This window comes from Cricetulus griseus, chromosome 4 (genome assembly GCF_003668045.3).
Source record: "Cricetulus griseus strain 17A/GY chromosome 4, alternate assembly CriGri-PICRH-1.0, whole genome shotgun sequence".
Taxonomy (NCBI): Eukaryota; Metazoa; Chordata; class Mammalia; order Rodentia; family Cricetidae; genus Cricetulus; species Cricetulus griseus.
The window spans coordinates 153920525-154208882 of record NC_048597.1 but is presented as its reverse complement, the minus strand read 5'-3'; the positions used below and the strand labels follow the sequence as shown (position 1 = coordinate 154208882).

The 288358-nt window shown below is 42.6% G+C and overlaps 2 protein-coding genes across 6 annotated transcripts; both read left to right on the top strand.

The window, feature by feature from the left end:
- The first annotated feature begins 46439 nt into the window (after positions 1 to 46439).
- Positions 46440 to 189254, top strand: LOC100753259 (tubulin-specific chaperone cofactor E-like protein). 4 transcript variants are annotated; one of them, XM_027411879.2, is made up of 30 exons: positions 46440 to 46655; positions 67854 to 68003; positions 70684 to 70823; positions 76079 to 76260; positions 78066 to 78322; positions 82382 to 82508; positions 84087 to 84203; positions 120325 to 120389; positions 123498 to 123631; positions 126245 to 126532; positions 130055 to 130192; positions 130570 to 130735; positions 134083 to 134495; positions 140906 to 141476; positions 143349 to 143941; positions 145601 to 146174; positions 151487 to 152088; positions 159661 to 160222; positions 166865 to 167064; positions 170978 to 171361; positions 173425 to 173711; positions 175260 to 175540; positions 178284 to 178394; positions 179557 to 179759; positions 180673 to 180836; positions 181255 to 181503; positions 186328 to 186490; positions 187508 to 187595; positions 187871 to 187987; positions 188586 to 188704. In XM_027411879.2, exons 2-30 carry the CDS (start codon positions 67871 to 67873, stop codon positions 188684 to 188686), a joined length of 7410 nt encoding a protein of 2469 aa, XP_027267680.2. In that variant the 5' UTR covers positions 46440 to 46655; positions 67854 to 67870; the 3' UTR covers positions 188687 to 188704. The 4 variants fall into 4 exon arrangements, with proteins under 4 accessions (XP_027267680.2, XP_035299486.1, XP_035299487.1 ...); XM_027411878.2 differs by lacking the exons at positions 46440 to 46655; positions 67854 to 68003; positions 70684 to 70823; ... (2 more) ...; positions 82382 to 82508; positions 84087 to 84203 and having other exon boundaries at positions 120212 to 120389; positions 175245 to 175540; positions 188586 to 189254; XM_035443595.1 differs by lacking the exons at positions 120325 to 120389; positions 123498 to 123631; positions 126245 to 126532; ... (18 more) ...; positions 187871 to 187987; positions 188586 to 188704 and adding an exon at positions 101535 to 105418 and having other exon boundaries at positions 46470 to 46655; positions 67843 to 68003.
- Positions 189255 to 256969: 67715 nt separating this feature from the next.
- Sc5d (sterol-C5-desaturase) lies at positions 256970 to 270247 on the top strand. Of its 2 annotated transcripts, none has more exons than XM_027411877.2 (6): positions 256970 to 257114; positions 259909 to 259991; positions 261964 to 262181; positions 263269 to 263401; positions 265835 to 265935; positions 266221 to 270247. In XM_027411877.2, the coding sequence occupies exons 3-6, from the start codon at positions 261972 to 261974 to the stop codon at positions 266674 to 266676; spliced, it is 900 nt and encodes a 299-aa protein (XP_027267678.1). In that variant the 5' UTR covers positions 256970 to 257114; positions 259909 to 259991; positions 261964 to 261971; the 3' UTR covers positions 266677 to 270247. The 2 variants fall into 2 exon arrangements, with proteins under 2 accessions (XP_027267678.1, XP_027267677.1); XM_027411876.2 differs by having other exon boundaries at positions 257052 to 257219.
- Positions 270248 to 288358: the final 18111 nt, after the last annotated feature.

Sequence of the window (288358 nt, the reverse complement as noted above, 5' to 3'; positions counted from 1 at the left end):
GGCAGTTCTTACCTGATGGTGGGGCCATCTCTGCATTGCCAAAGCTCACTCATATTTAAGTCCTGGCTTAAATGCTGTTTCCCCAATGAGAGCATCCAGGGTAGAGAGAGCCATCTCTTTCTTCCTGACCACTCTGGACCTCCCTTTATGATCCCTCTGGCTTCCTGCTTGGCCCTATGCATGCCATGTGCCCTTTCCCTTCCTCCCACCTTCCCTAGCAAGGCTTTTCAGACTGCAGAGAAACATGCCTTTCATTCCTTCGCAGGGGGTTACGATTGCCAGCACATTCTTGCTTCCTATGAATGAATGCATGAATGAATGAAGTAAATCTGACAGAGAGCAAATACACATAAAAATGCAACAAATGTGAAAGTGAGTGACAGGGACATGCTAATGCACCCTTGGTTCATAGCGACCAAGCCAAGAACAGCTTAATAATTTATAGCAAGCAAAAATGTGACTTCATTCTTTTTCCTGGGCATGAGGCCCGTGGGGAGAGCAAGATAATACCTGTAGGCGGCTAGGGGTCTACTCAGAGGGTAGGAGGGGATGTTTACTTCCTACTGTCTGCCTGTCTTCCACACAGGCTGTGGGAATCCAGTCTCCTGACTCTTAAGCCTGTTCTGAGAAAATCAGCCAGCTTTCTCCCTTCTCTCCTCATTATCCTAAAAAAGGAAGAAAAAAAATTATGAAATTATCAAAACTTGGGTTGTGGACTATCCATTAAAATTAGTCTATCAAGGTGATACTTGCTAAGAAACAGTGTTGTTTACCAAAACAATTGAAATCAACTTGGGGTCCTGTGTATTCACAAGGAAAACACCTACTTCCCCCTGGTGGTTTGCTTTAACACATAAACACAGCATCATGTTTGAAGGACAGTACATTATAGTCCTAGCATTGCATGTGTTTGTAAGGGGAGGTCTGGCCCATTTTGATAAGTTCAGAAAATGCTGTCCCTTTCTTAAGTGATGGTGTTTAGATGGAAAAAAAAAAGAGAGGCCCGTGAAGAACTGGTGTTTCCCGGGTACAGTCTACAAGGCAAACACATTTGTTCATGCAATTCTCCAAGTAGCGACACCGCTCCAGCTCACTGTGAGCTACAACTTATTATTTCCAGCCTGGCAAGCAAAAGCTTCTGAAAGTGAAATATTATTCCCAGAGTTTTGTAGCCAGGAAAAGGACAGCCTCCAACTCCAAGGTCAAGCATAAAGTTCTTGCTCTTCCCAGAACCACAGAACCGGGACTAGTCCCTTAGTACCATGTCATTTGAGCTCACCTGGGTAGATGCTCCAAAAAGGACAAAGACTTGTCAAGGGGCCACATTAGCTCTTTTTTTTTTTCCAGCTAGGACTTCTGCTTTTTGTTGGCAATATAGATAAATCTTTCTGCCTGTCAATTCTGTTTGTCCCAGATATTTTTGCGTTTGTTTTTTATGTAATTTGCCTTTCTAATGCTTACAAATATGTATCACTTAAGAAATGGAATTGTATTAGAAGAGCCTTTTTACTAAGGTCTCTCACGATGTTTTTTATTATTAATAACTATGAAGGTTTGTGGTTTGAGTGTAGCTGTAGCAACTCAGCCAAGACAGTTATTTAGTTGAAGTGAGTATCCAGTGGCTTTGAAAGTCAGGGCCAGTGATCAGAGAAGAAAATCCAACAATTGTGTTGGATTTAAAAGATCTAAGTTTGCCATCTGCCTTAAGTATCTGGAAGGTTCTCCAGCAGTTAGTTGCTTCATTTTTGGCCATTAGGACCACACCCAACCCATTGTGACTAAAAATGTAACTCTATAGATTTGAAATAGTAATCTTTACTGAATACTAAGGTTACTACTGGTAGGGAAGGGGGGGCACTTGTGGTACAGCCAAAAGGTATGAAGATGGATGAGGTAAGTAAGAAAAGGTGGGAGGCTTTGTCTGGTATAGGTGCTAGAGATTACCATCCATTTTGCTCAGAGACAGACAACAGAAGGGAACAAAGCAATGTGTTCACTTGACACTAGAATATGTGAGTTAATACAACCAGATACAGATTAAATATATCATAGGTAATTCTTTTTTCTTTTGTAATAATAAAATGCATTTTATGCAATATATTTTGATCATATTCTTTCTTCCCTTACTCCTCTCAGATCCTCTCCAACTCTCTATCCATCGAACTTCATGTTCTTTCCCTTTTTCTTAAAATAAAAGGAAAAAATAAAAATGAGATCAAAACAGATAAATAATCTAAAAAGACCCCTAATAAGACAAAAAATAATCAAAATGAAACAAAAAGCACACACAACAAAACAAGGAGTCCATTTTGGGTTGGCCAACTATTCCTGGGCATGAGGCCTGTCTAGAATGTGGTTTAATATACCCCGTGACACTTCATTGGAAAAAACTGATTTTCCCTTTTACAGCAGGTATCAATTGCAAACAGTTTCTTGGCTAGGGGTGGGACTTTGCATCTACTTCCCCTTCTCAATGCTAATGTTTTGTCTGGTTTGAACTTGTACTGGTGCTGTGCTTGCTGCCACAGTCTCCATGAGTGCACATATGTATCAGTCCTGTTGTGTCTGGACGATTCTGTTTCCTTGGGGTCACCCATTTCCTCTGGTTCTTACAATCTTTCTTCCTTCTCTTCCACATAGATCCCTGGGCCTTGAGAGAAGGGCTTCCTGGAAAACATCCCATTTAGGGCTAGTGTTCCACAGTTTCTCTAATTGTGAGTCTTTGTGTTAATTACTGTCTGCTGCAAGAAGAAACTTCTCTGATGAGGATGGAGTGATGCTCTGATCTATGGGTATAAAACTGTGTCATTAGGAGTCATTTTATTGAGATGTTCATTTAGCAGAATAATAGTACCAGGTTATGTCCTAGGATCTATAACTGATTTAGTCTCAGGTTCTTGGCCACTTTAGCAGTGTCATGTGGGTTCCATCTCATGGAGTGGTCCATAAATCCAATTAAAAGTGGTTGTTTATTTATGTGCCCCTATTGTGCCAGTATGTCTTGCAGGCATGTCTCTGTTGTGGTTTGCAGGATTGGTAGCTGGGGTAAACTGATAATTACTTTTCTCTCTAGTAGTATACACAGTACCTTCCAACACCATGAATGCTAGTCAGTAGGGGTGAAGCTTCTGGTTGCTCCCCCATGCTCAATTTCTCCATATTCAGTAACATAAGTTGTGTATTCAGCAATAGGGCCTTACCATCAGATTATGGAAGTAAATAATAGACTTGGCAGTAGCCTATAATGTTTTGGAGGTTCTAAGGACCCATTTGACCAACAGCTTAACAAGATGTAGCCCATTTCATAGGTAATTCTTATATTTGGTTTGAAACCAGTTTTATTGGAAGTCAGTTGCTAGCATGGTGTTGACATTTTTATAAAGAGAATTATAATAGCAATAGCAGCTGTATGGCTGGGGAGCTATCTTGGTCAGCAAAGTGCTGACTCTCTCAAACACAAGGACCTGAGTTCGATCCTAAATATAGGAAAATACTGTGTGGTACTTAGTGCATGTGTGTAATCCTGGTGATGGGGAGATGGAGGCAGGCACATCTCTGGGGCTCACTGGAGAGCCAGACTTGCCTACTTGCTAGGTTCCAGGCCAGTGAGGGACTCTGTTTCAAAACCAAACCAAACCAAAACAACAACAACAAAAAAAAAAAACACAGTGAGCTAAAGAGTAGCCAAAGAGTCACACCCAGGGTTGTTCTCTGGCTTCTACCCAGCACCCAAAAGGAACAAGCAGGAGGTCAGAGAGGTCTGGGCTACATAGAAAAACTGGTCTCACAAAAACAAAATGAAGTCATCACTATTTTTTATAAAAGTCCTTTCAGTCCAAATTTGATCTCCTATTATCAGATAAGGGAATCCATCTATGTACAAACTACAGTGCAAGGGAGAAGTAACAAGACACAAAACAATCTCTTACTGAGTAAATATGAAACACACAGTTCCAAAATCAGAGATGTAACAAAAGTCAGGGCTGCAAAAGGCATAATAGCAGGAGGTATGTTATCTACTAATAAGTGTAACAGTTAACCAGAACGTGATCTGTAGCTAAGCATGATCCTTAGATGTCCTCTGTACACATGCTTCTAGATGCCCTATATGCCGTCAACATTGGGGAAACTCATTTACTGCACCACTCATTTGACTCTGAATCTTAATTTGGTTTTGTGAAACTTCCACTATTGTACCAGTTAAGCCATATGTTAAGTTCTTTAAAAAAAAATCAGTTAAGTAGCCAGGCATTGGTGGTGCACGCCTTTAATCCCAGCACCCAGGAGACAGAGGCAGGCGGATCTCTGTGAGTTCGAGGCCAGTTTGGTCTACAGAGGGAGTGCCAGGATAGGCTCCAAAGCTACACAGAGAAACCCTGTCTCGAAAAACCAAAAAAATAAAAAAGAAAAAAATAAATAAAAAGAAAAAAAGAAAAGAAAAAGAAAAAAAAGAATCAGTTAAGTAATACACATTTACCAGAGTGGGGGAAAAAAGGGAAAATCCCAAAAGCAGATAAAACAAACAAACAAACAAACCTCCCAGTGTCAGTATCCAAAGATGCTCATTATTCTGGTTTTGTCCTCTGGTCATTTTTTTTCTGTTTTAAGGTCAGCATGTTCTTTCTGTAAGTATATGTATACAGAGAAGGCTTATCCAATGTGGTTGTCAGTGAACAGAAGGGCTACACATCTCTGGAACCCCAGGACCGTAAGAAATAAGACTCATGTGTATATGAAATAAGGAATGGATTTCAATCACCAATCAGTACCTTTGTACACACACACACACACACACACACACACACACACACACACACACACACTATAAAGAAAGCTTCTTGCTCCAGAGGCATTTACAATCTGTTTGGAAAGTGAAGCCCAAGATGATGCTTAGGAAATCCTAGGGCAATCCTTGCTTAGAAGGTCATATGATGGGGAAGGTGGCTTGGAAAACTCAAACAAGGGTGAAGAATGTGAGATTCTTTTTCTCTACCCATCCAGTAAGTCCACAGCAAAATAGATCCATCTATACAACCCAGCTCCCATTCTTATGCCTGGTGCCAGGCGGTCTCTCATGAACCGTCTCAGAGGACCCGCTATAGTCTATACAAGCCAAAGAATCTAGGGCACCTGCTTCTTCACGAGGGTAACTGCCCAGCTAGTATTTCCTCCCAGCTCTGGGATAAGAGGGAATTTGAAGCTATGTATCCATGATGTGGCTATCTCTCTCCAGTGGTAAAATTACATAAAGGGGGCTTTAAAAACTTCAGAGTTCTCTTAAATGCAGGTTGCTCCGGTTGAAGGGCTGAAATAGTACTCTCTACTGCCTAGTTATCTGATAATTGAGGTCTCAGAGCCCCCATTATGCAACTTGTGCTGAAGCTGGGTCACTTGCCTTGGCTCTGATGGGCAGCACGTGAGGGGCTCGTGGGGGAGCTGGGTGCTTCTCAAGTGGCCCACACTCAATTCAGAGTTCATAGCTGATCAATAGGGCTCAGTAATCAGGGGGCTGGAAGCAGGGCTGGATTTGAAAGGATTTTCAAGTAATCAGATTGGAGAATTACCTTAGGTGTAAAGCAACATATAATATCTAGCTGCATTTGGCACCCGCTAGCAGAGGTAGTAGGAGCTTGTCTGACGGGATGTCCGCCCCCTTTAACAGCTCTTTTAATTCCAGACGAAATGAAAATTCCTTTCTTAGGAGTCATTAAGGCTCCAATTTTACTTCTCATTATTAAACCATGAAGTTGGCCAAAACATTTAAATTAAGCCAAATGAAGAGATTTACGAGCAAATTGGAGTCTAGGTGAAAAATTCAGCCTAATCTCCAAAGATTAAGAAGCACACAATAACTAAATTATTGAAGAAATTTTTTTAAAAAGCAAGTCTCTGCACTAACAGGGAGAGATGTTCTTTCTTATTTTTCCCAAAGAACCAGCTCCTCAAAATTGAGTTTTTAGTTGATAATTTCATGCTTGGTAATACTCACACGGTTTGAGAAATGCTGGGAAAAGATTTAAATGGTATTTTAGTCTTCATGTGGAACTAGAGAACTATGTCAGATTGACAGCCCTAAGCGTCCAGCAGCCACCCATGGCCAAAGAACACTGTGAAGAGTGCAAACAGGAATTATCTCAGATCTGGCTGCCCTACAGACAGAAGGCCAAGGTGGGAGATTAAACTTGTTTGATCGCCACTTTCTGCCTGAGCTGGTCCTGCCTGGGGGAAGAAAGTTTCCCTAAGTGTCCATGTGGAAGGGAAGGGCTGAGACCCCACTCACACGCTTTATCAGAGGCTGGCTTTCTTCCCGGAAGAGAAACTGCCCATGAGGCAAATTTGAAATGGTAACTGAGAGATGTGTTAGTGACCAGCTGCTGGAGCCACTGAGGGTCAAGAATGTTCATAATCCCCTTGCTAGGTCCTGTGGGTCAAAAGGTCGAAAGGAGAGGCAGTAACCCTAAGGGTAGATGAGCAAGTCAATTGAATTAAATACCAAAATTTACCATTGTCCCCAGATATTACATCCCCCCCCCCAGTGTACATGCAGTGATGCTTAAAATTCACCAGCAGCAGTCATTTCTTTTGGTAAAGGAATAAAATGCTGAGTTAATCATTATAAATCAGTGGTTACCCAATAGTAGAGATGAAGTCAGAAACTTGATAAGGGAGAGGTCAATTTTGATGAAGATTCACACAGGGTCTGTTGCCCAGAGACCTGCCCAAGGGGCTCCTGGCCCCAGCTGGGAGTTCTAGAGGTACTAGGGGCTGTGGGAAAGCTGGCCACAGAGCACAGGGGATGGGAAACGAGGGAGCTGGTGTTTCTTTTCTGTCTTTGTGTTCTAGGAATATAATAAGTGCTTTTGTGTAATTTTTCCTACATAATTCAATTAACTGTAAGGCAGCCTCATTACCCCTATTATGTAGTTGAAGAAGTGGAGGCTTAAGGAATTTGTCCAAGGTCACAAACTTCTCCAAAGTTGAGCTCAACTTTGCCAAACTTTAAAGATCCTTCTCTTTCTGTGTCATCATGCCACTGCACTGGAAATAATACAATAAAGGGATTATTCACAGTTGTGTGAGCCAGTGCTTACCCTACTACATCAGCCTATGAAAGGAAGTCTATGTAAACCCCAATACAATACCTTAATAAAAGCTTGCACAATTAGATTGGCAATTAGCATTCTAGAATGTTCCCAAAGGTTTGGTCCTCTGGCTAGCACTACCACAGCTGGTGTAAACCAGAAGGATAACGGGAATGTATCCCTTTATCATCTCTGCTTTATTCTATATCAGTGAATGACTTTATAACACACTACTCCCTGGGGTGTGCTGCCTCACCATGGACCCAAGAGCACCAGGGCCAATCCATTACAGACTGTAAAACTGTACGCCCAAATAAAACATTCCTCTTCTTTGTATATATGTGTTGTATGCATGCACAGTTGTTCATATTTGGGGGTCCTGGCATGTGTGTATGTGTGTGAGTGTGTGTACAGACCAGAGGTAGACATTAGGTATCTTCGTCTTTTACTCTGTGGTGGTTAATATCTTCACACAGGTAACAAAACTCTCTTTCTCTCTCTCTCTCTCTTCAAGGCAGGGTTTCTCTGTGTAACAGCTCTGACTGTCCTGGAACTCATTCTGTAGACCAGGCTGGCCTCAAATTCACAGAGATCTGCCTGCCTCTGCCTCTGGATGGCTGGAATTAAAGGCATGTGTGTGAAATTTTCCAGAGTACACAAAGTGCAGTGAGAAGGCTCACCCTAAACCTTGGCAGCACCGTGAAAATAGGCCAGGGTCCTAGACTGAATCAAACGGAGAAAGAGAACCAGACCTAACAGCGCACTGCAATCTACTTCCTGAATGCTGATGCCCTGGCCGCCATGGCTTCTCTGCCATGTTAGACTGTCCCTCTTCCAACCCCAAGCCAAAAGAAACCCTTCCTCCTCTAAGTTGCTTCTTGTCAGGTATGTTGTAGTAGCATGAGAAAAGCAGCTCACACGTCTTCTAATTTATTCTTTTCGACGTGTCTCTCACTAAACATGGATCTTACTTCATATGGAAGTACCATGGATCCCTGGCCTCCTTCTCAGGGCTAGAATTGCACCACTACATGCAGATTTTTTATTGGTGCTAGGGATCTGAACTCAGTTCCTCATTCTTGCACAGCAAGCACTTTACCAACTGAGCCAACTGAGTTCCTCTTCTTAAACTGACCCATCTAAGATATTTGTTGCAGTCATAGGAAGCTGACTGACAAGGGGGAGAATCTCTACCTGAGAATGGGAGGCTGGATTTGACAACCAGATTTTGGTCCACTCAGGATTCATCTTCCTGGAATCTTGGCACAAATCACAGTTGCTGTCATCTTTGTTTCTGGGGTCACTTCTGTTCCTTCCTAATTTGGACTCAAGTGAACTTAAGACAAGTTTCTTCATGTCCCATAGCAGAGGTGAAGCAAGGCCAAAATAATGAGATTTACCTAACAAGTTCTTAGGTAATAAAGGGAAAATCAACACAGATTAAAATGTAACTAATTAATTGGGCTCTCAGGTGATGTGGTTGCTCTCAAGGGCAGGGTTCATCCTCAGAGGGCCCCTTTACTAGCACCCCTTCCTGTCTCCCATGTTCATCTATATAAAGTGACCACATCTTGAGCCCCACCCCAGGAACTAGAAACATCTTCAAGGGTATTCATTGTCTAATGCCAGTCTTCACATTTCTCAGCAGACGCCTTTCCCATTCAACTGAGGCTTTGTGTTGACATTTGCTCAGGAGTAGCCCCAAATCCATAAACCTCAATAAAGGGAGGTGAGGAGTGTAGAATAAGGGGAAGGAATTTTTTATGAGACTGGTCAAAATACTAACACCAATCAGTCTTTTTTAAGCACAGTGGTGGAAGCTCTGGTCATAATAACCAGTTTTCTTCACTGTGGTCAAAGGGCCTCACTGAGCACATTCTTCTCCATTGTTCGCATTGTTTACAACAGCAGCTGTGTTTTCAGAGAGTTGCCAACTGGCTTTATAAACACCAGAGACATTTGAAACAATGAAGAAATACTTCACACACAGCAGGAAAGGTAAATAAATAACTATATAGAACCATGTGCTGCTAAGGATGGGGGATTCGGGGTTCTCTAGTACAACCACTACTGCCAACAGTGTAAACTGGAGAATAATTGGATAATCTGTATCATAGGCCATGGTGAGTCATACTTGGATGAATTCTCAATGCCTTGCCTTATCGCATAGTCTGGAAAACTTGTAAATGTTCACAAGTAAGTATGAACAAGAATGTTCACTGCCGACTTCTGTAAGAGCAAAATAAGCAGTCCAAAAACACAACAAAAAAATACCCTGCAAACTATTAACAAACACACCAACAACACAGAACATTTGTTGTTTTGTAATGCTGGTGATTGAACCTAGCCCCTCATCCTCTAATCCCCATGCTAGGCAAGGGCTTTATCTATATTCTAAGTCCTAAAGATACAGAAAGAAAGAAATGGATGTTATTTTTTAGTCTCTCTCTCTCTCTCTCTCTCTCTCTCTCTCTCTCTCTCTCTCACACACACACACACACCAGTTGGGGTGGGGGTGGGGGAGTCATGTAGGTCAGGTTGTCTAGAATTTGCTGTGTAGCTGAAGGTGACCTTGAACTTCTGACCCTTCTGTGTCCATTTCCTGATTGCTGGGATTATAGCCATGGGCTACCATGCCCTGGTTAGGAATGAATTTCTAAAGTTACGGTTTAAACAGTGCCATGCAATAATTGACAGTGAAAAGAGTAGAGCAGCTTTCCATATCTCCATGTGGATAAGACTGAGTGAAAACCCTGGCTCTCTTGTGCTGTGAACTACGCTGTCACTCATGTTTTCTTAATTATACGGACAAGCCTCAGTTAGCTATTTGACGAGGCTGAATTATTGGTCTTATGCCAGCAAACAGACTCTTCCTGAGGGAGAGTCTCACAGTCTGGGCTCATCCATAATAGCTGGGATATGGGAAGTGTGTACCATGGCTGGTGAGGAGTTGGAGTGTACTGGTGAACTCCAGTAGATAGGAGCAGGAAAACAAAACCCCAAAGCCTGAAAGGGGCAGGATCCTGTTTAAAGGAATGCAGATAAGTGGTTTTTAATGAGAATGTGTTAGACAACAGAAATCTGGACCCGGCTCTTCAGGAACTCAGATTACACTGTTGCTACCAACAGCATAAAAGGATTGAGACGTGTTTGGCTTTTGTTCTCAACTAGAGTATTAAATCTACTCAAAGGATCAACAGCCTGATTTGTTTTTCCAAATGATTTTTAGTCCTGTGTGGCATTTGGAAGGAAGTAATACAAAATGGAAAGTGACTGTGAGAAGCCAGGGGGAAAACTCATCATAATTAAATTGTAGGGATACCAAGATGCATGGTACAAAGGAAAGTCAGGACAGCGTTGAATTAGGACTTGCCACTTACGACCAGGCAGCACCGTGGGATATTCGGGTAATGGTTCTAAGCTTTATTTCTCCTCATTGCTATTGTCAATCCTGGGTGATGAGGAAAAAAGGCACAACTCCACACTCTCACTAACCTGGGGAACTCCCTGAGATTTTTAGGGACCTCAACTCAGGCCAAACCAGGATTCTTGGCTTCATTTCTGAAAGGAATTGAAGATGTAGTCAGTATGGTAAAGCAGAGTTAGAAGTTTCATCAAATGTATTTTAATATAAGTGAAACACAAGGGTAAGAGAAAGAGAAGTACTTGTAAAGTAAGGCACACTCCAATGCGGGTGTGTGCTTCCAAGTAGGGGGAATTCAGACACACCCAAACGCCGGTATAGCTTCTCTGAGAGAGAGTAAGCAACTTTTTGTCTTAGTGTTGGGCATTCATATCCTTTTGGTGGTTCTCCAGTTTCATTCCTAAAGGTTGCTAAGGAACCGTTTATATTCCTTTTATCTCATTGGTAAGCAGGGTCCATAACATGACTCCAGAGATGCCTAGGTGGAGTTTTAGTCCAATAAGGTGAGACTAGGAGCCACTAAGGTTGCAAAAGGTGCAGTGTATGTCTTCCCTCTAAATTCAGTTTCTCATGAGGGTCTTAGAAAGTGGCAGGTTTGTGGCTGAGGACAGAGCATGGCCTTGAGTACTTGGCAGTGATGGAATTCTTGTTCCGATGCTGGCAAAGTCTTCAACCAGATTCCAGTGTAAGGGGCTTCCTTCTCACTTCTCACATGCCCAGGATCTCCCCTGCCATTCTTCCCCACCTCACTTTCAGTTCTATCTTCCTTCTAATAGCAATGGTGCCAGCTGAAGAGGAAGCAAGAGCTTTTCCAGCTGACCAAAAGCTTCCTGCAATGCATCTCGTGGCAAAATGTAACTCTGTCCACTTGGATCATGACCATCCAGACTATTTTATTGGTAGAACACATTCTGGCTTCAGCCGAATTGGTTATTTGTAGCTGGCTAATTAACAAAGAACTATATCAGATGCCTGCTTTTATTCTTGTGGAATAAGATGTTGCTAGCTGACACAGACACCAGTGAAACTCACTGGCTCTCCTGTAAATGAAAAAAAAAAAAAATTGAGCAGGAAGCTCACAGCATAAGATGCCACAAACACCATCAGACCTCTAGGGGCAAAAGTCTGATCTGATCTTTGCGGCAAAAACAGCTTAATGTCCCTTGAGCAATTGGTTTTATCCTGCAGATTCTATAAACTGACAAAGTTATTTTCCTTTCTGATATCTAGAGAGCTGAATTTGAGGTCCATGTGTAAAATATGTACAATATCCTTGGGGGCATGTTTCAACCACCACTTCAGAATCATCGATGTTCCAGCCCTTACTTTTCTCCTTTCTCCTTTCCCCCAACTTTAAGACATAAAAATACACATCTATAGATGCATAAGCCTACATCTATAACAGGGCACTCTACTCTGTGAAAATTATGCTTTAAAGGGTTGTCACTTTAGGTGTTCTGGGGCTAACTCAATAAAGAGTAGGTGGTATAAAGTTTATTCCTTTATGGAAACATTTTTAAATGCAGCCTTTTAAAAGGCAGTCAAGTTGTTAGCTCTCGTTGAGCATCAAATAAGCACCCCTCCACACACACACATTTATTGTAGTGCTGAACCTCAGGAACTGAGGTCTAAAAGTGCTGATTGAGGTATGCTGGTGGAACCTGGAAATAACTTACCAAAAGAAGAATGCAGGGAAGCAATTTTCTGCCCCATTTTCCTGGTGGGAGACTCTGGGATGAGGTAGCACTGTTTACGTGTAAGCAAAAATCTCTTCAGTGCATGGAAAGACAAAAGCAAGGCTAGTCTGAGCCACTCACCTTAGCACTCAGCAGATAATTTATGGAGCAGAAAACCAAGGACCAGCACTTTTCAATTATTGTCATCTTTATGCATGAAGGGTCACAATTACATGTTTTTTGGGTTGTGGGAGCTTCACTTTGGTTCTCTGGTATGTCTGCTTTCCCCTCTCCTTTTTAAAGAAAAAAATCAAACATATTGAGCCATACTGTATTTCAAAAGAACATCTTAGCACAGTCAAGTTACATACTTGGTCCCTGACTGGAAAGAGGGAACATAATACCCATCATAACCACAATGGAGGTAACAGTCTCAGTTTGGAATCAGGTGTGAAGTGGTCCCTCAGCATCCATTGGTGATTGGGTCCAGAGCCCCCCAAAGATACCACTGCTCAAGTCTCTTATATGAAATATTATTAAATGAAATAATATTCACAAGCAACCTATCATGAGCTCCAGAGCACTTTAAATACCTCTGGATTGCTTAGAACACAGTGTAAGTCCCTGCAAATAGTTGGTATAGTGACTAGAAGAATCACAAGAAAGGAGTATACTCCTGTTCAAGTATAGACATTATTGATTAGTGTGTGTGGAATTGGGGGCAGTTTGGGTACATGTGTGGGGATTCAGGGACTGAATTCAGGTTGCCAGGTTTGCACAGCAAACACTCATACCTCCTGAGACACCTCACTGACCTGACTCATAACTATTTTAAAAAAATAGATTTTTTTAATTCCAGCTAATGATAAATGTGGAACCAAAAGACTGATACAAGTAGCTGACTGGGGAAAAGGAACTGCTCTCCCCTTCCCCTCGGCTTCATGACTCTTGTGGCAATCCTGTAGACCTTGGTGAGAGCCTGTGGAGGTGGGTGTGCTTTTATCAGGAAAGATGACTCCTTTTTAGCCTAAAAGAAAGGCAAGTTAAGAATCATTCATTTTTACCTCCACTCTGCTTAAAATGCTGGGTTGCCCATTACTGTTCACTCACAGAACTCTGAAAAAAAGCAGAGATTTGGAGCTTGGGAAGGAGAGACCAACAGAAGTTTCCAGGGACGTGTGGGGATGAGCTGGCTGCTCTCAGACAGGTGCAGAAGTCTTCAGATCTCCTGAACATATCAGACATGTGGTTGTGTCTTCGCCTCAGTGGGCTTTGCTCTGGTCAGAGCCTTATGGTCAAGATAAGGGCTTGGGAACTCAGTGTGTGTGTGTGTGTGTGTGTGTGTGTGTGTGTGTGTGTGTGTGTGTGTGTTTCAGGCATATGCTTGCAGATGCCCCAGTATACATGCAGAGATCAGAGGATAACTTGTGGGAGACAGTTCTCTACTTCATCTTGTGGGTCCTTAGAATTAAACTCTGGTCATTAGGCTTAGCAGTAAGAGCCTTCACCTTTAACCTCTGAGCCACCTCACCAGCCCCCTACCACTTTTTGTTGTGTGCTTTTGACAAATTGCTGAATTTATGTCACCATGTCCCATATTTGTCAACTATGGCGTGTTAATGATAATAAGAGCACCCATTTCATAAAACAACTACATGGATGGAATGAGACAATCTCTCTAAACCACTTAGTCCATTATCTGAACACATTAAACTCCAAAATATAACAGCCATCATGATTTACTAGGTTAAAATCATTTTAAGGGTGGTTGATCTGCAAACTTTTATTTTTTTACCAGAAAGTTTCTTTTCTAATAGAAAGATATTCTTCAATCCTCCCTACATAATACAGTCCTTTTATAATTTTAGTAACAAGAATGAACACTTAGTGGATTAAGGGTGCTTTCTCTGAAGTCAGGAGGACCTGAGTTAAGAATCTAGCCTGTGGTAAGGCTGGCAACCCCACATGCTTCTATAACCCCAGCTCTGAGGCAGGTGGACACAGGATGCTCATCACAACTTGCTGCTTTCCAGAAGGTAGTAGCCTCAAGTTTAGGGAGAGACCTCAAGGGAACGGGTGGGAAGCAATAGAGGAGAGCATCCAATACTCTGCTGGCCTCCATTCACACAGAAAGCATGTAGACCCACATATTCCTGTGCAAATACTCTCACATAGACCAGATGCACACACAAATAAATGAATCTTTAAAAATGAATTGAGAATTGATGCTTTTAAAATTACCAGTGTTGATAGAATTTTTTAAAATTGCCATCAGTTGCCAGGCATGGTACTGTACACAGGTATCCCCAGCTGCAGCAGGAGTAGAACCAATTCAAGGATAGCCAAAGTATATAAATCTATGCCAGATGCCTAAAAAACAACAACAACAAAATGTAGCATATGTATTTTTTTTTTTTGGTTTTTTGAGACAGGGTTTCACTGTGTAGCTTTGGAGCCTATCCTGGCACTCGCTCTGGAGACCAGGCTGCCCTCAAACTCACAGAAATCCGCCTGCCTCTGCCTCCAAGTGCTGGGATTAAAGGTGTGTGCCACCAACGCCTGGCGCATATGTATTTTTTAGTATGGTTCATGTGTTGGAATGTGCCACCCTTGGGGACATGCAGACCCTTTGTAAGTAACTCTCCAGGATTACAGAGCATAGGTCCATGTCCAAGGAAACCCCTGCAACTGTCTATGTTTTATGGAATAGCGGTTGAATGCCATGCCCCTTGTATTAGTCATCTTTCTGTTACTGAAGCAAAACACACAAGGAAATCACTTATAAAGGGAAAGATTTGTTTTGGCCCAGTTGCGAATGTTTTAACCCATAAACATTCTGCCTCTTTGCTTTGGGGCCCATGGCGACATAATATACCTTAGCATGTTTGGAGAAAGAAACCAGGTCACTTGATAGCTCGGTGTGAAAAAGAGAAGAAACAAGCCTGGGGTTCTACAGTCACCACCAGCAGCATACTTCCAATCACCTAGAAACTTCCATTAAGCTCTACCCATGAAAGTCTCCATTCACTTTCCAGTAGGGTCATGTTTGAGGGTAAGGCTTTAACACATGGACCATTAGGGAAAGTTCTAGATCCAAACCATGGCACACACTGAAAGGTACCTATAGCAAAGTTTTGCAAGGCCAAACACATTTGCAGCATGTATGAAATAAAACTGAACTTATTTTCTTTTTGCAAAACTTTGTAGAACATTTATGGGTACCATGACTCTCCAAATGGGTATGACAATAGGGCTTTTCAAGAGATTTTTGACAAAAGTTGGGGTGTGTTGTCTGTCTGTCTGTCTGTCTGTCTGTCTGTCTGTCTGTCCTGAAAGAGCCTAGGAACCAGAGGACTGGAAATGTGTATGTTCCAGGCCTCCTTTTTAACTGTGCCAATGGCTTCTGAAGCCTCTCTACAGATTTATGCCTGTGGTTTCCCACCACACCATCTGCTCCAGCTGCCCTCCTTCTCCACATGCAATACTTCTCTTAAAAGGCTCCCCAGAGTGGTACCATACTCCTTGACTCTACAATCTCAGAAGAAAGTTGCACAAAGTTCTTGTCATAGTTTGGATGTGAAGTGCTGTCTACAGACCCATGTGTTAGGAGCTTGTTCCCCTAGCTTGCCGTGCTATTTGTTGGGGGTGGGTGGATTCTGGGAACTTAAGGAGGTAGGATGAAGCTGGAGGATGTAGGTTACTGGTTTGAGTTATCTTATCTCTACTCTTTGTGGTGGTTTAAAAGAGAATGGCTTCTATAGGCTCATGTATTTGAACACTTAGTCCCCAGTTGGTGGAGATGTTTGGAAAAGATGAGGAAGTGTTGCCTTGTTGGAGAAGGTGTGCTACTGGGGCCAGGCTTTGAGATTTCGAAAGACTCACCACAATTCTAAGCCCCATCCTTTCTTGCTTGTGGGTTAGCCACTGCTTCAACACCATGTCTACTTACCTGCTAATTCCCCACTGTGAATTCAAGTCATAGACTCTAACCCTCTGAAATTGTAAGCCTAAATAAACACTTTCTTTTACAAGTTGCCTTGGTCATGATGTCTGTGCAGGCTAGTGTTATGTCAACTTGGCACAAGCCATACTCATCTGAGAAGAGAGAGACTCAACTGAGAAAATAAGACCTAGCTATTGGTGATTGATGTGGGAGGGTCCAGCGCTCTATGAGCGGTGCCATCTCTGGGCTGGTGGTCCTGAGTTCTAGAAGAAAGCAGACTGAGGAAGCCATGAGGAACAAACCAGTAACAGCACTCCTCCATGGCCTCTGCATCAAGTCTTGCCTACAGGTTTCTGTCCTGACTTCCTTGAATGTTAAACAATGCCCCTTCCTTCTCAAGTTACTTTGGTCAAGGTGTTTTATCACAGCAATGATCACCCTAAGCAAGACCTTGTCTTATCACAGTGACTAAGACACTTTTCCTTCTCCTTTCTCCTTCATCAGGTCCTCTCCAACCACAGGCACTGATGCCATGATGTTCTGCCCAAGCACATGGGGCCAGGAAAGCATGGGCTACACTCTCTGACACCGTGATATGGGATAATCCTCTAAGTTGCTGCTCCAGATATTTTACAACAGTGATGAGAAAAACAACTATTTCCATGTCCAAAAGAGAACCTAGAGGGCCTGACCCCATTCTATGAAGCCATTCCTTCCCACTCAACCAAATACACAGACTTAACAGGATTTAGGTCCCTTGGTTCTTATCTGTCCCCAGGTAAAGACCCTATCTATTCCAAGAGCTAGGAAAAGTTTCTCCCCACTCATTTTTAACATTCTTTAATTCTAGTGTTTTATAATCCTACTGGCAACGGCACTAACTTTTCAGATCTTAAAACTCCCAGCAACCTGTCCCAGAGTTTCTCAAGTAGGCAAACATAGTAATGTGATTCCTATTTGTTTTTTAAACATTTGTTTAAAGAGGGCAAATCTGAGCTGAGTATCTGTAGAGACAGAAATTAGGCGTATTTTGGAGGTAGACAGCATTTGGTACAGTCAAGAAGGAATTCTGTGTTACTACCTTTAGAAATCAGGGTGGAAAGTGATAGCATTTACCAAAATGAAGAGGACAGATTGGGAGGAGTTTAAAGGAGGGACTGAAAGTGAAGTTTGGAGCATGGTAAATCTGAGATGTCTCTAGATTGTCTTAATGGTACTTTTGAAGAGTCAATTGTGTATGAAAGTCTAGGGCCCTAGACAATTGAGAACTCATGGCCATGAGGATGGCATCAATCCACAGCAATAGATGACATGAGTTGGGAAGAAATTAGAGAGGTAAATGAGAAAAAAGAGGCAATAAGAACTGAATTCTGGGGCTGGAGAGATGGATCAGCAGTTAAGAGTACTTGCTGCTCTTGCAGATGACTAGAATTTGGTTCTCAGCAATGTCAGTCAGCTCACAACTGCCTGTAGCTCTAGCTCCAAGAGACCCGGGGCCTTCTTTTGGATTCTTTGGAAACCTACACAAAGGTGCATGCACACACACACACACACACACACACACACACACACACACTCACACACACACACAGAGAGAGAGAGAGAAAGAGAGAGAGAGAGAGAGAGAGAGAGAGAGAGAGAGAGAATTGATTTTTTAAACCCCCAGATTACTAAGCAGCTATAATATCCGGAGGAGCCAGAGGGTCATCTGGAGTGAACTTGATCATACCAACTAAGAAGTGGCAGCCATCGTGAAAAGAAAACAGGAGGCAAGTGACACCCCAGAGACCAGAAAGAAGGCAGGGTTAGTAAGAAGGCTCAGCTAGTCAAATTTCTATGACCATAACGAATACCAGGGATAATGAACTTTAAAAGACTAAAGGTTGACTTTGGCTCATGGTCACTGAGCCTTGATGCTCAGGATTGTGGCAAGGCGGTGTATTGTGATGGGAATGTGTAGTGGAGTGAAACCACCTCCTGAAAAGTGGGTGGAGGGAGAAAAGGAGACCAAGGTTCCATTGACCCCTTGAATGGGCCACAATGACCCAAAGACCTCACCCTGTGTCTTACTTCTTAAAGTTCTACTTTCTCCCAATAGCACCAGTCTGGGGACTATGCCTTTACACCTGATGCGAGTTTAGGTCCAGACACAGCAAGGGTTAAGTGAAAGAAGAGCAAGAGCAAAGCTCCAGTGAGAAAGGAGAAGTCTATTGCTGATCTTCACAGGAAGGAAATTGGTGGAAAGAAAACTGAGGGTGCATCAAGGAAAGAGACAATGGTAGGGAAGGTGCAGGGGCAACGTGCGTGGTGGTTACGGTAAGGGCAGCTTGTTGGGAAAGGAGAGGAAAGTTAGAGTAGCAAAGGGAACAGAAGAGCAAGTTTCCTGTCTGACCAGCGTGACCTGGTGGAGAGGAAGACATTGGTGAAGTATGAAAAGCCAGGAAGGTTGAAGTGGAGAGTGAGATGAACAGAGCAGTCCAGAATGCAGATAGCAGAGCTGCCTTGTCGGAGCGAAAGGGCATAGTCCCCATTGTAGCAGGACAAACAGGGCCAAAGAGAAGACTTCATGGGTAGGAAGATAAGTCAACATTTGCTTTTTCCAGTCAAGTCTGAGATCAGCTCGGCAGGAAGGAAGATGAAGGATGTAGAAGCACCGTTGTATTTGGAGATGGAATTAGAGGGCAGCTCACTAGCTTTTCCTGTGACTCTCCCCATCAGTGACTGGCTCTGCTGGTGCTGGCACAGTCTGCTCCATCTTGAGGTTTGTCTTGCAAGATGGACAGTAGGGAAAAGCCATTGTGTTTGAGGGTAATTTTAAATGAATGAGGCATGGAGCACTTAGGGTGGTGGCTGGCACATGGGTGGTAATAACGAACTAATGGATGCTGTAATTGCTCCTTACATGACTTCCACAGTTCATCGATTGATCATCAACTATGGTAACAATGGTAAGCAGAAATCTTATCAGGGAAATGAGTATTTGAACGAAGAATTCTGTAAATTATTGAGTGTTGCCGTATCATAATCATATAACCAATTTTCCACATCATTTCCCTCATTGTGATATTTACTGTACATATAAATCAAAATACACATACGCATGCATACATGCACACACATATATATACACACACAGACACATACACATGGAGACACACACACAGATACACAAATACATGAACACACACGGGCACACATACACTTGCACATTGCTCACACACGTGTAAGCGAGGACATTGTTTCCTTCCGTGAGGATGCTGTCTTAAACTTTTTCTAGTGTGTGTCACGTATACAATAAATAGATCACCAGAAATTCATAATAGCACCCATTTTAGGATAAAACACCTCAAATTCTAGCAGTTGGAGCAAAAGCAGGAGAATCTCTGGGACTTTGAGGTCATCCTGTTCTATATCATGAGTTCTGGCCAGCTAGAGTACACAGTGAGACAGAGATGAAGAATGAGGAGGAGAAAAAAGAGAAGGAGGAAAAGGAGGAGGAGATGAAGGAGGAGGATGAGGATGAGAGCAGAAACAACAAAGCTATCATAAAGGAATGTTTGAGTGCTATTTTAATTTGCTTTCTGTTGCTGTGATAACACCTGACCCAAAAGCAACTTAGCTAGGCAAATGTTACTTGGCTTACACTTTCTGATCACAGTCCATCACTAAAGTGAGCCAGGGCAGGAACTCAAGCAGGAACAGAGGCAGGAACCATGGAAGAAAGTTGCTCACTTCCTGTGTTCATACTCAGCTTAAGTTCATATACAACCCAGGACCACTCGTCCAGGGTGGCGCTGCCAACAGTAGGCTGAGCCTTCACACACTACTCCTCAGTCAAGATAATGCCCCACCATCATGTCAACTGGCCAATCTGATGATGCTTCAGGTAAGATTCCCTCTTCTCAAATATCTTTAGTTTGTGTCTAGTTAGCAAAATTGAACTAGCACTGGTTCATAACAAAGGAACAACTTAAGTTTGTCTGGTAGGTGGAGATGTATTCACAGAGATATTGACATAAATTCAAGTAGAAGGTTTTCCTTAAGTCTTGATGCCCAATAGACTAGAAAGAACTTATAATAATAGCTAATATTTATGGAGTGCTTATGATGTGCCAGACACTAAGAATTTTAAATACTCTAGTCACTTAATTTATGACTAGGTCCCATTTTTTTTCTTGCAGTGCTGAAGACCATCCCAGGGTCTCATAAAAACTACACTCTGCTACCAAGCTGTATCTCCAGCCTATGAATAGGTCAAATTTGTATCTCTCTATTCTGTTAAGGATCGGAGAGGTTGATGGCTCTGATTATTGGGTGACCCATATGGTACTCAAATCCAGGTCTTCTCATGCTGATTTCCAGGAAGAATAAATAGCATCATTAGAGACTTGGAGAATGTGAGGGTACAGAGATATCCATGTAAGACTTTCAAACTGTGGTGTGTGGAGTGGGACACTCAGAGCAGAGAAGGAGCATGACAGAGTCAGGCATAGGAAGAACAATAGAAGATGATCCAGGAAATAGACTGTGCCAATTCCAACTTTCAACTACAAGTGGACTCAGTTATTGGTTGCTGTGCAACAAACCACTTGATACTTGGTTTGCCTGGAACTGTCATTTAATGATGCACAAATACAGAATTGGTCAGGAATTCAGAGAAGGATGCTGGGATGATCTGCCTCTGCTTCATACAATCTGTGGTCTCAACAGGGAACATCCAAAGGCTCAGGAACGACTTGGTTCTGAAGGTTGGAAAATACACGAAGGGTCTTCTGCTCATAGGTCTGGTTCTTAACATTTGTAATTGGCTGGGAACTTAGCATGGGATGTTGGTCATGGCTGCTGTAATATCACAGGCATTCTCTGTGTGGCTCCCTGGGCTTCTGTGCAGCACGGTGACTAAGTTCTAAGCACAGGTCCCCAGAGAAAAAGGCAACTAACTGTACATGACATTTTACTGCATTTATTGGGGTAGTCACAAGGCTATCCAGGTTCACATGGAGGGCAGACAGACTTTCTCTACCACTTACTGGAAGGAATACCAAGCAATTCTAAAAACCGCCACCGGGTCCGTGAGGGAATGAACTGGGTCATTAACTCAGGGTAGATCTTTAACATAATGAAAAGGTGGTCTGACAGCTTAGAGGTGACATCCATTCTTACTGCACACTCTGCATGTGAATACACAGACTAACATTCTCTGCTCTCATAAAGCCCCCTTTGGCCTTTCTTTATCTCATTTTTTTCTTCCTTTTGATAGTTTGACTTATTTACCTCATTTATAACCATGAAGAGAGCCAAGTTTAAGGGAGCCAGTTGGGAGTACGTCAAAGATGAAAAATACCCATAAAATTCCAACAAGTAAGTAATGAAATAATACATACCTGGAGAATGTTCTATCAGAGAGAGCTGTCTTCTAGCCCTCAGTAGTTGTCTGAATCCTTTACTCTAGCACTACACACAATCTCTTTAATTGTTCTCAGTGTTATTTTTAAATTGGTACCATCTTTTAAAGTGACATATTCACAGAGTCCAGTGGAAACTCCTGAGGTAGATGAACAGCTAAGCCTTCCCAGACAAATGGCTAGCTGTGTGCAATATTTAATTTTATCGGCATGGCAGGCTTACCTGTGATGCATTCCTTACTATGACAATGCTTACTATGACACAATTTTACTAAGTGAAATGTTTGCAGTGAATGGAAGGAAGCAGGCTGGCTAAACCGCTACATTCCTGAGTCATTCAGAACCCATCAGTGCACACTGGAATAGGTGTTTCTGTGCACCCTTCATGGGGCCTACAAACAGTTCCTGAAAGTGTAACTTCAATATGCAATCATTAATTTGATTATATTCCAATATTATCCTTGTATTCATGTTTCATGATTTTAAACCAAATACCATGTCCTAGCCTTCAGGTACACATGGACTCATGAAATGTTATCATCAATCTTCAGGTATTTTTGCTTTGTTTTAGTTAGCAATGCTAGGGATTGAACCCAGGACCTTGTGTATGATAGACAAGTTGTCTGTTACTGAGCTGTATTTCCATCCTAGAACTATATCTTTTTAAACGAGGTAGATGCTTAAATGATTAATTCTTTCTGAAGACAAGCAAATTGAGTTCTTTTTTTGTTTTGTTTTTGTTTTTTAAGACAAGGTTTCTCTGTGTAGCCATGGCTATCCTGGAACTCACTCTGCAGACCAGGCTGGCTATGAACTCACAGAGATCTGTCTGCCTCTGCCTCCCCAGTGCTGGGATTAAAGGTGTGTGCTACCACTACCTGACTCATAAAATATCTTTAAAAGCTACATGAGTACATGAAAAACTAACAACAATACACATTTAGCTACTTTAGTGGGCTCACTAAAATTCTTTTGAGTCACCCATATCTATATTCTCATTATATTTCCTAAGTGCAGTTAGAGATTAGGAAAAAATACCAGAAACAAAAGAGAGTTCAAATATTAAATAGATTTCTAATAAGTTGAGGGCAACTAAGATGTATATTAATTTTTTTACTCTGTAAGGCTGTCTGATCTATTGAGCTGTTAGGAGCCTTAGCCATATGTCCCCATTATAGTGAACTCTGGCATGTCTATATTACCACAAATGGACTATCCACTTGTAAACTATGATCAACAACAACAACAACAACTCATACTGAGAAATAAAGTCACTACCTTGATAAGCCTGATCATGGTTTGTAGACCCTTGAAACTGGCTAATGGGAGGGGTGCAGTAGAGTTTGGAACTGTAGAGAAGTCCAAGAGACTAAAAGTAAGCTTTTAGCAGGCCAGGATGTTGATAGGATTGTGGACAGTAAAGACCGGGCTTGTGAGATTTCTGAAGCAAACAGAGACTGCATTAGAAACTGAAATAGACACCATTCATGTCATACTCTAATAACAAACCATCTGCTGCATGCTGTCCAGATCCTCAAAATATGAGTGAGGCTAAATTTTTAAAAATGGACTAATTTGTTTACCAGAGAAAATTCAAAGACAACATAACCTTCAGGCTGTGGGTTTGCTGCTCACTGTGTTTATCCAGACATATAGTGATAGAAGAAATATATGAAAATATGGAGATTGGCAAGGGAAAATTCACATATGAAGTTCAACTTGAAGGCATAAATTCAGAAATAGGGAAAGAGCTTGTGCTTAGGTAAAAGAGGACAGATAAAGAGGTTATAATTATTAAAGAAACTAGCACCATTTAGGAGGAACTTCTACCTGGATTTTTTTTTTTTTTCTGAGACACTAGGGAAAGTAGCTTAAGGATGAGATCTTACTCACTGAAAGTTGGGTGTAACTAAGCAAACTCAATTGAAAAACTTTCATTTGAAAGGAGGATGCCTGAGAAGATCGAGCCTTCATGGTCCCCTGCTGGAAAATGGCCTCCTAGGGAAGTGTTTTACTGAGTTTGAACATGAAGGCATAGAGAGGCCACTAGAGCTGTGGCCCACAGTGGCCAGCCTACGGCTTGAGCTAGCAGTATAACTTGGAGTTGAGACACCTGGTGCTAGTTTTACTGGGGTACAAGTTGCAAAACTGTGGGGCTGCTTGTGTAGGTTTATGCCAAGGCTCAAGAGAGCTGCTGAGATCAAGGTCAGGTTTCCTGCACAGATATCCCAAGTAACCTGTGTGTAAAGATAAGAAGGTGAGGCCTAATTTAAATGGAGACCCCTGGATGACGAAACATGGGACATTTATCATAAAAACTATAACCAGTAGAGAAAGCCCAAGAGAGAGACAATATATACCCCATAGAGTTCATGGGTCAAGGAATTCCACTAAGTTTGTGAGAGCCTAAATGATGCCATTTCAAGCCCCAGAGGCTGCATATGGAAGTTTGCAAGGTTTGGCATTCCCCTCCCCCCAGGTTTTTGCCTTTTGCTTCACCTGACCTTTTCCCTATGCCCCCGTCTCTCCCTTTTGGAATGAGAATGTGTTACTCTGTGCTATTGTATCAGAAGTTTGTCCTTTGGTTTTTGGGTTCCACAGGGAGCACAGCTAAGAAATTGCCTTGAGTCTTAGAGGAGACTTTGGGCTTTTGAACATGTTGATATTGTCAGGACTGTAGGGACTTTTGAGTTGAACTAGGTGTATTTTTTATTATGAGATGATCATGAACCTATTGGGCTGGGGGCGGCAGGCTATTGTTTGAGTGAGAGATGTCCCCTTAGGTTCATTTGTGTGGATGCCTCATCTCCTGAAGCTGTGAAACCATCAGGAGATGGAGCCTCATAGAATTGGGTGCTGGTGGAGGGTCTGAGGTTTAATAGTCCAGTCCTACTTCCTGTCTATTTCCTGCTTCCTGGTCTATTAATAGGTGATGAGCCTCAGGTATATGTCCTCATTGCCTTGAACTCCACCATCCCTTCCACACCCTCTAAAAAATGGTTCAAAATGTGTTTCACACTTAAGAGCAACCTCCTTGTAAGTAACAGATAACTAACAAATCAGTGAAAAGAACCAAGATCTGTGGGAAGACAGAACCTCAGACATGCACTGGTAGTGACTGTGAGGCTTAGAGATTGAGTGTCTTTTTGATAGAATCATAGGGCTAGGAAGACAAAGCTGTAGAAAAATTCATGTAAGGCCTGGTAATCTCGGGTGTGTGTGTGTGTGTGTGTGTGTGTGTGTGTGTGTGTGTGTGTGTGTGTGTGTGTGTGTATACTGCTCTGAATATATCTGGTTTTGGAAGCCAAGCAAGGACTAGCCTGGTTAGTATTTGGATGACAGACATATACTTGTGTACCTCATAATATCACTTTGGTTAATGACAGTTTGCTTATACAGTGGTGGTCCCATAACATGACAAGGAAGCTGAAGATTGTTATCAATTTGTGACAGTGTATCTTTGTTTATGGCCACGATGGTGTTTGTTAACAAACATACTGTGCTGCCAGTTGTAAAAAACAATGTTAAGTGGTGCTGGGGGTGTAGTTTAGCTGGTAAGGTGCTTGCTATGCAAGCCTGGGGACCTGAGTTCCCCGGCCACACAGAGGAACTGGGTGTGGTGGGATGTCCTTGTAGTTTCTGTGCTGGAAAGGGAGGTATAGATAAGTGGATTCTTGGGGCTCAGTGCCAGCCAATCTAGCCTAATGAACAAGTTCCAGGACAATGTGAGACTTTGTAACAAAAAACAAAAACAAACAAACAAACAAAACCTGAAGTAGATGACTCCTGAAGAATGATACCTGAGGTTGTCTTCTGGACTCTGCATGCATGCCCACACCCCTGCACACACATGCACACACATGAACATGGGTACATATGCAAACAAATACAAACAAATACATAGTCTGTCACTTTGAAGATGATCATAAATTATGTACCTGTTTATTTATTTATTCTACTTCTTAATCATTATTTAGAGCGTATTGCCTCCATGGATAAGAAGTTCACTGTGGAACAGACTTATGTGGTGCTGGCAGCTGCCTCCTGCATCTCATGTTTATAACATCTCTTTATTGCATCAAGAGGCCATGTCAAGTAGTTGGCTAATACCATCCAGATCTGTATATGAAGAAATTGTGATGCTTTCAGAAGGACAAAATCACCCCAAAGCACATTATCTAAACATTTCCTCATCCTTAAGTAATACATGGCTCACTATCAATCCTTTTGAAACTTTTCCAAAAATTTAACGGTAAGGGAGTATTTCCTACCTCAGTCTATGACATCAGCCTTAGACTGACACCAGAGCCATAAAGTCTACCAACCCCTGCATCTCTCCAGACAAACGAATACCCCTTATGAATCCTGATGCAAACTTCTCCACAAAATACCAGCAAACTCAGTTCACCAGAGTATCACCTTCTTACACACAGAGATCGAATGGAGTTTTTTTCAGGAGGTAGGGGTGTTTTCAGATATGAAGATCAATCAACACAATTACACTGCATTAACAGAATGGAAAAGGCATGATTGTCAATTGATATATATGGAGAACATGGCAAAATATGATATTCTTCTGTGAATATTCACAGAGTATTTTATTCACACAAAATAAAATATTCAACATTCAACAAACTAGGAATTGAAGGAAGCTACTTCATAGGTAGCATTACATCCAGTGGCTGTTTCTGGAAGAAGGAGAAGAAATTGTGCCCATTCTAATTGACCTAGTACTGGAAACACTGGACAGAGCAATTAGGTAGATGGGAGGAAGGAAAGAAACCTACATTATAAAGGAAGATGTTTGTTTCTGGATGACAAGAGCCTACATTTATAGATTCCTAGCTATTTTCCACCCAAACTATTAGGAGTAATAAATGAACTTAGTAAAATTACAGGATACAAACAGCAATGTGGACAAATAGGTTGTATTTCTATACTGTATGAATGAATAGCAGAAAACAAATCCAAGAAAGCAGTCTCCATTACAGTTGTATTGAGAAGGATAAAATACTTAGGAATAAACTTACCTAGGAGGCAAAGGATTTATATGCTGAAAATTACAACATAGAACTGAAAGAAATCACAAGCAAAACACCAATGTACACAAAATACAAATAAATTACTTTAAAAATTATAAAAACAGAACTGAAAGAAATGAAAGAAGACACAAATAAATGGAAAGCTATCCTATGTTATTGGATTGCAAAATTTAATATTGTTTAGATGCCAATGCTACTTGAAATGATAAAAAATTCATTAACATCCCAATGATAATTCTGTAGAACTAGATAAATCCATCCTAAAACTCACATGGAATCTAAAGGGACTCCTACAGCCAAAGCAATCTAGAAAGAGAACAGAATTGGTGCTACAATACTATCTGACTTAAGAGTTTAGTACAAAGCTATGACAATGAAAATAGTATGTTGCTGGCTTAAAGACATGGACTCCAGAGCTCCTACTGATTTTCAGCAAGGGTCTGAATCCATACATTGGGTAGAGGGTCATGTTTCCAGCCAATAGTGCCAGAAGAACTGGAGAGCTTAATGAAGTTGAACCATTCTCTACACCAAACACAAAACTTAATTAAAAATGATTCCGATCTGAACATGAGAGAAAAACACTTAGGAAAAAATCATTAGAAGTTTGACACAACCTGGACAGTGGTGGCACACATCCTTAATCCCATTTGGGAGGCAGAGGCAGACGGATCTCAGTGAGTTTGAGGCCAGCCTGGTCTACAAAGTTAGTTCTAGGACAGCCAGGGCTACACAGAGAAACTCTGTCTCGAAAAACAAAATAAAAAAGTAAAATAAAAAAAAGAATAACACATGGGGAAACTTCATAATGTTGGATTTGACAATAACCGTTTTGGAACTGATACCAGAAACCCAGGTAGAAATGGCAAAATAGATGAAAAACTTGGTGCACCAAAGTATACTATTAGAAGAATGAAAACACAACCATTGTAGCCACTGTAGGAGACCATATGGTTTGATTTATTTGATCTAGCAATTCTTCCTCTAGGTAGATATCAGTCATGACAAACAGCCATAAGGAAATATCAACGACTATGGCCTTAAAAAAAAAAAAAAGCCAAGAGTGACGATACATACCTGTACTCCAGCACTGCAGAAGCAGAGACAGGAGGATTCCTGTGAGTTTGAAGACTGCTTGGGCTAGTCAGTGAGTACCAGGCCAGGCAGTGATGCACAATAAGATCCTTTCTCAAACAAACAAACAGGATTTTATTTTCTCACTGATTTGAAGGTTGAAAGTCTGAGACCAGATTTCCATAGATGTGCTTCCTGCCTTCCTATTTCCTCTGAATGAACGGGGGAGGTTGGGAGAGCTCAAGAGAGAGTGAGAGTGCCCCTCCCACTGTTACCTTTAATAAGGGCATTAAAATCAATCAAGCCCCACACTTTTTTTTTTACTTCAGTTAACTGAATCACCTCCCCATCTCTTAATATACTCGCACTGGGGGTGACTTCACTGTATGAGTTCTAGAGAGATATAAGCAATCAGTCTACGACAAAAGAATTAAAAACATGAATTTTGGCACTTGAGGGCCACTATCCCCAGTGTCATTCACAACAGTAAAAAAAAAAAGTAGAAATAAGCCAGATAGAATAGACAAGGACTCTACAATGTGTCACATCCCCAGCACAAGAATTGAAATAGGTTTATGGAACAGACTGTTGACTATCCCACCACCACCACCACATAGACCCAAGTTCTGCAAGAATTCAAACAACCAAGGACTGAAAATATGTGGAAAACTAGAGCATCTGTATGGAACATCTATAAACTTTTTCATATTATTCCCTAAACAGTACAATACAATAACTACTTATATAACATTTACATTGCATTACGTATTATGAGTGATCTCTAGATGGTCTAAATATGAGATGTCCTAAAATATGAGATAAATCTATATATTTATATGTAGATTTTGTGTGTGTGGGTGTGTGGGTGTTATATGCAATGTGATCCCATTTTATACAAGTCACTTGCATATCTGAGTAGGGTTCTAAACCAATCCCTACAGATACCAAGGGGTCCCTGAATATCTCAGCTAAAATGTTTTTCTGATTAAAATTAATAAAACTTCAAGACATTATTTAAACCTTGAAAATATCTTAAGTGACATGAGCAAGACACAAAAGGGTGAACATAGTCTCATTTTTCTTATATAAAATATAGGAACCCAGGCAAATTCATAGGGTCAGCAGTACAATAGGATTACCAGAGGTGGAGGTAGAGTGGTAGGTAGCTATAGTTAATAGTTATCAACTTTGCATTTGGAATAATGAAAAGTTCTAGAAATGGAGAATGGATGTGGTTGCTTGTTACAGTAAGTGTGCATAATGCATGTAATTGAAAACTTTAAATGGTTGAATGCTAAATTTTATGTTTTATGTGCTTTACCACAATAAAAAGGAAAAAAAAACAATTAAGTTGTTAACTACAGAGGTCTATTTAGATGAATACTGACCATTAAAAGAATGTTAACACTTTCTTACAGCCTTTGAATATTCATGTTAGAACACAAGACAGCAATAGCAGGCAATTCAGGTAGAGATAAGTGGGATTAAAAATTTTTACATTGTCTGAGGAAATGGCAGTAATATTAAGCAATATTAGATTTTATTATGTCTAGAATACATATTATAGTCTCTGTTACACACCAAGAGTGAAACTCTATATAACTTTTAAGATAATAGTGGGGGGAGGAATGGAATGAAAACCTTACTCAGTTATTTAGAAGGAAGAAGAAATAAACAAACATAGGTAGAGTGATAAAATGATAGACAACGCAAAACGTATTATATTTACACTAAATATATGAGGATAAAATTTCTCAATTAAAAGATGAGTGTCATCAGATTAGCTCAAAAGAAGTAATTCTGTGCTTTTTATTAGAGATACAACTAAGACATAGGGATAGGAGTTTCACAGAGGGAAGGGATAAATATCTGACAAGACAGTCCTTAAGGCTATTAGAAAGCACTAATTGGAGATAAGTGGGATATTTTTCAATGAGAAGTTTAATCTACAAGAAAGAGAATTTACTTTTTTAATTTTTATTTTAGAGGCACTCATATTTGCATAATCATCCCCCCATTCCCTCACCTTCCCATCCCATGTTTCCCACCAATACCCCCTAACCCATCCCCCAACTCCTACCCAGGGATAGTGAGGCCCTCCACAGGGGGCCTTCAAAGTCCTTCATATCATTTGGGGGAGGGCCTAGGACCTCCTTGCTGTATTTGGGCTGCAATAGTATACCTCCATAGGGAATGGGCTCCCAAAGTCCATTTGTGCTCTAGGGATAAACACTGCCTCCACTGTTAGAGGTCCCATAGACTGTCTTGGCCTCCTAGCTGGCACCTACATTCAGAGGGCTCTGTTTGGTCTGATGCTGTTTCCCCAGCTTTATGACTAGGGACTCCATGCTCTCAGTAGGTCAGGTCAACTGTTTCTGCTGGTTTCTCCAGCACCATCCTGACTCCTTTGTTCATCCCTCCTCCCTCTCCACAACTGGATTCCAGGAGTATGGTTCAGTGCTTAGCTGTGGGTGCCTGTTTCTGCTTTGAACAGCTACTGGACGAAGGCTCTAGGAATGGTAACCAAGGTAGACATCAATCTCTTTATAGGGGAAGGGCATTAATGGCATCCTCTCCACCCTGCCTAGATTCTTAGTTGGGGGTCATCTCTGTGGATCCTTTGATATTTCCCCTGTGCCAGACCTCTCTCCAAACCTGTACTGTCTCCCTCTACCAAAGCATCTACTTTCTTGCCCTCCTCTATTCCTCCCCTGTCTTAGTCCTCTTGTCTCCTCCCCCTCCCCTTCTTCTCTTCCCATCTCCTTCCTCTCCCTGCTCCATGCTCCCACTTTCCTAAGGAGTTCTTGTCCTCCTCCCATTCTTCAAGGGACTATGCAATCTTCTCTTGGGGTCCTCCTTGTTTCCTATTACCTCTGGCTGTGTGGATTGTAGGTAGTCCTTTGTTCTATGTCTAAAAATCATGTATGAGTGACTACATACCATGTTTATCTTTTTGTGACTGGGTTACCTCACTCGGGATGGTTTTCTTCTCCGTTCCATCCATTTGCCTGCAAATTTCAAGATTCCACTTTTTTTTCCACTGAATAGTACTCCATTGTGTAAATATATCACATTTTCTCTATTCATTATTTAGTTGAGGGGTATCTAAGTTGCTTCCAGTTTCTGGCTAGTACAAATAATGCTGCTATGAACATAGTTGAACACATGTCCTTATTGTATGAATGTGCCAGCCACCTGAGTTCTGCCCACCACGTGGGTGGCCAAAATAACACACAGAGACTTACATTAGGTACAATGCTGCTGCCCAAATGACAAGGATTTCTTACTTGCTAGCTCAGTCTTAATTATCAACCATAACAATAATCTATATATTTTATAAAATTTATCAGAGGCCCGTGGCAGCTCCAGAGCAGAGAGCAGGAGGAAGAGAAAGACTTCCTGCTTGTCCCTACTTATATTCTGAGTCTGCCTGCTATGTCACTTCCTGCCTGGACCACAAGACTTTACTACATTTTCCAGAATCTTCCTTGACTCCTAGTCCAGCCTAACTTGCTGCCTCATTGGTCAAACAGTGCTTTATTCAACAACCAATAAGATAAACATACACAGGAGGATTTACCCCATCATCTCCTCTTTTATGGCTAAATAAAAGGAAGGGTTTTAATGTTAACATAGTAAAATATATAACAAAACAGTGAGCAAGTAAGAAGTATAGTTATGATATTTAGTTCATTAACATTTAGCAAGATTTAAAGAAAATATTCTATCATCTATCCTACTTTTGTGAGTCCACGGTCTTATATGTAGTGTATCTTTTATAATAACTATAAAGAAAGTTATTATAAATAAATAAAGAAAACTATAACCATAATTATCTGTCTTCAACTCCATCAAAGTCCACATAAGCATAATATATAAACTCTAGAACTGACAGAGACATCTCACTACCTGGACAGTCACCCAAATTTCCTCTGTAATGTTGGGGCATCTATCATCAGCCTATAGGCCACAGTGTGTCTGGAAGACTCTCATGAAGCAGGAACCCTTCAGGACTGTTCATCTTGTTTTGTAAGTTCAGCAGTCACTTTCTTGTGAGTCCTGCATGTCCAGTTTATACAGCAACAAACAGTCCAGGAAAGAGCAGTTTCTTGCCCAAATGGCTAATCTTGCCATGTTGAAAGCAAACTCCATAATGATTTTCTTTGCTGCCCATCTTCCTCTCAGACATAATTGGTGTGCCAGGAGCAGTTGTTTCTCACTGCCAAGAAAAATCCTAAACCATTTAAATGCCCCATATTCTCTAGGTATTTGAAAGGTTTGAAGAATATCTATATATCTCAAATACATCTCTGTATATCTAGAAAGCCTAATTATAAGTTCTATTATAGGTGACTATATAATCAGTATTTAATTATGCATTACATTTTTTATCCTCCTTCCTGTTATTTTAATTGGCTTAGGCATGTTTCCCCAACTCTTTTTTTATTTTTTAATTACTACTCATAGTTACATATCCATCCCCCCATCTCCTCACCCTCCCATCCACCCATGTTCCCCACCAACTTCCCAACCCATCCCCCAACTCCTCCCCAGGGATAGTGAGGCCTTCTATCAGGACCTTCAAAGTCTGTCATATCATTTGGGGGAGGGCTAGGCCCTCCTTGCTGTATCTGGGCTGCAATAGTATCCGTCCCTAGGGAATGGGCCTATGCATTACATTTTAAAAGATCTGTATAAACACAATACCTAAATAAGAGGAGAAATTTACATATAACAAAATTAACCTTAAATTTGTTAATTTATAAATGAAAATCCATACCAACGCAAAGTATTCATTTCTATATCCTATTTCCCTTTTTTCCTTTAAAAAGAGATTGACTGTGATCATTACCATTTATAACCAACCCCATTTAAATGAAAACAAACATTTAAAAACAATATTTGGGAATTTTGGGCATCATTCATTCCAAACTGCTTCCTGCTGGTTGAGGGCGATGTCCATATCATGGGGATCATTATAAAACACAGAAATCCTGGCTGTAGTCGTCTATGACTGTATCATCTCAGCTGTTTTGGATGTAGGATCAATTGGGCCACTGCTTCAGGGGGTCTTGCTTGATCAAACCATATCAGTCTGGAAGGAATCCATAGCTTTCCATTTTCTGTGGAAACACAAGCAAAAACTATTTCTTTTACCTCCTTTTTTTTCCTGAGACAGGGTTTTCCTTTTTTTCTTCCTGAGACAGGGTTTATTTGTGGAAATCTGCCTGCCTCTGCCTCCTTCAGCAAATGCTACTGGCATGTGCCACCACAATCGGCTTCTCTTTTACTTTTAAACACAGCATAAACCTTTAGAGGTTTTTCTTCATCTGAATCTGTTTTTACTGTAAACCTTTATCTTTTTCTGGCCATGCAGTCTTTTATCTGCTAAATAACACTGCTAAAATTAAAGCAGCAGCTATTTTAGCCACTGTCTTTCCAAGATGGCTGGTATCCATTTACTGCCAGCAGTGAGAGCTGTGCTCACTGCCTTGGTCCATGCTGCAATCAAGAAGCATGCTGGCATGGAGGTGTGGTCACTGCCACTGTCAGCTGCTCATACACACCACTGAATTTTTAGCAAGACCTCTAAAGAGACTTGTGGGTTTTGCCACTTATGCTGAGTCAGGAAGCCTCTCTTAAAGGAGCCGCTTAAGTCTCTGCTTGTCTCTAGCAAAACAGAGACCACCCAAGAAAATGTTGTTACCAAGAAGTCATGCTTGTCTCTGTTCCTTTGCTTCCAAAATCCCTTTTTAAGCTTTTATGAAAAGCTTTTTTGTGAAGTTTACATGGAAGTTTGTAACATTACTGCCAGCTGCCCGGGTTCTGCTGCCACTTCACTAGTCGTGGGAAGGCAGCTCAAGAGCGCAGAATCCTAACCCCTAGAACTCTCAAGGCCTGCAGACCATCTTGGAAGTGCCGAGTCCAACCTCCCAAAGAGTTCCGGATGCCGTGAGCATATGGAAGCTGCTCCAATGGTGCCCAGAGTCTCAACAGGGCAGGCTGTGGTGGCAGGTTCCCCGCTTCCTCTGGCAACTTCAGGGCGTGGGGTTATTCCATTCACTGACACCATTTTGTAATGATAACTCTTTCCCCCAGCCACCCGAGTTCCTCCTAACATGTGGGTGGCCAAAATAACACACAGAGACTTACATTAGGTACAATGCTGCTGCCCAAATGACAAGGATTTCTTACTTGCTAGCTCAGTCTTAATTATCAACCATAACCATAATCTATATATTTTATATGACTTACCTTATCAGATGCCAGTGGCAGGCATCTCTTGCCAGGATCACAAGGCAGCTCTAGAGCAGAGAGCAGGAGAACAACTTCCTGCTTTGTCCCTACTTGTATTCTGAGTCTGCCTCCTATGTCACTTCCTGCCTAGATCGCAAGACTTTACTACATTTCCCAGAATCCTCCTTGACTCCTAGTCCTGACTTACTTGCTGCCTCATTGGCTGAACAGTGCTTTATTCAAAAACCAATAAGATAAACATACACAGAAGGACTTGCTCCATCACATAAGTTTGGGTATGTTGTGTCTTCATTTTCATTAAATTCTAAGGAAGCCTTTAATTTCTTTTTTTACTTCTTCCTTGATCCAGGAATGTTGCAATTGGGCAGTATTCAATTTCCATGAATTTGTAGGGTTTCTGCAATTTGTGTTGTTGTTGAATTTTAACTTTAAACCATGGTGGTCTGATAAGATACAGGGGCTTATTCCAATTTTTTTGTATCTGTGTAGGTTTGTTGCGTTGCTGAGTATGTGGTCAATTTTAGAGAAGGTTCCATGAGGCTCTGAGAAGAAGGTCTATTCTTTTGTGTTTGGATGGAATGTTCTATAGATGTCTGTTAATCCCAATGGGGACATAACTTCTGTTAGTTCTTTTGTTTCTTTGTTATGTTTCTGTCTGGTGGTCCTGTCTAGTGGTGAGAGTAGGGTGTTGAAGTCTCCTACTATAAGGGTGTGATGTTTGAGCTTTAGTAATGTTTCTTTTATGAATGTGGGTGCCTTTATATTTGGGGCATTGATGTTCATCCTGATGGACTTTTCCTGTGATGAGTATGAAATGCCATTCTTCATTTCATTTGATTGATTTTAGTTTGAAGTCTAATTTGTTAGATATTAGGATTGCTATACCAGCTTGTTTCTTGGGTCCATTTGATTGGAAGTCTTTTCCCAACCCTTGACTCTGAGGGAACATTTGTCTTCAACATTGAGGTGTGTTTCTTGTATGCAGCAGGAGGATGGATTCTGTCTTCGTATCCATTCTGTTAGCCTGTGTCTTTTTATAGGCAAGTTAAGACCATTGATATTAATGACCATTGATTGTTGATTCTTGTTTGTTTTGGATTGTTGTTGGTGATGTTATTATGTGTGGGTTCCCCCCTTTATTCTTTTGGTGTTTGGTAAAGTGGGATTATCTATTGCCTATTGGTTTTTGAGTGTAGTTTTCTTTGTTGGGTTGGAATTTTCCTTCCAGTAATTTCTGTAGGGCTGGATTTGTGGATATGTACTGCTTAAATCTGGTTTTGTCATGGAATATCTTGTTTTCTCCATCTATAGTGATTGAAAGCTTTGCTGGATACAGTAATCTGGGCTGGCATCCATGTTCCCTTAGTGTTTGTAGCACATCTATCTAGGACCTTCTGGCTTTCAATGTTTCCATTGAGAAGTCAGGAGTAATTCTGATAGGTCTGCCTTTATATGCTACTTGGCCTTTTTCCTTTGCTGCTCTTAATATTTTTTCTTTATTCTGTAAGTTTGGTGTTTTGATTATTATGTGGCGAGGGGACTTCTTTTTGTGGTCCAGTCTATTTGGTGTTCTGTAAGCTTCTTGTACTTTCATAGGCATATCCTTCTTTAGGTTGGGGAAGTTTTCTTCAATGATTTTTTTGAATATGTTTGCTGTACCTTTGAGCTGAATTTCTTCACCTTCTTCTATACCTGTTATTCTTAGGTTTGGTCTTTTTATGGTGTCCCATATTTCCTGGATATTGTGTGTTAGCAATTTGTTGAACTTGAGATTTTCTTTGGTCAATGACTGTATATCCTCTAATGAGTCTTCAACACCTGAGATTCTCTCTTCAATCTCTTGTATTCTATTGGTTATACTTACATCAGTGGTTCCTGATCTTTTACCCAGCTTTTCTATTTCCAGCATCCCCTCATTCTGTGTTTTCTTTATTGTTTCTAATTCTGCTTTCAAACCGTGAACTGTTTGAATTGTTTCCTTCACTTGTTTGGTTGTTTTTTTGTTTTTTGTTTTTTTTCTTGGTTTTCTTTAGATTCTTTAAGAGATTTGTTTATCTCTTGGATTTTTGGTTTGTTTTTTCCTTCATTTCATGTAATTTTTTGCTTGTTTTTTCTTCTATTTCTTTAAGGGATTTTCTTGTTTCCTCTTTAATGGTCTCTATCATCTTCATAAGATAATTTTTATGGTTCATCTCTTCTTCATCCTCTGAGTTGGGCATTTCAGTTCTTACTGGTGTGGAGTCCCTAGATTCTGGTGGTGTCATATTGGTCTTTCTGTTGTTGAGTGTGTTCTTATTCTGTCGTCTTCCCATCCTTTCTTTTAGTGGGTGCAGGTGGGGTCTCTCCTTCTCAGGTGGCAGGCGGAGGGCAGAGGACAGACCAGGGTGAGGTGTGGCCTGACTCATTGTGGGCCTTCCTGTCTGGGCAGAGGGGCAGACTCAGGAAGTAGTGAGGAGGGGGTAATGGGGGAAGTTGGGGGCAGAGCAGAGCCCAGACTCACCTCAGGGGGGCAGGCAGAGGGCAGAGAGGGGAGGGGGGACAAGTGAGAATTTACTTTTTTCATATGTTTTCTACTATGGAAGTTATAGCACCAAAGACATAAATCAAAATTTTTCAGAATTATAAGAAAAAACAGATTTTTCCATAGTCACATTGAGGATTTTCAACCTACCATTCTCAGAAACAAATGAAACAATTAGTCAACCTGTTTGTACTAGTTACTATGAAACCAATTTTTAATAAAAAAATCAGTTAGAATATATGGAATTTGACCACACAATTAAGGAACTTGATCTAATGGCTTATATAAAACACTGGATTCAACAATTACAGAAAACAAATCTTTGCTCATCATTCCCAAAGAATCAGTTCCATGTTCACCATAGAATAAAGCAAATTTCATAATGTCCAAAGAACTGCAATCCTGTGGAACATATTCTTTGGTCCCACTTTAAGTAAAATAGAAATTATGGGATGGAGTATGTAGCTCAGTGGTAGGGTGCTGACCTAGTATGATTGAGGCTCTGGGCTTGATCCCTAGGGGGGAAAAAACCAAAAAACAGAAACTATAGCTCAATTTTTAAAACCTTAAGATTTTAATCTCCTTAAGATTGACATATATTAGGGGCTGAAGAGATGGCTCTGTGGTTAAGATCTCTTGGCGCCCTTGCAGAGGACCAGGATTTAGTTTCCAGTACCCACACTGTGGTTCACAACTACCTAAAAGTCCAATTTCAGGACCTGACACCCTCTTCTGGCCTCTGTAGGCACAAGAAATGCATGTAGTACACAAAGACACATTCAGAAAAACACATAAATATGAAGCTTTAAAAATCTTTTTAAAAGATTTCCTTATATTTAAAAATAGAAAAAATAAACTTCTCAGACTTTCTCTAGTTTCTCTAGTTTGGTACTGAGGTCTTTATCTGGACTGTGGCTACAGATTTTAGCCATATCCTGAAGGTACTCCAGGGGATTTGGTCATGGTTATTTACAGCAGGGTTTTAATAAGAGACTTCAAAAAATTGTGTGTGTGTGTGTGTGTGTGTGTGTGTGTGTGTGTGTGTGTGTAAAAGAGATAGAGATAGATAGATAGATAGATAGAGAGAGACAGAGAGAGAGAGAGACAGAGAGACAGACAGTGACAGAGAGAGGCAGAGACAGAGAGAGACAGAGACAGAGACAGAGGGAGAGGGAGAGAGAGAGGGAGAGAGGCTAGTGTGTTGCAAGGTATAGGTGTGGATGTCAAAAGACATCTTCTTTTGGGTGTCTCTCCTACTTTATTTTGAGGCCGAGTTTTTGTCTCTGCTGCCACACCCTGTAGACAAGCTGATTCTCCTGTCTCCATTTTTCATTTCACTGTAGCAGTACTTGGATTACAAACCAGCACATTAAAAATCCAGCACATCTGGCTTTTTAAATGTGCTTTCTGAATGTCAAACTCAGGTTGTCAGGTTTGTACCACAGCACTTTTATCTGCTGAGCCATCTCCCTGGTCCATAGGATGCTTTGTCATGATGAATTGCCTAAGGCCTTATCTAATCTATGACCAGGTGTTCATCACATGGCAAACATATTTTGATTGGTAAATGCCCTAGTGCCTCTTGCCTGACCTGAACCTAGGTTCTTTCTATCAAAGATAGACATGCTCTAGGGGATCCCTGAGCAGGAGAGGTTAGGTTCAGATGTACAAGTCAGGTAAAACACCAAAGAGGAAATATAACAAAATGCAATAATGTAGAGTGCTGAAAGGGGTCACCCTGCTTTGCAGTGCCAATAGGAAGTAGGAGCTTAATACCAAACTTTCTGAAGTCCAGGATGTCACCCAAGCAGATTTCCTATAGGATGTTCTAATTGTTGCGTATAGAGCAAGCACTAGGAGTCTTGGGTGGGTAGGGGGGTGGGACACAATTATGACTGAAAAGGATGCCATTGTTGCTTGTCTGCTTGCTATGGGGAGTTGCAAGCCAAGTGCATTGTATTTGCATTGTCATCAGGAGGTGGCTATATAAGACAGATAACTGAACTGACCATCCCAGGGAACCAGAAGGAGATGAAACACTACAGCAAATGTGATTTGCTTATGGCTTGAGAAAGATATGGCATGATCAAGATTTGTTTTGGGCATGAGAAATTTAAGCTTGTACTTTGAATAAATTTTAAGCTAACATAAATTTGTCATATCTTACTATCCTTCTAAATTACCCTGGGGTCAAAGAATAAATTACAATTGAAATTACAAGATATGTTGAGACAAAGCCTACCCCCACAAAAAACATCAAAATGTGAGGGATACAGCAAAAGCAATGCTAATAAGAGAATTTATAGCATTTAATGTGTAAAAAAGAAGAAAGATACAAAGTCAGTCAACTAAACTTCATTGTAGGAAACTTGAAAAAGAACAGAGCTGTATGTACAAACACTTGAGACTTGAGACAGAAGGATTGAGAGTTTGAGACCAGTCTGAGATATGTGGTGGGAACCTATCTCCAATAACCGAAAATAGCAACAACAATACATTAAGTTAAAACAAAATTAAGCAAAAGAAACAAATGGTAGAGGATAAATCAGTGAAATCTAGAACAGAAGTTCAATAGAGGGGAAAAACAATGGCTCTTGGAAAAAAATCAATAATATGATAAGCCTCTAGCTAGGCTGAGAATAAAAGAGTGAAACATAAATAAATATAATATCAGCAATGAAAGAAGGAACATCACTATTGGTTCCACAGTTGAACAGAACAGAAAAAGGAAAATTAATTCAATGACCACAAATTTGATAATCTTGATGAAATGAACCAATTCTTTCAAAGGCACAACCTATTAAAACTTAAAGAATAATTAATTGATAATCTGAATAGCCTATGTTTATTAAAGTTGGGCTAATATTAAATCACCTTCTAAAAGGAGAATATATCTAGCCCAGATGGTAAATTAGCAAATTCTACCAAGTGCTTAAGAAGAAATTATATCAACTCTCCACAATTTCCTCAGATGATAGAAAAGAAGGAATGCATTATGTCATTCTATGACCTCAGCATCACCTTAATACCTAAAGGGCTAGGAAAGAGTAAGCCCAATGATCTCAGATGCAAATATCTCCAGCAGAATATTGGCAAATACAATCTAATAATAAGCCATAAGAATTATATACCACACCCAAGTAGGCTCTATCACAGATATGAAAGTTTGATTCAACACTGAAAAACCAATTAATGTTATCTTTCAGATAAACCCGCTAAAGAAATTAGAAAATACAAGAAACTGAATGATAATGGAAATACTAACATATCAAAACACAGGCATACTTTCAGCACTGTCTTCAGAGAGATGTCTTATTTTAAAAGCAGTTTTCAGAAAGGAAGATAGAAAAACAATACCAATTTTTGCCAAATAACAACAGAAAAAACCAAGCCAGTTTAGGTGGCATATGCCCGTAATCTTGGCATCCAGGAGGTTGAGCAGGCATGTGCTCAACTTCATCCTGTTACATAGTGAGTTGTGGTGATATATTATTTATTATTTAATAAAGATTACTGCAGGATCAGAATGCAAAGCTAGCCACACTAGTTAGCTATAGAAGCTGGGCGGTGGTGATGCACACCTTTAATCCCAGGACTCAGGAGACAGAGGCAGATGGATTTCTCTGAGTTCAAAGCTGCCCAGGGCCACACATTAGTGAATCAGTCTAAAAGAGAAACAGAGCTCACACCTTTAATCCCAGGACTAGAGTGGTATTATATAAGGAGAAGTCAAGGGTCTCATGTGGCAATTAGTCTCCAGCCACGTTGAAGAGAGTATTGCAGTCTGGGAAGGGAGCATTGCAGTCTAGGATTCTGAGGCTTGGTGGAGAGCAGTACAGTCTGGAGATGGAATCTGAGGTTCAGCTGATTGCCCCTTTGGTCTGAGCATTGGAAGAGGTAAGAACTCTCTAGTGGCTGGCTGCTTTGCTTTTTTGATCTTCATCTTGAATCCCAATATCAGTCTCTGGGCTTATATTATTAGTGTTAAAAGGTGTTGAAGCCAGGCTGCCTACAAGAAATTATGTTCCCCCAAACAAACAAAGAAACAAGTAAAACAGCAGAAGGAAAGTAGTGACAAAAATATAAGTGCATGAGAGTAACAGAAAAAAAGGGAATGGTATAAGTAACCATTACTAGAATAAAAATGAAGATTCATTGCAGAGCCTGGAGCTACGACAAATGGAATATCCAAAAGAACTTTATGCTAATAAAGTTGGAAATGTAGAACTGCAAATTCCCAGAAAGAAACCAACCCAAGAAGAAATGGAAAAATTAAACAGTCTTATCTACAATCATAAAATAATTGAGTGTTTAACTAAAACCTGAACCATTGGAAAAACTTTGTCAAGATGGTTTTACTAGAGAAATCTGGCAATCATTTTACTCAGGATTTTTATTGTTAGGTTTTTGTTGTTGTTGTTGTTGTTGTTGGTGGTGGTGGTGGTGGTGGTGGTGGGTATTGTTTTATTTTGATTTTTGTAGAGAAAAGAAAAACAACAATCTATGGAAAAGAAAACAAAAGAAAAGAAAAGAAAAGAAAAGGAGAAATACAAGAGCAGAAAGAGGACTAAGGACTCACTCTCTATTTTTAATAAACTGCAAGTTAAGGAAGATAAGAAATCAGATGGCTAGAGGGCTAAAATGAAAGTCTGACAGTCCCAAGTGTAGGAATGATGGGAGAAGGCTGAATATGTTGCTTTTAGTGATGGCCATTGGCCCACCCACTGTAGAAACTGGAAGTTTTGCTTATAGTTATATAGTGGTAATTTGAATGAGAATGACCTTCATAGGCTCATATATTTGAGTACTAGGTCCACAGTTGAAGGAACTGTTTGGGAAGGATTAGGAGGTGTGGCCTGGTTAGAGGAAGTGTGTCACTGGGGGCAGACTTTGAGGTTTCAAAAGCTGACACCATTCCCAGTTAACCTCTCTCTTTGTCTCATAGTTATTGTCTCAACACATAATCTCTCAGCTACTGCTCCAAAACTGTGCCTGCCTGCCCGCCTGCTGCCACACTCCCTCCCATGATGATCATGGACTTACTATAAGCCCCGAATTAAATACTTCATATAAAAATAACTAGCCTTGGTCATGGTGTTTTGTCATGGCAATAAAAAAGTAACTATGACACATACCATCTGTTATCATGGTTAGTAACCACTTTTTAAAATTTTGTGTAGGTTGGTGTGTATCTGTGTATACACAAAGTGTGTGTAAGTGTGTGGAGGTCAGAAGTTGATACTGGATGTCCTCCTCTACTGCTTTCCACATTACATTTTTTGAAAGAGTGTTTCTCACTCTTTCAAGATAGACTGGCCAGTCAGGGTGTCTGTGGGATTCACCTGTCTCTGGATACTTTCCACACTCCATCCCAACACTAGAGTAACAAGTATATACCTCTGTGACTGACTTTGACATGGGTGCTGGCGTTCTAGACTCAGGTCCTCAGGCTTGCACAGCAATCAGTGGACCCACTGAGCCATCTTTTTCTGAGCACTTAAGACGTGGCTGAACTGCTCAAAGCATAAAATGTGCATGGTACTTTGAAGACTTACTATGAAAAGATTTTAAATGAGTCATTTCCATATTAATAGTATGCTTAAATGGAATATTTTGGATATATAGAACTAATGAACTGAATGTTTAACATCAGCTTCACCTTTTAAAACTTTTCTAAAGTGGTCATTAGAAAAATTTAAATTATACATGTGACTTGACCTACATTTATGTTTATTAATGCTGATCAAAAGCTAGGATCTACTGGGTTTGCTTTTTGAGCTTACTGCCAACAGCAATAACTATAGATGTATGCATTGTGGGGAAAGCACAAGATTATTCCACGTAAAGGCTTCAGACATTTCAAATGTCCATCGTAGAAAACAGAAAAATCAGCTGTAGTGTGGTTATAACATGAAATCCTGCTTAGCAATAAAAGTGAATCGGCCACAGATCCAGTCAGCAACACAAACAACCCTACAGTGTTGTCAAAGAATTCCTCTCATTTGATACCTTTTATACAGACTTTTTAACAGGAGGAAGAAACTGCATTAGAAATCAGAATGATAGGTAAATCTGGGTAGAATGGTGTGTGTACGAATTGAGCAGAGGCTTTGGGGAATTCACAATGTCCTGGTGGTGGTGATGAGGACAGAAGAGTTACTTCCCTGAGACATACTCATGCAAAGTATGTTCACTTTTCTGTATGTCATTCTTTCCAATAAAAATTAAGAGGGGTTAGTGAGGCTTCCAGCGATTTATTGCAAATGACTTTAGTAAGTGGAGGCCTTCCTGGAAATGAAGCTTCTGCTGTCTGATCTATCTATGGAAACTGCAGAAAAGCACATTGAGCAGTTTTTTAAAGAGCATCCTCTGCCCCGTAAGGAAATGCTCACATTCCCTAATCAGTTCTCTGTCTGACACTCTAGTTTAAGGACTTTTTAACCTCTGTTTGCTCATGAAACTTGGCACGACAGGCCACATTCTGAAAATTACCGGTCATTTTTGTTTTCTTTTGTAGTGCTGGGAAAGTTTGAACCTAGAGCCCCAAGCCTGCTAAGCAAACACTACCTCTGAGCTATACCCTCAGTCCTCCCTCCTTTCCCCTTTTAGACAGTCTTAGTTAATTACTCAGGCTGACCTTGAACTTGGGATCCTCCTACTTCCATCTCTTGAGCAGCACTGTCCTAATAAAATATAGAACAAAAGAATTAAAAAACTTAAAGAGACATATGGTGTAATTAGTCAGAATTTGTGTGAATTTGATAGAAACACGTGTATGTTCAATATATATATACATATATATATATATATATATATATATATATATATATATATCTATGATGTCTATTTCACATCATTTTGGGAGCTTTATGCTGGTAGTTTATTCAACTCAAGTTATTCAGTAGTTAATGATCTAAGGACAAGAGTTCAAGAGACATACCTGGCTAATGGAAAAAACAGGGCAGATATTAAAACTATTTTCCCCAGCCACTAATTTTTTTTCAAGTCAAGTAACTGCCTTTTTGCCATCATGTTCCTGTCTCCACACTGATATATTGTGTTACCCTGTGTTATCTCATTGTGTATACAAGAAAAGCCTTCAGCTTCAAGTGTGACACTCTTACTCTCTTTAGATCTAGCATCCTTGCCAGATATGGTGTCATGCCATGCACCTGTAATCCCAATATGTTGGAATTGTGAAGTTGAGGCCAGCCTAGATTACAGAACAAGACAATACCTCAATAAAATAAAATATAAGGTGAACAGCAATAAAACTAAACAAACATACCTTGATTCCTTTATCAGGATGCATAAATTTTTGTGTATGCATATTATCTTCTTAACTACACTGTAGCATCTCTGCCAGATCGATATTTGTTTGCCTCAAGCCTCCTCACTATGCCTAAGACATATAGACAGATACACAATGACTGTAAAATAAGCATTTGCTGAATCTAAAGAAAGAACCTGTAAACATCTGGCTGAGACTTCACAATCAAATGCTATCCCATCATTACAAGGCTATAACAAGCTCAGACTCCTGTGTCAGACTGACCTCAAAATGAATTTGCCCTCTCCATTTACTGTCTCTGTGTTGCTGGGTGCGCTACCTAAGCCCAGTCTCTATTGATAGATCTGATAGTACCAGATGTACTGCATGAGATCACTGTGAGGATTAAAAGGAAAAATCGATGGAAAATACATCCAGTAGCAGCTGACATAGGGAGAACTCAGAAAGCTCTTAATACTGCTCTGAGGGCATGGCAAATCCTGAATCAGAGAACCAACTAGTCAACCACACCTAGGATATGAGGTGCTGGGGGTTGAATCTAGTGCTTGCCGCACCTGCTCACTGACCAAGCATTCTGCCAACTGAGATATACCTTTAACGCCTTGATTTTTTTTACGTTATTAATGACATACTTTTAACAAGTATAAATAAAATTCAGAATACGTAAGTGGTTTGTGCTATGACAAAGAAACAATGAATTTAGGAATAATTTTAAAATTGATGTTTATAAATTATAAAAAACATATTCATAAATATTTTAATTTTGATTTTATTTATTAAATGTATGAATTAGATTTACTTCATTTAATTAAAATAAAATTAAATAGCTACATATAGCTAGTAGGTAGCAGACTAAATGGAGCAGCTCTAGAGTAATAGGAGACAGGCAATAGATGAGGCTGGGAAAGTCAGTAGATTGTAAAGAACTCCAAGGAGCATGTTGCTGATTGTGGGCTTCATGTTGAGATGAAGATGAGCCACTTGGAGTCTCAGGATGGGTTTTAAGCTCCAGGGAGTGATACAGTCTGATTCAAGTTTTAGAAAGAGGCTTCTAGCTGCCTTGGGAGACAGAGAAGAGATTAATCTCTAAGTTTGTTCTCTAAGGAGATTCTCATATCCAATATCTATGTGTGTTTCTAGTCATAGCAACAGGATTTGTTAATAGTAACAAATTACAGTTCTTACTTTCCCCTAGTTGCTCACAGGATGCCTATCTTCCTAAGTATTTCTGAATGTCCACTAAAGAACAACTCATAAGCAAGTGTGTCATCTGGGTATTTAGCCAGAAGTATTGAAGCAGAGTATCAAAAGGGAAGACACTTGCACCTGTCCTTCATTCTGTTTTTAGTTCCTTCTCCTCTTCCCACAGTCCCCCAGTTCACTCTGCTCTTCCTATGGTCCTCCAGCTCACTCTGCTCTTCCTATGGTCCTCCAGCTCACTCTGCTCTTCCCATAGTCCTCCAGTTCACTCTGCTCTCCCCATAGTCCTTCCTCCAGTTCACTCTGCTCTTCCCCCTCCAGTTCACTCTATTCTTTGCATGCTCTTCCTTGCTGAAGCTGCTTTTAGCTGTGGTCCTACCTATGACCTGAGTCCCCCAAAGTCATTACATTCTAAGTAGTGCTTTCCTGGGCTGGAGGCAATCCATCATCTTTCTGAGTTCTCTAAGCCCACTCATTGCCTGACTCATTGTCCTTGGAGCACCTTCCTTAACCTCAGGTGTCTCTCTAGCCTAATTCCCACCGATGGGACAACACAAAACAAAGGAAAATGACCAATTTAAGTTCCCAGGGTGGGAAGCTACACTTGGACTCACCTAAAGATTTTTTCCTCTCTCTAGAAAAATATCAATATGTACATATGTTCATAGCATCCCCCACATCTCCCTGGACACATAGTACACAGAAGCACATGGACTTTGTGTATAGAGATTTCCACTCATGTATCTGCGCAAAGCTGAGTCCTCCTTAGTTCAGCCTGCACATCCCTATTCCACAGGCAGTGTCCAGCGAAGAAATGAACAGTGAAGCACAGGAGCAAACAGCCCAGCAGCCAGGTGTGAGGCTCCTGGAGCTGGGCGTTAAGCATATGTTCTTTGGAGAGAGCTTGACCTGGCTTCAAGTCTCAGCCTGGCCATTTTAATGTAAGTGGTCTTATGCAGATCACTTGACTTCCCAACTTCAATGCTCAGTTCCACAAAATATCTCCTTTAGGAAGTTTGGAGAAGATTTTTGTTTTGTTTTGTTTTTTTATCTCATGTGTTTAGTGGCTGTGGCTATTAAAACACTAAATAGGTGGGAGCTGTAACTGTTACAGTTGAAAGCTTCAGGTGCCATAGGACTGGAGGGGGCACAAAGGACAGACTGTCCCCAAACGTAGATTTATATGAAATATAGAGAGATTTTATGGGACTTTTTATAGATGAGGTCAGTGAAGTCGGGGGACATGTAGTATCACAAATAGTCGGGTCACACAGAGTCAGGCCAAGATTGCAGGTGTGTTTGGCCAGGTTCAGCCCAGGGATCCTTTCTCCAAAGGCATTCTCTTGCAAAGGATCGGTATTTGGACGTGCGGGTGCTCCCCTGATGCACCAGTAAGAAAAGAAAAAGACAGGGTGCCTATCTGAGTCTAGGTGGATACCACCATTCCCAGTTGCCATGACAACCGCAGCTTGGTCTAGGAGACTCAGAGCCGGCCCCTCCCAATCACGCAGCGGACGTGACACGTGCGGCGGGGTCACGTGTTGTTGTTGGGGGGCCCCCCGAAAGCTGCTTCCGGGTCAATGCAGGACACTGGGCTCTGGCGGCCGGAGAGGGGGTCGAGGTGAAGCGGAGCCGGGCCGGGGCCGGCCGGGAGCAGGCCGGAGGCCGAGTGGCGGCGACGGCGGTGACCCGGCGGGCGGAAGCGCAGCCTGAGAAGCCGCCGCCTCCCGGGCGGAGGGGTGAGTGTAGCTCGGCCGCTGCTCAGCTGGGGCCAGAGGCCCGAGGTGTGCTCTCCTAAGAGGGGCAGTGGGGGTAGGAGGCCAGACCTGGGACCTCCGGGAGGACTGAGCATTGGCAGAGGGAGGCTGGGCAGCGGGAGTGAGCTAGGATGCTTCCAGCCTTCCTGAGGCCTGGGGTACCTGGAAGATGCTCCCTTGGTGGGAAACTTAGCTTTGAAACCCTGAATCAGGAAAATATGTGTCCCCATCTGTAAGGTTTGGTGTCGTTGGGAAAGAGCAGCCGTTCCTATACTCCTGGGTCACTAGGCCTGTCCCTTCCCTACATGTAGTTTGATAGGAGTTTGGGGGACCATATATTTGCCCCAAGTCATAGTAAGATGGGGAGCTGTCAAGAGACACCCATCCTGGCTTCTTGGGAATGGAGTGAAAGGATTTGGGGTGGGCTGTGTGTTGAGAATGTAGAGTACAGGCTTCTGGGGCTGCTAAGAGGAAGACAGCCTGGGTTTTAAGGAAAGGAAGAGTTGCCCCTTAGGGACTCAGGCAGCGGTTGCAGAAGTTGTAGATGAGGAAAAGTTGATTGGAAGAGTTGAACTGTTGACAGACAGTGGAGGAAGGAGGAGCTTCACTCCAAGGTTGCTTAGCTACACTAGTTTGTAGGCACCGCCTTAGGGCTGGCAGGACCTCAAGGGCAGCTAAGGGCTTGGCTGGGACTTGTCCCTGTTCTCTCTGTTTTTGCCTGGGCTTTTGTGTGTGTACCAAGGAGCTCTTAAATGGGTTTCTATGGGTCCATCCTGAGCATAGAGCTTGAACAGATTGTTTGGGGAAGGTTGTAAAACCTTTGGGGTCAAACACAGGCTTAGCTGGGCTTGCCCCTGCTGTGTTCATTCTTGGTGCCTGCTTCTGTGTCTGTCTCTGTAGTTCTTGAATATGCTCATAGGCTCACCTTGAGCCGGGGCTGAGGATTAAGTCTTTTTAGTCAGCCAGGGTCCTTTGGCTGTAGACCAGGTTCTCTATGCAATGACTTTCTACCTTAAGAAAAACCAAAAACCTGACAGTAATAAGGACATTATGATCTAGTACCTATACCTCCATATGAATGAAAAGTTTCACAAAGTTGTGTTTTTGTGTGTATGTGCTTTGTTTTGATACAGAACCTATGGTATGGTTGGCATTGAACTTACTGTGTAGCCCAGGCTAGCCTGCTTCTCACTGTACTCCTGTCTCAGCCTCCCCAGTGCTGAGCTCAAAGGCATAAGACACCATGTCTGGCTTCACACAGCAGCGTTTGTCCTTATTAGGTGCCTTCTGCTTATTTCTTTCACTGGAAAGAAAAGAAAAATGCTGACTGAATCCCACAAAATCGATTCACAGGTCACAATTTGTGGTTAGAAAAAAAAAAAAAGCCAATTTTTTGCCTATTTCTTTGGTTAGTCAGTGTCCCTGTACTGTAAGCTTCTGGCAAACAGGTGTCACTCCAAGTTGGTGTGCTCTTTGGATGGGCCAGCTTCCAGCTTCTGTTGACTAGGTGTTATCACACGTTTGGTCCATTTCCTGAAGTACCATAATGCTAATCTTTGATGAAATTGGGTGCAAGCGTGTCCTTATTTTCTCTAGCCTTTGTTTTGCCTGAGAAATACATCAGGCCTACTTCCATTCAGCCATGTTATCTTTATGTCATACTTCACAAGCATTTTATTTTTGTGTTCCAGTATTAAAAAGAGCCACTGAGCTGTGGGGCTGGGGAGAGCCCCTGCTCTTCCAGAGGACAAGAGTTTAGTTACCAGGACTCATGTCAGGGGGCTCACAACTGCCTGTAACTCCAGTCCCAAGGGGATCCATAACCTTCCTCTGGCCTCTGGGAACCTGTACACATATGGCATATACTCACACATATATATAGCCACACACATACACATAAAAATAAAATCAATCCTAAGAAAGACATGAGAGAGAGAGAGAGATAGAGATATATATATAGAGAGAGTCTGATTTGCCTTTCTGCTGTTTGATGCCATCTCAAGTTCTTCAGTAGTTTTTAGATGATGGTCTTGCTTTCTGTCTGTAAAAGGCTATAAAGCTCACGTGTTGATATACATTTTAAATGATCAGAAATTGAGTATAACCTTCAGTCAGGGATTGCCTAAATTTCTCCTATGAAGATACTTTTCAAATGTTTACAAAATAGATGAAGGGCTGAAGAGGTAGCTCAGTAGGTAAACACTTGCCCTGCACGAGTGAGGACCTGTATTCCCTAGCATCCTCCTAAAGAAGCTGGGTGCAGTGACATACCTGTAATCCCAGCACTGGGGGATCAACAGCAAGATCCCAGGGGCTGAATTAGTGAGCTGTCCAGGCTTGGTGAGGGACTGTCTCAAAACATAAGGAAGATAGCTGACATCTATTGCTGGCCTTCAAACATGGGCACCCATCTGCAAACATGCGCACATCCACACAGAATAGATGAAATCCATAGAGAAAATGTTAAAACAGTACTAATTCTTTTTTGTTTGTTTGTTTTTCAAGACAGGGTTTCTCTGTGTAGCCTTGACTGTACTGGAACTCCCTCTGTAGAACAGGTTGGCTTCGAACTCAGAGATCTGCCTGCCTCTGCCTCCCAAGTGCCGGGATTAAAGGCGTGTGCCACCACCACTAAGCCAGTATTAATTCTTAATAAACATCAATAGGTGTTGGTGAACAAAGTGAGAGCCCTTCATGTGTTGCTGCTTCCTTTGAAAGTTGTCACACAGCCTGTTGCTGCAGGATGTAATGTAAGGAGTCTTTCTCTGTCCCGATAGCCAGCTCCCAAATGATGATAGGGAGACTTCTTATTAATTATGAAAGCTCTGCCTATAGCTTAGGCTTGTTCCTAGCTGTCTCTTATAACTTTAATGAACCTATTTGTATTAATCTACGTTTTACTGTGTAGCTTTTTACCTTTCTTTCATTCTGTATGTCCATCTCCATTTCTTTTTGGTATCTCCTCTGCTCCTCGATTATCTCCTTCTACTTCCTCTCTCTGCCCAGAAGTCCCGACTGGCTATTGGCCGTTTGGCTCTTTATTGAGCCAATCACAGCAATATGTCTTTAGGCAGTGTACAAATATTCCATAACAACATGACATGTCACAGGATGTTGCCTCAGTTCAGTAACTCATGACAGGATGTCTACTGACGGCTACCTTGACAGTGTTGCTTTGTGTTTGGATGAAGATGAAATTCAGAGGCACAGTCACCAGGAAAATGTTGCCCAGGTTAAACCTCACCCCTGGAGCACTTCTTCAGTAGATACTGTATGAACGCACAGGTCACTGTCAGACTGCTGCTTATAAAACAGGGCTCCTGTCTTCACTGTTGGCTTGTGACATGGCTGCTGTTGAGACGGGTTATGTGGGCATGTGTGAACCATCTCTGAACATTGCGTCTTCTGACCAGCCAGATACTGCTTGTTTTAAAGGACGTTTTGTAGTGGGTGTCAGGATCACTAAGGAAGATCAGGACTCGTTTCTTATCTGGGGGGACTCATTTGTATGTGTGAATAAATGACTTTGGAGAACTCACTGGGTGTGATCCTGTGTCCTTTTAAACGTTTATTTCTTCTCTTGACCCTTAGACCCACAGAAGGCTCTTCTCTTATGAGTTTTGCTTCCTAACTGCTGAGGGTTTGGAAATTGAATGCTTGATATTGTTGGGATTCTGTGTAAAATGAAATTATGTTGCTGTGAATAATGGTGTGTGTGTGTGTGTGTGTGTGTGTGTGTGTGTGTGTGTGTGTGTGTCTGTCTGTCTGTCTGTCTGTCTGTCTGTCTGTCTGTCTGTCTGTCATCTTTTTCTTGATATTTAAATGGTATAACATGTATGTGAGCTACTCAGGCCAGTCTACACATTTTATTCCTGAACTGTGTTTTGTGCAAGTGCTTCATGGATCCTGGGTCTGCCCAGCTACATAAGAGACCATCCACATACACCCCTCCCCACCCCCTACTACCAGTACTGGGGATTGAACCCAGGGCCTCACCCATGGTAGGCAAATGGTCTACCACTGAATTATATACTCCAGAAAGAGTTATGAAAAGTAACTTGGAGCTGATAGTGCTGTGATTTGGGTTTAATGGGTGAAAAATACTTCTGAGCTGTGCCCTACATGCAGTTTGTCATGGAGCTGCCATTCCTGATTTTTCTCTTGGGGCTTAGATCTGTGCTTGGCCAGCTGTCTTGATGTGTGATCCTTGGATTACACTTGATCTTGCCCAGCTTTGTGACAGAATTCTTACAGAAAATGTGGTTATCTTCAAAGACTGATTAACTAGCTGCTTTCCAGTGCAGATGCCCAGTTGTCAAGCCCCCAGTGTAATGGTTGACATCCAGGGCCTTCTCCAGCTTTCCTCAATTTTCCTTGTGACTGTCATTCCATTTCCCAAAGCAGGGGCTCTTCTTCATTGTGCCTCCCTTTGCCTGTAAGAGGGTGTCCCTTTCTTTGTCAAATCCTGTTTCTTCTCGCTTCCTTTCCTATAACCTCTTTCATGTGAAGTCTTTGTGCTTCTGTTCCTGTATCAGAAATACCCAGTGGTCAGGAGGCTCTAACGTCACCTTGAGTCTCGCCACCTTGAGTCTTGAAACCAGCAGCATTGTTCACAGAACAAGTGAATCCTAGTTGACAGAACGAAAAATTAAAAAGTAGATCCCTGATCCCTTCCTGGGCTTCCTGAACCAAAATCTCTGGATGGATACAGGAATATATGTCTTAGTGCTCTGCCCCCTGATTGTTCTGCCCAGTAAAATTGAAGAGTCACCAGCCCAGCTTGATGCTTTAAACTATAGCAGGTACACACAAATGATTTTTGAGCATATGATGTTTAACGAACTGAGCAATGTCCTATTTCAACAGGCTGGTTTAATTTTAGGGCTTTGAAGTCAGCCTCCTTTGGACTGGCTCTGTCAGTCACTAGTCAAATGACCCAAGCCTTGTTTTGCTTGGATTTTTTGATCTCGAATGGGGTTAATAGCGCCTTTTATGAGTGTCATGAGAGTTAAATGAGATGGTAATGGCAAGCAATACAGCATACGCACATAGTAAACTCAGGTTTTATCTGCTGTTGTGAAGACACTTGGCTTAACAACATTGTCCTGGTCATGAAACTGATTGATCAGGAGGCCAGATTCCAGCCCCATCTTCACTAATACAGGAATTGCTTGTATGGTTGCAGGAATTCGGCCCTATCATATTTTCCACATTAGGTCAACAGATCCAGGATCTATGCAGTAATTAAAGACGTAAGGATGTTCTTCTGTCTCTAAAAAGATTGCTATTAAAGTAGCATGTTTAATTCCCCTTTTAATTTCCCCATTGCCCAGTGAAGAGAAGGTAAACTCCATAAACAGAGCCCCTTGTGGTGGGATCACAGCTGAAGCCCACCCTCCGGGCCCCTTCCATTTCCAAAGCACACCACAGCAGCCGCACCAGTCCCTCGCATGACCTGCATCTGCCATCCACTTCTGCATAGACACCAGCGTCCCCTCTTTCCCATCTGGTCTGTTTCTAATGACTCCCTTTCAGGCCATATTATATGTGACCCACCTTCTTGGTGCAGTTAGTCACACCCTCCCTGTCCTCGGAGTGCTTTGCCCACACTTCTGTATGAACTTTGTGTAACCCTGGCTTGTTGGGAGTAGGGTTAGCCTTGGTTGTGTTGCCAGCTGTTGTGTGTACATAGTCCACTCAAGAGGGAGAGGATGCTGGTGATGTGTGTTAGGCCCCTCATTGCCATGACTTCCCTTCTCTCAGTGTTCACAATAACAACTATTTACTAGTGCCTTACTATATGCTAACCACTTAGCTAGATGCTTTCATTGAAAGAATTTTATTTCGGAATGGTCACAACAGCTCTAAAACAGCAATGGATAGCTTCACTTTACTGTCAAGGACACAGGTATAGGAAGGTAACTTGAATAAATTGCCTAATAGTCAGAATAATCTCAGAATTAAATGAAGCCTCCTTTTTTTCTAAAAAAATAAAAATTTATTTTTATTTCTAATTATGTATATACATGTGTGTCTGTGTATAGGTATGTACACAGGAGTGGAGGTACCTGTGAAGTCCAGAAGAGGGAATTGGATCCCTTGGAACAAGTTGTATGTGGTTATGGGCCTCCTGGCACAGGTCCTCTATAGGAGTAGTCATGCTCTTAACTACTGAGCCATCTCTGCAGCTCTTGGAAGCATCTTCTTAAGGTTAAAGTAGAAGATTAAACACACACACACACACACACACACACACACACACACACACACACACACACACACACGCCAGGAGATTTTTAAGTAGTTATGTTTTCAAAACTCAGGATGGTGTGGTATGAAGATTTGATCAGTGGTTCACTAACCATCCTTAGGAAATGTACTGTTGCTGATGGTGTTGGGATTGTTCTTAGAATAATGCTTTTCCAGTGATTTTGCAAATTCATCTTCCAAGTCTTTTGTGATCCTCTTTAATGTACTTGATTTTCATTTCACTGTGGGTAGATACTGCATCTTGTCTATTCAAAATAACATTCCGTTTTCCATTCACCCATCCAGTACTTGCTGTGTGCCAGGCCCCACTGTGGTAACATGCAATGGGGCTGACACAGCCTCACTCTGGTGGAGGCTAACAGATCCACCACAAGAAGTGCCCTATAGCGTAGAAGAGGATGCGGAGTCAGTGAGTGAGGACATCGACTCTGGGTTTGTATTTGGTAGTGTGGTCAGAGCCAGCCTCTTTGAAAAGGTGACATTTTCTTTAAATTTGAGACACTTGAATGCTGAGATGAAGCTCTCAGCAAAGAGCCAGCGAAGGGGAAATCAGCTTGGTAAGTTTCAGAAGTAAGAGGGAAAGAGTGGAAGGAAGTGGGTTAGAGAGATAAGCAGAGAGCAGAGTTCAGGAAACCTAAGTAAATAAAGCCTGGAAACTACACGGTGGAGATTGGTTTTATTCTAAGTGAGAAGGAGGCCATCAGCATTTTGAAGAACACCACTTGCCTTACACATTGAATAGCTCACAAGAAGATAGCAGACACCGGTGAGGAAACTGTTGCTCAGAGTGGTGACTAAAATGATGAAAACAGGGAGGACAAAGTAGATTTGGATGCGATGCTGATGGATGTGATGATGAAGTGACAGGAAGAGCAACCAAATAGGAAGGAAGAGTTCTGATTTTGCCCCAAGTGAAATCATCTAATCATAAGCCTCCATCCTCCAAGGGTACCTCCCAGGGGTATTGCTGTTACTGCTGTGCTCAACTCTCAAACTCTCAACTCCACTCTTCTCTGGTTAGTTATCCTATGGATTGTTTTTTATTCTCTCTCTCTCTCTCTCTCTCTCTCTCTCTCTCTCTCTCTCTCTCTCTCTCTCTCTCTCATCTCTGTGTGTGTGTGTGTGTGTGTACAGGAAAATGTGTATGGAAGCCAGAGGGGTCTGGTATCTTCCTTGATTGCCTTGATTGTTGTTGTTGTTCTTTTTCTTTTGAGAGTGGGTCTCTAAGTGAATGTGGAGCTGCCTCAGCTAGACTGGCTGGCTGCCAGACTCCTGAGAGTCTCCTATCTCTGCCTCCTCACTGCTGAGGGAGGGGTGTGTGTGTGTGTGTGTGTGTGTTGAAGATGGCACCCAGGTCCTCATGCTTTCCATAGCAAGCACTTTGTTAACTGAGTTCTTTTTATTCCACTTAGGTATATGATCTGAAATGATTATTTTTCCATATTTTGAAATTTGTATAAACTGTGATACATATATACATGTGTGTGTGTATCTCACAGTTTTCCTTTAAGTTTTTGGGACTGAATTCCAAACCCTCAACATTGTTTTAAAAAGTATTCATGTTGATGAGGAAGCTTAATGAGCTGTTGTTAATTTCCATTGCTGTATAATGTTTTATTTTATGTCTATGTTTTAATAGATCCATTTGCTCCAGGACTTTTGCAGTTTCAAAGTGCTGTTTATGGACATTCTTACCTTTGTGTCCTGGTGCAAATGTACCAGTTCTTCCAGAGCAGTGACAGTTCTTCATATTTTTGTTGCATAACTGTAATTTTGCTACTGTTTTGAATCTTAATGTGTTTTCTGATGGTCTTAGGTGACCCCTCTGAAAGGATCATTTGACTCCTACAGGGGTTATAATCTATGGGTTGAGAACTATTGCTGTAGATCTTTCTTAGAGAGCTAGAGTTGATGGATCAAATGTTATTTCCAGGCAGGACCTGGTGGTGCATGCCTGTAATCCCAGCACTCTAGAGGTAGAGGCAGGATGATCACAAATTCCAGGCTAGCCTGGGCAAACATAGTGGGACACTGTCTCAAAATGAAAAGTGATATGTTTATCTTCAGTTTTGCTGTCCAGAGGTATATTGTGTTATAACATGTACGTACCAGGTGTACTCACACTAGTCACACTAGAACTCTCTACAGTAAAGGAGTGCTTTTCCTTCAGTACTTCTGCCATCAGAGTTTTAAACTTGTGTGTGTGTATGTGTGTGTGTGTCTGTGTGTGTGTGTAAAATTGCAAAGATTTTCATTTTTGTCTGGATTGTTAAGGGTGATCATCTTTTACATAGATTCATTAGCCCATTGAGAGTTATCTCCCATTACCTACTTGTTCATGTATTTTATTAGTTTTTCCATTGGATTTTAATTTTTCTTGTTAAGAACAACTGTTTATATTTTATGTATAGTGCAAAATCTTTTGCCAGTTTCAGATGTGTCTTTTACATTTTTAATGTCTTTTGATGATCAAAAGCTTTTAGTTTCACTGTTCAGCTTCTTTCTGTGCTGTAGATGCTTTGTTGTGCTGTCTAAGTCAAGGGCATACAGCAGTCTTTAGGGGGAGCTCCTATTTGCCTCCCTGGGGAAGCTTGCTCTTGCCTCTTTTCAGCAGTTGAGGTTTTCCCTGCACTGCTCCGAGGCTAGTGTTCAGTTTCTTTTCTCCACTCTTTATTTTTTTCCAGATGTATATTCACTGTTCCAGGATTAATTATTGACTGGTTTAAGTTATTCCTGCTGATTCTCTTCCCTTTCATGCCTTATTTATGTGGGCTAGTTTTCTCTTCTCTTGGTCTAGTCTTCTTTCCCTAGAGTTGTTCTTAAATGAAGCATAGTTGGCTTTCTGCAAAACTACCCTGGGTTCATGAATGTGGAACAGTTGATCCCACAGGAAATACAGGTTAGTTCCTGTGAGTTTGTGACCCTGAGGGCATGGCCTGTCAAAAAAGCAATGACAATACACTACCTTCTTCTGTATGAATCTGTATGAACCCTTGTTTGTTCATTGGTTTCCAGTGAATTCACCACACTGTGATTTGTCTTGAGTGTAACTGTCTAACAGGTGTGCTTGCTCCATGAGCCTCCTGTGTCTTCAGAGCACATACCATTTCAGCACTAGTCTTGGGAGACATCTTAAATAGTGACATCAGTAGAAGCACAAAACCCATGAACAACCTAGATCCCCAAATGGGAGCTTGTTTACAGAATGAGAGCTGGGACCAGAAGGCAGAGTCCCACCCAGTTCTGTGTCAGCTGCAGGTACTCATTGGGTGACACACATTTTCAACCCTCTGCATGTATCCACGAGTAGCTACAGGAATTCTGAGTGTTGATTTGCAGACACATTTTGGCAAACAGATGGGTTTGAGACATGGAAGCCATGCAGAATGGAGCTGTGAAATACTGGAGATGATTTTTTAGGAGATCATTATCTTTAGCACTGTCCTTGTCATACATATATCTCAGTAATGTTCTATCTTCAGAGAATAATTTAATACAATGACTTTAAAATACTAAGTTTTCTGATTGACATATGCCATTATTGCAATAAAAAGACTTTCTTTTTCTGGAGGATACTTTTATTGAATTTATAATCATGGCATTGTACTTAGTACATGGGTTTGAAGCAAATTAGGAAAGATATTCAATTCTTACTATGCTATGTTGAAGACAAATCTAAATTATTAAACCCTACTGTAGTGACTCATTAAGATCATGTTTTTCATGGGCATCATTAATAATTTAAGGCCTGCTGGGCAATGGTGGTGCATGCCTTTAATCCTAGCACTCAGGAGGCAGAGACAGGTGGATCTCTGTGAGTTTAAAGCTGGCCTAGTCTACAGAGGGAGCTCCAGGACAGCCTTCAAAGCTACAGAGATACTGTCTAAAAAACCAAAATAAAAATAATAATAATTTAATTCATTTAGCAATGTGTGTTCTCATGAAACTTGGTAAATGATTACAAGAAATGTATAGATGATGATTTAATTCTTCATAAATCAGATCTCCAGTGCATTTATTACAACTTTCCTATTTTATACTTTAGGCAGGTGGAAAGGTGGCAGAAAGTTGTCCAGTTAACAAGGAAGGCATTATAAACATTGGGCATTTTTACTGTGCTGTCTCATTAATTGGCATCAGTCAGCATTGTCATGGGCCCTAAGAAGCTAGATCAAATCTATTTAACAATAATTACAAGTAAACGGCCCAACCCCATGCTCTTACTCCCATGGTCACTCAAAGGTGATAATAGTGGTTGGGTAGTGGACATGGCAGGACACCAGCATCAGTAGGTGCCTCTTGTGCTAAATGCTTTCCCTGGTGTGGCTCCATTTGTTCTTCAGCAATTCTCTGAGGAAGAAGTTTGGGGCACTCTATTACTCCTTCCCATACATAAGCACATGAAGGCTTGGAGATCGTCAGCAACTTGTCTACAGTCACACGGGGTGGTAGACCCTGTCTTTAGTTCCCAGCAGCCTGTCTCTGGAGTTGGCACTCACTGCCCATAGTCAGCAGGACTGAAACACTGTGTGGGAAGGAGCTTTCCACTTTGTTTTCACATGTAAACTTTGTTATACTAAGTGGCTGTTCTAACATCTGGAAACCGCTGGTTACAAGAGTGCTTTGTTATCTCCAGAAGGCTCTTGAGTGATAGTTAGCTGTCTGTTCCTGGTGAGACTTGGCCTTCCCTTGCTGCTTCTGTAGTGCAGAGATAATGAAGTAATCTGTAGACAGCTAGGTAATGACCTTAAACTCGTGTGTTACAGCTGCAAGTAAATGTGCATAAGCAATCCATTCAGAGGGGGATGACTGCACTGCTGTTCTGGGGACAGGGGTTGGGAACAGTTTCCACCTTTGGTGAGTGGCTAGGCAGGGCTACTGTTTGATGCTCGGGTTCAGTGACTTTGATGTAGTTACAGTAATTTTCAAATACCTTAGCAAGGTTTAGTTCTAGGATTTGTATGTGGTGCTGTATACTGTTGACATGAAATATTCCTTTTTTAATGAAGTCAGCATGGCTCAGCAGATTAGGTATAGGAAGGATGACTTAGCATGCTGGTCGGGGCCCCAGAAACCTGAGCAAATCCCCTCAGTTTCCCAGGCTGCAAACACAGATAAGTGTGAGGGTGTCTCTTAGAGAGTGCCTGTGGAAAATTTCTCTGCTTTAAAGTGATTGTTAATCCCTGCATGGAGACTTTTAGTTTGGGGACTTCACTCCTGCTCTGAGTAAGTGAGATATCCCCAGATGGGATCTGGGTCAATGGAAAGGTCAGGGTGGGTGTTAATTTGTTTGTGAAGGAGTTGGGTGTGAGGGCTTCATAGGGAGTGTCTTTGGAAGATGTTGAAATACATAGTAAATGCTAACCTTCATCTTGTCGTTGCCAGGTGTCTGGGAAGTGTTTTGTTTTCTGTTTCACAGTACCTAATAGGGACATAGGCAGATGGTTTGCAGCATTTTTAGTCATTTAGAAACTGTGAATATTAGGAATTATTTAGAAATAAATACATTGAAATAGTTTTGAATGAAGAGGTACGTTGTTAGGTTTTTCTCCCTCTGGGGCAGTACACTTGGGTCAGGCATTTCAGGTCCTGTGCTTGAGTACATTAGACAGCAAGCAGGCACATCAGCCATGTTTGCTAATGTGTACATGTAGCTTGACAAGAAAACCTTATCAACACTAAGTGTGTCTTACTGTCATATGGCCTGCAGTAGAAAACACAGAGTTCCACTGGCAACATACAGTCACAGTTTCAGCATCTCTGATAACCACTAATTTAAGGACAGAAATTTTAAGTCAAGTTGTCTAAAGTTCATGTCGCTTGTAAGGAGACCTGTCTTGCTGCTAGACCTGCAGTCTAGGGATGATTATTTGAGGAATTCACATGTCATCTGCCAGTGTTTTCACTGAATGTATATGTATGTGTGTATATATACACACACATATATATTCAAGAAAGTATGATGTGATACACATTACATGTATGGATGTTGTATGGAAAGCAGTTGACAGAGAAGCTTTAGGAATAGGGTGACTGATTGATGAGTGTGAGATCATGGTGACATGGCATGTGTGATGATAGATTATCAACCAGACTTGTCTTGCATTTGGAATGTGAATAGTAAAGTTAGCAAGTTGGCTAACCATGTCTCTTCAGGGTAGCTCTAAAAGCTTTTTAGAGTTTTCTTCACTTTTATTTTACTTCCTTACATTTTCTTTACTTTTCAGCCAAAGAGAGCATCTAGCTAAATATATTACATAATGCCCAGAGGTAACAGAGTTGAGGAGGGTACATAACTTCAGTACAGATTAAGTTGGGTGTGTCACAGAAAAGGAAACCCAACCTGTTTACTGCCTTGGACTGTGTCCTTGAGGTGTCCATTTGGAAGGCATGGCTAGTATTTGTGACACCCATTGTAACAGCTCAGTAATGGGATTAAGACCCTTCACAGGGATTTTGTAGGTATGTATGTATGGACACAGAATGTTTTTCATGAACTTTGAGGCAGATTCTAAAGTTATGTGTCTAAAGCCATTGAATCTTTGAGTAGAAAATAAACATCTTAGCCTGGAAAGCATGGTGTGGAAGGACACCATCATAAGCGGGTTCCCAGGCTCAGTCATATTGCTGAATCTGCCCCTGACTTCTGTCTCTGTTGTGGCTATGTCTGCCTCAGAGAGGAAAGAAATTTGGCTGCACTTACTGCCACATCTATCTCAGCTAACAAAAGAATGCCCCATGGTGGGGGTTACAGGTCCTGTGGTTCTGACCTTACTGTTTACTTACTTTCAAACAAGTTTTAAAACATTCGAATCAGATATATGTAGTTTTTAAAATCAGTAAGGTGATTAGCAGACTCTCATCTTTATATTCTTAAAATCTTTTCCAGAGGGAAGTGTGAAACACATCCATACACTATCCTAGACTGACCGTGTCAGCGGTGATGTTCTTGTGCTCTGGCCCAGAAACAATTGTTCAGAAAATGAAGCATGTAAAAACCTGCAGCTTTCTAGAATACAGTATTGAAGCATCTAGCAAGGTTTGGTGTCAAAAAGAAAGCTTTTTTATGATGAAGTTAAAAGAGGAATTCACACTTAGTGAAAGTCAAATAGCCTAAGAAAAAGAAATTGGAAAAATTAAGAAGGCTGGTATCCTGGGGGAGTGTGGAAAGTGACACTGGTGAGTGTCTTCTTTGTTGAGTCACTTACAGCTGACCTGCTGACCTTCCCAGACTCCCCTCATAACTTAGCCAATGCATTTCTCTTTTTGACCTTAAAAATAAATAGTTATTAATCTCTGGGTTTTCTTCAACTGTTCATCTCTTCCACTTTCATCCAAGCCCCACAAAGATCAGGCCTATGTTCTTTGTCTCCACTTACTCTTTATTTCCTCAGTTTCCTGATGTATGGGTTCCACTCCCTTGTTGATGCTAAAATTGTTGCCACTTTCTCTGAGGTGAACAAATTGCTCCACCCAGTAAGGATCTTAGATCCCATCTCTTTATCTCTTTGACTTCTGTTTCTCTTTCTTTCTTTCTTTCTTTCTTTCTTTCTTTCTTTCTTTCTTTCTTTCTCTTTCTTCTCCTTTTCTCTTTCTCCGCTTCTTCCTTTTCTTCTTCTCTTCTTCCCTCACCTTTCTTCTTCATTCTTCTTTCTTTGTGAGACAGGGTGTCTCTGTGTAACAGTCCTAGATGTCCTGGAACCCACTTTGTAAATCAGGCTGGCCTCAAACTCACAGAGATCTGCTTGCCTCTGCCTCCTAAGAGCTAGGATTAAAGGTGTGTGCCACCGCAACTGCCTGGCAGACTTATGTTTCTACTGCTGAAGATCGGAAACTTCATCTTTGCACTGGGTCCACAGTGCTCCTGAGAAGTTATCTTTTTTTTTATCTCCACAGGGGAACCTCTGGCTTGAGCAGGCCAGCATAGTGTGAACATCTTCCTGGGCAGTCATCTGCACCTTCTATCTCCACTGTCCCTGTATTCTAACAGTATTGGTAATGTTTCAGGTCTCCCTGCCTGTTCATGTTTTTTATCTTTTGTACTTGGAATATTCTTCTCCAACTGGCCCTCTCATTAGATGGCCCAGGATTCACCTACTTCATCATGCTTTCAAAAGTTAACCAGTTCCTCCTGTAATAAATATATATATATATATATATATATATATATATATATATTCACTTCTGTGTGTTTGTGTGTGTACGCGCACGGGCACGTGCATGCACGCAGGAGCCCATAGAGGTCAGAAGAGACACTGGCCCCCTGGAACTGGAGTTAGAGACAGTCGTTAGAGACAGAACTGCTCCATGGATTCTGGGAACTGAACCCAGGTCCTCTGCAAGAACAGGAAGGACTCTTAACTACTGAACAATCTCTCCAACCCCCACTTTACTCTTTTTATGTGGCTGTTTATTCAGGTATTATCTCATGTATTTCCTTTTAGGGGTTTGTATTTTGTTTTTTCTTCCTTTAGTGCACAGCACAGCTTCAGCCTCTGGTACATGTATGTTCACTGATTCCCACTAAGTGAAATGCACTTCATGGAAGTACCTATCTAATACATAAATGAGCAGGCAAAGTGGCTTAATTGGGATGATTTGGTAAAGTTCAAAAAGAAAGCACATTTGTTTACCCTCCGCTCCAACAGTTTGTGAGATTCCCATTGTCAGTTTTTCTTCTGAAGGACGTGGATATCTAAATGGAAAGAAACATCACTGGTCTGAACCTTAAGGGAGAATGGTGTGGACATCGGCAAAATGTTTCCCTTCTTTATTTTTAAGTCAGTATTGGCAGGTGCTTTCAGAGTGTAGTTTTCTGCCTTCCTCGGATAAATGGAGTCAGATTGCTGCCATTGTCCTCTACTTCTGGTAAGTAGATGAGACTGACTTATTGTATATAAGTGGATCCAAATCAAATGATATTTTCCTAGGTTAGGATACATGTTGTTTTTATTTCTTTTCCTAAAGTGTAACTCAGGTTCCCAGCCATTGACAGTTGCAGCACCTGACACTAGCCAGAGGGCACTTCAGTCAGTGGTGACCTGGTAGCCCAAAATTCCAAGGCTCTTAAGTTAATCTCTGCCTCCTGCTATGGTTGTGTAATTGCACTTGGCTGGTGGTAGAGTCATGCCAGATCTACTGTAGTCCTGGTGCATGGTCCATAGTCCAGAGTGGAGCTTTGTCTTTGCCCTAGTGAGGGAGCAGTGAGGAGCTGTAGAACCTGGTGGCCACTGTCAACCTGCCTGTCTGCCTATACTCCTCCCCTAGTCCTGATGCTGAGGTTTGCATCCTAGGCTCAGGTATGTGCTCTCCCACTTTTCCAATTGCATTTTACAAAGCTGTGTGCTTCTGTTTGATCATTTATTCTATTTCTCATTTCTTCCTCTTCATTCCTTTAACGTTATTAGAATACTATATATTCCACATGTCAAAAAACAAAACAAAACAAAACCAACTCAGCTTCTTTTGTGACAGAAACTGTAAAATCTTGAGGAGATCAAATAACTAAATAATAAAAGTTGGCAAACCATTGGATCATACCTGTATATATTACTTGAAAACAGCCACTCTGAAAGATGGCGCCTGGGTCTGCTGAGTTCAGCTGCCTCAGAGTCAGCAGTGGCAGGGCTCCTCTCTGCCCTCCTTCGTCATGCCTTCTCTCAGCCCCAGTTGCTGTACTACCTCTAACTCATTTCTCTCTTTTCCTTCCAGAGATAGTCTGTGTAGATACAAGCCAATAATTGTATTTTTATAAGGTTTAGATCTTACATTTTGGCTCTCTGCGGTTGTATTTCTGTCTCTGGGAAGTTGTGAGTAGGGCCGGGAGAGTTTATGCTTTATGAAGCACACTGTTCCGCATTGTTTCTGTGGGCAGTCTTGACACTGTTTACTGGAGGTTATATCTTGACTAACCCTAGTATCCAGGGTCAGCTCTAACTGCTTTCTGCTCTCAGATGTGTTGAGTTTCATACTTATTTTAATCTCACCCTTTTTGGGTGGGAACATAAAGTCCAGGTTGTTTGATAGTGTACATTTGGGACTGGATGTTCTGCTCTGATAGTCATCCACCTGGCAAAAGTGCTCTGTGCACCCTGTCCCCCCACCCTTGCTTTGTTGTGACTTTCTCCAGGTGCTTTACAGGATATTGGATCGGGATCTTGAGGCACAAAGGATTTGAGGTTTTCACATATTCCACCACCTGTAATGGAACCCAGATGCATCACCCAAGATTCCTGGCTCGCTGGCTCGCTGGTTTCAAGCACCAATTCAGAGCAGTTTAAAATGCATTTGAACTCTGCCAACTGCAGAGGTAGACGGGTGTAACTTGACTCCTGTTATTTCCAGAAAGCCATAGATTACCCCCAACCCCCAAACCTTTTAAAAGTCTGCAGTTAAAGATCTTTCCCATTCTGCATTTCCTCATTTTTCAGTCTTCTTGGTTTTCAGCCTTCCTTTCCCACCTACCTACCATTCCTCCTAAAACACAGCAGATCTGAGCAGATTTTGTGTTGCCAATCCATTTTGCCCTCTTAAGGTTCCAGTTGGATGGTCCTGTGTCCGTATGTACAGCCTGTATTGTTGGAAGGCTCTTCAGTAAACTGTGCTGGGAGATGATCAGTAAAGGGGCTGGGGTCACTCTATAATCCCAGAGAGAACGTTGCATATTTTCACATCTGAATATTTGGAAGAGTTTATTGTTTTGTTTTTTGTTTGTTTTGTTTTTTTTGTTTTTTGATGGGGTGGTGGTGGTGGATAATGGGGACTGAACCTGGGGCTTTGTATTTGCCAAGCAAAGACACTGTCCCCAAACTGTACTCCTGGACTTTTTATTATTCATTTTTATTTTTGAGACAGAGCCTCAGTAAGTGGCATGGGGTAGCCTAGAAATCATTTGTAGTCCAGGCTGCCTTGGCCCTAGCATTCTTCTGCCTCTGCCTCTCAAATATGGAGGGTTATAGGAGGCACCACCAGGCAAGGGAAAAATGTTCAAGTTCCTACACTTGTTTATCCCCTGGCTGGTACCTCCAGTTGAGTCAGTGTTTACCACATTTGTTTATCTCCTGGATCGTACCTCTAGTTGAGTCAGTGTTTACTTTTGCATTGTTTGTGTGGACTGCCTTCCAGTTGTGTGAGGGTTCGATGCCCTTGAATAATGTAGGTGCAAGTGCTTCAGAAGCCTCCAGATCAAAAGATGCAGCTTGAACATGGAGACCCTTATTCCCACAGTGACAGTTTGCCTTCCCCACATACTTTATTCTTTTGAACATAATTTACAGAAGATGACAGTGTAATTTCTCTGATGTTTTTGTTAACCGTTTCTGAAAATTGCCCTGGTATCCTGTTTGAGTCAGGTGTTGATAAGAACTGTGGTGCCTTTTACTAGTGGCAGAGCATCTGGTCTGTGCTGTCTGCTGTTGGTGGTGGTGAGTTTCCATGAACAAGAGCCTTTCGATCTGAGGGTTTCCGAATCCCACGGTAGCTCTTCAGACACTTACCACTCTGTAAATCAACGAAATAAACTGTCATAGTAACAGCATTACAGCAGGTGCTGACAAGAGGCTTCCAGGTAAAGGAGTGAAACAGAAGAGAACCCTGAGTTTAAGGTGTTCCCAAGGTGAACTGCGATACACTCATGAAATGGACTCCACAATCTTCCTCTGGCAAATTATGTACAGAGAAAACATGTGTTCCATGGCTAGACATGTGTTCAGTGAACATCTGTGTTCTAGGCATTGCACTGATTCCACAGACTTCAGTGAACATCTGTGTTCTGGGCATCTGCACTGACTCTATAGAGTTCAGTGAATGTGCTCAGGTTACAGTTGAAGACATGCAGCTGAATGGTTACTTCTATGTTCCTTTTCTTTTCTCCTTTAAATTCTTGCTGCATACCTGAGAGGGAGGTTTAGATCATCCATGGGTGAGGATGACAGAGAGGTTAGGAACTAGATCATGTGTCCCTAGTCTGTGAGAAGCATAAACTTCCCATGACCATGGGTTTTCCATCTCACCATGATGCTCAGGCAGGATGAATAGCAGTGTGTAATTTGGAGCTGTGCTACAGCCTTGTAATCTAAATAGAATATTTGTAGCTCTCCATTGACTCTAGGATCCAGGTATTCTACAGATTATGGCTTTTTAAAACGTTGTCCACTTGTGACCACTTCATCCAAGAAATTTTTATATAACCTCAGGTATATAGATAGATAAAATATATAAAGCAAACATTTCTGATAATAAAATTTTATCTTAATGCAATTATTTGATATACATATAATTTTACCATTTATTAAGGATAAAAAATGACATTTGCATAGTAATTAGATGAATGTGCTTATTTTTACAGAAATAATTAAATGATGGCTGCATAGTTGCTACTGCAGAAGGTAGAGCATCTTGTCTGTTGGGTCACAGAGCTATTAAGTGATGAAAACTGAGTGGGCTTAACCTTCCCTCTTCCCAAATGCCTTTTTTACTCAGCATCCCGGAGATGAATGATTTTGATACTCAGCAACATTTATCAAGCCCTTGCCATATACAGCATGCTGCACTGGATGCTGTGAGTTTGTACTGGAAGATAGAGACTTCCACAGTTCTGCTCTCTGTATAATTTAATGGTAGAGTTAGTATAATAGCCTGAGAAAAAGACCCAGACTTTGGCTTATTTAACTATATAAGCACAAGTAAAGCCATGTTGCTACAGTGAAATAAATGTCAGCACTCACTGCGGGCAATATGAAGCATTATCTGGTTGGTATCTACAGCTCTGAGAAACTCTTTAATGCTTGTTCCTGCTGGTGTCTTCCAGTCCTTCACCTCCCATGGCTAATGCATAACTGCATTCAAATCTCTAATTGTTTTTAATGACTTACTAATTCTTTCTTGTGTGTGCATGAATGTTTGGTTATATATGTGTGTGTACCACGTGTGCTTGGTGCCTGAGGCCAGAAGAGGGTGTTGGATCTCCTAGAACTGAGGTCACAAAGTTAGTTTTGAGATGCCATATGGTGTTCAGAATGAGACCAAGATTCTCTGGAGAGCATCAAAGTGCTGCTAAGCATGGAGCCATCTCACCAACCACTCCATTAATTTAAGGGAGGAAATCTCGACAGTTGCCCCTGGCTTCCTACCCTTGTTCCTGAGAGGCTTGTCATCCCATCTTCCTTCACATCTCAAGGTCCTAGCCTGTTGGCTGTGCTCTCTGCTCTTTCTTTTCTTTGTGATTGACTGCCTCCTCTGTCCCCAGCCCCCAGAGTGCTTTTGTCTTGTTATTCCTCATAACATGTTTCGTATTTAGGTGACATCTGAGTCTCCATCTGCAGCCAACATTTCTCACCTAACTTTATGCTGTTTCCTGCAATGTCACCAAGTGCTCACATTGTCACTGGAGGAAGTGCAGTTCATCATCCCTTGACTAGTTAAAGACGCAGTGGTCAGTGCCAGAAACCTGAGGGTTGTCTTACAGCCCACCTCTCCTTTTGCTAGCCCCTGTCATTCCCTAAACCTTGCTTGCTGATCCCATCTTGAGCCAGCCAGGCTCACTGACTGTTCCCTGGTGTATTAGCTTAGGTCTCATCTCTTGCCTGTGTTTCTGTGGTATAGTCCTAACTCCTTCCCCTTTGATCCTGGTTCCATCATATCTGTCGAATACTTAAGTACTAAGATGAGTTAAAAAAAAACAAAACAATCAAGCTGTGTTCCCTCCTCCAAGGCCAGATCTTTCCTACTATGCTCAGCCACTGATGGAGTGAGTATACAGCAGTTCCTACCTGTAGCTGCTTTGGCAACCCCAGGTTTCTTGAAGTTATCCATAGGCCACTGTGCATTCTCATCACGGTGCCATTTATAAACCTTTTTATTGATTACTTTAATTTTAAAAAGTCATATGCTGGCTGATAGTTAGAGACTAATTGTGGTTGCCTGCATTCTGACTAATATCCAAGGCCGGTCCCTTAGGGTAGTGGCTTGTCAAGTTGTCAGAAGTCAGCCTGTCTGCTCGTCCCTCCTTTAGTGTGTGCATGAGTGCAGAAAAAGTGCTAGATTTATTGACTGTTCAGACCATTAGATGAGACTATATAGAGAAGACTTTACCTAAATTTGGCACCAGAAGAAACAGCATTCTCTATTAGGTAGGCTTAGGTCCAATCAAAAGCCACTTGGAAATGGAGGACAGTGGCTTACATTAGACTATTATCTGTCACTGGAATTCCTAAGGTACCTGCCAATCTGACATCTTAGGTCCATGGAGATCTTGGGGAGGGATCCCATTTTTGTGTACACGTCCATCAGTTTATTTCCTGAACCATGCTCCAGGAAGGCATCTGTTCTGCAGCAAAAGAACAGGAAACAGGAAGCAGAAGGAAGATTAGGTGGAAAGCACTAGCTGTCTTCAAGATTTCTGGAAATTAACAGAGATTTCTATCCCATCAGCAACAGCTTATTCATACATTTCTAAAGACAAGTATGTGTGTGTATGTGTGCACCCACCACAAGTATATACACACAAAGGTTTTGTTACTGTGGGAAAAAATAAATTTCAAGGGACAGTATTAAAGGATTTGTGTGAACTATGCATACTTAGCCTGATGTTTAATCTGCACCTTCTATTCAGTCTTTTTAATTACTACATGAATCTTATATACCAGCCAAAGCATCCTTGTTATCCATGGTTGGAAGAACCCTCCTCCTCTAAATGCTGAACTACCTTTTAGGGATATTGTGCACAGCATGCTGAGCTATCATTGCTGTCCTCTCACGTTCCGTAGTCTCCACAGCAGAAGTTTGCCTGGGGTATTAATGTACTTTATCCACCTGCAGTGCCCAGCCACCTGCCTCATAAACAACAACAAAAACAAAATAGTTCTTACATGAATAAGCAGATAATTTTGATGATTTCCAGGTTTCTTGTAGACTTTTCAGAAAAGAAGATGGACCAGCCTAGTGGAAGAAGTTTTATGCAAGTATTGTGTGAAAAATACAGTCCTGAAAACTTCCCTTACCGCCGTGGCCCTGGGATGGGAGTCCATGTCCCAGCCACTCCTCAGGGCTCTCCTATGAAAGGTAAGGAAGGTGGAACAAAGAACATGCATTTGTCTGCGATTATTTGGGCTGGAGTACAACATCATCGCCTCATTTGTGAATGAGTGCCTTTATTTGGAATCGTGAGTCCAATGGTCATCACTGCATGTTATGATTCCAGTGTTTTCTTAAAGAGCTTTCTTCCAGACTGTCCATGAGTTTTAGTTGTCTTTGCAGGGCAACACTGCTACTTGGGGAATAACCCTTCAAGTGCATATCCTTTCAAGGAACTGAAAGGTACAGAGTGGTACAAGGCTAGCTGATGCCCTTAAGGACCTTCACAGGTTCTTGGGTTATATTACACGACATTCACATTTATGAAGCTATAACTCAGTGTAACTTATGTTGAGCCAAATGAAAACCATAGTGATTAAGAAAGGAATTTAGAAGATAATACTATCAGGAAAAGGTTCAAAGGTTAACTAGCCCTTGGAGAATGTAGAGTATGGTTAGAGAGGAGACTAAGACGTTCTTAAAGAGGGAGGTGTGCAAGGTGGGTTTTGGCTAGCTTTTTACCTTCGCTGTACTTAATAGATTTTAGAAGTAAGTTCTTTGTAATTAAGGGGAGTTCACAGGAATCATTCCTTATTTCAGTACTCAGAGTCTACTGACAGTCATTTTTCAATGTAACTGTCTCCAGCCTGGTAGAAGTGAGCCCCTGAGTTGGCAGTTTGTTGCCCAGACTATGTTCTACATCTTAGAAATTTGATACTAAATAGCACTTAGTAGAAAAACTATATAATTCAAGGCCTCAAATTATAAATCTTGACCTTCAGGAGCCCTTGTTTTTTTTTTTTTCCAAATGGGAGAAAAAGTGGTTGAAGTGTCACGTTTGTCCCTTTCAGTAAGATAGTAAGAGTGGTTTTGCTGACATATGCTCTCTAGAACAGGCAGTGGCCAGACTTGGTATTTGGCTGACCATATTTTGCCTATTATAAATTCTGAAACTTTTTCTCCAATTAAGAATTTGTTTGAAAAGAAGGCTGTATTTTCATATGGGAAAATTGTGTTAACACATGAATATAAAATGGGAATAATTGATAGGCAGGATATAACAAAACAGCATTTTTATGGTCTTTCTGTGAGGAAGATGTTATGAACACACAAACTTGAAGACAAGGTGGCTTAGCTAATAGCTCATTAGTGATTTGAGATTTTTTTAAAATTTTTATTGGTTCTTTGTGAATTTCACATCATGCCTTCTGATCCCACTTATCTTCCTTGTCCCCTTGAATCCACTCTCTGCCCTTGCAAACTCCCCCCAAATCAAAATCAAATTTAAAAGTAAAGCCAAACCAAACAAAACAAAAATGAATCTCATCGTAGAAACTGTAGTGTGGCCCATCCAGTCACACAGTTTACCCTGTTATCTGTTGGTCTTTACTTGCCAGTGTTCATTACCATTAGTCATTGGTCTGCCTCGAGGCCTCTGGTCTCTGCTACACCATTAATAATGAGCTTTCAGTGGGGCTCCTCTTGGATAGCCTGTTGTTGTCCTGTGCCATGGAGATACTTCTGTTTTGGATCTGTGGGTTTGTTCCCTTCACATGCTCCAAAAGTTAATAGATTTGGTGGATGTTGCGGAGGTGATGGGAGCAACTCTCTGCTGAATCAATGAGTGAATTGTTAGAGATAATTTTTGAAAGGAGCATTTGAGAGAAAAGAGAGTGCAAATACTTTAGAACTGCAGGCTTGAGGTCAGTCAATGGTGCTGTGAGCCACAGGTTGCCGAAGTCTGATGTGCAGGCAAGAAGATGACAGTGTGTGTGTGTGTGTGTGTGTGTGTGTGTGTGTGTGTGTGTGGTAACTGGCAGATGTCCAGCTGGGAGCAGAGAGCTAAGAAGACTTTTTGTGGTGGGAGTTCAGCAATTCTGAGTTCCTCCTGGCCCATATTGAACTCTCAAGGCCCCAAGATCCCATTATATTTCCTAGGCCCTCTTGGAATGTGGGGGATACAGTTAGTTTTTTGTTATCTGATTATTGCTGGGTGCTAAACATACATAGGCAAGAATTAGGTTGTAGCAGAATTGCCATCAAAGAGACCAGAGAGACTTGATGGAATCCAGCATTTGATGGAAGCAGATGCAGAGCCCTACAGCCAAACATTAGGCGGAGCTAAGGGAGTCCTCCAAAGGAGGGGGGGAGAAAGGATCAGAGGAACTAGAGGGGTCAGGGATACCAAGAGAACACAGCCCACAGAATCAATGGACTGGAACTCATGGGTGCTCAAAGAGATCAGGGAGCCTATAGGGGTCTGACCTAGGTCCCCTTCATATATGTTATGACTGAGTAGCTTGGTGTTCTTATGGGATTCCTAACAGTAGGAGTGAGGGCTGTCTCTGACTCTTTTGCCTACTCGTGGTACCCTCTTCCCCCTACTGTGTTGCCTCATCCAGTCTTGATGTGATGTATGTGCTTGATCTTATTGTAGCATGTTATGTAGTGTTTGGTTGATGTCCCTGGGAAGCGTGCTCTTTTCTGAGGGCAGATGGAGGGGGTGGATCTGGAGGAGAGGGGAGGCAAAGGGGAGAGACTGGGCGGGGGAGAGAGGGGAAACTGGTCGGGATGTAATGTATGAGAGAATAATAATACTATATAAAAAGAATGAGGGTGAATGGAGCAAGTTTTTTGTTTTATGTTTTTTTTCTCTCCTATGGTTCAGATCGCCTCAACCTCCCAAGTGTGCTCGTGTTGAACAGTTGCGGGATTACCTGTGCAGGAGATGAAAGAGAAATTGCTGCCTTCTGCGCTCATGTGTCAGAACTCGATCTTTCTGACAACAAACTCGAAGACTGGCATGAGGTAAAGCTTGTGCGTCACAGCTTGGGGAAAGACATTGGTCACAGATATGTTCTTGCTTGTGTTTTACATTGCTGTATTTGGGGAAAGGCATTGGTCATGGTTATGTTCTTGCTTGTGTTCCTTTACATCCTGCTGACTCTGGTTCTCACTTGGGACTCCCTTGCCCTCTGAATGTGTCAATGTAAACAGCACCTGTGGTGTATTTTCAGTTAGTGCTTATTGCTATGACCCTGTTTTTATTAGTGTGGGCAGCACAGAGACATTTTATTCCAGGCATCGAAAGGTTAATGAGTCTACAGGAGGCTTCGTTTCTCAGCCCTGCATCCTCTGCTCACTTCTGTTTGTCTCTACAGATTGACTTAGAATTGCTTCCACTGAAGCCAAGATTATAGTCATTTTCTTGTTACCGAAATCTGTGAGAAATCCTTCAGAACTTTCCTTTTCTTAGCCACCTGTTGAGAAGTTTGATAAATCGGATGCCCTTTGACCTCAGAGTAACTCCAACTGCATACTAACAGTGTCTTAATATTCCTTCTTGTTATTATAGATATCATTACTTACCTGATCAAACATTTCCTGATAGAAACCACCACAAAGTATACGGGAAAACCAGTTCTTCCTACTTGGCTAATTCGAATTATGCTCATAGTTTTTGCTTTGACTCCGTGGAAATTTGCTTAATGGGTTTTTCCATGCTGTTGTATCCTGCTTTCTCCATCATTGTATAGTGCACCACAGACTGCTGAAGCAAGCGAATCATGCTGGACCCTACTGCATGGCATCCCTCCCTTGCTTTTTCTTGCTTAGCAACCAAGGTTTGAATCCTGAGGAATGGCCCTCATCACATAGCTCTCTGCTATTTCTAGACCTTCATGTCCATCTTTAGCACTGAACTGTCATTTGTGGCATATCATACGCAAATGGCATGGGAGCTCCCTGGATTTATTCATGCAAACCCACCAATCTCCTTTTTCTGTCATCTGCTGGCCACATCCTGGGTTGTCATCCCTGTGTCACATTCCCCGGCTCTCAACTCAGGCATCAGATTACCCCAGAGCATCTGTGCTCACTGCTACAGAAAGACTTATCCCAGCCTGGTGTGGTCTCTTGCTGACTTCTCCTAGAGACTGTGAGCTTTGTTTTCAGTGGCGATTTCTGTCTTCTTAAAATCACCACCATCTGGTGTACAAAGCATCAGGTGTCTGTTGCCTGTGTTAAGGAATGACTGACTGCATTTATGGATTGGTGAAGACTGCTTGCTGTAACTCTTACTGTGACTTCCCAGAATTCACCTGGTCTATTAACGCTTCTCACTCACCAGTATACAGGTGCTGATAATTAGCCATTGAAATGCTCTGTAGCTATCAAGTGTTACACAAATCCTAAAACAGCTTTCTTGTTTAAGAAAACTCTGTGAGCTGTTTGTTCAGCATTTTTATATGTTTGTTCCACTGTTATATTTAATCTGGTGTCTGTGTCTTAGTGGTAGTTCCTGTTGTGATAGGATTTTTATCAAAATTCTTGAATGTTCATGTCACCTGATTTAGAGCTGTTTGAGTAGTTTCTACACATACATTTATCTATTTGCCTGTATAAACTACTTGTCATACTGCCCACAAATCATAGCTTGTACTCTCTCAGTCCTCTGAGACATCCATTCACCAGGCATGCTCTGCCCACACTGCCCAGGTGCAGTTAGAGCTGCCTTGCTAACCCTCCTGATCTGTGACTCGCCTCAGTCCTGCTGCTGAAGCTGACTCCCAGGGTTGGGTAGGTTTGTGCTTTGCTGCCCTGGGGCTTGGAAGGTGGGCGTTTGGACCAGAACCTCCTCTGACTCCATCCTCTGCTGAATTCTCTAAATTAGTTGTGTGGGGATATGAAATGTTACACAGGCTGGATTTTGGCCTGTACTTTGACTATGCACCTGAGCTTTTGCTAGGTAGTGAAGGCAGTTTAATAACCATGTAATTGAACTTCAGAGGGGAGCTGTTTGTAGAATGGGCCAGCACACAGAACTTGCACTAGGAACCAGGCTTTTTCTCTGCTTTAGCAAAGACCTGTGGTATTTCCCAAACCACACTGCTTACAGCCAGGGGCAGCATATTTATTTAAAGTGTATCTGCACTTCGTTTGAGCATTCTCCTGTGTACATGGTAGCCCTTTGATGCTGTTGCTTTCACATTTCTCCTCTAGTTTATTCTGGTTTTTACCATTCCTTGTAACCCTCCTATTCCTAACTATAGTTGATCCCACTGTTTTAGAGAATATATTTAAGCATAAATGGACTAGAGTACTACAACAAAAGAACACTGTTTTGTTTTTTGTTTTTTTTGTTTTTTTGTTTTTTGCCTTGATTAAACTTTGCCAGGCTACAAATGCTTCATAGGTTACTACTGGTTTTAAGACATCATATTTCAATCCTCTTACAACCTATGTATGAAGATCATTTGTCCCTAGACTTTAACCAAGCCGACTTCAGCCTGTATTAACATAGCAATGTGGAACAAAAGTAATGTAGAATGTTCTTTGGGTTTTCTGAGTGATTGCTAACATTACAAGTTATGAGCCATTTCCTTTGTTTTAAGCTCTTGGCTGCTATATATCTTAAGGCTAAAACACATATGGGTGAGAAATGTAATAGTTTGGAGAGAGGTACAAATGTGTCCATTTTTCTTAATTGGTCACCTGTATATAAAGCAATTGCACTTTTTAGCTACTGACTTGAATTTTTGGCTGGATAGAATTTTGTGAGACCTTTCCCAACATATCTCTGTTTCCTCTCCCCCCTTTTTTTTCTTATCGAAACCATTTGTAAAAGAAATTGAATCAAGTGTTTGAGACAAGGGAGGAGTTAGCCAGTCAAGTGAGGTAGAGAAAAGCTTGAGCATAAATTACAGATTGTTATCCTCAATCCCTTCCCCATTTTCCTTACATCTTTAGTTTCCTCCTTTAGAGATGCCAGGGTAGAGGACCGCCTGTGAGATGCTGGCACTATAGAGACCGTAGAGGTGATGCCAGTTTATCGCCTCACTTTTGCACGTGAGCAAACTCAACTCATTCTGGCCAGAGGAGTCTTTTATTTTTAACTTAAAGACACCACGTGAAGAGCTGCCTTAGAAACTCAGTGGAGTATGTCACCTTTGCCGTTGGGACATTTTTCTGTCAGTTGAATCAATAGTCTATTTTCCTTATTGTCCATGGGAGGTTACACAGGAAGCCTTGTTCATCTTCATAGTTTAAAAGAAAATATTCATTTCTAACACATAAAACATTTCCTGCCTGATTGCTTAGCTTGTGTCCAGTGTAGTGTGTAGGAATATACACAGTGCCTCCACTGGACACTTGGCCAGTGTAGATGGTAAAGAGAGGATCACACAGCTGTTAGCCTTGGGATACCCCAGAATTTGTTTCACAACCTTTTAGGTAACTTACATTTTAGTATTTTGCTCTTTGTTATAGAAACAGAGTGAGGAGTGGATGTACAAGAAGAGTTTACATTTTGCTTCTGTTTAATTGGAGTTGTACTGTTGCTAGAAATTAATAAATAGAGCATGCTCCTTAAAAGAGGTGATGGGTCATCGTCTTCTGTGGGAAAGTCCTTGTCATTGTATTTGGGTCACGGAATGTAATACACTGTTGGTCTCTGTGTGAGCTATTAAGCTGTGTTGTAGTCACAGCCTAGATTCCAGATTCTAGGCACGTATTGCATTATGGTTTGGTAACATTCACTCACAGAAGTGATTGAGAGAGAATATTCTCATACTCTTGGCATCCCTTACACTTAAAACAGCAGCTCAGTGCATCTTCCCTGTCGGTAGCTTGTTTCTTCGTTTGTGGAACATTTAGTGTACAGAATGGATGAACAGTGAATATGAGGGCCTTTTCCTCTGACAGACTCCTGGGAGCCTTCCTGGAGTTAATCTCACTGAACAGAGCAGACCCAGTGACTAGATGCTGCTGCAGCTCACATTTTCTTCTGCTTGTGGTCCTCTCTGGATGTACTCAGCATCTCTTCCAGAGCTCTGAAAACAAACTGATACAAAGATGTCAACCATGAGTGACATCCATATACATCTCATTAACCCCTCACAAGGTCCTGGGACATCCGAGTACTTTCCCCTTTCACCAGTGAAGAAACAGACTTGGAAAGGTTAAGTGATGAAACCAGTCAGCTAACAAGTGTCGGAAACTGATTTGAAAGCAAGCCTTCCAACACTCTGAAATCAGTTCTACCGCTCTTTTCTGACTCCAGCACTACCTGCCCCCCCACCCCGTGACTCTTAATACATTTATAGGCATTGGGCATCACTCCATGCTTCCTTCACTTGGTCCTTACTGACAGTGCCAACTATCCTTCAGCTGCTTTTCATTTTCTTCAGGTTGTATTCATGATGTACTATGGGACCATCGCCAAATTATCTAATGTCTCTGAGCTTCAGTTTCCTCCCTTGTCACAGTCAGAGTCACATCTGGCAGATTGCTTAGAGAGTTAGTGTCCAGAAAGCCACAACTGTGCAGAGCAATTAGGTAGACTCAGTCACGTCTCCTGCCCCACTTTTTTGTATAAGTTTCTAGGTAAGCCATAAATTGGTGACCATACTTCCTCCTTCACCAGTGTCTGTCTGTCTGTCTGTCTGTCTGTCTTTCACCTGTCTATCTATCTATTGCTCTATACTGGATGTCTTGGGCTTTTGAATAAATACGTTTTAAAGTTTTATTTGCTTTTTGCCTTGGAAGCAAACTGAAGCATCCCTAAGTGACGATGTCTCTCAAGGCAGTTTTGGACACACACATCATTACAGGAGGCCTGGGGGTGAGGTTGAAGAAGCCTTTACTCAGCCTTAATGTGGTTTTGAGAATGAGAGGGACAAGGTAGTCAAAATTGCATGGCTTAATATTAGCTCTTTAAAAACGTATAGCCTAGAATACCATCCAAATTATCCTTTTATCTTACTTATGCAAGAGTGCATCATACTGGGCAAAATCAGGGCCTTGCTAATGGTCACATAGGGAGGGAATCCTTCCCTGTGCCACTAACTCTCAGTTATGCTATTCTTTCTTGGAAACAGACTAAATTATTTGCCTCAATTTGTGGAAGTCACTTCTGCTGCTCTGTGGGTGCCTTTGCTAAGTGGGACTCCCTGAGGTAAAAGGCCCTTCACCTGGGGACCTGCTCACTCAGGCCCTCCTGCACATGACTGCTCTTTAAAAGCCCCAATTACTGCCTGATTCACACCTCTCTCTTTTCTCCACAGGTCAGTAAGATTGTGTCAAATGTTCCTCAGTTGGAGTTTCTAAACCTGAGTTCCAATCCTCTGAATCTGTCGGTTTTAGAGAGAACATGTGCTGGGTCCTTCTCGGGGGTTCGAAAACTTGTCCTCAACAACAGCAAAGCATCATGGGAAACAGTGCACACAATACTTCAGGAGTTACCAGAGTAAGCCCAGTGTGCATGGGGGAGCGGGGCCATGTTTGCCATCTGCATCTCTGCATAGAATTTCTGCTGATCTCTCCTCTCAGAAACTCTAGAGATGCAGGTTGAATGGAGAAGGATCAGAAAAATGAAGTCACTGGAGTGGGGGTGTGTGGCGACCTGCTCACTTTCCAGAAGCATAGCTAGGGGACATGGTATGGCATCCTTCCCCAGAAAATACCACTGAGAAGCACTTGTCATCCTGAGCTCCTCAGCCTTTCTACGTTTCAGTCGTCCAATTACCTGATTTAACAATTGTGCTTTAACTCTTTCCTTTGGAAGGAAGAACAATGCTAGTATCTCTAAAATGTATTGACATTGTGATGACTAGGTACCTCTGTGGGCTGATGCAAAGTGGACCTGGCATGTGAGTGACAGTTGTGTGGCTTGGTCTGTTTGTAAGGTTCCTAGCAGTGAGATCAAGACCTGTTCCTGGTACTTAGCTGACTTTGAGAACCTGTTCCCCATGCTGAATTACCTCAGCCTTGTTGCAGGGGGAGGAGCTCAGTCCTACCTCAACTTGATGAGCCATGCTTTGTTCAAGTCCACGGGAGGTCTGTTACTTTCTGAATGGAGACAAGGGAGGAGTGGATGAGAAGAGGGGCTAGATGGGAGTTTGGGGAGAACAGGAGGGAAGGAGAGGAGGGGTGGGGGAAACTGTGGTCAGTATGGGAGAGAAATGAAAACAAAGTTAATAAAATAAAAAGAAATTTTACTTTGGGTTGCCAGTTCAGGAATATTTTGTTCTGTTCTGTTTGTGTCTATTTATGGGTGTAACTGTACAGAGGAAACTCTCAAAGAAAGAAATGAAGTTGGAGTTTCTTTGACTTTCTAAGTATAGAAATTCTCCAAGTCCCCAGAACCTGGCCTCACACCACTGGCTGCACCTGGGTTCCTCACTGTGAAGCAGTCAGCTCTCTTCACGATGTACAGCTTCCAAAATGGCATTGAATTAATTGTTTCTTTGAGACAGGGTCTCATGAAGCCCAGACTGGCCTCACACTTATCTGTAGTTGAAGCTGGCCTCCTGGCTCTACCTCCTGGGTGCTAGAATGACTTGTATGTACCATTAGATGTGGCAGTTGGTTAACTTTTAAACTCAGATGTCACTTGCTAACCATGTGACTCTTGACAAGCCCTTAACCTCTTTGGACTCAGTTTCCTTGTCTGTGAAGTAGACACCATTATATAAATGGTCCCGGCACAATGCCTGACACAGGGCATAGAGATTTGGTGGTTATTATTTCTTTTTATAAACATTTGTCCATGTCATATTCTGGAATTTTCTTTTCTTGCCTCTCAGCTTAATTAAGTTTATTCCTCCTTGAAAGCCAGGGATCCTTTCCTGGTTGCAGTGTTCCACTTTGGTTTCATTACTGCAGAAAACACACTTGTTCTAAGAGTTAGTGCTGCATACTTTGGCTCAGTTAATCACGGGATTAATCTAGCAGCAGCTCCTACCAGTCTCTGTTGCTTTATACTGGACTAGCCTTCCCAGCGATACACTATTTTGAGCTTCAGAAAAACTCCTTTGTATTTTATCTATAATACATACCAGAGTCTCACATATAGTGAATATTTATTTAATTTTAGTTTTTAAGACAGGGTATTACTGGGTAGCCCAGGCTAGCCTTGAATTGATGCTCTTCCCACCCCAGCCTCCTGGGGTTACTGGCACCTGCCTCTTTTAGTTATTGAATGCATGGCAGTGTATGTGAAGGTAAAACTCAACTGCTCTAAACAATTGGCTGTTTCCTTTCTCTCTGCAGTTTGGAGGAGCTCTTCCTGTGCCTTAATGACTATGAAACAGTGTCTTGTCCTTCTGTTTGCTGTCATTCCCTTAAGCTCCTACACATAACAGACAATAACCTCCAAGACTGGACTGAAATCCGAAAGCTCGGTGTAATGTTTCCTTCACTGGATACCCTGGTCCTGGCCAACAATCACTTGAATGCTATCGAGGAGCCTGCTGACTCCCTGGCTAGGTTGTTCCCTAATCTGCGATCCATCAGCCTTCACAAGTCAGGTGAGGCACAGGCTTCCCTCGTTCTATGTCAGGCTGGTCAAGTTCATGATGGAATATAATAAAAATGTGTTTTAGTCATAGCTGTGCTGCTAACAGAGTGGGTTTCCAGGTACCTACAATCCATTACATTTAGGACATAATTTTCTTTGTAAGTACTCTAATAAGTACTAAAGACCATAGAATTATTTTCGTAATTTATATCTTATACATTAAAAAGGGTCATAAAGGAGTAAAATGGAAGTTATTAAAAGACAGAAAAAAAGAATTATAAACTACATCATTTTACCTAGGTGTAGGGTAAGGAATCCTAGTCTGGCAGCCTTTTTAAATGGTCATCTATACATTCTTCATTATTACCATATTGCTATTGTGTCCTGTACATTACAAGAATAAAAACATGTTAATGATTTTTACTTATTTACAAATTTAGGCTCACAGCAAACTTAAGTAGAAAGTACAGATGGTTCTCATGTATGTGCAACCTACCCCCACTTTCTTCCTTCTACCCCCAACTGGTACATTTGTAACATGTCCATGAATGAACTGGTTCTGACACGTCATGCATCTGAGAGTCATTGGTGTCTCTTAGGGTGTGTGTACCCCATGGGCTTTGAGAAATGAACAGAGCAGCTCCTCCATGTGGTGTGCACGGGTCAGCTCAGTGTTCTCCCGGTGCCCCGTGATCCACCTGTTTACCCCTCTAACACTGACATGCTCTGATCCTGATCCTGTTGTCTCTGCACTTCTGCCTTTCCCACGCGGTCATTTATTTAGAGTCACACTGTGTGGAGCCTGTTTAAGCCATTTTCTTTCACTTAATAGTTCACATTTAAGCCACCATGCCTTTTCATGGCTTGAGATGTCCTTTCTTTTTGGCCCAGATGATACTCCATTTTCTAGGGTATCACAGTTTATCCATCCCCTGCTGAAGGGCTTTGGTTTAACTTTCAGGTTTGGACAGCTATAAGTAAAGCTTTAACCATCTGTGCATATTTTCAAGTGGACATAAGCTCTCAGTTTGTTTAAGTAAATAATAAGGATGCGACAGCTGAATCGTAGTAAGATTGTACTTAGTTTTGTAAGAAACCCTAAACTCTCAGAGTAATTATACCATTTTTCCATTTCTGCCAGCTGTGAATGAGAGTCGTGTTGCCCCACATGCTTGACAGCATTGGGTGTTGGCAGTGATGTATGCTTTTTAACTTATAATAGGTGTCTTGAGTTTGAAGTTCCCTAACTGCCAAATGGGAAAGAGCCTGTCTGCTTGCTTGCCATCTGTTGTCATCTGTGAAAAGGTGTCTGTTCAGGGATTTTTGCACTTTTAGTTACAGTAGGTTGTTAGTTGGATTGTAATTGGGTCATTAGTTGGGTTGGGTTGTAAGATACTGTTCTTGGGAAGATGAGAGCAAACACTCCAGATAAGGGACTGATGAAAAACCAAAGTACAGATACCACTAAAGTCCAACTTGATGAACCAGTGGGTTTTAGTGGGGATATTATAGAAATAATGGGGGAGAGGTCACTCACAGAAGTAGTAGGTTTTAGTGGGGATATTATAGAAATAATGGGGGAGAGGTCACTCACAGAAGCAGTAGGTTTTAGTGGGGATATTATAGAAATAACGGGTGAGAGGTCACTCACAGAAGCAGTGGGTTTTAGTGGGGATATTATAGAAATAACGGGTGAGAGGTCACTCACAGAAGCAGTAGGTTTTAGTGGGGATATTATAGAAATAACGGGTGAGAGGTCACTCACAGAAGCAGTGGGTTTTAGTGGGGATATAGAAATAATGGGGGAGAGGTCACTCACAGAAGCAGAAGTGACACAGTGACAGTTGTATCACCAAAGCCCACCCAGCACTAGTAACAGGTCACAAAAACTGCAAACCTGGAGCACACTGAACAACTTTTAGGCAGCTTAGCAAGTTGGAAGGTGTCCTTGTCCAAGTGGATCAGTTGGTCTTTGTTTCTTCTAGGCAGTTTGACTAGTCTCTACTTTTTCCAGGCATGTGGAGTTGTCTGCCATTGATTCTCAGCAATCTTTCCTATTTATATTATTGGGGAGGGGGAGACCTAGTGAATCGTGTCAGTTTCAGGAACTTCCTGAAGCTACATTAAGTTGTTTACTTTCAGAATTAGGTGCTTCCCTATAGTATTTCTCTGCCCCTTAGAACGGTCCTGTTGCTTCACCTTCCTGTAAATATCCTGTCTTAAATATTTTCCTTCAAGATGGAAAATTGTAATCTGGAGGAAACTACTACACAACAGCTTGAACTATTAGTTGGATTGTAAGTTGGATTTTTGTTGGGTTGCTAGGAGTTGGGTTGTTAGTTTAATTGTTGTTAGTTTGATATCTAAGTTACTAGTCAGGCTGTTAGTTGGATTGTTAGGTTGTAGTTGGGTTGTTTTCAGTGCTGTATATTGAGCCTAGGGCCTTGTTTGTGCTAATCTATCAGTGATTATAGTCCTTGCCCTCTTTTTACTTTTGATTTTGAGACAGGGTCTCACTAAGTTGTACAAGCTAGTGTTGCCTGTTCCACCAGACCCAGCTTATTGAGTTTTAAAAGTTCTTGTATGTTTCCACCAGTGAGCTTTTACTAAATGTGTCTTTTGCAAGAAACCTTCTCGCAATCTGACTTTTAGTCTTCTTTTAGCCTAGCTTTCATCCTATTTCTTAAAACAACTATGTACTTAAAAATATCTGTGACTTAAAAATTTAATTCAGCATAGAGGTTACGATTATGAGTGGGAAATGTGTTTTTTTGAAAATTGCATTTATTGATGTATTTTATGTCTTGGAGGTGCTGTTTAGGCACACACATGCCATGGCACACATGTGGAGGTCAGAGGACAACTTGCAGAAATCAGCTTTCTCCCTTCACCATGTAGGTCCTCGGAAATTGAACTCAGATTGGTAGGCTTGGGGTCAAGTACCTTTATCAGCTCAGCCATCTCACTGGCCCCCAGAAATGCATTTTGAAAGCTAATATTTTGCACATGGAAACTTTTTATTCCACAACTTGACACCCCTTGACATGACTTGCATCTAGGTAGACGTGCCCACTGGTAATGTACGAGGACAGCTGTGACTTGGGAAAGTTACATGCCAGAGTCCTCATATGTTTTCCCTCTGACTTCACCCTTGCTGAAGGTCACTGAAAATACAAAACAGTATTCTCTGAAATGGATTTCCCATGTCATAAACTGGCCACTCAGTCTCTTAGGATGTTGCATGTGTGAAAGCCTGCCTGACTCAGAAGTCAAATATTGGTTTGGCTTGTATAATTACCCACAGCCAGAGAGAGAATTGCATTTGAGACTGAAGGTCTTCACCTGACTAGTGCTCTCCCTGCTTCAGGGTTTGGGGTTATTGTGCTCATGGGTCGGGTTTGTTTTGGCAGTGATTTTGGACCCATTTCCCTGCCGCCAGCATGAGGGTAGCATGAAAGCAATAAATTTTAGTTTCAGGTTCTCGTGCTCTTGTCCCATTTTAGTACATGTTAAGGGAAAGTTTGGTATGCCACCATCACCTCAGACAGTCACAATCCACCAGTGTGCATTTAAGTAAAAGAAGTCGGTCAAGTCACTCTTTAGAAAATCACAGCATGCATCCAGTTTGCTGACATCATGATGACCCAGTTAGAAGCTGTTGTTGTTGAGTGGGAGATGGGAGGGTGAGATGGAACCAGCCCCCCTCTCTGTCTGTCCTTCACCAATGAGCTCACAAAGATGGGGGAGGCTCTGGCAACAGGTTTGTTTGTTGGTTTTATGTTGCTTGTTTTTGAGAGAGTCTCACTACCCTGCCCAAGCTGGCCTGGAACTCCAGATCCTCCTGCCTTGGCTTCTGAGCACATGTGAATCTGAACATGCGGCACTGAGCCTGTTGGCTGGGGAAGTTGCTTTGGAGTTTATATCCCTGTAACCTTGGAAAGGGACCAGCCTCTGACTGGCTGTTTGCACCTCAGCATTTCAGGAATTGCTAGGTAACTGCTTGGCCACCATTATCTTCTTCCTTTTGTTCTTTTCTGCATTTACTTACATAATTTCTTTCCCCCATTAGGTTTGCAATCGTGGGAAGACATTGACAAACTAAATTCCTTCCCCAAGCTTGAAGAAGTGAGATTGCTAGGAATTCCTCTTCTGCAGCCGTATACCACCGAGGAACGCAGGAAACTGGTGGTGGCCAGGTGTGTTGTGCTGCCCCCTTCTGCTTCCTTCTGCAGGGACCCCAATGGGCCGTGTACTCTTTGGGACGCTATGGATTGCCCCTCTCCTGAGTAGGCTGTGCTTGAGCTGCTTCTGGAGAGCCCAGGCCTGCATAAGAAGGGTTGTAATGTCGTGAGTGTGACCTAAAGCTGTCCTGCCGAGGCCACTGGGGGAAAATTCCCTTTTAAATGTATGTTTTGTTTGTCTGAAAGCCCGTTTTTGGTGATGAGGTGAAAGCCTGTTGATGGAGAATCATCTCATGCAGATGTCCTTACTCCTTTAACATAGTGGTTATGTAAAGTGCAGCCACACCCGGAAATGGAGCTACCTCAGAGCGTCCGTTTTCCTCTTGAGTATCCATTCATTGACTTAAGAAGGCCAGTTGTTACTGTCTTCTGTGCTCCCAGCTGTCCCTGTGCCTAACACTGTCTCTGCACACGGCTGCAGCTTCCCTCCAGTGTGTATGCTTGCATGAACCTTTAGCAGAAAGAAGATTTGGGCTAAAATGAAAAGAGCCCCAGGGCTTGACTTTGCTGTCTGCGTACACCCTACAGGGAGCTTTTGAAGGATGGACAGTGGACTTTGGGGTTTCTGCAGAGTGCCTCCTTAAGCACAGTATTGATTTTTCTGCCCAGCTAATGCCCACTCCACACCATCCCAGGACTTCTTAGCACAGTCAGAGGGCTCACTGTTTTCTTGTGGGGAAGCCTGAGTCTCATAGTAGGTAGGCTTTATTTAGGCTTTATGTTCTTCACACAGTTCTTTTACAAACATAAGATGATTAGTGAGTTACATATTCATATTGTACGAACTACACTTTGAACTTTTGCTATTTAACATGGCAGCCTCCAGCCTGGATGTCTGTGAGCACTTGAAGTAATGTCTTGGCTAATTTGAAATACAAAACAGACACTGGATTTCCCCTAGTTTATATGAGTAACAGACTATAAAAGAGCTCATGACTTACTTTTTAAAATATTGATTACATGTGGAAATGCCCATATTCTGGTTATATTGAGTTAATTAAACTATATTGTTAAAATTTTACCTCTTTTTGCTTTTTAAAATTGAGCTGGAGAGATGACTCAGTGGTTAAGAGTACTTGCTGTTTTTCTAAAGACCTGAGTTTGGTTCCTTGTACCCATGTCACGTAGCATACAACCACCTGTAACTCAAGCTCTAGGCTGTTATCCTCTTTGGGCCTCTGCAGGCACCTGCACATGTGAGTACATAGACAAACACAGATAAACATATATGAAACAAAGAATAAAAGCAAATTCTAAAGTGGTGCTACTAGATACTTCAGCTGATAACTAGGCTACATTCCATCCAATTGGACAATGTGACCTAGAGTTGTGCTCTGAAATGTTAAGTTTAAAACAGAAAGTCAATGTTACATCCAGAACTGCAACGCTCTCTTTTTGGTCATTTTGATGACCTCACTGTGTGTCAGTCTTTACCTAGGAACAAGGCCCAACCAGCTGTGTCCTTTCAAAAACCATGACCAATTGCTTTATTTCCAGCCCCTTAAAATGTCTTTATTTGGCTTTGACTTATAGACTGCCCTCTGTTTCCAAACTCAATGGCAGCGTTGTCACCGATGGAGAGCGAGAAGATTCTGAGAGGTTTTTTATCCGGTACTACGTGGATGTCCCACAGGAGGAAGTGCCATTCAGGTAAAATGCTCTCAGAAGGCACGGTAGAGTGTCAGGCCACAGTTTGATCCTAGAGTACTCTAGCAGTAGATTTAAAGAGAGAAGGAAAACATAAAAGTAGACATACTTTATCTTCCTTTCCATAGTACAATGGTTCTCAACCTGTGGGTCGCGACCCCTTTGGGAGATCAAATGACCCTTTCACAGGTCATTTGATTTTGAAAATGTAAAATAAAAAATGTAAAATAAAAATCAGATTTTACATTATGATTCATAATTACAGCAAAGTTACAGTTACTAAGTAGAAATGAAATAATTTCATGGCTGGGGGTCACCACACCATGAGGAACTGTATTAATGGGGTTGTAGCATTAGGGAGAGTGAGAACCACTGCCATAGTACATTTTCTCTAGTCTTCTGTGGACAATGGACAGGCGTCTGGCTAACACCTGTTTTTCCCACACCATGCTTTGTGTCACCAGTTTCTCTTTTCAGAGCACATTTTTATCTACCCTCAGACGTGTTTGTGTTTGCTTTGGATGTGGTAGCTTCTGCAGATCAGCAGGCTTGGCACGTGAGGAAAGGACTGGGAAGTGGACTCTTGAAGGGATGAGTCTGCATGAGAAGATGAATGCTGGGCTGAGTTAGCATTGTCTAAATTTTGGGAGGATGACCTGGCTAGTGTGAGGAAGTACCTTTAATACTCCACAGATAAGAGGAAGGGTGGAGGGTGCATGTCACCAAATACACAAGAAAAGATACCCCTGAAAACAGGTTTCCTGGTGTTGACAAATAGAATTGCTTGCCAAAAAATGTTCCACATCTCCTTTATTTAAGAAAAAGCTGGGAGGTTGGAGAAGTGTCTTGGGGGTTTAGAGCACTTGCTCTTGCAAAAGAACTGGGCTCATTTTTCAGCACTCACATGGCTCATAGCCACCCATAATTCCAGTTCCAGGGAATACAACTCCCTCTTCTGACTTCCTAGGGCACCGGGAATGCATGAGACACACAAACATACATGTAAGCAAAGCATTCATTACATATATGTTTCCAGATATTTGATAGCACTGTGAAACTCTGAGATTGTGTTAATAAAATTAACCTTGGATCAGGAGGTGGATCCAGTGACAAGAATTAGTCATAGAGCGTATGGAGGACTTGGGAATACAGGTAGAGAGAGACACAAGAAGCAGTAGGGAGGGACTTAGAGATTGGGATGTTTTTTGGTTTGGGACAAATAGAGAGATGCTTCTCTTGCTTGGTCTCCTGCCAAAAAGGAATGTCAGCTAGTTGCTTCTAGGCTTCTCTGGTCTAGCAGGTTTCCACCCCAACATCTGACTCCCAAGTCTTTATTGATAAATAGAACAATACTGACTTAGTTAAAACCTACATTTGGTGGCTTTGGCCAAGCTTGTGCCCATACTGGCAGGAATGGAAATACTTCCAGACCTCAACCTGAATGATGGGGTGCTGATGTAGGGCCACGGTGCACAGATGATAGTTGAAATATCAGTAGATGCAGGTTTGGTAGGTAAAGTCAGATGTGTAGTGCCCACAGCCATCTTGGGCTCTCTGGGGAAATGGGAGGGGAAGCCAGGAGAATGTGAAGCTCTTGGGCCAGCTAGCTTGATGTGCACAGTGCAAAACAACAGTGAGACCCTGTCTCAGACAAGGTGGCAAGTGAGGCCTGACAGCTGAGACTGTCCTCTGACCTCCACTTGTGCACTGAGGTACATGTGCATCCATGTAGACATGCACAGAAGCAAACATGTGCAAGAAGGGAGAGAGGAAAGAAACCAAAAGAAAAAAGAAATAGCTGGGCATGGTGGCAGGAGTTCAGTGATAGCTATGGTTATGGAGAGAACCCCTTTCTTGGGGGGAAGGGAAGGGAAGAAGGAGGAGGAGGAAGAAGAAACCAAGCTTGGTGGCTTACATCCATAATTCTGTCATTAAAGAGTTCACTGGAAAGTTGGGAGTTCAAGGCTATCCTTAACTACATAGTTTGAGGTTAGCAAGTGATAAATATCTTTAAACAAGTGAACAAAAACACCACTATGAACAGTCAAACCAAAGTGGCAAAACCAGCAACAAGAAATCTTCAAGAATAGCATGAGCCCTTGCTAGATCCAGGATTCAGCTAAGCAAGGTGGACATTGGGGAGGGATGTGAGTCAGATTAGTTGAACCTTATGTCTACAAATACTCACGATTCTGATTCATTCTTGCTGGGTGGACATGTTTTCTCCTCAGATGAGTTAATATTTACAGACTAATATTTGTGACTTAAACTTTTGGACATTCTATAAGTTTGCATACTCTTTGTGGTTATTTAGAAATAATTAAACTCCCAAGTACTTAAAATATTAGAGAAACTAAAGATCCTTCAGATTCTTTAAATTAACTCAGAACCACAAGGTAGGGGGTTTTATTATACCTTTTAATGCACACTATACATATGAGGTTTAAACTAAGTGAAAATAAAACCAAATAGGTTTAAAAGGTGATTGGTTCATGTCTTACAAGGTGGTTTATCAGCTAAAGAGGTAATGTTGCTCACCACCAAGAGTCCTGCAAGCTGTCTCGTGATCTCCACACACAAATCATGGCATGAACACTGACTGGCTGGTGCACTCGTGTGCACTCATGATCTCACGTGCATGTGTGCATACATGTGTGCACGTGCACACATACACACAGAAAGAATAAATAGATCTTAAACTTAAAGTGTGGTCCAGTGTCTATTTTCATTTGGCTAACTTACTAGTACCTGCAGATATAGCTTTGTAGGTACAGATTGACAAAAAGGAATAGATAAAATTGTTTTCTGTCACTAATGGTGTAATTATCTTGAAGTGCGTTTATTCCTCTGTAATAGTGTTCTAGGATGAAAGGCATCGAAATCAACCTTGATTAGCTTTAATCAGCAGGGAAATGCATTATAAGGATATTGGGAAGAATTGTTAGGCCTGTACCAAGACAGGCTCTGACAGCCACGGCTTCAGCTCCTGTTTGATGTGTCACTGTTGTCTGTGGACACCACGGTGCTGGGCACTCCCTCTGACACCTGCAGCTGTGTCATTTAAAAATCTCTATTAAGTTCCTATTATGTGACTAGTGGCATTATAGAGCTAGCCAGCGAGGGTGACCAAGCACCTCCTGTGTATCTCCCATTCTAATCAGAGCTTTCATTGGCTGGCCTGGAGTTTAGGCCCTCTTGTCTCTGCCTCCTAAGTATGGGGACTACAGATGTGACCACCATTTTTGTTTTGACCACAGTGTTTCCTTCTAGGTATTTTCTTGAACTGAATCTGAGAACTACTGAAACATCAGATTTTTGTTTGTTCATTTTGCTTTTCTATTGGACAGTGCTGAGGATGCAACCCAGGTTTGCTAGGTGAACTTCCTCCCTCTCTCTCAGCTATATACCTAGCATCCTGATCTTCCATGCTCCCCAGATAGAAGCCATTCACCAAAAAAACAGCTTATTTCTTAATTTTTCCAACATCTATGTGCTTCTTTTCCCAGTTGTAAGAAAGAGTGTTCTTGCATGTCCTTAATGTGGTCCAATGTGTTTCTGGATATCCCAGGTCGTAGGGACCGCTGTGCTGTCTTAGACCTTTGGGTGGCCCATATTACTTTTTCTTTTATATCATGATACCTGTTGACTCAGGAGTGAAGTTGACCACTCTAGCATACCTTATACAGAATGATGGCCAATGAGAAAGAAAAGGAAAACATAATTCATAAATATGTGCAGGCATGTAACAATGAACCAAATGTAAAAGTGGAGTGATACTGTTATTTTATACACTGATCCTAGAGCCACAGTTGGCATTCATTGCTTTCTTCCATCACCACCCCATTTGCTTATAGCTCCCTTTGACTTCAGGCAGTACAGTCGGAGCCAACTGTTTTTGTTGGAGTCTGCACCCTTACTAGTTTTACATATCTGTGCTTTCTTGTCTTGGAATTTCTCCCTCTAGACCTGCTAGTACAGGGAAATGCTAAAGAGAGCCTCTGGATGCCATCCACACCTAATGTGACTCCTTTATTTCCCCTGACACTTAATCACTGCCTTGGCTGACATTTCTACAAACTTTTCTGGACGATGCATTTGGCCTGGCATTGTATAGGAATAGAATGACCACTGTGAGTGCAGTTTCCAGGAGGATGTTATTCTGAGGGCTAAGCTTTGAAACCTTGTAAACTTACGAGTCTAAAAGCTGTTTTGCAAGCTGCTTTCTGTATGGACTTTTGGGGTATGTCAGGCACTCCACTGTCGGCTTTTGGGATTACAGACCTACTCTGACTCGGGAAGAACTGGCATTATTTTTAACCCAGGTCTCCATGGTGACAGGGTTTGGGGTGCTCTCTAGGGAACCACTGTTGCTTTCAGTTTAATGCTGCAGTTGAACAAGGTTCATGGGCTCTTTAAAGTGATCCTAAAGAATCCACAATCCATTCACTGCTGCAAAGATTTACACAGACTGTTTAATGTAATACATTCATTTATTTTAGTGAAGGTATGGGGGGGCGGGGGAGGCATGAGCATGTACTCTAGTGCACGCCTGTGACTATGGAGGCCAGAGATGGTTATCTGCTGTCCTTCTCAGTTGCTCTCCACATTATATCTTGAGACAAGGCCTCTCACTGAAGCTGGGGCTCCATGATTTAGTTAGACTAGTTTGCCAGCAGCTTTCAGGAATCCTCCTAGCTCAGAGATTATAGGGGTGTGATATCCCTGACTTTTTACAGTGGTGTTGTGGATCTGAACTCAGGCTGCAAGCACTGTACTGACTGAGCCCTCTCTCCAGCCCCTGACAGATGATTTAATGACTAATCCTTCCCTTCTACCTCTTTATCTCATTATGCTTACTTTTCCATCCACTAAGGCTTAAATGTCACAGCTTGGCTACTTTTGTCCTTCAAATGGAAACCAGTAGACTAATTTCAGTTCTCTGCCTGCATCTCTGGACTTTGAAGGCCTTTTCAGAGATGTGGGTGCTCCTTTTGTACTTTCAAGGGTCCTCCTAAGGTTTCATGAAGGTGGTGGAAGGGCAGTGTGGGTGACATGATCACTGTGTTACTCTTGTGTCACTCAAGGTTTTGAATTTTTACACACCAGTGTGTGTGTGTGTGTGTGTGTGTGTGTGTGTGTGTGTGTGTGTGTGTGTGTGTGTGTGATCTCAGCTTCTTTTAGCATAGACCATGATTAAATTCACTTTGTGGTCAGCCAACTGGACACACACTGTAATTGCTCTTGACTGCTAATGGGAACCATCAGATTTGAGACATTTTGGCAAGTTCTGTGCCAATAGAGCCAGCAGGAGCTAAAAGTGCCTTTCCTTCTTTGGTCTGAGCTCTCGGCTCTACGTGTATACTAACTTCTGATTTGTCTATCTTCTCAGTGACCAGAGTTGTGTTTTGTGATTACCATCTCTGAGTGTGCCCTGATCTGATGCTAATGGGCCAATATAGGTATGTGGAAGAGATTAGTGTATATACACTTATAGGGGGATTTTAGAGAAACAAACTCATTAAATGTGGAAGGGCTACCTACTTAGCAGGGGTGGTCAAAGCCTCCATACACCTTCATTCCATTCCTCTCTTGCCCTCTGTTCTAATGGTGTTTTACTTTTTAGATTTTTTAAAAATGATGTGTATGTGTGTATGTGGATCTGTATGTGGGTCTGTGCATATGAGGATCTATATGTGGGTTTGTGCATGTGAGTGCCTGTACTGGTGGAGGCCAGAGGTATCAGATAGCCCTAGAGCTGGAGTTGGGGGTAGCTTTGAGCCACCCAGTGGTAGTGCTGGGAACTGAATTCTGGTCCTCTGCAAGAGCATCCTGTGCTTTTCTGAACCATCTCTCCATGCCTCTTTCTCCCGTCACTGCCTCAGCCTTCCTGTGGTCATTTGAATTTTACAGACTTTACTCACTTGCAGTTAAGAAGCAAGAATATAAACTCTTGTATATTTTTATGCCTTCCTTAACTGTTTTGTTAGAAAAATAAAGGCAGATTTTTGGGAAGGGCAGGAATGGGATCTTACTGTGTAGCCCAGGCTAGCCTCAAACTTGGGTGTTATTTATTTTGAATTAATTTTTATTTATGTACGGCAAGGGGTGAGTTGTGGGGGTGCAAATTACAGTCAGAGGAGCTCCTTGAGTCCCTGGAGTTGAAGTTAACAGGTGATTTGTGAGTTGCCCAACAAGGGTGCTTAGAGCCAAACTCTGGTACTCTAGAAAAGTAGGGAACATTCGTAACCCCTGAACCATCTCTCTAGCCCCTAGCTGTGAATTCTTGATGCTCCTTCCTCAGCCTTGTGAGTGCTGGGATAATAGGTTTGCACCACCATGCCTGACTAGATTATATTTTTAATACTACCTGCATTTTCAGTCTCCTCCCTAGGCATAGTTTATGGGGATTTCACCCAAATATCCTTTTACTCAAGCCCATAAGCTAGCAGGTGTTGTGCCTCATGGCCTTGAATTCATAAGCTCCTTCTTGTTGGCAGTGCTGCCAGTCACCCCAGCCTTGCACGTGACCATGGGTGATAATTAGTCCTTTCACTTCTCCACACTGAGGATTTAAAGAATGTCTCTGTGAGCACTGATATGATGTCCTCTGGCCTCTGCTAGGCAGAAACCAAGCACAGATTGACCTTCATTACCTGAGAGGCTATTGCTTGTAATTTAGCTACTCCCTGATACTAATTTCTTAGTGCAAACAACGGGATCAACTCTGGAAAGTTAAGTCGGGTAGGAATTTAGTAAGAATAATGGCTGCTGTGTGGCTTACACAACTGACAAGAAGATTAGAGAATTATACTTATGCAGGATCAGTGGAAGGCATGGTCCAGCCAGGATTTCTGTGTCTGTGCATAAGTGACATGCTTCTGATAGTTGAAGGTTGGACAGACCTCAGCAGGTGGCATGCCACCATCGCCATCAGACCTTTGTAGCCATGCCTGTGAATCCTCAGATCTACATCTGCTGACAACAACCTCTGAAGGAACATCAGTGAGGAAAGAGACCCAGGTTGTCTGAGAGTGGCGCATGAAGGGCCATGATGGCGAGCAAGCTAAGTAGCAGAGTTACCTGATGACTCAGTAGTTTTCTTCACATCTGTTAGGTTGTGATTAATCATCTTACCAATGGAACTTACCATGGACAACCCAGAGATTTACCAAATCTGTTTTCCTACCCCAGAATAAAATATTTAGGGCACTGAAGGGAGCCATACTCCAGTGTTGGGAGTGTGTCTTATAAGTGTAAGAGTTCAGTAATTGCTTACAGATGCTTAGTTACCCTTTTCATTGCCTTCTCCTCCTGGGTGGGGCCTCCTTGCTATGGCTGCTTATGGTGAATAACTGACTAACAGGAAACTGAGCCACCTGACAAAGGCTACATGTTTATCTACTCTATGAGACAACCAAAGAAGAAAAGCCTCTGTTCTCAGATTCTTGGCCCCTGAGCATCCCTGTGTTTGCTGGTCAATAGGCCCATTCTTTTAGAGTCTTCCTCTGCGCCTCATGTCCCCGTGGCTTGTGGAGCAGTGGTGTACTGTTTCACAGTAAATCGAGTGTGTCCTGCAGGTGGCTGGCTGGAAAGATGTCCTCTCCTGGCTGGTCATGTCTCAATTACTGGATTCTTCTGCCTCACCAGGAGAACTTCTAGGAATTGACTCTAGACCCTAGCTGGGATTCATGGGGCAGTTTAATTTATTTACTGATTACTTTCTGTAAACCAAATGGCACTGAGCCAGGAACTGGGGTACATGGACAAGCAGCAGTGTCTGGAGAGGCTTACTGTAGGGCCAAGCTGGTGGTGACAGCTTTCCTTGGCTGGGTCCTGAGCCCTAGAGGCTGAGTATTCCCAGACCTTTCCTCCATGGATTCTTCTTTTCTTTTCTCCACTCATCCATTTCAGAGCCAGTCCTGTGGCTCTGAATGCCACCTGTGTTGTGGTAACTGCCACATTGACCTGCCCCTCAATTACAGACTAGTGTTTCCACTTGTCTGCTTGGCATATCACATGGATGATGGGACATCCTGTGTCAAACTTGTGATTTGTTCCCTCCCACACACGATCTTCTTCCAGCACATCTGCCCACTCCTCACTCCTCTGTTCCTGCCTTAAGCTCTTTCAAGAGCTATGCAATCACCCACCATTTTGTTCTCCTTAGCCTTTATCTAGACCAATGGTTCTCAACCTTCCTAATGCTTTGACCTTCTAACACAGTCCCTCATGTTGTGGTGGCCCCCAAACATACAGTTATTCTCATTGCTACTTCATAACTAATTTTGTTACTGTTATGAATTATAGTGTAAATATTTTTGAAGGTAGAGGGTTACCAAAGGGGTCATGACCCACAGGTTGAGAATTGCTAATCTGGACCCTCTGGGTTATTTTCCTTTCTTAAGTTAGACTCTCACAAACTGTCTTTGGATGGCTTGTAAGTTCTGTCTGCCATGTTCTTGCACCCAAACTTTCACTATATCTCACCTGTACTATTACAGCAGCCTAGTAATCAGTCTGTGAACCCACCAGTTGACTGGAACTCAAACCTATGTATATTCCAAACAACAGAAGCAGGCACCTGCTTGCTGGTGACCAGCACATCTTGTATACTCTCCCCTCAGGCTCTCTGGCACTCTCTCAGTTTGGACTGCACCAAGCAGGTGACCTGTGTGGCTGCTTCTCTCACCGTCACCTTATTGGAGTCTTCCTTTGCACACCTGAGCTAAAATAGCGCACCTTTGTCTCCTGCCATTCCCTTACTTTGATTTTATCACCATCACCTGATTGACATTATATTGTCTATCCATCGGTATGTTAGTCTCTCCAGCCCTCCCACACACTGTACTGTGAGCTAGGCAGAAGAAGCAACACTTTCTGTTCAGCGCCTTTCTTTCTGCCCAGGACCTAGAACATTGCCTGCAGTGCCGCAGTGCTTAGTAACACCATTGCACTCAGAGTGCACAAGGAAGATTAGGTCAGGGAAAAGACCGTCCATTCTAGAAAATGTTTGTGTTGACCTGGTGAAGGCAAGGAGAACATTCTGGATGGTGTTTTCACATAACTAGTAAAGGTAGAGCTTGGGAAGTGCTGACAGTAGTGAGCAGAAGGGAGGAGCCGGGGTGGGCTGCTGAGTACTTAGCTGTCCTTACACCTACTGCAAGTAGGAAATTGCTGTATGTTTGATGTGTATATGGGTTGGTTCAAAGGGTGGGCTTGGGTTCTGTTTACAAGAGGTGGGGGAGGGGGCCTGAGAGAGACCTGGAGACTGAAGTGGTAATGGAGTCTGTAGTAAAAGAGACGGTGTGCTGGACACCGCAGGTCTTTTTAGAGGATGCCCAGGTTTGGCTGAATTATAGAATTTAGTCCTCAGAAAACACATTGCACAGTTCTACTTGTTTTCAGATATTTATAGTTGCGATTCCCCTAGGGGTATATAAACATCATTCAGGAAGGCAGGAGCCTCCACGCTGACGGCGCCAGCACATGTGTATATTATTTTTATTTTGCCCTTTATCAGATGTCTGTCACACTGCTTCTGTTTACCGTTTTCCCTTTATCTTGTGTTTGCTTCCTCTCTCCATCTCCTCTGAGAGATAGGATTTAAATTGCTTCTTTAGTCCTGAATAATACGTAGCCCTCTGTTTAATTTTAAAGAAACAGGACAAAAGGAAGCAGCTTCCTTTTGGATGTCAGCATGCCACGTATCTTTGGGGTGCAGTGGCTTCTTGTTCTGGGCACAGTAGGGGGAAGTAAGTGAACTGATTTGGGGTGGGTTTTTTGTTTTTGTTGTTGTTGTTGTTTTGACTTTAAAATTTCATACTTCATCCAAAGAGTTGTAAGAGCTGAGTTTACTGTTATGCTCAACAGAGGATGCTGCCTTTAGAGTGTGCAGCAGAGCTGGCAAGGGGCAGCTTCCTTAGCTTTACTCCCCTCAAATGCTGCTCCCCCACTCTGTGTCCTGGGAAGGCTTCTTTATGATGTCAAGGATTAGTCAGCCAGTTCCTCGAAGTACTTACTTAGTTGTCACCAATGGTATGCTTTGTGAAGTATGGAGGGTGCTTTGTCCTACTAAAGACTAATGGCTTTTCTGAGCTGAGCTGATTGTATCTGCCTGTGATTGTGAGACAGGGCAGTAGGCTGTATTTGGACACCACCCTGATGAAGGCCCGTTTTGTCTCCCATGCTGGAGGAATCCTAGCACACTGTGTCCTTTACCTCATATTCCTTCCACACAGAGGAGCTGCTGTTATGGAGAACATTCCTCCCCTGGACACAGGTCTCCTGGGGTTCTCCGCACTGCCAAGCTCCATCATCCTCTGTCAGGGTGGTGACACAGCACTGCTCACGTTAGGCTGGGAGTCTGAGGAGAGACAAAAGGGGCTTTCTCTTCCCAGCTCCTTGGAGACCCTCTGAAATGTTAGCTTTCCCTGTAGCTTGCAGGCTTTGTCACTCCAGTTACCCAGGGCTTGGTTTTGACTTCTTGCCTCTTTCCCAGCCTGGCAGGAGGTTGCTCCCTCCCTATCTTGATGGAAGTTATGGATGAGTATTCAAATACACATGCAAAGGAGAGGGAGAATGAGGCACCCAAGTTCCCTGGTCTTTCGGACATTGTCTTTGTTCTCTGAACTTCAGCTTTGGCCAGAACAAGTAGCCAACTTTATCTTTTTGGTGTTTTTTTTTTTTCTTATTGAAAAATACTTAGAATAATAGAACACCATCCAGAATTGAAGAAGTTAATTTTTTACTTTATTTTTAATTAAAAAGAAATAATATTACAGGAAAAAATTGGGGACTTTTTGCCTCTCCTCTCATCCAATTTCTTACTCCAGGAAGCAACCAGAGAAAGAATTGCTTTTCAAGATTTAGGTCTTTGTTTTGTTTTGTTTTGTGTGGGGGGGGCAGGTGTTTATATTTCTGTGTCAATGAAGTATCTTCCCATGGTCTGTAGCATTTCCACCACCTGATCTTTCTGATCTTTTCAGTTTGTGTTTTGCTGGAAACAGAATCCCTCCTCCCTCCTCCCCCCACCCCCTAACCCCTACCCCCCATTACTCCCCTCCAACTCTTTCCCCACCATATCTCCCTCCCAACTTCATGTATTCTTTTGTTTGTTTGTCTGTTTTACCATTAAGTCCACTTGGTGCTGGCAATGTGTGCATGGGTGTCGGACCATCCACTGGACTAATGCTCCCTTCTCCAGCCGCCATCAGCTGCCAGTAGCTCCTCAGCTAGGTCATTTTGTGTCTTTCTTTCTCCCATCCTTGATGCAGTTTGACTGACTTGCACCTGTGCTGGTCCCGTGCATGCAGCCACAGCTGCTGCTTATTCACGCCACATTTAAAGCGAGTCTTTTTCTATCTGAAGAACACATACGAAGACACTCTCCTAAATTGTGTATGTGCGTGTGGCTTTCACTTATGTGGTATTGATGCTTATGTCATTTCACACAGTACATAGGGGGCTCCCCTCCCCTGCCATACCGATATGAATTCTGTGATTTGTATGCTGTCTCTGTCCCGTGTCTTGCTTTTATTCATGGTTCTATTTCAGGGCCCTGATATGGTCCACTGGTATATTACATTACAACATCACAGAGTTACATTGTCTTAGTTCCCAGCAAAAGTAAGCCCCTTCCCCACCATTGGTTTTCAAATTATTTTAGCGATTGTAGGGCTGTCTGTGTCCCACATGGGCTTTAGAACTTTAAGTTTCACCAAAACTCGATGTAACTATATTCCAAGGACAGTGAGTTGGTTGACATGTGGGGAGAATTAGCGTCCTGCCTCTGCTGACTGCACTCTCTTTAGCCCAGGAACTCTCTGTGGGATGCAAATTGTTCATTTGCACCCCACAGATGCACACCCGATTACCAACTACTCAAGTCCTCTGCAAAACCAGTAAGTCCACCTAACTGTTGAGCCCTTTTCCAGTCCATCATCTCAATAATTTGATGTGTGTCTTTGATATCTCTTTAAAACCACCACCAAAATAGAAAGTAGGTTTTGCAGAGGACTTGAGTTCAGTTCCCACTGCCTACATCACACAGCTCACAGCCACCCCTTACTTTAGCTCCAGGGCAATCCAAGGAACTCTTCTGGCCTCTGTGGGCACCTGTACTCATGTGTACACACGCACACACACATACACATACACACACACACACACACACATACACACACACAGAGTAGTTCATATTTACTTCCTTGGGGATTTCTCTGCACACAGTTATTTCCTCAAATAATTTCTGTGCTGCTCATTTCTTTTCCTGGTGTGATATTTAAGAATGACAGGCTGGGGATGTAGCTCAGTGGTAGAACACTTGTGTCGCGTGTGTGATGGAAGCTCCGAGTTCAGTCCTTAAAACCACCCAAACCCAGAAGCCATCCAATGACCGACCCTCTTCCTCATCTGAAGAGAACGTGTGCAAGGCTTCAGTGTGAAGCATTCTGCTATGAATGCTGGACTTTTACTGAGTTGAGATTGTTTTATTCTTGGTTTTCTAGCAAGTTTCTTGGGTCACTGAATAGCACCAGGTTTTGCATTCTGATTAACATTTTCTTCCGTTACTCTGGATTTTAACACTGTGTTTGCTTGGCTGAACCATTTTTGCATTCCAGTGTTCAACTCATTATGGAATAAGAAATATCCTTTATAAGCAGGTAGGACTTAATTTTACGCTATTTGCAATGTTGCCATTTATTTTTCATATGTAAAATTGGCCTATAATAATTTTCTGCTCTTCTGGGTTTTTAAGTGTTGTACTAGCTTTGTAAAATGAGTTGGGCAGGTAATTTCTTATTTTTCTAGATTTCACTTAGCTTTAAGATTTTATACTCATTGCAGAACTCTTATGATCTGTGGGGTATGTGTCTCAGTTTCTACATTGCTTGATTTTCATCTTGATGGACAATGCTTCCACATGAAATCTGGTTGAAAATTTAAACTTGCAGCAAAAAGTTCATCTTCCTACTCACATGCTCAGCAGTCATGAAGTACTCAGTTCCCAGGCAACCGCTGGTAGGGGTTCCTGGCAAATCCACTGCAATTCTGTGCTAAACTTCTGTAGGGAGATGGTCACAACGCGTTGATTCAGAGTGTTGTATGTCTTCAGTATCAACCCGAGTGAGATCCTTGCCATGTGAAAAGGCTATGCCATTGTTCATTGCCTTTTACATTTCTAGTAATGTTTACTTCTGCTTCCGCTTTTCCTATTTATCTTACGGGATCTTATTAAATGCTTATCTTGTGTATCTGGATCCATTTTAAATTTTAAGAAATTTGGGATGTGTGTATATATGAGTGTATATGTGTGTGGTATTCGCACATGTATAGGCCAGAAGATACTAGGTGTCCTACACTGTCACTTTCTGCCACATTCCTTTTGAGATAGACTTCAACTTAGCCTGGAACTGGTGGTCAGCTAGCCCCAACAATTCCCAGGCCCCACCCTCCACAGTGCTGAGGTTAGGCCAGCGTTTTTACATGGGTACTGCTATCTGAATTCAGGCTGTCATGCTTGCCTTAGCAAGCATTCCTAGCCACTGAGGCATTTTTTTCCATGCCTACATTATTCTTTTTTAAAATCAGATTTATTGCGATATAACTGATATGGAGTACATTTTCACCCTTTTTAGTTTATAGTTCTGAATTTTGACAGTCCCATTATATAACTTCCAACACAAGCAGAATCTAAAATTCCCATCATCTAAAAACTATTTCCTCTTCAACCTTTCCCCCGACTTCTACCCTCTGTCAGCTGTAGAATGTTTTCTATGCCGCTGTTTTGGTTTCTCTGGAATAGTATACCACTGGGATCTATACAGTCTTAGCCCCTTTTAATTGAAACAGTCATTAGGAGTAATGGTAGGTTCACGTGCAATTGCAAAAACAATATATGACAAATAATAGCACCCCATTCCTTGTAGTGGCAGTGTCTTGCAATGCGGGTGGGGGGGCAATTGGACAGAGAAAAATCAAGAGTTAGGACCATACAAGTGTTTGTGGCAGAATGAGAAAAGAGGCGCACTCCCAAATCTCCAGGATATGGAGGCTGGGATGGGAGGTTCTCAAGCTCAAGACCACATGGCCTACATGGTGAGACACTTCCAAAAATAGCAGAAAAATAAAGGAGCCATTGAAGAAAAGTCGAAAGGGAGTGAGTAGGAGTGAGGATTGAGATTCTAGACTAGTGTTCATTCTCACAGCAAGCCACCAGGGTGGTTGGAACTAAGAGGAATGATGGCCTAGAACAGAGCTTGAGTTCTCACTCTCCCTTTGTTCTGAAGCTTCAGGTTAGTTAGTGAACAGTCTCTAATGACATGTCAGTAAAGTAAGTGATGATCCGTGAGGTTTCTTCTGCCTCCAACACGTGATTGGAGTAAGAATGTGTTTGAGTAAGAATATCATTGGCCTTAAAGCTGTCATTAGAGTGTAAGGTCTGTTAGAGAGCATTAAGATTTCTTCTTTTCTGCTGTTCTGTGGATGGCATGGTCTCAAGAGACACTATATTGTAGCAGAGACCAGACGGGGTGTTCAAAGGACACTTGTGGTATGGTCTCTTGAGAGAAGGTGTATGTATTGTAATGGAGACTAAACGGGACACTAGGAGAATACTTGGGACATAGTTTTGAGCCCTCAGAATGCCCCAGGATCAAAGTAACCTTAAGGAATCCTCTTTTCTCATTTCTTCAGGGATTATATTTAACCAAAAAGGGCCACTGGGAATTTTTCATGTTTCACATGTTACATTTTAAAGAAGAGATCTGTACAGGGAACTTCTGAATGCAAGTGCATGGAATTTTTCTCACTAATAAGCAAGGCTTATAAATACTAGATACTTGTTACCAGCAGGATGAAGATACTGGTCCATAGGATGCAAGTTGAGAAGCTGGTTTTGAAGAATACTTAGGCATCAGGAACTGTTTTGTTGTCTACAACAACAGCTTTGTGAAGACATTGAGGGGATGCTGTGCAAAGCTCAGGTGCCCCAGTGCAGACAGGGCTCAGCTTGGGTGGACTTTGAGTAATAGATGAAAAAGACTAGGAATAAATCTTTTCTAAAATGTATCCGACTTTTGTAAAATGGAAACAGTCTGTCCTGGAGGCACCCTAAATTCATGAGAAGTCATAAGCTGCTTAAGAAGGGGTTTCATGCAGTAACTGATGTCCATACAAAATCGTTAGAAGAACTGAAGAGTAGACCAGCCACCTCCCTAGGCTTGCCTCTAGAATAATACCACAAAAGTGCCTCCAAGGCACTGTTAGCTCTGTAGTAAACCTGGTGGAGGTGGGGTGCCTACACCAAGCACTGTCCTTGGTGCTTCTCAGGTCACCTTTGTTTGACCTCCAGACCAGCAGGATGTTGCCAGGCTGTTGACTCCAGGAAAGAACCTTGCTTGAACTTTTAGTCTGGTGATTAAGAAGTTGCTACCCCGACTGTCCCCATGCTGTGTCTGCTAGATCCTTTCAAGGCTGACTGATACTGGTGGAAACTAAATCTCATCTGCAAAGAAATGTGGAAAATGTAGTTTTCAGCTTTTTAAACCCTGCGGTATAGGAAGGCCAACCAGGAAGAGATTCAGCAGACACAGACATGTATTAAAAGACTCCTTCATCCTTGGCTGTGTGTCTTTCACTGAGGAAAACTTTCTCTATTTACCTCAGTGGTTTCCACAGTCTAAGGATCTGACTTGATCTGCTATCCCCCACACAACTGAGTCCTGGGTTCCATCTGAAAGGTTTTGGCCATGAGGTTTTGTCCCCATTCTTGTGTTGCTGCTGATGGTGTGTGGTTTGGGTTTTTGTTTTGTTTATTTTAATCTGGGATCAAGCACTGAGAGACAGTTCTACAGGCTGCCATGTCAAACCAGCACCTTCTCTAAGTCCTTCCTAAGGAGACTTCAGTTGTAGGTGTGTGTATGCTTCCCTATTGTAAGCTCCAAAGTAGGGATTTTATTTGTTTGTATGTATGTATGTATGTATGTATGTATGTACGTATGTTCAGGGCGTTTACTCACCAGTTGTTTTATTTATGACTGTCCTTCAGGTAGGAAGGGCAGGTCTTAGCATCCTACATTTGCTAATGAGGAAGCAGATCCAGAGGACTCCATGAGCTGCAAAGTCATCATGTTAATCACAAGGCAGGCTTGAAAGTCAGGGCCTGTGCTATTTTTACTATACCCTGTTTCTCCCTCCATCTCTCAGCACAATGTCTTACTGTGTCATTAGTGTTCTACTAACCTTATTATGACACTGATTGTACTGAGTAGAAGCCAGAAGTAGAGTGGGAGAGCTGGAGCCTGGTGCTACGTGACTGTCAAGTTCTGATCCTTAATTAACCTCAGTGTGTCTTAGTTACAGAAAAACTAATGACGACTCTTTCCCCCTCTCTGTTATGTAGGATACTGCCCAGCTTCCTCCATCAATTCAGACTTAATTCCCCCTAAGCTGGCAGTGGATACAAGAGTTTTTGTGTAGGAACTCAATATTGGGGACCATGTTCTCACCTCGATAACTCTCTTTCCTCTTAGTGTGCTTTGCTTCATTAGTTCTACCCTGATGACAGGACATCTTTATTTATGGTCCTCTTTTTCCAAGAACGAGTCCCTGATCCTTTCATAACTCTTGTGGTTAGCTGGGGCCAGGCTGGAACATTCCAACAAGGCTTCATTGAAAGAGTTGGAAAATAGCTGAAATAGATGTTGTTGTTCTATTGTTGTTCTGTAAATTATGACTTCTTGGTACTTCAAGAAACTGCTTCCCTCCCTTCCCCTGTATTACCAAGAAACATGCTTAGTTAGGAGTTTTCCCTTCTTGGTAGTGACACCCAAGAAAACACTCTGGGGAGGGATGGAGCTCCTTCCTGTTGCCTTTGTAGCACCCACTTCTCTAGGTTGTTTTCTTCCTCAAACGTTTTTCCATCCCCAGTTGCTTAAGACATGGTTTCATATAGACCAGGCTGACCTTGACCTTGTGATGTATCGGAGGATGACCTTGAGCTTCTAGTCCTCCTGCCTCTACCTCCCCAGTGCTAGGTTACAGGTGTGCAATCACTCTGCTGAAAGACATCCTCAGCCCCTGTGAGCCCATTTGTAAGTGAGGACCATCTTCAAGAGAAATGCTCCTCTCCACAAGCATGTGGTTTTACTGTGGCCTCAGCAGGCAGCTACATCAAGACACAGAAGCTACAACAGTCACTCAGTAGCTAGATCTATAGGTAGGAAGAAAGGGACAGTCTTAGGACACAATGAGAAAAGATGCTGAGAGTAACAGTGCAATTTGCTTGTGTGTTGTAAGTGTTTAAGGTGACACTTTTTTTTTTAATACTCCTAGGTATCATGAACTCATCACAAAGTATGGGAAATTGGAGCCTTTGGCAGAAGTGGACCTAAGACCCCAGAGCAGTGCAAAGGTAGAAGTCCACTTTAATGACCAAGTAGAAGAAATGAGCATTCGTCTGGACCAAACAGTAGCAGAATTGAAGAAACAACTGAAAACTCTAGTGCAGTTGCCCACGAGCAGCATGCTTCTCTACTACTTTGACCACGAGGCCCCCTTCGGCCCAGAAGAGATGAAGTACAGCTCCCGAGCTCTGCACTCCTTTGGCATTAGGGATGGAGATAAAATTTTTGTGGAATCAAAAACAAAATAACCTCTACCAGCCTTGTAAAAACTCACATAGGACTTCCTGCAGGGTGTTTGTTTCCAGCGTGCTTTTCTTTAGGAGGAAGGACATTTCCTTTTTGTTTGGGTTTTGTTTAGCTTTTGGAGGGGTTTTGTATATTTTCTTCCCCTAGAATGGGTAGGGGATTGTTTTTGGTATTTCTACCACAGATTTCTTCAGCTCAGTCAGCAGACCTTGCTGCATCTCCAGTCTTTATGCTCATTCTCTCTCTCTCTCTCTCTCTCTCTCTCTCTCTCTCTCTCTCTCTCTCTCTCTCTCTCTCTCTCTCTCTCTATGAAAGATGACAGAGAAATCACCAACTCCTTACTGTGTTGCTGGGGTTTGTCAGCCTCTGGGCTCTTTCCTGCCAGGCTCGAACACAGAGTGGTCCCTCAGAGGGGTGGTGCACAGTGTTCAAATCCAGAGATGGGGTTCTTCCCAGGAAGGACCAGCACCTTCCCTCTCTAGCTCCAGGTCTTCTGTCCCCTCTGTCCTCCTCCTTTCCTTCTGGGGTCTTTTTTGACTCTGACTTGCACACATTCACCTGGTAGTTTTATTCTGTTTGTAATTTACTTGGTGTTTTTCCCCCTCAAATTTGACCTCCCTCACATTCCGTTTTAAATGCTTTTGAGTATTTTAAGCATTTTTCAGCCTGATTCTGATCTCAGGAACTCCATTAGGCTTTTGAAGAGATGTAGTTGGAGAGTTAAACCCAAGGAAACTTGCTGTGGTCCTGGAAGCATGGGCAGAGAACTTTAACCTCTCTGCTGCTGCTGTCCGGCCCAGAAGCCCTTGTGCGTTTGATCAGCCATAGCTACTGTTCAGTCTTTTCTTTCTGCTTAGTGATTGTATTTCCTGACAGCTCTGTCACATAAGCTACTGGAGATAATGGAAGAGCCTGGACAGGTCTAGAGATGCAACCCATAGCAAAGAGTCAACTGATGGGCTGGCCAGGGGTATGTGAAGGAGGAGGTGGAGAGATTAGGAGAGAGTGAGCTTGCTGACTGTCCTTCCCTTGTCCTCCATCCTAGCACTTGTCCTTGCAATGTCATTAAAAGTGAGAGACTTTAATCAAAGGGAACTATGGTTCCCACCTTTTTCTTGGGACTTTGTGATGTCATAATTGAACAGCTGTTTTTGTTTTGTATTTTACTTTACGTCACCTATAGATTGATTTTTGCCTAATCTTATAAGTGAAGTTTCAGTGTTACAACTCCCCAGGTTTCTTTTGCAGAAGTGTATCTAAGGCACTTTCCTTTATTTAACACCAGTTCCTCACCTTCTCTGGAACCGTTTTCTTTGGCCTTCCATTCATTGTTTATTTAATGTAAGTCCTTTCTTTAGTATAGAGATTCTTTTTTGATTCGCTGTCTACTACTGGTGGGAGGCAGCAGAGGTTTTCAAAAAATGCAACTGTTGCCTGGTTTGTTTTTATTTGTTTGTTGTTTTGGTATTTTGGGGTTTTGTTTGTTTTGGCTTTTCACCCTTGTTATGGGATTCCACTTCTCCTATAAGCTTACTTTCTTGTTAACTCTTTAGGTGACTCTATGACTTCTTCATGGATGGGGAGTTGTGTTTCTTAAAGTTTCCTCCTCCATGTGGCAGGTGTTTGTTCTCTTGATTGCACTTCAGGTTCAGTATCTAAAGCTGTTGACTCAGGCCTCTGGACAGACAGATGCAGGCCTGAATTCACCGAGGCGCTAAAGGTGAAAACCAAAGGGTTTAGAAAGATGAACAAGGCCAGTTCTCCTGCTGCAGACTTTATCTCCGAATCCTAAAAGTGAGCAGCAGGGATCAGGCTAGTATAGACAAGGACAGTTATTTTGCAATGGCATTTTCTTGACAGATTTTTGGAAATAAGAAAACAAAAAGTGTGGCAACAGTGTCACGAAGATGAAGACTGGGTGCTTTGTGTATGTGCGCGTGAGTGCATGCGGAGGAGTTTGCGAGAGAAACTGTGATGGAGACTTTGCTTTTGTCAGCCTGGGAAGCAGATGCACTCTTATTTTTGAACTTTGGAGCCACTACTGTCCCATGGCAGAAGGCAAGAGTGAGCACTTACACTTTGGTCATAAGTGGAATGGTCACAATAAGATATTTTATATATGACAAAGTTTTATGAGATGCTTTTTTACTCTTTGAGACCCATTTCTTCTGTTATTACAGAATACAGTGTTTATCTACTGCAGGCCCAATCCTTTATTGCAGTTGCATGTAAGGGGAACTTCTCAACCAATTTAACTGGTGTAGGTATTTCTAGGGCATTGTAATTGGTCGTTTGAATAATTGCCGAATCATTTCCAATTAAGAAAATCTCAAATACAGTCCTTGGGCTTTTAGAATTACAGAAGTAAAGGAGAAAAGCTGTTTGAGCATGCGTATTTACAGTTTTATTTGGGTGGCTAAGTAAAGAGGCTGCGTTTAAAATAAAATTGGTGCTGTGTAGACATTTATAACCAAAATTATTTTTATAACAGACGCAGAAGGCAGAGAGAAGAGACCGTGGACCTTTGAGTCTACACATTATGCATCATGCTTGTCTGTATTTTAATATTGACTTTATCAGATTGAGTGGGAGCATATTGTTGACAGTTAGGAGGCAAAACGCTATCCTCATCACTATTACAGAGATGTGCCTTCAGGCACAGCAGAGAGAACATGCCTTTCTGAAGTAGAAATTATTTTCAGTTGCGGAAAAGGAAAGGAATAATACAAGAAAGCCAAAGCCAAACTAAGAGTGCTACCTGTGGGTAGAGCTGCTAAAGCTGGGGTCCATTTATCCATTTGTGAGTTCTATTGTTCAGCTCTCCTAGATTTCTTTACAAGAAGCAAAGGCCCACAGTTGCCTATTTCTGCAGCCCATTGCCATAAACGCATAAGAAAGCAGCAGAGATGAACACTCTTGGTTCTTAAAGACCTTTTTAGTGAAAATGAAGCTGAAGGGCTGAGAGCTGAAATGCTAAACCCATGAAGAGCTGCTTGGCTAAGGGGAAGAGCAAAAGCAATTGCAGCTGGGATTTTTAGCCACATCACCCCACCAGTCATGCTGGGAGCAGAGGACACTTTGTTTTACAGATTTGGTCACCATGGGAGCTGTGCCACCAATAGCTTTTCCTAACACTCATGAGCGTGGCTCTCTATACTGCAGCTTAGGCCCAATGGCAGGTAGAACATGACTCCAGAATGCTCGATAGTTCTTACATACTGTCACTTCTGTTTATGAATTTGACTTTTCCCTTTATTTCATGTAAGACTGAAATGCAAACAAACTGCTTCCAAGATGCCCAGAAGCTCTGTGTCCCCAAACGTTGTTGTGAACTCTACTGTTTTTCATAGGTGCTTCCTTAAAATGTATGTTTATTGTAGTGACAGAGGGACTGGACTCTCAGGCCCTTTACAATTGTCTCCTGCAGTTAATGGAAATATAAATATAAATATATATATATATTTTATTTTAGAATATAATTTAAACATGAAGGTCTATTCTTTGCACTTTTTATTAATATATATAGAGAGATAATCTTTAAAAAATTAAAAATCCAAGTCCATTTACGCTTTGTGTTCTGAGTGTTTCTTCTGGAGTGTCAGGACAAAGATGTGCAGTCATTTTTATACAGCTACAGATGGACATTGATTCTGGAGTGCCTTCTTGGGGGGATTGGCCTAAAAGGAGTCTGGCCATCTTGCCAAATGTAATGAGTATTTTTCTGAGGTTGAAAAATCTCAATTAAAAATTTTGTTTAAAAAAATAAAAAGCCTTTACTTTTTTGTTAGTGGAAGTTTAGGTTTCCAACACACTTTCTACACTTTTAATCCTTTGGGGACAAAGCTTTCTAACTGTTCAGCACCCTCTTTATTGAATAAGATTGAAAATTACATTTTGATGAAGTACAATTTTGCCAGGTTTTATTCAAGGGCCATTTTTCATGGAAACATTTTCTGCAAGTTTGGGCATCTTATCCTTATCTGTTTATCAGTAATTTCTTAGTAAGCTATTAGGGTTAACATCCTTGTGAGAATCAGGAACTAAGGAGTGTGCTTCTGTACTTGGAAGACAGTGCCCACAGTGCTCTTGGTACTTCAGAAGTGCCAGTATCTTTCATTTATAAACGTAAGGTGAGGTCTGCTTCCTGTTCAGATTTCAGAGAATCAACACTCTCAACTTTTAGATTAAGGTCTGTTTAGTTACTGTCTTAGTTATGGGTTTTATTGCTGTGAAAAGACACCATGATCACGGAGCTCTTATAAAGGAAAACATTCAATTGGAGTGTCTCACAGTTTCAGAGGTTCGGTCTATTATCATGACAGAGATGGCAGTGTGCAGCCAGACATGGTGCTGGAACTGAAAGTCCTACATCTTGCAACAACAGGAAGTTGACTGAGACATTGGGTAGTATCCTGAGCATAGGAAACCTCAAAGCCTGCCCCCACAGTGTCACACTTCCTCCAGCAAGGCCATACCCACTCCAACAAAGTCATACCTCCTATAGTGCCACTCCCAATGAGAGTATGACAGCCAATCACATTCAAACTACCACAGTTACCATCTCTTTTTAGCTGCTCCAAGCACTGAGAAGGTGGATACACATCTAGGCATCCAACTTGATCTGCAGGTTCTCTTGCTTCCTCCAGACTAGTATCTAAAATTGACCCCTGAGGTCACATGTCCCCTTGGAGCCCCACTCCCATTGGTCTTCCTGTTGACTTTTTGAAGCAGGCACTGTTGTGACAGATTGTTCCCTAATGAGGGAAATAGATGCATAGATAGGTTATTTAACTTGCCCAAAGCAACACAGTTGGTAAATGACACTTGGCTCTAGCAAATTGACAGCAGTGGGTAGTGCCTAATTTTAAAACCCTTGCCCTCCAGCCCACACCTTCAGTGTTAATCCTCATGTTGCTCCAGAACAGAATCACTCACTGGTATAGTGACAGTGCTCAGTCCATCTTCATAGATCCCTGTGTCAGCACCAGAATTGTCAAGTTGTGGTTGGTAGCTATCTACTGAGATCCATGCTCTTCTGAAATGCCATATTGGGCCTATTAATGATGTAAGGAGATTGATAATTTGGTTTTTCACCTCAGACTATTTATTCTTGGTTTCAGTATGGAATGAAAGGTGAGAGAGGCACTCAGTTCCAACTGAGATTAATGTCAAGGACACCCCAACGTTCCAAGTGAACTACAATTGGCATTTATCAAGGAAGGGAAAAATATGTTTATAGCCTGATGGAGCCCTTTGCTGGTAGCCACTGCTATTGTTCCTCCCTAGCATTCAAGAGGAAGCTGTGTGAAGCATATAAACACTGTCTACAAAATAGAGGAATTGGGTTATCTATTGTGGCCTACAGGACCTAGGTCTGCCAAGCCAATTCCAATGCAGTTTGAATTTGTGGAGTCCATCACAGTTGCCTCATCCTTGAGTGCTTTTTAGTCACTTCAAGTAATACAATTAATGCGTTAAGAAAGAACAGTCACGGGAGAATCAAACATGAAGGAATTAAAGAGAAAAATGCCATGGGCACATTTAAGGATGAGTTCTGTTTTATTCAGGAAATTCAGCAGTGGTGATGTGAACTGTCTCGGTTGTCTTAAAATGCCATTTGTTCTAAGTTTCATATTTTACATTACAAAGAGACAACATTAAGATGTTAAATTTAATTTCCAAACAGGTGACTTCCATAAGGTTCAAAACTCCATCAATGTAAGGAAGGTAGAGATGGAAAAGCCACATCGTAATTTCTCTATTGCATCTTTTGTTCATCTCTTCTGTCCTCCCAGAGTTTACACAAATAATAGAAAATCCAAATATATATTCTAGTTGCTTGGTCTTGCACAGCAAAGGGTGCAGATTATGTTCGGTCACTAGCCTTGCTTTCTTTATCCATAAAGAATATCTTAGAGATGTCTCTGTAGTAGGACATAGGAAATCACCTTAGCTTCTTTATACATGGTAATTATTCATTGTATTCACTGATGTATCTGATGGGTACCTTATTCCTTGACATTTGAGTTTCTTTTCTCTCTATTGGCTCTATCTGCCAGAAGCAACACAAATTCTTCTGTATGTCTGAAATGATCTATAGACTACAACATTCCCACAGGTGAGGCTGCTGGATAAGAAGGTAGAAGAGTTTGTAATGTTGATAGATATTATCAAATTATTCTCCAATGGGATAACACGAAATTAACATATAAAGGACCAGACAAGGTGGTTTGCACCTTTAATCCCAACACTTGAGAGGCAGAGGTAGGTAGGTCTCTATGAGTTCAAGGCCAGCCTGGTCTACATTGTGAGTTCTAGGCTAACCAGGACTACACAGTGAGACCCTGTCTCAACAAAACAAAAACAAAATAACATAAAGCTGCCATGGTTTCTTGTTTGGCACCGTTCTGCAGAGTCTAAGGTTTCACTATGGTTGAACTTGATACTGTGGGTTCTTGGCAAAGAGTCAACCTTCCCAGCACTTGGATTCAACACATGGCTGATGTCATGTGGTATCAGTTAGGTACAAGGAAAGAAGGATTCATTCTAGTTTAGAATTTTCAGACACTTCAGTCCAATCAGCCCAGTTGGTTCTGGGCTCAACGGTGAGATAGAACATCACAGCGCACGGTGAAAGCGATAGAGAAGAAGCAGGTAATGGTGGGGTCAAGGTAGATCCATGGGCGGCATATCATCCACGTCACACTTCTTCAACCATGCCCCACCTGCAACACTTTCCACAGACTCTCAGTCGCCTATCAGATTCTGGGTCTATCAATCAGTGGGTTAGATCTAGTTGTTTCCCAAAATGCTCCCAGGGTCTTGCCTAAAGCTGTGCTTTGCTAAGGTTGAAGTTTCTCCACCACATCAAGTTGACATGTAATCATCACAGTGGACCGCACACATCACCTACTGTAAGAACCATTGTTCTCTGAAGCCTGACCCTGGAGGTTTCCTCTCTGCCACAGAAGTCCTAAGTGTTAACTCATGTTTGACAATGTGTGAACACTTTTTCAGCCGAGTGCCCCTGGAAGGCGGATCACTCGCCCTAAAATCCTGTGCTTATTTTCCACAATAATCTTCAGTCAGCGCTGACTCCTGCCTGCCATTGAAGTGTCTTGTAGAGGGTCCAGATGCTATTCCTTGAGGGGATGGAGAATACAGTGAGCCAGTGTGCCTCCCATCTCAATGTTCTAGCAAGGGTATTAGTACAAAATCAGTTCTGAGGTTTTAGTTATGTGAGTCTACATAGAACTTACTGTTTTAATTGCTTAGCTGCAGCTAGGACAGTAGCCCTGTGGTAAAGGATTTGCCCAGCCTTTGTGAGGTGCTGTCTCCTGCCCAACACCACAAACTAATAATGAATGCTTTGGTTAGACACACTTAAGTTGGTTTCAGAAAACGGCTAAAATTTCAGATATCAACATCTTTTGTTATTGAACCTTTAGGGAGTATTCTAATTCATAAATAAATATTAATAAGCATCACTCTGTGATTTTCAAAGATCCAACATCACAGCTTTCATATGAACATTGGCCCAGAATTTAGAAGACAAATGTGGCCAGAACAGAAAGAAATAGAACTTAGGGAAATAACTTTTAAAATGTACAGTCCTAAAGCATTAATTTTATCATCTAAACTCAATATTTGCTGTGTGTAATTAAATATTGTCACTTTGATCTGCTGATAAATATGAAAAATTTTGGAAATATTACCTCCAGTTTAAAAAATGTGTTTTTAAGGATGAAAAACTGAGCCTGCAAGATGGCTCATCAGGTAAAGGAACTTGCTGTGAAAGCATGTAAATGTGCACCCAAGACCTTTATATAAATTGGAAGGAGACAGCTGACTTCTGAAAGTTGTCCTGTGACCTCCATGCACACATTATACTCCCTCATATAACAATAAAGAAAAAACTAACTGGCCATGGAGTTGTTTGCCTTTAATCCTAGGAGACAGAGGCAGGCAGATCTCTGAGTCTGAGGCCATCCTGGTCTACATAGCACATGCCAAGCTACCCAGGTTTACATAGACCCTATTTTAAACAAACAAGAAGCAGATTGTTCTATATGATATGCCATCTTCTGGAAGTCAACCCTGAGAACAAGGAGTAAAGATCTGAAGACAAATAGGTGAGGTGTACTCTTAGATGTGAGATTCTTAGACTCTTGGAGGGTTATCTTTTTTGTTTGGTTGTGTGTGTGTGTGTGTGTGTGTAGTCTATTGTGAAGAAAACCCCAGGAACACAATTGTATTTTCCTCTATAATGCCATCACTTTGAGGATCTGCTATTACTCCTTTCTAGGGAAATATATATATATATATATATCCTTAGATAATAGTTGATCCAATTATCTAGATCTGGGGGCATTGGGGATGGATCTCACTAGTCACTAGGTAAGTGGTAAAAATAAGTGCATACAGAAAACACAGAGTTTGCATGGGGTTCAAGGCACCAGCATCCCAGGTTCAGTTTCTTGGGAAGCAAAAATTGTGATATAGTGGGGGATTGGCAGGTCTGTGGGGAATGACACCCGGGAAAGAACAGAGAAGCATCAGGATGGGACAGGAACAGCCTTCACACTGAGCAGCACATTCATCAAAGGTAGCCCCACCCAAGGGAATGTTCTGGAACAAGGAAGTCTTGCTAGGTGAGTCCTGCCATGAACAGAAATGGCTCTGGACTTCTCCCCAAGATTTCCTCAGGCATTGAGGCAAAAGCACAGGAACATACCCCAATTTTGAGTGTGGTGAGGACACCAAAGGGGTGACTTTTGGGATCTGTCCTGACACCATATATGCTTTGCAGTCTAGACCTCGCTGAAGGTGGATCTGACAGGTGGGTCTTGTGGAGACGCAGTCTACCTGAGACAAGAATAACTCCAATTCCCCCACCACAACTCCTCTAGGCTCTGAGTATCCTCTATTTCTGAGGAGAACTGGGGAGAGGGAGGTTAGGGGAGTGCTCTACAGCTGGCCTGTCACTGCAGTTGATGGCAGGTCATAACCCGTGTCTGTAGACTCCCTTCTTCCATCTACTATAGCTCCTCAGCTCTTTTGCTGGTCTTAGAGGCTTACCTGATAGCTCCATTCAAACCTTGATCTGTGAATATCCGAGACCCCAGTAACCATATGCTGATCAGTCTTGTCACACATGTCCCTCAGTCAAGATTAAGCTAAGTCATACCAGGAGACACCAGAATGAGTCATGTGAGCTTTATGATCTCTCCTCAAACCCCATTTTGTAAATGGAGCCCTTTGCCCTCCTGTTCATTTTGTCAGCTAGTCCTGACATAAGGGACCCAGGTTTTCCTAGATTGTGGTTCCATGGGTTCTTGTCATGTCTCTGCTAAGAGAGTACCCCCATACCTGCTTCTTAAGCAATTTGCTATTCATTGGGGATGGCGTCATCTCAGCCATACTAGTTATGCTGTAACCTGCATATACACTGCCAGGGTCCACTCACAGCCCCATTGCTCTGAAATGCTTTCCCTAGTGGTGCTCTGGACCTTGCATCCTGCAAGCCTTCCTCCCATTAACAGTGATGGCTCATGCCTCTGGGCAAGAAAAGCATGTTCACATGCGTTAGGCAGACTTTTCATCACTGTGGCAAGTACCTGAGAGAAAGAAGCAGTTTCATGTTTCAATTCATGGATTGCCTGGACCAAGTGATTAGAGCCATTGCTTTGGGCTGTAGGGTAAAGCAGATTATCACGGTGGCAGGAGCATGCTGCAGAGGACCTGCCTCATGAAAGCCAGAAAGCAAAGAGAATAAGAAAGGCCCAGGACCAGATGTGTCTGTCCTTTAGTGGCATGCCCCCAGTGACATACTTCTGCCAACCATGCCCTCCTTGACATCTCTGTCACACCCCAACTGCCTGTAAAGCATGATAAACCTGTGGAACATTAGCCTTGGCATCTAACTGCTTCCCCAAAGAATTACTTCTGAACACTGTTAGCATCAGGACCAAGCCTTGAATACATGAGTCTTTTGGAGGACACTTCGTATCTAAACTATAAATATTGAAACTAGGGCCTTATCTCTGCTCACTCTTCCAGGATAAAAGTGGTTCAATTCAATCATTATCCTGCCAAGAGGTCAGCCACTGTCCCTGAGAAGCAGTGGCATACTGGGGCTCAGCTGTGCTCTGTCATCCACCGATTGAACACTTGAAGATCAGAGGCACTAGAAGAGCCTTGCTAAATGCGGGTTCATATTCTTGGTCCTCTCTACCTCCATCCCTGTGGCTGTGGCCACCTTATAAACGTACTCATTGTACCAACACTGACAAAGTCTGCGTCAAATCAGCTCATCGAGTGTTTTTGTCTACTGAGTCCCGCCTCTATAGCAGATGCTCTCGCGGGTGTTTATGTATGGCACAGAGATCTTCACACTTTGCATTCATTCCCTTCTGTCTATTCATAGCTCCACTCCAGACCTTCTTGTCACTGGTTTACCAACTTTTCAAGCCATTGTCCATCTGGCAATGTGGTTCATCACTGCCTTTGAGTTTACACATACTATCTCCTCAAAACACTTCCCCTTTGATACAAAATATATGACACAATGGATTAACCAAAGCTCCATACAGTGGGGAAGATGACTCTTTCTCAGTGTTAAAATCACCAACATTCTCATGAGAATTCCCAACAGAATCATGCAAGACGTACATGTGAGGCTTTCACATAGCTACCATCTATCTGCCACACACACACACACACACACACACACACACACACACACACACACACACACGTACCACATCACCTATGCCAACTTTACATCAGAATGTCATATATACCTCCATCTACATGAGATATGGGATCTGGGATCTTGGTGGCAGATGACAGCCTGAGCTAGTTAGGCATCTTGTTTGTAACTGTTCTCTGTGTATCATTTCCACCCTATGACAGATTGCTGGGGTCTACCTGTCTTTGGAAATTGGATCCAATAGGGCTCAGATCGTAAAAGAAAATAACACATGGCCATTTGTCTCTTGGGCAAATGTCCCGTCAGAGGCCCCAGTCACATGACAACAGTTTAATTTGAAGAGGTGTATCTTTTTCTGTTAGAGGCATAACCTTATTGCAGAACACCAGGGGCCTGCATTGTAGTTTAACCACCACCTTTGATATGGACTACCCATTTCATCTCTTTCCACCACTAGCATCTCCAATATCAAATGGTCAGCAGGACCCTATGGCCTGAGTGGCAGAGCTGTTTGTGTTTTAGCCTACAGCTGCTACAGAATTCATTCACACTATCAACCTAGCTCCATGCTGGCTGACCTCATGGGCTGGAGCAATTTTCCTAGTTCTGAAATGTGTGGCCTTCAGAACCCAAAGGCATAGACAAAGAAAGGAGAGTATTTAGGGCTACAAAATAAGTTATGTTGCTTTTCACTTTGGAGGAGGTGTTCCTGGCCATCAGGTTTTGAAAGTTTTATTAGAATAGTATTCTCGTGTCTGGAGGATTTATCTTCCACTTTGTAGAACAGATGGCACCAGGACATGTAACCTTCTGCCATCCCTGGCTCATCACACCCAGGATGCTGAGGTTTGGTACTACATAGTGAATCAGCATGATATACTGGGGGACCCAGATGGCATCCTATTGTGAAAGAAGGCATTTTAGTTCATTGTCTGATGTTGTAACAGAATGCCAGAGACTAGGTAAATTATAAAGAAAAGAGGGGTGCTTTTTTTGGCCTCATAATTCTGCACATCTAAGAGCAAGATGCTGATACTGCCCAGCTTGGCAGCCTTCTGTTGTTCCAGGCATGGTGAAAAGCAGAAAGGTCAGCATGGAAGAGAGAACAGAACAGAGAAGGCCAAGACTTTATAACAGCCTGCTCTCATGATGGCCCTGTCCTATCAGGTGTACGACTTGCTTTCACAGGACAGCCTCAGTTGATTCAGGAGGCTCCACCCCTAATTCTTCTCCACCCAAATACTCCTCCTGAGGTCCATCTCTCAACACTGGTGCATTGAAACACTCAAACGATAGCAGTGACTGCCCATAGCCCTGGGATAAAGCTATGAATGTGTGTTGCCATTGTTCCATATGACAGAAACTATTGCTAACCTTCATTCCCAGTTTTTCATTCATGTACCTGAAGCCACGCTTGTTGGCTCTGAAAAAGAGAGCCTGAGTCTGCAGTAGTTCACAACCAATCTCTAGCATCCATCCTGAGACTCCAGCACCCCCTAGACTTTTAAGAGTGACAGTAATCTTAACCAACTGATTGCCCACCCAAGTCTAGAATGTGTCCTCTTTTGTATTCACTACCTTGGCTGGCTGGCATGGAGGTGGGGGAGGGGAGATGTTTCAGACATTTTCAGTCACCTTCATAGCTGTGGTAGTTCTCAAGCTTCAGATCATGATCCCAGGGTGTTAAGTGCATGGATCATGCTTACATATTGAGACTGAGAAAATGTCACCTAGATGGGTTTGCAGATTCCTGTAAGCCAAGCTTTGCCAGAACCTTCTTTCTCCCCTGGGCTCTGCATATTACATTCTCTCGTTGACTATTGGTGTTGACTCGAACCCCTTGTCCAGGAGACTCCTTTCCCAGGTCTATAGTCTCTTTATGAGGACGAGCTGAGGAAATCATCCAAGGATATTTTCGCCATGTAGTTGCAGGGTCCTTCCTTTAGGGGACTGCTTACTTTTTCCAACACGCAGATTCTAGATTTGAAACCCAACTCGGGTCTGGAAACTGTGAAACTGTGGCTATTTCATTTTGTTGAGACTGGGAATTGAACCTTGTGTCTCAACACTCTAGTACCTTGTCACCGAGCTGCCTCCCCAGACCTACTTTCCTTTTTTATTTTGAGAGGTATCACACTTTGAGGTATCTCACTAGGTTGCCCGGATTATCCCAGAAGGCCGAGAATTTGAGATTCTCCTGTTGCAGTCTCCCAAGTCACTGGGATTACAGGCCTATGTCACCAAGATTAGCTAGACAACACAACAGATTAAGGAAGCCTCTCTCTGCCTTTGTTTACCATTCTTCTGCATTCAGAATGTACATAGTGCACATACTCTTGATGACTCTGTGGCCTCTCTCTTTGGCCAGCATGCTGCTAACCATCTCCAGAACTCTTTATGGGTCATATCCCCTTGACTCTCATGCTAATCTCTTCTCTGTCACTGTGAAAATTCTAAACATATGCTTCCCTCAGACCTTCAGGTAGGAGGGTGCTGTCATCTGGCCACTGCTGCTTCATTTCCATGGCTACCAAAGAAGCAGATCCTGTGATGAGTGCTTAGCTCTGGTTTGGGGGGAGGGGTAAGCCACACTTAGCTTCCCAGGGCCTAGGGACTTCCTGCCCGAGGGGAAGGTCTCACTGACTGGCAGAGTACTTTCTTGCCATCTGCTACAGTAATTTTGGTTCTTCAATCTTAGTAGATATGGTCCACAACTTTCTCTAGACTTGTAGTAAATACCCAAGGACTGGCTGTGTTTGAGCCTTCCCCGAGGTCCTTTGACCCAGTACTAAAGCCATTATCTCTAGAGCCAATGAATCTCCCTGATTCTGTGCCAGAATTCAGCTTTCTTGCCTGAGCATCCTCAGAATACAGTCCCTTGGGTTCTCCCCAGTCACCCCGAGCCAATGTGCTAGCTACATCCTTCAGTTCCTTTGGGAGTATGGTCTCTTCCTCTCTTGCCAGACCAGCACATCTCTGGCTGAGTTATACTACAACCGGAGCCTGAGTCTAGGTCTTCCAATCAGGAGAGGAGATAGGAGCAGCTTTCGAGCCAGGTTAATTTGCTGCCCTGTGGGGAAAATCCCTTTGTATTATATTTGTGCACAGGAAGAAATTTTATGTGCTAGTGAAGTGGAATGGGGTATATCTCAGGGCCCAGTAGAGTGGGGGTGCATCTGAGGACCCAGAAGTTTTGAGAAATCAAAGGGAGTCAACATCTTTGGGGACATCTCTCCATTTCACACATATCTCCCAACTTAATGGTGGTGATGCTTTCTGAGAAAGATATTGCTGGCAATTTTGTTATTATGCAGATGCCTTAGAGTTCTAACACCAACTAAGACTGCAATATAACTTAGCAATGTAATCTTGTGCAACCACTGTTGTACATGTCGTTTGTTGTAGACAGAAATATTATCATGTGGCACATGACAGTATATATAAAGATATTTATATTTAATTTTACATATTCACATAGAATATGCATATATATGTACATATAATGAATCATACAATTTGCACATGTGAGCACATAATTGCCACACAGACCCTGATGCTATATAGTAGATATAGTAGAGCTGCTTGATGTGAGCACCTAACAGAATCTTGTCACTCAACAGGAGTGTCTGGAGCAAAACCCTTCCCAACAGGACATCTTGTGTCATTCCATGGTGGCTCCAATCAACCATCTCTTTCACAGAAAGGGTGTAAGAAACCTGAAGCACAAAACAGAAACATTCAGTGCATAACAACTGATCTATTTGCTTTCAGGGAAATTCATTTCTGCTTGTTTCTTTCCCTAGTGTCTTTTCTGCCAATCAAGAAGCAATGTCAATCTACGCCATGTTTATAAAGCATGGATATATTAGGTAACTGGCACCAAACCACCCCAACTTCATCCATCCTCAAGTGTAACTCCTGGCAGGAATCTTTACACAGCACCTCACGCCTTCAGCCAAATGCACCTTGCCATGAATAGAAGTTTTTGTTATTCATCCATCTGTGGCCACTGAGTTTGCAACCAGAGCATGTCCCACCGACCCAGCTTCCAGCCCAGCAAGGGGTCCGCCAGATCAGCCTCTTATCAAGCACCTGGTTCTCACTGGTTGCCAGAGTCCCAAAGGCATTTTTAATTCATTTATGCTGCCATCTTGTAAATCTGGTATAGTGGGAAATTACCAATACGGAGCCAAGTAGAAATATAAGGGTATTTAATAGGGAGAAGCCTTACTTACAGAGCCACCTAGCCAGCCGGCGCGGCAGCAGTCTGTATGCAAGGCAACGGGTGAAAACTGAAAGCGAAACTCAGCCAAATGAAACTCTTACTCTACATCACCCTGACCATGCCCTCAGAGGCGTGGTCAGGCAGACCTGTAGCCAGCCCCTAAGCAGGCATGGCTACAGGTTCCCCTACAATTCCCCTTTTAGTCTAAAAGAGGATTAAAACTTAACAGTGTAAAGTATCCAAAATTAACAATCATAAAGGTGAAATATAAGAAGATACAACAATCTGCTTGTGTCATATCCTATCTATTTTAACTAAACCCTAAAGTCATCTGAAAGAGGTGTCCAAGCCTGAACACCTCCTTCCAATCCCAACGTTCCCCTACAATCTGGTCCTGCCCAGATGGCCTCCATCCCAGCAGCAGTCCCGCCTCAAGAAGGATAAAGAATTTAATATGGGTCAAAAGGCCGAGATAGAAATATCCTTGAGTGCATGAAAAGGGGAAACTGAAGCAATTAGTATCTGCCACCAGCAGGGTTTTTCAGATCCTGTTTTGCCTCTAGATATTCAGGTCTGATGAGACTGGACTAAAAGCCTAATCAGGACCAGACAAAGGCTATGCTGCTCACTTGGACTTGAATTTAATTCTATTTTATACAGGCATCAAACACCTATGTCTTCTGTTACATAAATATGTGCCATTCGGAAGAAAGGAGTCATTCGACATCTGTAAGTGGGTCTATGGGGAGAATTCACATTACCAGGGAAAGAATCATTGCATTGTGCAATGCCTACACAATTATCACAGGGTTTTGGCAAAAGATGGGGGGAACTTATGGTAAAAACCTGGTTCTCCTAACACCCTTGTCCTTTTAGCACAACATATGCAAAGCTAGGATTGTTTTGATTCATTTTATTTCTGGTACAGGCAACATTTCAGTGTCTGGCCAGAGGAAGATTTGGAGGAATTTGAAATTCCCATTGATTTCATTTATGAGGACCTTTCCTGCTGCTTCCAAATTACATCGTTCTTTTTTAAAAAAAAATGAATTCCAATTTGAGTATTTTAATTTTGGTGGTAGCAACAGCTATTTTTCAATCTCCACGTGTTTTAAATTTTTCTTTGAGATTTTTGGACATAAAGATTATATGTATATAACTCTTATCCCTTCTTCCTTCCCTTAAACTCCCCCTCCCTAATTCATGATCTCTTAATTATTATTGTTACATAGACATGCATGTATATGCACAAATACAATTATATACACAACTACTAAGTCCATTTAGTGTTGCTTGTATGTGTATTTGTCCAGAGGTAATCACTCTGGATTGGACTTGGTTTATGTTCACTGGCAAGCATCAACTGAACACAGTCTTCCTTTGTTTGAACTGCCTTCCAAAGTCCTTCCTGGACATTTTCATCAGAAGAGTGTACCCCACTACCTGTGAAGACCCTCAGGGGTATCAGTGGAAGTGTCATAGGCATAGTTTCCCTTTCTTCATTTGCCTGGGAAGTACCACTGTGCATCTGTGTGTGAATCAAAGAAAGAACAAGGAATAAAAACCTAGGCACATTTGGGAAAGTTTCTTTAAACATGTCATATATACCTGTGTGGAGGGGGGATGGGGGTGAACAGAGTAGAGCCTCTATGTGAACAGAAAAGAAAGGAAGGAAGAAAGAAAGAAGAAAGTGAGAGAGAGGGGAGGAAAGAATGAAAGGAAGGAAGGAAAGAAGGAAAGAGAGAGAGAGAGAGAGAGAGAGAGAGAGAGAGAGAGAGAGAGAGATTCAGTAGAAAACCAACTTCATTTAAATGTCCAAGGAGCGCTTTGTTGGGTTTTCTCCCATGCTGGTGGATGCTAATTCTGTAATGCTAGACCCTCGCCTTCTTTTGGGTACAAAGAGAGAAAGGGAGGGTTTCCTTTGTGTTTTTCAGTGCAAAGTGATTCTGATCAGAGAGAACCAAGGCTTCAGCTCCAAGTACCTGACATTTCCATCTGAATCCACTATTTTTTTTTCTTTTTAAAGGTGGGGGAGGTCTAGTTTTTCAGGAAAAGAGCCTCTCTACGAAATCCTGAAACCGATCTGCAGATTTACTTTTCCTTAATCAATAGAAAGCAACTTGATTGCAACTCAACACTCCCCGACTCTAGTGCAGAACTAACTGAATTTTTGGTTTTAAGAGTTCAGGATTCGGACGTCATTTCAGGAATCAGAAATAATTGGCAGAGAGGTGAGGAGAACTGACGTGAATTCTTGTACCTAATTTTCTGGGCTCACCAAGATTTGGTTTAATATTTTTCACTCATTTCCTCCAGCTTCGACAGAACAGGTTAGTGGCATTTTTCATAAATACAAATGTCTAAATGAATCCTCTCTGCTGCTGTCCTCCCTGTTCTCCCAAGGCCTCCATCCTGAAGCTTGCACTGCCTCTGCTAGAGCTCTGTGTGAAATCTGCTGAGGTCCTCTGCCATTTGCAACAAAACCGGCTGGAGTTTACTATGTGCTTGAGACATCAATGTGCATGCCTGAAAACTGGAGATTGCCATAGGACTTTCACTGTATCAAGTCATTGCTTTTTCCTAAAAGTTTGGCTTAAAAAAAAATTGATAACCTCAAATGATAAGAGCGGGGTGTTTATCTTTAAGAACGGCAGCAGGCTTCCTGGTCTGCACTTTGGTTCTCAAGCAGGTGGGTGTTGAACTTGGAGCTTGAGTGTGTGCTTGCATCTCAGCTGTTTTGGAGCAGCGCAGACCATCCACGTTCCTGACAGAGGGTAAAGCCACCCGATCAACTGATTGTAAATTAACATGCAAATGAGTTCAGTTTTTGTGATGTTCCTTCTTTTAATTAACTTCCTGGAACTAACTAACGAGTTGCTCTCGTGCCGGGTTCTATTTCTGTTGTATTTCCACCAGCCACTCTGGTGTGCTGCTTTTTAAACACCAAAGTAGCCATCGATTTCACTATGGAATGTCGGTGGACAATCATAGGCCACTTGTGAGTCTGGTTAGTAAGATGATGGGTTGGCTGCATGTCATTGAGAAGAGGATGACACACTCCCAATCCTCCTACCTGGAAAAACATGTGGCATTTTTAAACAGCATTTCTTTGATCCTGATGGAGAAAGTCCTGTGAATATTAGACAGTTGGGTCTTACCTACAGAGGCTAGCATTCCAGAGACACAGTCTGGGACTTGTGTTTTTGGAGTTGGGTGCCATTATTTTGAAATCAGATATAGAGTAGACACCTTCCCCTTGATCCTTGCAGCTTGCATTACTCCCATCTAACTCCCTGACCACTACACTTCTAGGCAGCCTTCTTCTGGGGATCTACTTTGTTCCCCAAGTGTCGAACTCAGGAGGATCCAGCAAGCCTTCTGGGAATTACAACCGACTCTGAAGGATTGATGTAGTGATGTGAATTTGTTCTGTGATGGTTGTGGTGTGTCTTGGAATTTGCTACCAAACACACCTGGTGTTCTATTTACTCTGGCAAGCAGGGGATTTTTTTTTCCTTTTTCTTTTTAAAATTCCAGGATGAATTATTCATCATTACTTAGAATTTGGGTCTCTTTCATCTTCGCACTTGTACAGCACCAAGGTGAGTACGACAGAATCTCATAAAGCTCTTGATCAGCATGCTCTTGAATTTATAAAGAGACACTTTTGTTGGCACTGTAATTGCAAGGGCAGGTGTACATGTGTCTGCAGATACCACAAGAAAAAAAAGTAAATTAAATTCTGTTGTCAAGGGTAAAATGCATTAACTTTGAAGGATGCTCACTTGTTCTTATTTAACTTCGAACACAATTTGTATATGCCAATAAAGGTTTATAAAATAATACAGACTAATTCTAGTTAAGTACATGCAGGAGTTGAGGCTATCCGCACCCTCCCTCATCATTGATCTCATTTAGCCATTTAGCTTTTTGTCAGAGACTTTAACGAGTGTTATTATTAAACTCCAAGTTAGGAAGTTGTGGCAGTAGCTTTGGTGTTGGTGACCTGTTTCTCAGGGACCTCTGACATTGGCCAGCAATGTAAAACTGTGAATGAAATAAGCTAATTAACTCCCTCAATGCTCATGATACCTTCTTTTCTCTGTCTCTGTCTTAAGTTAGTGAAGGGCCATGTGTATGTCTTCCTCCTACTGTTGTTCATGGGTTTTGAGATTAGAAAGATAAGACAATCCATGTACAACTTGTTCCTTTAGGAATTACGTTCCAGAAACCTTTATTTCACATGTTCATGTGTTTAGTTCATCTGCCAAATGGTTCCAGGTCTCAGATGGACCTTTTCTTTAAGATCATGCCCATTGTCCTAAAATTGTGTGAATTAATAGTTGTAGCATGTAACCCAAAGTAACAATAGAGTGATTTCCCTACAATAATCCCAGTGACTCCATCTTCTACCTCTGCTCCAAGGAAGAGCATTTTTCTTTGGTGAAAAAGAGAAATCCTGGAAATACAACTATACTTATTGTGTAATTCCCAGTTTAGAGAAAGCATGAGTAGGGATAGTGTTTCTGAGGCTAACTCTGACACTATCCATAGACCATGCTGCCAAATGTCCTGTTTTCAATGGTAATAGGTTCTGAGATGGAAATCACTGTTGTTTACTTCTGTCCCCTTTTGTTGAGTGCCCTGTTTTATTCAATAAATCTTTATTGAGATTGTACAATATTAGATGTACTGATCTGTAATGTTCTTAAGACGGAAAACTTTTAACTGTCTGATATTTCTGTTCAAAATCACAAATTAAGTGAAAAATCTTGTAACAGACACAGAGGTTAGGGCAGTATCCATTGTCAATGTTTTCTGTGTCCTTAAAAGGGGCTTTTGATCTTCCCTTCTCCAGACAGACTGGCAAAATACTACTGTACAAAATAACAATTAAACCTTTGCAAGCAAAGAACTACTATGCCATGTGAAATGGAGCTCTTTTCCACATTGGGCATGACTCCCAAAAAAACTCCCCAAGAAGGACAAACCTGTAGTTTGACTCTATATATGCTTGTAATTCAAGGCAGTCTATCACCTTCAAATTTAATAAATAATTATGTGTAATGCCATAGTAAGAATTGCAAACAAATTTTTGAAGTTTTGCCTCCTAGAAATTTGTGCTTTGTTACCATAATGTAAATAAGAATAGTCAAAGGGCCTTTCTAAATACTGATGGTGGCATCAAATACAGATCAGGCTGAAAGCTCCTGAGATTCAATCAGCCAAAGCATCTCCTACAGGTTAGGATTTGGTCAGTTTCCCAGAAACTTCTGAGCTATGTGGCACAATGTGTGAATACTAGTGATTGCACTAGTTCCCTGCTTTCCTGATGTTGTCCTCCAGAAAGAAAGTGAACCTGTGTCCAGGTGGACCTGCACCAACTCCCCACTCCAGAGCTAAGGAGATGGCACTTTGCCTGGCCCTCCAGGCTGGTGTCTGTCTGCTCTGCAAGCTCTTCTCAGGGGCTGTTGTCTGCTCCCTAAAAGGCTCCCCCAAGGGGAAAAGCTGGCAAGGGCCAGTTGTCCTCCCTCCTATCAGCTCCATCAGTGCAAAACAGGGACTTTCCCGGAGAGAGGGGGACATGAGTCTGGGTGTCAGCTTCTGGACAGAGGAGTTTGAGAACTGTGGCCACAGCCCAGCTTGGATCAGCTGCCCCCACTCCCACCCCCAGAAAACTACAGATTAACTTTTAAGGGAAGAAAAATGTTCTTTTGCCAACTTTCATTCAAAAGAAGAAAGAACAGTGGCAGAGAAGAGTGACACCAGACATGACATATTGATTATTTCAGAGGTGCAGTTATACCAGGTCGTTGGTAGCATAGGCCCTGGGGATACTGTTTTATTTTCCCCGCCAGTCTGGACCTGTGCCTTGCAAGAGTTTGCATGGAAAACTCAAGAGTTTTCATATCCAGGAAGGAAGTGTTGCTGTCGCAGAAGGTATCTGTATAACCCCCTCACCTTTGACTAAAAGGACCAAGAAGAACATTGTGTCTGCCCTACAGAGTACTTCAGCACTCCGTGCCCCCCAACTGCCTCACACACACACACATGCACCCATGCACACACATCCCTCCCTCTGCTGGAGGATCCCATGTCTGCTTTTTGTGACTAGGGCTAGGCAGAGGGCCTTGGGCTGGTCTCAGTCAAGGTCACCTACAGGCAGTTACTACCAACCCCAGTATTATTCCTCTTGGGCTCTGATTCCTTCTGCTGTGTGGCAGGAAAGACAGGAGTCTTAGGAAAAGCTGTTTCCACCCTCCTAGTAAATAGTAGACGTCTTAGCTTAGAAGGGTGCTGTGGTTACATCCACCTTCTCGACATCTGGTCGTCTACTCAAGAGGCAAGTCCTCCTCAGCCATGCCGGATCTAAAGGCCATCTCCACACACTGAGAACTCCAGATATCCATGGTGGTATGACTGTACACCTTCCCACTCATTGCCACCACTGGTCTCCAATGCATGGGCACATAGGAATAAAACACATAGGCAGAGCCCATGTACTTTTTGTTCTCTCCTTTCCCAGAGACAGAAGATAATCGACTAGGTGTAGCATAGACCCAGGGTAGAAAGGCCATCTGCTTTGCCTCTGGTTTATAAACCATACTCAGACAAGCTGACCTTAATGGGTGGGATGAGGGGGGAAGTAACTTTCCAAATGGAAGAGGCAGCTGCCATCTAATCTATCTATCCACCATCTCTCTTGACAGCCCAGCCCAGGGAGCTCATGTATCCATTTTGGCAGAATGACACCAAAACCCCTAAAGTAGACGATGGGAGCTCATCTGAGATTAAGTTGGCCATCCCTGTTTTCTTCTTTGGTGTTCCTTACCGCACCGTCTATGTAAGTGTAACAGCAGCTTGGAGCTGCGCTCCCTTTGTCATTAAGGAACACATTTGAAATGTCCCTTCCAGGGCTCTAGGATAGACGATTTATTGGCGGCCAAAACAACAAGTTCTGAGATTTCATGAGCTGATGGGTTTTATTATTAAGAAAGTCAAAGGTATATTTAATGGCTAATGTTCATAGTGGAGGAGTATACAGGGCAATAAATTGCCTTTGTGGGTGATTAAACACAGAAGTGAAGCAGAGGCCCCAATGCCGTGCACATTATTTCTGCTACTCAACAAGATAAAAAAGATACAATGAACCACAATAGGAGCAATATCATTTTTTTGCTCCCTTCTGGGGGTGTGAAAAGTTTAGGCATCTGCTCTTCTTGGGCTTCCGACCAATTTGAAGCTGAGCTGGAGCGAGAGAGATGGCTAATCAATGATTGCATAAAAGTTGTTTGCAGAATTGGCCACCCTTCTTAGGTCTGTAACTATGCCAGAGGGTGCCATTGTCAAGCCTGTACCATTGTTGAGCCTGTGCTGGGAAGTCCTTCCATGGCTGTCAGAGCTCTCCCGGGCAACGGCATTCTCAGGTTGTGTAGTTTGGATGGTTGAAGTTGCTGCTGCCAGAGAGACTGTCGTTTGGAGCAGCTGAGCCCGTCTTCATCTCTGCCCTCATGGACCAAGGGAGACACAGGCAGATTCTCACCCCAGGTCTGTGCTCTACCCTGGAGGAATAAACAAATGAAATTTGGAACATTTATTTCCACATCTGCCCTGAGACTGCTACTTTGGCAGTTTCTGACATACAGCTAGAAAATCACCACACACACACACACACACACACACACACACACACACACACACACACACTACTAACAAAGGGCTCCTGAAACACCAGAGCATCACCTGCCATGTCATCTTCTACTACAGCTGACTCAGAAACCCAGGGTCGTGGGGAGTCTACTAATCTACCTTAATGAGCTCTCCAGGTGATCCTGGTGCCCACAAAAGCCTGAGAGCCACTGCTCTCAACCATAGAATACAATCAAAACACATGTGAGGCTCCGCCAGTCTCCTCTGCAGGTGAGCCTGTGTTTTTTAATTACACTGGTTTCCCCCTAGCAAATACGTGGCTCTGGCATCCTAATGTGTTTTTAAGCTCTCCTCACACTGGGTGGGGGAGGGGGGAGCTCCCTGGTCTGTGTCTGAGGGAGCTGACTGTGGGTTTTGAAGTGTGCTAACCTGCCTTTGTAAATGAGAGGCCTTCCATTCTGGGGGTCTTGGCCTCCCAGGCCCCTACAGTGTGTGTGTTTCATTTAGTTTCTCTTTCTCTTCCGTTGCACAGGGCTTAAAGGTTCATGACCTTGCGGAAGGACAAACCATAGTTCAGGGCAGGATCATTTGAGGATAAACTATACCAATTTCCCAGTGCTTTGAATATGCAGTCTTTCAATCATTCAAAGGCCTCTAGGTGACTCTTTGTCCCTGAAGACAACAGGTTTCCAACATCCCCCTACTCTGGCCATCTCACACCCTAAACCTCACAGAATTTCTTCCAGTGCATGTTGAGGTACCCTCAGTCCAGCTGCAAAGCCCTTCCCTGAGGGACTAGGGTCACTGTTAATGTCTATCCTGTTTTTGATTGATAGGAATATAATAAACAATTTGACATAGAGGGCAATCATCCCCAGATTTGCTCTGCCCAGGAACTGCAAGTCTTCCTACCACATGTGTTTATGCCCCCAAAGTCACACAAGCCACCAGATTAAGTCCATTTTTCCCAGACATGGGATTGATTTCAGGTCCCGAGTGAGTTGAGGGAACACACCGCAATAAGGTCTTGTTGTTTCCTGCATTTCTTAGCCATTCACAGATCAGGAAACAGTCACCGTTAGGTAGTCATTTACACACACAATTTGAAGTACTCATGTCTCAATGTTTATGCAGAGATGGCACAAAAAGTCAGACAGAAACTGTGGACATCTTTAGGTATTAATCTTGTCCCTTTTCTGAGTAAGGAAGTACTTATGACATCCAAAGAAGCTTTTGTTTGTTTGTTTTATGTCTCACTCAGAACATGATATAGCTCACCCTGAGATCTGAGCTCAGCAAAGGAGTGTTTGATTCATCTTTCTCTAACTCATTATAGAGTAAGACTCAAGGTACACTATGAAGCACTTCAATTATTAAATTGAACTGTACTTTCATGTTTGTTTGTTTTTCCCTGTGTATTTTACATCTGTGACTCTCAACAAATTTGTCTTTTTTGTCTCCATTATCTCCAGGTTGGTCAAATACACACACACACACACACACACACACAACCCAATAGCATTTAATAAATGCAAATAGAGATAGGACAGAGACCATGAAAATGAGACCGATTATTAATAAGGAATGATGCTGACTACAAATTGAAAGTGAAAGAAAACCAATGAGAGTGTCTGGGAGTAAACGAACCTCCTCAGATGAACAATGGGAGCTGGTATCTAGGAGTTCAAAGTCAGCAACTTAAAAGCCCTTTTTGTTCATGTGATTGGCTGCGTGTCTGTCTTAGTCTGTGACTCTGATGTTTCCCTGTTCTCAGGTCCACTGTGCAAAACCTCTTTTATCTTTGTAGGTCAATAACAACGGTGTTGTTTCCTTCAACGTGCTAGTGAGCCAGTTTACGCCAGAGTCCTTTCCCCTGACGGATGGGAGGGCCTTCATTGCTCCATTTTGGGCAGATGTGCACAATGGAATTCGGGGGGAGATCTATTACAGAGAGACCATGGACCCTGCCATCTTGAGAAGAGCCACCAAGGACATCAGGAAGTACTTCAAAGACATGACAACCTTCTCTGCTACTTGGGTTTTCATTGTGACCTGGGAGGAAGTCACCTTTTATGGAGGCAGCAGTACCACTCCTGTAATCATTCAACTTTTCCATTTAACCGCTCATCTCTGACATCTAATTCTTGTCCATCCTCACTACCGAGCAGGAGTCTAATTGGTAGAGCTGGGAAATGTCAGCTCGCTTGAGTTAAACTAATAGGCCTTGCCACCCACTTTCCCAGAAACAGAGGGAAATATGAGCGTGAACCAGTCCAGTCAGCTGAGATACTTCAGATGTGTCAGCCCAATCACAATTCATTACCAATGTCTTACAGGGTCCCTTGACAATACTCTTGCAGTAGGCAGTGTTCTATTTTGTGAGAGAGTGACCAAGACACAGAGACTTGTTCCAGGTCATGTGATTAGGGATCTTTTGAGGGACACAGAGGTGTTTTTTTTTCTTGCCAGGGGCACAAATATTTCTCATCATCAATAATTTCCTTTTTTCCCCCCTCCATAAACTCTGATAGCAAGAGAAAAGCAGGATGCTGGATTTGGGACCAAACGGCCTGGTTCATTTTATTATGTTATGACATTTTTTAATTGTGACCAGGCCTGAGATGATTCATATTTGATGCTAATTAGAGTGGGCAGTTAAAGCAATTCCTGAATAAAGTTTCAACATCTGCTCTGAGATTCCCAAATGAGTAGTCAAATAAAAGTCAAATAAAAAAGATTATCTCTGGTAATATCATAGAGACAATCAACTTTCTGCCTAAAGGGGCAAAACCCCAGTTTCCATGAACGCACACAGCTTGTTTGGGTGACCATGGTAATGGAGATTTTTGAAGTTGCAAACGCATGCATCTTCAATGCAGTTCCCTAGTAAACAAAGACACTTAACAAAATTCTTTCCTCTTCTTTCTTAGGGTTATTTCTAATTCCATCTGTTTTCCTGGCAATGATTTGACTATTTAGGGGTGGAAGAGGAATTCCTGTGTAGCAGAGAGAGGTTCAAAAGTGCTGGTCTTGCAGTTCATAGCTAGGATGCAATGAGCGTGTGTTTTAGCATTGTCTGACGAGAGAAGCTCAAAGCACTTTATTGCTAAGAGGTCCTGCAGAACAGGAAGACACGAGTTTAAACAGCAGATGCATTGGCTAGAAATAACCTCTAAAGAAGTATGCATTTCCCTCTGTCATGGTATGGATCACTAACGACTCCTCAGGCGCTATTTTATGTCCTTTAAGCCTCATATCTTACAGCGCTAGAATGTAGGGTGCCAGCAATCGATAAATTTTAGTGTCAGTGCAGGGATAGGGGAGAGAAGAAATGCCGGTCAAATGCTGACCACCATTTTTTGCCCTACCAAAACCTCTACTGGCAGTAAAACTGGCAAGGCAATGTGGGCACTTTGTGCTCTGTAGTCTGGAGTGAGTTTCTAAAGCAAATAAGGCCGCTTTCTGTAAGGGTGAATGGTGAAATCTTGATGTGCCTTGAGCTCCGTGAGAGAAAAAATGATGATGGTTTCTGTAGAACAGCAAGGTGTCTATCATCCCTACCTTTGGAACAGACCCAGTTATCCACCCCCAAAACCGCCCATCACCCAGTCCACTAAGCACAGAGTTAGAGAGATCTTAAGAGAGGGAGGCCTGAGAGATCTTAAGTCAGGGAGGCCTGACTGAAGTATATGTTTAAGGAGAACCAGTGTTTACTGAAGTTTAACTACGTGCCAGTCCTGTAGTCTGCTATTTCTTAACCCCCATTTAAAAAGTTTCTGAAGTGCTATATTACAAGGGGACAATAATAGGGACTCCAGCCTCCTAAGAGACAGAGCAAAGGCTTCACACTGAACCCTATAGGCTGGCCCCTTAAATGCTTTCTTCAGGTGCTTCCTCGAGGTAGCTTTCTGAGAAGTTCTCTGAATTCTTGAAAAACAAGGTTGCAAGAAAACAGATTAGAAAGGTCTTAAAATTAGTATTTGGAAAATATGTCTGTAGAGAGGTGTGTGTGTGTGTGTGTGTGTGTGTGTGTGTGTGTGTGTGTGTGTGTAAGAGCAGTTGAGGGGTGAGTATGTATGAGCATGTGTGATATAGTCAGCCTTGGAGCGGTTGGTTGGTTTAGGGGTAAGAAGGGATGGCATGATTTGGGGCGGTACTCTCAAGACTTGCAAGCCAAAGGTATTTACATCATAAATAATTGATAGAAATTCACTTCTGAAGGGGAATCCTGGTATAAACAGGGTCCAGTTTCAGTCATTGCATAACTTTGCACCTATCCTTTGAATCTGGCCCAACTAATGATCTTGTAGAAACCTTGAGTTCATTGATCATTCATTTCTGTGTCCTACTTTCTTCTTTTGTTGAATGGACCCAAAGAATGATGGCATATACCAGCCAACTCTATCATAAACGCCAATCGGCTGTGGCAGGCACAGGGCTGGAGGAGAAGGCTCTCTTTTACAAAAAGGGCTTTTCTTTACAAGCAAGGTGTTCCTCCCTGGGACGGTCTAGAATGGGATTCCAAGATCCTCTACCCCAGTCTGATTACACAGGATAGGACTTTGGGCTTCCTCTGCTCACTCACTGAATGCTAACTGGGACGCTGTCAGGCAGATAGGAAAAGGGCTAGGCTTGAACAGAGAAAGGTCATAACTGGTACTCTAAATTCTATTTTGATTTGCATTACCTGAAAATGCATGTCCAAAGGTGGGGATTAGGAAAGGGAAATAGGAAAGGCCGAAGCTTGATTCAGTTTGGATTTATGCAACCCTGTCCTCTCAAAGCATGGAGTGACAGTGCTCAGAGGTTGGGTGCTCTGGCTGCAATCCCATGTTCCATGGCCCTGTCACTGCTCAATTTCCAGCAACTCATTTCACTTAGTCCTTAGTTGCTTAGCTCTAAATGGAATGAACCCAAACCATTGCCCATCTTAGCTTTGGTCTGAGTTACGATGAGCACTGAGGATTTTACAGATACAAAGTAATGCATAAATGCTCAATTAGTGGGACAGTTTCTTTCCAGATAGTGCTTCTTAAAAATCACTTCCCAACTTTCATTTTAAAAAGGGAAGACATCTCATTCAGACTAGCGATGTTTTCCAGGAACAGGGGGAGCCCACTCCAGAGGACCACTTAAATGCAGCTTTGGGTTCACTGTGTCCCTCCCCACCCTGCCCATTCTGCTGTGGGTGCAGGTATTTGTGCTGAGGTCCCTGGCTTGACTCTTTAATATAGTTTATTCTCATGCTGCCATCTATAGGTGATCTCGAGTCATAGCATGCTCAGGCAGGTCCTCTGAATCTTGTTTTGGTCCAAAAGAGAAGTGGAGGTGGGGTGGGGTAGAGCGGGGTGTTTGGGGGGTGGGGTGCACTGAGTCAGACTCCAGGTTTATCTCAGCCAATTTCTCATTTGGATGCACAGTCCTACACATCTCGCTTTCTTGCACTGGAGGCGAGAACAAGTGTCGAGGGAAGACAGAACATGAAGGCTGGCTGCAGTGCAGTCCGGAGCTGTTTGGGGGTAGAGTGGAGGGCAGGGGGGTATGTAGTGGTTGTGGGTGGGGGAGGGAAGCCACTACTGGGTGATGAGTTCCTGAGCTTGTTCTGCACATTCTGCAGGTGAACACTTTCCAGGCCGTGCTGGTGTCTGATGGCTCGTACACATTCACGCTCTTTAATTACTATGAAATCAACTGGACTACTGGGACAGCAAGTGGTGGTGACCCCCTGACAGGCCTTGGAGGTGTGATGGCACAGGTAAGAGGTTCCCCATATCATGCTCTTGTAGGTTTAAATCACTACATCCCTTGCTTGCTTTCCTCAGAATCATGGACAAAGTCCTGCCAATACCTTTGTTCTAGAAACATATCTGTTCTTATAGTTGCACTGAGGGGAGGGGCTAGCCTTGTCCATCTTAAATACCTTAATCTGGGTATGGGGTCTTTGAAGTAGGCAGGCCTTCCACACCTTGAATGGTGGCCCAGTGGAATCCAGAAAAAGTAACCTCTTGTTTTCAAGTGTGATGAATTCTTAAAGTACTTGACTCAGCTAGTTAATAGGGATGATGTGCACTCAAAACTCTCTCTCTCTCTCTCTCTCTCTCTCTCTCTCTCTCTCTCTCTCTCTTGCTCTAGGCGGGATTTAATGGTGGAAACCTCACGAATTTCTTCAGCCTTCCAGGGTCAAGAACTCCTGAGATTGTAAATATCCAAGAGACCACGAATGTCAATGTTCCAGGCCGCTGGGCATTTAAAGTTGATGGAAAGGAAATTGACCCGGCCAATGGCTGCACCTCCAGGGGTAAACCTCTCCTCTTTTTTTTCTGACAGAGCAGGGTTCGTTTCCCTTAGATTGACAGGCAAGCTTTCCAGCCACGGGGGAGGACTCATTCCTGATGGCTTACTCTTTTGACATCTCTCAGCTGTGTGATGGAGATCAAGGTAATTTTAGCGTGCACACTCATCACCCCGGGAGCAACGCTGCATGTGGTACACTTCCGAGCCCTTGCCTGTGGTGTGCATGCTGCTGCTAGTTTGGAGTGTCTCCAAAGTGAGCCAGGATCTTAAGTGATTTCTCAGCCAGATGGACAGAAGGGAGCCCTCCTGCCTCACGTTATTTTTGTTGTTGTTGTTGTTCCCCCTTTAAGATTCTGTCCTCATCTTTACTCTTGTTCTGCCATCTGCACTTTGTAGATCCACAGGAGTGGGTGAACTTGGAGTGTCGCCAAGCCCCAGTAATGGTAAATCAGTAGCTCCTCGTACCAGGGGAAAGAAAAAGTAGCAGGGTTTTTAGGGGAGCTTCTAAAATCCTCTCAGGGTAGAAAGACATTTCAGGGATTGGGGGAATCAAAGCCACTGTAGGTCTGTGTGAACTGGCTCCTCCTGTGAGTTCCCTTTACATTGGCCTCTGTAGTGGGGCACCCTTTCTCAACTACCAAAATCTTTTCAGATGTGCATAATAGCCCTGGAGTTCTCACAGGAGCATCCCCGTATATTGATTCCTGCCTCATATGTATTCAAAGCATCTAGGAAACAGGGCTTCTGTTAATATTTCTGCGTGTGGAAGTAGAGGCTACAGCAGCAAGAAGCAAGAAATGATCTGTTTATCAGATGCCCACTTAGTGACGCATCCATCTACATACCCTTCCATCACCCACCTCTCCATCCAACATCCCCCGCTCCACTCACCCCATCTCCATCTACCATCCTATCCATTCATTCCCCTAGCCACCCATCTTCCCATCCATGCATTATTCTTTTTATCGATCCATTTATTTACTTGCCTCCATTTGTTCACCGAGCCACTGAGCCACCTGTCCATCCATTTTTATCTTTCTAGAGAACAATGTGAGAGACCTATTGAATCCCAGCTACTTACTCTTCAGGTAGCAGAGATATCAGTATTATAGTTGTCCATGCTAATACTATAGCAAAAGAAATAGACATAGAAGCAATGGTGACATAATGCAGCACATATAATAAACAGGGTATTGTGAAAACACAAGAAGTGTTGGGCAAAATGATTGCAGACCCGTAAGAACCTTTTTCACTGGGATAAGGAGATCTCTCCTCCTTGAGTAGAAAGCATGGTAGATAGCTTGTTGCTAGACACCTTTCTTGACTCAGCTTCCATTTGCAATATATAGAAAAGCCAGTTTCATATGGTCTGAAGTTCCCATACCCTCTGAATCCACCCACTGATTTGCCTAACCTCTGACTTTGCCCTAAGGCAAGGCTATGTGTGACGATAGCTTGTCTGGGCATCTTAGCCTTGTGGACTGTGAAGTCCTTCATGCTGAAATAGTAAGTAAGTGCTACCCAGCTAAGTGAGCACTAAACTGGATAGGGAAGAATCTAGTCCCAAAGCCCCCCATGATTTCTGAGATTGTCCCTCTTCTCTTGTGGGAAGATCAACACAACACTACATCTGTGTGAGATACTTTTCCCCTTGCCATCTCAGTCTCAGATGCTCACCTTAACACATCTTCCCTTTTTGCTCAAGTGCTGAAGAGTTCACTGACTGTAGACTGCAACATGAGTTCTCAGTTGCAACCTCTTGCATGAGTCCTGGGAATGAACACTGTGATGATGGACAGTATTGGCTGGCAGAGCTGTGGGGACAGTCTGGTGCCAGCAGTGTGCAATGTTCCCACTCTCGCTGCTTTCTTCTCCTCTTGAGTTATGTGTTTGGGTTTCATATGCAGGGCAAATTCAATATCCACACAGGACTTGTGCATTTTTATGTGCCACTGGACATATATCAATCTAATGAGATCGGGATTTGGCCTGGGTATAGCAAGGGACTCAGTTCCATAGAGCAGGCTTATTAAATCATCATTTCACAAACAAAATTATCATAGAGCATCTACCTTTTGGTCCAAACCTCTATTCAGAGGCATTCAGCTCTCATTTATTGGAAGCCTGGAAATGTAGAGACTGGAAATGATACTGAGTGAAGGCTGTTAAAAGATATGCAACCTTGAGCTAGTACCAAAGTACTGGAGGATTTAGGGCCTGTTTTAAGGGCTGATGCATGCAACCTACTGGGAATATGAATATGTCTATTATCTCATTTTAGGTACAAATCTCAACAGGTAGAAGGTATAATTGCCTATTGAGACATGTTCTTGTTGAACAGACATAGAAAGAGCTGTTCGTAAGGTCCCCCACCTTCTTTTGGGGTTAAGCTGGTAGGCTTGTACAACTTGCAATATATTCAGGAGTCTCTCTCTCTCTTTCTCTCTCTCTCTCTCTCTCTCTCTCTCTCTCTCTCTCTCTCTGTGTGTGTGTGTGTGTGTGTGTGTGTGTGTGTGTGTGTGTGTGTGTAAGATAATTTATTTAGGGAAATGATTTTAAAGATTAAATGTCTGCCAAATAAATGGTAGTGAATATTTATTAAAAATTAGCACATGCCTTAAAATCATTCCCCTGGCCCTCCTCCTGACCCCACTTGGTCAGCAGGTTCTCTCCTGATGATAAAGAGAAAGGAATACAAGATTTGGACAGGGCCTGGAGCTGGAGGGAAAACAACTTGCAAGGGTTGAAATTCAGCCTGAGTAGCACCTGTAGTATTTATGAACCTTTGAAAATGGCACAGAAGAAGTCAGTCTTTTCTAGAATATTCCCAGGAAGCTGGGATTTATGTCTGCCTCCTGATTTGTGGTGTTGACCTTTTGGGGCACATGCTGCCCAGACTGTTGATTAAATGAACAAATTAGGGAACAAACAAGCAATTGCTGAGTCCTGTAGCTATCAGCTGGCTCTGCTTCTGGAATGCCCTTGGTCGTACTCTTGAAAGAGAAATGGCTCCTTAGTGTCAGAGACTTTCCCACAGATGAAGGCCATGTGTCTTTGCCTGGATGTGAGCTTGCTCACCAGCTGGGGAGTTAACAATGCCAGCAGCTCACCCTGGATTCAGACCCACTCAGCTTGGAATCTTGGCTGAGTTGCTGGGTGATGTTGAATGTATTATTCAACTGCTTTTAAGCCTCAGTTTCCCCAATTATCAAATGAGGGTGACAGTCCATGATCTCTACTTAAATGGTTTTGTGAGTGGGATGAGAAGGCATGACCAAAGCAAAGCCTTTGTCCTAGTGCCTGGCACAGAGAGGAAGTAGTAAGTGTTGGATCTGCTGTCCTTATTCCCAGGACAGTTCCTTCGGCGAGGGGAGGTGTTTTGGGATGACCTGAACTGCACCATCAAGTGCCGCTGTCTGGATTTTAACAATGAGATCTACTGTCAGGAGGCCTCCTGTAGCCCCTACGAGGTGTGCGAACCCAAGGGCCGCTTCTTCTACTGCAGCCCTGTGGAGACCAGCACCTGCGTGGTGTTTGGGGAGCCACACTACCACACCTTTGATGGCTTCCTCTTCCACTTCCAAGGCTCTTGTGCTTACCTATTGGCCCGGCAGTGTCTACAAACTTCCAGCCTCCCCTTCTTCAGTGTGGAGGCCAAGAACGAGCACCGAGGGGGCTCTGCTGTCTCGTGGGTGAAGGAGCTCTCTGTTGAGGTCAATGGCTATAAGATTCTCATCCCTAAAGGAAGCTATGGAAAAGTCAAGGTAAGACCCTCTCCATACATCATGGGGAGATGGAGAATCCAGAGATGCCTGGGGAAAGCTGCCCTCTGTCTACTGTTTTGCTGTTTGTCTTTCTATAGTGCCAAACAGGTAGACACACTTCTTGCCTTGGATGATGCTTCAATAAGCCAAAGTTTATTGGTGTAAAACCCTCATAGTGAGACCATATCTTGAAAAAAAAAGCACATTCACAGCCCTAGTTCCCTAACTGTTGGACACATGTTTACACATTTACATGAATACACATACATACAGGTATATGTCTCTCAGAAATCACAGTAGCAGAAAGACAAGCTTAGTTCCTCATAGACTTGGCTTACAATAATTAAAGTCATATGTCATGCCCAAGCTACAGGGCAAGAACCGAGTGCTTACCCCTAATTCAGTATAGCCTTGGGGTCATCCGTAACCCACCTTAGCACCCTCATCCTGTTTGCCCAAGAACTATTGTTTGATTCACAGAGAAACTTCCACATTGATTGATGTCTCCACAGGCATCACCCTAGAGCGGCTTTAGTCACTTCCTTAATGAGTCTTGTATGAAAAGATCTCAGGAAAGCTTTACCCAAATGCCCCTCTGGAGAAACCCCCCACTTCAGCCCACACCAACAGAGAAGAACACAAATCTCTGCTGGCCTGTTTAGCATATGTAAATGACTCCTGTTACAGGAGCATTGACTAAAGAGGGAAAGCCAGAAGCTACTAGCAATTACTCAATTGGTGGAGGCCTCAATTTTCATAATGTTAATGAAGACCTTGTTGTAACCATGTATTTATTCAAGCAATCATAAGTTGGAGACCACAAGGGGTGGTTGCTGTATTCCATGCAGTTCTTAATCTTGGTGCATGGTTGTTAAATAGAGTACCGACCAGAACTAATAAACAATGTGTTGTAGTTTTAATTACTGTAGCATAGCCAACAAAAGGCAAAACCAGGGAACTAATTCCACTTTTTGTGGCTCTGCCATTCTCAGGTCTGTGCAGTTTGTCAGCTTTATAATTAGGAAAGTGAGCTATGAGCACGATTGAAATGCCAATTTGCCTGTGATTTGGTTAGCCTCTCTAGGGACAGGTTCATATATCAGTGAAGGATTCTGGTACAAAAGTTTGGGGTTTTTCCACTGTAAATTTATATGGTGCCATTGAGTGCCATCTTTACGCTTGTGGGTACATACATTTCCGGCTAATTTTTTTCACCAGCTTTCCCAACTTGCCTGTGTTGTCAAACTGGTGTGTCTGATACCAGTAGTTGAAAAGAAAGCGTCATGCTCCGTCCCTGCTTTCCATTTTGATTAAAATTCTTTTTTTGCTCGCACTCAGACTTTTTACTTCTTTTTTCTTTTTTAATGAAAGAAAGGATACTGTCATTTCTTTCAGGCCCAGCAGCTCTGCTAATTTTGCATGGCTCCGTTCCACCGTCCAGGCGTAGGGCATGGATTCCTCAATTTTCTGTAGCGACAGAGAGATGTGGATGTGAATATAAATGCTTCAGAAAGAAAAGGTTATGTGACTCCAACTGCAAGCTAACAACGGCGTCCTTTTCCTTTTGCCAAATGGTTTCCAGTGCCTCTGAATACACCTGCTACACTGGGCAGAGTAGCTAGATGGATGCAGGCCCCTGACCCAGGGTGATGTGGGGACAGCCAAGCAGAGGCTGGGGAAACAGAAAGGAGCCCAAGAGTCCTGAGAGGAAGCTGACTTCCTAGCCATGTTGTGCCAACCCTAGAATGGCCCAAGTTGCAAACTACAGGTCCTCTTTCTCCAACCTTATCTCCATTTGTTGGATTAGAAACAGCATTCTTTTTTTTATAAGTTTTTTTATTTGAATTAGAAAGATTATTTTACATGTCAATCCCAGTTCCCTCTCCCTCCCCTCCTCTCCTGCCCCTGGCCCCAACTAACACCCTACCTATCCCATACCCTTTCTTTTCCCCAGGGAGAGTGAGGCCTTCCATAGGGGGTCTTCAGAGTCTGTCATATCCTTTGTGATAGGGCCTAGGCCCACCCCCTTGAATCTAGGCTCAGGGAGTATCCCTCCATGTGGGATAGGCTACCAAAGTCCATTCCTATGCTAGGGATAAGTACTGATCCACTACAAGGGGCCCCATAGATTTTCAAGGTCTCCTCACTGACACCCACATTCAGGTGGTCTGGATCAGTCCCATGCTGGTTTCCCAGCTATCAGTCTGGGGACCAAGAGCTCTACCTTGTTCAGGTCAGCTGTTTCTGTGGGTTTCTCCAGCCTGGTGTGGACCCCTTTGCTCATCAGTCCTCCTTCTCTGCAACTGGATTCCAGTTCAATTCAAGGTTTAGCTGTGGGTGTCTGTAGAAGCAGCATTCTTTCATTGTTTTTTTTTCCATTGAATCCATTCTCAAATGATAAAATTAACAATTTGGGTTTATATGTTAAGGAAGTTCAAAGAAAGCTAGCATAACTGAGCATCCATACCTGGCAAATGTCTCTTAGTGATTACAGGTTTTCTGGTTTCTCCTCAACACAAACCAGAATGGTTTAGGATAGATACTTCCAAGGGATGGGCAGGCCATCTATCCCACAGGGGATGAGGAGCTATGACTATGGAATGGGACCTGCCCAATACTTCTGCTGTAACTGCCCACAGCATGCCATCTTGCTTCATTCTCCTTTTCTATAAAGCTGGAGAGGTTGTCTCCTCAATCGGGCACCTAGGCTATAGCCAGGACTTGGATGCCCCCCACTCAGAGCTGATACAGGCAGCTTGAAGGAGTGATAAAGCATGGCTTTGGACCTCAGCAGGTGTCAGGTCCTGTCACGTGCTCTATCCTCAATTAAAAATAAAGAGAGCATCACAAGACCCTTTAAGGTTTCATGATCATCAACTAGAACAAACATGTGCTTCACCCAGCACAGAGCCTGGCACACAGGAGGCACTCAGAATCTGCTGGTTCCGTATTATCATTCCTAAGACCCACACTTTAGCCGGGTGGTGGTGGTGCACGCCCTTAATCCAGCACTTGGGAGGCAGAGGCAGGTGGATCTCTGTGAGATCGAGACCAGCCTAGTCTACAAGAGCTAGCTCCAGGACAGCCTCCAAAGCCACAGGGAAACCCTGTCTTGAAAAACCAAAAAAAAAAAAAAAAAGACCCACACTTTATGATTCCTCTTCTCTCTGCCTGCCCACCTTATCCCTGAACACATCCTCAGAGAGACCTGTTGACAAGGAAAGTGCCTAGAACATAAGGAGAAGGAAAAGCAAAGAGGTTTGTCCGTTACTAGGGAATTAAAGGTAGGAATGAACCAATAAATCATGGGTCAAGGGTCTTGCTCTCTAGGGGCTCCTGCTTTGACCCTTGGGGAGCATAAATATGGTGGCTAGCTGTGGCAAGAATAAAGAAAGCACCAGGAGAAAAGCTCTCCAACTGTAAGTTACAGGCTACTGAGGTGATGACAACCAGAATAGAATGAGAACAGAAACAAGGAACCTGGGGTGGGATTTGCAGGGACTACAGTAAAATCTAGAGGCTGATGGCTGCTGCTTTGAGGCATAGAAGACTTTGTCTCCTTGCTAGAAACAGGAACTTAGGTGAGAGGGAAGGAAAGTATCCAGCCATTAATGTACTTGGAATTTGAAATTTTACCAATCTTAGTGAAGATTTACTTTTCCACACCCCAACATGGACAACTTTGGCAGGCCGCCCTTCCTTATAGAATGGCCTTCTGCACCCCTATTGGCTTAACCCTACCTATGAGGTAGAGGCAAATGACCCAGCTCCTTGGTTTTTCTATCTCTAACTGCAGGACAGTTTGTCAGGCTTGTTCAGTCTTCTACCATTGGTGCAATCTGAAGGTTTATGCCCTCCCCATTCATATGTTGATGTTCTATTAATAAATTCTCATGAGGGTAGTCTTAGAAGATGGGGCGAGGAAACCCATAAAGAAATGATAATGGAACCTTATAAGTAAGATTAGCACCCTATAGAAAGGCCATAGAAAGCTAATTTGCCCTTAGTATCCCATGAATACTTATCTATAAACCAGAAACCTGGCCGTTACAAACACTAACCTGTTGGCATTCCTATCTTTAAAATTCTGTAGTTTATAAATATTTTATTGCAACTCAAGCAGGCTAAGACAGAACACTGGTACCAGAAGTAGGGTGCTGCTATGACAAATACCTAAAAAATGTAGTAGTGGCTTTTTAAACTGGGTAATAAACAGAAGGTTTCAGAATTTTGAGGTACAGACTAGTCAGAGCCTACATCACTGTGAGTAGATCATTAAGGGTAATTCTGTTGAGGGTCAGCTTCCAGTCTCAGAAACCTTGAGAGCAATATCTGGACAGTTTATCACCTTGTTTCCAACCCAGAATGTGATAACCATATGGCAGGCAACACTCCTGTCCGTATGTTTCCATATGATTGAAACCAGTGTGAGTCTAGGTTAACCTGGAAAGTTGGTGTTCATTTAAAGTTGCCCATAGAGGACCCTGGGGACAGGACTAATCATTTCACCCCAACTCTTGAACATGAATACCTTCAGAAGTGAGGCACAGTACATGTGAAGATAAAGCTTGACTCTTAGAAGCTTTTCCAACAACCAGTTCATGTTCTTTGGGCAACTGAGACTCACTCTTGATTCTTCCCCCAAGAAGAATTCAGCCACAGGAAAGACTAAGGGACAATTGAGTGGGCTACCGAGTTTGTCCTCCCACTTTGTGTCTGGTTTTAGCTTTTTCTTCTGTCTTCTCTTGGGCCCTGGCAGCAGCTGCCTGTCTAGGTACTTCCTGCTAGCAAGGAGGAGCTTCCTGAAATGCAAACCTCCTATGTTATTTCTTAGTTTACAACCCTTCAGGGGCTCTCTCCCTACTGAGTAGAAATTCAGCTCTGTTTGTGTTGTCTTGTTTTTAACATGGTTTAAAGGCCCTTCAAGGTCTCTTCTCAACATGGGAGCCAGAGTGGTTCCTTCAAAGTGGAAGTCAGATCCTGTCGATACTTTGCTTTAAAAACCCTCTTGGCTCAACATTTTGCTCAGAGCTAAAGCCAAAGTCCTGTCTTGTTCTGGCTGCTACCCTGCCTGATATCAGCTACCACTGCCCTCTCCTGCTTCCTCAGCTCAGCCTCTTGGAGACCCTGATGGCTATAGCACCCAGAAACACCTCCACCTTAGAGCCTGTTTCTCTCTCCCTGTGATCTCCCCCTCCAAGGCTTCTTCCTCTCTCAAATGTCACCTTCCCAGGGATCTGTGCCCTGACCATTCGCCTATAGTTACAAAACTCCTTTCTGAACACTGGGATCTGGAATCCTCACTCACCCATTGGATGTTGTACTCCTGTGCTTTGCTAGTAGTTAGTTTCCCTAAGCTAAATGCTAGGTTACACAAGGAAGGGAATTTTGATCAATTCACTTGTTGGTAACCTTAAACTCTTAGAACACTGCTTGACACCAGAGCAGCCCGAGGACTTGGTCTGTGTCTTCAGCTTCATCTCTAGCTACTGATATCCCCAGCAATCCTGAGTACCCCATGACTCTTCCCATCCCATATAGTCACCTCTAATCCCCTACCTTTATTTTATTTTTTTTTGTCCTGGAATGCTCTGCTCAACACCCACCCCAGGGTTTTTATCTGGTAACTTGAATTTATCTTTAAAAACTCAAGTCAGATTTAACTGCCTCTAAAAACCTTGTATGAGTCCCCAAGGCTGGGTTAAGTGTTCACTTTGTTCTCCCATTGCATCCATTGATTCATATTTAAACCTGACTACTATAAATATGTTTGTGTTCCTCTTCTTCGCTAGGCTGAGAGCTCCTTGAGGAACAAGGGTGGATATTATTTCCTTAACCCCATACTTCTTGGATCCTTGTGTAGTGCTTTATACTTAGCGAGTCTTCAGACTTGGTGATGTTGAGTGTTTGAATGGTATAGTTCAGATATCAGGAAACCCACTGTGCATCATGCTTAGAGTAAGCTCCTGGGGTGACCTCTAAGATCAATAGCATACCACAGTTGGTACAATCACATACCATCTGGCAGGAGGGCCAGTGGGTACAAAGGGCAGTGAGGGAGTCATGGAAAACATGTGTGATACTTAATGAATCTTCAGGGAAATCAAAGTGATGCACCTCTCCCTGGGCAAGAAGGGTGCCAGCCAGCCAGTCCCCAGAGGTATGCACAATGGCACTAAGAATTGTCAGAACTACTGGACTCAAATGCCTGGTGCCCTCTGGGTCACAGTTCACCATTACCTAAGTATTTTCCCCAGGCATTAGCCACAATAAGAGGTAAGACCGTGGAAACCTGGAAACTTTGGGTGACTGTTCCCTCCATGACAGTTACTCTGCTCTTCATTGCCAACCCGTGCTGGCATGCATACATGGCCACCTGCTCATCTGCCTTTTACTGTTACTGTTGGCAGGTTAATGACCTAGTGACTTCTTTGCCAGTCACCTTAGAGTTGGGGGCTGTGAAAATCTACCAGAGTGGCATGTCTACTGCTGTGGAAACAGATTTTGGGCTCTTAGTGACGTTTGATGGCCAGCACTACGCCTCCATTTCCATCCCAGGCTCTTATATAAACTCCACCTGTGGGCTTTGTGGGAACTACAATAAAAACCCACTGGATGACTTCCTCCGCCCAGATGGCAGGCCTGCCATGTCGGTGCTGGACCTGGGAGAGAGCTGGCGTGTCTACCATGCTGACTGGAAGTGTGGCTCTGGCTGTGTGGACAATTGTACTCAGTGTGATGCTGCTACCGAGGCCCTCTACTTTGGTTCTGACTACTGCGGCTTCCTCAACAAGACAGATGGCCCCCTATGGGAGTGTGGCACTGTCGTGGATGCCACGGCTTTTGTGCACAGCTGTGTGTACGACTTGTGCAGCGTAAGGGACAACGGCACGCTCCTCTGCCAAGCCATTCAGGCCTACGCCTTGGTGTGTCAAGCCCTGGGCATCCCAATTGGAGACTGGAGAATCCAAACTGGGTGTGGTAAGCTGGCATGCCATCTTATGGAAGGTGTCCCTATGCCAGGGGCAGGGATAGGATTTCAAACCTCCTCCAGACCCTTTAAAACTCATGGTCCAAGAATGAGGGTGGTGTTGAAATATCACCAATTATACATAATAAACTATGAAGAGATCTTTACCCCTCCCACTGTCATAACCAAGAAATAATGCACCATCGATGAGCATAAGATATCTAGAAACAGGAAATGAATGACAGAAAATACAGACTAGAGGAAACCCCATAGTGTGGATGGCAGCCCAGAGCTGAGCCAGAGGGAGGTGATTCCATAGTTGGAGTGGCTGTTGAGGAAATGCAAATGGTAGCTTAGGGGACAGAGCCCACATGGGGGAATGACCTCCCTCCTAGGTGGAGGATTCTGGTGCTGGCTCTTTAGCTCCTCATCTTTGGTCCCCCACCTCCAGGGCCCTCAGAATTTGTGCCATTTTTTTCTGCAGCATCTCATCTCATCTGATCAGAGAAAGGGCCTATCAGTAAGGAAGTCCTTTTTTTGTGTAGCCAGTAGTCAGGAAAGGCCTGGACTTGTGGGAGAATCCAGGTTCTTTACAATAGGCTTTTGGATGAAGTTTTCCCATACTGCTTAGCTGTCTGACTGTTTCTCCCCACCCCACTATCCCATTTTAATCTCCCCTTTCTTACTGATAGAAGCACAATAATAATTTATCTTCTTCCTGGTCTCTGGTTAGCTTTGCATGAGTAAATAGACAGCTGTTGTTCATGCCTTTAAGAAGCTGTGTGTGGAGGTGAGATTTAAGTCTCTCTGAATTCCAAGGCTAGATGGAGCTTCCCTCCACAAGCGTGGGTTGGAGCCACATAAATCATCATGTGTCAGATTCAAATCTCAGTATATTGGTCACACTACCAAGAAATGGTGTATCTTTCTTGCTATGTGACTTACTGACCAGCCTCCATTATAGCCAGAACAGCCATCTCATAACTCACATTCAAGTTGAATATGGCTTCTTGTTGAGCTTTATATAATCCAAGAGGATCCAAATTGCCCAACTAAATTTTTATAAATAATGGTTGTGTATTTTTCCCAGTGGTCTGGTTGTCATCGTACCCCCACCCACCCGCACTCTCTCTTACTGGGATGAATTCTATTTAACTCAGAGCCGGTTTACTAGACGTATGTCTGCTGGATTCAGCTAGACTCAAACATTTGTGTAGACTTGAACGCTTTTAAATAAGAGAAGTCAGCTTCTAAGGCACAGGCTATCCTCGGAAGGCAGCAGCTAGCTCCCAGCAAGCCTCCCAGAGGAACAGGCACACCAGCTCTGCAGACTGCTCGGTTTCTTTCTCATTTTTAATGTTCCAGGAATTCATTTCCACAGTCTGCCTCGGTCACACTCAGATATTTTAAGTGCCTTCTTGTTTGAAATTTCATGTCTTCAAATTGCTGCTCTGACGGGTACAATTTTCATTTCTCCTGAAAGTTTTATTTCCTTCTAAGAATGGGCCATGCTCTTTAAAATCAAGGCATCTCCTGTGTCCTTGGTGGAAGATTTGAAAACATCTTCATGACTGCAGATCACTAAGTAGTAACCCTCTAGTGAGGAGTGGGGCTAAGCTAGCAAGGACAAACAACTTCAAGGTGAAATTCAGTGGGTTCAAGTTCAGGTAAAAAATCTCACAGCCCCAGCATATAGAGAAAGCAATTGTGTCAATACTTACGCGTGTTCCCCTTCAGTCTCTTCCCCAGTAAGTGGCCACCTGACCTTCAGTCTGGGGCCTGAATGATCTGGGAGGAGCATTTTTGGTTTTTCTCAGCCCCTGTACTGGTTGGCTTCAGGTCTGCTAACCTATGACCGAGCTGTCTTCCTTTCTCCGCACCAGTGTCTACCGTGCGGTGCCCAAGTTTCAGCCATTACTCTGTGTGCACCAGTAGCTGCCCTGACACCTGTTCGGACCTGACGGCCTCTCAGAACTGTGCCACACCTTGCACGGAAGGTTGTGAGTGCAACGAGGGCTTTGTCCTCAGCACCAGCCAATGTGTCCCGTTGCACAAATGCGGCTGTGACTTCGATGGCCACTACTATACCATGGGGGAATTCTTCTGGGCCACAGCCAATTGCACAGTGCAGTGCTTATGTGAGGAGGGAGGGGATGTCTACTGCTTCAACAAGACCTGCCGGAGTGGGGAGGTGTGTGCTGTGGAGGATGGATACCAGGGCTGCTTCCCCAAGCGGGAGACTGTGTGCCTGCTCAGCCAGAACCAGGTGCTACACACATTTGATGGTGCCGCCTACGCATTCCCATCTGAGTTCTCTTACACGCTACTCAAGACCTGCCCCGAGCGTCCTGAGTACTTGGAAATTGACATCAACAAGAAGAAGCCTGATGTCGGGCCTGCTTGGCTCCGGGGTCTTCGGATCCTCGTGGCTGACCAAGAGGTCAAGATAGGAGGAGTCGGGGCTTTGGAAGTCAAGGTAAGATTCCTTGCTTCCTTTGAGAGTCTTCAGATGGAGTGATGGAACTTGCCCTTTTCATCTGGTTTGGCTTTCTTCTTTTGACTGTGAGTAGATTCTAAAAAGAACATGGCTCCAATAGAGTGGCATTTTTAAATAATTGACCCAAAATGAGACTCAAGCAGGTGGAGAAATGGAGCCAGGTGGAATTTTCTAAATTAAATAGAGCAACACTTACTCTCTATAAGAACAAGTCCCCACAGAACGCTATGTGCCAAGCACTATTCTAAGCCTTTTTCATCATGTAGGTTGTAGTATTACCTGTATCATCATATAGATGTCAAAACCAAGGCACAGAAAGATTGAGAAACTTGCTTCAGGGACACACAGCCTCCTTCCTTCCTTCCTTCCTTCCTTCCTTCCTTCCTTCCTTCCTTTCTTTCTCTCTCTCTATCTTTTTCTTTCTGCTGTTCATGTACTACTATCCTCCTCTGTTTTTCCCACCTCTCCATCATATATTTGTTCATTGTAGTGGCATTGGAAGCTGCAGTGTCACGCAGTGTACCCTTTAACCCAACAACTTTACTTGCAAATGTTCGTTATTATTAGTCATTGGTCTTGTTCAAGGCCTCTGGCTTCTGCTACACTACCCAAATAGGACCCTCACTATGGTTGTTTGAATGTATTTGGATCCCATAACTCATAGGGAGTGGCTATGTTGGATTAAGTGTGGCCTTGTTGGAACACATAGCTTTCAAAATAGGATTTAAGTGCAAGTAGGCTGGATACTGTCGTTTCTGTCCTTCATACTGTACTATCCCTTCTGCATGTAGAAGGGAGTTCATGTTCACAATAATAGAAGTCAAGGTAAGATTTCTTGGGGTGCCTGCATGCTGCCTCCTCTCCCTCTGATATGGGCTAATATAGCCATGATCGGGTGTCCAGGTTCATTTGTTCTGGAAGGAATCTTGGGAATCACTTAGAGCAATGTTTGATTCCACAGGAGATGCCAAGGGGCTAAGCTGACTTGGCTAAGATGAGGTGGTGTAGAGAAAGGATTCTCCCTGCTTTCAGTCTAAGGTGAATTGAGTGGCATTCTGAAAACAAATGTTACCATCATGCAGCCTAGGGAGATTACATGACAGACATCCACAGACAGAAAAGGCTGTGTTCTCAGCCCCATTAGTGAATTGACAGAGATTAATCTAGTAAAGGAATAACAGGCATAGGTGAATGGACAGCTAGACATTAGCTCTCCTCGATGCACTGCAATGGACTGGGGCACAGGAAAAATTAAAATCTGCTGGCAAAAGAAGTAGCCAGAAAGGAGTGGAGGAAGGGCGCTGTCTGGGAAACAGCACTTGCAGGGAAATTGGCTGCAGGAGTAATACAGCCTTTCAAGATAGTTTCACTCAGTGTTTTTGTGTGGGACTAGCTTAAGGCCTGGGACACACTAAAGTAATGAGAGAACAGAGGTTTCAAAAGAAAGAAACAATCCTGGGAATAAACAGGTGATATCTGTGTGCAGTTTACATACACCATCAGCTCCTTGGCATTTTCAAGGAGCTGGTCCTGGCACAGAGTTGGCTCTTTCCCAGAGTATGTGATCCCTCTCATTCTCTGAAACAGTGGGTCCTCCATGGGTCCCTGTCATTGATGGCAGTGCTTTCAATTTTTCAGCTTAATGGTCAAGATGTGGAATTACCCTATTTCCATCCCTCGGGGAGGCTGGAGATTTATCGAAACAAAAACAGCACAACCGTAGAGTCTAAAGGCGTGGTGACAGTCCAGTACTCTGATGTGGGCCTATTGTACATCCGGCTGTCCACCATGTATTTTAACTGTACTGGAGGCTTGTGTGGCTTTTTCAATGCCAATGCCAGTGATGAGTTCTGCCTCCCTAATGGCAAGTGCACAGACAACCTGGCAGTGTTCTTGGAGAGCTGGACAACATTTGAGGAAATCTGCAATGGCGAGTGTGGGGACCTGCTGAAGGCCTGCAACAATGACTCCGAACTGCTCAAGTTCTACCGGGGCCGCTCCCGGTGTGGTATCATCAATGACCCCTCCAACAGCTCCTTCCTGGAGTGCCACGGGGTGGTTAATGTCACTGCCTACTACCGCACTTGCCTTTTTCGCCTGTGCCAGAGTGGGGGCAATGAGTCGGAGCTGTGTGATTCTGTGGCCCGCTATGCCAGTGCTTGCAAGAATGCAGATGTAGAGGTGGGCCCCTGGAGGACCTATGACTTCTGCCGTAAGTTAGGGCTGCATGTTTGGTGGTGGTGGGGAGGGTTGGGCTGGGGACACATGCTCTACCATGGTATCCTAGTCAGGACTTCTTAGTTGGACAGAGCTCACAGGGAGTCCAGTGACTTGTATTTGGTCTCTTTACCCCAAACTAGACTGCTTCTCACCCTTATCTTCATTTCACATGTGTTTTTTTTTTTTTTTGTGTGTGTGTGTGTGTGTGTGTGGTTTATATGTGTGCATGTGCACATGTACGTGTGTGTAGAGGCTAGAGATTGACATTGATATCTTCCACTATTCCTTTCCACCTTACCTTTTTTTGGTTAATGATTTAGATTTTCACAGTGTGAGTGTGTGTGTGTGTGTGTGTGTGTGTGTGTGTGTGTGTGTGTGTGTGTGGTTGTCATTGGAGGCTGGATAACATTCAATGCCTTGGTGCTAGAGTTACAGACCATTGTGAGCATCCCAATATGGGTACTGGGAATCAAATCCGGGTCCTCTGCAACAGCAGTGTGTGCTCTTAATTGGTGAGCCATCTCTTCAGCCCCTCCAATGTTATCTTTTGAGACAATGCCTTTTACTGAATCTAGAGCTCACTGACTGGCTAGACTCACTGAACAGAGAGCACCAGGGATCAATCCACCTCTCTCAGTGCTGAGGTTATAGGTACTCAAGCTTTTATATGGTTGCTGGAAATCTAAACTAAGGCCTTCATGTTTGTGTGGCAGATACTTTATCAACTGAGACATCTCCCAAGCCATCCTTCTCATTCCTAAACACACAATATCTTTTCACTGTAGAGCAGTTAGTCATCCCATTGACTGGTGGTTTTATCTACAGAGAGCACAGGCACTGGGTTAAAGGACCAGAAACCTTGGTAATGGCTCTGTGGGTACCTTCCCCTTGGGGGAAGAAGAGCCCCATTCATTTTGGTAGGGTACAATCATCTGGGAAGCTCTTCAAGGTGTTGGAGATCAGTGTTTCTCCCTGACAATGGCTATTAAGACAGTCCCATGTACCTGGCTCTTCATTTTGTTCCCAGAGTATGTGATCCCTCTCATCCAGGCAGTGGATAAACTAGTAGTCATTAGAATAATTTATGAGCAGACAAGATACCCAATAGCCAGCTTATCAGGAGAAGCAGAAGGGAGTGGCTGAGAGGGTGGAACCCATGCAGGACAGTAAGGATGGCATAACCAGGACTTCTATATATCACTCTCTCCCACTAAAAATTTGGCCCTAAACCAAAATTTAAACCATGAAGATGCCAACTTCTGGGTCTGTGTATCTCTCTGTCATGACCCACTCTATGTTTGATCATTAAAAAAAAATAAATAGTTTTGAAGTTACACTAATATTATGAGCATTTCTATGTACTCGTTACCCAGATTAAACCTACTGTATGCAGTCTATCCCTTTTGTGTTCTTTTCCCATCTGCCCCCCTCCATCCCAATCTGAGAGAAATTTGGGCTTACCGTGGCCCTTTCCTCAACGCTCGGTGACTGTGACAAAATACCCAAGGGAAACTGACTTACACAGAGAGAAGCATTGTTTGGCTCATGGTTTCAGCTCAAGGGTTCGTTGGCCCTAGTGGCCCCGTTGCTTTTGGGCCTGCAGTGAGGTTAGAGCATGGTGGGGTACATATAGGGGAAGGAAACATGTTCATTGTATGAGTGGGAGGGAAAGGAAGGACTTCGTTCTCACTATCCATTTCAAGGCACACCCTTAATGTTCCAAAAACCTGTTCTGGAGACCAAACCTTTAACTTTTGGGGGACATTTGAGATTCCAATTAATCACCCATCCCCACTAGTTCTTCTGTAGCTATTTCCTGAGACTAAGGTCATTGACTTACATACTTGTAGTGCAGTCATCTTCTTTAGGAACTTTAATGTAGATAGAACAACTTAACATCCACATCCTAGTTTTGTCATTTAACTCAGTAGTAGCTTTTATGTTTTTTCCCTCTGCACGGATCTAGTCTAGGTTCATATGTTAATACACATTTCTTCAGTCCTACAATATGTTCCGTAATATGATTGGAACAACCCCTTAGCTTTCTGTGCCTTTAAAATAGAATGGCTTCTTATGTAGACTTTGGTGTCACTCAAGGTGAGCCTCAACTGTGCACCCCATCCAGCATCCTCACAAACTCTACAAGCAGACTAAGGCTATGCCCAGCCTGCCCCCTTGTGGGTGAGCTGCACGCTATTGTACAGGCCAAACAAAATGCAAAGTGTGGGGAGATTTTTTTTTTTTTTTACATGCTCCTTTGCTGCTGTCCATCAAAATCTCTGCCCTGGTTCAGCACCTAATGTCAATTGATTCTGGCTTGTGCTATACATTTGCACTGTGATTACCAAATGACAATTCCAGGTCCAGCACTGTCTTCCCTACTTTACCAGTCAGGAGTTGCCATCCCAATACAGGCAAGAGCCTTCCTATCTCTCCCAACTGGCCCTCAGTTGAATCACCCATCTACTCTCATACCTCATCTCAACAATATGGACATGGATTCTATTTTTTAAGGTCTTATATTTCATATTACATTTAAAAAGTATTTTGGTGTTAAAATTGTTCCATGTTTGGCCTATAGGAACCTTTGAACTGACTCCTGTCCTTTGTCATACCTCTGCTGTGTGTTTTAGCACTGTCTTACTTTCTAAGCAAACATGGTTCTCTGTATTCTCTTCACCTCGAGCAACATGCAGCACTCATACTAAGAGACTCTACTCCCTTTTAGTGAGGAGTATTACAAAGACAAACATCTGGGTACCAGTTACCCAGTGCTCTTGGGGGTATTTTTGTTTGGGAGTATCTTTCAGTAGAGTTATACACACATGTGTACACACACACACACACACACACACACACACACACACACACACACACCCCTTTAAACCTCTGATTTATGAACTTCAGAAATCCAATGAGTATGTGGCAGGCTGAGTGCCTGTCAATTTGGGCAAGTCTGTTCCTGATGAGCCTTAACTTCCTTCAGAAGGGACTATCAGGAAGATGCCATGGGTCCTGAAGCTGAACTCTTCATACAGTTACCTTCAGCAGGAGAGCCACTGTGCTCTTATTAACTGCTCTACCTAGTGGGGTCTTGAAATACTTCTGCAAAGCCTCTCTGGTCTATCTGATCTCTCCCACACCTCCTTCCTTCCTCCATCCTCTCTAGTGTGGCTTCTGCCCCTGTTCTCACACCCAGCTTTCTGGATGGATTTCATACAGTGTGGAATTGCCAAGTTCCCCCATCCCAGATCTATGCAACTGCCAGGTCATCCTTCTAGACAACTAGCTCCTGCCTGGAAGAGAGTGCTTGTGGGTTTTGTACTGTACAGAGCACATTTTGGTGGCATGTCACCAAGCCTCACCAGGCCAGTGGAATCAGGGCTGCTTGTGTAAACACTTCTTAAAGGGGATTTGGGCAGAGGTGGCTGCCTGGAGTATAGTTTCATCAGGAAGACAGACAGGCTTACATCTGGCCCACCCACTAGGCTGGCTCATTTGGATCTGTTGAGAATGACCAAAGTGTGCACACTTGATCAGCCAGCTGTCTGAGTAGTGAGAACTTGTTTTGACTGGGTCCTGAAAATCTGTAGTTATCACCCAATCCAAGTTCAAAGGAGATGCTGTTCCTTGTCTGTATTTGTCATCCAGTCCATTTCAAGGAACAGCATCTTCTTTGAACTTGGAAAGAGACTACCATGCTATCTGTGTTTAAACATTTTTAACCAGCTCTGTTGCTGGCAGAGCTGGATCCCCAATTTAGTAATTTCCCAGAGTGATTTCAGGGGCAGGGTAAAGTTTTATTACTCCACATTTCTATATTCCAGACTTTCAGACAAAACCAGACAATACAATAAGTCATAAGCAACAGCCATTTAAATAAGTCATGTTATTTGCTTTCCCCATAAACCTGCAGTCATTGCTATAACATTCATAATTTACAGACAAGTGTGAAAATCCCTCTATCCAGACATATATAATCAGTGTTGAACTAGCCTTCAACTTCAAAGCCGTATGGTATTGTAGTCAACGGAAATGGGGAGTCCTTTAGCCTAGAGGAAAAAATAAAAAGATTGGCTTCCAGTCCACAGTGCAGAACGATTGCGTTGGTCCTCATGGGCAGAGCTATTATGTCTATGCAATTTATTTCTCTGTAGTGTCCTTCATGTCCTTGGTTCGTAAGACACTGGCAAGGAAGGATTGTATGTCTGGCAAAGAAAGTTCTCTGAGCAAGATCTTGTTTTCCCAGAGAAGTGGGGACCTCTGCAGATCTTTAGACCACACAGACTTGTAGGCAGATTTCTTCTGTGCTCTTGGATTCTGTCCCTGCTCCTGTCAAATTGTCACCATCCAAGGCATGGAGAGAATTGGGGTCCTTACCCAGAACCTCATAGACAGCTGCTCATGCTCCTCTATGGCAGAGACTTGATCTAACAAGGAAGGCTTCTGGGAGAAAGTGTGATTTGAAAAGAAGTGTGAATGAGTCACGAGACATGGCTTTGTAGGGGGAATACCCTGGCAGAGGACAGTGTGAGCAGAGTCAGAGGGATGACTGCACACAGAGCATGGTGAGGAGGTGAAGGAGACAGTAGGTGCCAGACGCAGAGAAATAAAAGACAAAGAGAAAGACGTAAGGCCAAGGCAGGAAAGATGGTCCAGGTGTGGGGAGTGTGTGCTATTTATTGATACTCTACTATGGACTCAGCATATTAAATTATTAATCCTCAGAATAATCCTGTCAGGTAAATATGTCTATTGTTGAACAATAACAACAAACAAGACACTAGAACTCAGAGATATTCACAAGCCCAAACAGAGAGATCTTTATAGCCACAAAGCAAATGTTTTCGTAGTACGTCACACACTGTCTTTAGAATGTATGTCAAGACATCTGAACCCTTGCCTGGCTCTTATCAGGTAGATAAATTTAATCATTGGCCTCCCATATCCTCACCTATAGAACAGTGATAAAAAGACTTGTCTTAATCCAGGTGGTTGAGGTGAGGCACACCAGGAGAGAGTCCACAAGTAGTAGGTGTTCAGTACTGGTTTGGAGACAAAGACTCTTCTATGTAGACGATCAAATACACAAATGGAGCCTGTTAGTGTCCTCTGACCATCGATCACACCAGTGAGGATGACAGTATTCAATTATGCAGCTTCATTGAGCTTACTGTGCCACACAAATATGAGCCCATGTGTGATTGCACACATACGCGGTTGCACAGTGTGCACATACCTACATACTTATGGCTCTTCCCTCTGCTCATTTCTCAAACTTGCCTTCTCTTTGACCACCCTCAGCTCTAGAGTGCCCAGAGAACAGCCATTTTGAGGAGTGTATGACATGTACAGAGACCTGTGAGACCCTGGCCCTGGGCCCCATCTGTGTGGATAGCTGCTCAGAGGGATGCCAATGTGATGAAGGCTATGCCCTGCAGGGTAGCCAGTGTGTGACTCGGAGCGAGTGCGGCTGCAACTTTGAGGGACATCAACTTGCCACCAATGAGACCTTCTGGGTGGACCAAGACTGCCAGATCTTCTGCTACTGCAATGGCACAGACAACAGTGTCCACTGTGAGACCATTCCCTGCAGAGACGATGAATACTGCATGGAAGAGAGTGGCTTATACTACTGCCAGCCCCGTACCGATGCTTCATGTATCGTCTCTGGCTATGGCCACTACCTCACCTTTGATGGCTACGCCTTTGACTTCCAGACCAGTTGCCCTCTCATCCTCTGCACTACAGGAAGCAGATCAATCTCAGACTCTATCCCCAAGTTCATTGTAACAGCCAAGAATGAGGATCGGGACCCATCACTGGCCTTGTGGGTGAAACAGGTAGACGTGACCGTGTTTGGCTACAGCATTGTGATTCACCGGGCTTATAAGCACACTGTGCTGGTAAGTAGTAAAGGGCCAACCTCCAGAATGGATTCAATACTTATGGAGACAGTGTCTTGGTCCAGCTGGATGCTGCTGAGCCATGGTGGTCCAGCATCCAAAGGCAATCATAGTGTGATATTAGAGGTCTTGGAGGAGGGTCAGAGAGCAAAGGATTGCCCAAGTCACAGACAGCAAAGCGAGAGCAGAGGTAATGATAGCAATGGATCTTAGATCATAGAAGGATTCATCGAGAGCAAAGATCTAGATTCAAATCTAGTATTGGTAGTCACTGTGCAACCTCGGGTATTCCATGACCTTCTAGTGCTATCATTCATCTGTAAGAAACTGCATGCCTGGCACAAGCTGTGTTTCTCTCAATGGCACTAATGTCCTCATTTGTCACCCCCTTTTCTGAGGTCAACCTGTCATCTGCCTGCTCTGGCCTCCCTGACCTCTTCCATTCGCCACAAGTTCCAGAGTCGTGTTCACATTTGGAGTTCTTGCAAGTGTTCTACCCCATCTTTACTCACCAGGGCCTCAGGTCCCTCCTCCTACCCTTACAACCCTCTCATCCATGAACTCTTCTTTAACTATAATGATGAGCTCCTTGAACAGCCTGTAGACAGCAGCCACACGGCAGAGCAGTCCTCTGTGCTCCACTCTTATCTGAGCCTGATGTTGATTACCAGCTAGTCAGTAGACTGTGGGGCTGTTTCAAAGTTTTTCGGTATAACCCACCATCTCCAATGGGACTTCTTTACATCTTGTAAACTTTCATATTTAAACACTAGAATGATGTGAACTAAACTAAACACAATGGACTAGTATTACTCGAGAGGTCCTCTTGGCTTTTCTTCCTCCCAGGGATCCACTTAGCTTTGACACAGAGAGGGTATAGCTTCTAGAACTGCCTTCCTTTTACATTTATTGGATAATCTTATTTCTTGGTATCTAACACAGCAGCCTTGGTTTGTTAGTTAGAGTGTTTTTGTTTTGTTTTGTTTCTGACAAAGAGTCTCACAGTGGAGCCCAGGCTGGATTCAAACTGTGCCCCATACGCAATGACACTTAAGTGAATGATTGAGGTTCCTATGGGTTTCCTTCTGCCCATGGTCATTTCTTTAGCAATTTGAGCTATTAAATGGACCAATGAGACTAGTCAAGAATATGCCAAGTATTTGTCTCTAAGCCAGATTAGATTGCTTTTCTTTTTTAAGTTAAATTTCATGTACATGTGCATGTGTATATATACGTGTCCATACCTCTGTGTGTATGTGTCTATTTTTGTAAGCCAGAGGTCAACCTTAGGTTTCTTCCTTTATTGATCACCGTACTATTTTTTTTTGTTTTAATTTTATCTGAAGTGTATGGGTATTTTGCCTGTATGTATGTGTGTTTGCATGCATGTGTGTGCACCACACATCTGCCTGGTACCCACAGGGGCCAAGAGAAGACAGTGATCCAATCCCTTGAAACAGAAGTTACAGACAGTTATAAGCCACCGTGGGCACTGAGGATTGAACCTGGGTCCTCAGGAAGAGCTGCAAGTACTCTTAACCATTGAGCCATCTCTTCAGTCCCAATTATTATTTTTTGAGACTGGATCTCTCACTGTTAATGAGTCTGGAGCTCGATGACTGGCTAGATTGGCTTGCCAACATGACTTTGGGATTCTCTGGTCTCTTTCTCCCTGTACTGGGATTATAGGCATGTACCACCAGGCCTGGCTTTTTATGTAGCTTCTGGGAATTGGTTTGTGCATAACACTTTACCAACTAAGCCACTTCCCCAGCCTTGAGTTCAAAATTTCTAGCCAATGTCTTGGCAGTTGAAGCTGCTCATTATAACACCTTCTGTCCATTCCATTCTCATCACAGGTTAAAACAAGGTATCACTCACTTTGTCTGTCGTATTACCTCACTTTTGTCCTTTCCTCCTTTCACCTTATCTGATAGGTTTCTACCCATACGTTTATAAATTTCCATGCAGTTAATTATCTCCTTGCTATTCATTACCCTTCTACTTTTTTCTTGCCTTTCAAAGTGGTTGGATTCTCTCCCCCACCTTAAAATGTATTTATCTATTGAGAAGCCTTTGCAACCTACTTTACTGCACATCCTGCTTCTGCCTTGCCTTGCATGAAGGTATAGCTATCTGGAGTTGTACAGGTTTTTCTTTTAACCTCTTCCTGGTTCTTTGTACAGACAACTCATTGGATTCTTGTTGTCTTCATTTTCTTCCTATTGCTGTGATAAACACTGTGACAAACAGCAACTTGGGGGAGAAAGTGTTGATTTGGCTTCCTTCATCAGAGGAAGACAAGGCAGGAACTAAAGAGACCATGAACCAAAGAGACCACAGAACACTGCTTACTGGCTTGCTCAGCTTGCTTTGTTTCATATAACCCAGGGCCAGGATCCCAGCGGCAGCACTGCCTCCAGTGGTCCGGGCCCTCCCACATCAATGGCTAATGAAGAAAAAGTCCCACAGACTTGCCTAAGGACAATCTGATGGAGGCATTTTTTCCAGTTGAGGCTCCTTTTTTCCAGATGATCCTAGCTTGTGTCAAGATGACAAAACAAACAAACAATGAACAAAATGAATAAACAAACAAACAAAACAAAACAAAAATCTACTAGCCAGCACATTCATGCCTCTTCTCTCCTTCAGAGGAACTAGCTCCCCATTCTCTTTGGGGGTTACATTTCTTTCCCTTCCATTGTTGGGTAAAGCCCCACAAAGAGACAGCTCACCTTCCAGGCACAGGCCCTGTCCCAGTCTTATGAGATGTACTCATGGGCAAGAGCCATAAGGATCATCTGCACTGTTTATCAGTATCCATATCCGGACAGCCATCATTGGATGTGGAGTCCAATTAGTCTACCACGACCTCATCACATCTTGGTTATGTTCTTAAGGACTGGGTTACCCAGTTTAGGCTACATTCGCAGGTACCACGAGTTAAGGCCTCAGTTTATCTTTCTGGAGTACAGAATTCCACTCACAACAGGGGAAACTAAAGAGAAATGAACTTCAAAGATGCAGAGGTGAAGGAGTCATGAGGACTCCTGGCCAGGACCCTTCTTTCTAAGTGCCATGCTGGGAACAGACAGATAGCTTTCAAACTCCTGACAAGAAGGCCAAATTCAGGATTCACCAAAGGCTTTTTACTTTGGGAGCCCATGGGATAGATTTAGCAGTTCTTTTGAATTATTAATATGCATTACAAGGCCTGCTTATTCAGTGATTTGCATTTGTTTTTCCCATGATGTTACTATTAGTCACAATAGCTGAAGAATAATGGCTGTCATCATGACAGTGTGACATAAAGTGCAAGACCAACTATAGCCCAGAGCCCCAGGTCACCACTGGTGCTCTTAGAAATGGAGGATGACATAGAAGTCACTCTCTGGGACATGAGAGTCTTCTATGATTCTGACCTTCTTGTGCACTGAACTGTATTACAGGAAGTGATAAAATCAACCAGGCCAGATAAAGCTAGAAACAAACAGGCTCTGTATAGACCAGGTTGGGCTGTGGAGGATCCTCTCAGCCCCTTATTGGGCTTTGGAGCTTTACTCTGGTACAGTTTGGTTCAACAACCTTCTCTGTGGTAAGAAATGGAAATTTAAAAAAACCTGTGTGTATATGCATGCACATTCATGTGTTTGAGCACAAGCATAAATAGTCCACACAGCGTGCATGTGGAGGCTGTAGGGCAATATAGAATGCTGGTTCTCGAATTCCACCTTGTCTGAGATAGTGTCTCTCGTTCATCACTGAGCTCACCAGGCTAGCTGGCCTGGAAGCATCTGTGGATTCTCCTGTCTATGCCTCTCATCTTCCCACAGGGATGCAAGATGATGGACAAGTGCTACTGTGTTCAGCCTTCTGTGTGTTCTTAGGATTCAAACCCAGGTCCTCAGGGTTATATAGGAAGTATCTCTTCAGCCAAAGAATGTGTTACACACAGCATCAAGAATGAAAAAGAAACACAGCAAACATAACTAAACATGGTTTCCCCTCAAGAGTCTAGTGGGATAAGTGGACCTGTTAACAGTCAATGTCAGTGTAATTATGAAGCATACAAAATGTTCTGCACAAAGGGCCAAAGGGCAGAACAGAAGTTATCTCGGTCTGTGTAGACCTTCATGGAAGGCTTCCTGGAAGAGGTGGCCCAGATCTAAACCTGAAGGAGCCCATCTACTAGGTAGAGAATAAGCCGAGAGCATCTCATTCAGGGAAGCACCAGGACAGGCCTGAAGAAAAGGCAGAGTGTGGGGTGTGAGGTTAAGACCTACAGAGGAAAACCGTCACTGAAATGCTGGCCTGCGATCTCATCTCCAGGAAAGTCAGAGCTCCCTGCCACAGGCCTCACATCCATAGGCTCAACCTACGCTGTAAACTGTGTAGATAATATTTGCACTGTTCTGTATATGCAGATTTTTTCCATTCTTTCATAAACTATGTGGTGTAGCACTGTTAACATGGCATCCACATCTTAACAAGTAACTTGAGGGTGATCTTACAGGTCACAAAGTATCATCATCTGCACAGCTAATACCTGAGTTACACACACACACACACACACACACACACACACACACACACACACACACACACACAAAGCTACCTACAACAATAACAAAGCAATTCATAATGCTTTAACTAAATTTATCATTTTGTGTTGGGCTGTATTCATAGCTATCCTGGGGTACATGTGGTTGAATGTGCACCGTGAACATTGTGTATAGATTCTGTGGATAAGAATGCATGTTTTACAGAAGGGACTGGGGCATCCTGGGAGTTGGTATCTTCAGGACTGATGGACTCAATTCCCTCTGGACATGGAAGTACTTATGCATGATAAGAACCATCCTTGTGCCTTCTACTCACCCTCTGATTACCTTTTTTTTTTTTTTTTTTCAAGACAGGGTTTCTCTGTGTAACAGTCCTGGCTGTCCTGGAACTCACTTTGTAGACCAGGCTGGCCTAGAACTTACTAAGATCTGTCTGTCTCTGCCCCACCCCTACCCCAGTTCTGGAATTAAAGGTGTGTGCCACCACTGCCCAGCTCTGATGTACCTTTATTCCACCCATCAAACTCTTTGTAATATCAACCTCCTGCTTTTCTTCCATCTGAATTCCTCTCCCTGTGGTTCCAATTTTCCCACTCCTTATTCTCAGATAGAGCTCAGGCAGTGGGCTATGACACAGGTAGCATCCTGGGGAAACAGAGATGGGGAGCTTGTTAGAGTTGAAGGGTATGCTTTCTTTCAAGGTCCCTATTGGCAGTATCATTTGCAAGGTTTAATCCCATTATTTTGCCTCCCTGGGGTGGTGTCTCTTGTGTGACATCAGGTAGTAAAGAACCCAGAATACAAGAAGAGCAAGCTGCACTCATCAGCCAGGGTCATGAGCCTTCAGGGTGGCTCGGGGAGCTTCTGTGGCTTCTCCTTCCCTGGTGACCTTCTGGGCGCCATTTGTGTTTGCACATGGCCTACCTACTTCTGCCTTTAGGCTTCCTGTTGGAAAACAAGCCATGTTCCACCCTCTTTGTCCTCCCTCCATCCTTGAGGAATCTTGTCTCTTAATGACTCAATTCTCCCCCTGCCCAGATGCAGACATATTTCCTCCTTTTGTCCCTAACCCTGTGGATATGGCCTATCTGCCCTCTTCCTTCTTCCCATATCTTCAGCCTTCACTTTCTACAGCCTTTCCTTGATACACACAAACAAGCCTACTCTCTACCAAAGCCCATCCCTCCTCAAGGTCTTTCCCATCCCCCATCCTTCCTAACAAATCTCCTCTATGGGTCATCTTTCTTTCTGGATCTCCTACTTGTCATTTTATGTACAGTGTATTTTGTAATCTAACTTCTGATCTCATTATTTACATTCTTTTGTTAAGATCTTAGATAATGTCCCCTCACCCAAAGCCTGACCTCCATGGTCAGGCTTTCTGTCATGGCCTCTTTGCCTGCTTGACACTAAAAACGAGGCCATCCTTGACTGAGGTCCTTCCAACCTCTGTGTCTTCAGATCATCTTCATTTGATTTTCCATCAGTACTAAAGTGCGGTCATCTTTCATCGTTTGTAAGCTGTTTCATCTTGTCTGGGCTTTTACTTGGGTTATGCTTTTTCCTCGGAGTTCCTTATCTTCACTCTCATTCTTTCTTACCTCAACCCCCCCCCCTCCATGTATCTTTTAAGTCTCCATGTGAGTATTGCCTTCTGAAGGCCCCACTGATTCTGTCCCCAGGCTGAGTCTGAAGCCACACATCTCTGTACCTGTGTCATGGCTTTTATCAGATGGTCTCACTACCTGTTGGAGTCCTTGCCTTATCATATTCTGGGGAAAGGGCTCATGTCTTGCCCCCACCTAGCACTATTCTTGGTACACAGTAGTTGCCACACAAATGTCTGTTAGACAAATGGATTCTGCCTAGACAAATATGCATACAAGCAGAGAGAGCTGAGCTGAGTGCTGAGGGGTAAATATGGACCTAGAGAAAGGGCATAAGGAAAGACCTTGTTGGTATCTTTGGGAAAGTTTCCTTAGAATTAAGCTCCAAGAAGATGGGGCTTCTTAAGAAAGTGAGGGAAAGCCTAGGGGAAGAGATGAAGACTGGTGTTAGGCACTGGGATGCTAGATACTCTGAAAATGACTTACATCATGAAGATGATTACCAATGGGGGCCATTCATTGGCTAGGGGTTGCCCTTGTGTAGACCATGGACATCTGTGTTATCACTGTACCACAGCCACAGTGACTGCGATAAGGGTCCTGGCCAGGACCAGGAAAACACTTTTACACTTGATCCATAGGAAATGGTGGAATAGGATGGTGTGCTTGGTTCATTTGGGAAACTGAACTGTGAGGCATGTAGAAGGTCATAAAGAGAAGGTAAACATCACCAGTTGTACCAAAGGGGAGGTTGTAATGTACACCTCAGTGGTCATGTGCACATGTTTGACCTAGAGAGGAATATAAGAGAAATATAAATATAACAGGCAGGGGAGCGATTCCACTAACCATGGTATTAGACTCAGAAAATCTTGCTTTATTGGAGAGGCAACATGGGAGCAGGTCTGAGGACAGGAGAGATGCTGATGTGTGATGAGTGGTGGTCAGGCAGAGGAACCAAGAGTCATCCTCCAAAAACACAAAAAAAGTCCCAATGGAATTAACAACTTGGATATTGCCTAAAATAAATCCACAGTAGAGCTAGGAATAGAAACACAGGAGTTCTAGGTTTTGGTATTTTATTCTCAACGTTAATTGAATTTTTATTACCCTCTCATTACCTTAGAGAAAACAATTTGAACTCCTAGGGGAGAATAATGCTGTATAAACAAACAGAAGGCACTGAAATAAATAGGTATATTAGTGTACAAAGGATAGTCATTTAAGTCTGTTCAAATCCTAATAATAAGAGTTGACTGGCATAAACAGCACTACATATGAAGCCCGTATTCTACCTGGGCAAGCCCCCTGTGGAATTTGTCCTTCAAGAGACTGATGAGTAGGAGGGCTGAGAAATCTTTGGGCCAACTGGGCTTTTCTATTCTCTTCTCTGTCTCTTACAGGTCAACAATGAGCGGTTGTACCTGCCTCTGAAGTTAGGACAAGGGAAGATAAACATCTTTTCTTTTGGCTTTCACGTGGTGGTGGAAACTGACTTTGGCCTGAAGGTTGTGTATGACTGGAAAACTTTCCTGTCCATCACTGTTCCCCGGAGCATGCAGAACAACACCTATGGCCTTTGTGGACGCTACAATGGCAACCCCGATGATGACTTGGAAATGCCCATGGGGTTGCTTGCACTGAGTATCAATGAGTTTGGGCAAAGCTGGGTGAAGAGAGACACCTTCTGCCAGGTGGGCTGTGGGGACCGCTGCCCATCCTGTGCCAAAGTTGAAGGTTTCTCCAAAGTACAACAGCTGTGCAGCCTCATCCCCAACCAGAATGCTGGCTTTGCCAAGTGTCACAGCAAAGTCAACCCCACCTTCTTCTACAAAAACTGTCTGTTTGACTCCTGTATCGATGGAGGTGCTGTACAGACGGCCTGCAGCTGGCTACAAAACTATGCCAGCACCTGCCAGACTCAAGGGATTGCAGTGACTGGCTGGAGGAACTACACATCCTGCAGTGAGTCCATCTTCTATCTTTCTCTCTTGATCCTCTTTATTTCCGATTGGTGTGGGCGGCTGGTCTTCCAACTCTAAAGAAGGGAGAGCAAGTTGAAAAGAGTGGCTTCAGGATATGCACTTTGTAACTGAGTCCATTATCTGAACCAGAAGGTGTAACCTCCTACTGTTTCCTTTCTTTCTCTGTAGAGAGGGGTCAACACCATTAATTTGATGGGTTGCCCTGGAGGATGGAATGAGATCATGTATCTAAAGCACAGAACACCACATGCTGCATTTGAATTCCAATAAAATGCTTCCCAGAGAGTAAAGGCAGAGGGGTGGTGCTGGTGTTGGATGGTTAGTTTGTTCATTTATCTAGAATCTCAGAGGTCCATCATTACATGGATAACTTACATACTTTCCTTATATATGTCATTCTGTAATACATATATATATATACATATATATATATATATCATACATATTATATAGTAGTCACATATACATATATATATATGTATGTATGTATGTATGTATATTCATGACTGTAGAGCATGTCAGAATATTAAGAGCATTAGAAAAGGAAGTGGAGTTCATGGATTCTAGCCTCAACTTAATCCTTAAGGATCATCATAACCAAGCCAGGCGTTGGTGACGCATGCCTTTAATCCCAGCACTCAGGAGGCAGAGGCAGGCGGATCTCTGTGAGTTCAAGGCCAGCCTGGTCTACAGAGTGAGTTCCGGGAGGCTCCAAAGCAATACAGAGAAACCCTGTCTGGAAAAAACAGACAAACAACAACAACAACAAAAGGATCATTGTAACCAACTCACTTCCCCTCCCTGTTACTCAGCTTCCTCTCCAAAGAGCAGTCATGATGCTGCCTGTACCAGTTACCCACAGTAACATCAGAAAGGTCAAATCAGATCATTGGAATCTGAGCACACATGAATGCTAGGTGGTGATATATTAATGGCTTGCTGTGATTCAATCCCACTGCTAAAATACTCTATCAATGTTATCTCATTGATTCTTTTCAATAACCCAATTAGGCAAGGCAAAATTGAAACTCACAGGAGTTGAGTTACTTAGCTAAGGTTAAACAGTTTCAATGGCAAGGTTGGGATTTAACCCTCTCACCCCAACACCCATGCACTACACTAGCAGATTATATAGTATAGGAGAAGAGTTAGCTAGAGTATTTGTCAGCATTCAGCATATGTATGTAGGAAAAGGTTGATAATGGAATCACCGTGGGTCTTTAGTTAACCTGCCGTGCCCTATTTTCCCATCCTAGTCTCATTAACTGTAGCACATTTCTTTGTATAAAAGATCTGATTGTATAAAGAGGCTGCAAATTAATGTTGGATGCTCAGAGCTCTAAATAAGGGGTGCAGCGGGCTTCATAGAGAACAAAACTCTCATTTTCATCCTGGAAATGGGAGATTTGGATGCAGAGCTATTGTGGTTTAATGATCAGTCAGTTTGCATTCCATACACAGCCATTGGATTGATGGAAACTATTTGGGGTGGGGAGAGGAGGGAGGGGAGGGGAAAGATTCCAAGACTGTATCATCCAAGTTCAGTTCTCAAGCAAGGAAGGTGGGGGACACAATGCCTGTGGATGGCTGTCCAGACAAATCAGCCTCTAGGGTTTTCAATCAAACAAATGTACCTACAAAAGGTCTGGGACTAGAGCAGTCTCTAGGGCTATGGGGATTCACTGGAGTCGGTACAGTGGGACTGGAGTGCTTGCTTTCCTCTAAATCAGAAAACCAGGCTCTTGGCAGAGAACCCTAAGCATGGCATGGCATCACAGAGCGATTTTGGAAGGGGAGCTGCAGCCTGCTTTTTCTTGAGGTCTGTCACAGGGAGCTAGTTCTTTCTCTGGTTATTGGCTTATTGGCTCTGAAGCTCTGGGATGACTGAAATGGATTGGGCAGGGGGATGGGGGACAGTATGCAAAATGCTATCATGTCTAGCTGTGAGGAATAAGGAAATGCATTAAAGGAGCTAACATAAAAAAGAACCCACCTTCAACTAATGGGCCTCAGCTTTTGTTACTTGTGGGAAGGAAAAAGAAGTGAGTTAAATGATATGTGTGGCCAAAGGAAGTCCTGAGAACTATGGGTGGGGTGGTGTATAAAACCTGGTCTAGGCCAGGCGTTGGTGGCACACTCCTTTAATCCCAGCACTCAGGAGGCAGAGGCAGGCAGATCTCTGTGAGTTTGAGACCAGCCTGGTCTACAAGAGCTAGTTCCAGGACAGCCTCCAAAGCCACAGAGAAACCCTGTCTCGAAAAACCAAAAAAAAAAAAAAAAAAAAAAAAAAGATGCCTTATGACCCACCATCTAAGGACAGAATTACTCTGTGATGAAGCTTGACTTGTGATAAAAAGATATGAAGATTTTTCATTTCTTCCTGTCCTCCCTACCAGTAATCTGGTCCTCTTTCCTTTTCAAAGTTCTGTCCAAACACAGGTTGCTTCCTGTGTGCATTAGTTGACCTAGTAATGGAGACGTCTACTCATGGCATTGAGACTAAAGTCTGCCTGCCTCAGTCTCTCCTTGCCATAGGCCAGCTGCCCCCACTTGTCCCAGGCTGACACATCCAAGTCAACAGGTGACTGAGGATGGCTCCCAGTGCAGAGTGACTTAGCTTTTCCGGCTTCAGCATTTCAAAACAGTGGTAAAGATCCAAAATACAGAGCAGGTGGGAGGATGGTGGTTGTGAATGGATGAGAAAGAGGAAAGCTAAAACTAGAGAACACCTTATCCATTGGAGATGGTATCTGGGTGGGGTGGGGAGCAAGGCAGGGCTGCAGGTGGCTTAGCTTTCCAATTTGAGTTTTTCTAGTTTGAGTCATTCAGCAGAAAGCTGAATGGTCTTTGTATCTTAGGTGAATTTGACCTCTGGGAAGTTGGGGTCATCATTCCTCTAAAAGTTAACTCAATTCATCATTCATGTGTTGGTTATAAGAATGGTACTCTCAGTGGGAAAGAAGGGGATGCTAAACCAAATCGCCCATTCAACCTGTGCTTTATGGGTAACAAGGTAGAATGCCAATTTTTCTCAACAATATTGGCTGCTCCTATCAATGGGATAATTTATTACTCAATTACCTTATTTGTAAATGCATTGAAAAGCTCTCTACCCATGTTGAACAAATGGCTTTGGAGGGAAAATGGGAGACAAATTGTCTTAATTACTAACCCCACCTACACTCCCATCAGCTGAAGCTGTTGGGCTAATTTTAGTTGCTCCTTGAAAGACTTGGAGCAGGAGATGATGAAAACACAATAAGAGGCACAAAGTGTAACTAAGTAGACAGTGCTCCTTAGTTCTTGCCATCTCTCAGGCCTTGTTCAAGATGTGGCATGGGGACTTATGGACCCCTTCTAGAGGGGGAAATTGGGAGGTAGTCAGCATTCATAAAGAAGGCAACTTGGGGAAGGGGGAAAGTGTGCACAGAGATAGTATACCATTGGCCATCAAGAACTGCTGTCTCTCCACCTCCATCTAAGCGCTTGGCATAGCATCAGTCAAAATTGATTAGCGTCATCATTTTGTGTTTCCCCTTTATCAGAGTTTAGTCATTAAGTATTTCTTTTACTTATTCCCCCTGCAAATCTAACAAATTCCTGCTGATGAATTCTTAAAAGTGAATAACTACTACAACTATTCCCACCATCAATGACACCATCAAAATCGTGGAAGTATAGAGTATCTAGCTACTCATGGGAAGGAAAAGGAAAGAATGAACCAGCAGCTTCTAAACTATCTCATTTTAGCAGCTGCTTGGTAAGAGAGATGCAGCATCACCCTGATATTTTAGGTGTTTCAGAGAACACAGGGAACCTGCTTAAGGTGACCCGGACCTCTAATGGTAGAGCCAGAGTTAGAGCTAGGCTATTCTGATTCCAAAGAGTTTGTGTTACATTGATTTTCCTGAGGGTTCTACACACCCAGCCATCCACACAGGCTCAATTTTAAATAGGTCTTCTGGACTCAACAAAAGTCATGTTCTTGAACACAATACACATGGCCAGTCCTCATTCTCCAGCTCTCATTTAGAGGGTAAGAAGAGCAATAAATCAATATTTGAAACTTGCAAATTTAATTGTGACAGTTGGGTGTCTATTGACCACTCACCATGTTCTCAGTGCTGTTTGGAAGCCAGGAAAGACTCCAAGGTCCTAAATATGGAGAGAGATGAGTGTCTTCCCCAATATGAAAATGCTATATTTTGCTACTCATGCTTTCTATTAATAGTATTAATATTATATTAATCAATTAATACTCAATGTTACTACTTTCACAGGAACAAGTTAGCTCGCACAAATTAACAAGAATAAAACATGGTGATGGAAAGACAAACCAGTGGAAAGATGAGCATATCAGCAAAAGATCTGATCACTAATCAATAGAATCAATATATAGCAAACCTGGTTTCAAATAACTTGAGGAAAGGAAGATTTAGCTAATAAATAGTAAGGAGATGGTGGGGAAACTCTCTGGGAAAAATAAGAGTTTAGTCTTTCCTTCACTTCTTGGTACAAAATAAAATCCAGAGAGAATAAAGATTAAACATTTTTAAATTGAGTTATAAAAGTACTAGAACAAAACAAAAGAATTTGGGTTCTTCCCCCCCCCCAGTCACACTCTCAAAGATGCTAAGGAAAACCAGATAAATTTGACCTCATAAAATTTTTACCTCCCCACATGGCAAAAAACATAATTAAAAAAGTGCAAATTTTTTTAAAAGAAGCAAAGTCAGAGACAAATGATAAATATTTTATAATACATGCAACACACAAAAGCACATTTTTAATTTATAAAGAACACTTACAGTTTAATAAGAAGAAACTTCAACAACACAGTGTGTAATAGATGAGAAGAGGCAACTCTCAGGAGACAGAAAAATGAATATAAACAAATGAGAAGATAATAAGACTCAAAGAAATTTGAACTAAATGCACATACAACAGAAATAGGTTTCTTTTCTTTCCACATTTCCAGAAATGAGAAAATATGGTGGTAGTCATCAAGACCTCAGGAGACTAAATCTTCTTGCTTGTTCATTGGCACAATCTCTTCCCTTCTAGGGCAGCTCATTGGTATCTGCCAAAGACTTAAGGGCCTAGAGGCATAGCTCAATGGCAGAGTGCCTACCTAGCATATGTGAGACCAGGGTTGGCTCTCCAGCACTGAAGTAGTAGTAGCAGCAGCCACAGCAACAACAATAATATTCCTATCCTTTGGCTAAAAATTCCACTTTTGGGAACTTATTCTACAGCCTAATTTATGAGGGCAAAAATACACATATGATGATATTCACGGAAAAGGCACACACCTTGAAGCTGTGTAAAGACAATAATTCGAGACTGAAGAAATATTGTTGTGAAAAAGCAGTGTGTGGCAAGTTTTGTAGATGATGCTCTCATTTATGCAAAACCAAGGCTGTGGACATGTACATGAATCTGTGTGCATAGACAATTTATGCAAAAATCCATGATAATTTGTTAGTTATTGAGCCTAGGCAGTTTGTGTTTTCTATGACACAAGGATACTATCTTTTAAACTAAACATTTTTGGAAATGTAATAGCATACTATGATAGTGCTTAGATGAACATACCCATGCATTAAAATTCTTAGGACTATGCACTCTAAAAGTGTCTCTTTACCACTAGACAAAAGACAACCCTCCCCAAACCGTCCATAGAGCATGGAATAGAAGTTTCCATATAAATGGTTGTTGTGCTTTTAGTGTGCATTGATTAAGATAGCAGCTTCAATAAAACTTTCAAGCGAGACTTGCTTTAATGATTGGTTAATACTTATTGACCACTACCTGCCCAACACTCTTCTAAGCATACAAATTCAGGTGCTGGTGTTATCCGCATTATGTGTTGGTATCCGCATTATGTGCACAAAGAAGTTGAGGCTTAGAGATCCTAAATAATCTGAGCCCAACAGTATTCACCAGTATTTTCTCTACCCTTCAGAGATGCAGTTTTAGATGTGTCTCAGACCTGTAGAATATAAATGATTCAGGTCAATGTACACACACACACACACACACACACACACACACACACACACACACACACCACTACACACTACACACTTTCAGGTATCATGTGATTCAGGAGACTCTTGCTGATAAACCACCTGTTTAGACAGAAAGCTCTATGGAAGTTCTGAGGTGAGGGTAGGTGACACTGATAATAGGGGGAAGGCCACTACATCTAAGTGGGACCTGAGGAATGGGGAGCTGGGGTAAGTGGGTTATGAATAAGAGGATCAATATGATGAAGCCCAGGAGGCAGGACTGGTGTCCATGCCTTTTCTAGCCCAAATGGGGATTTGTTGTGACTGGTGGGTTTTTACAGTGGCAGGCAATAAAGAGTGCAGAAGCCAACACTGAAGAAAGGCTGAAGATTCTGTGAGAAGGCTCCAGCCCCTTCCCTTTGCATTCCAGGCTGATATTTAAGGGATTAGGCAGAGGCTTCTCATAAGCAAAGGGTATGAATGAGAGAGAGTGGCAAGCCTCACACCACTTCCCTCACTCTGTACCCTCCACCTCCCTAAGCAAGGCTGTGAGAAAGCCATTTACAGTTCCCTGTGACTTTGCCAGACTTGACTAGTCCCTTCTGTTCCAGCGGTCACCTGCCCTCCCAACAGCCACTATGAGAGCTGTGTGAGTGTCTGCCAGCCTCGCTGTGCTGCCATCCGCCTGAAGAGTGACTGCAATCACTACTGTGTGGAGGGCTGCCAGTGTGATGCGGGCTATGTCCTCAATGGCAAGAGCTGCATCTTGCCCCACAACTGCGGCTGCTACTCTGATGGCAAATACTACGAGGTGGGTACAGGAGGCAGCTGGCCTCTTCTTCCATACCAGGCTGCCTTTTCTCCAAGGTCAAGAGGGCAGCCAGAGCTGCTCAGTTATGATGAATGTGGGGATTACTGTAGGGTAGGTGAGCTGAAACTGAGAAGTTGAGCAGTGGTCTGGGGAGAGCTTTGCTCTCTGTGAGAGTTGGAATTGCAGCCAGGCTTCACTCCTGCCTCTTCTGCATGGGCCAGGCCTCCTCCTCCTCTTCTCTCTCATGCCTTTCTGACTGCCTCCCTGTAAATCTTGGTCTGAAAGCTTCTGACAGGGCTCTAGTTTGGAAATACAGTGGCTGTGAATCTGACATTTGTGGGCTGTCTCCGTTAAGGATGTTTTAAAGCAGAAAATATGGGGCTGGAGGCTGGGAGGAGTGGCCTTCCCTCTCTGGCTGTTGAAGCTCCCACACATGTGCCATTTGTCATTCTCATATCATCTGAACACAGTTGAGTCTTGACTGCTTACCTCCCACCTTTTGCTTCTTGCTGGGTGGGGTGGGGACAGGGGTGCATAAATAGAATGCTGATGAACTGGCCCCTCCTCCACATTGCCCAAGAAAACATACTGGCTTGCTAAATCACTTTACTATTTATATTTGGAGGAAGAGGTGGTACTGGGGATAGAACCCAGGTCCTTGAACATGTTGGGAGAGTGTTCTACCATGGAGGCACATCCTTAGCCCTCTAATAGGTAATGTCCCATAACACCGAGTGAAGAAAAGCCTTAATGAGAAGGTCTTCAGCCAGTCATTTAAATGTGAGTAGACAGTTAACTCCACCTACTGAGCCTTCATTGGCTGTGTGCCAGCCCCTATTCTAGTAGCATTCAAAGGACAAGTCAGTGTGTTCCCTGACTTAAGGGACTCAAAAATACCTATTCAGGAGAGAAACAAAAATTGTGCTTTAAAAAAGGAAACAATTACAAAATAACATATCAACAAGTGAAAAATGATACCCTGCAGAGCAGATCAATTTTAAATGAAGGAGGGAGAGCTTGCCAGAAATCTAATTGAAGTGTCTGAACTGGAACTCAACTAGGCAAAAATAAATAATGTCTCCTTTCTGTAAAGATGCATTGACTCATTTGAGATTGACTGAGCTACCTTTATTTGGGGAATAAATAAAAGAAGAGAAATGTAGGCATTATGCTCAATTTCGTTTTCATTGGCAAAGGTATTTGGGGGTTATATGAGAAAGACAGGGTGAACGTAACATAGAATAGTAGAATTAATAAGAGGGCTTCCCCGGAGAGCTGGTGCCCAAGTTAAGTCTTAGGAAGATGGTTTGAGGGCACGAGGCAGAGCGTGTGGGAGAGAATCATTTCTGTGTTCTCCTCACCTGGGAGCGATGACTCAAAGAGCACACTTCTAGACTCTGCTCCAAGCCCGGAGATGGCTCAAATATGTCTGTCTATTAGCTGTGTCATGTACCCCTTCACAGGGATCCTAAGCGTCAGTGTGACCGAAGGGAACAGGGCTTGAGCTTAGTCCTGACTGTCTCATTGTTGGAGGAGTGATATTGAACCAACTGTGTCATTTCACTGACCTTCTGCTTCCCTATGAATGAAATGTAGTTACAAGTGACTCCTCAGTAGCGTCATTCATATGCCCCATGCTAGTTGCCCAACCTGGTACCCAGCATCCAGTCCTCCAGTGATTGGTAATTGCTGTTGTTAGGGTGGTGGCTCTCATCTCTTGAGATACATTTTGTAAGTAAATAAAAAAAAATATCCAGGCATGTTGGTGAAATGGTGAATATAGGAAACTTGGAATCCCCCAGAAAGTCTCATAACGACCCTTGTCAGCTATTAGTTCTATAAACATTATTATCTGTTTTTTCATCAGAAAGTCAGTGGGTTTTGACAACAGCTTATATCTGGGAAGTGGCAAAGTCACAGAACAAATAATCCACATTCATTTGCCTCAATTCAAACAAGCTCGGAGGCTTGTTTATATAGCAGATTTCTTTGGAAATAAAGAGAGAACACATCTAGTCATTAGCATGGAGGGTAATCACCCAGCTGTCATTGTCATGTCTAATTAAGGTAAAGAAAGCAGCATGGGGCCAAACACTTTCCTTTGATGCTGGCTTCCCAATCAAGTTCTTCTGTGGATGAGTTATTTACCCCTGGTTAGATCCACAAACATCAGGTTATTTTTCCCTTCCCACCAATGTAATGTCTGTGTTCTTATCAGACAAGGGCCAGGCCAACCACTCCATTATTGTATAAATCTGATAAAAAGAAATGAAGTCAGCTTGTGAGGCTTCTGGGACCCAGAATATGTTACAGATCTAGAAGGAGCAAGGACCTGGCTTCTGATGTCTTCACTTGGAAGATGAATGATGCACTGGTTGGAAGAGCTTGCCCTCTGTTCACCCTTGAATCTGAGTCGAAATCAGTCAATCCCAGGGTATTGTTAAATCTGTAGTTAGAGAAGAAAACAGTGACCAGACAGAATCATAGGCTCCTTTGTATGTCTTAAGACATCTTTTCTGTCTGGTAAATTGATATAAATTATATATCTCTAATCCAAAAATCTGAAATACAAAATGCTACAGAATATAAAGCCCCTTGACCTGTGACCTGATACTACAAGTAAAAAATTCCACACTATGAAACTTTGACCCAAGTCATACAAAATATTATATTAAATTATCAGGCTAAATGTAGAATGAGTATATGAAACATAAATGAATTTCATGTTTGAGCATGAGTCCTATTCCCAAGATATCTCATCATATACATGCAATTAACTCTTAGGTCCAAAAAACTCCCAATTCTAAACTCTTCTAGTCCTTAGCACTTGTGACAAGTGATGATCAGCCTGAAAGGCATGGAGTAGCCTAATCTCTCACATTCTACATATTGTGGTCCTCCCATGTGGGTGGCCATGACTGTTTCCCAATGTTCCCAATCTAGAGCAAATACAAGATTAAGACTATAAACTCTACCAAGTAGAATTTTTCTACAGATTGTTGCCCATCTGGAGAAGAATATAAAACAGTACCTCCCCCTGTTGAGGAGGCACTGTGCTATAGGCATTTAAATGATTTTGTGGAATTCCTCTGAAGGAGACCGAGTGGCCTTTCTGTAAGAATAACAGCATGAGTAGTTATTGAGTGGTTACTTGATGCCAGGGCATGTGCTTTCCATGTCTTATCCAACTTGACCTTCACAAATGCCCTGTGACATGTGATTATGACCTCCAATTCAGATGAACAAACTGACACTATAGGAATTAGTGATGATTCCCAGATGGCATATACAACAGGGTGACAAGGCTGGGACCGATGTGCAGTGGCCTGATCCTAGAGCTTCCTTTATGAGGCCTAGATGCTGGCTAGACCTCTCACCCTTAGCACCCAGAGAACTGGAGGTGCTTGAAATAGAAGTAAATCAGAAGTAGGCTGGAGTGAGGGAAGTACTTGGAAGGGTGAGTATTGGAAAATGTTGGAAATGGTTGATCATAGGAGTTGATTATCATTTTCTTTTTGAGAGTTAAAGCACCGGTCTCTCATTCCCAAGTGAATTTAAATTCCATCTTAAAGGGGAGCTTATATTTCTTAGAAGCATGATTCTCAGGCTTAAAATCTACAATGTATTTTTCCTCTTCACCTAGCTCCTCTAACAGCTCGCTGCACAGTCAGGCAGGCTCTGATTAGTTCAACAACCCCAACCGTAAAGATTCCAGAGTTCTTGATTGAAACCAATGAAGTCTAAATTGCGTATTATTTGGCCTCCGAATTGCATCAAAGGGATAAGCGTTTGAATCCAAGCTGTAGTGCTAACCCCAGCCCTATTAAAGGGAGTCTAGGCGGGGCTTTGGGGTCTCCAACCTTGACTGCAATTCGAAGTCACAATTTAACTGGAAGTGAAACCTCTATTCCAGCCCAAGCAGCTGTTCTGGAATGGAGACTGCACAAGGCGCTGCCGCTGCTTTAGGCGCAACCTGATCCAGTGCGACCCACGCCAGTGCAAGTCAGATGAGGAGTGTGCCCTGCGCAGTGGGGTGCGTGGCTGCTTCAGCACCAAGACCTCCTACTGCTTGGCCGCAGGGGGTGGGGTCTTCCGCACCTTCGACGGTGCCTTCCTGCGCTTCCCAGCCAACTGTGCCTTCGTGCTCTCCACCATCTGCCAGAAACTGCCGGACATCTCCTTCCAGCTCATCATCAACTTTGACAAGTGGTCCTCGCCCAACCTCACCATCATCTCACCTGTCTATTTCTACATTAACGAAGAGCAGATTCTCATCAATGACCGGAACACTGTTAAGGTTTGATTCTTAAAAACTAGGGGTTTGATAGTGGGCTCTTCGTTGTAGTTTATCCCAAATAACTGAGTTGAAGGATAACAAGAGATTGTTCCAAGTATCCTAGACACATGGCCAAATTTTAGAGAACTGAAACAAGAGACTCCTGTGGGTGTAAGAATGGGCCACAAATGCCTTGCAGGAAACTTAGCTTCTCAGGCTATAATTACAGCAGACCAGCAATGGAGCTCAGGTAGCCAAACAGTAGATAAGCCACTTTTGCTCTGGATTCATTTCTAAAAGGCATCTCATTAGTGGTTAAGAGTCTTTGCAATTATTCTTGGTGTTGCCCACTCATACTAAAACCAATCCTCATCTCTGCCACACTTTCTCAAAAGAGAAGGCAAGCACTTGCCTGTAAAAACAAAGATGGAAATGAAGCCCAATAGAGCATGCCCCTCTACCAGAGGCTGCCTGATGGCATTCCAACTGAAAGAAATGTCGAATTTATCTTAGATTGATTCTTGGTTGTTTTTGCTTGTAAATCTAAGACCAGTATGTAAATACATGTGAAGGGCACACTCACCTCCATAACTACTATTTGGTTTGAATACCCTACTCATTCCACTTAGGAAAATGAGCTGCCCTATGTACTATTGAGCCACAGTCTGCAGCTATACCAGACTGGCCACACCAGGTTGACCCAAAAGATGGAGCCAGGCTCCATTACAGGGAACTCAGGTAAGAGGTGGGGATTGGAGAAGGAAAGCCATATCAATATATTCTGGGATATTGTTCATTCCATTGCCAGCTCAGCTAACCCTAGCACTGAATGACCCTTTATTTTAAAGAGTCATCAAATAGCTTAGTGCACAGTGTCAGGCAACAGGCCGGCTTTCTGCAAGCTTAAAAAGAAGAATCTGGATTTTACTGCTGGCATTTAACTTCCAGGAAAGCTGCAACTGTTTTTGACACTCCAATTCCTTTTGCAAATTGGCCTGCATGGACACAGCCACACTGGGGAGAACACAGGAAGAGGTGATAGTGACCCTCAGGAGATATCACTGCCGCATAATACCCCAAGCTAGCCAAAAGGAAAGGCAGAATTATTTTTAAAAGTCATTTTTAAATGGAACAGCATTATTAATAATCATGGTGGGGGAGATCCAATTATTTTGTAAGTACAGGAAAAACATGTTATATCCAATCCCAAGGGCTAAGAAATTTTATAAAGCAGGAAAATAACAAACGTAGAAAATACTTTGTTTATAAGACACTTGGGAAGGCCTCAGGTTTGCACATTATAAATAAGAAAACAATAAACATGGCAGCAATCCCCAGGTCCATTGTAACCATGTTGGACTCCCCTTAGAACAAGATTATGATGTCATTCTCAGTAACTGGTAGATGCTGGGGAAAGTTTAATACAAAAATCTATTCATTCACAGAGGGAAATACTATTCTGATGTTGTCTTCCCTCTTAACTTTTCTGTCCCTAAATGGCAGGATAAGTGTATGTGTCCCTAAACTCTAGGGTAGGGGTGGTCACCCTATGGCCTGTGGCCAAATCCACTTGCTGTGTCTGTGTGTTAATGTGTATGTATACACAAGTGTGCTCTGGTATTTGTGGAGGTCAGAGGATAGCCACCAGTATCATTCCTCAGGAGCTGTCCACCTTTATGTATTTATTTTATTTTGGAGATGAAGTCTTTCACATGCCTGGAACTTGAGGAGTGGGCTAGACTGGCTGCCCTACAAACTCTAGAGATTCTCCTGTTTCTCCTCCCCCACTTTGGAATTACAAGCATGAGCTACCATGCCTAACCTTTTCGATGTGGGTTCCTCATGCTTTTGAGGGCAGCACTGTGCTGACTGAGCTGCCTCCCCACCTGTCTGTCTTTGTAAATAAAGCTTTATTGGAAGGGAGCCACTCACTTTGTTACACATGATGATTCATGGCTCAGCGCAAAAGCAGCATTGAATAATTGTGGTAGAGAAGACAGGGCCTGTAACATCTGGCCTTTGCTGAAGAGATGGGCCAATCCCAGCCCTCAGGTAAGAATTTCCTATCTTTCTGCATCTACTAGGTAAACGGCACACAAGTAAATGTTCCATTTATAACTGGTTTGGCAACCAAAATCTACAGCAGCGAGGGGTTTCTGGTGATTGACACCAGCCCCGACATCCAGATATACTACAATGGCTTCAACATCATCAAAATCAGCATCAGTGAGAGGCTGCAGAACAAAGTATGTGGCCTCTGTGGCAACTTCAATGGAGACATGACTGATGATTATGTGACTTTGCGGGGGAAACCAGTGGTGAGCAGTGTGGTACTGGCCCAGAGCTGGAAAACCAATGGCATGCAGAAGAGGTGAGTCTATCCCAGTATCCAAACCATGACCATGCACTCCTTGCTCCAATCTCCCCACATCCATAGGAAGTACAAACAGGGAGTGCACCTTTCTTAGTTACATCTTCCTTCCTGTCATGCAGAACTCTGAGTTTAGCCTTTGGAGTTTAGTGCATTGGAAGCCCCAGGAACTTTTCCAACTGCAGGAGCTGGGTTTAGATGATAGAATTCTAAATTGTCACGTGATTCTGCTCTCAGCCATTCAGAAGAACGTACCTGGCATTAGAACTGAAGCTGTCATCAGCTATCTACCTGAGACCTAGGGTCCTCTGCTGGGAATAGGATGGAGGGTTGGCACAGAAGAAAGGCAGCCCTTTGCTCCCTGGTGTTGGGGCTTCCTGGGTAACCTGGACTCTTCCCAGAAGGGCTTATTGATGCTTGAATCAAGGAAGACTTTTTGAAAACATGGGTTATAGAGGTGATTATCAGCTACTCCCCTCCAGCCAGCTGAGACACAGATAAATAAGTTATTGCAAAGGATCTTGATTTAGGATTTCCCTGGGCTGCAGAATCATGCAGACACCTTCCTGGCTCTGTGAACATGTTTCTCCTTTCTGACATTTCTTTGCCTGATCCAATCATGCCCAACATGTCAGATATTGTCTAAGTGCCCGGCTGTAGGAAGAGTGCTCCAAGCTTCTGGCCTCACCCTAAGCAAACCCTGAATAATACATCATGTTAAGATGATCAAGTAAACCAGTGGACCCAGACCTGGGAAGGACTATAGCATCCAGTTGGGTGTCTCTGTTTACTTGGAGAAACATTCTAAATGGCTTATTTGCACAAGGAGGTCCTAGGAGTGCCAAGCCAGGACTAGACTCCTAATTTGGTGCTGCCTCCCTCTACATCCCACTCAGTGGCTCACAGGTACAACAGCTGCTTTTGGACATTTATGCCATTCTGGGTTTCCCACCAATAAGGTCCTAGTCCCTAGAGAGGCTGTGTTTCTGTTTTCATTTGGTTTTAGTTTCCTCCTGTCTTTCTTTGTTTTTCCTTCTGGGAACTATCTTCAGCTGCACACAGCTCTCTTGCAGAAGTTTTGCTTTTGATCTCTGACAGCTAAATTGGAACCGGCTAGAAGCTCCTGAATTTCCTCATGGGTCTTTCATTCTGCTGGCATCATTACTGTTGTTATTGTTATTCTACCGATACGCTGTTCCTAGTTATTTATGTCAATGATATCAGTGAACTGTATCAAAGTGTGAATGGTTGTTATATCAATACCTGTTGTCATGTAGCCCTTTGGCTACTAGTCCATTCTGGTATTTTTGTCTTCACTCTATCCCAGGGATATAAACAACACTTTGTTTCACTTTTTTAAGTGGGTAGAGACCATTGGAGCCTGGCTTTCCTAAGGTCACCTTGCTGGTTAGCATTGATATCTGCATGTTATTTGAACGTCAGGGCTAGCTAGCCCGACAGGTACAGCAGACATGGTCTTACCTTCTGTGGGAAAACTCAGATAGCTGGTTTTGCTTCACTCATTCTGACCAGACCTCTCTCCCCCAGCTGCAACGAGCTTCAGTTCTCACAGTACGCAGCCACTTGTGACAATGCCCATATCCAGACCATGCAGGGTGACGGCTACTGCCTGAAGCTCACCGACATGAAAGGCTTCTTTCAGCCCTGCTATGGGCTCCTTGATCCCCTACCCTTCTACGAGTCCTGCTACCTGGATGGCTGCTACAACCACAAGAAGTTCCAGTTGTGTGGCTCCCTGGCTGCCTACGGGGAGGCCTGCCGCTCCTTCGGCATCCTTAGCACCGAGTGGATTGAGAAGGAGAACTGCTGTAAGAGAATTCTTTTATTTATGTGGGTGCTTTGTGGGTAGCAATGCTTTGCCAGATGTCAGGTCCACCCCATCTTTACTTATCCATGTGCTCCATGGGGTGGAGAGGAGGGTGCTGTGAGCGGCCCCTGGAGTTCAAAGGGAGCATTTCCAGGGGAGCCTAGCTCACCTGTAACGAAAAGGGAGCTGAAGAAGATGGCGAGCTCTGGGTTAGAAAAGCACCAGTTTAGTGACTTGGTAGAAGGATATAGTCTGGGACTCCTGGTTACTCTTAGTTCTCAACTCAGCTCCACCATGACTTCCATATCAGAAAAGGAAAGGCATTGGGATGACTTCAAAGGAAGCTACAGATGGATGTCTGTAGGTTTCATCCATTAAACTAGATGGTGAAATAAAAACTTCTACTTCATGCATTGTTTTCTGCAGTAAGAAACTTCAATGTATGTAGTATTTCCAAGATTCAATGTGTTTACCCTTTTATTGTGTTAATTAAATAAATGAAGTAATTCTTAAAATAGGCATACACATATAAATGGAAAGTAATTATATGCGTAAACGGCCACTATATAATTGGCCATTTCCATCAGAACAGTATTGTGGTGTTACCAAGAGAATATGTTTGTAGCCAGATGCATAATACCAACCCTGAGTGCATCTAAGGGCCAGTATGTATCTAGGACCATTCCCAAACCACACACACATTGTTGCATCTATAGAATAAAAATGATTAAGCGTGGAGGTACACTCAGTTCAGAACCTAAACTATTAAGAACATTACTAGTCTGTTGGAAATCTGTTTGGTAACTAATATTTTACTGTGTTCATAAGTAAAACATTTTAAATAATAAAAAGTTAAGTGTTTGAACTTTGAAATTTGGCTATAACTGTACACACACACACACACACACACAGAGAGAGAGAGAGAGAGAGAGAGAGAGAGAGAGAGAGAGAGAGGCACACACGCTTCTTCCTGTGGGAGGGTGTTAATACTTTGTGTGTCAAGTGGAAAATAGACCTCTATAGTTTGGGAAGAGTTCTTCCTGTGGGCCATAAGCTGTTCATCATTTCTGTTCTCTTTGGGCATTCTTAGTTGCGATTAGCCATTTGCTGACTGCCCACTGTGAGACACATTTGCTGACTGCCCACTGTGTGCTTGTCCCTGTGTCACACATTGAACAAGTGGGGTGAATAGTGAAAGGTCTTAAAAACAGAAAGCCTTTTCGGAATAATATATGTAAGCGGTGTGGATGGTTTTCCTTTACTTGTCTTTCTAGAAATTAAGGCTCAGTGCTGAGCCAACTCTGTATTCTCACCATGTCCAATTAGTTACTCACTTGAAAGGCTTGGCAGCCACACTGAACAAGGTGTGTGTGGTGAAAGCTGTATTAAAAAATTTATTTATTTTTATCGTATGTGTATTTGTCTGCATATATGTATTGCATCATGTGTATGTCTGGTGTATGAAGAGGCCCAAAGAGGAAGCTGAGTCCCCTCAAACTATGGTTACAGATGGTTGTGAGCAATCATATGGGACTGAGAATCAACCCTGGCTCCCCTGAAAGAGCAGCAAGTTCCCTTAACTGCTGAACTATCTTTCTAGCCCCTGGATTTTGTTATTGACCTGATTTTTGTATGTGTCTGTGACGGAATCATTTAAAAATCTACTAGTTTAGTAGTTTTTAAGTACCCAATGTCTTGCTATTAGTTGCTATCACATATACAGTTGATCTCCTGAGCTTGTCTCTTATAACTGACATGTGTGATCTTTATAAGCCCCATAAAAACTCCCCAAACAGTCTTAGCTCCTGATGGGCAAGTGTTTCCTTAGCAAAAAGCGATGGCACGTTGAACAAGGGTTCTTGTCTCTTGACTGGAAGGAAATGCATCATGTAAAAGATCGGTCTCTTAAAGAGAAAGCTCTTGGTTAGTGAATGTCAGACAGAGGTGCAGGGTATCTTTCACGAAGAGTCATCTGTTACAGGAATATTGCTCATAACCACAGGTTATGTTTTACATCTTCTAAGCTTTCACCTTGTTACCTTATTCTTTGTTCCCTTTAGCAAAATGGTACTGTTGGTTGAATTGGAGAATTATGGATAGTTTTTTTATCTTCCTACTTTTATGAGATCAAGTAGATATTTGTGGAGAAGGTGCACCATAAATCAAAGAAGTCCCCAAAGGAGGGGCTTCTCTGGGATCTTAGGAGTCCTAAGGTTTTTATTATTGATAAATATTTGTTGAGCACTGCCTATGAGATGGCTGCATGCTGGAAACAGAAAAACAAATTATTTGGACGAGACTTTTCTATAAATAACGAAAATTTAAGTAATTGTAATATGTACAAAACATATTAGATGTATAGTGTGGTGGGTGTGTTAATTGTGATATGGTATGGTGGGTACAGAAATTATAGAATTACTTGGTAAGTAAGTCTGTATTTTAATTCTACAGCTTGACTTTCCAGGATGACCTTGGGTAAGTTTTAGCAATGAAATTGGTGTTATCATACTCAGCTTCAGGAGCATTTGTGAGAGTCAGTCATGCTAATTCAGTTAAAGCTTGAGGCATGGTGCAGAACCATAGTAAACGTCCAATCACCAGTACTTGCTATTGCATCCTCGAGGTCGTCCTGTCTGTCGACTTGCAGGTACCCACCTGATGTCCCAACTGGACTGTGTCAAATCTACTGCTACTACATGTAGGTGTGAAAATCAAATTGTGTGTTTCTGTGTTTTCCTTTTTAGCAGGAGTGGTTGAAGACCCCTGTGTGGGGGCAGACTGTCCCAACAGGACCTGTGAGCTGGATAATGGAGGAGAATTATGTGGATGCATTGAGCCACCCCCATATGGAAACAGTGAGTGACTAGTACATTTCCACCCAGAAGGTCTAGTGAGGATGCTTGTCAAGGAAAATGTCAGAGAAGGGGCTGTGTGTGCCCCCACACACACTGTGTTAGGAACACAAAAGCAAAGCACTCAAGAGCTAGGAAATAATCTGACAGTTTCCACATAGGTTGGTGATAATTTCCTCAAAGCTACATCATTTTCTTCAGTGGAATCTGATATAAAATGTGTATATGAACAGAATCAGCTATTTCCACATGAGTCCAAGTAATGTCAGAGAGGTCCAAAGTCACTCTTTTAGACCCCCATACAAGTAAATGGTGTGATGCCCAGCAAGAAGGGATTAGGAGAGTGCCAGGTGCCTTGAAACTGACCTCAAGCCAGCTTTATCTGGCCCAAAGGTGTTTGATCCTAAAGACATGGCTGAAGTGTTTGATGTGAACAGCGGATAGCCAGCACTCCTTTTGTTCCTAGCCTCCAGTTCACTGGGTTACAAATGGTGGTGTCCTCAGCAGAGCCCACCTGGATGCCAGCTTAAAGGGCACGTGCTTTGTCTTTTGGCTCCATGACCTTTTCCAAGCCAAATAACCCATAGGCACATGCTAATATTAGCATCATTCAAAGATAAAAGCCCAATTGACTAGAATGTTCCATAGGAGGGGACATGCAAATGTTTTTCTTTGTTTCTATAGTGCTTGTTACTGAGTACTGACACTCATAGAAAAAGTCTACTACTGGAGCTCACCAGGACAAACTGGAGGTTCTTTTGAGCTGGGCTAAGCCAGGGCTGTGAGTGTTGGGGTCAGGCCAGCGCTGCTTTCCTGAGGCATCTGCTCCTCAGCAAGACCACACTGCGACAGATTCTGTGTGTCACTTACAGAAAAGTACCTGCAACCAGCATGTGTGGGAGGAAGGCCTGAGTTTCTACAGAGAAGACAAAAGGCACTTTCTTAGCATTTTTATCTTTTAATAAGCCTCCACCAACGCCCAAGTTATTGCTTCGGATGATTTCATGTACTCATTTGGTGTGATCAAAACGTAATTAGAAAGGCTTGCAGCCTCTGAGTGGATTGTTTCCTGCTTCTAAAGAAACACAGCCATAGGGGCCCCAGCCTACCCCTGAAGCAAGACTTACTCCCACTGACAGGCTTGTCCTCCTGACTGTTCCCACAGATTCCCATGACATCATCGATGCAGAGGTGACCTGCAAGGCCGCCCAGATGGAAGTGTCCATATCTAAGTGCAAGCTCTTCCAACTGGGTTTTGAAAGAGAGGGTGTGAGGATCAATGACAGACAATGCACTGGCATCGAGGGGGAGGATTTTATCTCCTTTCAGATCAACAACACCAAAGGGAACTGTGGAAACATCGTGCAGGTAAGAAAATGGAGCAGGAGAGAACACTTGGCCGAGGTAGTGACATCCCCTGGAGTTTGTACATTGATCACCCTTAAAGTCGGGGGAGTCTGCTTAGAAGCACACTTATTGATGAATAGCAGAGCACACATGCAAAAAATCAAAGACAGAAAGAGCATCATCATTTGGTGCTAAGTGGTTGAGTGAACTGAAAAAAAGCATTCTGAGTGGTACACTTGGTTGGCAGTGCCCAATGCTGTCCTTTGTTCTATAGATCTGCGATATGTGTTACCTTTCATGTGCTTCTATTGTCTTTCTAGGTAAATAGAGCCTGGTCCAGCTATTTTATGTCAAAAGGATGCTGGCTGAAGAAAGGAGTTGGCTGTATAAATACAGAAAGGCCCTGACTTTTAGTGTCAGGGTTTCCAGTATTTGGTTTAATGAAGCATCTTATATCATCTCTTGTTTCTTCCTGTGATGTAGTAAAGATCATACCCCTGTTCATTAGCGCTTTCATCAGAGGGAGAATGGCTTAAAGGAGGTGAAACTTGCTTGTTTAGTTGCTACTTGTAAGTGTACCTGGTAAAATGTTTCTTAGAGAGATTTCAAGTTAAGGACTGAAAAAGAATTTCCGATTCAATATATGTTCACCCGGTATTGTCAGTATCTCATGCTTTGTAGTTGGAATTCAGTGGAACATGGAATCTGCCTTCCATGGGCACACAAGGTTATCAGACTGAAGGGCACTGCTCCTCTCTATGGCAATACTTCTTTCCCCCCAGTTGGTGCTGAGGCTGCTTCCACGCTGATATATTCTAGCCTCTGGGTTTGTTATGGAACGAAGCCATTTCTCTGCAATTCCAGGAGATGGGTTTGAGATGCTAACCGCATACTCCTATATTTTAATGATTTCTGACCTCCCCTTGTTCTGCAGTCCAATGGCACTCATATCATGTATAAAAACACAATCTGGATAGAGAGTGCCAACAACACAGGCAACATCATCACTAGGGACCGCACGATCAATGTGGAATTTTCATGCGCCTATGAGCTGGATATCAAGATCTCCTTGGACTCTGTCGTGAAGCCTATGCTAAGGTAAAGAGTTTCATGGCTGCACTCATGCTTTCTCTCTCCTTGACAGCTAAGGTTAGGAGTATCATAACAGCTAGCATTTGTCTTTGTAGCGCCAGAGAAAACATAATTCACATTTCTGGAAACAAAATGCTCTCAACTAATGGTGGGAATGCTTTGTTTCTGAACTATGTGATACAGTAACTACCTGTGACCAATGAGCATTTGAAATTTGGCTCGGGGGACTGATAAATTGAATTTTTTATTTTATTTAATTTCATTTAAATGTAAATTGCCCCATGTAGGGACTAAATTGTAAAAGGCAGCCTTATGTGCTCTGCCTTCCCTCTATATTTTAGCTTGGAAAATGGCAGGTAATTGAATAAATAACAGGCTTTGTTGTTGTTGTTCCTTGCCTCACATATGAGTCTTTCTTTGTTAGTGTCATCAACCTAACAGTTCCAACTCAGGAGGGCAGTTTCACTACCAAGATGGCACTCTACAAAAATGCCTCCTACAAACACCCTTACCGCCAGGGGGAAGTCGTGTTGACGACTCGAGACGTGCTCTATGTGGGGGTCTTCGTGGTTGGTGCTGACTCTACACACTTGATCCTCACACTCAACAAATGCTATGCCACCCCCTCCCGGGACAGCAATGACAAGCTTCGGTACTTCATCATTGAAGGAGGGTGAGTGGCTGTGGCAGCCTTGTCATCGATAACACACTCAAGGCATTTAGTGTAATATTTTCTGTGTCATCTTTTAAGAGTGGGGATAGGTGCCAGTTTTTTTTGACACCCACAGAACCAGCATTTTGTATCAGAAGATTCGTCTCATTCTCACACCCTGGGAGGTAGACTGTATGAGATCTAGCAACTTGTCTAAAGTCACATTATAATAGTGCATTTGCCATATGATGCTTTAAATAAGGGATTCTGACTTGTCTGACTCAACCTTCAATTTGAGAGGAATCTGGAATTCTGAAAAAGAGTGATACAATGAGAGTAGCTGAAGACCAAGGTCTGTGACAGATATGCCTATAAGAAAGAAGGGACTAGGGATAGAACTCAGTGGCAGAGATCTCTGACAGCATGTGCTAAGGTTCTGGGATCAGCTCCCAGTGCCATCAACCAACAACAACAATAATAATATTGAAAGTAAAAAGAAATTAGAATACCATGGTTCCCCCTTTTCCAAGAGGGGACACATTCCAAGACTCCCAATGACTTCCTGTAGCCATAAATAGTTCTGAACACACTACATTTTCTCTTTATATGCACACCATGCCCATAATAAAGTTTAACTTGTAAATTAGGCACATGAAGAGATTAACAAGAATAGCTAATAATTAAAAGGAGCTGTTGAAATAGTGCAATAGAAGTTATGTAAGCAGGGTCTCTCTCCAAACATCTTACTGTAGTGTACTCACCCTTCATCTCCTTCTGATGATGTGGCAGAAGGAGGGAGGTGAATAATGTGAGCCCTGGGACTCAGCTTCAGGCTATTACATACAGATTACTAGCACACTCACTGAGATTCCACACTAATCAATCTGATATCTGAGACAGCTACTAAATGACTAGTGGGTCAGTAGCATATACAGCATGGACACATGAGACAAAAGAATGATTGACTCCTGGCTGGCTGGAGCAGGGCTTCATGAGATCCCATCATAGTATTCAGAATGGCATTCGATTTCAAACCTAATGAATTATTTCTTAGTTTTCCCATATAATATTGTAATGGGATTGAATGGGAATAACCCAAAACTATAGAAAGTGGAACCGTACATTGGAGGGGGTTTCTTATGCTCACCAAGCTTCTTTACCCTTGATATCATATGCCGCCCCCCTCATATATTTCCTGAAACATGGTTGCACAACAAAATGTATTCAATTAATGAGTGGGAAGACTAGACCAAAGGACAAGAATGAGTAAAAACATTGGTTGTGCTGGGCAATTCACACCTATACTGATAAATTTTCTAAAAATTTATTTTACTATCATGGCACACATAGACAAAGAAATGTGCCTGCTCTAAGTGTAAAATGCAAATGTTTTAGTTTGTCAGCAGAACACAAGCATCCCCATCCTCTGACTTTCCAATTTGCTTCATCACCCCCATACTTGGTTCTTATTTCGAGTGACTACATTAATCAGATTTCTTTCTATCCTAGCTGGTAGAATTCAGTGTGACTTGGCTTATGCAAAAATAAAAAAGGGATCTACTGGTTACAAAGTAAGTCACAGATGTGGGTGAATGTCATGGATGACTGGACTCAAGGAGATGTCAAGGCTCTTCAGTTTTCTCTTGCCTTCATCTGTCTGTCTCTGCCATTGATCTGGTTAGTCTGTTGCTGGCAATCCTGGCCTCACATTCTTGTACTATTGTCATCATTAAGAAGACAGCACATCTGATTCCAGGTCAGACTCCAGGGAGGGTATGTGATTCGCTCATATTGGATCACCCTCATTGGGAGAAGGCGCCATTGAACTTCCTTGGCCTAGATTGTCATCTGCCTCTGTGATGGAGCAGTGCTACTCTAGAAGTTGCCATTACCTTTGTGACTGCAAGAAAAGGAATAGGAGCTCCAAGAGAGGAGGGGGTGGCTCTGGAAAAGTTCTTTTGCTAATAGCACAATCTTGGAGAGGGTAGGCAGAGATCACCCAAGGCCACCAACCAGCAAGAAGCAGAGGAGTCATTTTAGGTTTCAGAACACACAGAGACCTAAATGCCCTGGGTGATACCTAGTGCATTGTCCAGGTGGGTCATGGAATTTCTCAGCAAATACCTCACTAAAGCCTTCATCTTTCTGAATAGATGTTCAACCCTCCAAGAGCAAAGTGGGGGCGGGAGACTTGGAGACTGCTAGGTACCTCCAGTCCTTGAAGATAGCATTAGCGTTGCCATTTTCTCTTTTCCTGTGTCTCTTCCTTCCCCTTACCACATTCCTTTATTGAAGTAAATGAGCTAAGATACGAGCCACTCTATAGCTACAAACCCAAATGACAAAGTTTAGGTCTCCCTTGAAGGACGAGGTGGCATTTAGCATTTTAAAAATAGTATTTAATAGACTTGACCCAGAGAGGGAGAGCAAACCAGCAAGCATGTTCATAAATCTCAGCTTACCCCTGGGTCTGTCTAAATAAAGGCCTTCAAATTAAACCGTTGTTATGTGGGAAATTATCTCATCCTCAGAGAGAACTAGAATTCATCAGTCCATCTAACCTTTCTTAGAGGCATATGCTTATTGTTTTTCCCCACCCCCAATGAACTGATGGAGAAACGAGCTCAGCTTAATGAATGAACAGCAAAATGGACTCCCTCATGCACTAGAAGTTGTTCTGGAAGGCAGAGACAACACCAGCTTCTACCACCAGCCCAGTCATCTGGGAACCCGGGAGACTTCTCCCTTCTGTTCAGGTGCCTAGACAGGCAAAAGGACAAGTGTCAATCAATATACCTGGCTGGCTTACTTGCTCACCACCCCGAAACACAGTATTTTAATTGATTATTTTGGAATTTCATTAGGATTAGAATCCTAATGATGCTCACTTCCGGGTCCTCTTAGGTACATCCCCAACCCTAGTGCCCTCCAGCCCCCAAAAAAAGAAGAAAAAAAAAAGAAAAAATACACCAAGTCCAATTTGTGTTGCCTATATGCTCACTGAAGCATGGTCAAATTCCCAGGGGCCTGCCCCTTAAAGAAAACCGAGTCCTTCCCCACCCACCAGCCAGAAGTCATCAACTGTGAAGAACTACACTTCAACATCCCCAACACAATTTTTAAGCACTCTCTTTTTGATGTCTGTACTGTCACCAGAGACCATGCTGAGTCCATGGTCTATGCTGCTGCCTGAGGCCTTGTAGATGTCAGTGGTTCGTGCTGCTGCCAGAAACCACGTGGAAGTCCCTGATCCATCCTGGTGCTGACTGTTACTGGCAAGGAGGCTACTTATGCACTGGTATTGATGACCGCAGACTCGTAGTTGAGAATTGGAGACACTGAAGGCTTCTGTGATGAGCCCAATCCCCCAAATAAGCAATCCAGCCAGGAAGCCATTGGAAAGAGCTCTTAAAAATTGTTAGCTTGCTCTAAGAGAGTGTCCAGACAGCCATTCCCTCTGCTCTGTTGCATGGTTTTCTGATACCTAAACTTTATGCCATCCACATGGGAGAGAGGAGGGGGCCTGGTTAGAGGGGGAAGGTCCATGTAACGATTAGGAGTCTGAAAATCCTTGAACCGATTTAGATCCTCCAAATGAATAATAATGACAAAGAACACTGTGGCACGCTTAGTTTTCCTTTCAAAGCATTTAAGAGACTATTGCTTTGAAAAGCCAAGTTGCATTTTGTCTAATTACGAAAACTAATAGGTGTGGGAACGCTGAAGGATAACTTCAATTTTTAATTTTCCTTATTGCTTAGCTATTTAATCCTGTGGGCTTGGGGAAAAGAAATGGAAAGAAAAAAGAGGCACCTTTTAAAAATCTTTATCACTTATAACGTCTTTTGGCTCCCATGGGCTCACAGTGGCCATGGCAGGATCCTTCCTTCACTCACTCAGTCACTCACCCACTCACTCACTCATTCATTTCAAATATCTGCCATATGCCGTGTAGTGTGCAGGAGCCACAATGGTGACTATGACTTTATCCCTACACTTGAGGAACTCAACAGGGTCCTGCTGTCAAATCCAGGAAAGGCTACCCATTCCTCCCTGCTTTAGGCATGTGTATAAGAAATACTTATATGGGAGTGGGTGCTGTAAATTGGGGCCCAAGAAGAGCAGAAAGGTCTTCCTGTGGGGAAAGCATTGCATGAAGACACAAGCAAAAGAGACTATAATGCGTTTAGAGAACTTTGAAGTGGTTGGTACGAAAGCAAAATCCCCATGCCTGGGGGATATAATGGCAGTGGGAACTAGGTATTGGAGATACCTCAAGAAGCCAGGGAGGTGGGAAAAAGAGGCAGTCCTCCTCCATCAAAACAATCCCTGGGACTCATCCATCCTGCTCCTCCTTCCCTCCAGCTCCTACCTTCTTTAGCATAGGAAGAGTCCCCAAGGGATTTGAATCAGGGCCCCTGCCAACATCGATAATTAACTGAAGAAAACAGAGGAAGTAGGGCTTGTGTTTGTTAAATTGTCTTCTGTGGAACACAGCCCTGTGAGGGGGCGGACGGAGATCCTGAAGCGTGGGGAAATTGAGAGCAGTCCCCATAGACATTTCACTGGTAGTTTTTGTTAGGATAGCAATTCAAGGTGGCAGCTGATGATGTTTCAAAACAAACAATGAAAACAGGCAGGAGTGATAATAAATGGCACACTGAAGCAATCCAGAAGTCACTTTCAAATGCAAAGTCATTTTTAGCATTTGTGGCCACCATTTTGTATGAAATATGAAAAATTGAAATGAAGATGAGGATTAGCCTCTAAGAGAAACGAATAAAACAAAAAACAAAACAACAACAACAAAGCTGGGAGTCCATGATTTTTTTTTTTCCTGAATAGATGTCAGAACATCAAAGATAACACCATTGGCATCGAGGAGAATGGAGTGTCCCTAACCTGTCGTTTTCATGTCACGGTCTTCAAATTCATCGGAGACTATGATGAAGTTCATCTTCATTGTGCAGTGTCTCTCTGTGACTCAGAAAAATACTCCTGCAAAATTGTAAGTGTAAAAAAAAACGATGTACTCAGCCTTTCTCTGGCTGACCCACAGTGATTGTGGATACCTGATGGCAGCATTGGAGCCAGCAAACACACTCAAGAGTGGGTGGTCGTATCTGGTGAAGAGCGTATAGCGAATGTCCGTGTATGTACTACTCAGTCTCTGAATTACCACAAGGCCATTGGCATCACACTAGGCAAGGGCTCCTGGAGCTGTTGGCATCTTGGATGGCAAAATGCTATGTAGGAGAGCTGAGCTGTGCATTGTAGGATGCTAACAACTTTATGGGCCTCTCGATGTCAGTAGTATTTAATCTCCTGTTTTAACACCTTGAAAATGTCTTCAAGAATGTCTATACCCTGAACAGACAAAATAGGCTTGGGTAAGAACCATCACAGTAGTCTCCAGGAGTGTATTGAGTCTTGCTTCCTGAACTGGATAGCCTATGGGCTGAGCCACATTCCACTGGTACTCAAACTCATAATACAATTGTAGCCAAGCACTCACACCTCATATCTGCACTAGGGTCTAACAGTCTGGGACTGGGTAGGGTTGCGGACAAGCAGCAAATCCATCATCTCCTCTATACCAAACTAACATCCGTACCACAATAGTTATGCCTTCAAGATGGTATTGCTCTAGATGCTTATTCCTAGTCCTTCGCATTCCATCTTTATGCTTCCCTCATGTTTACAGAAGCAAGATGTGAATTATGGTCAGAGCTACTATCAGATGGCACCGCATACATTAGTATCAGACGAGATCCAACAATTTTCATTCCTGAGCAGAGAGCCTCTTTGAATCTCATTCTAATGTGGAGAGTATATTTAATTCTGCTTGACATAAAGCCTAGAGTCCCAGTGGGCTCGATGATCAAGAATGCATTGGTTCTAATTAATCTGAGCAGCAATAGTGCTGGAGGCCGAAGCCTCTGTCTCTCTTGGAGGTGGAAACATGGTGAAGAATAAGTTATCAGCTTAATTGTGTGAAATCTCCCTCTGGTGTTCTGTCTTTTAGAATTGCCCACAAAATTCCAGGATCGCCACAGATTATACAAAAGAGCCCAAAGAACAGATCATTTCAGTGGGACCTATTAGGAGAAAAAGTATGTATGTTCCCTAAAACACACTATAAATTACCAAGACAATGGGAGTTTGGGGCTGCGATGTGCCTCACTTGTGACGTGTGTCTGGCGGATCTAAGGAGGTGGCCCTGGAGACTCTGGTATGAGTGGGCTGCCTGTGTCCTCCAGGAAAAGCTTTTCATTGGCTTTTAACAACTCTTTCTTCTTTCCTCTCTTTAATGCCCCCACCCCTGCCATGATCATGAGTTGCAGAGTTGATGTTTCTATCATTAAGTCTCCCACATGCTCGTTTTCAGGACTGGACTGGTGTGAGGACAATGGGGGATGTGAGCAGATCTGCACCAGCCGGGTAGACGGGCCTCTGTGCAGCTGTGTGACTGGATCCCTGCAGGAGGATGGCAGGAGCTGCAGAGGTGGGCTTCTTCTGGAGGAACGGCCAGCTAAGTGACATAGAAGCTCTGTAGTCACATAGAGAAACTCAGCTGAAGCTCACTTTACATCCTGTCTGTGACAGCCCCAGAGAAAGACAGAGGACACCCAAGGAATTCCAGAACCCCTCCCCCCAAAAGAGCACCTTGGGCCCCTTGTCTTTCATCTAAAAGATGTGGACAGTTAAAACAAAATTGTTTCAGTAATTTCTAGGCTATGTGTTGATCATAAAACTTTAGCCAAGTCCTCTTACACTGAAGTCCCTGTAGTCCTAGTCACTGGGAGGCTGAGGCAGGAGGCTCATGAGTTCCAGGTCATATTGGGTTTTACAGTGAGACCCTGTCTAAAAGAAACAAAACCAAACAGACAGAAAGCCTTTGGCATCTGATTTCCTTGGTCTCCTTCTGAGGCGCACAGGGCTCTCTTAAAGTTTGGATTAACCTGTTTTTTTGTTTGTTTGTTTGTTTCTTAACCAGAGCCTTTTGGATTTTCCCAAGACATTGCTTTTTATTTGAGTGCTACCGGGCAGGTCTGAAGCCTGTTGAACTGACATGCTCTTGCTATGCCCCTTTCTGTCCACAGCCTCCAATTCTTCAGTCGAACTTCAAGTTTGGACACTGCTTCTCATCATGACCCAGATAACACTATGGAATTTTGTCTATAAATCAGGCACAACCTCATAATGAACTCAAGGTGCTTCCTTCAGTCCCTGTAGGTATAAAAAGTATGTGTTCCCAAGTCAAAACCTGTTTGAATGTGTACAGCCTTTCAAACTCATGGTACCTTCCTCCCGCAGTCAGATCTGGAGGACACTGAAGTCCCTGGCTCCTCTTCCACGGTATGCAATGATAGCTTTTCAAAGCCATTGGGGGAAAAATGTATTTACCCTAAATGTCCAAACAGCTGCCACTGAAGACCTTGGTTCAAGCCAAAAGCCAGTCAGGGAAAGCCTGACAGGAGTCTGATGGGAAATCCGGCCAGAAAACTCAGTCTGTCCCCTGCGGTTTCTGGACCCCAGTGGTTAGAGACAGGTCTATCATTGTAACTTTGGATTATAGCTATGACTTCCTCTAAGGAAGTGTGGTCTCTGCTGTGCAAACACTGCCCTCTGTCCATGCTTAGCTCCTTCCCCACCTACTGCGGCCTCCACCTTGCCATGCCAGCTTCAGCTACTGGATATAATGTTTGCAGACCTGGAGAACCTCACCCACCCCATCCCCACACTCAAACTCAGTCCTTCACTTTTTACAAATCAACCAAATACTTTTAATGTGTTTTATCCTTAAATAAACTTTGTGTTCAAGTATTCTCATTATTTGGTGTCTGGACTCACTCCTATTGATGTTAAGTTCTATAGGTAGACTAGTAGCATGCTAGCATTAAGAAAACAGCAGTAGCCACTGGGCTGGGTAGGCATCGTCAGCCAGATCTTTAGTGTGTGGGTGATGTCCTTGTTGGTACATGCTCACAGAGCATCCTCAGAGCACAAATGTATTCTGCCAAAGTGAGGCAGGCAGCATCCTCCTTTGTAGGTGGTACATAAGCATATACTATTATTAACCACAAGATATACGGCCTGCTAAATCTATCTCTGGGGTATCTCCCTTTTGAAGGTTATAAACATAGGAAACCATACTTCAAGTTTGTTTTGAAATTATCTTGGATTCAAATGGGTGGCAATTAAATTTTTTGTTGTTCTTGGAACTCTGAAAAGCTGAGTAAAAAATGTGTAGCTTCTTTGTCTACCAGCTCTGAGCAATGGCTGTCATTTTACTTGTCCAAGGCACCTGCATCTCTCAGTCACTGAGCTGAGGAAGTGAGGTGTAACCCTGAGCTACCCCTGCTAGGAGGATCAGAAAGTTCCATCAGGTTTGTGCACTCACAGGTGCCTTGGAGCTAGGAGGAGGATGGAGACAGATGGAGACCAATAAGTGTGTGTTTCAGCTTGGACACCTTGGGGTCTTTGGGGGAAATAGTGAATGTGGTTGAAGGATTCAAGCCGATCAATCCAAGCCAACTCTGAATATTCATGCTTGTTGGGACAGAAACTGTTGATTGGCTGCGTGTTCTCTGTTTATGTGAAAACTTCAAGTCCTGGCTCCTTGAGATCAGAAGACTTGGTTGAGCTGTTGCACCACCTCCATCCACCCCAGGGAAGGCCAGGGCTTTGGCAAATGCATCAGAGGGGTCAAACACAATAAGGTCTCATTGAGTGCCTTAGATAAAGTGTGATCAAAAACATCAAGAAGGAAATTAAATACTACTTAGTTATTTATCTTTATTGATTCACATAACAATGTTTTTAGAAGTTACCAAATTTAATACTATGTTTTGGTTTGAGCCTTTAAAGTAAATATTTGGGTTGAGGAGAGGGCTCAGGGGATAAAATACTTAATGGACAAACAAGAGGACCAGAGTTCAGAACCCATGTAAAAGCTGGGAAGGTATAGTGATCCACTGTACTCTCAACTTTCAGGAGGCAGAGATAGGATTCCTGGGGCAAGATGACTAATGAATTTATCTGATCAGTGAGCTCTGGGTTCAGCTGAGAGAGACTGACTCAGGAATAAGTTGGAGAGTGATAGAGAAACATCTGCTATCAATTCTGGACCACCAACACATGCACACAAAAGTGCACACGCATACATACTCACATACATGTGAGCATACACACACAGGTACATACCATAATACATATATCAATTAAAATAAATTGATCTTTTTGACCACAATTTTATTCCTCTGGTTTTCTTTTTTGTCTGAAGTGCTTGGAATAAGTCATACTATGGTACCATAGCACAAGACTCCGAGATCTCAGAGGCTTAAATGGCTACTTCTTGCTCATGTTCATGGATTCCACTGTTCATTGGCCTCCTGGAATGAAGGTTGATGGAGGGGACATTATATTTTGATGCTGCCAGATCAACATGTGGCTTCAAAAGAAGAGGGGATGCAAAATCATATTCTGTCCACCTCTGTCACTTCTCTGCCTGGAAGTCTCACTTACTGTTACTGTCCCCATTCCATTGGCTAATGCAAGTTATGTGACTATAACTGCCTTTCAGAGACCCTGTGAGTTGGCAACTGGTCCTGAGACTGTAAGGGGAGACTGGAAATGAGCAGCGATGGTTTCTATGATGTCTTCGGGGCAAGCACTTCTCTCTGAGTTGAGAAATACCCTTATACAACACACAGAGAGGCCCTTTAGCCCATTTCCCTGAAGGTAGAAAAACCAAGACCCAGCTCTGAGCCATCTCACAGTCTGCACCAAATACAAATCGTTTAACACCCTCAATGCCTCATCTTCGTTTTCTTCCCTGTGAAATGAGAACATATACTTTTCTTTGAATAGTCTGAAGGTTTCTGCCTCATATTTATGTATTTGTCCATATGTGTTAACCCACCCACATTGGAAGTCAGTTGATTCTCTCCTTCAACCCCAGTCCCAGGGATCCAATTCAGGTCATCAGGCTTGATGGCAAATGTCTTTCCCAGAAGAGCCATGGTGCTAGCCCTCAAATATTCTTATGTTTAAAAAAATTATACTAGATAAACACAAGCCCCACGACAGATGACTTAGAAAATGTGGAAGCCAGGTATGGTGGTATATCCTAATTATCCTAATCCCCAGAAAGTAGAGGCAGGAGAATCAGGAGTTCAAAGCTAGGTCTTGTAACCTAAGGAGTTCAAGGCTATTTCAGGCTGTGTGAGAACCTATCTCAAACAAATAAACAACAAGATAATCTTAGAACTTTGTCTTTTCCTTGTACTCAAGGAAGAAAGGGGAGAGAGAATGTGCTCAGCAAAGGGTAGAAGAGAGAGAAATTCAATTGAAAAGCTTCTTGACTGGGTATTTGATACCAAGGGAAATATTGGGGAGCGAGGATATGGTATTTGTGAGAGTTGGGGATTCTATAATTGGTTTCTTAACAAGTATTAGGAATGTGCTTTACTCAAAATCTTCATGGCAGAGTTTGAGAGCACTAATTATTTAACATAGTCTAATATTCCAACTATTTTTAGAACCATTTGACATTTAGCGAGAGCTTGAAATCTAATAAAATTCTTTGCAACCAAAGGAATTAAGTAATTTTCAAAAGATAACAACCACCAGGGCTGGGATACAAAGCATTGCTTATTACTAATTCTGAATTAATTAAGAAGCTACCCTGTTAGAACCTCTCCGACTCTCTCCCAAACCTTAAGGTATCTCTACACCTCCTATCTCATTGCTGGGGGATTTTTCAGAGCATGGATTTACTGACATCGGCAGACAGACCTGTGAAAAAGAAGATCAAACAGCACCCTCTAGTGTCTACTTTTAATTTAGCATAAAACCTAAATATCAAACCAGAGCAATCAAATTACAATCCCAGCCTCCCCACACCTTAGATACAGAACATTACCAGAATATAGCTTCAGAAAACACATCAAATGCCAAGGGCATCTTCTGGAGAACATCATGAGATTTATTTTTATGTGCACAGTAAGCCTTGTTCCGAGAAAATACCAGCTTTGGGCATCCCATGCAAATTTTGCCCTTAATATCTATTTCTCTAACAGGATGACAAAAATAGAGCTCAAAAAAATTAAGCATCTCTTTAAAATGTTGTGAAATAAACAATCAGATTGAGAAGAGCTCATGAAATATTTAGTGTCCTTTTCCCTCCAGGAGAACGTAAACTACTTTGCCACACATCTACCAAGCAAGAGCAGTAACTCTCTGCTCTGACTAATGGAAGGTTCTGTTAGTGATGGTTTAATTATGTTCACTGAAATACGACTCTGTTCTAAGAAAACACTGGCATGGCAGAGGGACAGATCTCAGTGTCTATAGTTAGAAATAAAACACAAAAGATTCATCATGCCAAGAAGAACTCAGCAATCAAACTCTGTTTGCTGAGGAAACCAGTGGAGGAATAATATTCACTGTACATTTCGTTGTAGGTTTCTGTTTGTGCATAGCCTCTAGGTTAGCCGTTGTTTTGTTTGTTAACATAATATATCCATTGTGAAATATTTGGGTAACTAAGATATTCTCCCATTAGATGAAACTGCAATATGTTATGCAAATGCCGTGTCCTCCATAACTAATGCTTTCCCACTGTATTTAATATTGTTTGGCTTTGAATCACACTGCATGTTCTAGGAGACGTTACAGAAGTGTTAAGTTGAAGTTAAAACACATATAGCATCAAGTACTAGGGAAAAACATGGACCCACCCATATATATGTGAGTTTTTCATGTACATTTATTCTACGATGATCAATTCCTAATGAGAAATGTTTGCGGGGGAATAATATTTTACTCACCAAGAATTCATGAGGCACGATTCTGGGCTTCGTCCTCTTAATTCTTAAATTGTTTTATATAGTACTTCAGGGTACAAAAGAAATCCAACTATGTAGTCCTATTTTAATTGGGATAAAAACATTTTATTGAAGACAATACATGTTTAATTGTCTCAAGGCTTCCAAATCTTTACATTGAACCTATACAAAATTATTAATGTTTTTAAAGACCATAGTCATATAGAATTTTGCTTCTAGGTTATCCGGTAGTTCAAGGCAGAAAAGACATGGCTTCTAGTGATATTCTCTTATTTACTATATAGGCTCTTTTTTTTCATTGTCACGACAGAATACTGACACAGTAACTTAAGGAAGGAAAGATACATATTGGATCAGAGTTTCGAGGGCTACAGTCCATCATGGCATGGATGTCATGATGTAACTCAGTCTATGACCACCCTGTTCTTTAGCTTATTTGCCTTGTGGCTTGACTAGAAAGAAGAGAGCTATGGCTGGAACCAGGAACAGACACCCCAATTAAGGCCCAACCACAACTAACTTCCACTACCCAGGTCACAGTCCCCAAGGTTCCTTCGCCTCTCCAAACAGTGCCACCAACTAGAGACCAAGTGGTTAAACACACATGAGCGGAAGGTGGAGGGGAGGACATTTCTCACCCAAACCTCAATTTCCATAAACATCTATAACTCAGTATTCATGCTGGTCCTCAAGTGTTTTATGTCCTACACAGATCTGTGGTGTCAAGCATCGTAAGTGTGTGTGGTCACAAGTGTGTTTATTCTTCCACATTTCTCGTGAACCTATGCAGTGATGCTTGCAATGTGATGTTAAGGAATATTTTCATCCATGCAGAGCAGGGAGTCTGCTGCATGAAGAGTCATGATCAGAACATAACTTGGCAAACTGATCCAATAAGGGGAAAATGATTCAACGTCTAATGTGAATGCGCCTGGGTGTCATAGCAGAATATTCACAGCACACAATGAGAAAAAAAAAGAACTGTGAATAACACAGACACAAGGTGGCCTGTTCAAAAAATGTTCCAAATTCTAAACATTTACTTTGAACTTCCAAGATAGATGCATGCTAACACCCTGAATACTAATTCAAGATAGCAGAATCTTGGCCTATGGAGATGTTGGATTTTAAGACATGTACTCCCACAGGCTAGCATGCTCTAACTGTAGTCTAGCCCGGTCTCTTAGTAGAGAACTCCTTTCACTCATTAACTTTTATACAGAAAACTAAATTATCAGGGGAAGAATAGAAGAAAGGGTATGTGATTGGTAGGGTTTTAGTTGTGGGGTTGGTAGGGGAGGACGGGAGGGAGAAGGGAACTGGGATTGGCATGTAAAACAATCTTGTTTCTAATTCAAATAAAAAAATCTGGAAAAAAGAAAACTAAATTGATAGAGGGCAAGAAATCTTACCACCTATACCTTTCAACACTCCCTACCTTGGACCACTGTGAACAACTTACCCATTGATGACCGCTAGTTAAATATACTCTGAGTAGGCAAACTGTCCCGAAAGCAATGGCTGCCTAAATCATAAGAAATGAGCCTCTACCATACAATCCTAAATGTCTTTTTATTATGATAGCAGATCATCGTGGCCACAAGAACGTTACTGTAATTTCAGAATTATAATTTAAAAGCACGGATTCAAAAAATTTATCATTCTCTCTGGACCCCCAAAGAGACACCAGGACTGATTAAAACCAAGGGCAGCAATGACTTCACAGCTATATCAGGATGAAGGTTTTTCTAGTTAAACCACCTAAGGGTTTTCCCTATTGTGTAGGGAGCATAAAATGATAGGACTTAAAGTGGGATGATTTGAAAATTTTATAATAAAATGTGTATGTTAATCAGAGTCACCAAAAACTAGCATTCTGAGGTATACTAATATGACAGAACAAGGACTGCTGGAGAGAGACTCTGAGTTCAAATCCCCAGCACCAAGACAGAAAGCCAGGCATGGTTGTGTGGGACTGGAACCCCACTGCTGTAGAAGTGTCTGGAGAATTCCTGAGGCTCACTGAACACTAGCTAGCCTAGCTCCAGGTTCAGTGAGAGACTCCTCTTAAAGGAATATGTCAGAGAATAGTAGAGGCAGAGACATAACTCTCTCCTCTAAACCTGCACACACACACACACACACACACACACACACACACACACACACACACACACACACACACACAAAACGACAAAAAAACTTCATCTTTAGAACCCTTGTTAAAAATATGTCCTTTCTTAAACATGAGCTTGGGTCACTGAGCACTGGCTCTCTGTCACTAACATTTCACTTGTGTGCATACCTGGGAGGGGGAAGAAAGCCTGTTCACTGGTTCCTACATTATTTATGTCAATTCTACTCTGAGTTGTCCCTCTCTCCAGAAGAAAGCAAATGCATGTGGGCCAGGATAGTGTGAGTTGCAGAACCCTTCCATTGTGTGAAATTAGGACAAGAAGAGGCTGCTCAACCATAAAACAAATCACAGCTAGGAGTGGCAGAGAGATTGCAAAGGGGCCAGAGACTGAGGTGAGCCCTACCCTGGTCTCCACTTCTCATGGGATCCTTAGCTAGCCTGCATGACCAGATGATGTCAAGGTCTCATCTTTTTCCAGATAGGCTGAGAGAAGGTGAGGTTATTTCTTCCACACCTGAGCAAGTTGTACTAAAAGACTGCTTAGTTGGGGTTTTATTGATGCAACAAAACACCATGGCCAAAAAGCAAGTGGGAGAGGAAAGGGTTTATTTGCTCTTCATCATCGAAGAAGTTAGGACAGGAACATGGAGGAAGGGGCTGATGCGGAGGAGAAGTGTTGCTTACTAGCTTGCTCCTCGTGGCTTGCTCAGTCTGCTTTTCTTATAGAACCCAAGACCATCAGCCCAGGGGTGGAACCACTCACAATAGGCTGTCCCCCACCTCAATCACTAATTAAGAAAATGCCACACAGCTGGATCTTATGAAGGCACTTTCTCCATTGAGGTTCCCTCCTTTCAGGCAACTCTAGTTTGTGTGTCAAGTTGACATAGTTTTAGGCAACACAAAGGTAAATAGAACTGCCTTAACAGTGAGGTATGTGGTAACATTATGAGAATAATGCCTCTTAGTCTTAATTCAACAATAACAAAAAAACCCACTGCAATTGAGAATGGAGAAAGGAAATGTATAGACAACTGTTCCCTGAGGAAGAAAGTTGAACTTAACAAAATATTCCTTGTGGATGCTAAACTGATGGAAAGGAAAGAAAAAAAAGTATCTTGATACTATTCCTTTTGAATGAACACAAGATTTCATAACAAAAAATTAATGGATTACCCAGAACAGCAAGGCAATAAATATTAAGGCCAATCCACAGGAGTTGGATTGGTTGTTCCTCTAGGAGAAGCCATAATTTCCCCCCAAGATGTTGTAAAACTATTTATTAGACATTTCCTTTAGACAGGTTCTATTTTATTTCTTTAGAGGTGTGTGTGAGAGAGAGAGAGAGAGAGGGAGAGAGAGAGAGAGACAGACAGACAGACAGACAGACAGACAGACATTTGAGATCTCAGGGTGAGTTGCAAAGAACAAACTTCATTCTCACCAATCTTATAATTTTTAGTATTTGGTCTTAAGCTTTTCCTTTCCAAACCACATAACTATCTAGGAAGCTCTATCCCTTTCCCCACCGTTTGTTGCACCAGGAACCAACTAACTGTTGAAGCCACTGTCTCCAATCACTGGTCTTTCAGCCTTTGGTAGAACTCCTGTGGCCCTGGGGGCAGAAAGGAGGCCTGAGGTTTGGTAGTGTTTTCGTAAATGAAATACAGTGCTCTCAAACTGATCTCAAAGAAAAATGAGATTCAAGGCTTGCACTAAAGTACATGAGATAGAACACTAGGACACGTAGCAAATGTAAGCTAACAAACCCCTCAGAGGCAGAGGAAGAGAATCTAGGAAGAGAGGGAGGAAAGAAACGCCCACATCTTCGCCTTGTGTTATTGTTTAGACAGAATGTGAGAACAACGGGAAGCAACTTCTCTTCAAAAGTAACTTAGAAGATTACATACGTGGGTCTAGTACCCTCCTGAAAAAGAAGCTATGCTTTAGAGCAAGGTGGAAATTCATGGACTAAATATGAGTTTCAGGAAGGGCACTAACTCAGGACCAGCAAGATGCCTCTGCTTGCTGTCACATCTGATGACCTGAGTTCCATCTCTGGCACATGCATGGTGGAAGGAGAAAGCTGGCTCCCACAACTTGCCCTGGGAGGGGAGGAGGAAGGAAGAAGGCATGAAGATGGAGGAGTCAGGAGAGGTTTCAGACAGGGCAGAGCCAGAAGGAGTTGTGTCTTGGCCAGTGTGGTTGGACTGTTTTAGGTTGGTGTGCTTTGGGGTTAGAAAGGTAGGTGTGGCCTTGCCAGCCATAAGAAGCAGTCTGAATTTATTTGAATGACAAATAGGCAAGTAGCCACTTGAAGACTGTAGGCCATGAGGAAACCATTTATTGGATGAAAGTGTTTTCCATGAACTCCTGATGGTCTAAGTCCAGTCCCTGGAATTTACAGTAGATTGAGAAATCTGATTACTAAATGGTGTCCTCTGACCTCCACATGTAAACCGGGGGAAATGTATATGCTTGCCCTCCCCAACACTATTTTTAAAGGAGGCAGTGTTTTCTTTTTGATATTGCCTAAATAGTTTAAGATCACAATTATTTACATACCATCTGCATTGCAATATACTTTGCAAGTAACCCAGAGGTGAGTTTATAACGATATTCAGGATAATGTGAACTAGTTACATGCCAATGCTATGCAAGAGGGACTTGATCATCCCCAGATTCTGACTTCAGCCTTGGGACACAGGCATGGGGAGAAATGGATGGCTCTGAACTCCATTATGGAGGTGGAGATTGTGGCACTGAGTCATATTTGGGGTTTGAAGGAAGGACAAAGAGGTGACAAAAATGTTTCTGACCTGTAGAAATGTAAGTGTGCTGACAGCATTTACTAAGCTGGGAGAAATCCGTAGTTTGAAGAAGAAAATCAAGAGTTGGGTTTTGTGCACGTTGAGTGTGAGATGTTTGTAAGAGATCCAAGAGGAAGTGTCAAGTAGGAAGCAAGATGTATGATAGGAGCTCATCAGACCAGCTGTATTTAGCAGCCACGCACAATTAGATGACATTGTAAACCCTGAGCAGAATTGAGAGTGACGGGGAATAGACACCTAAGATAGGTGGAACAAAAAGTAGAAATTAGGATCCTTCAAGATGGCTGGGTGGGTAAAGAGCTTGCTGTATAATCCTCATGACCTGAGCTGGATCCCAGGAGCTTACACAAAGATGGAAGTAGGGAATTGATTTTTCTGGTTTTCTTGGGACCTCCACACATACATTCTGGAATATGGATGCATGTGTGTCCATATTCATCATACATGGGCATACGTGCATGTTCATACACACTCAGAGTTTTAAAAGTTAGAAGTTAGCAACAGAGAAAGAAATTAACTAAGGAGACAGAAGAATGACCAGAATGAGCCCAGCAAAACTCAAAAGGTTCTGTGATTCATCCCAGGGTTGGTGGGTATTTGAAGCAGGGTGAAGTGGTTAATTATACTGAGCACAACAGGTCTCAGGAGAGGTATTTAGCCTTTCGAGAAGCTATACAACCTACAGATGAATGATGGCTGCGCAAGTTAAAGCACAACTCTAGGTCACAAAACATGGGTGTCTCTGTGTACTGATTGTACAGTAGTAGTTTAAAGAAATCTTGTGTTAGCTCAATGGCATCCTCTATTGCTATAGAATGGATTAATAGAAGTTTAGCCAACAGAGAGCTATCCCTATAACAGCAATGGGGCTGGAGAGATGGGCAGTGTTTAAAAGTGCTTCTTGGTCTTGCAGAGGGCCTGAGTTCAATTCCCAGAGCACCTATGCTAGGCAGCGCCTAACTCCAGCTCTAGGGAATCTGATGCCCTTCTCTAGCCTCACAGACATACATATAACTCAAAATAAAGTCAATCATTAAAAATGACAAGCTAACTTTTCTTTTCCTTTTGTCATCATAAATTATTTTAAAATATGAGGAAATATTTTCCTATGCTAAGCCCTAGTTTTCAACATCACTGAAGGGTGCCATTAATTACTGCAAGCTCTGCTTTGCTTGTTCACCATTTCCTGACACTATTTGGTTTCTGTGTGAAATGTAGGAGTGTTCTGTTGTTGTTTTTCAATTAATTTTAACTGCAACCCTAGGAGGGACCAAATCAGCACAGTTATTAGCATCTTAAAAACACTGATCCACTTACTGGAAAAGCTTTTTCCCAGCAGCCTCTTGTGGGAATAGTTTCCCAGAGCTTACTGGTGTTTCTGAATGCCGAAGTGCCATTTAAGAAGGAAAATCATTCAGTGTGTAGGCTTTCCTAAAAGGCAGGAGAAATTAAAAGCTACTAAAAACAGTAATGCATTAATGAAAAGAAAATGAGCAGATTGCATTTATTAAAAATTATGTAAACACACTCATTTCCAACCCATTATTAATGCACTTAGATCTTCTTGCTAAATGGTATCAGCAGGTAGAAATGTAAGATGAAAATGTTCTCAACTAGTATAGCAAAACAAAACCAAACCTGGAGTTCGTTTGCAGAAGACTGATCCATACAAAGTTGTTTTAGGATGGCTTTCCCCACAAACAACTGCTTCGGATTAGGAAAATTCAGCCAGTGCCTGGTAAACATTAGGACCCAAGTTTGTTTGTTTGTTTGTTTTTTCCTAAACATTGCTTGTCACCAGCTGCAACACTCGGAAGAGCAGATCCTCCCTGCACCTTGTGTGGGCAGTACAATAGAGCCAACCCCTTTGGCAGAGGTGTGGGCGAGCCAGCCCTAATACTGTGAGCATGGAAGAGCTGTCCCCATTACTAACCGGTCATATGACAGCATGGTTCAAAGAGAGATGCTGTCCCTGACCTCTAGTCCATCAATGCCTGAGGCAGGTGAAAGAGCTGGCCTTGATGTCATAAGAGCAGGTAAGTTAGCCTGCCCCTCATCTGCTGTAGCACTGAGGAGAGTGGTCCCTACGCCTGGCCTGGGCAACACAATAGAGCTGGTCCTGAAGGTGTAGGTGTGGGAGAACAGGCCCTGGGGACAAGAAAGCAGGAGGACTGGCCCCATCCCTTGCTCATCTCTCCAAAAAGTAAACTCAGCAAGGCAATGCAGGAGAGCGCACCCTGGTGGTGAGGACAAGGGAGAGCTGGCCAGCTGACCAACCCTGCAACCACCTAGGCCCAAACCAGGGTTATGGGAAGACCCACTCCCAACATCCACCCTATCTGTGATCTGCTGGAGCTTGTGAAGGGACCAGTCCTGCAGATCCAAAACTGTAGGATGCCTCCAACAAAGGGCAACAGCAGGATAACCAAGAGGAGTTCCAGTGAGGACCCAGCATCGATAGAGTAGCAGAAAACAGAGGCCTCGAACCAGACTTTGAAATGAACACTTGCAAGCAAAGATATATGGATAAAGGGATTATTGCATGACTCACTGTGTCACACTACAGCTTCCATGACAATAATTTTTCCTGTTTTTTTTTCTTTTTTCTCTTAAATTTTATTGGGGGGGGGCAGGGACTGCAAGGGCAGAGGACAGATATACAAGGGCAGGGAAATGAATGGGACTGAGATTCGTGATGCGAAAGACACAAAGAATAAGTAAAAAGAAAGTTGAAAACAAACTAACAACAACAAAACAAAGATAGACAGGAAGACGCCTTGAGCTCACCACCAGTCAGCACCATCTAGTCAGAGAGCTCACTGTCAGGAGTTCCCTACCTCAAAACAAGGTGGCTAGTGACTGAGGAATGACACCTGAGATTGACTTTTGGCCTCTACACATGTGTACACACACATGCTCATGCACCCTCATGCTCATGTGCACGCAAGCACGGGCACACACAAGTACTAAAGAAAATTCAGTCAATGAATACTTGAATATTTTTTCCAGTTAACTAGAAAGACTCACCTAAAGTGTTTTATGGGGCAATAAACACCACTTTATAAGCAAAAGCAAAACAATTGTGCTTAGATCTCCATGAAGAGTCAGAGTCTGTGGCACAGGCCTGTGCTCTTAGCATTTGGGAGATAGGGACAGAAGTATCGGGAGTTCAAAGAAACCTAGGCAGCATAGCAAGACCCTCTCTCAAAACCGCACAAACACCAGAGCAACTGCAAAGCCACAAGGAGCTCCTTCATTTGTTAGATTTTACTACAGGAATATCCAATTACTGTGTAAATATCACTAAAGAGGAAGAAAAGCATATGTGACAGACTGCATTGTGAGCTGATGCACACATGCTGATATCATGCCTGAACTTACTAAGCTCGACCTGACCAACTCACTTTTTCAGGTCTCCTCTCATTCACGTTCCTAACGGCCACTCCTTCCCTTCTTCTCAAAGCAGCCCAATAATTCTTTACAGCAGTAACAGGAATACAGAAAAATTATGTTTGAAACATTGCATATAGATGAGGAAAAGGATGAAAAGTATAAGAAGACACTTAGACCTTTTAGAAGCCTGGGATGAAATCCACATCAAGTGCTGAGGATGGACTTCTAGGCTCCCCAGCAAACAATCCCAAAGTCATACAATCATCTGTAGGATAAAAAACATTTTTCTTCCTTAGACTAGTGTGTGTGGGAGGTGTATCCATTTGGTAAGGCTTACCATTGAGTCACTTCTTACCCACAGGAGGTTCTTTCTGCCAGTCATGACAGCCATTTAAACCAAGGATCAGAAGGGGGGGGCGCAGAGTCAGACTGTCAAGTCTCTGTATTACGAAGAACAGCATAATTATCCCCTACACAGAGAACAGAAAACACTACCTCCTAAGTGCTCTTGTGAGGAAGGCTGTGTTGTAACAGTAAGAAGCCATCCCTGACCCAGCACTCACTGCACACTGAGCTCCAGGATCGGCCCACCACTCCCCCCACATTGTATCTTCAATTACATCTTCATTCCAATTGCTGGCATGAATTTGAAAGGCCGTTTTGTCCTTATGGAGCCCTTCCATGCAGGTCAGTGGCATCATGTCCCATTAATTTCAGAAAAAGCAGATCTGTACAGTCTGGACCATAGACATAGCTCTTGAAAGGAGGCTCTTAATTGGGGTCTAAGTTAAGTACAAAATTGCAGCTGGTTGAGTTACTTGTGGCAGCGCTGTGTGAAGTGCGATTCAAAAGATGGACATTTTAGGGCCCTCTGCAAACCGATCATACTCCTGGGCACCTTGTTGAATGTGAAGAGCAGCAGGCTGAATGTGCTCTCTCCTGGATCTTAAGCCCTTCATTGGAGTGCTGCTGTTTAACCTTGTCCTGACCAATGAGCTGCAAATGTTTGGACAGCCTTGTAGGAGTTTCTGAGTAGTGGCATAGGGTGATGTTCACCGATAATTCCAACTCTCAGGAGGCAGAGGGAGGGGAATTATGATTTCAAGGGGGAGCCTGGGATATATAGTGAGATCCTGTCTTAAGGAAAAAAATGTTTTTGTTTAAAAAAGTAAAAATCTCACTGGGCATGGTGGCACCTGCTTGCAGTGGAAGTGCCTGGAATGCTGTTAGGAGGATTTCCATGAATTCAAGACTAGCCTGCACTAAAGACAGACTTGGGTCTCAACTTCTGCTACCCTACCAAACTAAATGTCTTACAAATGTATGTTATGAAGCATACAAAAAATATTAGAAGGTTAAATTTCAAATAGTTATTGTATAATAATAGCTTAGAAGAGAAAAATGTCTACGCACTCGATTTCTGAAAACCTTGAAATATTTGGGAATTCTACAAGCAAATTAATAAGGTTTTCTAATGTTAATGCTATTTTAGCTTAGGAATGTGATGTCTAATTTATTAAGCTGTTTTGAGAAACATATTTGCAAGTAATCAAAGAAAAATGTCCAAGTATTTACAGAATTATAAATTTTTAATTTATATTGTCATTGTGATATATTGCACATTTATAAAAGAGTACATACACAGTTCAAAGAATTACAATAGATGTGACATCCATATAGGTCCTGTCAGAGTTTGGGTATCATGTGCACCTCCAAAAGGTTCCCCCAATGAAAGCTGAGTCCCAGCTGACAGAGGGGTGATTAAACCACCAGGGCTCTGATTTCACGGATAGACAGGCCACTTGATGGACGGATGAATTGACATCGCTATTGGGAGATGGTGTAAAGCAGAAGGTGGGCCTCACTGGAAGAAGTGAGTTAATGGAGCCACGCTCTGGAAGGCTAAACCTTGTCCCTCACCCCTGCCTCTCTCCGTGGGTGCTTCTTGACCACTCTCACATAAGCAACATTATTTTCTCTTGCCACAATCTGAAACTTTTAAAACCATGAGCCAAAAACAAAGCCCCCAAATAAAACAAAAACAAAAACCTTTCCCCTCGTAAGTCATTTCTCTTAGGTATTGCCACAGTGATGACATATATCCTTATCATGCTGGCAAGCTTCCAGGATGATGTGTGTAGATCTAGTTCATTGGTTTTCCTCATGACTTAGGAATTGGTGGCAGAAGTATCCCACAATTTGCTACTTAGTTACGAATGAGCACTTTCCTACACACAATGCTACCATGTATCTTTTCTTCTTGTTTTCTGGTGCACAAACCTAAAAAATCTCTCAACAGATGTCTCCATGAGTTTGCTGGATCTTGGGGAATGTGTCACAAGGGCGATGCTGACTGCTTAAGCACTTCAAGTGATTGTTAATCAATTTGTCTCAATTTTTCTGCTGCTGTCTTCGTCTTGCCTACATCTAGATTTGCAAAGTTGTTTCCCCCAAGTCTGTTGAGTCTGAGATCACATTTCAAGGTTTTAATATAATGGAGACTGGAGAGAGACGGTTCTGCAGTTAAGAGCAAGTATATTTTCTTGCACAGGACCTGATTTTAGTGCCCAACCAGTGAGCACATCTGGTGGCTCACTACAGCTTCTAACTCTAGCTCCAGGGGATCTGATGCCCTCTTCTGGCCTCCGTCGACAACTGCACTCATATGGACACCCAATTTTAAAAAAGAAAATAAATATCTTTAAATTCTACTGAAGTAAACTATATTAGTACATCAATTTCTGTACCTTTTTTACTGTCATCTCTTTGTGTCTGCTGCTTATCTGCCTAATTAGTTGTTTGTTACTTTCTTTTTGAATCATATAATTCATTTATAGTCTGGACTCTACTCTTTATACTTACATGTACCGAAAATGCATTTTCCCATCTTGAGATATAGTTCTGTTCTCTTTCTACTTTTTTTAACAGAACACAAATTCTTAACTTTAATTACAGCTGATTTATTCCACCAGTAATTAGAAGTGTCTCACTGTATATGTTTTAAAATATCGTTTCTTACCCAAAATTTTAGGAGAATAAAGCTATTCCCCTAAATGTTTTAAATTAAAAGCTTCATATTTACCTAATAAATCCATTAGGATTTTGTTTTGTATGAAATTGAAATAAATTCAATTTTTCTTACCACTGGGTGAGAAGCTTAAGCCAACTTATGTAATAACCTATCTTTTCTCCATTGATTTTCAGTGTCCCTTTGCATACAATTTTTTTAACTCTCTGTTTTATCTATTAACCTATTTATTTACTTGTGCCTTAAAACCATTGTCTCAATTGCTATGGTTTTATACACATCTCAATACACTGAGAGCACATCTTTCTGTCTTATTCCCTTTGTTAAGATGTCTTCGACAGTTTCAGGTCTCTGCTCTTGCATACAGATTTTAAATCAGCTCAAGTTCTCCCAAATTGAAACAAAGCAACCAAAAACTGTTAGAAATTTTTGTAAGAATTGTATTATATCCAAAGATTCATTTCAAACAGACACCTTTATAAAATACATAGTATGATAAGCATAGTATCTGTATCCATTCTGAGTTTTAATTTCTTTACAAATATCCTTAATTTCTGCTCATATGGTTTTCACAATCCTGGAACTTAAGGTTTGTTGGTAATGGAAATGATATTTCTTTCTTAATGTATTTTCTAGTTGTTGCTGATGTTGAAACATGGGTGTTTTGTATATTAAATGTTTCTATTTTGATACTCTGTGTAGATCTGATAGCTTATCTGTATATATCTGTCTCTACCCATCTCTAGTATCTTCATTTCTGTCCCTCTCTGCCTTGGAGCTATTTGCACACAGGCAAGCCTTCTACAACCAGCCATACACCAGGCCCTAGTCCAATTTTCTTGTCTTTCCATGATTTCTCTGGCTTTGTTAGGACACCCAGAACACTGTTTAGTACGCATAGCAGGAGCTTTGGGCTAGTCATTATGACAAATGAAAACTTTCATGCTTCCCTATTAAGTTGACCTTTGCTTTTGATTTTTTTGTGAATATTCTTCCTCAATCTATAACAGTTCTCCTACACCTCTGCTTTTCAAATAACTTGCATTACTGATGATACTGGATTTTCTCTTATGATTTTTCAGCATGTATAAAGTTGAACATATAGTTTATCTCTTGACTGATTAATGTGGTCAATTGCTTGTTTTTTATAATATTACACTTACTTTACTTTTTTGTTTGTTTGTTTTTGTTTTTTGTGAGACAGAGTGTCATTGTGTAGTTCTGGAACTCACTTTGTAGATCAAGCTGGCCTCGAACTCACAGAGATCTGCCTGCCTCTGCATCCCAAATGATGGTATCAAAGGCATGTGCCACAGCTGCCCAGTTTATGATTTTAACATAACAATAATTTACCTATGAAGGACTTATATTTTGACATTGTAATATTATTAATAATTAGTTTATATTTCCCTATATTTTTTTCCTGCACATATATTCCTCACTGGAATTTTTAACAAAAATTATGCTACCCTTGTGAGTACCAGAGTATTTCTTGGTTTTGTCTATAACTGCTTTGGAGATTAAAATTTCTTCTTTTGCTTTTTGTTTGTTTGTTTTTGAAGTTTCACACTTGAAACCTACATAGAGCTAGAGGGTTTTTGGGGGAATGATTAATTTTAATTGATTCAGTTTCCTTAACAGTTGTAAGATCTTCTAATTCTCTATTTCTTCTTGAGTCAATTTTGGTCTTATGCCTCTCCAGGGACTTTTAATTAAAATTTAAATGTTATGTTATATGTATTTATACCTATTTATTATATTTTCAAGATTTTTTGTTTATTTCTTGGTTTTGTTTTTCCAGGCAGGATTTCTCTGTGTAGCCTTGGCTATGCTGGAATTCACTCTGTAAACAAGCTTGCCTGGAACTCAGAGATCCACCTGCCTCTGCCTCCCAACTGCTGGGATTAAAAGCTACCATCCCCAGCAAGATTTTATTTTTAATTGCATACATGTATGTGTGTGTATGTGTGTGGGTATGCACACATGAGTGCAGTGCCCATGGAAAACAGAAAGGGGAGTTGGATCCCCTAGAAATAGAATTATAGGTTGTTGTGAGTCACCCTACATGGGTTCTGGGGGAAGCGAACTTGAATCCTCTAGAAGAAGAACAAGCACTCAGTCAAGAACCATCTCTCCACCCAACTTTACTAATTTTCAAAAAGCCAGCCTCTAATCTTTTCTAATCATGTTTCTGTCACATTATTTTCTGCCCATTTGTGTTACCCATTTTTTGAGTTACTTTTGCTTTTTCCCTATGAATTCTCAAAATATAGGCTTAACTCATTAAACACCTCTTTTTCCCCTAACATAAGTATTTAACACTACAAATGTCTCACTGAAAAAAAAATTGGTTCAATCCTAAAAATTTGATGTGTGTCATTTTTCTATGATGACTCATTTTAAAGGTTTCTTTTAAAAATTCTACTACAAAAATGTAGCATTTAGTTAGGCACTATTCTATAAACTATATACAAAATGAATCATGGCAAGACTCACCTGATGTCTTTTGTTTTTTGTTTTTCAAGACAGGGTTTCTTTGTGTAGTTTTGGAGCCTATCCCAGTGGATGATGGAATTTGTGAAGGAGTCAGTGATTCTCAAGAAATGTGCATTCCTGTGAGTCAACACTCTCAGGCAGGGAGATTTTAAGTTTGAGGCCAGGCTGGGGTAAACAGTGAGACCCTGGCCACTCCAAAACACAATCCACATCATAATCTCTGCAAAAGTACTTTCATGTGATACTGTGTGGTGGACACCTGATGCCAACCAATCAGAGAGAGACACCGTTACACAGCTGCCAAAAGTTCTGTGAGAAGACTAGGCACACCAGCCATCATCATTCTCCTCTCTATTACAGGTCCTGAAGTTTCCTCCTCCCCTTCTCTTTGTCATCTCCATCAAAAATTAGGCTAAGGTGTAAGGAAACCAGAGACACCATGACAACCAAGCACCAAATGGTTTATGCCAGGTCACAGTTGCACAAACCTTTAATCCCAGAAGGCAGAGGCAGGTAATCTCTGAGTTTGAGGCCAGTCTGGTCTACAGAGAGAGAGTTCCAAGACATCCAGGGTTATGCAGAGAAACCCTGTTATGAAAAACCAAAAGGAAAAAAAAAGAATGGATAAAAAAGAAAAAGATATGGCTTTTATATTTCTGACAGCTCATTTATCAGCATAGATGCTATACAGAGTAATTTAAATAGTGGGTATTAGCAGGGTGGCAAATGTTTATGAGGAATGTGAAAATACTCTCTTATGAAAAATACCAGAGATTCTCAAGTAATATTGAAGTGAAGCGAGTGATGTGGGCTCTCATTTTTCTCATCTGGTGTTCATCATCTAAAACTGGTGCTTGACTGGTCCATTCCAGAACCCCCCTCATGCATTTTAATCACTGTCATCTAGGGTTTCAAAGAAACCATATCAGTAAGTTGCTTACCAGCAAATATTGTAACCTACTCACTAGACCGGTTATTTTAGTTACACTTAAAGGGAACAGAATTGTGAAGCATTAACAGGAAAAGCTTCTATTTCTCCAGCTGCTTAAGCATGGTGAAGAATTCCCCTTTCCAAACTTGCTTGTACAGAAGGTCATAGGCTTGTGACCTGACAGAAACTTGTGATTCTTGGAACAGGGAATATGAACACACAGAACTGAACTTTACACTCAGAGATAAAATCAATTTTGAATCATAAAAATAACCACACACCAAAACCTACCAAATGTTTCTTAGGTTATCTTCCAAGAGAGATCATTATAAGAGTGGATGTGGTGCAAGGATAGTGTGGTAAGATGTTGGTGAAATTCTTAAAATCGCATTTAGACAGGAGAAACAAATCCAAGAGACCTGTTGTGCCACCTGGCAACTGGGGTCAGTCACAATGAACTGTGATCCTGAAAAGAAATCCAAGGGTAGATTTAAGTATTCTCACCACAAAGAGAATATGTATACAAAGCAATGTACATGTTAATCTGCTTCCAAAGCGCATACAGATTCCCAAATATTACACTGGACAAAGCAAACACATATAAATTTCCTAATAAAATTAGACAGCTAATCCGTCTCCTTGAGGAAGTGGCCCTGAGTTCCCATGGAGTGGATGGCTAGGGTACACATCACAACTTATGGCAATTGCCTGTTTGCTTGTCTACCTCCTACAAACATATCTTCCCCAGGTGGATGAGTTCATGGTCTTCACTCTCTGGATTTAGAAAAGTTCTTGCTTGGCCTACAGGGAGAATCCAAACACCCCTCCATGTGAATTTAAAAAAAGAAAAACTCAACATTTTCATGAGACTACAGGTTAACATAGCTCTAAAATAAACCCCTTGTGTTGTGACAGCCATTCTGCCTATCTCCTGTGACTAAGGTTTTCATCAGAAACTCGTTAGAATGCACATTCTTGGCCTATAGCCCATACCAACTATTCCAGAGGTCCCAGAGCTGAGATAGATAAGGTAAGATAGAAAACATCACCCATACACATGTGTATGCATATACACACACAGTTGTGATTTTAAACTAGAATAGATTCCACAGAGTCTTTTTAGTATTACAATATCAACTCCCTACATGGCATGCTGGGAGATGAGGAAGGGACATTACATCCAGAGTGCTGAGCGATGTCCTCACACAAGGTCGGATTCAACTCTGTAGCCATCACCATCACCACAAGTGGGTAGTTAACTCCCCTGGTGATTGCACATTACACCAGTGCGTGGCTTCCAAACTTGGGGGACGTTTGTCAAAATACAAATGTGTCCTTGCTGTGTTCCCCACAAGACTTGCTTATCAAGCACGTCACAGAAGCAAAGCAAGGCTGAAGGCTATCCCGTGTATGTGAGGGTACACACTGCAGCTGTGCTGAATTGAATTGACCACCAGCTGGAGGACAGAGTGAGTCACATACTTCTTTGCATCCTGAGGGGCTGGAGGGCTGGGCATCTTCAAAAGAGGCAATGGTGTAGGAGAGGTCCCATTGTGTATGTTGTGACATTTTATTGGAAAGAAAGACAAATGTCTGTAAGTGAGAAATGGGTTTTGAGTCCCCTCGCCCCCCAAGGAATAGAGTTTTCAAAGGAAAACATTTCTCAGTCATCTTTAACATAGCCACGTAGACCTGCTTAACTCAAAATAACAACCTCAATGTTTTATTAGTGGCATTTGGGGAGCTGGGATGTTTATTTCTACTTCACTACATATATACGCAATCCTCTCTCCCTCTCTCGAAGCTGACATTTACATGCAGCTCCAAGGCAAACAGCTAAATCACAACATCCAGATGTAAATCAGGTTCCCCCTCCTCCCACTCCTCATCTCACTGCACAAGAAGATAATCTGCTTTGGCAAGATCCTCATCAATATTCTTAATCTACAGTGTAAACAATCATCTAAACTGCTCTTGATATTTGGAACACATCTGACAATACATGTTCAGCTTAAAAAATAAATAACGTCAACAAAACCCAAGGACTCTAGGATATCAGGGGAATGGCTTATGGGGATCTCCAAACTCCTCCAGACAGGCAGCAGGGACCAACCAGAACCAACTTTCATGGAGCTCTGGTAACTATCCCAGGGTCTGAGGCAATCAGGAAGCTTTTCTTTTCTTTCTCTCAAGCAAATCATTTGGATGTAGGTAAGAGGAGAAACAATCAAAGGCTGGGGCTGTGTCTTTAGCTCAGTGGTATAGACCTTGCCTTTTAAACGTGAGGGCCTTTGTTCAACCCCCAGACTGAAAACAAACAGAACAAAAGCAAAATTACAAAACAATAAAATAAAATAAAGATCTCTGCGGCCTGGGAAGATAGTTCAGTGGGTAAGAGCGCTTGCTATGCAAACACAAGGACTTGAGTTCAAATCCGTAGCACCCACATAAAAACCAAAACAAGGCCACACATGGCTGTAACCTCAGCACTATAGGGGTTCATGAAGACAGGAGGCTCTCTGGGGCTTGCTGACCATTGGTCTAGCTCCAGACTCAGGGAGAGATTCTGCCTCAAGGGAATAAGGAAGAAAGTGATACACCAGAACAGCACACATGCAGAGAAAGAGGGGATTTGGGGAGTCATGGGGCATTCTAATTCACTCTGATCCCATCCTCTCTTATCTCACCGGCAGCCAAGAAAGCCAGCAGCCTAGATATCATACAGACAGCAAAAATGAACCAATGCCCTTTATGCTGGCTCGTCTTATGTCAACTCGTCACAAGCTAGAGTTATCAGAGAGGAGGGAAACTTAATTGAGAAAAAGCCTCCATAAGATCCAGGTGTAAGGTATTTTCTTAATTAGTGATTGATGGGGGAGGACCCAGCCCATTGTGGGTGGTACCATCCCTGGGCTAGTGGTCCTGGGTTGTATAAGAAAATGGACTGAGCAAGCTATGAGGAGCAAGCCAGTAAGCAGCACCATTCCATGGTTTCTGCATCAGCTCCTGCCTCCAGGTTCGTTCCTGGCCTGTTTGAGTTCCTGTCCTGACTTGTTCAGTGATGAACAGCAACTTTCCTTCCCAACTTGCTTTCTGGTCATGGTGTTTCCTTGCAGCAGTAGAAACCCTAACTAAAACCCCCTCAGAGTGCCAGAAAACTAAAAGGCTTAAGGTGGGGGAGAGGAAACTGCTGTATGGCATGTCTAGATGGGGGTTTAAGAAACCCTGACAGTTAGTTTGGGGTCACTAAAGAAATATTTGAGACAATAAACTTCCAAAGAGAAAAATTGTTTTCATAAGTCTGAATTCATGTTTGTTTCGGGCCTGTTGGCGCATCGTGATGAGGTATGCCTCCCCACCCCCCAAGGTTTAAAGAACTCTTGATGGCTCATCTTGGTTGTCAACTTGACTAGATCTGGAATCACCTAAAAAGTATGCTGCTGGGAGCACCTATGAGGGAGTTTCTTGGCCAGATTATTTGAAGCAGGAAGATCAACCCTAAATGTGGGGAGCATCTTCTAGTGGCAGATCAGATGAAAGGAACAGGAAGAAAGAAACTGTTGGTTTTGTCTGCTTGCCTTCACCCACCCCGCACCCTGCCCTGGCAAGTTCCCACCCCTCACCCTGGCACATTCATCTGTGTGTTGTTGACGGCGGCGGCTGCTGCTGTATTTCTTCACTGATATCAGAAGACATCTTCTTCTGGCTTCCAATGTGAATTGAATACCAGTGGCTTTCAAGGAATCGATTCCTTCAGGCCTTCAGCACCAGATTGGGACTGCTGAGCCATTCAGACTGTAAACTGAACTACTGGCTTGCTGGTGTGGGCCAGCCACTATTGGGCTACTCTGATCCTATTGTGTACACCAATCTAATGAATGCCCTTTAGTATATGTTCATCATACATGTTCTGTTCCTCTAGAATTGCTAGAGCTTTCTGCTAGTCCTCGCCTCTGAAAGCCTCCACCCCCACCACACCCAAGAGTATCTCGGATATTTGGGGAGAGTCACCCTTAAAGTTATAGCAGAATGTTACTGGGAATCTTGAAAGCCATGCAGATGTATAGTGGGGCTTCGTGTGAGCCCGGGGCCTGTGAACATTGCCAAGAAAGTCCTAAGAAAGTCCTAAGGTCTCACCTCTAATCCTTCTCAAGTAGAAAAATGAAGGCTAACAAAGAATTTTCAGCGAGCTGGCTGGATGTTAAGGATATGTCCTCAAACATGCATTGAGTCTTTTTTTTTTTTTTTTTTTTTACTTTTTTAAGGAGTGGGAAGGGGCCGTCCTGGGATTTGAACTGTGAATTTCAAACCTACGAGGCAAGAAGACTGGGGGGCTTAGTGTGTCTTGGCACCACAAGATGTGTCTTTCTAACAATTTAAGTCACTGCTAATCTAACCAAGCTGACAGTTCAATAGCCACACCTGAAAGGGAAGACAGATACTAAACAATTAGCCCAGAAAAGTCACTCAACAGGCAGAAGACAACAAACCCTGAGGAATGGGGAGAATGAAGAATCAATGCATTCTACTTGAGGGGCCCAGTTTTCAACCACAAAATTATGTGATGTGCAAAGAAATGAGAGTATCACCTCTACACAAGGAAACAAAAGCAATCAACAGGAACTCCTCAGTGAAGCCCAGAGGTAAGGCCTCAAATCTAATATTGTTCAAGTAAAAAAAAAAAAAAATCAGGGTGAGGGCAGAAGCCTGAAATCAATGTCGCAACAGGAATTTCTCCCTCGAAAAGCTTTAGGGAATATATTTGTCGGCCTCTTCCAGTTGCTGGTGAAAGCATGCAAGCTTGTCTTGGGACTATGTGATGACACACTCTTTCTCCGTCTTTACATGCTTGCTTGTCTGAGTCTGAAACCTCCTGTACCTTTATAAATACAACTCTCATTGGATGTAGGGTTCACCATATAATCTTATAGCCATGATCACCATCGCCATCCTTCCCATCTCCACCTCCTCTTCCTTTTAAAAAATAGATACCCATTAGATGTCTGTTTAAGTTCATATAATCTTTTTTTGTTGTTTTCAAGACAGGGTTTCTCTGTATTGTTTTGGAGGCTGTCCTGGAACTCGCTCTGGAGACCAGGCTGGCCTCAAACTCACAGAGATCCTCCTGCCTCTGCCTCCCGAGTTCTGGGATTAAAGGCATGTGTCACCAATGCCCGGCCATCTGTTCATATAACCTTATAGCCAGGGTCAACACCACCATTGCTTCCTCCTTCTCCTCCTGCCTTCTTCTTAAAAAAAGGTGGGGGCATCAGGGATTAAATTATGCACCTTGAACTTGTTATGTAGCACAGATATATCTTGAATGCCAGAGGGATTCTTAACTTTCCTATCTAGGAAAATCTTTTCTTAAAAGCCACAGTCATGGGTTCTGTGATTTAAGACGTGATATAACTTTTGCAGGCTGCCATTCAACCTCATACTTTAGCAATGTTCCCTAAATTGAGCTACAGATTCAATGCAGTCTACTACAAAATCACACAGATGTAACTCCCTCCCAGAAGTAGATAAGTACACATGAACATGTAAGGATCCTAGATGTCAAAGATATCTTCAGGAAAGAAAAAAGAACAAGCTTGGAAAACATTCATATTCTGATTTCACAACTTAACACAAAGCTACATTAATTAAGACTGCATTAAAAATAGACAAACTCAGTGGGAAAGAGTAAGTGGTTTTTAATCCTTCACCAAATGATACTGGAACAACTAAGTATTGGTGTGTATAAAGTGATGTTACATTCTTCCTCTGTTACCTTCTACATAAACATAACTCAAAGTGGATCAAAGTGTATGATTTACAACATGTATGTTTTTAGGTAAACCCTTAGACAAATATTTGCTCTCTTGGATTAGACAATGCCTTCTTAGATATGATATCAAAATTCAAACAAAAGAAAAATGTATTAAGTTGGATTTCATCAAAATATAAAACTTTAGTGCGGCAAAAGACGTCAAGAAAATGAAAGGACAAATCAAAACTAGGGGAAAATACTTTCACATCATGCATCTGATAAGGGACTTCTATATATAGAATACACAATCAGCTTCTCCAACTCAATATTAATGTAAATCATCCAATTTAAAGTGCTTAGAGTAAATTATCTGAGTAATAGTTCCCCAAAGAAGATACACAAATGACCAAAAAGGATGCTAAAAGATGTTTAGTATTCCAATGACAGGAAATGTAGACCCGAGCTGAGGTGGCTTTCATATCCCCACTAGTGTGGCTACAGTTGCAATGACAGACATCATTGGTCACCAAAGGAGATGCGCTATAGGATTCCTTTAATAGGAATGCTACATGATTTAGAAGGAGAACCTTTAGAACTGCATATCCAGTTAGAATGAGACTGCAGTGGATTAGGGTGGGCTCTATACATGATGTCTGGGGTTTATATAGGAGTGAGGAGGAAGATTTCAAAATAAAGAGACACAGTTATACAGTGAGAAAGTCCTCTGACAAGGCCTGAACTTGGGGTCATACAACCCCAAGCTAAGGAATGCCCAGGGCATGTAGCAACTAATGGAAGTAGAAGGAAAGAATGGACTCTGCCTTGGAGCCTTCAGAGGGGGCATGGGCCAGTTGGCACCTTAACTTTGTCCTTCTAGCTTCCAGGAAGCTACAGTGTACATTTCAGTGATGGTCTGGGAAACCAACACAAGACCTTTAATCTGTATTTATCATTAGCCCAGAAAATTGATCAGTGTTACTCTTCTTAAATTGGCCATCCTCTATCCAATGAGCATGAATTATCAGCTTACACACTTCAGGGTATACAAAATATAGTTATTTTTCTACATCGGGACTTAGATTCTCTAGGTGGTAGATTCCAAACCCTAGTTAGTTCAGTACCAACCACTGAAGAGACTTCTGTTGTCTTTTCTTAAGGATTTTATCCAAGTTTAGGAGGCTGATAAATTAGCAAGGTATAAGAATCTTTGGCAGCCCCAAAATATAAGGTTTTAAGTCTCAGATAATTTTCTATTTTTTCATTTTGTGAAGGAAACTTTTTTTCCTCTGGGTGGTGAAAATTGCCCTTGACTAACCAATTTTCTTCTAAGTTTGACATTTTCTTTTTTCTTTTTTCTTTTTCTTTCTTTCTTTCTTTTTTTTTTTTTTTTTTTTTTGGTTTTTCGAGAGAGGTTTCTCTGTGTAGATTCTCTGTGTAGATCCTGGCACTTGCTCTAGAGACCAGGCTGACCTCGAACTCACAGAGATCTGCCTGCCTCTCCCTCCTGAGTGCTGGGATTAAAGGCGTGCACCACCAATGCCTGGCAAGTTTGACGTTTTCCAAGCTCAAGATTTCTTTTCTCATACATTATAATTTTTAAAATTAACTTTACATTTTGGAACTACTTTAAATTTACTGAGAAATTACAGACTGTGTAGAGAATTTCCAAGGCTCACTGAATTTCCTCATTATTAAACATTTTATATGGTACCTTGTTAACAACTAATAAGCCAATACTGATGCATCATTGACAGATATTATACTTTATTCAAGTTTCTATAATCACTTCCCTATGTCTTTCTATTTCCAGGTTGACGTTAGGTGTCCTAGCAAGCACATTTAGACAACATGTCCCTTTAGAAGTCTCTTGGCTATGCATTTTCTAAAATTTTCATTGTTGTTTTATGACCCAGGCAGTCTTCAGGGGTGCTTATTAGCACACTGCTACAGAAATCTTACAGAATATTGTGCAACTGGGAGTTGACTAATACTTTTTCTATAATTAAACTAGGATTGTGTCCCTGTGGGAGAAAGATCACAGAGGCCAAGTGCTGTTGTCACCCCAACACATCCATGTGACTCAGTGTTGGGATGCTGATGTTAACATGGTGTCATGTTAGATTTCTCCATTTTGAAGTCATTCCTATTTGTTCTTTTTTCAACATTACACTCTTTGGAAAGAAGATGGTGTGCATAGTTCACACTTGAAGATTGGAGGCTTTACCTTAGTTTCATAGTGCAGAGCATCCACACATCTTATCTGAAATTCTTCTGTCTGGAAGATTTTACCATTATCCCCCACTTAATCATTCATGTTTATCAGTTTGAGCCTTTTTGGGTGCTTACTTTACATATTGAGTTGCAACCTAACCCTACTTTATTTTTTTTCAAATTCTTCCATCATGACCATGGATCTTTAGCAATTACATTTTGTACCATTTATTTTTTTCCAGCCTGTTGGCTTATCCCTGTGGACCTCAAACCTAGAAGGCTGAAGCAGAAGTATTATTGCAAGTGTGAGGCTGACCTGGAAGACACAGTAAGACTATATCTTAGAATCCTTCCCTTAAAATCATGTGGAATCATGTAAAATATTTAAATACAAAAAGAGAGCACTAATTTAATATATATGCACACATACACACATAAGCAAACAACTAATGACCAGGAAAATCAGATCCTTCTCTCCCCTCCCCAGGCATCATACTGTGGTTGAAGCTTCTGATAGCCTCTCTTCAACACTCAGGAGGTCACAGTGGCCTCCTCCTGCTACAGCTGGAACACATTTTGCCTGGTTTATCTTGTGTGCATATCCTTCCCCAACATCCCCACTCTTCAAAAGCAAGAACATGGGCAGGGATCCTTCCCTCCTACTGGCATCTATTCCGAAGCTACCATGATACCCTGTAGACATCATTTGGGTAGGATCTATTTAATGAAGAATTGGGTTGGCCAAACCTGGAGTAAGCCACTACTGGGTTGGTTTCCGATGTAAGAGTGAAAACAAAAGAAATGAGTAAGAAGAGCCAGCAGAGCCCAGGAGCATGTTGGGAGTCTCACTATGATACAATGTGAGGAGATTGTCTCTATTAGATTTGGACAGGTGGATTTGAAAAGTTCTTTTAAAAATCCAAGATCTCACACCGATCCCACGACAAGAGCTCACACGGGTCCTCAAGGCATATGAAGACAGAGTGGCTGCAACCCACACTGACAGCCCTAGGTCAGGCACTGAAACAATTTTCTGTCATTGCAAATGTGGCCACAGCTCCACTCCAACTTCTCAGTCTGAAGGACAACTGGAAGAACCAAGGTCAAAGGGAAGCAAGATCCCACATGCTGCCAAGAAAAGCTGGGTGCCTTTTGACCCAGGAAGAGTGAGAAATCAAAAGTTGTTCTGGACATTGATGGGACAGTCTTGAAGAATATCTCCATCAAGTTTCAGGGTCTGTCTGTCCATCAGTCATCTGGTACGACAGCACCTAATGACAGCAAACCCTGTCTCCCTAGTGGCTTCCTTCAGGAGCTGTCCATCTGGGGACACATGCCCTAGTCCTGTTGGAAATAGAAGCCACAGCTGTTGACTGTCACTGTGATGCCATCATTGTTGGGTACATTAGTCACTTCTGTAGCACTTTAACCATAGCACCTGACACAAACAACATGGAGGGAAGGAGTATTTGGGTTTGTGGTTTCAATCCAGCAAGGCAGGAGAATTGTTTACAGCAGTTCATGACAGTCCATGGCAGTGGGAGTGTGCAGTGGGAGGGTGCAGTGGAACAGAGGACCAGAAAGCAGAGAATGTGGAAGAATGACCCACTTCTGCCTGCCAAACTCCACCCCTAAGGATTCCACAAAGTCCTCAAACAGAGCCACCACCAAGGGGATACATATTTCAAGTAAAAGCATGGGTGGAAGGCATCAGATCTGAGCTGTAAGAGGAGGTTTTGCACTTACTTTCCTAAATGACAATGTGCCACATGTCCAGTCTGTCATTCTTCAAGGGTATCTTGTTCCTTTAATCATAAGATTGTTTCAGAAGCCCAAAGTCTAGTTGTTGTTGCTACTATGCAGGCTTCCAAGCCCTCACAGCTGACAGAATAAGAAAATAAGTGCTGACAGCCTGGGTCATAGTACCTGTCATCCATTTGGTTGCTTTACCTCTAGGACATACTTAAAATAATGCCAGTACTGGTAACTCGTATTTCATATGTTCACAGTACAGTTAGACTGTTCTGTCGTGTTCTCAGTTTCACCTGGAGATGCTCATCTCCTTTCTAAAAGTCTTTATAAACTTTCCAATCTATTAAGGCTCTCTCTATGGTGTAAAATTCTACAGGTTTTGATACATCTACAGTGTTATCTATCCACCATTATTTTATCATATAGAATAGTCTCACTACCCTAAAAAATCCTGTGCTCCATTTATCCTCCCATCTATGTCCAAGCCCCTAGAAGCCACTGATGGTTTTCTATTATTTCTATACACTTTGCCTTTTTGCTATTATAATGGATGTGCCAGTCACCTTTTTGTTACTGGAAGAAAAGTCATGCTAAGCAACTTATAGAGAGGAAAGCTTCAATTTGTCTCAAGGTATTTGAGGTTTCATTAGGCGGTTGGATGGCTCTGTTGCCCTTGGACCCCTGGGGAAGCACTGCACTCTGGTAGGACACATTAGTGGACCAAAGCTGTTCACATTTGTGATGGCCAGGAGGCAGAAGAGGAAGACATAGGCTCTGGAGCCCAATACACAAGTCTTCAACAACCACAAGACTGGGCCCTATCTCAGATGGCGCCACCTGTCCCTGAGCATCTGCAGGCAGTGAGTGGTTGTTGGGTGAGGAAGGGGCATTTTCTTCAGAGGTGAAGCCACTGGTAAGATGTCCATGCTCCTGTCAGCAAATGTAGTGAAACTTTGTGGAGCACTTAACAAAAGATACAAGAGGAGAAGGGTGACTGGCTGGGAAGGGAAACAGAATCAGCATGATTGGGAGAGGTGCAAGCAAGAGAGAGTAATGGTAGTATACATGATGAAAATATGTTATATACACATATTTGAATGTCATAATGAAACCCATTATGTATAATTAATACTATTGTTTTTTTTAAAGATAGACTTTTCCACCATCCCCCTGTAGTCCCATGCTAGACACTATACCTTTAACAAATGGGAGACAGTTAAGATGCTAACTATATGGTAGACTGAGAGAAAAAACAAGGTAATATATCATACAGGATGTAGCCTCTTTCACTTGGTATATATACAATATGATTCATCCATCCGTGCCTTGTTGTGACTCTATAGACATTTCTTTTTCCTTTTTTTCACTGAATGATATCCCATTGCATGGACGTACCACACCATCAGTCCACATTCACCTACTGAAGGACACCTTGGTTGACTCTGGAATGGCTAGGGGTAGTTAATGTTTTCTTGTTGGGCCAGCAACATCAATCGAGCTAAAGAACCTGGACAAGTGTGGGTAAATGATGACTTCAGAGGGAAGACAGAATGTGTACCTAAACACAGCCAAAATTGTTTTGTTGCTTTCTCTCCACCTGTAATTTACCTATGAAAGTTTCACCTACCAGATGAATACACCTGTGTATCCATTAGGACTTCATTCTGCCGTTGTTTTCCTCCTATGTTTTATTGTCATTGGCCTGACAACTGGTTAAGTGATCTTTTGCATGTGCCTGCTTCTGAACACATCTAAAGTTAGAACCCATCAGATGTGGGAACATCCATTATGCTTTTTTCAAGAATAATTTTTTCTGTAGAAATGTCAGTGTGTTGTTACAGTGAGAAGCTATAACCACATGGACTATGGGGTGTCAGTCTTATACACAGAAAGCTGCAAATGGTGTGTCCCGCAGGTGTTTGGATCCGTTTGTGCTGCTGGGCCTGCACTAGGAGCATTTCCTGTTGTTGTTACCCACTTCTACTCTTTGTTTAGCCACTTCAAGAAAATCTGCATATGCTACAAGTTTCCTCAAACCCATTCCAAGTAGTGTGTTTGTTTCCAACTTAAAATCTGCACTCTACCCATGGGAAGACAGTGTGTATCTGGAGAAGCAACTGCCAAACTCTCTTCCAAAGAGGCCGCACCATTCTGTGTTCCCACCAGCAATGAGTCAGACTTCCTGTTGATCTGCCTCCTCAGCCGCATTTGTTATTGTCAGCTCTTGTTTTAATTTTAGCCATTCTAATATGCATGTAGTAATGCCCATCACAGTTTTCAACTCTCTAATCACAGTGTTGCCTGCCTTTCGAGGTGATTTTTACCACATGTATATCCTCTTTGCTAAGTATCTGTTTTTATATTTAGCCCACTTAAAATTATTGATGTATTTATTTATTTATTTATTGAATATGTGAGAGGTGGGGGCACATCTTGCCATGGTGTGTATATGGAGGCAAGAGGACCACTGCTGGGACTCAGCTCTCTCTTTCTATGATGTGGGTCTCTGGGATTGAACTCAGCCCGTCAGGCTTGCTGGCAAGAATTTTTATCCTGTGAGCCATCTCCCTCCCCTCCAGTCCATTTTTAATATGTATTTTTTTGTTTGTTTTTTGGACAACATACCTTGAAACCCAGACTCCAAATACTTGACTCCTCTTTAGCCTCATCATCCCTTCCTCAAGATGTTGGCCATAGCTTACCCTATGGGACATACATTAATGGTGTATAGAGGTGGGCTCTACAGGGAGGAACTGGGATTTTTATGACATACATTAATGGTGTGGGGTGAGATGGAATTGGTGGGTTTATAGGAAGAAAGAATCAAGTTAGCACAGTTTCTGTCTGTCTCACTGCATCTCCTCTGCCATATTGGGATACAACAAGAAGACCATCGTGGATGCTGGCTTTTTGATATTGGGCATCCAGATAAAGACAGCAGTGCAGCGGAAAAGCCTGGAGAGACTGAGAGCATGGTGAGGGCAACAGAGCATCTGGATTAACATTTGAAAATGTCCCACTTGCATTTGGATCCTCAGCACCAAGGTGTTTCTCCTGTTTCTTCCTCACTGCTCCTCATCAGCTTCCCTTCCTTCACTGTTAGCTCCAATGATTGCTGCTTAAAGCCCAAGTCCTAGCCAGCAGCTTGGGTGTTTCATCAATCCCTTCTACACAGCTAACCTAATTCTAGATTCATACCACTGGATTGGTAACTGTGGTTACCTAATGATCCCTCCAATGCCTTCTGGGCATCCCAAATTCAAGTTGGTGATGCCAAAACTGTTCTGCTTCCTCTCCAGTCCTGTTTCTTTTGCTAATATCTAATGTCCTCTATTCTGTTGATAACATCACCAGGAAAGGCCTGATTCTGTCAATTATACCTTTAAAATCTAACAGCCATCTCTCTCTCTTTCTTTCAACATCTATTGGCAATCTCTCCTCCTCCAATCTGTCCTCCCCAAAGGGTGCTTTTCCTGTGTCGTATCATTCAATCGATTGCTCAAATTGTCCAATTACCTCCTAATAACATTACATAACACCTCCCACTCCCAGTATTCCCATATCCTCCTCTATCTGAGCCACCCTGAAGAGGTTTGACAGGCACGACATCTGTGTGAGGAAAAGTCCAAGGCAATGGAGTGCTCATTGCTTTCATTCATTAAAAAACTGCTAAACATGCATATGCTAAAGTTGGTTGAACATTTATTTGGACAAAATTTCTGACATCAGTATAAAAATAGCACCAATAATTCCAACTTAACACCTTACAAAGAATGAGCCTTTTCCCCAGTTTTCCAAAAATTTATGTAAAAACAACAACAACAACAACAACAAAAAACCCACACAATACAGCCTTGCTATGTTTTATCTTTCCCCCTCAATGCTCGGCTACTGAGCTCCTTATAACATGGCTGTTAGCAATCATCCACTTTCTCAGAACTGTGTACCCCACCCTGTCCATCAAAATCCATTCCAGGCTTTCAGCTTCAAGACTGAAGACAAGCGAGGCCTCTTTTGCCAGAGAAAGCCATCATATCAAAGACAGAGCCCCTGGTGGCCCCTCTCCTTCTGTGCAGGGGAAGCCAGTATGAAGAAGGTGGTTGTGTGCACAAGATGGAGGGCAGTTACAGAAAGAGGCAGTTTGGGAAAGAGTTGCTCCATGTGCTCACTATAGCAAGAGTTAGGGGTAAGTTCATGAAACAGAGTGGGTGAAAGCTAAGCACACAGAAAGCTAAGCTTCGTGGTAAAGTACTTGCCCAACATATAACCCTGGTACCCCAGAAACCAAACTGCCAGCCACAAAAACACTAAACTTACATGTAGGCACAGAGTAACAGAGAAAATGGAGTGTGTGGGTGTTGTTCCTCATAGCTGCTTCAGGAACATAGACTCATCAGCAATGGAATGGTGGGAAGAAACACCTGTCAACAGGCTTCCCTGACTGGCCTGCTGTAACTAAGCAATGAGTGAGCCACTAAGTATATGCTTTCTTTAATGTCTCTCAGATCCACCAATTACATCTCATGTAGAGTTTCTCTCATTTGCTTCTTTGCACCTATTTCTTCATGGGCCTGCTTCTCTCTCCTGGGTAATCACCTTGGAGAGGAATGCAGATACTTCAGTGCACCATGAGGACAAAACAAGAGTGTGAACACCTCCATCTCAAATCCAACTTTGAGTCCCCATCTATAGTCAGTTTTTAATACAATCTGATCTTGCTCAAGAATTTTCAGGTGTAATCTCTCTATCACAGCCTTAAACCTTCACCAAGTCACTTGGAGTACAGCAGATTACACAACCAAAGCACAGAGGCCTGAAGGAAAACAAAAGCCTACGAGGACTGGTGAGATGGCTCTGCAAGTGAAGGCACTCAATGACAACCTGTGGGTTCAATTTGCAGAACCCACATGGTAGATGAACAGAAAAGACCCTGTTGAGTTACCGTGTGTGTTGCAGTATGCTGGATGTTAAGGCATTATTATAACTAATACAGTGCTAGGCATGTGGGAGACATTAAATAAAGGGTCATTATTATGATTGTGCTTTTTAATAATAGGCTTGGGTTTTTATTATTTTTTATTATTACTAGAAAAAGCATGCTGAGGATGAAAGTTTGCCCCATGCAGGTGATTGAGGAGGGCAGGCAGGGCAGGGGGAATCTTGGCACCTATACCAGGTACAAACAGCTGGCTTTTGGTACGCACCAGTGAACAAGGCTCAGCAAAGTAATTCCATCAGTGGAATTTTACCCCCAGCATTGGAACAGCTGCTAACATCAGGCAACCATGTGTGGCTGCTCTTGGCCACTAAGTCTGAGTATTGGGCGGAAGCCTGGAGATTTGGATGAACCACAAATTTCCTGGTCCTTTTTGAAAGAATGTCTCTCACCTTTATTGTGGAGCAGCCTTATATACAAACTTACAAAAACCCCAGGTCAAAGAGTTCACAACAGGATATTGATCCCAGTGGGGTGAGGTCTGGAAAACAGGAGGTATCTGTGGTTATGCTTGAAAACAACTCTTAGAGACCTCATGGGGGCTGGGTTCCAACATCTCCCCCTTCTTTATATATAACAAAACAGTTATCAAGTAAGAACTATAAGATTTTAACCATTCTATCTTACTGTGTTACTATAACTATCTATCTTCAACTCCATCAAAGACCATAGAAGGATAATATATAAACTCTAAAACTGACAGAGACACCTTGCTTCCTAGACAGTCACCCAAAGTTTCTTGGTAAACTTGGGGCATCCATCTTTAGCCTACAGGCCACAATGTGTCTGGCAGACTTCTCAGCAAAGCAGGAAATTCTAAACTGTCCGCCTGCATTGGCAGTTTGTCTGTCATCTTTTTTCTGTGTCCTGTAGAATGTCTGGCAGACTCTTTCATGAAGCAGGGAATTCTAAACTGTCCTGCATTGGCAGTTTGTACTCCTCCATGAAGCAGGAACCCTTTAGGCATTTTCCTGTGGGTCCTGCATGTCCAGTTTATAAAGCAAAGTTAAACAGTTCAGGCAAGAGTAGCTTCTTGCCCAAATGGCTGGTCTTGCCATGTCAAAGGCAAACTCTATAACGAGTTTCTTGGATGCCTATCTTACTCTCAGATATAATTGGTGTGCCAGGAGCAGTTGTGTCTTACTGTCAAGAAAAACCCTAAACCATTTAAATGCCGTATATTCTGTAGGTCTTTGAAAGGTTTGAATAATAACTATATATCTAGAAAACCTAACAAGTATCAACAAATGAAGATCTATTCCAATATGAAGTATCAACAAATGAGGATCCATTCCAATACAAAGTATAATTTCTATATCATATTCCTCCTTTTTCCTTTTAAAGGTGATTGAATGTGACCACCACCATTTCTAACTGACCAAATTTAAATGAAAACAAATATTCAGATCACCTTGGCCACTGCTTCAGGGGGTCCTGCCCCATGAAACCCTACCACTCTGGAAGCCTGGTACCATACCAGCCCTTCACCCTCCATGGAAATAAAGGCAGAAATTTCCCTCCCAAGTAACCTGTACTTTAACAACTCTTGCTCCTTCCCCAGCAATTAAACGATTCAAAGACAACACAATAGCATTCTTTTGCTAACAATCACACATTTACGATCACACTTCATACACATATGTGTGGCCACACCATAATACAGAGCATACATACATCTTTTGAACGAAAGTCACAAAGGAGAGGAGGTGTCAGGGGTGGCCATCCTTACCATAGCTTGGCATCTTTGGAGGGTCTTGAGGACTGCTGCATCTTTGTCCATTCCTGTATGGTCTTTTGTAGGGCCTGGGTCTTTTCTTTATCCACTTGGACATATTCTCCTTTCTCATCTGATGCGACAGATGATGTGGATGGCTTGCGATGAGGGCTCTGAGAGATGGGCTGAAAGTCCAGGGCTATGTAATTCACATTGCCAGTACTCTTTTTTGGAGCTTGGCTGTTAATGCCACTGGATACAGGGGATCAGAAACTGGGTTTGTGGGCACATAGTTGTCAACAGAGTTGGCAGTGTCTGATTGACCCATGACAGTCTTTTCTAGAGATTTAACAGACCAGCAGGCAGTTTCTTCACCTCGTGTTGGATACTTGTAGTCACTGGCTGGAGGTCTCTGTTGAGGGCTGCCCCACAGAGGTGTCTTGTGGTACTTTGGTGTGGGAGCTATGGCTGACTCCACAAGGAGGTCTCCAAATTCCACACACAGGGTGTTGCTGGGTGCCTTGAAGGTGTACACATCCTCATTATCTGCTGCTGAATTCAGCTGGAAAAGAGCAGACATTATGACTGATTGTAGAAAGGTTTCTCAGGGTGTCAGTGCTCTCTTTAGTTTAACTGAAGCCGAAGATCTGGCAGATGCTCTGGACCCACTTATTCATGTCAGCTTCTGTCTCAGCCACCAGATAGTAGGTGTGCTCATTGGTAACGATATCAAACATAAACCTTTTCTGGAGCTCTTGTTTGAAGATCAGGGTTCTTTCAAGCATAGCACCCCAACTTTTTCTCAGGAGGCAATTTCTCCAGCCAGCCTGTGAACACCACATCATTGCTGGCTGACTGGAGCCTGCAGCAGGCTCGAGTGGACAAAAGCACAGGCTGCTGGATCAGCTGGCTGCTGGTGGGTAGTTCATGGAGGAGGGATTCCTCAGTGGCGGATTTCCTGCATTTCTTTAATAATTTTCTTAGCATTATTGCTTAATCCAAAGTTAAAATTAAATCTTACCAGTACCTTGTCTCTTTAAACTTTATCTGTGTGATTGATTGTGATCTCTATTCCAATCCAACTCTCTTAGGAGTTGAGGCACCCCTTCCAGTAACTTTCCAATCCAACTCTCTCAGGAGTTGAGGCACTCCTTCTCCATTGCCTTTACAATCCAACTCTCAGGAGTTGAGGTACCTATTTTCTAGTACCTTTTGCAATCCACCCTCACAACTCCTTACTTGCTTTCCAGCCTTCTGAGGGTGATCTCTCAGGGTCCCCTTTCTTTCCTGATCTCGGTGAAACCTCCATTTGTGGCTGCTCTTGGCCACTAAGTCCAAGTATTGGGTGAAAGCCTGGAGATATGGATGAACCACAAGACTCCTGGTCCTTTTTGAGAGACCAGGAGTCTCTCACCTTTATTGTGGAGCAGCCTTATATAAAAACTTACAAAAACCCCAGGTCAAAGGGTTCACAGCAGGATATTGATCCCAATGGGGCGAGGTCAGGAAAACAGGAGGTATCTGCGGTTATGCTTGAAAACAACTCTTAGAGACCCCATGGGGACTAGGTTCCAACAACCATGGAAAAAAATCCTTTCAAACACCTCTAATCCCATCAGCAGACTTTGCTCCAAACTTCATGCATCCAGCAAAACATGAGTAAGTGATTCAAGGCAGAAAATCAATGGGGTGGAGTTGGGGGCGAACACACATTAGTGCACAGCTGAAATCAATTTGACTTCGCTTCCTTCTTCCCACCTTCCAAACCACGCTAAGAGAGCACGAAGAGCCAGTGGTTAGGACTAAGGATGAGCAAGCTGTCAGTTAGACTTCTGCCATTGTGTGAGGCCATCACCTGCTGATTCCCAGCTGGTCACTCATGTCACCTAATTTAGCCTCTAGTTTGGGTACAGAAAACCTATCCAAAGCCATAGACAGGCAAGGTTCTGACCTCCAGTAGCCATGACTCACACTAAAAAGAAAAAGAAAGAAAAAAGAAAAAGAAAGAACAAATATGCCATCTTGATTTTAAATCAGACTCACAAATCCCCATCTCTTAACTTTGCAAAACTCATTTCCTTATCTCTCAACAGTTCTCTTGCCCTGGCAGAGCTTTGTATCTGCTAATGGCCGCTTTCTCTCCATCTATGACACACCTCTCATTTTTACTTCACACCTTACCTACATTAGATCCCATGGATATCAGATAATCCCTCCCTTGAAACTACCAAGAAACTTGTGCCAGCTCTATTTAAATGTCACCTGGAATATATCAACCCCAAGTAATAAAAAATCCTGGAAAATACGTACCTGTGGTCCAGGAGCTGAAAATAGCTTCCAGAAACCACACACCTGTGCCTGTGGCTTCTCACTGGGTAAGCAACCAAAGTCACCTCAACCAAACAACCCGCTCATATTCTCTAGAAAATTCTCTTTCTTCTAGAGACTGTTTCCCAGATTACTGTCTCTCCTTAAGCCCCTAATAGTTTTCCCCAAGTCAGCCTTAACTCACATGGACATAAAAGAGAGCCACTCATCAGTTGCTCTTCACCAAGTCCACCAACCAGCTAATGGGGAGACACTTCCAGCTGTGGTCCAAGACGGATGATTTCTTTGAGTTCAGTGTGTGGGACACTTTGGCTTTCATTACAATTTTCTCTCATATCATTAGGCTCACTCCCATCACTGGGTCATTCCCAGCAGCATCCAGCCATGCCTTCTATAATACCAAATGGTAAGAAACATACTTGACTAGCACATGCTACCACCCACTTCTTAAAGCAAAAGTTCTTAAAGGAACTGTAGAGGAGAGGGGGCATCGAAATGGCTCAAGGGGTTACAGGGCTTGCCAACAAGCCTGACAGTGTGTGTTTGATCTCTGGAACCTACATGGTGGAAGGAGAGAATGAACTCTCTCAAAATTTGTCTTCTAGCCCTCACATGCCTGCAGTAGCACACACACACATACATACATACACACACACACACACACACACACACACACACACACACACACTAAATAAATAAATAATAAAAGTAAAAAGCTATTTACATTTCCTAAACTCCCTACTTTCTCAGATCCTTTATATACTTTGTATATTAGTCCTCTACAAATGAGGAGCTGGTAAAAAAACATTTTCCCATTATATAGGCTGCCACTTTGTCTGAATGACAGTGTTCTTTGCCTTACAGAAGCTTTTCAGTTTCATGAGATCCCATTTATTAATTGTCAGTCTTAGTGCCGGCACTATCAGTGTTCTGTTCAGGAAGTTCTCTCCTGCATAAATGAGTTCAAGGGTATTCCCCACTTTCTCTTCTATCAGATTCAGTGTATCTGGTTTTATGTTAAGGTCTTTGATCCATTTGGACTTTAGTTTTGTGAAGGGTGATAAGTATGGATCTATTTGCATTCTTCTACATGCAGACATCCAATTTCACCAGCAACTTTTGTTGAAGATACTGTCTTTTTTCCAGTATGTGTTTTTTACTTCTTTATAAATAAAATAAAATAAAATAAACCAAACAAGTATCCATGAGTGTATGGATCTATGTCTGGCTCTTTGATTCAATTACATTGGTCAACATGTCTATTTTTATGCCATTCTGTTTTTATTACTATAACTCTGTAGTACAACTTGAAATCAAGACTAGTGAGACCTCCAGCAGTTCTTTTATTGCTCCAGGTTACTTTAGCTATCCTAGGTTTTTTGTTTTTCCATATGAAGTTAAAAATTGTCCTTTCAAGGCCTGTGAAGAATAGCTTAGGACTTTTAATGGGATTGTGTTGAATCTCTTTGGTAAAATAGCCATTTTTACTATACTGACCCTACCAGTCCATGAGCATGGGAGATCTTTCCATCTTCTGATATCTTCTTCAATTTCTTTCTTCAAAGACTGAACTTTTTTTTTTTTTTTTGGTTTTTCGAGGCAGGGTTTCTCTGTGTAGATTTGGAGCCTATCCTGGCACTCTCTCTGGAAACCAGCCTGGCTTCGAACTCACAGCGATCCACCTGCCTCTGCCTCCCGAGTGCTGGGATTAAATGCGTGCGCTACCAATGCCCAGCAAAGACTGAACTTTTTAATCATATGTCTTTCATTTTCTTGGTTAGAGTTACCCCCAAAATATTTTATATTATTTAAGGGTATTGCTTCCCTTATTTCTTTCTTGGTTTGTTATTTGTATATAGGAAGAATACTGATTTTTGTGAATTAATTTTCTATCCAGTCACTTTGTTGAAAGTGTTTATCAGCTGTAGGGTTCTCTAGTGGAACTTTTGGGTCACTTGTGTATACTATTATTTCATCTGCAAATAAAGATACTATAACTTCTTCCTTTCCCCTTGATTTCCTTCAGTTGTCCTATTATTATAGCTTAGAGTTCAAGAACTATATTGAATAGGTATGGAGAGCATGAACAACCTTGTCTTATTCCCGATGTTAGTAGTATTGCTTTAAGTTTCTCTCCATTTAAGTTGATGTTTGCAAGTGTTACAGCTCCAGAGGGGAAAGTACTCTGACTGTCAGAAGTCAGGTTATACCTGCAAGTGTTACAGCTCTGTAGGTAAAGGCATCCTGACTTGTAGGGAAGTCAGGCTATACCTAAAGCTGGGTTCTGATGGGGCATGGTCTTCCTGCAGGATGTGGCAACCCTGCTCTTCTCTGAGACTCTGCTCCATTCCATTAGGGAGCTTCCCAGCAATGAGATCCCCTTCTTCAGGATGTGGCAACCCTGCTCTTCTCTGAGACTCTGCTCCATTCCATTAGGGAGCTTCCCAGCAGTGAGGTCCCCTTCTTCTCATTTCTCTGCTTCACTCTGCTAAGGGAGAAACTCCTGCAGAAATGTAACAATCTGTTCCTGCTCTCCTAAAAGTTGTTACTTCTGGTCTGCTCCCCTAAGGGAGCTTCCCAGCAGAGAGTCTGCTCCACATGAGTGAAGGTCTTCACCAAAACTCTTTCAAGAGGTTTATTTGGTTAGGAGGAATCCAGGAAAGTGGCTGCCTCTGCTAGGGTGGAGAAGGACAACTGCCAACTGAGCAGGCACAGGGCTTCTTAGGGGTGGAGTTTTTTTAGGGAGCTTTTCAGGGAGGGAATTGGTCAGATTTCAATCCCCTTCAGCTTGGATAAGCTCAGGATTGGATAGATTTCATGCTCAGGGATTGGTTGGTTTCATGCTTAGTTGCTCAGGGGCAGATTTGCTCAGGTTTCAAGGCCAACGTGTGTTTTTTCACTGTCTCCTTTTAACTTCTGGCTCTAGTTTCAGGGTCAGGGTGTTTCTTTTCCTGGCTCTAGTTCCAGGACCAAGGTGTGTTTCATTGGCTCTGGTTTCAGGGTCAGGGTATGTTTCTTTGGTTCTAGTTTCAGGGCTAAAGTGTGTTTCTTTCACTGGCCCTGGTTTCAGAGCCAGGGTGGAGTTCTTTCACTGGCTCTGGCTTCAGGGTCAGGGGAGGGGTTTCTTTGGCTGGCCCTTTTTGCCTACAATGTTGGCTATGGGTTTGCTGTAAACTGCCTTTGTTATGTTTAGACATGTTCCCTGCATCCGTAATCTGTCTTTTATCATGAAAGGGTGTTGGATTATGTCAAAGGGCTTTTCTGCATCTAATGAAATGACCATGTGGGTTTTGTCTTTCATTTTTTATATGGTGAATTACATTTATTGATTGTTATATATTGAATTATTCATGCATCTCTGGAGTGAAACCTACTTGATCATGTGGATAATCTTTTTGATATGCTCTTGGATTCTGTTTACAAGTATTCTATCAAGTATTTTTGCATCTATGTTCATAAGGAAAATTGGTCTGTAACTTTCTTTCTTTCTTTGTTGGATATTTTATGTGATTTGGGTATCAAGATAACCCCAAAAAGACAAAATGCTGGCATCTAGGATTACGATGATTGTAGGTCTAGATGATGATTTCTGTATTTGTCTTTGATTGGTGGGTGTTTTATTTCTTGGTTTCCTTTCAGGATTTTCAGAGAGTATGATGGCTGTGTGTTGCCTGGGAGGAAATTTTCTTTGGAGCTGATGGTTTGGGCAACTGGGGTTCCAGGTAAAATATGTTTCTGAGTACTTGGAACTGATACTTAGAAAAGGGGACAGGCTAGGAGTCAGAAGGGGGTTCACAGGAGGGAGGAGAGCAGGGTATCCAACCAGGGTCTGCGTATTACATCTCTTTGGAATGTGGGGAGACAGTGAAGAGCTCTCACCCCAGAGGGTCCCTGCTATAGTGCTAGAATGATTCAGGGGTATTGGATCTAGAGGAACAGAAGGAGAGGGGAAGAACTACAGATAGTCTATCTGCTTTCCTTGCAGGAGAGGTCTGTGAGCTAGCAGGGAGTGCCTGCTAGATTTGGGGGATGAGGTAAAGCCACAAGTTGGGGGAGGAAGGTTAGAAAAGGAAGGTCTGTGGGATCCACATAATTTGGATCACAGGCACGGGGAAGGTTGCCACAATTGTTCTACTGCAGAGCTGGGGTGAGGCTGAAGCATTGGATCTGGGGAAACAAAGAGAAAAGAGAAAATCTGTAGGCAGCCTACCTTGCTTTCTGGCAGGTATGGCCTGTCATCAAAATAATTATTAATGAAGTTTTTATTTGGATATGAAATGACCACCAAGACTTAATAAAATATTTAAGACTTGGTCCCCAGCTGGTGCTGATACTAAGAAATGACTGGGTCAGGAGGGTACTGACTTCATCAACTGGTTAATCCACTATTGTGTTCATGCTGAGTAGGAGCGGAGGGCTGGGTAGAGGGAACCTTTGGAGGTTATATCTGTGTCTGGCCCCTTCTTGTCTCTCTGACTTCTAGCTGTTGTAAGGTAAGCAGCTATACTCTTCTGCCAGGATGTACTGGCTCATCACAGCCCTAAGGAGGTAGAGTCAGTCTACCATAGACTGAAACCACGTCTCTCCTCATGTAAGTTTTTTTAATCAGATATTTTGTCTCAGGGACACTGCTTAACACAGAACTCATGGCTTCTAACAATGCCATTTCCAAAGTTCCCTTCTCTGTTCGTGACCTGTCTCACTTTAGCTTTGGACATAATGCCCCCAAAATCCTAGCTTGCTGATACAGAATTTACTACTTGATGGTTTTTGACAAGTGTATGAATCTTTAGAACAGCCACAACTACAATCAACATGCAGAAAATTCCCAATACCTCAAAACATGCCCTGGTGCCCCATCCAATCAAACTCCACACTCACCTTGATTCCAGACACTCACTAATGTGCTGGAAGTAGGAGCAGGAAGCTGGGAGACCAATCACAAACACAAGGCAGAGAAAGAGATAACTGCAAACTAGGCAAGGCTACACTTTAGCTATTTAGCATCCATATTTCTGGAATTGTATACTATATGTTTTCCTTTTCTTACTTTGTTACTTAGTGTGTCTTTGAATATTGTATGTGTTAAGCATATCAGTAGTTTGATCCTGTTTTAAAAACAAAAAGAGGGGTCTGCATCATGTTGTCTTGCCCCAGTGTGGTGAATGAGAAATGTCCTTCCATAGGCTCAGGCATTTGAACACTTGTTCCCCAGATAGTGGTACTGTTTGGGAAGATTTAGGAAACATGGTCTCACTGGAGAAAGTATTCCACGGGAAGGGGGGGGGCTTTAAGCAAGTGTAGCCTTGCCTAGTTTGCAATTATCTCTTTCTCTGCCTTGTGTTTGTGATTGGTCTCCTAGCTTCCTGCTCCTACTGCCAGTCCTGACATTTTCTGTCACACATCCCCACCATGATGGATATACTCTATTCCCTCTGGAACCAAGAGCCAAAATAAACTCTCTTATATAAATTGCTTTGGGCATGGCATTTTAGCGCAGCAGCAGAAAAGAAACAAATATACAGGCTAGCCTCTGACTCAGGATCTCCATGCCCCTGAGTGCTGAGGGAATAGGAGTATATCACTATGCCTTGTTGTAGTGAAGATATACTGTCTCAAGAACACATGGGCTGTTCCAGGGATCATTCACATTAGTTTAGGACCAGATATGTTTTGTTATGAGTTACAAAATAATTAAACAGTCTACTCCTTCAGAGTCAATAATATGCATGTATATACATGTATGTACATATTACATATACCTGTGTGTATATATTACATGCTGTGTGTATCTTAGAATGCACTTGCTTTAACTTGGAAAGTAAAACAAAGATGTGTGGATGACTATAACCCAGGTGCTTCCTCCCTATCCAAAGGGGGGATACTTGAGGCAGGTGGTGGTGGTGCACCCCTTTAATCCCGGCACTCAAGAGGCAGAGGCAGAGGCAGGTGGATCTCTGTGAATTTGAGGCCAGCCTGTTCTACAGAGTGAGTTCCAGGACAGCCAGGGCTGTTACACAGAGAAACCCTCTCTTGAAAAAAAAGAAAACAAACAAAAAATGACATAGAGGTTATTTTGGTTGATATTCTAAAAGTTTCTAACTTGGTACTTGTGACAGCTGATGTCTGACCCACTCTCTACTGTTTCATTTATTTATTATAGGCTCATTACTTAGAAATCTCAGAATAATATTCTAGGTTGAGCTCAACTCCAAGAACAGTGGATCTCTGCTCAGGTGACTTTAATCTGATGGAGAAGTTTCTGGAAAGCCTCTTAGAGGAGCTTCTCGTGGGCAAAGTCTTACAGTATCCTGCAGCTGTATGGATAGCTGGAATTAAGAGATCAGACAAGGGCCAGGCAGGAGTTGAATCTAGAAAGGTGATATTGTGTGACACTATTACTTGGGAGATGTGAACAACTGCCTACTCATCCCAGATAGTTAACTGATGCCAGACCAAAGCAACAGTACCACCCAAATCCAACCTGACAAACCGGTGAGTTTACTGTGTTTACTTACAGACATATGGGTGAGGGGTTACTTAAAGAAGCATAAGTGACACAGAGCCAGCTGCATCAATAAAAGCTCAGTCTGGCATAGGTGATGACTTATGAAAGCTAGCACCCTGGGGTCCTCTGAACAACTTGCAGGCAGATGGACAGATGGGTAAGTCTTCTCTTTTCAGCAGTCCTTACTTATTTTATAACCTTGCGGGGAGGGGAGCTTTGTGTATCTGATCAGTTTCAGGGACTCACTGGGCCTTAATGAACCTGGACTTCAGGGTCTTAATGAACCTCCCTTTAAAACTTCCTTTGGCACACCAGGTGAGGATGAGAAAATACTGCATCACATAATAAATTTGATTTTATTGGTTAGGCATTGTTTGTAGAATTTAGCATGGTCAGCAACTGTTTCCTTTTATTTTTCTTTTTTGATCAATTCTACCCATTCCTTTGTTTCCTTGGTCTTTCTGTCACAGGTTGATGCAACAAGTCTAGCTCTACTTCAGCTAATTAGGAGCTGTTCTTGAGAACAAGCTTAATTTCCCTCTGTCTGTTTCCTTTTCCTGTAGCTGCAACAACACCACACACTGAGTGATTTATATTGAAAATAAACTAATTCTTTACAGTCTAGAGAGTCCATGATCTAGGGCTACAGCAAGGGCTTTGCATTGCCCTTGGATAGAGGATAAAGGTGTGAAAGCAAGACAGGGCTGTGATCACTTTTTGTCTGTTTTTCAGGACAGGGTTTCTCTGTGTAGCTTTGGAACCTATCCTGGAACTATCTCTTGTAGACCAGGCTGGCCTTGAACTCACAGAGATCTGCCTGCCTCTGCCTCCTGCATGCTGGGAGTAAAGGCTTGTACCACCACTGACTGGCCGTGATCACTTTTATAAGACACCCACACTCACAAGAGTAACAAACTATATTTCTACAACCACATAAATCCATTTTTGGGCAGAGTCCTCAAGACTGGATTCACATCTCAAAGACCTCACCTCACAGCAGTGTTGAATTGGAGGTTAAATTTCTAAACTTTGCAGAGGACATCTTTGAGTCATGGCTAATCTTTCAAAAGAAAAAAATTCATATTCAATTGCTGTGCTCTCAATTGGCTTGGTTTGTAATTCTAGAATCCCACACTATTTCAATCCAGGAATAAGATGAACTGTTTCAGTGAGCCGAGCAAGAGCAATCTGGATTTACAGACAGAGAAAGCCTAGGGGAACATAGGGCTGGGAGACACAACTCAGATGCATAACAACTGCCTACTATGTGAGAATCTCCAGGTTTGACTCCCCACACTGCACAAACAAAACTAAAACCAAAGAACTTTAGGGAGATTTTGTATTTCAATTATTTTCCTTCAATGCAGGACACACAGAGGGAGAACACTAGAAAAACCATTGGCTGGTTAACTTCAAGTACTTTTTTGGTGATTATTAAGGCAGAGGCAAGCTTGTTGTCATACTTCATACTGGCATGGTGTGCTGCTGGTATTTCTTTCTCCCGGTTCTTTGGAAGATAGCAGTCCACTTTGGTTTGTAGTCTGGTCTTCTGAAACATCGTGGAAAAAGTTCAGCCCCAAGCAATGGCTTATTCCATTCTTTATTTAACAACACCCTCAATACTTACCTCACATTCTCCAAGCTTTTGGCCCCTCCAACTACCTGATTGGCTATTTCTAGAATCAAATTAGAAAGAGATAATGTGGGCAACTCCCATCATCTCTCTCCAGCAGAGCGTTGTATGTCAGCCCATAGCAGGAGTCTGAGGTCTGATTGGCTGTTGCTCAACAAGAGTCAGACTTCATGGTAAGGAAGGTCAGTTTGGGTGAGGGTTTAGAAATCATAGCTCACAGTGAACCTGCCAAAGAATGACGCTTTATCAGGAACTGAGAAAAGTCCTTTCCCTTTGATCAGGTGTGGGTGAGGCAGGCAAAAGGGCAGCTTCATCCCTTACTATCTGTGCTGCCTTTGTGAGCAATGCCATTTCATTAGAGCATGAACCACAAATCCAGACACTGAGAACAGAAAATCCGTACCTTGCACAGTGATTAGGGGGGAGGGGCAGGGGGGGAATATCTGCTTCATAATAAGAGCTCAATAAAGGTGACAAACATCTCAAACTTCAACACTCTTAATTTTTGAGTAACTGTGGATGCTTAGCTCAGTTTAAAATGAAATGTTCAGGTTGGAGAGATGGCTCAGCAGCTTTTACAGAGGACCTGGATTCAATTTCCAGCATCCACATGATGGGTCACAATTGCCTGTAACTCCAATTCCAGGGGATCTGTTGCCCTCTTTTGGCCTCCTCAGGCGCTGCATGGCTATGGTGTACATACATGCATGCAAATGCTCACAAGCATAAAACAAATAAATATAAAAAGTAATTAAATGAACTTGCCCTATTCGTAGCTTCCAATGTAAAATATTTTAAGTTTGTTCCTATTTTCTATTTTTATTTAAAAAAGCTCCATTTAACATTATCATGAGTATAGTTATATCTTTTAAATTGCTCAAAGGTAAACCAACATAATATACTTTACTGGGACAAAGAATATAAGTATTTCCATACATGTTCATGTAGATCATCAAATAGATATCCAGAAAAAAATAAATAATTCCTGAGCATATTAAGAATTCACCAGTTTTTCCTGTTTTTAGAAATGGGATCTTACTCCCCCTGGGAGGGCCTCACCTTCCCTGGGGAGCAGAGGGGGATGGGATGAGGGCTTGGGGGGTTGGTTGGGATGGGGGAGAAGGGGAGGGAGAGGGAGCTGGGATTGACATGTGAACCAAGCTTGTGACTAATTTTAAAAAAAATAAAAAATAATAATTAAAAATACAGAAATAAGAAAGACTAGCAACCTCAGAAGCTAAGCTCATGGTACAATAAAAGAGCATAAAGAAAGCAAAAAAAAAAAAAAAGAAAAGAAAAGAAATGGGATCCTACTAATGTTTGGATTAGTGTTGCTGTGACTAACAGTGTTAGGTTTTCAAATGTCTATGAACTGATTTTTATTTTGTGTGATTGGACTGTTACTATATCCACCGAGGTCACACAGTCTAGCAAAAATATATTACAGGCATGCATATGGATGTGTATATATGCTTAAGACATTCATTATAGAGTATTGTATGTAATATCACATATTTATGGATTGACCAATCCACCATCCTGCTGGAAATATCTGTCTTTGTGTCAATATCATATTTAAAACCCATTGCAAAACATGGATGGACTACTGTCTCCCTTTCTCTGTCTCCTTTTCCTTCACCTTGTTTTGGTTTTTGATTTGTTAATTTGATTAACTGACTGATTGCTGTGACACAGCCTTATTATATAGCAAGGCTGGCAACAAACTCATGAGCCTCTGGCCTTTGCCTCCCAAGTACAGGGATTATAGCAATGTAGAGCCATACCTATATCTCTTTTTAAATTTGACAATAATCATGGCTTGCCAGTGTATTCAAAGTAATTTCAGAATTATTTTATTGATGTTGAATAATGCACTCTACACAGTAGATCTTCAGGAGATCTCTAGGAGATCTCTAAAATAGTCCATTTTGTTTCTTACTATTTCATCAATAACCTGCAGTAGCCATGCATATGCCAGCTAATTCAGAGCTTAGATTAACTTATCAAATGAAGTCTCTGTTGTCTTTAAGCATTTAAAACAAATTGTTCAGGGCTGGAGAGATGGCTCAGCGGTTAAGAGCACTGACTGTTCTTGCAGAGGTCCTGAGTTCAATTCCTGGTCAACCATATGGTGGCTCACAACCACCTTGAATGAGATCTGGTGCCCTCTGTTGGCCTGCAGGCAGAAGACTGTATACATAATAAATAAATTGTTCATGTTTTTAGTTAACTAAAAATTTAGTTAACTAAAAATGTTATCTTCTTACAAGATTTCTGTCACAGACAATGAATTTTTGTATCATGACTTTAAGAGAGGAGGAAAAGAAGGACTGTTTCTCACTGACTTTAAATTCTCAGTTTAATCACACATTGTAAATGCTACTCCTGAAGAGGCACTAGCCCACCCAAGCATGTGGCTCTGACAGGCCTTGCTCTTCGACCCTCCCCTCTTCCTCCATAACAACTGTTAGACTACATTCCTAAAGCTAGTCACCTAGGTCTAGTCCCTTATTTGGCTACTTCCTCCTCCTGAGGCAGACTCCCTAAATCCAGAAATCAAAAGCACTCTTGGTTCACTTCCTAATTAGCATGCCCAATTAAAATTAAACACCTCACCCTACTGTGGGGTTTCTCCTTTACCTTTATAAACTGCCATTTGCCTGTGTGCACATCTGTCTCTTCTATCCAGAGGTTGTCCTTTGTCCCTCCAGGACAAATACCCCTGCCCCCTTTCCCTTGTCCCCTTCCCCTTCTCCCTCATTTTCTATCTCCTCTACCACCACATCCTAGCCCACTTTAACACCTCCCCCTTTCCTCCTCTTGAAAATGACACCCGCAAGGTCATTTGCTGCTGTTTTTCTGCCTGAGTCAGAAAGCAGCACTTTTTCTTCCCTGCTTAATAAAGGATCTCTGTGTGAAAACAGGTGTTTGGGTGTGGGTTGTGCCTAATCCAAGTTCAGGGAGAAAGTCCCCACTGTTTGGGGGATGGGTCCCCTTCAATTACCCATTTAAGGGTACTTACAGTTTTCTTTAAGTAAAAAATGCAGTTTTCTTATTGTGTTCCTGTATTTCATTTCTTGTCACATGACCAGACACCTGGCAGCACAACTTATGAGAGGAAACTGTAACTGGGGCTCTGTTTCAGAGGTGTTGCTCCATCATGGCAGGGATGGCAGGCAGAACAAAACAGATGCATGGGGGTCAGGAAGCAGAGAAAGGAAGGTTGCAGTGCTCTGGGATGAACAGCATGCTTCAAGGGGGGTCAGGAAGCAGAGAAAGGAGGGTTGCAGTGCTCTGGGCTTCCTCCTTCCCCCATTCTATTTCATGGGGACCCCAGAATATGAAGGTGCCATCCACATTCAGGGTCGATTTCCCTACTTCAGGTAGTTCTCCCTGGAAATGCCTTCACAGACCTACTTGTATCAGCCCCTGAGGGGATGACAGACCCAGTCAAGTTGACCACAAAGATTTAGAATCTCAATTCTGCTATAGATAATTTCTGAAAATTATCTATAAATAATATTTTTTGCATTCTTTTAAATCATGACATTAAAAAATTTGCCTCTTTATCACTTTGTAACTTTCAAAGCAATATGATATAAACAAGAAGAAAGGATGAAAAGGGACAGTTCAGCCCCTCCCTCCACATTTCTATTCTCCTCAGGGGTGAGGGAGATACAGTCCTATGTACCCTACCCTGCTAGTTCTAAAATCCGCAGAGTTTAATCTTTTGGCTGTGTGTTTGGGAGATTAACAGGAGTATGGAAGAGAACTCTCTATTCTCAGGAGCTGTGTCCTGAGCCTGGATGAGCCCCAGAAGAGAAGGGAAAGGCTCTTACAGGCCTCTGCTGTGTTAAGTTCTCCAGCACAGCGTTCCACTGTAATGTAAACCACATACCCACCTAATACTACTTAAAAAAGAGGTTCCTGAGAAATTGCCATACTGATTTCCACAGTGGCTGTAAAAGTTTGCACTCCCACCAGCAATGGAGGAGTGTTCCCTTTACTCCACATCTCCAGCATAAGCTGTCATCAGTGGTTTTGAGCTTAGCCATTCTGATCGGTGTAAAATGATATCTCAGAGTTGTTTTGATTTGCATTTCCCTGATGACTAATGATGTCGAGCATTTCTTTAAGTGTCTTTCTACCATTATTCTGTTGAGAATTCTGTATTTAGATCTGTGTCCCATTTTTTAATTGGATTATTTGGTCTTTTGATGTCTAGTTTCTTGAGTTCTTTGTATATTTTGGAGATCAGCCCTCTGTCAGATGTGGGGTTGGTGAAGCTCTTTGCCCATTCTGTGAGGAGCTGTTTTGTCTTGTTGACTGTGTCCTTTGCTTTATAGAAGCTTCTCAGTTTCAGGGAGTCCCATTTATTAATTGCTGCTCTCAGTGTCTGTGCTACTGATGTTTAGGAAGTGGTCTCCTGTGCCTATTTGTTCAAATGTATTTCCCACTTAGTCTTCTATGAAGTTCAGTGTAGATGGATTTATATTGATTCTTTGATTCCTTTGGACTTGAGTTTTGTGTGTGGTGATAGATATGGATCTATTTGCATTCTTCTATATGTTGACAGCTGGTTATGCCAGCAACATTTGTTGAATATGCTTTCTTTTGCCATTTTATATTTCTAGCTTCTTTGTCAAAAATTGGGTGTTCATAGGTATGTGGGTTGATATCACATTCTTCTATTTGATTCCACTAGTACACCTGTCTGTTTTTTATATGATTTCTCAGAAAATTAGGAATCAACCCACCTCAAGACCTTGAAATACCACTTTTGGGCATATATCCAAAGGAGGTACACTTACAACACAAGGGCATTTACTCAGCTTTGTTCATAGCAACATTATTTGTAATATCCAGAACTTGGAAACAACCTAGATGCCCCTTAACTGAAGAATAGATAAAGAAAATGTGGTACATTTACACAGTGGAGTATTACTCAGTGGTAAGAAACAATGACATCCTGAAATTTGCTGGCAAATGGACAGAACTAGAAAAAAAAAAACAGAACATCCCGAGTGAAGTTAAACCAGACTCAGAAAGACAAATATAGTATGTGCTCACTCATAAGTGGCTACCAGACAGAAAGCAAAAGATACCCAGCCTGCAATCCACAACCCTAGAGAAGCTAGAACGCTCTTCCAGAAACAGATGGAAGCAGATGCAGAAATCCCCAACTAACCATTGGGCCAAACTCCTAGAGTACAATCTAAGTGAAGCAGGAACAATAATATGAACACAGGAGTCCAGACCATGATGGGGAAACCCACAGAATCAGCTGACCAGAGCTAGTGAGAGATCACTGACTCTGGTCTGACAACTGGGGAACCTGCATAAGACCGAACTAGACTTCCTGAATACAGGTGACAATGGTGCAGCTGGGGCAATATATGAGGCCACTGGCAGTGGATTCAAGATCTAATGCTAATAAACAAACTGACTTAGTGGAGCCCATTCAATATGGAGAAATACCTTGCTCAGCCTAGGCGTGGGGGAGGGGAGGTCCTGCCTCAACGAGATGATGGGACAGACTTAGTAGTAGACTTCCTAGGTGAGGCCTTACCCTCTCTGAGGAGCAGATGGGAGGTGGGGGAGGGTGGGGAGAGTGGAAGGAGAGGAGGGAGGGGGAACTTGGATTGGAACGTAAAAAATAAATTAATAAATTACAAAAGGGGGTTCTTTATCCCCAGTTCCCATATCACAAATGGTTAGCATACTAATGCCTCCATGGGACCAAGCATTTAGGAATACAGTGCTGTGTGCACAAGTGTTTCTGGCTTATGTTATATCTCTGTGTGAGCTGTGAAAGTTCCATGATTCAAAGGACTTCCACCTCTGTATTTTATTTCAATAAATCAAATCTGTGTTGAATACAGAATGAAAGGTACTATCTAACACTGTTCAGTATACAACTTGAAAACTATATGTAGTACCTGGGTCAGGTGTGGAGATGGAGACCTCACTGACAGTCAGGGCAGTAGCCGATGATCTGAAATTCCATGGAAGCTGGAACCCACAGGCTTGCTGTGTGAACCCAAATGACATGGGACTTGTCAAGAACACTGATTCCTTTTGATGCCAGCAAAGGTGGCCTGATACCTCAAACTAAGCAAAAACTGTTCTTGTCTTAAGCAGAAATCTTTCTTTGGTGGGATGAATCATTTAGGGGTACTAAATTACAAAGCAACTGCTAGAACCAGGAAGAGTAGGCTCAATCTAAATTTTGTAAAATTTAGAAGTAGGGCATGGAGGTAGTTATTCAATTTTAGGAATACTGAATATTTTACAAGAAATCAAATTCAAGCCATGTTTCCCACTTTGCCCTCTTCCTCTATTTCCTAGCTAAACCTGAAGCATTGGTGCATTTAAAGCGTTGTCCTGAAGAAGCAGGAAAACACGGAGAGTTGTGTGGGGTGGAGGAAGTAAAAGGCAAATGGCTGGGACACATTCTTAGGACATGCCAAGCACGGTAGGATAGAATGAATTGTGGGATTAGGGCTTGTATATCCAGTGATGTGGTAGACCAGATACCTTAAACATCAGAAATGCTAGCTTAAATATGCCAATTATATTAAAGACAGTTGAAAGAACTAACAAGATGGTAAGGGTAACACCCCTTGCTCATTGCATTATAAAAGAAAAGGGTCCAATGTGATGTTACATGCCCACAGACCCAAGAGAGGTAAGCACAGTGGTGATCAAAGGCTTTCTGGGCTCACAAAATTGTAGGAAGTTGAATTTAAATCTTCCAACACGTTAAGGAGCTGTGTTCCCAGCCCCCAAAGCTAAAACAATATAAACCTTTGAATGTTTTCAAATTTGCAAACACAACAATAATAGCTAATCTTTATTGCACGCTTGTCATGTTCTTGGCATTTTTCTAATTACCTGATACTAACAGTCACTTCACAACAACCATATGAGATCAACAGCATTACAATCTTCATTTCACAAATGAGGAAGCTGCAGAAAAAAAAAAAAAAAAAGGTGACATATTGAGACAAGTTTGCACTGTTAACGTAAGATGGGATTGAGCCCAGGAGTGGGTACCAAAGCCTATTGATTTCTTTTGTTGGTTAGTTGGTTGTTTTGTTGTTGAGACTTGATTAGATACAGCTGGACTCAAACTCTGTGTAGCCAAGGATGACCTTGAACTCCTGATATTCCTGCCTCTACTGCCCACAGCAGAGATTACAACTGTGAACCTTCATACCCTGCCACAAGTCTGCAGTGCAGAAGCCTTCATTCTTTAAACAGTTCATCAAATAAATGATGAGAAATTGGAATCTACTCTCTGCAAGTGGGAACATATGCTGTTAGGGTTCTGCACCTTGTTTGTTTCTTTCAACCAGATGCTCATACACAGTGACCTGGACTGTGTGTAACTCAAACTGGCAGTGGAGGTGAGGACAGCATGTGCATGCAGATGAAGATAGTTGCAGGAAGGATCCAGGTCTCAAGGATGTCACACAGCAAGCAAACACTGCAACACCCGAAGGGAGAAGAAAATCCTGCCCGGAAGAGGTGAAAATGAGGGAAGCAAAGGCTTTCCGGGCTCACAAAGTTGCAAGAAGTTGATTTTAAATCTTTCAACGAATTAAGGATGAAGTAAGGAATTTTACCGTGTTTCTGTAAAAGCGGTATTTGCTTGATGGATAAAGGGTTGTTGTTCTGTTGGTTTTTATCGAATCTACAGCTTTGGAGAAGCCCATGTCCAGGTACACTGGAGATTCTCTAACTCACCACTAGATGGACCCATTGGATACGTTGTGTTCCAAGAAAAAGCATCAATTTCACAAGGAAGTCTTTCTGACAGGATTTAAACTGCCCATTTTTAAAGCAATATTTAACCTTGGTTTTTCTTTAATAAAAAAGTCACTTATACAAAATATTGAATAAAATGTACTTATTTAAATAGTGCTGATTGAAAGGACCGGTATTGGTACAAGATACCCTAAGATCAAGTTCTCAGCATAAAGGAGATTTATTTGCCCCCAGGGACAAAGGGCAGGGAACAAGAGACATAGACAGGATATAAATAGAGCATGATGTAGAAAGAGAAGAGAACAAGGCAGAGGGGAAAGAGGTATTTGTCCCCAAGTGGCCTCTGGATAGAGAAGAGACAGATGTCCATAGGCAGAGGGCAGTTTATAAAGGGAAAACCCTGTCATAGAATGAGGTATTTAATTCTGATTGGGCATGTTAATTAGGATAGTCAAAATGGGGGTTTTGATTGTTGGACTTCACTACTGTGATAGGAATATAGTCTAAGGGTTTTTATGGAGGAAGAGGGGAGAGTGAGGCCTGCCAGAGCCATGTTTGCCATGCTCAGGCTGGACAGAGCCCCTTCACCAATGAAAACAAGAATCTCACAGAAAAGACATTTGGTTTCTTGTTTACTTGGGTTTATTGCTTTTTAGATTGGGTTTCAGGTGTCCTGGGATGGCCTCAAACTCATTATGTAGTCAAGGATGACCTTGAACTTCTGATCCTCCTGCCTCTGCTACCAGAGTGTTGGAATTGCAGGTGTAAGCCAACATGCCCTTTTTACTCTGTGCTAGGGGTCACATTCAGAGCTTTGTGTCTGCTGGGCAAGCACTCTGCAGCTGAGCTATATTCCCAGCTCTGAGGCAAGGCAAGTTTGGTGTTGTTTATTTGGGCTATTCTTTGTTTGTTCTGGAGGTCAAAGCCAAGGCTCCACAAACACCCACGGATGCTCTCCTGCTGAGCTGCCTGCCCAGCTGAATACCTCTACAACCATCTGCAAGCTTAAGGAACAAAATATAACTAAATAAATGCTTGACACCAATGGTGCACCCTCTCGTACTATTCTCCTTTGCACATGGATGAACAACCATGATGAATTATAAATTAACAGCTGTTCTGAAAATTCACTTGCAGTGTATGATATATTTATTTCTAGGTGTGTGTGTATGTGTGTGTGTGTGTGAGAGAGAGAGAGAGAGAGACAGAGAGAGAGAGAGAGAGACAGAGACAGAGACAGACAGAGACAGAGACAGAGAGACAGAGACAGAGAGACAGAGACAGAGATAGAGAGAGAGTCTGTCCAAGTTTTGGAAAGCATATTGAAATCATCATGTTATATGTATTTTTCCCTGACATGCATTTTTTTTCACTTATCTCTTGGTAAGTAAGGCTACAATGCATTTCAACAGCCCTGAATCACTGTGGTATATAAACAGGCTAAAATTCATCTCTCTTACTGAATTTAGACTTGCTTTTCGTTATTGACTTTATTACTTACAGATTTTCTGTGCAGAGAGATGACCTAGCAGTTGACGGTGCACTCTGCTTGAAGGAACACTAGTCCAGCTGAGCATGTGACTCTGGCTGGCCTTACCTGTCTCTCTCTTAATTACATTCCTAAAGCTAGCCACCAAGGTCTAGTCCCTTATTTGGTCAATCCCTCCTCCTGAGGCTAACCACCAAAGTCCAACAATCACAGTACTGAAGTCCAGCAATCAAAATCCTTCTTTTGGTTGCCTTAATTAACATGCCCAATCAAAATATACCACAGCATCCTAGTCCATCCTAACACAGACCTCCCTACTTTTCTCTTCTTAAAAAATGATACCTGCAAGTTCATTTGCTGCTGTTTTCTGCCTGAGTCAGAAAGCAGCCTCTTTAACTTTTTCTTCCCTGCTTAATAAAAGGCATCTCTGTGAAAGCATTTGTTTGGGTGTATCTACTGCCTAATCAGGATCCAGGAGGGAGCACTCCCACACTGTGTGGCAGTCCTCACTGCTCTTACAGAGAACCCCGAGTTCAGATCCCAGCACCCAAGATGGGTAATTCACAGCCTCCCATAGTTTCAGCTCTGCAGATCAAAGGCCTCTGGCCACTCTTGTGCATACGCATACACAGACCCACATTCATCAACATAATTTTAAATAAAGTAAAATAAATATTTAAAAACTTCCAATTCACCCAAGTTGCTAAATTTAGATAGATTAGACATTCTTAACATAATCTATATCGAATACTCCAATAACAATCCTAGGGGTTGTGTGACTATCTGTATGCTTTAGTAAAAAAAAAAATTGTATTTATTTTACATTATGAATGGGACAAAGGATTGCTCCATCCTATTCTTCACTCTGTGGTGTTACCTCTGATTCACTCACTGGGATATCTCCTCTTCTCTCACCATTCCTCCCATGGCTCTATTGGCCAATAATCTGTTTGTATCCGTGGGTGAAGCAAGTACTTCCTGGAGGATGTTGTGGCTTGAATAGGAGATGTCTTCCACAGGCTTCGAAGTTCTAACACTTGGTTCCCAGGTGACAATGCATGATGATGTGGGCGCTATGGAGCAGTTTTCTCCACAGAATGTGAAAGGGAGAGAAACCACAGGCTGCTTAGGACGGGATGTTTACAGTGAGGAGAAACAACAGGCTGTTTGTGGGGTGGCATTCCATCCTGCATGGAGGCTCCATTAAGACAGGAAGTGAACAACCCAAAATAGCTTCCGGAAGTCCCTGAAACTGGCTAGATTTACTAGGCACCCCATCCTCAAGAGTGTAAACAGCAAAGACTGCTGAGAGTCAATCTGAAAAAATCCCAAACACCTGTAAGCAGAGGCTAGCCAAACTGCCTAGAGGAAAAGAAGACCAGATGAGCTGTCTGGAAGAGGCTCAAACCAACTGAGGCAACTGAAAGGACACCCCCACACACACACCCACTTGTTGAGCTACCTGTAGGCTGTGCAGTGTGCTCCAGATTCCCAGCTTTGATGACCGGCTTGGTTGTGCCTTGTTGGTGCAGTTGTCTTTGAGTCATTTCTGATCCTGTAAGTAACCACTCACCCGTATTCCTCTTATTAACCCCATTAAAACTCAGGGTTCACAAGTCAGATTTGGTGGTATCCATCCATACTTTGTTTTGTCACTGGTTCTATCTGGAGTGAGCAAACGTGTGTGTGTGTGTGTGTGTGTGTGTTGTATATCCCCAGGAAAAGTCTGACACACACAGCCAGGGAGGATGTGGAACCTTTAGAAGGCAGAAGCTACCTGGAGGAAGTGAACATTTGAGTACTGAGGGGTGGGACTTAAAAGTTATAGCCTGATCCATAGTTCCAGGCTGAGCTCTCTGTGTCTCTTGATCAACTGAGATGTGTGTGTCTGTGTGTGTGTGTGTGTGTGTGTGTGTGTGTGTGTGTGTGTATTTGCTCTCATGCACTCTCTCTCTCACACACACACACCAGGCTGTGTGCTGCAAGCTCCTACTGCCATAAGTAGAACCACAACCACTTCCCCATCAACTGATGGGCTGTATCCCTTTAAATAATTAGCCAAAAAATTGCTGTCCTCCTTTAAATTGCCTCTGTCGGATATTGCTGTCACAATGGCATGTAAAGTAACTAACGTGAGGAGATGGATAAATTTATCATCTGCTGTCTTCTCCAGTGAGATACATGTTATAAACCCTGGTGGCAAAGCTTTTTCTAATTATATATTTTATAAGTCAGGTTGACTTCACGTAAATGGTTTTTGTATATGCATGTGTATATATTTTTCAGGGAGGTTCTACAGTAGTAGATTTCCACATGACTCTTTCAAAACAATTGGGAAAGAAAGTTTATTTGCCTTACACATCCTGATCATAGTCCATCACTGAGAGAAGCCAAGGCAGGAACTCAAGCTGAGACTGTGGAGTGCTACTTACAAGCTCAGTCTGTTTTCTTATACAATTGAGGACCACTTGCCCAGGGATGGCACTGCCCACAGTGAGCTGCCCCCTACATTAATCCTTACTTAAGAAAATGCCCCCAACAACATGCCCACAGGCCAATCTGATGGAGGCATTTTCTCAAGTGAGGTTCCCTCTTCCCCAATGACTCTAGTTTGTGTCAAGTTGATGAAAGACCAACCAACATACCTTGGCTTTGCCTATATGCCTGATAGAGGGCAAGCCAACCTCCTCTGTTGAATGAACACATTGCCCTCAGCTTTCTGTGCCTAGAGCATCCACAACCCATGTCCCGAACTACAGAGCAGTTCCACAGCATTAGATGCTAGACAAGCTGATTGTAATGTTTGCTCTTCCTACATATCCTGGTCCTAACAAGCTGTCTCTCTCATCCTTTCACAAAGAACAGGATCAAAGTACTGTCATGTAGTGGACCAGGTAGAAACCACACACAGGTTCTTTATGATCAAGGATGGGCTCTATACCCTGTGAGCTCCGTTGCTTACTTTTTAATTTGTGAGACCAGTGAGAATTTCTTTCTGTTTTGTGACTGTTTGTTGAATTGTGCCTGAGGTGGCCAAGGATATGTTCTGAGAAATGAGAAATATCTTTGTGGCCATTACCCTGGTCGCTATCTTCCAGACTGATATGGCACTTGCTCAAATTCATTAGGCATCATTTCAAGTTTGGTAACCAATGTGGCTGACCACAAGTGTTAACCTGGCACAAACTTGTATACCAGCAAAAGAGACAGTGATGATTATGTGCATGAATATAATGTGTTTGGATCAAGTCCACCCTTCATTCCCTCCAGTCCAATCCAATTCTCTCCTCATCTATTCCCTCCAAACTTCATGTTTACTTATCCTTCATAGGTTAGAATTCAATAAGTGATGAGGAGAAAACTAGATCTCTGCGTGCAAGAGGATGAAATCTGGCCCTCACTATATGCAACACACAAAAGACTTAACTGTAAGACCTGATGCTATAGTCCAGGTGAGAAAACTACAGACCACCACACCATATAAGCACAAATGAGAGTCCTTTGTTAGCCAGGGACCACAAACAGGCTGGTGCCTTGGATAACTTCTTGGTATAAACTCAGGGGGACAGGCAAAACCACAGTGACATAATTGTCAGATGTAGGTCAGGGGAACCTTGTGACATCATCAGCTGTTTTGGCTATACATCTGGGCTTTGGTGAAGGTTATGGAAAGTCCTGAGTATGTTGCCAATGCTGATGTGACTGTTCAGGGACTAGGGCTGAAAAATGCCTCAGCAGACACAATATGGAGACAAGGTAAGACCAGGACAAGGTGGCCTTATCTCAGTCACTTCACTGAAACCGTAAGCTTTCCAGAAGAAAACATTGGTTTTGGTAATGGTTTTGTTTTGGTTGAGATACAAAAAGAACAATAGAAGTAAAAATAAACAAATGGAACAATATTAAACCTTCTGAACAGCAAATGAAGTAATCAAGAAAATGTGGATTCAGGCCATGGAATGGAAAAAAATCTTCTCAAATCATCTATCTGATAAGGAGCTAATCTGCAAAATAACCCTGTTGTATACCTGTCACAAAAAGTCTAGAGCAGGGGTTCCCAACCTCTGGGAATACCATCTGAAAACACAGATATTTACAATTCATATCAGTCACAAAATTACAGTTCTGAAGTAGCAACAAAAATAATGGTTCAGTTGAGGGTCAACATAACATGATGAACTGTATTAAAGAGTTGCAGAATTAGGAAGGTTGAGAACCACTGGCCTGGAACCTGCGGTGTCACTTTTGTCAACAAATGCTTGAGGGGGGAGAAAGGCAGAGAAATCATGAGGTGAAGGCCATCTTGGCTACTTTGCTTGAAGAGCCAACACTCTTTTTCCCTCCCCCTCACTCTAGTTAGTGTCTTTACTTAGGTCCTTTTTTTTTTTTTTTTTTTTTTTTTTTTGGTTTTTTTAAGACAGGATTTCTCTGTGCAACAGCCCTAGCTGTCCTGGAACTTGCTTTGTAGACCAGGCTGGCCTTATAGAGATCTGCCTGCCTCTGCTTCCCGAGTGCTGGGATTAAAGGCATGCTCCACCACCACCCTACAGGTATTCTTTGTGTGGATGGGAGGTACCCATGTGTACACATGTGATTGCAGTTGAGCTTATCCATGGAGGAGCATGTGGAGACCAGAGGTTGACATTGATATGTCTTCATTACTCTCTATCTTATGTTTTAAAAATGAGATCTCTCACTGAATCCGGAGCTCACTGTTTCAGCTAGACTGGCTAGCCAGTCAGCTCCTGGGATCCACCTATCTCCACTCCCCAGTGCAGAGTTACACACTACACAACTGGATTTCCTATGAGCACTGGGGATTCAAACTCAGGTCCTCATGCTTGTATTGCAACCATTTTCCCAGTGGGGCCATCTTTATTCCAGCCTTAAGGGCTCTTAATAAGCTTCAATGTTGCTTCATATTGGCTTACCCAGAAATTCTCAGGCTGCTACGGGTGGCAGTGTGGCACTGTGTCTCCGACTCCTGCTACACTGTCTCTGACATCCCTGATAACCCACAAAGGGATATTCTGAAATAGCTACTAAATGTTCTTGGCTTACTTGGTACTTTGGTTTCTTCACTTTGGTTTTCAAGCCAGAGGTTCATGTAGTAGTTAACAAATGCTATCAGATGGCCAAGGACTGAAATCTCCTTGAAGCTATCTATCCTCTGATCCTGGAAACAATGCATGACTATCAAGGAGAACATCATGGTAGGAACTGATCCACCAATATCCCAAGCTACTCTTGCCTCCAAGAGAGCCACCTGATAACCCCACTGAGGTGAACTGACTTGGGCAATAAATACTCAGAGGGGCAAGCTTCATGACGCAGTACATTCTAGACCCCAAACACCTTAAGAACAGTTGCTTCTGTGCCCCTGTTTATCTCTTGACCCCATGCTCCCTACTTTTCCTGTTTTAATGCTTCCTATGAGACTGTGGCCTGCACACCTGAGCACCCGCTGACCACTTCCCTGACACTGTCTTCTCACCTTGCATTTGCAACACATGTGCTGTAGCATGGATACGCACATATGTGCACACAAACATGCACAAGCTCACACACAGGGTCAATGAATTAATTCTTCATTCAGATAACATGTGCACACATGCATGCCTGTGTGCCTGTGTGTTGAAATTTGATGTATTCAGAGATAGTATATAGGGACATCACCTAAAATTCAGTCACCCAAGCCACTGGTATGCTCACGGTCCATTAATTAGCTACTGTGGATGAACTAGTGGTGCCCAGTCCAGGTTGGGAACTCACAGTGAGTATCTCTGTTTTTTTTTTTGTTTTGTTCTGTTTGTTTTTCGAGACAGGGTTTCTCTGTGTAGCTTTGGAGCCTATCCTGACACTTGCTCTGGAACCAGGCTGGCCTCGAACTCACAGAGATCCACCTGCCTTTGCCTCACGAGTGCTGAGATTAAAGGCGTGCGCCACCAACACCTGGCGAGTATCTCTGTTTTGATACAGAACAAGCCTAGTGATGTCAAGTTTAGGGTGGGGAAGGAGTGTGAGAATTTCAAGCTATTTTTCTTTCTTTCTTCTTTGTCTTTCTCTTGTAGATGCATAGTACATACAGGGAATATAAGTAACTGTAAGTTAGAAAGAAAAAAAAAAGACCTAAAACTCATATGGTGGAGAAACTTCCTATTAGTTACCTTCCCCTCTACTGCTTAGCTTTTGGAAATAGATGAAAATATTACCTTATGTCTACAGAACCAAGCTGCACCTGCTGACCTGTGGCCTAATTTAAGGAAATTCTAGGAGATGTTCTTGGAAGTCCAAATTTCAGAGTAACGATTACTGGCACTATGCAGGAAATAATGAGATGCAATCTAATCTTTGAAATGGACAAATGAGAAATCCAAAGGACATCAATAAAATCTTTGAGCCTACTTTCATGTCTGTTCATGGGTATATCCTTGTATGTACTTATGCTTCCGTATCATTTGCATGATGTGTGTGTTGTAGTTAAAACCAGTTGTCAGCCTGGTTGCTGTCTTGGGTTGCCTCTTTATGCTATCCGCAGCTTTCTTTGGCAGGCATTGCATGTTACTGACCCTTCTGCCTACTGTCAACATTGGAGCACTTGCTTGACAACCACAGTTCCACTATGCAACTCCCATTCGGAGACTTTTTGCAGGAACTTCAGTTCTGCAACTCATTGGCTGACTAAATTTTTGAAATCTTCCTGGCAATGGTCATGACTGTGTAACTCTTGCAGTCTGCCACAGCCATAAAGCCAGTATTGTATTGGTGCACAGGCATCTGCTGCTGGAACAAGCTGTTCCCGGCCCCACCTAGTCCATGGCAATGGCTGAACATAAGAAATAGAACCCTGGGGCCCCACAGGCTTCCCTGGAGCTCCATTTTGAAATGATTCTACAGTAAAAAGTCTTTGAAACACATCTGTGTTTCTACACTTGGCACTTGCTGATTTCTCGGGAGCCCTTGAGACCTTTTTCCTATTGTCCTGATGTTTCAAGTTGATACACGACTAGCCAGCACAATTGCTAAGGCTTAACAACTGTAACCTCCTTGCCCACACCTTTATATGTCTTTTATTTTTTCAGCGGGGGAGTGGGGGGTGGGGGCTGGGGCTAAGCTACAGGTCTTTCCAGTCTTTCTAGCCTCACTGTGAACGTGACTGAAAGAAGTTAGTAATTCCTTTGATTTGATGTCCTAAAATCTCTTCAAGACATGTGGCATGGACCCAGATTCATGACCTGTCAGCCTTCATCAAACTGGCTTCCTTTTGCAGTAGACAGCAATTAACATAGGTACTCACACTGGTCCAGATGCAGAGAATAAGAGACTGAGTAGTTCAGTCTTAAATGAGACATCTATAACACATCTCCTCCTTATCCCAAGGATCAAGGATCATTGCAGAAGAGGAGGTGGAAAGAGTATGAGGGCCAGAGGTGGTGGAGGAGTGTAAGGACACTGTGCTTTCTGGACATAGCAGGGGAATTGCACATATGAATTCACAAAAGTGAGAGAGCATGCCTGAAACCTGGACAGACTCAAGCCAGAGAAAATTCCAATGTGGGGTGGGGAGGTGGGCATGAAGCCCACCACAGCCAATGACCTTTTGGCAATGATAGTTGTTGTGTGAGGGAGAGTGAGACTTCTTTAAGGGTGCTGCCCCTGACAGGTGGACTACCCTCTAGTGAAAGCCACACAACCAAGAGTATATGGGCAGCACAAACTGAACTAGAGGGGTTTGAGGGCAGGTGAAGAAGACAGATTTGGGTAGGTTGGGAAGGGGAAAAATTTAGCAGGAGTTGGGGAGAGGTGAATATGATCAAGATATATTGTACAAAATTATCAAAAAAACTAATAGAAATGAAAAAAATAGAGAAAAAAATCAATGTCAGGTAAACCATTTCACTGTCTTTAAGATGAACCATTCATAAAATGCCATGGTGTGGTTAGTCATTGCCATGGTGTCAATAAGAGAACCTTTTCTCGGGTTTCATAAACAATCCTTTCACTATCCATGTTGCTATCAGCATTCTTTTCTTCAGCACTGTCACAACTGTCCCACATTAAGCTCCTCTTAGCAGTATTTATTTGTTAAGACTTATTTTATTTTTAATCAAACGTATGTGTGTATATTTGTGTGTATGTACAGGTATGTGCATGTGTGTAACTATGTGTGTGTGTCTCTGTGTATGTATATGTGTATACATGTGTATTTCACTGTATGGGTATTGTAAATCTGTGTGTGTGAGTGAGTGAGTGTGTGTGTTTGCATGTTTGCACATGTTCGTGTATGCACTAGAGAGTGCTGAGGCCAAAAGCATCAGATCCCCTGAGGCTGAAGTTAAAAGTGACTGTGGGCTGCCTGTCCTGGGTACTTGGGAGATGAACTCAAATACTTTAAAAGTGTAGGATGGATGAACTCAGGTCCTTTAGAAGAGCAGTGTGTGCTATCAACCATGGAGCCATATATCCTTCCCTCTTAATAGCATTTTAGGTTTACTCTAGCTTGTCCATCCAGAACCCTCCATAGTCTTCCCATAAATCCATCCCAAAGGCTCCTCTACCTTTTCAATTGAATGATAGTGGTCCCCTCTTTGGTTCCAACTTTCTGTATTTCTCAGCTAGTCAACTAGCTGATAAAGAGAAAAGGTTTGTGCAGTACATGGTTCTGAAGCTGTGCAGGTGTCCAGCCCTACATGGGTGTTCTGATGCTTTTGGCCTCTGCTGATGGTGCCAGATGTTGATGGTGGGGAGCATGTGTGGAGTAACTGCTTACACCGGGAGCTAAAAAGCAGAGAGAGGGAGAATGGGCCAGGGTTCCATTGCTTCCTTCCAGGGTGTGTGGCTAATTTTGGTTGTCAACTTGACTGGATCAGAGTCAACTAAAACCCAAGCCACTGGACACACCTATGAGGGACTTTTTGAATGGAATATTTGAGGAGGGAGAACTACTCTAAATCTTGGCTACCCCATCTGGTGGCAGCCCACATACAAGGACATGGAAGAGCTTTTCCTTTTTGCTTGCCTTCCCTCACTCCCCATAACAAGTTCATCTATTCTGTTGCTGAGGCATTCCTCTGTGTACTGAAGACCAGCAGCTCTTTAGGAATCCTGCGGGACTCCAGCACCAGGTTGGGATTCTGAGATGTCCAGTCTTGTGCACTAAACAACTGAAAGCTTCTTTGCATCAAAGGACAGCCACTGTTGAACTACCCAGACCACAGCCCACAAGCCACTCGAACAAAACCCCTTTAAATATATGTGTTTCTTTGTTTTCAATGGCCCAAGGATCTCTGATTATACTACCTCCTAAAGATTGCAACACCTAGAAGCACCACTATAAGGATCAAGACCTTAACCATGGGCCTTTGGGGACACTACCCATATTCAAACTGTAACTTTATTTTCTCATCTTCTCTAGACCGATTGTGCTAAAAAAAAATATTATCCAATGACTCTCCTTTCTGATGTTTAAGATCCTGTACAGTTTCCTCAGTGTGTGTGTGTGTGTGTGTGTGTGTGTGTGTGCGTTCGTGCACGCACTCCCAGGTTCATGAAGAGGTTAATGTCATTCTTCAATAGACACCTGTCTTGTTTTGTGAGACAGGGTTTTTCACAAACCAGTGGTTCACTAATTAGGTTGGGCCAGCTAGACAGAAAACCCCAGGGATCTTCCTGTTTTCATTTCCCTGGGGATAGGATTACAATTACATACCAACATGTCCAGCTTTTTATGTGGGTGTTGGGGATTATCCTCCTTCAAAAGCTCTTACACATTGAGGGATCAGAATCAAGAGAAATCCTGCCTCAGAAGAGTGTGGAAGGTGAGAACTGACTTCTGAAAGTTGTCTTCTAAGGGCTACATGCACACCCTTGCACATCATATACATACACACAGTACACACAGAGACACTTTATTTCACCATTTATTCTTCTCACTCATTTTTAATTTCATAGGTAAAGTATTTTCTCTTCCTAATAACAAGATACTAGGTCAGAAGGTCCACAATCCCACGACTGCTGTTACCAGGGAAATGGCACAACTCAGAAGTTGCTAAGAGTTGTGGTGCTTCATCTAAACCAGAAGGCCAAGTGCCGTGTAAAAGAAGCAGCAAATGTGACTCCAGCTAGTTTTCCCACAGAGGCATCCAGGTCGGATTTCCCAGTTGTTTCTGAAAAGTTTTTTTTTTTTTTTTTTTTTTTTTTTTTTTTTTTTTTTTTTTTTTTTGAAAACCAGTCAACTAAAGGGGATTATATTAGTCAGACTTTGAATCACTGGGACACAATAATTTCCATAATTAGCTTAGGGGAGGTATCCCTTTTTGTGGCTCACTGTTTCAGAGGTGTTAGTCCATCATGGTGAGGAGGAAGTGGTCAGGAAGCAGAGAAAGAGATACAGAAAGGAAACCAGGGCAAGGTTTCCCTCACCAGTCACCTTCCTCCCACCAGTCCCTACATTGCACTGTTCTACTGTCTTGAAATTGTCCTTAGATTTTGAATCCATCAATGGATGATACCATTATTAAGTCAGAGCCTCATAATTGGATAGAAATGCTACACCATGCTGTCTGCCTTACTAATCTCTTAGGTGTTTTGTTTATTAGTATTGGTGTGTGTGTGTGTGTGTGTGTGTGTGTGTGTGTGTGTGTGTGTGTGTGTGTGTGCCTGTATATACAGCTATGTACTGTGGGTGTGCCTGGTGCCTCCAGAAACTGGAGTTACATATATTTGTGAACTGCCATGTGGGTGCTGGGAAATGAACTCAGGTCCTCTGGAAGAGCAGTCAGTGCTCTTAACCATGGAGCCATCTCACCAGCCCCCTCTTATGTGTTTATTAATCCAAAAGATTGAAAACCAAGGTTAATCACCACAGGAATGTCAGGAGACAAAATGATAAGATATGCTTAGAAACTGAATTGGCTTCCACTTGCATCCTAGTGTTGAACAGTATTTTATTCTATAAATAAACTAAAGGCTGGCCTGGGTGTGTGGGAACAGCTTGTTTATATAAGGAATCAGAACGGAAGTCATCAGGTAACTTTTAACATTGAAACATAACATCCACATCTACATTTCCAGTAAATGCCCAGATAATGTTGACGCTGAGGTTGGGAGATAGGACTTTGGGGAACCACTGTAGTTGAAGCCCCAGTGGAGAATTAATGTACCAGATCCACTGCAACAATGCAAAACCCATTCTCTCAAACCAAGGGACACCTCTAGTTTGCACACGTATTCCTGCTTAATTCTGCACAGATTTGCTTTACCTTTGTGTGATGGCTGGCTTTAGTGACGACTTGCCATAAATTAGAATTAACTGAGTAGGGAACCTCACTGATCTGTCTTAATTGATATGAAAGAAGCTACCTTAAATGTTTGTTTGTTTGTTTGTTTGGTAATAGTCCCCCCCTTCAATTAAAAAGGGGGAGGGGCAGGGCAGAAGGAAGACTATTTCCCTTTAACTTGATTGGCCTTCCATCTTCCCCTTGCCACTGACTTTACTGCTACTGATTCCTTCCCTGATAGCAAAAACCAGTTCCATTGTTAACAGAGGACCAGGGACTCTCCAGAAACCTTTCAGGTTTTTGGTGCTAGACTGGGATTGCTGAAGTACCCAACCTTGTGGACAGACCATATACCAGGCTGTTTATTTTTTTCAATGTGAGCCAGCCACTGTAGTCTGGCTGGTGAGGTAACCAGCTTTCAGGATGGAACAATTACTGGGCCATCAACCCCTCAGGTGTTTAACCACTTATTATTTTAATATAAGTTGGTTTCATATATTATTTGTGTATGTATTCATTTTACCAGCTCTGTTCCTCTAGAGAACCCTGGAAAACACACATATTAAATGAAATTTATAGAGGGGTCATTGTTTTGAACTAGGCTGTTGTCTCAGAGATCTAGGAGATTAGACCAAGCCAGAATGGAATCTGTCATGCTCAATGTTACTTAATCAAACTGATTTTTGAAGTACCCCACCCTTTCCATTAAAACAAAACAAAACAAGGACAGCATCCAATAGGAACAGGTAAACCCTCTCTAAATGCAACTTTGAAAGCACCCATCTTTGTTTGGCCCTTTCTTCTAAGGTTCATTTCCTTGCAGCTGACACAGCCAATCTCTACTGGTCACCTTCGGGGAGCTCTTGTATTTCAGAGAATGCATTGCTGCCTAGATTCTTGAGTTATAAGTAGCCAGTTTGATATTTAAATTCATTTTTTTCTTCCTATTTACAACTTGTCAGTATTTAAACACCTACGTAAATCTGGTTCGGTCAGATCATAACTTTTTTCTTTTTTTATCTTCGTAAATAATTGCTTTTTAATTTACTAAGCTACATATAGTCTTCAATTTTCAGATTTTATGCAGATGCTAACCTTTCAATGTTACATAAAAGGAGATTGATGAATGTTAGAGCCACAAACATGGGACAAATGCCTCTGCCATTAACTTCAAAGGGAACGCCATTGATCTTCCTTTACCGGGTCGTTTGCATGAATTCCGGCGGGAAGAGAGTGGTCAGGAGAGCATGCTCCAACCAGCAGCATTCAGATGGGCGGCCCACAGCGCCTGGTTAGTCCCGGCGGACTCGGCCGGGGGGCGGAGCTCGCGAGCGGTGACCACGTGACCACGGAGGCCGCGCCGCTCCAGGTCGCGCGATCCGCCGTCACATCAGCTTATGGCGCAAGCTGCTGATTGGCGGACTGCCTGCACGTGGGCGGGGTTCTGCTGAGCGGGCGGTGTCTCGGGCTCTCCAGCTCCAGTCTCGGCTGGTGTAGTGAAAGCGGTGTACCGAACTGCTTTGGCCCTGCAGGTAGGTTCCCTGTGCTGGCAGCTGGACATCCGCGAGTGGGAGGACCTGCGAGCGATCGCGAGGGATCCTTGTCTGCCAGGAGGTGGAAGAACATCCTCCGCACAGGTGTGGCGGTCCCCGCTAGAGGCGCAGGTGGCATGGGGTGGTGGCCGGGTGGGCACCTTGGGCCGAGGGGCCTGCGATGTGGACAGGGCTATTACGGGCCAGGGAAGGACACCGACCCGGAAGGGCTGGGTCCCCGCCAGTGCTGGAGGTTGCCTGTTGTGGATCCCACATCCAGGGAGAGATGGGAAACGCTAGTGCTTTGCGATGTGCTTCACCTGGAGAAGAGATGAGGTTGAGAACCTGAGACCTAGTGAGGATGGTGGGCCAGTAGTCACTGCAGTTTTGAAGTCCTGTGTACTTTCGCATTTAAAAAAAAAAAAAAAAAAGTTCTTGTACACTGCTTTATTGCCAAGTAAATTCGAAGGTGGTCCAAGTGAAAACATGGCCTCTTTGGAGAAGTTACCGGTTTGCAAAGTGATTGGGGTCAAAACTTTGTGGGTTAGCTGAGTATGTCACCATCAGTTGTTTTGTTAAATTAATTGTTAATAACAGCCTTATGACCCTTGGTCTATTACTGGGATTTTTTTTTTTTGCACTCATTATGTAATAAGTGTGAAGAACTCAGAATTTCTTATTCATATGTGTGACTTTATAGAGGTAACAATGTAGAAGGAGCAAGCTCTGGGTTTTACATCACATCGACTACTCCTTGCAAGGCTATTTAAATTATTCCTGTCTTCACTGTCCTGTATACTAAGATTATGCAAGTGCATACCTTATAGACTTGTGAGAATTAGATGAGAAAACCTCTACATTATCCCTCCAAATGTGTAAAAGTCAGATGAGATGTGGTGCTGGGAATCCAAGAGCTCAGGAGGCTGAAGCAGGAGAATTGAAGTTCCGGGATACAAGGCCAAGACCTCCGCGGGGAGGGGGAGGGGCTAATAATATTCAGGCTTTGAAAAATATGTCAATGCTGGCTATCGTTTCTGTGCTTTTTCTTTTAGTGAAGAAGAATATAATAATTTTAAGTAATCTGAGTATAATAGTGTATTTATTTACTTATTTATCTGATGCTGGGGAAGGAACCAAGGCTTTGGACATACTACGCTGGAGAAATATCACTGAACTACAGCCCCTGCCTCTTTAATTGATAATTATTTTTTTCCTTTATTCTTTTTTTATTTTATTCTTTTATTAGTTCAAATTAGGAACAAGCTTGTTTCACATGTCAATCCCTTCTCCCTCTCCCTCCCCCCAACATCCCTCCTGCCCCTAGCCATCCCCCCTCCACTCCCCAGTCAGGGTAAGGTCCTCTAAAGGGGCTCCCCAAAGTCTACCACATCATCCTGGGCCAGGCCTAGGCCCTTCCCCATGTTTCCAGGCCAAGAGAGCATCCCTTCATATAGGATGGGCTCTCAGAATCCCTTCTTTTTTTTTTTTTTAAGACCTTACATATTTAATACAGTGCGTTACCCCTGTACAAATGGAAAAAAATTAACTTCAATATTTCTAGACCAATATGGCTGTTAATTTTTGTACAATGCCAACTCAACACGGTAAACTAGGATACTTTTTCCAAAGTTGACAGCACATCTAAAGTTTCCAAAAATTAAAATTATATATGTATATATATTTATATTTATATAAAAAAGACCAATAATGGCAGTATGTTATGCATCAATAGCAGCAACATCTTTTCCAGGTTCTGCAGTCATTTGAACAAAATTGTAGAGACATCCAGCACACTCCATTAAAAAAAAAAAAAAAAAAAAAAAGTAAAAAACAAAATCCCAGAAAACAGCACAGTTTTGTTACTCTTGTGGTACCTGGCACCATATTTTTTTTTCATGTTTGTCGTTTTGTGATTGGGTTATCTTGCTCAGAATGGTTTCTTCGAGTTCCGATGATTATCTTTTGAAGGGGCAAAATGCTTCTTTTCTGCAAAGGCAATATAAGATTTCATGTAAACTTCAGTGTCAAGCAGTGCCTGGTTAACTGATAGTCCATAAAACCTCTGACTTTAAGGGATTTAACCCTTAAAATTACATACAATATTATATGAACATGTGGGTGTTTATTACTGTATAGCAGTTAAATTGGGTGTTTTTGAAGGATCAGTGGCATATACAATGAATATCAGAATACCTAACACTTATGTAAATTAATTTTCCATGACAAAGTGAGAGAAAGCATTTGTGATTCGTCCCATAAGCAAAGAGCTAAGCCTCTTAGTATATAAGATCATAGCTACGTGTGGTGCTACAAACCTCTGGGTTAGGCTACTCGGAAAGTTGTGGAGGGTGGGTGGCTTGAGTAATGGAGCTGGAGGGAAAGGAGGAGAGGTAGCAGATATTTTTAATGAAACTGAAACATTGAAGGGGAAAGTGAGCAAAGGAAAAGATCCAGACCACCCACAGAAAAAGTGTAATTTATTACAAATATATGAAGCTATGCTCAGTATCACTCAAGGTAGATAGGAATTAAATATGCACCAAGATTTCTTCTCTTTCCTATTGAGTTGAAGACATTGATCCTGGGGATTCTGGAGGCACTGCCCTCCATCATCAGAGGATACATAAAACAGTTCCATACCTATAGAGAGCAGTTAATCAATCTGCTCCAGGTTACACACACAGTTTCTCCTTGAAAGCATCCTGCTTTTAAAAGTGTACTTAATATGGGAGCAGTCACTGCTGCAAAGCCTGAAAGCCCCAAGAACCAAACAGTTGCTTTGTTTTTGCCATAGGTTCAACATTTGGACTCATCTGATGACAGCTCCTGACTCCAAGTGACTGACATACACCTGTTGTTTCTTGGGTAACATACCAGGTATGTGCTTCAGGCAGTGTTTTGCTTTTTTGTTGCTTTGTTAACTTTTGATTTACTGCCATGTGAAAATGTCAAAAGTAGGTGAAGAGAGCCTACTGGGTGGCACCAAAGTTGAAACTGCTGTCAGTACCGCACTGGACAGTATTGAGGGTGCTGCTGGTATGTGGTATGTTTCTGACACATCCTACTGAAAGAGACTTGTGACTTTTGGACTGGCAAAGCAAACAGTTGAATTTTAACTGGAAGTGACGGTGACCAAAATACTGCCTAGGAGAGAAAAATGAAATACTAACCATGTTTGATAAAATGGGCTTGACAGTAAAAGAGTATATAGGTGTCACTAGTGGTTGCATTGATCATGAAACCAAATGGCGTAAATGCAGAACTGTTCATTCATATCAATAGTTGATACCAGCATTAAGAATGAAAAGCTTAGAAATGAAGAAAGTGGCACAGTGAAAGATATCTCAAAGTCTGGTGAGAGGTACTTGGGAACTTTCCTTCTGCCTAGACAACTCTTTTGTACATTCTCCTCCTTAACTTCATGTTAAAAAGAATTTTTACAGCATTTTCTTTTTCTCCACTGTATCTTCAAGACAGTCTTTCTCACCAAGCAGTGTAGTGCTTACAAAATCAAGTGTTTATATATTGTCCCATACTTAACATAGGCCTGACCATCATAATGTCCTAGAATAGTTTGTCCACAAAGAACTAGTCTCAACATTGCTTACCGTGAAATAGTGTTGGTAGATCAGCAGTAATAAATGTTTGCTAGGGCTGGAGAGATGGCCTCAGCAGTTAAGAAAGAACACTTGCATAGGACCCAAGTTCAGTTCCAGTCAGGCAGCTTGCCAACACCTATAACCCCAGATTCAGGGGAGACAGAATCCTCTTCTGGCTTCTGCAGGCACCTGCACGCACTCATGTGGCATATATTTAGGCAAACATATCCACATAAAATAAAATAAAAAGAAATCTTTAAAAAGGAATGTTTACCATGTGAACAGACAGTGATAAGCCAGCAGATAGTTGGAATATTTTTTTCTCTGTGTGCTTATATGTATGAGAATTCGTGTGTGTGTGTGTGTGTGTGTGTGTGTGTGTGTGTGTGCATGTGCGCGTGTGTGTGTGTGTGTGTGTGTGTGTGTGTGTGTGTGCATGTGCGCATGTGTGTGTGCATGTGTAGGTCAGAAGACAACTTCAATTGTTGTCCTGGGTACCTTCCATCTTGTGTGTGAGATAGGGTCTTTCAGTGGCCTGAGATTCCTAAGTAGGCTGAGCTAGCCAACCAGGAAGTTCCAGGGTTCTCCCGTATCTCCCTCCCATCTTGCCTTCCGTGGGATTATTTAGACACAAGACACCATGCCCTGCTCTTCACCTGGGTTTTGGGGCTCCAAACTCAGTTCCTCTTGTTTGCAAGGCAGGCACTTGGCTGACTATGCCATCTCCCTAGCCCATCTGAAGGATATTCTAACTCAAAAGACACTGATATTTAACCTCATCAGGATAACTCAGGGGAGGCTACCCTTGAAGAAATGCTGCACCCTGATCATGTTACTTCTGGTGGCATGATTTGGAAATGACTGGAAGGTTATTAAATGAGTTTGCCTGAGGATAGTATCACAGCATGAATGGCTAAGTTGTAAACCCTTATGGGAAAATTGCTAAAGTTATTTGTGGTAATAGCTAAAACTTAGGTTGATAAACAAGTAAGAAATCTTACCAAAAGTATCTTGCTATGTTGCTCCATCACTTGGGAATCCTGACCTTGCCATGTGATTAATGTTTAATTAATTGATTGGGGATGATGACCTAATCAGTACTCTCCTTTGCTGCCAAAGATGGCACCTGGGGAGGCTGGTGGCCATGTCTGTGTTATGTAAGATTGCTCTTAGTCCAGAAACCGTACACAGAGCTTTTCTGAAACATTATAGAGATGTGAGGAGTGAATTGCCACACACTTGTCCTGCAGGGGCTGCGATGGACCTGGTTCTCAATGTTGCCGATCACTACTTCTTTACTCCATATGTGTATCCAGCCACGTGGCCAGAGGACAACATCGTCCGACAAACTATTAGTCTCCTGATTGTCACGAACCTGGGTGCTTATATCCTCTACTTCTTCTGTGCAACCCTGAGCTATTATTTTGTCTATGATCATTCATTAATGAAGCATCCTCAGTTTTTAAAGGTAAGAGATTTTCTAGCTTCTGTTACCTTAAAAATAATGATATAATGTATTTGTGAATTTTTCAGTTAAACTGGTTATACGTAAATAAAGTTTTTGAAAACAGTTCCTCGAAAGGGTTATATATTTTTATAAGGGTTAATCACCTCTTTCCTTCTTGCATTCTAAATAATAAATGGATCTCATTTTCTGTTAGCCTGGAAATCTTACTTCCCATGTATGTAGATGAGAATTACTTTACTGATATTGATGAATAAATGTATGTGTGTAGTTATTGTGCTTATGTAAATATTTCACTCTCTGGCTTTTGTAAGATGAAAGGTATTTTTACCATGTGTGTTTTTGTGGCTGAGCTGGGGGTTCAAGTCCAGCAGCTTGGAACAATTTTCTGTGACCACCACTGGTATTTGTCAGATAGTCCCTGGACTGAAAGGAGCTAAGGAAGGAAGTTCATTTAAAGATTATTCCATAAAGATTATAAACAGCATATAGATTTGGTGAGGAAGAGAGAAGTCAGAAGTAAAGGTACTTGCTGCTGCCTTTGGTTGGTATAAAGGAACACTTTTCTTGTACTTTCCTGTGTATTAAAATTTCCACAGGAAAAGTTTGGAAATTGACTTTTTAGTAAAAAAGTGGGCCCCAGAGTGGACTCAACAGTTAAGAGTGCGTATGTCTTCTGAAGAGCACTCAGGTTCGGTACCTAGCACCCATGTTGACAACTTCCTGGAACACCAGCTCCCTGGGGTCTTCTAGCCTCTGCAGACATTGCACTCACACGCACATATCTACACACACACACACACACACACACACACACACACACACGGGCCCGCGTATACATGAATGCATGCATGCACGCACATACACATACACATATTATTATTAAAAATAAAATGTGAAATAAAATCTGCGGAAAAGAAAGAGAAACTTGAGGGGTAGGAATATAGTTCAGTGGTAGAATTCTTGCCTGACATGAGCCAGAGTCCAAGTACAGACAGAAAATATTTAAAAATCCAACCCCAGTCAACTTTATGACAGTTTTATTGGACAGATGTTGTGACTTTTAAATAACTGGAACTTTTATCTTCAGAATCAAGTCTCTCGAGAGATCATGTTCACGGTTAAGTCTTTGCCCTGGATAAGTATCCCTACCATTTCATTGTTCCTGCTGGAGTTGAGAGGCTACAGTAAGCTCTATGATGACATAGGAGACTTTCCAAGTGGTAAGCAGATACAAGGAGGGTCTAAGTACAAGTTTGTAGAATCCCCTTTTGTTGTTTGTTCTTTCATTCTTTGCTCATTTGTGTATGCATGTATGTTCATGCATGCAACAGGCCAGAGGGCTACCTCAAACATCTTCAGGAATACTCTTTACTTCCTGGGTTTTTATTGTTGACTTTTGCACGGTGAGGGGAGATGGTGGGTTTGGTTTTTTTTTTTTTTTTTTTTTTTTTTTTTTTCCCCTGGCTGGCCTGGAGCTTACTTAAATAGAGCAAATAACACAGAGATCTATCCATCTGCCTCTTCCTCCCAAGTGCTGGAGTTAAAGACAGGTTCTCTCATTGGCCTGGAGCTTACCAATTGGTCTGGACTGGCTGGCCAGCTAGCTCCAGGCTGTTTCTACCTCACCAATGTTTGGGATTCCAAATCCACATCCCTACATCCAGCATTTTTTATGTGGTTCCTAAGGATCACACTCAGGTCCTCATGCTTTTGAGGCAAGCACTTTCCTGATTGGGCCATCTCCCCAGCCTGCCTGCCTTCCTCCCTTCTCCCCTTTCTTTTCTTGCCTTCCTTACCCCCTCTCCCTCTTTTTCCTTTTCTTCTTTCTAGACAGAGTATTGCTAGGTATCCCAGGCTGGCTTTACATTTGCAAAGTGGGCCTCCATGATTGTCTTACGGTTAACTTTCTTTAAAGCACCAAGATGCCTCTTTCTCCTTTCTTTCAAACTGCCCAGGTGTTTTGACTGTTGTGCTTTTTCCATTCCTGTCTCACCACACATGTGGACTTTCTTAACTTCACTGTCATTATTAAAGTCAGTTTTGGGTGACATTGTGCCTAAGGGAATACAGATCAGGATGGGCCCTTGTATTTATTTCAAACTGCTGGGAAAGTAATTCCAGTAGTATTTGAGAGTTACTAAAAGTCACAGTAACTGTCTTGCTGCTTAGAAACAAGAAGCCATTTGTCATTTGGCTATATGTCTCTCTTGTCCTCCTCATCTGTGTCTGCCTGCTTCCTTGATTACATTGCAGAAACGAAACACTGTGTATACAGTTTGTATTCTGATGGTTTTAATACTTGTGGTCATGGTTTCATATCTGTAAATATTGTCGTCAGAGTATATTAGTTTTAGTAGTTCATTGTGTCTGTCCAGAATTGAGAAATTGATCCCTACATTTAGAGCTTTAGATTTTCTACTTTTAAAGGCAGTCTTGCAGTGACATGTCCTCTGTGCTGTTCTGAAGTTCCTTCAAGACCTGTTCCTGACATCCAGAATGTAGGAAAGCAGAGTAGCATTCATTGAGATTGACAGGTGCCAGCAGCAGTGGGCAGCTCTGCCCTGTCTCAGCCCACTGCTTTTCTTCAGCAACTCTGCAGAATAAGTCTTGTTGCTGGGCTGCTTTTAGGAGGGCATATTAGGGAAGAAAGCGTTGAGAACCTGCCTATGTGCTCAGCTAATAGATGGTGGTCCTGAGGCTTGAGCCCCAGCTTGCTGATACCAGAGCTGTGCTCTCAAAGTAGAGGTGGTTAATTAGAAGAGGCTTTGACAATGAATGAGGGAATGAGCAAAATCAGGGAGAGGGCATTCTAGACTTGTTGTTGGGTCAGTGTGAGCCCGAGTCAGTGGTAAGATGCCTCAGGCACAGGGGGAGGTTGAGTGCATCAGCCTGGTTGGAGCAAAATCTCAGGAGGATGAGGCTGGAAATATTCAAAAAGGATTCCCTGGGGGAATTTCTAGTGAAGGTATTTAGTACGAAATTAAGCTCCAGGCAAGGAGGTAGTGCACAAAGATAGGATTTAGGAATGCTAATATAAAGGAAAGCAGTAAGAATGTCCTTTCTCATGGGTATCTTTTTGTAGTTTAATTAATAATTGCACTAGAAAGATGACTCAGCAGTAAAGAGGCACTGAGTTTAGTTCCTGACACCCACATTGGGTGGCTCACAACTGCTAGAAACTCCAGCCACAGGGACCCCAGAGCTTTCACATGCACAAGCACAGGCATTCACGTAATTCAAAACAATAAAGTTAATAGCTGGCTGGTGGTGGTGCACCCCTTTTATGGGCTACAGAGTGAGTTCCAGGACAGCCACAGCTACACAGAGAAAACCTGTATCAAAAACCAAATAAGCAAAATAATAAAGTTAAGTCATAAAAAAAATGAAATACTGTATGGGCAATTTTTATGGTTTTGTACAGCAGCTCAAGATGTAATTAAAATGGCAGAATTAATGAAAGTTGGACCATTTCAAGCTGCTAGGTGAGGGGGAGTAGGGATGGAATCGGTTCTGTGTAGTGAAAGGAGCTGACCCTCTAATGTGTTGACCATGCTTGAGTATAGGATCCCGTTTTGCATTTATGTGGACATGTGGAAAGGGAACACTAATTCTGGAGCAAAACTTTGACTCTTGTTCTGTGTGGTCTCTTTTAGGCTGGATTCATCTCATCGTTAGTGTAGTATCGTTCCTGTTTTTCACAGACATGCTGATCTACTGGATTCACAGAGGCCTGCACCATAGACTGTTCTACAAGGTAGACTCATTTAAAGGGGAGAGAAAGGGAAAGATATCACACATCTCAGTATTATAAAGTCTGTACTCTAGAGTCTAAGACTTTTTCTTGTTGGTATTAAATGCCCAAGAAGCTCTCTGGTCATCACTCATCACAGGGCCTGTACGTATTTTATTTATAGTTTTCTTTGTGGGTCTGGAGGGCCTGTCTTACAGGTCTAACCTTGGGGGTGAAGAAGGGCATATCTGTACCAGGAGGGGAAGCTAAGTTTGCCTATGGCTCTAACCATATCCTTTTCCTCCTCAGCGCATACATAAGCCGCATCATATTTGGAAGATCCCCACTCCATTTGCAAGTCATGCTTTTCACCCTGTGGATGGCTTCCTCCAGAGTCTCCCTTACCATATATACCCCTTTGTCTTTCCACTACACAAGGTTGTCTACTTAGGTTTATATGTCTTGGTTAATGTCTGGACCATTTCTATTCACGACGGTGATTTTCGTGTCCCCCAGATGTTAAGGCCATATATTAATGGGTCAGCTCATCACACAGACCACCACATGTTTTTTGACTATAACTATGGACAGTATTTCACATTGTGGGATAGAATTGGAGGCTCTTTTAAAAATCCTTCTTCCTTTGAAGGGAAAGGCCCACTTAGTTATGTGAGGAAGATGGCAGAAGGAGAATTCAACAGCCTAGCAGAAAATGGCTGTAAAAATGAAAAATTGTGCAATGGAGAGTTTACAAAGACTAAGTAGATTATTGCCCAATTATTAAATATTTTAAATAAGGAAATAATCTACACACAGCCAAGATACATAGCAACTAAGTGGTGTCATTTGAATGTCAGCATTGTGTGTCATGCTGAAGAGTAGTCCTGACGATAAACTGAGGGAAAATGCTGGGAGCACCAAGATTGTAATCTCATGGCTAATGTGTCAGACATTGGTCCAGGGACAACTTGTATCTTTGCAACCAGCAGATCTGCAGCCTGTACAGCCCCAATAAGAACTTTAAATAAGATAGAAGATAAGCTATGGAAGAAGCTGGTCTGTGTCCTTTTGCCTTAATCCACTCATATTCATTAAGGGGGAAAAAAAAATCCATTGTGCTTAACAATACTGAGACTAGCCAAGAAATACTAATATGAAGATGGCTCCTTTCTGGGAGTGGCTGGCTCTGCAATAGTGGTGGAGGACTTGCAGGACTTTGTTCAACTAGGAACATCAGCCTGAACAATCTAATACATGAGTGGCTATGTATATGATTTACATAATGGCTGGTTAATAAAACTATATTATCTTCTTATACATAGGCGCCTTACTCTCTGGGGCATTATCAGGTTTTAATAATGAATAAATAAATGATAATTTTTTAAATGTCAGCTCTTCATATTCAATCCAGATATGAGATTGTTTAAAGATCTTGATGCGTGTCATTTAATACTACTGTTTAATAAGCCTATAGACACGAATCTGGATAATACTAGATATAAACTTGGGGCACCTAGGTGGCACATCTCTGTTAAATAAAGTGGATGCACTGTACTTATGCATTTCCAAGTTATAAAGCTGACTTTAAATGAAGGGAATAGTTGCCAAATACTTAAGTCTACCTGAGATACACTTTGAAACCTCATCCTTCATTTCTTCCCTCTCTTCCTACTGCCTTTAAAAAAAAAAATACCACAAACACCCCCATGAAGAAAGGTGGGTGTTGTAAAATAAGTATATTGGTGTAAAGATATTTTATTGGCTATTTATGCAAAAAACAATAAACATTGATCATGACTGCTATTAAACACTTAAATGTTATAGCACAAACTATCCTTTATTTAAATTAGTGTCACTGAAGACACAGAGGTTATGTGGGTTGTAAAAGCTGAGAGCATCCCTGACACCCAGGGTTAGACTGCTGGATGTGAGTGTTGCTATAAGGATCTCTCACTCAGCAAATCCTTTTCCATTTACTAGTTGACATTAACAAGTGCTCTGGGGAATGGAAATGGGAAATAAAGAGGCTCTGTGTAAGGATCTAGACTTCCTTTTTCCTGGAGGTATAACCCACCCAGGACCTGGGGTTCTGAATCCATAAGCATTACTAAGATAAGGACTAATTGACATGTTGGATGAACCTGATACCCAGCTCGTAGCAGTGTGGTGTGGATACAAAGGAATCCTAAAGATACACTGTTTGATACTACATCAAGAAAGGACAGACCCCTCAAATGGGACATCTCTGTCATCCCTCCTCCCCAAGGCTCAGGGAACATCAAGGAAGAAGCCAAGGCCAGGAAAGAATGTGGTAAGCTTGGACGTGAGGGGCCATTGTGCAACTTTGTCTTTCTGCACACCATCCAACCAGTGAACATTCTGCATGGATGGGGTGAGGTCCCACCTCTGGCTGTGGAGCTGTTGACAGTTGATGGCTGCTAGGAAGGGAGACTCAGTTTGCAGTGGTGCGATCTCTAAGTTGCTTTTGTGCCAGTGGTGGCCCTGTACCTCTGAGGCTAGGGGCAGCTCTAATTGGACTCTGGCTTATACAGAAGGAAAAGAGGATATGAAATTGGGAGAGGGATGGGAGTGTCTGGGAGAAGTTGGGAGTGGGCAAGGTAGAGTGGCTATAATAAAAGTGCATTGTGTATGTGTATGAAATGAAATTTCAGAGACAAACCTGGGAAGTTAATCTTCAGCTTCACCTCAGGAGTTGCTGCTGGAGCCTTGGAGTTAGGATGAGTGAGTGCAGGTGCCCTTTGCAGTTTGCTTTCCCCATTGTATCAGGGATGAGCCACTGCTCCTCAGTAGGGTCAAGGGCAGAGAATGGTGGTCTCTGGTTCCTGACTGCAGTGAGTCCTCATCAGGAGGATGGTGGAGGAGGCCACTTTCCCCTTCCCATTGGGATGTGAAAAGCATCTAGATGAGTTACAGGAATGTATAAATAAGATTAAAAACAAGACATTGTGCATTGTGAATTCTCTTTAATGAGGTAAAATAGCTAGTGTTTTTGTTGCTGTAGCATTCTTTTTTTCAAAAAAACATGTCATAAGCCAGTCTACAGTAAAATTTAGAGAAAAATAGAATCCTGCCCCCCATCCCCAATAGAATAAATTTCTCAAGGACAGGAATTGTATGATCCAGGTGTTAGTGGCTTTACCACCAAGGCAGGGTCTGGTATCAGAAGAAAAACATTCACAAAAACTTGTTTTAATGAATAATTTGCTTTGTGATGATACATTAAAGATAATTGTCTGGGGATCAGGATGGAGCCTAATGCTAGAGTGCATGCTTGGGGTGTCTGAGGCCCTCAGCCTCATCCCTGGCCTGGCAAAAATGTTTTCTTCCTAAATCTCTAAAGTCAAGTTGAAGATTTTTATTAATTCTAAGTGCAATAAACTTTAAAAAATAAGTTATAAGTTATATGCTGGTTTCTTTAACAGTGAGCTCCTAAGTTGAGCCTATCATATTCTCCTGAACATGTAACCATTTGTGAGATTTTCTCCAATTTGGTAAGAGACTTACCATGTTGATTCAGTCCCCTGGTCGGACTTGTGTTTGGGTACCTGGGCAGAGTCCCATCACTCAGATGTCACCACCAAACAGTGGGATGGTGTCAGAAGTTAGTCATTTGACTTGAAGCCACCTGTGCCCTCTTGTGGAGCCAGCTTACCTCATGGGTTTCTGTTACTCTCCTTCATTATTTATGTCTATTTCTCTTAATATTGTGGTTCATTCAGCCATTCATTTGGTGAAAGGTTGACCCTCTAACATGCTACTAAAGAAACAAATAGAATCTTAATTCACATCCAACTATGAAGGTAGGCTTTGTACCGGTGATTCTTGTCTGCAGCTCCAGCAGTGTGTGCTGCTTGCTTTGGTACAGTTACGTACATGCACCTGTCCATATTGTACAGTTCAGCCTTGGCATTTACATAGCAATACTGCTACCACCACCACCCCCCAGGCAAGACAGAACATGTCCTTCACCAGGGCATGCATTGTCTCCCCCTGCAGTCTCCCACCCACCCCCCAGCCTCAGATAGCACTGATCTACTCCATCCCTGGGGATTAATTTTGTCTGTTCTAGAATTTCATGTAAATTAAATCAGATGAGACATACTCATGTGTTGAGCTTTTTTTTTTAGCTTAACATGTTTTTACACGTGTTCTGTAATAGTTCATTCCTTTTAATTGATGAGTATTATTCCTATTATGCCATTATACTAAATAATGTACTACTGTTGGCTAATCTGTGTATCTGTTGGTGGCTATTTGGGGTATTTACAGTGTGGAGATATTTTGAATAAAGCTACTACAGACATTTGTGAATGGATCCTTCTGTGGACCTGTGTTTTTATTTCATTTTATTGTTGTTTTGTTTCTCTCTCTCTCTCTCTCTCTCTCTCTCTCTCTCTCTCTCTCTCTCTCTTTCTTTCTTTCTTTGTTTCTGGAGACAAGGTTTCTCTGTGAAGCCTTAGCTGTCCTTTCACTTCCTTAATGTCTTATAAGGAAAAAATGTTGAATTTAGGTTAATAGCAGCTTAACAGCTTTTGTCTTTCCTTGTTACTGCATTTCATGTTCATCCTAAGGCATCTTCACCTCCCCCAAAGTATGCCTAGACATCGTGGTAAGGTTTTATTGTTATTTGGGGTTTTTTGTTTTGACAAGATCAAGATCTCACTGTGTGGCCCTCACTTCCTTTCCCCTTCCCTTGTGATGGTTCAAAGTTCGTTTCATTTCATGGCTGTGACTAAGGTGAGGCACATTCTCCTGCATTAGGGGTGTGACCAGAAGTTTCATTTCAGTCCCTGGTCATGTTGTTTTGTTTGGACTCTGGTCAGGCAAAAGATCATGCCAGGGAGCCTGAAGGGGGCAAAGCTGCTCACCTCACTGTGGCATAAAAGCACAGAGTGAATTCAGTCATTTTAATGACTGAAGACTTTTTAAGTTGTCAGTTATTTTCTTTAGATTTGATGTATTGTTTTTCAAGAAATTTGTTCTCTTTGTTTAATGTGTGTGTATGTGTGTGTATTATCAATAGATAGTTGGTTTGTATGCCTATTTTATATATCTGTAAACTCAAAGCCACATAAGGATTCCCCTGCCCTCCCGAGGACCCTTACTCATCTCTGAGGATTGAATGAAACATTCAAGACACCATTCAGGAGGTAAGACCAGGTCTCAGCTCCAGAACTGAGAAATAAACTTCTTACAGCAAACTAAGTGACATGTGCCCATGATCTTAGAACTTGGAAGTTAGAGGCAGGAGGATAAGGCATTCAAGGTCATCCTTTGCTATATATGGAGTTTAGGGCTAACCTGGTATACGTGAGACGATCTCTCAAATAAAACTACAACAAAACAGCCAACACTCCAGATATATTGTGGCAGGAACACAAATAGACTAAGGTTCTAATTTCAAGATACACTGATTTTTTTTTAGTTGCTTGTCTTCGGGCTCATCAATTTTGCTCTCCTCCCTTCTAATTATTTTACCTTTCAATTGCTGATTTCTCTCTTTTCTCTTTAAAATGGAGGCTCAGATCCCTGCTTTAATATCCCCCCTCCACCCCCCCCATCTGCAACAAAGTTCTCTCAGGACTGCTTTGACTATGATTCACACATTTTTGTTCTTGACTTGAGATTTCCATTTCCATGAGATTTCTCTTTTCGCCCAGAGGTATGGTGGTCATGAGTTGCTTCCTCATCTGAGCCTTGGCTGTGGCTCCCAAAGTGGCTTTTCTGATGGTACCCTGTAGTGGACATGTGGCAGTGGCCCTCTTTAGCTCTCAGGAAGATGAAGTTGTTTAGAAAACACTCCACCTGACCGATGTTGACACATCGCTTGGCTGACCCCACCTCACCACATTTCCTGTCTCATCCTCTCCAGCTTCTCCAAATTCTGGCCTTGCTCTGTGTGACACTGCAACAGTGAAGGGCCCTGAGGTCTAAAGAGGAGTAGTCTCACCTCAAAGTTGAGGTTTACTGACACCAGAGAGATGACTCAGGTTAAGAGTGCTTGCTGTTCTTCCAGAGAAATGAAGTCCAGTTCCCGCCACCAAAGTCAGGCTACTTACAACTGCCTGGAACTTCAGCTCTGGGAGATCTGTGGGCACTTGCAAAAGAATGCTCACACACACAAATTTTAAAAAGTTAAAAATATTGTATGTTGAGGCTTTGGGGATGATTAAGGATCTGCCCAACTAAATCCCAAGCTCCAGCTTGTCTCCTCGTGTTCATCTTTTCTTCCTGTACTGCTCTGTGTCTCTGGCTCCTAACTTACAGTCAGGAGCTTTGACTTGTCCTGGTCAATCCTCACTGCACTGACCCACACTGATGAAGAGTTTCACACTGAAACAGACTCCAGAGGTCAGTACCTTCAGAGCTGTTCCGCCCTGTATTATGGGTTCTCTGACCTGATTGAACTTAAAGTCATCCACACTTTTTCCAAGTAAAAGGGATGTTGGATGTTCCTGATAGGCAACAGCAAAAACAGTTACAACTCACCTATGAGCCTGTGAGATGGCTCCCTGGATAAAGATGCTTGCTACCAGGCATGATGACCTGAAACTAGGATCTAAGTGATGGAAGGAAATAATCAACTCTCATGAGTTGGCCCCTGAGATAGACAGACAGAAACACACACACACACACACACACACACACACACACACACACACAGACACACACACACACACACGACAGACACACACACACACACACAGCACACACACACACACAGACACACACACACACAGACAGACACACACACACACACACACACACACACACACACACACACGGTTTTAAGAACCCCTATAGATGTCTGTAAAGTGCTTTATAGGGAAAGCTTATGTAACACTTCAATGGAAACAAAATGACAGAGTTGGTTGGTTGCTCCTAAGTGTGCTAAGAAGCAACAAATATTTAACTCCTGGTTCAGGGCCTAGTTAAGACACCCCCAAACTCCAAACTTCAGGAACTTTTCTAAACTAGACCCAAAACTCCTGTGATTTACAATCCCAAGCTTTCACAAAACTACCTCCAAGTTAAGTTGTACTGGTAGCAAGTTAGACACTGATCTCACTGTATTTTTTATACTAGAGCTATGGCATTGATTGATGCAGTAGTTTGAATGAGATGACCCCATTAAGTTGCAGGCATTTGAATATTTGGTCCCCAGTTGGTGGATATTTGGTTAAGGTTTAGGATGTGGGACCTGGCTGGAAGAAGTATGTCACTTGGGATAGGCATTGAAGTTTCAAAACACTCAAGTCATTTGGAGCTAGCTCTCTCTGCTTCCTGTTTGTGGATCAAGAAGTGGGGTCTCAGCCACTGCTTGTTGTCGCACTGCTGCCGTGCTCCACAGTGTGATGATAATAGACTCATCCTTCTGGAACTGTAAGCCACAAATAAACCCTTCCTTTTATAAGTTTTCTTGTCCACAGTGTTTTATTATAACAATAGAAACCCTGACTAATACAGTTAGGAAGGGGTAAAATTTAAAAGTGGATAGAGATAGTCTGACAAATTCATATGAAGCTGGGGACACTGCTCACTTCTCTCCCTCAGTGAGAGATTCCTTTGAATGAACAGTGTTTTGAGGTATTACTGTTTAGCCAAAGGAGACATAGCGGAAAGTCCACGTGAGTTCAGATACTGGTTCAGTGCTCATGGTTAGGGACTGAGCATCTCCAACACTGTATGTTAACTCCTGTGTCAAAGGCCCATTTTGTGTGATCATGCATCAGGACACATTGACTTGATGAGGAGAAACACCCGTGTCATCTGACATCAGTCCCAGTAAGTGGTTGCCCTTGCTTCCATATTTAATCTGCTAACCAAGACACCTTTGCCTTTTAAAAATTCAACTCCCCTTAAGGGATGAGAGTATTCAAACTCTGAGCCTCTCTCCTTATGTGAAAATCCCTGTGACTCAGTTATGGGATGAATCACTAGCATATTAAAAATTCTTTGATGATCTTTTATAGATTCACATCAGGGGAAGTTCATGTGACAAGACCGGATCCATTCTTTAGTATGACATGATGAGTTTCTAAGTTTGAATGGTAACCGTTGAGAAGGTCAGTGTCTTGTAAAGAAATGATGGTTAAGATCTGTTATCAACCTGATAGGCTCTAAAATCACCATGGAGGCAAGCTTCTGAGCATGCCTGAGAGGAAGTGTCTAGATTAGGTTCAATAGGGCAGAAAGACACCCTCCCCCTTAGTTGGCTACACCATTCCCTGGGCTGGGATCTGGAGTAAAGAGAAAATGAGCCAAGCATAGCATTCATGGCTCCCTGCTTCCTTACTGTGGGTATATTATGACCAGCCAGCCTTTCTGTTCCTGTTTCCATATCTTCTCTGATTACTACCACCCCTGTGATGGAATAAGCACCTTGAATTTAAGGCAGAATTAATTTTTCTTCCCTTAAATTGCCACTTGCTCACTGCAATGGAGAAAACTGCTAAACACAGTAACTACACTGATGGAAGCCTGGCTTCTATTGTGATCTTGGTTTGCAGTGCTACAACTGTGGGAAAAGCAGTCCCTCAGGAGTGAGCTTACTGAATGGCTATGGGTAATCCCTTCAGGATTCCATCCCTAGTTCCATTCTATAGGAAGCTCAGGAGTTTTTCATGCTTCTGGGTTAGGAGCTGGCTGGGAAGTTCCCATTCCTTTTGGAGAGTCTAGCATCCAGGTACTTGAATAGTAGCTAGAAGTATGTATGTGGGGGCAGGAAAAGGCCTATGTTGGGCCCAGGTGTAGATCTTGGAGAGTGTGAATTCAAGTTCCCAGGGGCGAAAGCCAAGGCGGTGCTAGAGAGTCAATCGTACCAGCTCACCGACTGATTACAACTTCTGGGTTGTGGAGAGCTGAATGTTACCAGTCCAAACCAGGTAATCTTGGGTATCTTTAACCTCCTTAACACCTCTTCATTGCTTATCTATATAACATGGAAATAGACCACTAGCTTCTACCAGCCCTCAGGACAGGAATGTCATCAGAAATTAGAGTTCTCTAAAACAGATTTCCTCACTTGGCTGTGACATACTTATCTGATGTTTCCACCAACATATTCTAAAAGTTCTTAAATTATGACTTTCTTTGTTCTGTTGCTATGGAAACTTTACAAAACTGTTGCCACATTGGGGCACAGTATTTGTGGTAACATGAATCTGTGTTCTTGGACCATAGTCACTTATATTTAGTTCCAAAATAAATTATCATTCTCTTTGAGGTGAGAGCTAGGAATGAAGACTCCGAGTGGTGTGGAAGTGTTTCCCCTCTTCCTCTTGTCTTCCTTCTCAATCAATCAGCCATCAAATGGGGTCAAGACAGGAAGACATCCATGTTAGAGAACCTGGTGTGGGAACCACAGCCCCAATATACTGATCAGAACTTTAAACTCCATGTATCCTTCAGTATACTCTATCCATTCCCAGATAAATAAGGATCTGTAAATTACACTAAACTGACATTAGAAAAACGAGTAAGACAGACTGAGAGGTGCTACTCCCACTGTGACAGCTGATTGTGCCCTCTCTGAGGAGGTAACGTTGAACCTGACTCCTGGGAGTAAACAGAGTGGAGTCCCCACCCTCATCCCCCCTCCCCGTGGGGGACAGAGAATTATAGCATTTCCAGGGCAGGCCTTTGGTGTGCTTGAAAAAGAAGGAGGCTACCTTACTCTGAGCCCTCCCGGAACTGCAAAATTAAAGAAGTGGGAGGCATTTATAAGGACAAAGACGAGGCCCAAAGTACAAGATGGGTTCAGGTTGCTTGGGACTTGGAGCAGTGCATTCAAGCCCTCTGAGTGAGAGCGTTTCAATGTGTGAAAGGCATCAAACCAGCGTATTCTTAGTCAAAGCACTTGGTCTTAGTGTGATCTCTGTGTAGCCACGAATGGCTAATCTGCCTCTATGGTTCTTTGTCCTCTGTTCGTCAAAGGAAGTTCTATCTCCGTAACCCACGAAACATTGACTATATGAATAAATAATTGCGGAGAGCAATTTTACAGCTTCTTTGAAAGGTTAAGCTTGGAACACACGTGGATTCTTGGGGACAGTCTCTGAAAAGCGTTCTTTTCGGTGGGTTTTTCTCCCATGGTTTTGTCTGGTTTTGGTCCCGTCCCCTGCTGAAGCGGAGCACTTCCTAGAAATAGACTGTAGGTGGCGCAGTTAAACTTTCTCATGTTGTAACCATAAAAGCAAGCGCGTACACATTTCAAGTCTAGACAGAGGACGTGCATAGAATCATAAAACCTTCAGACTGGAGGGATCCGGAAAGGTCATCTACTCCTTCTCTTGTCTTTAGAAAACCGGACTCCTAAATCAGCTCTCTGCTGTGCTCCTTTCAACCGTGGTTAAAGCTCCCTTGCTCCATGCTTGGCTCAGCAACATCCAAACCAGCAGAACAACAAATCCGCAATAAAATCCAACATGCGTGTGTGTGCACATCTCTTTCGTGGGGATAATATTACACCGGTGGGGCTGCTGTAGGTCACCAGAGCAACTTCCTGCCTTGTCATAGCTGAGTAAAAGATTCTGCTTATCTGAGATGGGGACCTCCCATTATTTTAGATCCAAAGGCGAGCGCGGGATGAGGCAGGGAAGATGGATACCACCAAGCAAGTAGCATTCCAAACAGCAGAAATAAGAATCAGTAGTGCAAGATTTAGAAAGAGACAACATCTCCAATAGCTTAGAGAAGACCCAGAAGGAGGTTTGCAGAAAGACAGGTCTCAGTTCTAGGGGATTAAATGCCTCCACATCTAATTTTGATTTTCTAATTCATATTAACTTTTCTTGCTGTTTCTTTCCTTGTGGTGCTAGGGACAGGACCCAGAGCCTCACACATGTTAGGCGAGTGCTAAATCTAAGAATTAATGATGCCATGTTTAGAGATATAGTGAACACATTTTTGGATGTTGAGGGAAACTGTTTTCATGATCACCTATCAACCCTACTATAGGCTTTAGAGTGTGTATGTGGCTTCCCAGAAAGTCTGATGGAAAACAAAATAGCGAGGAATTGTCCGAATCAGATGGTAGCTAGGCTCTTTTATTAAATTCTCATCCTCTGTCTTATAGCAGCGCGGCAGTACAGCTGTCTTTGACAGTGGCAACTTCTTCCTCCATAATCTTATAAACTAACTGCTGTGTGAAGAAGCAGGAGTAGGCAGAGTTGTGAAGGGACAGCGAAACGTACATAGTGTTTGTGCTTGTGAGGGGTACTGTTAGGAACAATGGACATGGGGGACCTTGTCGGATTCTGTGGCAGGCGAGGGACAAACATGCCAGGCAGACAGAGCTTAAGTAAGAAGAAGTTTTATTAGAAAAGGAAGGAGAGGGAAGGGGAAAGGAGGGGAGGGGAGAAGAGGGGAAGGAAGGGAAAGAATAGAAAGAGGGGAGACAGAGGGGGAAAGAAGAAGAGAGAGAAGAGGGAGGCAGGAAAAGCCCTAGCTGTCCCTTCGGGAAACAAGGGGGGGGGGGAGCAGAGGCGGGCAGGGTTGGGTTTTTTTTTTGTTGTTGTTGTTGTTGTTGTTGTTTGCTTTTTGCTTTTTTAAGGGTCCTTTGCACTTGCAGCAGACTAGGTAGTGGCAGCAGCCATGGAACCCTGGGCTGACCAGAGTACTGCCTGAGTGCATTCTGCCAGGTGACAGGGCAGGCCAGCATAATGCCTGAATCTTTACAGGTACAAAACCTGGAGGGTTGGCAGCATTAGGTTCAGATGGGATGTGCTTTGAGAAGCTTAAAGGATGTTTATGCACTGACAGCAGGTTGAGGAGAGGGCTTGGAGAAGGCTAGACAGAGGCTAGCAGCTGCAGAGACTGAGAACAGTCTTCGAGGAAGGCATTAACTGTAGAGAAAAGGGGAAGTGGTTTTCGATGCCAGTGGCAGAGAGCAGTCCTGTGGCAACTTTCGTTTTCTCTGTGAGTGTCACAGGTTCTAGGGGAACCTTCTCGTCATAGTCAAGAGTAAACTTGATGTCCCTGTTGAAGAGAATTTTTAAAATAGTATGTATGTAGTGGTGAGGGGACTAGAAATTTCTGAAAATGCCACTCATTTTTTTGAAATTAAAATTTAATTACATCATTTACACACACGCCCCTTCTTTCTTTTCCCTAGCCCATCCACACCCTGGAAATGCTATACTTTTAAAACCAATCTTGGTAAATGGAATTCATGGCTGAGGCAGGATATAACTATTCCTCTCATTGTGAAAGATGTACGCCTGACAGTTAATGATAGCTATGCTAAAGGTAGAAGTTCAAGATAAGACTCCATGCCTTACTCTAATAAACATTTGACGAACAAACCTAATGGTGAGGTGAATTGAAACAATTCATTGGACATGGCCAGACTTAATTTTTTTTTTTAAAAAAATCTGAACAGTTAAACGAACACATAACCACTAATTGCAGTAGGATGACATGAAAATCTGATAGCTTAATAAATTTTATAGATCCGAATGATAATTAACACAATAACCTGAACTTAATTAGATACTTGTATTAAGTGCTGGCAATAAGCAACCGCTTTCCTTAGTATCCACTTAAATGTATACTAAGTATCACAGCATGGTCCAATAAGGACAGACACAAATAGAGCTAATGACGTTTGGAGAAATTAAGCAGGATAAATAAATCACACTGAATTCATGTGGAGCCTACCATGGGGGAGGGGTGGGCACAGGAAAGCACGCCCTTTCCCTGGTCTCAGTGTCTTAGTGCAGGAATGCGGGATCCAGGGATCCAAAACCCACAGAGTGAATTCCTGGGAGGGCAACATCCTTTTCTGTGGTATTCTTTTGGAGAAGATGGGCCCACATGCCCTGGAAAAGGACCCATAAAGCACCAGGAAGCCTCCACCAAGGCAAGAGCTAGAATCCTGCTTGCAATAGCTCAGACTATAATTTGTTTTTCCCCAAGCCAGGTTCATAGACAGGAAAGGAAGGGGGCGGGATGTGCTGCTTGAAGTCTACAGGAAATCCCCCATCGGTTCTCCATGCCACCCCACCAGCCTCTGTTGAGGTGAACTTGAACTTAGGAAAGCTTAAGAAGGAAGAAGCTTCCCTACCATTTTCTCCCCTCCCTCCTCCTCCGTCTCCCCCCTCCCCTCCCCCTCCCCTTTCTCCTTCTTGTCATTATTGTTGTGCTGGGGCTCGAATCATACCATATTAACCACACATTCTACCACTGAGCTACAACACATCATTCTCTTAAAGACAGGCGTATTGGGGCTGTGGATTGGCTTAATTGGAAAGTGCTTGCTGTGCAAATGTCAGGACCTGAGTTTGGATTCCCCAGGATCCGTAAAAAAAAGGAAAGAAAGATATGGGTTTGGCATCATATACCTGGAACTTCTAGTGATATCAACCTCTGGTTTCCATATTCAACACAGACACACATGGACATATATACACACAAAACACACACGCAGGCATGCATGCATGCATGCACCCACATTCATATGCACAGACAGGGGTGAAATTGTGTTACTGTGTTGCCCTACATGGTCTCTAGCTCATGGGCTCAAGCGGGTCTCTACCTCAGCTTCTCTGGTAGCTGGAACTACAAACATGTGCTTCCATGGCCTCTCCCTTTTCTGTTCTCTTTTAAAGTCAGGATTCAACTTTATGCATGTGTTTATTTGTTTGCTTATTGTAAGATGCTTAATTATGGTATCACTGATGCACAAGCCCCTGAATTTATATAATATGTACCATTGGATGAATGTATTACCACAATAAAGAAAGACATGTTAGCCACTTCCAGCAACTATCCATGTCACCTATAGTCGAAACAAAGGGGTCCACTTCCCTGGTTCCTCAGGAATCACATATGCCCATACTGACCATCCTAAGGCTTGAATGCTCTGACTCTCCCTCCACCCCACCACCCCTGCCATATTTCAAGCCAAGACCCAGAGGCTGGCTAGCTGATGTTGGATATTGTTGGTGGGCTTAGCAGTGACCACCAAGATGGCTGCACTGTGACCTTCCTACTTTTCCTCATCCTCTTGTGAAAATTCAGATGACTGTTCTTCCTGAGAGCCTCCTTATAAGTCCTGCCCATTGCTCCTACTATATTGCCCATCCGCCACTTTTTTAACCAAGCAGAAGTGGCAGGCTCATTTGGGCTTGTTGCATGCTAGGGATGGTACGTTTGCATTTGTCTGATGACTACCCCAGGGGAAGATGGGGCTAGCTATCCTTGTCTCTTTGTGGTGCACCTTCAGAGCATACAACTCTCAATGAAGCCAACCATTTGTAATGGGGAGGACATCAGTTTCACACGGGACAGTCCTGGCTTTGGACCTCACTTCTTGACACTTACTACTTTTGAAGACTTGAAAAAGTTGTCGCATTCCTGTAGAGCTCATGTGATCATTAATAAGATAAGATCACTAATGCCTCAGCAGACTGTAACTTAGCTTGATGAAGAAACAAGATGGAGATCTACCCTTTAACAAGTAGGGGAGTCTTAACCAACCACAGGCATCAGTTGTTCAGAGCACCTTTAGATGGGAGGTGTATCCAGTATTTCTGGTTCTTTCTCTGCTATAAATATAACCTACCCAGGTAATAGGCAGGCCATCCATTATTGTACAGATTCAATGCATGGCAGATAGTGAGTCATCAGTGTACATGTTAATAAGAGTCTGAGACTCAGTTTGGTTTTTGTAGTCATATAAGGACTATGACTGGTTTTTGGCCCCACTCCATGTATTTCCTTGGTAGGTACCAATGGCTGGAAGTGACAGGCATTCCATTTCTTTTTTAACTGGCAAGGAGAACTTGGTCTCCAGCTATCCGGCCAGAGAGGAGCTCAATCAAATGATGTCGGCTAGAGTTAATATTTACGGCAGTCTTTTTCCCAGTCTTGAATAACCCAAGGTCATATATCATCCCTCTTCAGTTAAATCAGTCACACCACACGAAATTTCCCACCTAGAACTAAACATGGCTGAGAGGAGACTAACCTTCTGGGAATTTGTACATTCTCCAAGTGTGTCATAAATTAAAGAAAATATTGAAATCTTGCTTTTCTTAAAAAAGAAAATAATTTTATTTTCTTTAACTTGAGCCACTATAGACAAGATATGTATGTATGTATGTATGTATGTATGTATGTATGTATGTATTCTAGTTTTGTAGCATGCTATTTGCAATTCTAGAGCCAGATATCAGACATCAGTGTGGACCAAAAGTGGGGCAAATTGTAGTTAAATCCAGAGGCTGAGCAAAACTTATAGAGACAGACAGATTGGTTGCAGCTCCTGCCTGTCTTGTTCAAAGGTGGTTTGAACAATTGCCTGCTTGTTATTGGCTAAAACTCAGCTATCATTACAAGACTAGGTTACCATCTTGCTAACATCGAAAGTTAGACTACAGTTCACTGTATAAAAAGACACCTTTGAGATAATGGGAAAAGATAGAAACAGAGATATCTTAGGTCAAATTTAGCAAACCAATATTTATTAAGCCTGTGACTAGGTCTCAGCTAGATACTGGAGCTGTTGTAAGAAATGAGGCCTGTGTGAGCACTACAAGGCTTCCCTAGGAGTAGTGTGAATCAGCTCAGACCAGTTAGAGTAGTTGTAGGAAAACCTGCTACACAGAGTGTTCAGGAAAATCCTCCTTTAAGAGGTGATTCAATTCCCAGGGGGTGAGGAGTTAAAAGCAGAGGGAAGCCCAGAGGAGAAATCCTCATAGAAAGGTGGAGGCACTGTGGCTGGGGAAGTGGCTCAGTGGCTCAGTGGCTCAAGGGCTAGCCGCAAGAGCATGAAGACTTGAGTTTGATTCCCAGAAGCCACATACAAAAGTTGGCCATGGATACACATGTTTGTAATTGCAGTGCTGTGGAAGCAGATATAGGGAGATAGATGTCTAGATCTGGCTGGACAGCCAGTCCAGCCAAATCAGAATCTGTTTGACAAGTAAAAGTGAGAGCCTAAAAAATCAAAAACACCAATGACAGTTTATGCTGGAGAGGATGTGGAGAAAGGGGAACACTTCTCCACTGCTGGTGGGAGTGCAAACTTGTACAGCCACTTTGGAAATCAGTATGGCAACTCCTCAAGAAAATGGGAATCAGTCTACCACAAGATCCAGCAATTCCACTCCTAGGCATATACCCAAAAGAAGCACATTCATACAACAAAGACATCTGTTCAATGATGTTCATAGCAGCACTATTTGTAATAGCCAGAACCTGGAAGCAGCCTAGATGCCCCTCAACTGAAGAATGGATAGAGAAAATGTGGTACATTTACACAATGGAGTACTACTCAGCAGAAAAAAACAATGGAGTCTTGAAATTTGCAGGAAAATGGATGGAACTAGAAGAAACCATTCTGAGCAAGGTAACCCAATCACAAAAAGACAAACATGATATGTACTCACTCATATGTGGATTTTAGATAAAGAGTAAGGTATTACCAGCCTACAATCCACATTGCCAGAGAAACTAGTAAACAAGGAGGACCCTAAGAGAAACATACATGGTCCGCTGGAGAAGCAGAAAGGGTAACAATCCCCTGAGCTAATTGAGAACATGGGAAGAGGGGGAAGGGAGCTATGAGAATGAGAAGGGAAGAAAAGGAAGGATGCAGAGGTCATGAGGGAGCAGAAAGGTTGAGTCAGGTGTAGAATAGAAGAAAGGATATGTGATAGGTAGGGTTTTTAGTTGGGGGGTGGTAGAGGAGGAAGGAAGGGAAAAGGGAACTGGGATTGTCATGTAATTCAATCTTGTTTGTAATTCAAATAAAAAGAAATACTAGGTGGACAGCACCTAAAAAAGAAAAAAAAAGTGAGAGAGCCTATCTCAAAAAACAAGGTGGACCTCAATCCTGAGGAATGACACCCAGTGTTGACTTCTGTCCTCCACATGTGTACACTAGTGTATGTACACACACACACACACACACACACACACACACACACACACACACACACATACACGGTGGAAGGAATCAAAGAAAGCAATTATGGGGTGCTTGGTTGGAGTAAGAGGTCTTCCTAAGAAACACAATCCTCCTGCAAGCCTCCCAGAGTATTTCAGAAAACCATCCAAATACACTCAGAGAAAGCACCAACCTGCCTATTTAACAAATTACAAACTAATATGCTATCAAATTAAATTGGGAGTGCAGCCATTTAGGAAGGACATTGCAAGTTTGGTATGCTGAACTGGTTATTTGATTCTCACTGTTCTTTCTAAATGGTCCATCACCATCTTTTAGTACAGAAAATGCCACACCTCAGATCGCTTTGCATTAAGAACCATCTGGATGTTCAGTGGCTAGAGGCACTGATAATACATAGCAGCTTTTCTCTTTCATGGTGAATTGTAATTCAGTCATAGTTTCCAAAATTTTCTCTTGCTCCACTTTCTTTAGTGTTTTTGAAGTTAATGACTGCAGCTTGTTTCTAGTTTTAAAATTGTAAAGGAAAATAATTTTGGAACACCTTTGCAACATCATTGTTAATGTTTGGATGAATGTTGTGTATGTCCTGGTCCCCTAAACTCCAGCTATGCGTTAAGAGTGTGGTCCCCAACCTCTGGCATATAGTGAATTAGTGGAACTGGTTGGAGAAAGGAGGAAGTTAAGTCATTGGAGGTTTGCTCTTAAGTGCACTGTGGGAGTCCAGTCTCTTCCTACATCTTTGCTTCATTGTTCTACTCAAATCAAACATCTTAACTGGCCAGGTCAGTTTTACTTGCTGTGTTTTTGTTGGTTGGTTGGTTGGTTGGTTCGTTGGTTGGTTAGGGTGTTTTTATTTGGCTGCTTGGTTTTTCGTTTGTTGGTTTGTTTCACAATAAAACACACCCTTACATCATTCTCACTCCCACTTCTGGAGAGATGTAGACTCAACAACCATAGACTGCCTTGCAAGTATTATGCCCTTTCTCTGGCACCCATCTCTTGGTTCAGTCACCTCCCATATCCTGGTGAGAGACAGCTCTCTCTGCTTCAGGCCTGAGAAAAGAACTTAGGCACCCAACCATCATGCAGCTAGGACCAGCCATGATGCTTGAAGGCAACAGGCTGACTCCTCATTCTCTTTGCTGCTCTCTGAGCCCTGTCTCATCTTTTCTCCTTGAGTTGGTGCCTTTCACTTGCATTGACTTGGATGCCCTTACTGACTTTAACAACAAAATAATAGATACTTGAGAGGAAAGAGCTCATTGTCACCTTCCTTCCTGGGTCTTTAAAATGCAATAATAGTAATGATAATGGAAGCAATAACCTTGAATGGATGTGATAGCCATTTACCAGGAATGAATTAATAGAGCAGGTGCTTCTTAATGCCTGACATAGACAGAATGGGCAATATACATCAACTATTAGTGTAATCATCATGCATTGAGCACACAGCATTCCCAGGCTACTATGCCAAATACTTTCTATATATAATCTCATTTAATCAATGCAAGATGCCCCACAGAGTAGGAGATATTGTCAACCCATTTTACAGATGAAGGCTTGAAGATTCCAAGAACTCAAGTGCTCACACCAACATATCGGGTGCATTTGTAGTTGACATTGAAATACAATCTTCACAAGGCATATCTGTTTTCTAAGTTGACTGTATTCATCTTTAGATTGAGGGTAGCCTTGCAGAATTTGAGATATCATGAAGCTGCTCTAAGCAATTCTCAACTGTGGGTTGTGACCCATTTCGGGAGTGGAATGACCTTTCAGAGGGGTCACCTAAGATCATTGGAAAACAGACATTTACATTACAATCCATAGCAATAGCAAAATTACAGTTATGAAGTAGTATCGAAAATAATGTTATGGTTGGGGGGGGGGTCACCACAACATGAGGAACTGTATTAAAGGGTTGCAGTATTAGGGAGTTTGAGAACCATGGGCTTAGAGCCTTATTGAGCAGGAAGTGCATCTGGGTTGGGGAGAGGTAACAGTAAGAAAGGAGACTATGTATTTGTATGCTTATTGAAAATATGCATTTATTATTTTACATATGTGCATACGTATGTATCAATGTGTTGCTAAAGACTTCAGGGAAACAAAGAGATGGCTCAGTGGGTAAAGGTGCATGCTATAAGCCAGACAGTTTGAGTTTGATCCCTAAACTCGAATTATGGAAGGAGAGGACTAACTCCTACAGGTTGTCTTATGACCTACACACACACACACACACACACACACACCGCTTAAAATTTTAAGATGGAATGAATTTTTAAATTAAGTACTTAAGATCTATTTTGCATTTATTTTTCTTACCTCAAGGATCTTTTTTAAAAGGATAATTTATTTATGCAAGGTCACAGAGGTAGCTAGCCAGCTAGTGGTCATTTTCAAAATTCACAGCCAGCTTGGCCCCATCTCCTAGCTGAGCCTTCTGCCTAGGCCTCCAGGCTGTTCATTTATGCTCCAATTCTCCGCCCTACAGCACTGCCATTGCTTTAATAATAATTTCACATTTTCCACTAAAACACCAAAATGGCCCATCAAGAGAGGTTGAGAGGGCAGCTCCCTTAGAGAACAGCCAGAGAGAAAGCTAGACAGTCGGTTTAGGGGATGATTTTTTGTACAGAACTGCTTAGAGGTGTGAAGATGGATGGGCTGACCTCTAGGGTCTTCTCCAGTCCCAGAGCTTCGGGATTGATTTGCCAATGAAAATGTCAAGCCTTTTCTTCCATAAAATGATGTATGGCAGCCTGACTACATCCCCCACTTCCACCCCCTGCCCCTTGCAGCTGATTAAAATAAAAGCCAGGATTAAATTAGCAGAAGCAGTGGGAAGGAAGGATTTCTCCTGGAGTGATAATGTTGTCCTAAGACAAGGCAATAAGGGGAGGAGAGGGGAAAAGGAAGTGTAGCAGTCAGGGAGGTAGGGGCAAGTCAGGGCCCAGAAGCTGAGCTGTGAGGACCATCGCTTTGTATTAGTCAACAGACCCCGGGACATATACTCTGTGCTTTTGTGTGTATCAGAATATATACTGTATATACAATATAACCTAATTAAACAGAATAAACAGGTATGAAAGAAATTGAGATGCATGCATTGTAACCAGGAAATAAGAGGCTCAGCTTAGAATCAGGACCCAATCAACAAAAGTCCGCTGAAGGTCTGCTCTGTGCCACACACACACACCGTTCTAGGTGACAGGGGCACAGACAGAAGCCAAAGGGATCTGAATCACTGCCCTCCAGCAGCAAGCAGAAGACAGGCAAGATACCAAGTGGAACATATGCTGCTAGTACCAAGTAGGTAGTAAAATAAAAAATGAATAGGATGATCAGGGGCTGTGGGAGGAAGTAGTAATGTTTGAGAGGGTGATCAGAGATGCCCACCAAGAAGGAGCTACTGAGTAAGCTGAGAGAGCCAAGTGCAGCTAACCAGGCGAGGGAGTGGCAGAGGTGGATATGAGCGGGCCCCTTAGGAACCATGGTCATGTAGCTGCAGAGAGGGTGGGGTCAGCAGTGACAGGGCCAGCAGTGCAGAGCACTGGACAGATATGAAAGGATTTGTGGCTTTCAGATGGAATGAGAAGGGGCTTGCTGGAGGTGAGAATAGGCAGGTGATCTGACTGGCAGTAATGGGGTCATTGAGGCTCAGGAGCCTAGGACAGGGCCTACACTGTACCCTGGGAGAGAAAAGCAGGGGACCAGGATTCTTGCAATCACCCCGGCTCAGAGTGCTATTGGAGTGGGGGGAAGTAGTCAACCTTTGTATGCATTAAAATATTACATGTTAAAAGGTGAACAGGAAGGCAAGTCTATAGAAAGGAAGAGAGCTTTTGTTAATTAGCTGTCTCTTCATGCTCTGTCACATCTTGTCATCTCAGTTAAAGAGCAGTGAAGCTGGGAGGTGGCGGCACGGCTTGTGAGGAGCTCTCTGATGCTTTTGGCTGCTTTCCACTGAGAGACAAGAGCAGGGACCCTCCTGCATTTACAGGTGACTTGCCCACTAAGAACTGCACGGGTCTGTTTACACAGAGATCTAAAAAGACATGGCCCAGTGCCTGTCCACAGGAGTTCTTGGTCTGGCGACAGAGACAGGTAGAAGGGCAGCAATACCATTGTGATAGAATTGATGGTGGGCCCCAGGCAGCAACAAAAACATAAAGTAGGGCATTCAGCTCAGCCTGCAGGAAGGTGGCTAGTGAGATTTGAAAATGTAGGAGCTAACTAGGGGCCAGCCAAGGGGAGGCTTTTCGAGGCAGAGGGACAGCAGGTGCGGAAGCATTGAGGTGTGACCGAGCGAGGGGTGTGTGGGCTTGCCAGGGTTGTGTGGGTGGATTGGAGGAGGAAAGCCAAGGTGTGACTATGAACTCACCTCAGTGGCTGCACTGTGCTTATGGGCACTGGGAGAAATGGGACACTCATCCCATGGTCCTAGAAAAATTAACCCCAGGATCATATTTATTTCCTACTTCCATCATCAATGCCTTTAAATATCAAATGATATCTATGTGGAGCCTGGAGACCAATACCTGGTGATCTATCTTGCCTCTGCTATTTGTCTGACCTGGAATCACACTACATCTATCTGCAGAGTAGAGAAAGAATAACGCACGCCTCACAGTGCTGCTATGAAAACAAAATGGAACATGTCCTTGAAAACATTTCCTAAAATGGCCAAGAATGGCTTACTGTTTAAAAGCGTCGAACGGGAAGATATTTGAGGACGTGCCTGATAGCCTTCTCTGCTAATGACCCCTGATCATTCTGCTGCTGTGGGGCCCTGCTTGCCCCTGGGACTTCATAGCACACCTATCTTCTGTTCTTTCCATTTTCTACATGGGCTGTAGACCCTCCTGGCTTCTTTCTCTTTAGGTAGAATGTAGACTGACACTTCTTTTTAAAGCTTTTTAAAAAAGATTTATGTATCTTTGTAGGGGAAACTGTAGCCACGCCTGCTGTGTGCCTGACCACGCCTGCAAGGGAGTGGTCAGGGTGACGTAGAGTGAGAGGCAGTCAGGTGGCCGGTTTCGGTTAGCAAGGAGACTCATATTTAAACAAGGAGAAACAGGAAGTGTCCCTTTTTCCCCTTCAACTCCTCCAGCGGCGGGATGTGAGCCACCGGCAAGAGAGGGCGCCAGCAAAAGGCATCCTCTATAAGATAACTCTTATAAAATATATAGATTTATGATAATTAAGACTGAGCTAACAGATGAGAAATCCTAGTCATTGGCCAAGCAGCATTTGAACCTAATACAAGTTTCTGTGTATTCATTTGGGTCCTAACTCAGGCGGCAGCTGGTATAAAGCACACACGTGGCGGTGGGGCTTGGCAGCTTTTGGCGGAAAGATTTATTGTAACATATCTTATTTTATATATGTGATTTTTACCTCTGGTTTATCTGTACCACATGCATGGCTGGTGCCCATGGAGAAGAAGAGGGTATCCAGTACCCTGGAGCTGGAGTTATGGATGGTTGTAAACCATCATGTGGGTGG

Coding starts and splice junctions, on each gene's coding strand:
- LOC100753259 (XM_027411879.2), top strand. CDS start 67,871: ATGGACCAGCCTAGTGGAAGAAGTTTTATGCAAGTATTGTGTGAAAAA. Junction 84,204..120,324: donor CAGGAGGAAGTGCCATTCAG/GTAAAATGCTCT, acceptor TTAAAATTCCAG/GATGAATTATTCATCATTAC. Junction 179,760..180,672: donor ACTGTGGAAACATCGTGCAG/GTAAGAAAATGG, acceptor CTTGTTCTGCAG/TCCAATGGCACTCATATCAT.
- Sc5d (XM_027411877.2), top strand. CDS start 261,972: ATGGACCTGGTTCTCAATGTTGCCGATCACTACTTCTTTACTCCATAT. Junction 263,402..265,834: donor CATAGGAGACTTTCCAAGTG/GTAAGCAGATAC, acceptor GGTCTCTTTTAG/GCTGGATTCATCTCATCGTT. Junction 265,936..266,220: donor ACCATAGACTGTTCTACAAG/GTAGACTCATTT, acceptor TTTCCTCCTCAG/CGCATACATAAGCCGCATCA.